The sequence below is a fragment of the Hyalella azteca genome, unplaced genomic scaffold, assembly GCF_000764305.2.
Source record: "Hyalella azteca isolate HAZT.00-mixed unplaced genomic scaffold, Hazt_2.0.2 contig10446, whole genome shotgun sequence".
Lineage (NCBI taxonomy): Eukaryota > Metazoa > Arthropoda > Malacostraca > Amphipoda > Hyalellidae > Hyalella > Hyalella azteca.
In genome coordinates, this window is record NW_025940486.1 from 58595 (window position 1) to 279583 (window position 220989).

Sequence of the window (220989 nt, forward strand, 5' to 3'; positions counted from 1 at the left end):
CCCGGTCCCATCTTACCCCAGTGGGGTAAGATGGGACCAGCTCACTTTTTTTAATCTGTACAGAAAACTGTATTGTATGCAGAAAGTCTGAGTTGTAGCTTAGAAGCCCATTGCATAACTACACCTTGTGATAGGTTTAGGGTTTTTTATTTATTCATGGTATAGATGCTACATGCTTGTTAGTGATTTCGGTCCTGTCTTACCCCATCTGACTATAGCCTAATTGATATTTGACACACTTATACCTGTCCAATTGATATGAAATTTTGCACACTTGTGTGAAGTTGAAGCCTTGGAGGCAATGCATGAATCAATTGACAGAATAAATAATTTAGAAAAAAATTTTTATATACCGTATTAAAAATTGAAAAATTATTTTTTTAATATTCGAAAATAAAATTAGAAATTCATTATTCATTTATAACATTGGAAACACTAGATTCTTTGAAGTGTTGTCTTTAAAAAGTAATTTTAAAGGTATATGTATTATTTTCTTTGTACTGCACATACCTAGTTTTCATTAGATGCTCACCATCACCAACCGTGCTGCACTATGCAGCGTGGTAGTTTGGTGTAGTTCACGTTTTGAAACAATGATGAAATTAAGTCAATTTAACAAAATTTTATGAAGACCAACTGTCTTTTCTATCTCCATTTCACCACTATTTTTAATAAAAAAGGTTCCAATTATTCATTTAATCCATAGTGACAAACCAATGATTTTTAATCCATAGTTACAAACTGCCGCTATAGCATATAGCCTATAGGCACTTTATTAGGCAACACAGATTACCAGATACCAGCATGATAATCATACATATGATATGATATTGGTTTAAATAATGAGACTGGAGTAGGTAGGGAAATTAAAAATGAACTGATTTTCAAAAATTCATAGTTTTTTTACCACTGACTTATGATCAGATTATGAATTATGATTCTGGATGTTCACTAACTTTCTGTCTTCACTTGCTATTTCTCAGTTCTGAAAAATTTCTATTTCCAATTTTCATTACCAATCTGGCTACAAGTACAGGGTGCGCCAGAGAAATTTACTTATTTGAAAAAATCCCCGCGTGGTGAGTTGGGTGGGTAGATGGGCAAGAGGGGGCACATCTGGAGGAGGAAGTTCCCAAGTTTGTAGAACACTATGTAAACAGTTAGACCTTCACTTTCATCCCTTTAAATTGGCCATTGTGCAAGAATTACCTGAAGGCAATTTTGTTGCCCATCAAAATGCATGTGAAATACTGGTTGACAACCTGCCTGAAGACTCGGTCATTTTTTTCAGTGACAAGGCTCACTTCCACATTTCCAGCAGCATCAACAAGCTAAACATGCATTATTGGTGTGATCACTGTAGTGTACATCTATGTGAGCTTCACCAGAGGCAGAAGCCACTTATCTGTGAGCAGGTTAGTCTGGTGTGCAATGTTGGTAAAAGGAATAATTGGTCCTTATTTTTTTAAAAAACAAATGTGCAGTTACCGTTAATGGAGCTCATTATAGGAACGTGATCGAGAAATTTTTTCTTCCAAGACTCAGAGAAATGAACATTAGGAATGTGTGGTTTCAGCAAGATGGAGCCACAGCACAAGACTCGGTGAATTTGTTGCAACAATATTTCCTTGACTGCCTCATCTCTCTCAGAGGTGATCAACAATGGCCACCACGCTCTACAGATTTGACTCCATGCAATTTTTTTATGAGGTTATTTGAAATCTCTGGTTTATGTTGATTGACATTTGACCACAGTCCATGGACCACAGCACGCCTCAGGAACAACATTCGCAACGCCATTTCCAACATACTGATTGATATGCTGCAAAGAGTGGATACAAATTTCAAAAATCAACTTCATCGATGTATGTGCAATGGGGGGTCGCCATTTATCGATGTCATTTTCAAGACTACATGGAAAAAATTGGGATATTGTATTCTCAAATAAAAAAAAGTTAAAACAACAATTGAAGTAATTATATTTTCATTGACCTTTCAAATAAGTAAGTTTCTCTGGTGCACCCTGTACAATTGATCAAAAATGCAAATTGGGCTAAAATGGAAAATTGGTCAGAAAATGCATATGAATCTGTGAAATAATAATAATAAAAAACTAGTTAAAAAAAATTACATGTAAAATTATCATTTTTGTCTGCAATGCTAGAAAACTTTTACATTATATTTGAAATTGGCAATCTAACAACCTGGACAATTGGGCACATGCTACTTGTGAATTGGGCAAGTATGTCATTTTTACAGATTATTTTGCCCATTCTTATATACCTTGGTAAGCTTTGCCTAATTTCTCAGCAGGGTGGAATTCTGGGAATGTGGGTTCATATATTCAAGATTGATCCAGCCTAAGTATTAGCATGATCAGTTCCAAAATATTAGCTAAATATAAAATAAAATTTAATTACATATTTTTAGATCCAATGTTTTATGTGCCCATGTTCATATACTAACCCTCCCAAAATCCACCCTGTATAATAAAATAGATCCAGCCTATTTGGAATATCAAGCAGAACTGAAGTTTCCTAAGATCACATGTAAAAACAATTGTTTCACTGCTTTTCAATAATTCTGGATAAAATATGCTGTTTTTCTGATTTTTTTTACAAAAGGATTTGGTAAAAGTCTATTTGAATAGGCAAAATTGGCCAGATTCACTGGCATTCTTTGTCTATTTCACTTGTGGCTTCTGCCCAATTTTCTGCTTAGGGTTATAAAAAAGAAAAAATGGAACTTTTTGCCCATAATTTAAACAAATTTGTAGTCCTAAGTCCTAATAATTTTTTGTCGTTTCCTATTCAAAAATTGAATACTTTCCAGCCTTCATCCTATGGGTATGAGTCTTGACTGTCTAGTAGACCACATTTCCATAATTTTTTAAGAAATAGCCTATTTATGTTCAATTTTTCAATACTGGGTAGAATTTTAAAAAGTTGCTGCTATTAAAAACAATCTTTTTGGGGCTCATTATGAAAATTTTGGTGGAAATGTGCTAATATTCTTGTTTTTCACAAAGAAAGTTTGGCAAGGCAATAAAAATGGCTGAAGTTGACCACAACCATAGTCATTTTTGTCTCATTCATGAGTTGCTACTGCCCAAATTTTGAACACTCCTAGCAACAGGTGTTCTGTCTAGTTGCGCAACTAGAGCTTTGCTGTCAGTTTGGGGCTGCGAAATTCCTGCTAGATAAATTATCTCCTATCAAACTGGAAATGAAACTAAACAACTGGGCTGCAAGATTCCAAATGCATAAAAAAATTCATCACATTGAAGCCATGAGATTTCATAAGTAGAAAAAATTCTGTATAGCTCATCACCCAGTCTATAAAATCATACAGGAGAAACTTGTGAATGAGACAAAAATGATCATGCTTGCATTGCAATTTCACTCATTTTTTATGGCCCTGGCCTAATTTCTTTCATAAAATATGATAAAAGATATAGGTATATTTTTGATTGTGCTTTTCAAAAATGGCCTGTAAAATTATAGTTTTTGTTCCAATTTTCAGGAAATTATTCCCAATATCTCAGATTTGCTCATCACTTTAGCATATGTGCAAAAAGATTAAGGCTTGTATATTTAGTTTATTGCTAGTTCTGTTTAACTAATAAGCAAAATTGTACTAAATATAAAAAGAGGATATTGGCAAAAACTACTGTTTGCGTTACAAAGAACTTAGTCAATAAATATTCTCCCAATATAGATTGGAAAATTATATTTGCTGGGGTCTACCCTTTTTAACACGTTTTTCTTAGCTTAGCTTCGCGTTTGTTTGTTTGTTGTTAAAATTGACAACAAAAATTAGCCCACTTCTGATTGCTCTAGAGATCTGAAATTCGGCATGCAGGCTATTTTCGCCTAACAATTTCAGATACAATCATAAAAACTAGCAATTAGAATCTGCCCGACACACGTTTTTTGGGGCGAGCCATAATTTATTTTCTACTTTTTAGTCCACAAGAAAAACGTGGTTTTTTAAAAAGTTTTTTTTAAGTATTTTATTTTCTACTTTTTAGTCCACAAGAAAAACGTGGTTTTTTAAAAAGTTTTTTTTAAGTATTTTATTTTCATTACATACGGTAATTCTGTTTATAAAGTGTGATATTTTAAATTTTTCATCTAGTTCAGAATCTGAAATAATTTGCATATCAAAATTACTTTTTAAAGACAACACTTCAGCAGAGCCAGTGTCTCTGATGTTACACACATAAAATGAATTTCTTATTTTATCTTTAAATATTTGAATAAAATTTTTATCACATTTTTATATATAAAAAATTCTTTTGAATTTTTAAATTATTAATTCCGTAAATTGATTCAGGAGTTGTCACAAACTTTATGCAAGTGTGCGAAATTTTGTATCTATTGGATAGGTAGAAGTGTGTTAAATATCAATTTTAAGATTTGTAGCAGATAAACAACAAGAAGTGAAGTTTAATGAGAAGTGTTGTAATATACCTACATGGGTTTGAACTTTATATCATCCTGGTGGATGCTATCAATCTGCCATCAATGCAGCCCAGATCACATGGCTCTATCATAAATGTGACCCTGATCCAGGGTTGGCGATTTTTTTAAATAAAAAAAATCGGCAATTTTTTAATTTTTTTTCATGATTTTTTTTTATTTGATTTTTTATAATTTTTTTAGCTTTTTTGTCTATTTGAAATGTTATTTTTTATGTTGCAATTAGCCTACTAACAATAACAGTATATGGATCAAAATGGATGTATAAAAGGGCACTTATTGCCTTCAAAAATGGCCAAGGTTGTGTTTACCACTTTGGGACTTTTGGGTAAACAATTATTGATAAGTCTATTTATTAGCTTTGTAAAGTATGTATGGAGCAAGGTAACAAGCTAAATATTGACCATTTAACTGGCTTCAATATACAAAAACACTTTAGGCATGCAATCTTCTAAACATTGAAGAGTCACATAACAGTCACAGATAGGTAGCTGATAGTACAGTGCACAACACTAGCAATAGATCTACTAGTTTTATGTCCTATAAATCTACCAGACTCTACCCTCTAAACACACCAACTAGTAGTGACTGAGTGACTGACTACACTGTTCCCATTTGATTAAGACCAATAAACCAATACTAAACATAAACTGAACGATAAGCAAACATACCTCAAATGACTTGAAATGAGACTGGAGTTATGAGAAAAGCTAACACTGTTTGAAATAAACATGTGCACAATTCAAACATTTTATTTCCATTCACTGCATTTAATTATTTTATATAGGTATAGTTTTATAATTGTGATTGTTTTGTTTCTAGTTCTAAATTCACATATTTAAAGATTGAAATTAAATATTTCAATTACTCATATTAGGGTGGATAATCATTCTAATTGCCTAAAAGGTCAATCCAATCTCAACCTCAATATACAGGGTGGGGCAGAACCAATTGAGCAGTATTGAGGCAAAATGAAGAGTACCGTAAAATGGGGTAACTTTGACCACTTTTTTATTCTTAATGATGCCATTTTTTACTAGATAAGTTAAACTTAAATTGAAACGTGCAAAATACAGGTCTATACTCTAGCTTTACTCACCATAAATAGCTGTCTCCTGCCTCTCATAGTCTTCATGTAATTTCAAAAAAAAGTGATGGTCTTTGTTACCCCAGCTCTTGGGGTTTCTTTGACCGGGTGGTAAAATCAATTTTATTTTTTGGTAAAATAACTCCAAATCTGTCTCTTATACACATCTAGATGTGTATAAGAGACAGAATTACCACAGCTTCACATCAAGGCAATGACACTGGTAATGGAAAATAAATTGAAGCTGGAACGAGATAAGAGAAACATGGCAATGTTAATAATGAATACATCAGATATAGGTTAAAATCAGCTAAATGGGAGAAGGCAGTAAGGGATGTGCTATAACCTAGCTTAATTATGCTCCCTGCAACAACATTATTAATTTTTTAACCTATTAGATATGCAAACTTTTTAAATCTTTCTAATGTGTTATGTAGCCTCAGTATTAGGCCTTTGATGGCCATTGACAAAATTTTTCTATGTCAAATCATTTTTGAGTTTTGGGGGTTTTTGTTAATAAAATGAAAAGTGGTCAAAGTTACCCCGCCGGTCAAAGTAACCCCATTTTACGGTAATGGAGGTACATAAAGAAGAAAGTTTATTTTCCTCGAGGTTAGCATAACATACAATTTAAAATACTTATGTTTTGAAAACAATATCAGGAAGATGGTGGCCATTAGCTGCAACACACTGTTGGAGTTGTTCTTGGAGGAGGAAGTAACCGTGACGGTGAATTCTGAATGCTATGCTGCAAAATTTCTTGCAGCCCAGGATGGAAAACATTGTTGAAAATGAAATATTGGGAGATGTGTGGTTCCAGCAGGATGGGGCTACAGCTCACACAGCTCGAATGTCACTCAATGTTTTGAAATGCATGTTTCCCGGACGTCTGGTGTCTCTGAGGGGTGATTTACAGTGGCCTACAAGGTCACCTGATTTGAGCAATAGCAATTTCTTTCTTTGGGGACATCTAAAAGAGAGTGAATTCAGAAGTCACCCTCACACCCTACCACAGCTAAGGGAATGGATTATTGTAGCAGAGGTTATGGCCGTACCTTGCCACATGTGTGAACGTGCTATAGGAAACTTCCGAGAATGACTCCAACAGTGTGATGCAGCTAACGGACACCATCTTCCTGATATTGTTTTCAAAACATAAGTATTTTAAATTGTATGTTATGCTAACCTCAAGGAAAATAAACTTTCTTCTCTATGTACCTCATTACTCTTTTATTTTGCCTCAAAACTGTTCAATCGGTTCTGCCTTACCATGTATAAGCTAGCTAACACATTTAAATTGTATATTGTAATCAATGTACTATAACAAGTACCATAGTCAACTAGTTAAAGACTACTTATAGTCTTATAAGAATTAGCTAAGCTGCTAGCTATGTACAGTGTATTGCAACACTTGATGCCTCTGTACCAAAAACATACAATTCATTGGAACCTAATACACACTAAAGGCAACAAGTTTATATTCCAATTTGTCATAGTGCATTTATACTAAACCATGAATAACAATACCTCAAAATAAATTAAAGATTGCCACTCAAAATATTTAAATAAATAGAAAAATAAAAAAACTTTAAAAAAAATCAGGATTTTTTCATAAAAAAACAAATGATTTAATCACATGATTTAATCAGTTTGATTTAATCAATGCCAAGCTGCCAACCCTGCCCTGATCATATTGATCTACCGTAAATGTGACCCTGATCATAATTTACCATAAATGTGATCTTAATCATATTGATCTATCAACACGACCCTGATGACTGATGATAATTATTTTGATCATTATGACTTATGATAATTATTTGTCAAATGCAACCCTAGAATAACACTACCATATTAGAACAAACAGCATTTTTTGGAATGCATTATGTTATGTTTGAGTAGTGCAAAGAAATATCTGGGTTTTTGAATGTTGCTAGATTTTTTTTTTCATTTGTGTTTTCAAGATACATTGAATACCTATATTGTAAGGTGCCTACATACACTTTATATTTACACTTCACTATGTTTGCATACAATGTATCATAATAAATTGTTACCAAAATTTAAAAACGAAAATACTTATATGTGTCTTCATTTGCATCAGATAAAGTTTTAAAGTAACATTAAAAATAATAGATTAAATACCTATAGCTCAGTGTCATGGGACGAGTGTATATTGAACATCCAGGTGGTAGTAAAATATTTTCATGTGGAGAATGCTGCACCCCTGTTACCAACAGAAAGTCTCTTATTTCAACTCGCTTTACTGGTGCAACTGGCAGAGCTTTTCTCTTCAGCTCTGTGGTGAACCTCATTTATAGGTGGGTTTCATACTCTTACGATTATTGATGCATTATTTGTAATGGAGTGTCTATTACACAGCTTACAATTAATATGTCACCTAAACTTTGGACCAGACTAAACCTAAGTTTACTGGAGCTCACTGACTTTCTGAAGCTTTGCTATCAATTTTTAATTACGCTTATTTTTTAAACATGAATGTTTGTTAATTTTCATCAGGTATTGTATGTTTCAATATTTTGTGCATACATTTAGAAATTTTATTGTTATTAACCCAAAACACATTTATTACATAAACATCCAGGCTATGTGATTCTAATTCAATGCCACTAATTCTATTTACCATTAGTATAGTTGGTGCTCATTACTGTGTTGCAAGAATAAATTCAAGGAGTTCATTTTCTATTGCAGTTCTGTACAGGCAAGAATGATGTTAACAGGCCGTCACATGGTCCGGGATGTCTCATGCAAATACTGCTCTGCAAAGCTTGGCTGGATATATGAGTTTGCTACAGATGAAAGCCAAAGGTATGCATAAACTTACTTGTTCATGTTCCTTTTCCTAGATTGCAATGGGCTAGTAGCGGTCTTGCTAAAATATTGTCATTGTTCTATTTTTTGATATATTTTGGCATATGGGGGTTTTCATTAGTAACAACATGCATGATATATGTGGGCTTTAATTATTATGTAGGATTATGTTTTTATTATCTTGAAATGTTTGTTGATCAAGCTGTTATAAGCACGGCATTCTAGAAGAGAAGAAAACCTCAATTTCTGGAAAATTTAGGGATTGGAATGCAAGTTGAATGTGAAGTTCATTATGACAATGGTAAACACTCTTATCAGATCATTTATTTTTTCATAAAGATTACTTTAGAGGCAATATTTTAGAAATGATTGATATTTATGTGACTGATAAATTTGCATGTAGAGAAAGCTGAAAAATTACTGCAGGCATCAGATATTCAACAAAGTGGTCATGAGGCATAGCATTTGCCAGCATTGTATCCAGTTATACTGTCATCAATGCAAATTCTTACTTATGTTATTTTAGAATGCAATACACTTGTTATTTATACATATAATGTTCAAAAATGTTTGTAGGTGAGACAAGGCTTGTGTAATACAGGTACAAGGAAGGCTGCGTGATCCTGGAGCGCGCACTTATCGTCGAGACAGACGGTATTGAGGAGTTATGATGTCACAACAAGACTTCTCTCTGAGTTCTTATTTTTCACAATTCAGCTCCCAAAGTCATCAGCATGGCTTCTTCTAGGTGGATTGAATTTCCAAAAAAACGTTTAGTTGCAGATTTTATTTCTATTCTAATCATTACTCTCAGTATTTTAGCCCTTTAGTACTCATTTGAGAAAGAAATCATATGATCACTTTAAAAACAGCCCAAAATGGTGATAGAAATGGAGGAGTACAGCCAACTTCATCTACAGGCAAAGGGTACTTCATTGAGAGACAATTGTGGCTCAGGTTTGTACCACTTCATAGACACACTGACCGCTCTGTTCATTTGAAGCTGGATAATGTCTTATTCATACTCATTGGATATCAACTTAGTGTGAGATTATTGCTGTATTTACAACTGATTGCTACTGAATTTACAGTCTTATTGTAAGGGTATTGACAGTATGATTGTAGCTGTAGCTACAGTTTGATTGTCACTGTATTTGCAGTCTGATTGCAGCTTCATTTACAGATTGATTGTTGTCTATTTGGCTGAATTTACCATCAGATTGTAGCTGTTTATGTTCTTAATATGACAGTTGCTACATTTACGTTCTGGCTCTGACCATGCTGAGTATTTTGTTTTAGCTTTGAGATTTTTAAAATTATTTACTTTATTAGACGACTTCTAAAATATTGATTTTACCTCAAAAACAAAAATTAACCAAAAATCTCTGTATTTTTGTTGCGATGTGTAATATTTTGCAAGTATTTTAAAATAATTTTAAACTTTAGATATTTGGCACACGAGTGCCTCAATGATTTTAAAAATATGTATATGTTCTAATTTTTACCATATACAATAGAACAGGCATGAGCTTGCCATCTCGCATAAGGTAGTCATGAAGCCACTTCCCTATGCTTTTTTACTATGTTTTTAAATTTTTGTTAATTGTTGTTATAAAACACGTCATTTTAGTTGGATGAGTACGCAAAATTTTACTGTAATAAATTATCAGTGTCTAGATTTCTTAAATGATGCCGAAAATAAATAAGTTCGAACATATTTTTTAAAGCAAAAAGATTGATATCTAATAGGACACTGAAATTTAGTTCTTGTATATACACACTTAGATGATCTAGCCCGTTATGATTCGATCTTTGCGTATAAATACATGACCGATGCTGTTCATCCGATGGTCCGTGTTGATAGTCTTCCCGTAGTATTACTAGAAAGTCTTGTAACTAATCAGATTCTCTTGAATTTGCCACTTTATGTCAATTGCTATTTAACATTCACGTTATAGTAGCATGCGACTCTTAGAATATTTATGTAACCAAATAACTGACGTTTACCCCCCAATAAATTTTATTACGTAACGTTCAGTTTAAGAAGCGCTACTGCGATCACAGTTCACCTCGTAGCCGGCATGCTGTGCATGCTTGAACTGGTGTCAGGTGGCGTACACGATTTATAACGAAAATAATTTCTTGTGTGTATTGTTGGCTACTTGCTACCTGATGGTCACATCTTCATCGTCTTTCGTGACTGCAAATCGTGATTTTTGTAACGCTGAGTTTTCTTTGCTAAATGTTATAGAACTTTTTTGAATGAGTTATTTGACTTAACGTAAGAAGTTTTTCAACGAATTTTGTGTGTTTTTTATTGTGTATGCAGTGAAACTTCATTTAGTGAACATCTTGTATAAATCACCTGTCATGATATCATATTCCTGTCTGAATACTTATCTCTAGATTTGTACACTTAACTACAACGACTCATATTGAATTTGCCTAGCAAATTTGTTAGTCACTATTATTTGATCATGTAGAATTTTTATTTTGTAAATAGGCCGCAGAAGTGCGATGTAAAGAAATCAACTGTGAACAAATTAGGAGATAATTACGATGAATTCATTAATTAGATAAAACAAGGGTGAATTCAACCCGTGACTTGGTCTTATTTCATGTGAAATTGTAACTGAAGTGACTTCAGGCTAAAGTAAAGTTAGAGATATTTGTGTTAACTATTGATTGAATTGTCTAGATGTTGTAATGTAACCATCAAATGACTATCACTTGATCAAATTTCTTGTTTTGTTTGATATTATTTCTCTTCTGACGCTTCCAAGAATTCTTAAGGCACATCGCATGTCTAGAAGCCTCTGCGCAGCTGTCGTGAGGTCTATTTGACACACAAATAGACAGATTTTGACTGCTGGTCTGAGAATTTAGGATTTTAGGTAGTTATGTTTTCTCACTTTTTTTTATTTTTCTCAGTTTTATGTTGGCACCTCCCTCCTCTTTGCCTCTCGTGCGGGTGGCCGACGTCTCGAGCAAGCCACCTCGCGTGCGAATGTCTTGCTTTCTTTCACTGTTAAATTTTTGCTCCTCGTTTGAGACGCTAACGATGATCATCTATTCTCACCAGCTGCAGCTTGCTGGTTATTTGAAACCACCCGCTGAACTCGTGTCTGTGATGAATGATTTTTCATTCGAAAATATCGTGATGTTAAAGACCTTCCTTCCTCTGTCGATGTCCATTTTGGGACATTTGGTGCGAGATGGTGCCCAGCGGATGCGCTAGTCAATTACTACACCATCACTACGTGACTGGGAACCTTCAACTCCCTTTATATCAGCTTAAAATGTACTGACAAATATTCTATGTTCGAATTAAAATGGTATTACAGTATTATTTTCTAGGAAGAGGCAAAAGAACTGCACAGTAAAGTTTTTGGATCTAAGATCTTAGGTTATTCACTCCTGTAATAGTTTTTAAAATCTTTTAAAAATTATTGTTACCCAGTGATCGATGATATCAGTATTCAGGATACATGAATGACGCATCTTCAGTGTTTGTTATTGAAAATGTAATGGTTGCTTCCTTTGTTGAAATTTTGGTGCAGCCAATATCTTCATGATGCCACCACTCACGTGTGACATAGATATGGGCGTAAAGATCTGGGTCTCTTTGTCTGCGTTTGCAATGATCAATCTTTCATCCAGATTCAATAATTTATTAAGCTGCTTCGTAATAGGTAATCGGATCACTTCTGGACGAAACATTTCTTTCGTTTGCACTATTTCTCTATTTTTACTATTGCTAGACATGCTGTATTTTTTTTACTGTCATATTCCGTGCATGTTCGTAATGGGGTTGAATCTTGTTACATTTCTGCTGTGAATTTTTTTTATAATGTTCTGTAGCAATTTGTAAAAGCTGCGCTCTGTATCTGCTTAATAATTACCTATATTTCTACGTGCTCTTAAATTGATCACATTCATCAAAAGCCGTGAGCTGAAATGAATTTTGCTCTTAAGTGAAGATGTTTTACACGATTTGTCTCATTCACCGTGCCAGCAGTGTCACTTATATTAATAAGCATTGTTGATCTGTTTTCAATTTACCGTTTCTGACAAAAGTATTGTAGTGTGCACAATTTTCATTCAACCTACAGCTACGAGACATTTTTGTAAAGTGTGAGATGTACTAATTCCCAGAAATGTAAACATCGGATTGCTAGCAATTATCATCATGGAATAAGTTTCGCACACAAAGAATAAATAATATAGATTAATTTAATAACAAGGAACATTTGTGCGATTCGTGACAAACTACGAGGGAAATGAAGTCTCGTTTACTTATAACTTTATCTCTTCTTGATACGAACTTTATACAGAAACAAATATAGATTCTACATTGGCAACAAGATGCAATGGCTAGGAACTCAAGCTAATGAATATTTACAAACCCTTGCGGCGCAGAATTATGTACAGTATGTTCAGGTACACCTTAAATTGCAACATAAATAATTAATTTACACTTATGCTGAAGGGTAAAAATGCATTACGTCTCGGGATGTTGAAAAATCCAGAGCGCTGTCATGATTTTGCGTGCGTAAAAAGGCTATGATTAATTTTCACCAGATCGTCGTGAATCGTCATTATCAATTAAATGGAAAGGAAATCGAATATCACAGGAAACAAAAGTGAAGAATAGTACATTCGGATTATTCACGTCACATTTGTTTACGCCACAAAGGCAAACCAAACAGTCCAAGAGTAAGTCGAATCGATATTGCTTCAATTATAAATTGAAACAAAAAGATCGTTTGTCAGCAAGGAAGGAAGTGGGTGGGATTCCAAGGCAAAATAGCAAGTACTGTAGGGTCGCACGCAGTGAACAGAAGAGCTAATAACAAGAAAATATAACAATTCATATAAATAACTCACTACTACAACAAATGCCTCGGTAAAAACGTCAGATGTCACTAGGATGAAGTGAACCAAGCAATCAGCGAAAGTTCTAGGTCCTCCCCAACACTCGACGTAATCAAAGAAATTCCTCCTTTTCCTGTATATGCAATGCGACACATTAATATATGTTTCAATTACCATTCATCAGGAAGTTAATTGATGGTGCACAAATAATTTTTCTCATTTAAAACAATGGAAGTGTTGCCTTTGAAAATTACTAATTCAATTTCGCGGAGCTGAGCCAATGCAGGTCCGCTAAAATCAGCTATACAAGAGAATCAGAATTTAGACAACACAACCTACAACATAAGGTTAAGACATCTCTGTTTATAGTTTTGTTTTAATATCTCGGTTCAAGGCAACACGTACGTAATGTAATAATGTAATGACAAACCAAAAATTTGTAGTTATTGTAAACAAAATTAAAGCCTGGTCTTATTAATTCCTAACTTGGAATAAGCTCATAGCTAAGAAAAACCTTCAGCGTGTACTGGCACATCTTTCGTGTGGGTAGCATGGCATGAAAAAGTTGTAAGAAACATTACGCTTACTGTACACGAATTTGTACTGAACGAAGACTTTTACGAAATGCCAACGAGCAGCCACTCGATCCAAACTCTTAAAAACAATGCCATGCCTCACAAAAGTAACGTATGAAAGTACATGTTATAAACTCTTAAGATTTGAGTTTGCAACACAACGCCCTCGTAATGACCGCCACAACGAGGCGAAGCTTCTCGTGAGTAACATGTATTGGTCAGGGTAAACTGAGACGGGCATGGTAACGCGGAACAAATTATTCCTTAAAACCAACCAACGCGCAATCATATCCTTCGTACGACCTAAACGTAACATCACGAGGTGGCGCAATAATTAATTAATATCATGCTAAAGCGCTTAATATTGGTGGCACATTCACACTAAACAAAACAATTTTACTAATTCTAAAAAATGTTAATGGGGTTTCTCCATTCATACAAAGCTGATTGAATCTTTGCTTTGCGTTTTTTGACTGGAGCTCATGTCAGAGGCTCCCGCCCCCCTGAGTGTCGAGCCCTCCAGTAGACCTGAGACGTAGCCAGAGGAAGGCGGTCCAGAAGGAAGCTGTCGAGAGGGAGGACGAGGAGGAGGTCCTCTTGCTGGAGCTCCCAGCTTGGGTTTGGGAGGCAAAGGAGGAGGAGGAGTGGCCATGTTCCCTTCAAAAGCCCCGTTTCTGTTTGCGCTCCTGACTGATACTCCACCGGTTGCTCCTGAACCGAGGCTGTTTAAAAACGACGAGAAATTTGCAAGATGTGACGCAGAAGACGGGTTAGTATTTGACATCATGCTGTCCATAGGTGAAGGATGAGGATGATGGTGGTGGTCATGACGACGTAAGTACTGAGGGCCGCGGTGCTGTTGCAAGAATGGTCTCGCTGAAGCTGCCAGGAGACTGGGTCGGCTGGCATCTTCGTTCTCGTGACCGCGCATGCGCATGTTCGTGAATACGTCGCCGGCCTGATCCATGGATGTATCGGAGGATAGAGTCTTGTCCATATCAGGAGAAGCGATTAAAGTCCTATCTGGTGAAGCAGTGAGTGAACCGCAGGAAGATTTTGGGCGATTAACTTGATCAGGTCCCATGAACGCATCCGGCCGCGTGTTGACGCAAGATTCTGGTCTTGGTCGAAGCTTTGGTCTTGCGGTCGAAATTTCAGGAGCGTCGTACTGCATGTCAAACAAGAAGTTCCTAGCTATCGTCAAGGGAGTGTCAATACCGTCAAAATTGTTGGAAGAAGACATTGGCAAACCAGTAGATGACGATAACGAAGATGACGAAGTAGCTAATAAAGATGACGGAATAGAGCTTCCACCTCCACTGATGTCAGACCAGAAGTTATGATGTGCCTGATGTTGAGTTAGAGACGAAGAACTCACATGCAATGTTGGAGTTGAGTTCGTATTCAAATTTTGGGAATGTTCTTCGCTCGAGCCATGCGCTTCTGACGCGCAGGCTGAGTTCTGTTGTTGAGAAGACGGAGTGTAATGATAATGATGATGATGATGGTGATTAGGATAAAAGGGATGCTGGTGATCGGTTGTTCGGCTGTTAGAAAAACACGATCCTGAGGCCGCAGAAGGAGTAGCTTCTGGCATCAAGAAGTGGGAAGTTGTATCCTCAGTTTCATCAACGATCATCTCATTCTCTTTATTCTGAAAAATAAAGGTCATATTTAGGCTGAAATTTACGCTGTACTTCATAATTAAATATTCGTGAAAAACAGTGAAATACTGATTTTATTGGCCAAAATAAGAAAGGCAAATGAAGAGAGAAACTGCAACGCAGTCATTTTGTGCAGTCAAGAAGAGTTTACAGCTCACGTAGCAATAGCACGAGGTAAAAATCTTAGTCGTGAAATGCTCATATACAAGCGCGACAGCAGTTGTAGGTTAACACAGGAAGACGAGTGCGAAAGAGTGAACAACGAAAAACGTTAGTTAGTTTCGTGACTTAGTGAGCAAGAATGAAAAGTTTTTTACCCTAAATTAGTGCGCTAAAAGTTACGGAAGCAAATGAAGCGATTGGTAGGTTATTGAGAGACATGAAACTCGTGCTAATAAAGAGCTGCGCTAGTAACGATCGCGTACATAAATACTATATGAATTTATTATTCTGTGCGAAAATTTCCACTGAAAGTGGGCTAAATAAGCGATGAACTCGACAAATAATAAAGTAATGATTGACAAAGAGACCCTCCACAAAACCAATGTTAAAGCCTGTATCTACACAAAATATATATTTCGAAGATAAATATGAAAACAGAAAGCAATGAATAATCAACTTGAACTAGAACACTTGAATTCCTCCGCTGCTCATATGGATAACTAATTCAATTACCAAAACAGGCGTTTCCAATATGGTTATGTTAATCGGAGGTCACTTGGTCAATACATTTCTTCTGCACACACGAAGCTAAGAAGTGGCGTAGCGCTATTAAAACTTAGCGAAATAACACACATGATGCAGGCGATGCGTGGCGAGCTGCCGGCGGTGCTGCGTGCGGTAGAAATAACGTGGCTTCAGCTGAATTTAACACGTGTAAACTGAACCTCCTTCCGAGACTCTCAATCAAATAAGCAGATAGAACGGTAAGAAATCTAATCCTCCGTTCATTTTATATCAAGTATACGCAAATATCAAGAGCGACTGCTCTTACTTGTGGCAAAATAGACTGGAAAACTTACCAGTTGCTTACTGACACGAAACGTGCTCTTCAATATTCAGCATTAAAAAACAGTTATAAAATGATTAGTTTACGTAAATTTTTTGTAACTTTATTAATTTCATCATGACAGATAATAATGAAAATTGAGCTCATGAAGATGCCTATCGGCACGAAACGAAGATGAGAGCCTCAGAAGAGGTTGAGACCGGTGCAGACACGCTGTACACTATTGACAGGCAGGCGCTACTTACTGCAGTCCTAACATCAGGACTTTGAATTGAGCGGAGACGCAGTCTGGTCGTCACTTTTAAGTTTACTGTCTCCTCTCTGGGCCACAGCGTAAGATATACATACATTAAAGCTCATATTACAATGAAAGCATCAGAATAACGACAATTACACAAGACATTAAATTAGGAACGGAAGCCGTAAACGAGGTTCAAGGAGAACGTAATTCTTGAATGTAAGTACGCTGATAATAGATTAATTTGTAAAAAAATCATTTAAGATCACGAAAAAATCCCCATTCAGAGACCGACAATGAGTTTTGAGATTTCAAACAGACCAAGGGATAATATAGACGATGGGTCGCAAGACAAGCTCCATGATAATAATTAGATAAAAATACGAATAAACCAATCAAACAAAGTTCACTTCAACAAGAATAATTCGGTTTCCAAAACTTAAACTTACACTGTAAGTTGATGCGAACCATTCAAGCACTACTCAGTTAGGCTACGAACCTACATTGGCAGAGGTAGATGATAAACAATATAGATAATACTAGACTCTACAATTGATTCCGTTGTGAGGTCATCCCGGATTGCACAAAACAAGCCTTGAGTAATGAAAACTTAGAGAAAAAAATTCAGGCTCACCTCTGAGTCACGCTTCAAAAAGTCCGGCAGTTCAGAGTTTATTTTAGTCCCTCGCTGGTCTTCGATGCGACACATTTGCGCTCGCTTGAGGCCTTCGTACAGTTCTGATGAGGGGACAAGAATAAATACTAGCAACGTCGCAACTGAGTACAGGCAACAACGCTGAGAGGGAGGATATCGTTGAAGATTGTCGGCGCAACATTAGTACAGAGCGCGTATAATTTAATATAATATTAATTTGTATTCAGTAACAACAGAACTGACAGTGGTGTATATACCAAAAAAATCAAATAATTGAGAATGTATGATTAGGGCAAATAACAGTCATGAATTTTTTACTTAAAATATTTATTCTGTTCGAATGTACGGCAGCTTTTGCATGAATCTTACGTTGCATGACCGGTACAATGTTTTGCTGAGCCTCGCAGTGCACTCGAGCGTGGCTCCTTACTCCTCTTCATGATATGCAATTCTTGAACGATTGATAACATTGAACATGACCTTTGTCATTGCTCAATACGAATGAAGCTAACACCATAACAATGAAGAAATTGTGTTCCCCGAACAAGTGTTAAAACTATGTCTTAGCCGGTTATAAGTACATGAATTACTAGTATATAGTTTCGCATGAGCTTATACTATATTATTACAAGAAACACTACAAAGATGGAAGGTCTTACCGTCATTTTCCTTGGTAGGCGTGTGGACTGGTCTGTTGCTGCTGGCTCCTCGGCCCCCGTCACCAGGACGGGACTGAAAATTTCAAAGCATTAACTAAACAATTACAAATTATAACAAATTACAGTTAAATGCTGGTAACCTGCAGTACTACGTAAGGAATCATCGGGAATCAATATCGCAGCAAAAAATGCGGGCAACAGGACATTATATAAACTAGTCAGCCCATCAACCAATGTCGTTAATATTGCATTATAGCTTTAATACAATTAATAATAAAGTTATAATAAATTCGTGATATTTACCTTATCAGTAATGTTAGTTTTACGCCCTAGAGAGCCGCGTAGCCCTCCTGAGTAGTCGCTGCACACATCGGTCTGTGGGAGGAAATTATATTCATTGAACTTATCTTCTAGAGCGAACGCATCGATTAAATAAAACGACTTTACCACCTCGTTTCTATGACGGAACGTTCAGGTCAGAAGGATTGATCGATTACAAGCGTGAACAATTGCGAAGGAGCGCTGGTTTAGCGATATCTCTGAATCCATTTAAGACTATAAAAAGAAAGATATTCAAATAATATTTTTTCATCCTCATCGGTGATGCAATCCAATGAATTGTCAGCTTGAATCATCGGTTGTTGTGAAACGCATAGCTGCGAAATGTATTCAGAAGAGTTCAGGGCAGGTCTATAAAAAAATTGGATTTTTTACAAACATTGGCTAATCACTGACGGCTTCTCCAGCTATGCCACCAATCACAAACGAGAAATCGGGCGCTACGTGAAGTTAGGCCGCTACGTGTACTTAGGCCGCTATGTGTACTTAATGAGTTTCGACAGTACGGACACAGATGTGCAGAGCAAGTTGTGAGAACTGAACGCACCTTGGCAGATCGCGCATCGTAGTCACAGTTGCTAAGGAGCTGGTGTGAAGTCTTGCTCTGCAGGAGGTCTTCAAACACTCTGTTGGTGATCGCGTCCAGAGCGTCTGAGTCCTGGGCAGCACTTGCGACACCACAGCCGTTGCCCACTCCCGAAACGCCCCACTCTGCGTAACACAAAACATTATTTATTTATTTATGTCAATAATTCAATTCGAGTAACAATCATTGACGTTTGTTCCGTGTTGAAAAGTGATAGTCAAGATTTAATTATTCAGTTTAAAAATATAATTTATGAAATATTGTTAATTATGAACAGTCGCAAAGCCGCGGTGAAGAGTTCCAAATATGACCATCCGGCTGAACTTCCAGATGCGGGATTGATTTTATTTGTGTTTAATTCACAAACACACGAATAAATTAATTTTAATAGGTTGGCCAGGATTAAACATGATTTATAAAACGCGAACTTACCCTTTACATCTTCCTTGGTTTGTACGACGAACTTTTGGCCATCCAGTTCTGTTATTTGCCCTTTGACGTTCACGGGTCGAGGGTTCTCTTCAACCTAAAGAACGTTTATATTCGTAAAAGGGAAGACACATAACACAAATATTAGGATAAACCGTGAATTATTATACACGATATTGGCAGTCAAATTTGAATAAGAGCCAAGGTTAACTTTCCTTTTTGAATACTTCCTGAGAATTTTCCGCTAGAAAATGGAAGGCGTAAAATTTTAATCGATTTTGTTGCTTTTGAGAGAATTTTTTTATACCTTTCACTGACAAAAATGATCACAGTATCACTTGTAAAAACGTACCTAGGTATCTAAATAGGAAGCTTTCGAATATATCCGGGTTTGATGTGCAATCAATCGTAATTTCGAAGCCTACTTGATACACGTGGTTGGTTAACTAAAGGTGTAGATGTGCAAAAAATTTTAATAGATAAAGGCCTAAACAACAGAGGCGGATGACTCACGGTGTGGATGTGCATGAGGTCGAGCTTGAAGCCGTATTTGGCGAGGATGGGTCTGAGCACGTCGCTGGCCAGCTTGTGGGGCTTGGCTTTGACACAAACAGTTTTCTGATTGGGCAGGTCTAGCCTGAACAGGACGAGTTGCTGCAGACGAACCTCAGCGCCACACAGCACGCTGCTGTCCTCGGATCCCGACACGAGGCGGTCGCCTTTCCTGCGCACGTAGAAAAATATACTTAGCACAGAGCAGCATTAACGAGAATACGAGAGCAACCAATAAATACAACTCACCTCGCCTGTGTGCGTCAAAAACTGCACGCAACACGCGATATATCCATCGAAAATATAATATAAAATGATAATACCAATTATCTTGCCTTTACACGTATAATAATAAATTCAGTAAGGAGCATTACGGGCGAAAACGTGAGATAAATTGATTAAAACTCGGCTGTTGTGAGAGCCGAGAATATAAAAGAATAAAAGATCAAAACTGATCAGCTAGGTAGTAAGGAGCTCGTATGCCACATTTTTGCGGTGATAATCTGGAAATCATGGAAAGATCCGTAATCACGAAACGGATTCCGTAATCACAAAAAAGATTCCGTGATAAAAAAAAAAATCCGGAATCTAAGGAAAAGATTCGGTAATCGCGGAAAAGATTCCGTTATCGCGGGAAAGATTGCGTAATCGCGTAAGAGCTGCAACGAAAAATGTAATGTGTAGCGCTATTGGGACGGCCCTGACCCCGCCATGACGACGTTGTAGGCGAAGGGAGGCCCCGGCGGTCCAGCATGCGCCTCATGACGCGCTCGACCGAGACGCCCCCACGCACGGCCACGACGCTCTGGCTGCGGTCCGGCAGGATGACACGACATCGACCCGACACCGTGCCACTGCCGCCCTCACCGCCGCTCAGGCTCAGGCAGTCGCTGCTCGTCAGGCTCTGAAAACAAATTAAAGTATTCAAGTTAACCATATTGTGGTCGCGTGCTATAAACTGAACAGATTGGTTGCTTTTGGAATGGTTTCGTTTTGGTCGCTTTTCGTATGCATGGATTATACATATAATCGACGCGACCATTGTAGGGTTAGATAATTAGAGACATCATGGGATGATTCAACGCACGTCAAGTGGAAATGCTTTCATTCTTTTTAGTGCTCTTAAGTATAAGCATAAATTGTTATCTTACGAGCCATGTTCTGTAATTATTGTTTGAGAAATATAACGCGTCAAGATATTTAAAAAGTCATACACATAATTTTATAACGAATCTAATATAATTGAAATGTAAATGTCTAAATGTTAAGCACCGAAAGTAAAATTTTTGCGGAAAACGCACGTGAATAAATGCCTATGCCACGAAGAGGAGAAAATTCTAGTCTAAGTTCATTACTATAAATACTAACTTCTTTCGAAACGGCCTTTCTTCCCGCCACCAATGCGCCCTCGGAGCCCGAATTGAGAGACGTTCTGCTGCCAGACACGTCGGACGTCTTCCCGATGCTCCCCGACGATTCTGAGGGATGTCGGCTACCGACAACCCTTGACACGCTGTTGCTCCTCACCCCGACACCTTGCTGAGCGTTGGCACTGTCGGTGCTGGTGCCACGGACCAAGCGACTGGCACTGACACTGAGGCTCTTGGCCTTCGTGGTCGCCGAGTCTTTAACGTTGGACGAGATGAGCGGTCGCTTGGACTTGGCAGCGGCACGCGCGTCCGCAGCGCCGGACTGGAGGCGGTCTTTGCTCTTGCTGCGGTCTTTGCTGCGATGCCATGGCAGAAGGGAACGTCGACGGCGCTCGTCAAGATCATTTTTACCTTTGTTAAACTGGACCAAAAGAAATATTTATTACCATACAGCATGGAAATTGAAACAAAATATGGTGAATGAGAATAACAAATTGGGTTAATGGACATTGTTCATGATACTAAACGAAATCAGGAGACTTAAAATCCTACTTATGATAAAAATAAAAGTTTTTAACACCTAAACATTTAAGAAAACTGTGGAAAAGTGTTTAGATGATTGGGACACCGAAGTAGTGAAATTAATTTTGAGACAAAAAATCACTTGCAACGATAAATAATGTTTCATTTATTCTACGGGAGCTCCCAGCAAGTGACAAAAACCATGCAAATGGTGACGAAATCACGATAAAGAATACTATAAAACATTTGAGAAGCCACGTTCGCAAAACTCAATAAGTGAGATTTAACCATTCCAGCACAGTGAGTTCACTCAAATTTAAGATGTAAACATTTTAGTCAGAGGAACCTTAAAAGCAAGACCATTATTTGTATGTCACGAAGACACAAGTGTTCCTCCATAGACTTGGATACATGAAATGCAAGTGGAGAGCAGATGCACGCAACTGAATCAATAAAGGAATCTCAGTGCCATGTCAACCAGAACGATAGTTAATGTGATTCACGATCGACTGATAAGCAAGATAAGGCAATAAAAACAAGCTTTATAAAGAAAAGCACGACTGCGCACAGGTCAGAACCCCGCAGGGCGGCCAGGGACGCACATCTGCGCCGCGCGAGTTCAGAATGCCAGGCCACCCTCCGCCTTAAAGCTTATATATGACTTGTAAACGATAATCTTCTTATAAATAAAGCTGGTCGATTGAATCCGGGACGATATTTTAGTACATAATAAATTTACTGGACGAACATCTAGTTCAAGTTGAATTACTCCTATCGCAAGGCAAGCATTTTAAGCGCAAAGCAATTGGAGACGACATGAAGAATATTTTTTTGAGTTATCTTTAGCAGAGAAAAGGTACATTTAAAACCAGTGAGAGTGAAGATATTTTATGTCATTTTATAATAAATTTAAGTAATTAAATAGAGCTCAAGGACTACTTGATAGAGCTAACAAATAGCATCATTATTAAACAACAATTTAAATAGCATCATTACTAAACAACAATTTAAAGTAGTTGTCTTGTCTCGGCCTAGGTCAATAATACGCATAAAATGCAAAGCAAATAGTTTTTCGCAATAAAATACAAGAATTTGTCATTTGAATTTACAAGAATGTCTTTACAAGAATTCGACGAAGACACAAAAAATCTAAAAACCGACTGGCTAGATAACGGAGGCGTCAGAAATAGTCTTAGAAACACCAAGGCTTTTAGGTGCACAGCATCACACCACATCACAGCGGAGAAATACGACGTAACGCGCGCACTCTAGTGTGTACAAAACCTCTACACCACAGAGATGTGATTACTGCAGAGACAGAACTAATGCTTGGCAATGATGGTAGTACCTTTTCTAGAGAGAGTAGCTAAGTATGGTGTGAGTAAGGTTCAATAGTATCTGAAGTACAGCAAATTATTATCAATTTCTAAATCCATATCAAAAAGCCTGTTTTTCATTGGTCTTTAATTGAAGAAATACTTGTTAGGGAATTTTTGGCACCTATATAAATACAAATAGCCGTTATTGATATCGAATAGTTCTTTTTGCTAAAATGATTACGATTTTTCTCGCTGAACGAAGCTTCTTTCTCTTTGCATGGCAGCAAGATATGGGCATGCCAATTGCGGCCGCTGCTCATTATTTAACCTCGTATCGTTATCTGCTATGTACTGACGCACATTTAAACCGCTCTGATTATCTAAAGATCGCTTCTTGCGTCTGAACACAGAGAATCGTCGCCGCCCCAAGGCTTCTCCGTGCATACTGTGACCGTCAAAAGAGCGAGGACGGTCAGCGGCATCGTTTTTCCCCGGGCTTAGCAACTTGTTGTTTTGTTCGAGTTGACTCGTGTCGTCAGCTTTCTGAGAGAGCGATTTCTGCTTGAATCTCATGGAATGGAATAAGTGACTAAACTTCCCTTCACGTCGTGTAAACGAGAATAGACTTCCCGTTTCGTTCCTTCCCTGGTTATCGTTATTATCCAAAGAACTTTCAAACGATGTTTTTTGATATAAATTGGTTTTCTTGTTGCTCTCAATAAGACGTGCTGCATGGAGGTCGTCAGGAATGGTGAGCCCTAACGCGTCATATCGGATATCGTTTGCATGACGGAACAGCGTTGGATCGGATACTCCAAAGGACTTGCTAAATGGACGAGGTTCAATTAAAGTCGAATTGACTGCGCCACAAGATTCTCCGATACCACTGAAACTATTATCTAAGAAACTACTCAAGCTTTCAGTAAAATTATTCGCGGTTGACGAAGCTGTCGGACTAACTGGATCTGGACTCGGCAATGATAACGTTTTTTCGCCACGAGCGATTCGTGATATTCTATTATTATTGACTCTAATAAATTTCTCGTCAAGGACGATATTCGGTATATTAGGAGTCTGATTGCTCGAATTGCAATTGGGAGAATATGTAGACGAGTTCATGTTTATGTTTAACCCCTTCAGAAGTTCGCTGATCATTGCGTCATCTTTAGATTTGCTGGAGAAATCATTTTTCTGCAGTTTACAGATAGGTTCTCCCAAAGAAATAGGATGGCAGTCAGACATTGTTACGAGTAAATTACCGTCTTCTTCTGCAATTACAGCAGAATTATCACCAACTTTATTTTGAGTAGTAGCATCGTCTGAAGGCAACGAATAGTGATTATTATTTCGAGAAAGATCGGAGAAATTCGTCCTTCTAGCGTTGTGTTTGTTATTGTTTACTTCTTGGACAAGAACACCGCGTCGAGGATTGTTGTGCAAGTCATAACGCAGGGCAATTCTCAATTCTGGACCATTTTGTGGTGAATAAGGCCCGCTTGCTGCGTCACACGGATGACACACTCCGAATTCGTTAACGCTTTTCTTATGATAAGGACGGGAATCATCACCAGGACTGATCGAAGTTACGACTTCAGGAGAGGCAATTTTAGCTCCAGCATAGGGGGAAACTGAAGAAAAATTATCGTTCAGTGCATCGTAATGCGTTTCGTCACGCGAAGGAGCCATATTGTCGTGGTCATTCGACAATCTGTGAGTAGCTAAGTAATCTGGGCTAGGACTGCTACAAAAACTAGTGGGCGAAGAACTTCCAGTTCGCGATGTAATATTCTGGTCCAAGTATCCGTAATGAAGACCAGTAGAGCTACTAGCACTTGAATTCTTGCGAGAGATTAGGCTACCTGGACTAGGACAACTAGGAAAGGTTGAGGGAGAAGAAGTGTTAGTTCGAACACGGCGGTCCAGCGAGGCATGCGACACACTGGACAAGCCGCTGCCGAAGGAACCATGCACAGAGTCATTAGAGAAGCTCACATTGTTGGCGTTCTGAGCGTCTCCAGACGACAACGATTGAAGAGGCAGGATTCTCAAGTTAGGGTCCCAAGATTCCTTGTTACCAAACTGCAGGCTTTCACCTCGAGATTCTCGTTCTAGGCACTCCTGGTACAGGGTAGACTTCAGGAAGCGACTGTAGCTGTCAAACTTCATCAAGTTGAACACCTGCTTCTGGGCCTGCGCGAGAAAAAAAAATCATGAATGGGTACGGTGAAAACAACTTCGGAAATTTTGCTAGCTACAGAAACTACGAGAAATAAATAAAAAGCAATAAATAGTAAAAAATTTAAATTAGAACAAAAATCCGTCGAACACCTTTTGCTTACTCGTGTAGGGTCATGAGTGTTTTTGGAAATGAATTCCAGTATAAATGCTCATCAATTACCAGTGATTAGACTGAAGGTGGCAATTGAAACTCAATGCTGAAAGTATTGCAAATTGATTAGTAGATCAATGTTAAGCAGTTTATAGTAATCCCTCTCTCCAAAATGTACTGTACACATCATGGGACAGATTCTAACCGTTGCGAAGAGATCTTGAGTGGGTTGTCGCAGTCCGTCTTGCGCCATCTGCCGCGCCTGGGAGTCGACGTTGACGGGCTCCGGGGCGTTGTCACCCAAGTGGGTGTTGTAAATTTTGGTTGCTGCTTCATGTCGGCCGGCCCACTCACTCCAGGGCTTGTTGCACTCCACGTTGTTATTGTTGTTCGATGAATCCGAACTGATTCCTAGTCGGTATCGCTCGCATGCAGTCCAAAAATATATATTCTCGTGACTAATTTCCTTCTTGAGGAACTCCTGCAAGACAAAATGCAAAATGACACACGGCAAAAAGGAACTGCAGATACGGGTATTAGGTCTGCCGATAGCTTATCTTATCAGGAACATTATAATATTATGAAATGAGCCATATATTTCACCGGAAGAAATAAATCTATCGATGGAGATGACCTCAGACAAGTGAAGGTAAAGGTTTACATGAAACTCGATACTTGAAAACAAATGAAGCACAAACATGTCTCAAGTCATCAGATATATTACCAGAAGTTAACAGATAAATAAGATGAATGAGCGTTGAGACAGGAATGATTGCTTATAGAAAGAGCTTTCATCACACATTCATCAGGAGAGATTACCAAAATGTACATTTACCGACATTTCTTGAAAAACTGCAATTATATAACAATTCCTGCACATTTGGAGACAATCTGCTGCCAGCAGTTCATGTAGCCAGAATACGGTCATCACTAATGAAAAATTGAGTAAAGGCGTTGTGTTTATTTATACTCTTACCGCTGAACACCAATGACATCTTTATGTGTTCCAAACTCACACTGAAGGTGTTGAGACCAACAGGGTCTTCGAGGAGCTTCTCAAAGGACGTGGCCCACGCTTGCACTCTGTCGCCCGACCCTCCTTCAGAAGGCGCGTCTTCCGACGATCCTGCTCGGCTGTCCATGCATCCTGTCTGCTGCAACACACCGAATTTATTTGAATTGAAGTTTTCTTCAAGTTCAACTTTCGGCACATTTTATCACATGACTTGCCGCTTCATTAGTTCACTGATTACCGCTTCATTAGTACTGATGTGGATTGGAGGGAACTGTTTTCCCACAAAGGCTTAATTGGACATTTAAATCATGTTTGATCACACAAATGAATGCCGTATCAGTGCACAGATAAGGGAAATCAAAATAGTAATCATCTCTGGTATGCTTGAATATTGCGACGTGTTTCAGTTTCTTTATAAGTCGTGCATAACAGCAGAACTATGGCGGTGTTTGCAGTGGAATAAGATTTATAATCATAATAATACTGGTCAATAAGATCATTTCGTAAGCAAAAAAAGAATAAATTTTTTACTGAATCAAATCGAACATAAGAATATACTCCACTTGTATAAGGGAGCCAGAGGGCGAACACGCAGCCATAACACTAACTTAAACTTGTTATCCTTTTTCGTTGCTAATAAGCAAAACAAATAAACAACAGCGAGACATTCTTGTGATTTTATTAGGTAAATTTGATAGAATGGCAAATCATGGCAGCATATTGAATAAATACCTATAGCGTACAGACTAGCACATCATGAAGCGTATTGATTAAACAAATCGTCAAGTTAGGCTATTTTATGCGAGCTCGCACATATCCAGTTTCACCAATGGCTGTGTTTGATTTTGTCAAACAAATTATTTTTGAACCGATATCAAATAAGTATGAAAAAATTGCATTTTGCTAACGTCACGTCGCACAGTTCATCCTCAAAGTCCACTTTCGGTCATCCAAATTTTCAATAAATGAAGCTAATGAGGCTTATTGGAAACAATCCCGGTAGTTCAGAAGACATTATATGTTGGTTGGGTAACATGTACTTGGGAAGCTGAACTCAGTTTCAGACGGCGTGGAATAATGACATTCACATTCTGATATTTATAATACATAGAATCGTCAGTTCTAATACTAATAGCCGAATTATTGAAATGCAATGTATATTTAAATATTAATATCCCACATAATGTCGTGATTAGGCCCATTAACATCTATAGACTTTTTAAATTTATTTCAGAAGATAAAATATCCCAGTTGATGACCAGCCTACTCAAGATAAGTTTTTCAGGGGATTTCCACAAAGAAAATGACGTTGAAACAACGTTTATTACGAGTAGATTTCGTTTAAACAACGTTCAGTCAACGTCGTTTCGACGTCAGATGCGTGTTAGGCTAGTGTCAAAAGACCTGGTACTAACCAGTACCAGTAAATACCATTAGAGTAGAACAAAATACCTGTAGATAAAAGTTAAAAAAAGTGCAGGAGTATGAAGCTGACCTCGGCGTCAGAAGGGATGGTTTGGTCGGCAGGACGACGGTGGAAGGGGCGCGGTAAGCTGGACTTGCGTGTGAACTGACGTCCGCTGCTGGTGCTGCTGCTGCTGCTGCCGTCCCCGCTCTGCACAACCAAGAGGATTTGTGAGAATCTTTAGTTTCCTAAGTATATGTTTCGGATTTGTAGAATACTGTAGTATTCTACATATGTAGTATTCTACATATGTAGTATTCTACATATGTAGTATTCTACATACTAGAATACTGTAGTATTCTACCTATTCTGGATTTGTTAGAATCTTTAGTATCCTTAGGATGTGTTTCGGACGTAGGAGTCCCAGGCCACACTGCAACGTCTCTATAGGTCGCGTGGGCTTAGCAGAAAACATAGACAAGTCTGGGCACAGGGAGAGGTACTCGTAGAACCGAAATTTCAAGGGGGGCATAAGTATAATAAAAAGTGTGTCCTACGAGGATAAATAATGTGGGGAAGAAAAAAAAGTGCCGGATGTAAAAAATGGAACATCAACAAAAACGGTGTACGATACAGAGAAAAGAAGGGGGCATAGAGATGAGGAAATAAAAGGCGAATAAAAAAGAGCGAGGACTTACACGAGACTTGTTATTTTTTCTAAAAATCGTTATATGTAGATAGAGGGATGGTTGAGAAAAGTCAGTAAAAAAGAGCGAGAAAATGTGAGTAAGGAGGGAAAAGAGAAACTGAGAGAACTAAAATGTGGAGAAGAAAAAAAAGTGCCGGATGTATAAAATGGAACATCAACGAAAACGGCGTACGATACAGAGAAAAGAAGGGGGCATAGAGGTGAGGAAATAAAAGGCGAATAGAAAAAAGGGCGAGGAGAAAAAAGTGTATACACGAGACTGATGTTATTTTTTTTCTAAAAATCTATTCTATGGAGAGAGAAGGATGGATAAAAGTCTGTGAAAAATAGCGAGAAATGGATGAGTAAGAAGCGAAAAGGGATAAACTGAGAAAGAACTGAAATAAGCAGTTGACGTAATCAAAAATAAAGAATCCAGAAAGCCATGGGGTGAGATATGAAAAAGTGCGGCCTGCGCAACGATTATTAAGTATGATATTCGAAAACCATATTTAAAAAAGCGACGCCACTGCCCACCTCACATAAAAAAAATCGTTTGCATCCACTGGCAGAATGATGAGGAGGGCTATATGAATTTCACAAATATTTTTAATCAAGAAAAATAATCCCAAGCATATCCAACAAGCTGGAGAAAACGGAATCACGAGGCAACTGGGACAGGAAGTTATCGGGTAAGCTGAACATTGATATAGATGCAAAGAACAAGAATTGGTGTGGTTCTGTGAAAAAATCAAATTTTAACATAAAAATACATCCATCTATAATTAGAGCAGAGATACGAATATTACACCACAGCAAGTATATCATTCCAATTATTTCATTTTTTGTACTTTTTTTAAACAGGGTTGCCAGACGGTCATTTTTTCCGGACAAATTCCGTGATTTAGTTTTTCTTAATTGCGTTGGCCGGCTAAAATTTATGATAGGGGTACTTGCTAATTAAATTTTAAATACTGCAAAAATAAAATAAATGGAATTTTTATAGCAGAACCTACAAAAAACTAGTATATTTTGAGTTATCGGCCTTTTTTGGCCTTTTTTATTCTCGGATTTGGCCAATTTAGGCAACCTGGATTATGTACCACTACGTCCTGGAGAAATACATTTCGTGGTACGCATATGTACCAATACGTAGTCAACGTGTTAATAATACGTAGTCAACGTGTTGTTAATATAAAAATACATCCATCTATCATTAGAGCAGAGATACGAATATTACACCACAGCAAGTATATCATTCCATTTAGACACCCAATAGCGACGACTCATCACTGACCCCGAGAAGGGTGTCCATAGAGCGGCTTTGAGCGACCTTTTCACCAGACTGACTAAAATAGGTCGGAGTTCTTCGTGGCGAACACAGAAATTGTGCAGTGGGCGCGTTTTCGTAGTGTTCTATGATATTCTGACTGCTACTAGTCAAGCCTCGAGTGCTACGAGGAATGATGAGCTTCATACCAGGCCTTAGGGAGCCCGTTCTAGAAAATGTAGAGGGCAGAGGAGGTCGTCCCTCCACAGTGCCGCTGTATCGACGACAGCCGGCGAGGTCCAACTCAGAAACTGCATGCAAGCTGCCCCAAACCTCGCTAGGAACGAGAGGTTTCTGTCCAGGAAAGAATCGTTGCTTGGCTCCGGTCCATTTCGTTCTAGTTTCGTCGTTTGGGTTCCAGAATTCATTTCTGACATTACCAGAGCCCCTGCGAGGAACATTCTTCTTAAATTTAATTGTATCATCTTCAGGACTACCAAAAATGCCTCCTTCAGCCCACCAGATGCTGTTGCTTCTGTTAGCTGATTGCCAGTGTAGGTTTGAGGTCCATTTAATAAGCTCTCTTGGCTCATCGAGTGCTGGATCGCTTCTCAAGCCTGATTTACGCTCAACACATCTACAAAGTTCCTTAGCCTGCAAACGATCTTTCTCGTGTATGTTTTTCATTGCAAGACTTAGATTAGAACGTATTTCGCCAGGGTAACTGCTGGCACTAACAGCTCCATCCTCGGAATGACAAAGCTCGCTCTCAGACGCATCATCACAGTCGGCGAAATGAAGGTTCGGCGAGGAACCACAGTTCGGAACTTTACCCATCATTATCTCTCAAGCAACGTGAAAATTCGTAACATCGAGCAATATGTTCAAATGAACATGGTTGGAGTCACTTTGAAATACACTCCTGACCTCAGCACATACAATCTTATGACGTTACTTCATTGTAAAAGACGAAGCTATACTTAAAATTTACATTAATTCTGTAATGAAAATAACATTTACAACGTAACAATAATTTAACTAAGCTAGCTTGAAATTTCAATTTCATACACTAGACATTAAAGAAGCGTGACAAATTACCGGAAGCGTTGCATCAAAATCGAGTAAAATTATTAATTATAATTAGGTAAAAGGAATCGAGACAAATTCACGGATAGGAAGCCGACAAAATTTTACACATGGAATCATAGGAGAAAGAACGACCTTTAGAAGCGCAGTATTTGAAATTTTCACAAATCATTTTAAAACGATACTTTTAAATAGGCTCTAAAAATGAGGCAGCATGCAAAGCATTGTTGGTAACTTTGTGGCACTTAAAGCAGTTTCAGGCAGTACACGACGACACAATTATGCAGTATTTATTTATTATTGGATTTGCAACGATCCCACACCCTTTCAATCAAATTTTTGCCCATACCTTTTTATCGAAACGCAACGGATTTAGCACAGTTCCAAGTTTTCGTTTACGAGGAGCGCCGATCTTATGTTTAGACGAATCTATGTGATCGCCATTAGACTGGAGACAGTCTGACGATAAAGACTGCCTTGTTTGATCGGATAATTTGCGTTTACCCGCTTGCTCATTTTTCATACTTCCTTCTTTTGACATAAAGTGTCTCCTTGAAAGCCTAAATTTACTGTCGGCTTCTTTTTCTTTGTGATTTTGATTTATGACGAAGGTTGTCACTGAATTACCATTTTCATAATTCGCAGGGCTATGAGAACAGCGGTCTTTGTAGTAGTGTCTCGTGAATTTATGGCTAGTCTTGCTAACACTAGCATTGGCAACGCACGGGTCATCTTCAAGCAGTTCAGTAGCATTACACGAGTCTTCGAACATTGAATCAGAAGCTATTAACTTTGAAGTCCCTTTACCGGTATTTTCAAGATTCATGAAGTAATGTGAGTTTTGGTGCGCGTTAGGACACCCTGATACATCAACATCAAATTGTTCTTCGTGCATACCTGGTTTATTATTTGAATTTTCTTTTTTTATATAAATACAACGAACACTGGCACATGAAATTGTGGGAAGAAACTGCCGAGTTAGATAATTCTGTCGCCACGCACGCACAGAAAAAAATGTGCTCCACGTCGTACGCGCAGTATCGTCGTTTGAGTTTACTTAAGGAGCCTAATAATAATATACGGGAATATTTTCTTTCCCCTGCTCCTTGTTAATATTTTTCTAATAACATCCTAATACCAAACATCCGAGCAACTTTAAACCTTCTCACGCGATCGAAAACGAGCGACAGTGTTATCCGCACAACTGACTGCACACAACTGGCATACCATCATACGAACTCCTTATTTGAAACTGATAAGCATCCTTATGTTATCAAGTATTTATCAGAAGTGAGTGGACTTATCTAAGATACCAACGGTAAGGCTGGAGACGATAACAAGTTTATACCGAGTTTACTGCTATTTTCCGTTAAGCTGAACATTATTACTTGAAACTTATTAGCATCTCAAGATCGCAGGAAATGCAGACGACGACAGAAAAAATTCAGGATACAGTGATAATAAATGTAAATATAACGGTAAGCTAGGCCTATGGGATTAGTTAGGCCTAAATAAAATTGGCATGGTTAACTATGCATACTATACAAAAATGTGGTATTCTGATTATGGTCAATTCGATAATCGATAACTAAGCATGACAACAAACATAATTTGAAGCAGAGTTTTAAAACACAAAATCATACACGCTATTTTGTAACGGAAAAATTAGTCAAACGTGGTAGCAAGCAGTACAGTAATCTTACCTAAAAAATAATTATTCAACAATTTGAGACTGGTGTCAGCAAGTTCAGTTACTTCAGTAAGCTGTGAACCTTGTCTCTGTTCAGCTTGCACAATGAATGTGTACAAGTGTCTGGCCCGAGCAAGCGATTAACGTGAAGTATTAACATTTATTTTGACCTTGACATTCTCATGGACAACAAAAACCAAGAAAGAAGCCAGGAAAAAATCGAACTACAGAAGAAGAGCTCTAACTACTAATTAAAAAAAGGAAAAACAATGCCAATTACTGTACTTTGAGGATCAACACGAAGGCTGAGAGATTGCGTTCTTGAGGAAAAAAACCAATGCCCCATCATATGGTCGTCTCCGTATAATTTTAAAAGACGTGGTATCTATTTTTAAAATATAAATACACAGATAAGAGCTTCAGACATTAGGATTCAGCAAAACCGATAAGATTACTTCCGGTAGCAAGCATACCACACTTAGTGTGATGGCGCTATGATAACAACTGCTCTGCTATCAGTTGAAGCTATTTGGATTAAATTCAAGGAGCTCTATATATGAGTTCAAAACTCAGCATACAGAACAATTATGTGAGACAACTCAGTCGCTGGTCGAGCATCGAAGAGACTTGCCAGATAGAAGTTAACATTTTAACAACTATCCGATTTTTAATGCGAGTATATAAAAATATCCAGACAATACGAAAACACTTCGTTTTCAACCGAAATTCATAAAAAATTGATTTCCAACAATGAAGTAATGCACTATACATGTGACCATTCAATCCCTTTTACAATTGATAAAAAAATCATCTCTCAGCAACGTATCCTAAATGAAATTAAAATTGAAGCCGTCCAAACTATCTCTAAATATAATCGTGGTAAGATCACAAAATAGTCGTTACATAACAAAGCATTTGTCATACATTGTCACGGCAGTGAGGTGGCGTGAGTCATAGCTGAACCTTGAATAATATACGGTGCCACAGATGTGTCACGAACTGGAAACTGTACACTCAGTAGCGAGTGTACAGCTGTTGAACAAACGAGAACAACAACAAAATTTAAATCAATTGATGACTTGAATAAGCGAAATAGCTTTTACCAGTTATGAGAACAGTTCATCTAAGATATCAGAGAGAAGTTGTGTCAGAATTTCACTATATAGAAGATAGAACCAACAACGTTACAGAAGTATATACCAACAATTAGTATATATACCAACAATTTTTAAACACATTATTTGACGGTGAAAACAAAATTTTTACATTCATGTGGAGATGCTCATCACGAGATCCTCGTTTCAAAGCAACAAACTAAAATATGGACAGATTAACAGTAATAATGAAGCAAATGCTAACACGATACGGAATGAAAAATTTATTAATGCTTAAGATAAATACGAGCATTCATTTTCAAAATAAACAAGACCAACACAAAAGCTAAAAAAAAACACCAGCGCTAACAGAACGGAGTGCGATCCCTGGATACGAGGATCAAATTACGTGGTATTTGAAATGTTCTTGAAAGCAGAGAAATGCTTTTGTAAAGGCCAGCTCGTTATAAAAATTCTCTTCCCAAATATCACCAGTCGGAGTTTCTGGCACAAATTCTTAGCGACGATATTTCACTACTTACTACTCACAAGAACATTATGAGATGGTGTTCAACAAAATTGTCAAGCCAAGAGGACGACGTAAAGGCATAAGGGTATTTGGTTATCATCAAATATATTTCAATACTCATTGAAATATAAGCTTTTCCGATGATCAATGAGGGTAAAATTTGGTATAAATTGGTGACAAAAAAGAAAAATGAAATGAAATCAAAAGTAGTTTTGGCACAACCTCACAAGCACACTAATCGAACAGTAAAGACGACACGAGGTATTAATACTTCATTAAGATAGGACAAAGCAGAACTTTTACGATACATGTAGCAAAGAAAACCGTCGGGTATGGGCAGCAACAGCAGAGACTCGGTGGCGCGCGCAGTGGAGGTGGGCGCTCGGTCGCGTAATGACGCGTATCCGCCCGACCGGACACACGTCGGCTTATGAGCACGCAGCACTGCGCAACAAAATCTCTCAGCTGAGCTTGTAGTCATGTTTATTGATCTATTGCAGCTATTTTAATGAAACCGATCATTGTTATGAGGTAGGGTATGGCTTAGATTAGAAAACTGGTTTCGAATTTATTCGTCCTTTACGAATTAGCGACAAACACCGTTCAAGTTTCTCTCATGAGTTCCATCGCATCTTGAGGTAAATATTATTCGGAACCATTATTACGACTCGGGACTATAATTACGATCCATTCTTACGTAAAACATCTCGGCAATACAGAATAGTTAAAATAATTATTCAATAGTTGGAGCAGTCATCGAGGATCGATTGGTGTTCAAGACTTCACACGGTTGACGAGGAGATGCGGCAAACAAATGAACAACTCTGTGATTGATTGTGCTTGTGGTAAAGTTTATTCAGCATGGAACAAATAAAAAGATTTGACGACTCCTAGAAAATCGTTCTATTGAAATTATGCGAATAAATATCGCCTGTAATATACGTATGGAAGCAGCAATCGATTGAAGAGATCTTCGACAGAAAAAAATAGTGAATGCACAACCCGAAAGAAAGCACTTATTTGAAAGCTGAGAATGTGCAAACATTTGCTATGTATTATATTTCGTTTCGAAATACAAAATGTTTACAGAACAGACGGCTGCTAACCTCATGTAAGGTAAATTTTGTAACATGATCTTGTTTACGAGACTTGATCCCCTGAACACATGCGTCGGACAAAGACCTGGCGCAAAGTCTCTTATTACTTCGTGGTGCACATGGATGATCTGTGTCTTTGTATAATACACAGGACTACCACTCGATGTTGCGCACGCATACAGTACAAATTTCCTACAGATCACGACGAACGATCTTTAATTAGTCTCCAGGCTGCTGGACGAAAAGGAAATGAGAGTGCCTTGCTAAGATCACTCCTAAAAGTGCTCAAAATGATCCTTATTTGAGAATAATGTTTTTTTTTTTGTGCCAGAATACAGTGCCGACAGCGCAAGAATCTATCACTGCAAGGCTAAATGACGTCAATATTGAGCAAAAATACTATTTTATTTGCATTAATTTTAAATCAATAACTTTTGTAAAAAGAACGCCTTATAAGGTCATGTAAGTGATTATAAATGACATCCAGAGACGTTTTTCCCGGGAAAACCAAAGAACACATCCAATTGCAAGGTGTGATAAATTTTTGAAAAATTCGAGAATTCGTCTTGAAAACGGGATTAGAATACGTTCGGGTGACGGTACGCAGAGCGAGTCCTTGAAGGAATGGTAGCAAGGGATATCCTTAATGTGGAAATGGCCAATCCGGACGAACAAGATACATCGCCCATTGTTATCAGGGAAACGCAGTTATATATGGCACTAACAATCGAGTTCCTACGCACGACAATAGAGCAGCAACTCGACAATAGGCACCAGAGACTGAATATTGCCATTGAACAAAACTTACTTCGAAACCATGAACTAGAGGCCGGACACATACACGAGCATGTAACTTCAATGTTGTCGAGAGATCAGCATAGAAAGACATTCGGATTTCTACCTCCTACCTCAACATATTGATAGCGAAAAACTCATCACTGCATGCTTTCTTTGATGTAGGCAGTGGCATTTAAAGTGATGTATTTGTTAGGCTTGGCTACAAGCTTATACAAGTGCATAAGAAGCCTTTGAGGCAGAGCAGACTTCTGCAGCACCAAAGGCAGCATTGTTCAATTCAAAGCCTTCACCGCCACGACAAGCCCCATGTGTTACTACCAGCGCTGCCAAGACATAATCTATATCATCATACAAGTCATAATTCATTATTTATTTACACGTTTCTCTGTTGATGGTTCGAAGTAATTTCATTTCAATCAAGTAAAATGTGCTCGGTCGTGTCAAGCAATATCTGCATCGAAAAGCAAAGCCAATACGAAAATTGTCTCATCGAGTATGTTGATGCAAATTAGAATGGCAACTTATTAAAATTATTCTCAAGCGTACAATAAAAATTTGCAGTTATCGAGTGAACAGCGCGGGGTGAGTGATAGTAGCAGGTTATCACTTAGGAGTTTCATTACATACAGCAAAAAAACGTGCATCATAACGATATACCATTGCCTTAAATTAAACGCTTACAAAGACAACACATGCAGTTATTAGATACATTTTTAATAGAAAATGATGACTCCACATTCACTCAAGGCACAACCAAAAGATTTGTGTATAAACTTCCAAACTTTAAACAAAGATAAATTGATTAAAGAACGCCAACAGAATTAATTGAACGACCCTATATAAATGTTTCATGAGTTCATGCAGTCGAATGCACGTTACGATTGACCGTGACTCAAAAAGTAGTATTTCGATTTCAATAAACTATTTTCAATGTAGTCCTTACTTCAAACTAAACGGTACAAAACGATATACGATATATTTGAGTATCCAAAGAATGTGAATGCAATTACGTGTTCTTTAGATGCTACAATATTTGGGTAAAACTTTTTGGATTTTTTCCAAGTCGCACAGTATCAGAACGCACAGGCGAGAATGAGATCCGCGTTAACTATAAATGGAATGGGAAATAAATTCAAGACAAGAGCGTCGCACAGCGCAGGAAACATCCATCACAATTTCCCTCGTCACGATCCGCCGTTGTCATTCGCTTCAAGTCACGTTCAATTGCAGAAGCTCTGTAACTTTAGGACAACAGTAACAGCTGATTGAGCCCGGAGAGCACACTGCTGATGTTACTGAGTCGGCGCCACATCATAATTGAAGAAAATAAGTATTCGATAGAACTCGAGCGTGTTATAAACACAACCGACGTCGGCAAAAGCTCGTGGCGCACTGCCGACCGACGCCAGACTTCGACCGCGCCAAAAGACCTCCCCTTGGTGGGCACAGGAAATGATAGCTTCCCCTCACACCCGAGCTCGAGCAGGCGCTCTTATTAACGTGAAAATGACCCAAATATTACAGTAATTCGATAGATAATAACAAGATTATTGTTTCAGTAGAAGAAACATCATCTAAAAATCTTCAGGCTGTTCAACGAAAATGAGTATTGATGAAACGCATCTCGGTATAGGCAACAGTAATAAAAACTCTGCACTCAGTCGTAAACACACAATTTTATTGTCGAGTCAGCTGTCTTAAAATTTGCTCAAAAAACGAAATTGCCACCTTTTTTGCACTATAGTCGTCTTTTTAATACACGCTAATAAACGTGGGTTACTTTTCGACAAAGACGTCTTACAGTCGTAAATATCGACTGATTTACTATCGACTTTTGCAAGATCCCCTCTACCTCTTCAATCTACAGAACAGCCCAGGAGTTGGATGCTCTAAAAAAACAGTACATCCCGAAAAAATTTTGGCTTCAGTCTAGAGGCAATTTCATGGAGATTCTTTGCGATCGATGCCTAACTGTTATTATGGCTTCACTTGACGTCAATATCTTATCTGTGAACGTCCCAACCGAAGAAACCTTAGAAATGATAGCGAAACGTGTCAACTCAAAGGAAAGTTTTCCGGCTCCATCAATCCCTAAAAATATTCTACTAGTTCTCCTCCGCCTTTGTACTTCATGCAGAATCGCCTTTCAGGACCTATAGATAGCTAAGTTTATCAGCAAATTAACTGCGTAGCCATGGACAGTCCTCTCGATCCGAAACCAAGTGCTCGAAACAAACTCGAAAACCGAGTACTGTTAAATGCACTGATCAAGCCTGATCTTTACTGTAAATATGTTGACGGCATTTTCGTCATTTTCCGGACGAAGATCACTTGATGGAGCTGCGTGTGGCTTTAGAACTCAATTCCATTTTGACGATCACTCCCGAATTTGGACAAGATCACACTTAGTAGTTCCTTGATATACTGGTGCAGGATGACAATAATTCATTCGTCTATGAAACTCATCGGAAACTTACAGACGTTGGAAAGGTCCTAAATGAAGGAAGCGAATGCCCGCAGCGCGGCAAAATCAGCACCATACGCGCCTTGATACATCGAGCGTATCAAACCTACACATCCGCTCGTAACTTGAAAACTGAACTTCGAACCTGCAAGCAACTTCTCGTAAATTTCAAATCGTCGAGCACAGCAACTAAAAGCTCTCGTCATCAAGGATGAGACCTACACCAGCATCATCATGCGGTGCCCGACACTACGAGACTGTCGATAGCAGAGGCTCTCATCATCAAGGATGAGGCCTGCACTAGCATCGTCATGCGGTGCCCCGACACTACGAGACTGTCGATAGCAGAGGCTTCATCATCAAGGTCGAGTTTCCTGCTATCAAACCACCGGATTTGTCGGGAAGTTGAAATTATTTTCGGATTTTGAACCTTATCTGAGATGCCCTTCGTATGTACTTATGTTGTTTGCAATTTTCAATTTTAAGCGTTGTAAATAACTCTTTACCTACTCAATTTTATTCCATAATCGATTTACCGCCTGATTTACCAAATAGAGAAAAGCAATAAGAAAATCGTCAATAAGATATACTGTCTGGTCTTCAATGAAACTTTTATTGAAACAGCTGCTGCTTAACAACACTGCTTAATGTAACCGGGTTACTTATTTATTTTTATCGCAAAATAAATCCTTACATTTCTTACTTATTCATAATTACATTATATCAATATATTTGTCATTTTTTAAGGTAATTATAGCTCTCCGTTTTTGTTTGGGTAAGGGAACTGACCTAGGAATCAGGTATGCCACACGGTCTTGGCATGACTGGCTGCAATACTCCGGGTTAGTCGTTGTAGCTCTTGTAAATATTATAAGTTGTTATGGAACCGGATTTCTCTAATCGCTGGTCTGCTTGTGTTAATGTCTACTCTCAATTTATTTCCTTGTTCAATTAATCAAGTTTTGTTCATGATGCGTTAATGTTCCGTTATTGAGTCGCGTATAGTTCAGTTGTTTATTAATTACTAATACACGAAAGGGAAAATCAACTCCAGTTATTTTACAAGGGAGACGAGATTCCGAGGCATACAAGCACACGCTATTTCACCAGCTTCTCGCTTTTGCCGATGAGAAACGTGAGGGATCAAATATTTTCCAGCAAGACAATGATTAGATTCACACTTCAAAGTCAGCAAACAAGTGGTTCCAAGAGCAGAATGAGAATATAACCCTGCATGTTGCCTTGGCCAGCGTTAGTCCTGACCTCAACCCCACTGAAAACCAATGGAGCATCATATGGCGGGGGATGTTTACCAAAATTAGTGCCAGTTACAATCTGTGAGTAACCTGAGCACGGCTATCCTTCGTTCCTGGGATGAAATTCCTCAAAAGACTCTGCATTATTTGGTCAATCGCATGGGGAGAAGATGCATCGAGGTAATTAAGGCGAAAGGAGGTAAGATTGCCTAATAAAACGAGTATATGGGATCCAAAAACGGGAAAACCTATCTTGGTCTTATAACCGTTTCCACCTAGGTTCTTCTAAATTTAATCATTTCTTCTCATATATTTAAAAATTTTTTTGGTATAGCGTTGAAACCGTTTTTAAACGTAGTTTAACCTCGTATAATCAGAATTAAGTATTTTTATGCAAGAAAAAATATTTAGAGAAAACTCTGTGGTCGTATAGCCATTTCCGCCACTGTATTCATCAATGCGTTGCGGGACGATTCATACGCAACGGTGTTATAATTCCATGCACATAATTTACTGTATTACAGGTATACATATTATTCAATGGCTTGATTGCCTCACATATTGAATCACTGCAAATAATAAAACCTATTATTTACAAAAGGCTAATAACTTTTTTAATTTCGTGGCACAGCTGATGGCACGACTAAAGTAAGGCGTCATCACCATCGGGCGCATGGTGTCAAGACGCGTATAAAGAAGCTCTCATCCAAACACATGAACGCCTGCATTAATCTTCAGGTTTTTTTCCCGACTAAAGCGACGGGCATCAATGTTGTTGCAGCTGTGCGCTACACGCGCCCAGAAACATCCGGCACAAGTTTTTAGCATGTAACTGCGCTGTACGTAAGAATACAATGCAGCCCTTCGCAGGCTTCGTAGATTTATGGTATAAAATATCGAGCATAAAAATAACATGCAAGTGAACCTATAAGCCAAGAGTTGATAAACTCTGAAATGAGGGAGCAAAGGTAAGCTCACGCAACAGCTTGTAGCAGAAAATCAATATAAATCGATTCACCAATCATTAAACATCGATCTTTGAAGCCAAAATGGCCCAGAGCTTACCCAGTTGATGGTGACGTCGGGTCCGTGGAGAACAACATCCGGTGGTGGACAACTGGCGATAGCGTTGAGCGTGTTCGAGGACAGCGCCTGAAGCTCGCGGGATGTGTTGGAGAGGCGAGACCACCACGACGCATGGAACGCTCGTCTTGGTGAAGGCGGTGTAGGAGGCATGCGCTTGAGTCCTGCTCGTGGCAGCGTCGAATTGGCCGCAAGAGTGCGCATAAGAGTGCAGTGTGTGCACACTGATGGCCGGCTGCCTGTGAAGTGATGACCCCAAGTGCTGGACTGAGGGCAAACTTCCACGCTCGACCGAGGGGCACCGTGCTTCTTGCTCAGTGAGGATATTCTGTGCAGGTAATCCTGAGAAGCATGCTTGTGGGATGACCGTAAGGGAGAGCAAGACAAGCGCGGTCCTTTGCTCTTCAGCTTGGATTTGAGATACAAATATGGTGATTTAGCTACTTCAGATATCGGGGAATGCTTGGGGAAAAATGGGCCTCTTGAACCAGGTAAACTCTGACGTTGTAAAGAACACTTGTAATTTCGAGGAAGTGTGTTAAAAGGATCAACATTAGATTCGTCCTTAGGATTTAAAGCGGTTTGCCAGTCATCTGTAAACTTTTCAGCACTTGGATCAAAGCCGTCATCTGGTGATCCAATAGGCGGATGTTCGGCACACGTCTGAAGATGAGACATTTCTATGCTCATCAGGCCTTTACTCTGAACACCACGTCTTTTGAAAGTTAGGCTTCCTCCCGGAGTGACAACTTTATGCCAGAAGCCAGCATCCCTGCAGTGGCCGAGACTGCGATGAAGGCTCAGATGTTCGTATGATGGTGAGTCTGTGTTCGTACGGTCGCTTAGCACTGGCTTCTTAGAATAACGCACAACGGGCGAAGTCAGAGGAGTTTGCTTACACTTGGGCGTACTGAGCCCGATAGAAATGTTTTCACTGAGACAAGGACCTCCGAACAGCGATGTTTCATGTCTCATGGCGCCGCTATCAAAGAAATACTTGAGTCTAATACTTGCATAAAGTTCAATTAATATTGACGAATTACAATTTCTTGCACTTATTCACGTTTTTCATTTCTATTGCTTACAATAAGTACGGCATCACCCAAAATTCATATTATATAAGACGGGTCCAATAAACATTCATAAGGCAAGCATTCCTGACTAGAAATCTGAAAATAAATTTATCGTGAAACAGTGAAAAAGAAAAAAACGATGAGGCATCATCAAGTAGTAATTTCTGGCCAAAACACTCGTCATTCATGAAACAGAAAGATTCTCATAGATAACGCAACACATGCCATCGACGAAGGCAACACGCATTTTTCAGAGTAAACAACAATAATGTAGAAACACCGGAAGATATTGAAATACCCATTTCAAAGCAGCGAGAAGTAAGTAATATCTAGGTTATTTATTATTGATTAATACGGAAAACGAGAAAACACCACAACACACGTGCACAGCGACAGCAACCCTAACCCCACGCATGGCGACCACATACTAACGCAAAAGTTTCCAGCAACACCTGGAGTGCTGTGCAGCTGCAGCTACTGAACATCCCTCCTCACACCACTCCTCTCAGCTTCTGCTGATGCTGAGTCTATTCAAACTTTTTTTTTCAGTTTATCGGTGAACGTAAGACCACGTTAAAAAAAGTGACCTCGCACGTAAATGAATTCGATGGATGAAGTAGAAGAAAATGAACATTTACTATTGGAAGTAATGCAAACTAATGTGCTAATGGTGTTTTTAAGTAAGCCATTTAGCCTACACACATCGTGTTCGGCTTTCATGAACAAAATCCAGCATCACTCAAACGCCTAACCTGTGACTAGCAAGTCTCTGGGATGCTAAAGCTATGACAAGGAACTAGGAAGTAAATGCTCAAAGAGGCTGCAACACACCCCCAGAACCCTCCCCAACGACATCTTCACTACCCAATCCATTCTCAAAGAATGCCCGACCGTTTCGCAGCGTCTGCCGCAGCTGCTGCACCAGCATGCTGCCTCCAAAACGAGTCGGCTAGCGGCCGTTGGCAGCGCGGTTTAAATGCCCCAGCTTGATGCAAGATTCAAATTTTTGGGCTAAACAAAGACGATATAAACAAGAAATTTGCGGCTGTTAATGGTTGATTCAATTATACGGGTTCAATTTTGTGAACTGATACTTTTAAGAAAATGCAAAAAAACTGGCGATGTTTAAAACTAAAAGAAACCAAACCAAGAGTACATTACTGAAAATTTTCAGATTAAAATTAACCTGAACAATATTATTACATAAAACGGTAATCGAAAAATCCTCATACAAAGAAAATGATTATTTTTACTTAATAAATCATTTTAGATACGGAAGGAAAATTATTATTCTACTAACGTTATAAGCCAATAAGCACTAATCGTTATTTTATTTCAAGAACATTCAATGATAACTATAACTCGAATTATTTGAGAGAGTAAATCTAATTTTTACGTTTGTTATTCTCTATCAACATAACGTTGGTATGGATGTGGTCGGTGCAAACACGACTATAAAGCGCAAGTATAGCTGCTTCGATGCCTCAAGCCTCCTGCCTTTTAGTAACGGATGTCGTCTATACTCGCTTCTGAGCCGTATTGTGTCGCATGTCGCGTCCACAGCTGCCTCTGACAGATCAATAGAATTCTTACGGAGTATTTTCCTCTATTCTGAGACCAGGCACTCGTGACACACGCATTCGATCCGTTGTTGCGAAATCGAAAATTTCGATGGGGCGTTGAAAACACTCAGTTTTTTAGAAAATCTGAAATGTCTGTGCGTGACCGAGAAACCAGCAACCTCGCTGGCATGGACGCTTGCTGAAATGGATATGATTTACAATGGATGTTGAGAACAGCCTTAAAAATTAAAAGAGCCTCTTTTCTTTAAACAAAATTGTGTTCAACTTGCGCAACTTCACAAGTAAAGCTTTAATGAAATTAAGCTAAATTAATTGCAATCATTACCGATGGTCACTGCCAAGTACGCATTAGGCGATAATTTAATATTGAGATGTGATCTGCTTTATGTTGACATAACAAGAGCAGGTGCCGAGGTTAAATTCAAGGAAAACAAACAAGTCGCACGATAGATCATTAAATGCATACATTAGCCAGGCGCTGCTTGCACATCAAGGACGTTACTGCGACTAAGGTTGATCAGCTGTCAAGCACCGCTGTTGATGTACGGGAAAAAAAGTTCCTGCAACACTACGGGCATGATGCAGCTGCAGCTACTGAACATCCCTCCTCACACCACTCCTCTCAGCTTCTGCTGATGCTGAGTCTATTCAAACTTTTTTTTTCAGTTTATCGGTGAACGTAAGACCACGTTAAAAAAAGTGACCTCGCACGTAAATGAATTCGATGGATGAAGTAGAAGAAAATGAACATTTACTATTGGAAGTAATGCAAACTAATGTGCTAATGGTGTTTTTAAGTAAGCCATTTAGCCTACACACATCGTGTTCGGCTTTCATGAACAAAATCCAGCATCACTCAAACGCCTAACCTGTGACTAGCAAGTCTCTGGGATGCTAAAGCTATGACAAGGAACTAGGAAGTAAATGCTCAAAGAGGCTGCAACACACCCCCAGAACCCTCCCCAACGACATCTTCACTACCCAATCCATTCTCAAAGAATGCCCGACCGTTCGCAGCGTCTGCCGCAGCTGCTGCACCAGCATGCTGCCTACAAAACGAGTCGGCTAGCGGCCGTTGGCAGCGCGGTTTAAATGCCCCAGCTTGATGCAAGATTCAAATTTTTGGGCTAAACAAAGACGATATAAACAAGAAATTTGCGGCTGTTAATGGTTGATTCAATTATACGGGTTCAATTTTGTGAACTGATACTTTTAAGAAAATGCAAAAAAACTGGCGATGTTTAAAACTAAAAGAAACCAAACCAAGAGTACATTACTGAAAATTTTCAGATTAAAATTAACCTGAACAATATTGCATCAAACGGGCATCGAAAAATCTTTATACAAGGAAAATGATTATTTTTACTTAATAATTCATTACAGACACGGAAGGAAAATTATTATTCTACTGACGTTATAAGCCAATAAGCACTACTCGTTATTTTATTTCAAGAACATTCAATGATAACTATAACTCGAATTATTTGAGAGAGTAAATCTAATTTTTACGTTTGTTATTTTCTATCAACATAACGTTGGGATGAATGTGGTCAGTGCAAACACGACTATAAAGCGCAAGTATAGCTGCTTCGATGCCTCAAGCCTCCTGCCTTTTAGTAACGGATGTCGTCTATACTCGCTTCTGAGCCGTATTGTGTCGCATGTCGCGTACACAGCTGCCTCTGACAGATCAATAGAATTCTTACGGAGTATTTTCCTCTATTCTGAGACCAGGCACTCATGACACACGCATTCGATCCGTTGTTGCGAAATCGAAAATTTCGATGGGGCGTTGAAAACACTCAGTTTTTTAGAAAATCTGAAATGTCTGTGCGTGACCGAGAAACCAGCAACCTCGCTGGTATGGACGAGTGCTGAAAGGGATATGATTTACAATGGATGTTGAGAACAGCCTTAAAAATTAAAAGAGCCTCTTTTCTTCAAACAAAATTGTGTTTAACTTGCGCGACTTCACAAGCAATATCTAAGTTTTAAGTAAATTAAGCGAAATTAATTGCAATCATTACCGATGGTCACTGCCAAGTACGCATTAGGCGATAATTTAATATTGAGATGTGATCTGCTTTATGTTGACATAACAAGAGCAGGTGCCGAGGTTAAATTCAAGGAAAACAAACAAGTCGCACGATAGATCATTAAATGCATACATTAGCCAGGCTCTGCTTGCACATCAAGGACGTTACTGCGACTAAGGTTGATCAGCTGTCAAGCACCGCTGTTGATGTACGGGAAAAAAAAGTTCCTGCAACACTACGGGCATGCAAGTGTGTCATGCCATGATCATCATGAAAAGTTCCTGCAACACTACGGGCATGTAAGTGCGCCCGACTGTGCCATGATCATCATGAAAAGTTCCTGCAACACTACGGGCATGCAAATGCGCCATGATCATCATGAAAAGTTCCTGCAACACTACGGGCATGCAAATGCGCCATGATCATCATGAAAAGTTCCTGCAACACTACGGGCATGCAAGTGTGCCACAATCACAATGAAAAGTTCCTGCAACACTACGGGCATGCAAGTGTGCCACAATCACAATGAAAAGTTCCTGCAACACTACGGGCATACAAGTGTGCCGTGACAATCGTAACAAATTTTTGCAACACTACATAGAGGTTTGCACGCGTGCCAAGACGATCATGTAATGTGACGCAAGCAAGCAAAAAAACTTTGAAGAAAGTATCGTCTACAAAATCAGAGCTACGAATAACGTTGGTAAACGGAGGCTTACGCGTATCAACTGTGTTTGAAATGCTCTTTTTTTTATCCGGTAGAAACGTATTTTGTATGGTGGAATAAATATCAATATAGACAAATCAATTATCAACCGTAGATAGAATTAATTAGAGTAACCTTGTCATCAAAAGTACCTGCACATTCGAAGCGCCGCTGCAGAAGAGATTTTTGTCACACAGATTACGTATATAATTTATTCGTCGCACACTATGCGAGAGTTACGCTAAGGGAGCCTTAGTGGATTCTTTGATGTAAAAATGGGTTTAGGTTTAGGGTTTAGAAAAATGTCTAGGCAAGTAGATATAGATAAATAACTACTCGAGGTGCACGGCGAAACTTACTTGGTTCTCTTAGCTGGTTCAATTTATTTTCGTAAACACCTAAGCTCTTAGGTTTTGTGCAAGCTTCATTAATCCATACAAAAAAGTGGTTCATACGATTCCATTAATTACCCAAAAGAACTGTGAGAGAAATTATTGCGAACAGTTTGACTTCATCGGTACAAAGTACCGTTGACGAATTAGTCAAACGAGAGAGTGAAGAGTCGCAGATAGATTTAAAATTACCAACAAAGAATGCACTATAAAAATTTGCATTCAAATCAAATAAAGATCAAACTCAGAGCTCACTGAAGTCTGAATTTATACTTTTGCGAAAAATTCTTGAAATATACCCTCACCAAAGTTTGTAGAAGTCGAGAAACACGAATTCTGAGGTCACAGATCAATGCAGTTATCGCAGGCTCAACAGAAGCTCGCACAGAGCACATCACAGTGAAAGCTTTGCAAAGGGTACAGGCTCCTTGTAACGCCTGCACTAAACGGGTAATAAGCTATCATAAATCTTACAAAACGAGCATACGAGCACGAGGGCACGGCAGCAACATTACTTCAATGAAAGACACGTGTGTTTACGCTATTGCTGAACAGCCCAAGCTTCACCCCACGTTTGACCTAAGAAAGTGCATAAAGCTCAGCTGCAGCAGCTCATTCTAGAGCTATGCAGCTGGTGGTTGTTACACGCATCTACTGGGAACAAGTGATTCTTTGAAGGAAGCATCAAGAGGACACGCAGTTAGCAACTAAAAGTGAACTACACTGGCATTATTAAATTACCAACGTCCTGTCACGCTACAGGTACGTGATATGCAAATTGTTAACAGTGTAGTTTAGGCAAGCGTAAAAACAGTACTTCACGCGTACTCAGTAATATAATTTGTTAATCGTAATTCTTGCACTAAATTTTTTATATTTCCAAGTAGATGCTATTTTGACCCCCCTATATCAATATCACCACCTATTGAACTTCAATGCCTCATTATAATCAAAGAGAACCACGGCAAAACATCAATATCAATATAATTATAATTAAAAATTGACATGTAAGCAAAGATTTATGCTCGGTTTCCTCTTAAGTGAATCATTCTCCTGATAAGCGGAATCATATGTTCAGACTCGAAATGTCCAGCAGCTTACGGTCCTGGTAAAATCCAGTAGCTATTTCCAAACCGTCAGTTTTAAAAGATCTCATTAATTAAGAGGCTGTTTCTAGGTCTCCTCACAGCATGTCACGAAAACTACAAGAATCGGCAACAGGCCATGTTCTAGTTCCGGGTTTCAGGCCGCAATGAAATGAACACCCGGCCTGCAGCCCAGAACTCTGCTACACATGTTCTGACAAGGAATGATCTGGGTTACCGATAGCTTGAAATACAATTAAAGTATAACAGTGAAATAGTCAATCTCTAGAGGCAGCGGATCATTTATTCTACGAGCTGAAGTGTTGGCTGCAGTTCAGGCTGCAATTAAAAAATAGAGAACAAAACCAACACAGAGCGAGGACGCAAGAGCCGAACAGATCGCCCTTCACGAGAGGGCCGAGGGCTTTGAGAGCCTAACGATGAGAGGTACTCGCGTTTATCACACTTCACAGCTGCCAGTCAACTAGTCAAATGAAAGATCAAATGCGAAATTTAACAATTACAATCAATGGTGTGAATGACGTAAAAATTGAGACGTGCGGAAATGATCAGGGAACACAGGTATTGATTTCATCGGTCGGTACACAAAGATACGAAAAATGTTACGTAGTCTGCGAGGTTTGACGCACTATTTCCAAATTTATGTTACTGCGTCAATGGATTTAAAATGTTTGACAACAATAAAAGACTTCGCTATCGTCACGGGAAAACCGAATGCGTCAATGAAATCGAGCGAGAAATGAAATTGCAAAGCTACGAAGTTCATAATGCAATTCAATATACTATTTAAGCTCAAGTCAGAGTTAATGCGATGCAAATTATTCCTGAGGATCGTGACAGAACAAGAAGTTGCGTGTGGTTAATGGTACGGGGAAGTATCGAATGCCAGGGACTCGAAAATCCGGACGAATCCGGTACAAAGTGGTACAATTGAATACCCAAACTCTGCACATTATTGAACTCTGCATTAAGCAAATGTACGTCAGATGAATATAAGCTTCTATTGGAAGCCACGCGATAGATGCATAGCAGAATGGCTTTATAGCGCGTGAAGTCGCAGGCGTTTTTGACTAAATTTGTCAGGCGTTCGTGAAGATATTTTTCCGAATGAATTGTAATAAATTGTTTCATACATGAAATAAATGAAAATTACAGGACTCGAGAGTTCCAGAACCATTAACAACGGCGATAGAAATTAGGCAAATCAGTACAAATTAATAGCCATAAAGAGACAATTCGAATAAAATTAGTTCTTACGCGAAACATTAGAATTAATTAAATTTTCCGTTTCTAGACAGAATTTATGCCATATATAACTGTAAAAACCACGTTAAATATCTCAAAACTACTTCCGAATGATAACGATATTTTGCTAAGATTGATACGGCACTACAATTTGAATTTAAAACGTGTTAAAATTTGTAAGGCATAGTCGGTTATTATATGGACTTGCATCCCACAAAACAAAAAAAAATACTTCACAGCGCGTTCTTGTAACAACGAGGGCTCTACAATGTTTCTTGGGAGCTAAGCTCGGCAAGCTACGAACAATAAGACAATCCCCAGTGAGACGAAAAAAATAGAGCACCATACACACAGAGCACCACAACGGTCGCGGCCACTTGACCACCAAGAAAACTTTCAAGTCGTTACGACTGCAACTAAGAACACGCAGCCAAAAGTGGAACATGGAAGAACTGCTTAGGAACCAAAGAGGCCAAGATTAAAATGCTGAGGAGCTTGGAAAGGAAATACCATTTTGTAAGAATAATGTTCTAGTCAAATCTCTCCTTAAAATATACGGCCATGAGGAGTGAGGCTTGGCAGTGACGATTCCTCAGAAATAGAATGAAATTAAATGAACACGTGCAATCAAAGCAGTACTTTGTATTAAATTGTGGAAAGATTCGAAAGATATCAGATCACCACAAATTGTCATTACGAAACTTAAAATTACCGGAATTCAGGATGATTAAAAATGAAAAATAGTGAATAGCCGACAAGAATCGACTAAGGGAAAAGTTGCATAGTTTTTCCTCATCCAAGAAATGTCTTAATCCGTGGAAACATACATAGCATAAAAGAGAAATATAGATACAACTAAAAAATAACTAAAATATTTCAGTTCTCTAACAAATTCTTCTCCCTAACATGGTAACGATTTCAAGGTTTCACCCACCAGGAGAACACAAGGAAATATGCATCATTCATGTTCAAACGAAGTTTAAATCGAGAGTCAATTCACAGTAAACTTTTAGCCATTAATATAAGAGTTGAAATAACACGACGTTCATCGTGTATACGCCCCCAAACAATCAAGCATTAGGTACGAAGTGTATTCCACTCAATATTTGGAAGAAGGTGAAGCAATGGCGAGTTCAAGGAGTAACCCTCGTAAAACCATCAGTAATCCGAGCACACTCTCTTCCCCGTGGGCTGGAGGAGCGGTCTGACACACACACGACGGAGGCTAACTCAAGACTGCGAGCAACGCGCTGCCTACGCCATTACTTCAATGCGGGTAGAGGACTGCGCTAAAAGATCCTGAGTGGAAGTAATACTTGATAAAAAAACGCCCTACATGTACAGGCCCCGTTGCCTCAAGGGGCTGACATCTAGGCTCAAAACATCCTCCTTTGTCAGAGCTGAACAAAAGTAAGGAATAAATATCAATGGAGATCTAGTTTCTTGTTGTCCAGAGCTGACAATAAATAATCGTTGTCTCATAGATTTGTTGAGGATGCTCGGGATGATGAGAAAATATTCACGAAACTCAGTGAAGTGGAACTTTAGGATCTTAATAAAAAAACCAACGTCAGTGCTGAACTTGAATGAATTATTGAAGTTTGTAGTGCTCGTTGCCGATAAAATTATTTCTGAATGCGGAGCACGTACGCTTAAAAATATACTTGCGGTCCATCACGGTCATTGTGATCGACGGGTTAGCTTACTCAATACAATCCTTGATGTTGAAGCGTTACAAATTACAATCCTTGAAGTTGATGTTTTACCAACAGAACAATTAGGCAACAATGTAGCAAAATTATTAATAAATCAGCAGAATTTCTGCTTAACTTGATGAAATAAACGAGCTTTGATTTTTCTAAGTTTCAACTATCGTCGTTTTCTGTGTAGTTCGAAAGTACGCACCTTCTATGACCTTTCGCAAAAAAAATAAATAAATAAAAGTAATAATAATAAACAGCGCTACAACAGCCAAATTAACAATTTTGTTTAATTATAAAGAAAATATTGTGCACCTGCTTTAAGAATTGATGTTTATGCGCGTCACACTATAATTCTGTAACATCAAACGTCTCGAAACGACCTAAAAGCATGTGGAGGTAGTCGCCGAGTCAGCACACGGTCAGCATCACGGAAGTGCACGCTATGTTTACTAAACTCAAACTTGACAATGACACAATTTATCAATCCCATGACCTGACACTGGCACTGAATAACTCAAACTGGACTAAAATAGCGCTGTTTTGTATATGCACACTTTAGAAATGTATTAAATTTATTAGATGTTTACATCAGCGTGCTTTGTAATTGGTCATGGGGAAAGATAATATTACTACATCTAATGAAGTGTTCCATCGTTTAGATGAAGATGCATGATGAATGACAACTAATAAAACCTCTTAAATAATATCCATCAAATTGAATTATCAGCTTACATGTAATACTATATACTTACGAAAGCTGTAAAAGCTTGCGATAAAGACAATTCCAGACCTCCTCGAAGACGTACCTGCACAAACAAAATTGGAAAAAAATTAGGAGACAATTAAGTTGACATACCGCAACTAATTTAACAAGCCAATTAAATATTTAGTTAGTTACGAATCGACTACGAGTTACTGCCGAATTTGTTATACTCAAAACATGACAGGATTTGAAATGTTAGAAAACGTTCTAATATTTTTCATTTCAAATGAAAGCCTAACTATCGATAGGAATTACACTAACTAACATAGTTTTCAGATTTAATAAAAAATGTGCAGAATAGCAAAGGCCGACTTCAACTTTGTTCATAGTACATGCAGACTATTGATTCTTAAAATTACTGGTTCACCGGAGTAATATTACCCCAAAAAAATCATTAGTGAAATCAATATTGAAACACATATTGATCTCTTTGCAACTATCGGTCAGGCAGCGTTCGCACGGAGATGCTCAATAGGCGTTCCCAAACTGTCATTCGAGTTCCTGATTTAGTTTTGAAGTGTTAGTTGACATTATTTTAAGAAACTAACTGCTCCTCACAACAGTCCAACAAAATGAGTCGAAATAATTATTCAAACTCTAATATCAGTCATCAATGTCTCGGGTCATGGCAAAGAGATGGCTTGTGTCTGGCTTTCGTTCCATTGTATAGGGAAGCATCACCGGTTAAGTACGAACAGGTTTGATCCAACCTCTACCTTTCTGGCTGGGCACCTCCCGCGGTCTGATGGTCCGCCCTCGAGGTCAAGACTGGAGCGATTTGAGGCATTCAAGAAGGGTCGCCGAAGCGCATGGTCGCAGTTTTGGCTGACACTCGTAGTTCTTCGTATGACAGACTTATCCTGCACCGGATCATACACAATTGTGTCAGAGTTTAAGCCACAGGCAACAGCAAGAGACCCACGGCGGCCCAGGTCGCGGCTTGTCAAGCTTTCCGTGCTATCAGTAGAAAGGCTTGCCAAGAGTTGTGTGTCGTCGCAAGGCTGAGTGAGCTTTCCTACCTCGCGCATACTTTTGGCGGTCCTAGAAATACTTTTTGGAAGTTTGGGGACATTTTTGGAGCTTTTCGCAGAGTTTGAACTAAACCAACGGCATCTGCCTGAAGAGCTAGGAACTGCTAAACTGAAAAGCGTCATGATAACTTTTAGACACGAATGCCTCGGACAGCCGCAAAAATGTAAATTTTAAAACACAATTTATCGAAAAATTTCCCAAATGGATCAGTTCTTTCAAAATTTGCAAAAAAAACAGCTAAACTATTGTTTTTTATTGCGTTATCGTCACACAATTGGGGATCAAACTCGACACATTGCACCGCTTGCATGTGCTCTGACAATGTAGACCAACACTGAGACAAATGAGAGAACAACAACGGACATTCACAGGATGTGCGCACGATAAGCTAGAGCTATGTTGACGCAGTCAAAGCTGGTAAGTATTGCAAGCGACCACTAAACCTATATCGCCATGTTAAACTATTTAAACGCGTAATTTAACTTGTTCACTCTATTAGTGCAGGTTCGGTAAGAAATTCAGAGACAAAGTATATTCGAAACTTGTACTGGGAAAGCCTTAAGCACACGCTGTCGAAAAAGCTTTATTTGATAAGCAAGACTAGCAGAAGTTTTGTTTGCACGCATAGGTTATGCAAGAATGGGCATGCGTAACTCGAGCCGATTATTGGATCCTGTTTTTATGAACACGAGATTAAAAGATTACTCTCATCGTGCATCGTGCACAGCTTAACGTCCCAGCATTACACTGGATTACTGGTATTACGTAAAATAGTATTAAACTTGAAATTGGATTGGATTAATAGTATTAAATTTGAAATTGGACTTGAAAGGCCATGACGAATGCATTGAGTCAATGACCTTTGCATATTTTACACACAAAGCCCGTAATTGCTTTAATATTTCGGTCGATGCAAAATTCCAATGAACAAGATTCAAAACCTTCGTATGAACATAAATTACTTTGAAAATTGGAGCAATAAATGAAACTCAATGAAACAAACAAGTCGATCTTTCCGGTAAGCAAAAGTAATCGAGAAGATATACGACAGACTTGACAAGCAGGTGTAAGTAACGATAACTGAATTAGGTCAACGGCGGCGCTCAGTGTACGCAACACGCGTCGTCGCATTGCCCGACCCGAGGCAAGGAAAGTGCCAAGTTTGAGCGGCATGTCCGAGGGGCGGACATCGTGAGGTTCGAGCTGAGGAGGGCTGGAGGAGTTCTAACAGTGGAGGCTCAGTTGTGTAGCTGCGGACCAAATAAGCACACTCACTTGAGTGCGTAAAGCTTAGAGTCACAGAGCTCAGTCTGCTTTTTTTGCTTTGAACGAAAATTAGACGGCACGTGGGACGATTACAATAATTTTAAAATTAAAACAAATTCAAAATAGGTCAAAATAGAGTTGAATCTTGGAATTGAATAAAAATAATCATATTAAAGCGCGAAATTTTTCATCAAACTTGTTAATTGAGGTGAGAGACATTATTTTTATTAGTTCATTCACGTACCTCTTCAATTGCAAACTGATAGAACAAAAAAATGAGTGTAGAGAAGTGCCATAGAATTCCCAAATTTGGTCTTGATCGAAAAAAAAGAAACACAAACAAATTTTAGTTAATATCACAGTCTCTTTTCCAATCGATCTTGGGGTAAAATGAACAACAAACAAATATCGTATCTCGTGGTAAGAATCGATACTTTAAAAACTTCTCTTGACTATCCCATCTAAGAAGCTAGAGCGCTAAGCTCATATTGCTGTTAAATATTTTTTCAACTCTACGAGAAACGCTCGTCAATTAATGAAAAATCGTTAGACTAATAAATAAGTATTTATAAACGTACCGACGATCGATTATTTGTTCGGGTAATGTGAGCAAAAGATTCATCAATATTAATACGCAGTGATTATACTTGTTGAATATTGTAATCGATTATACACATAGATATGCATGATATGGATATAAGCATGTAATTCAAATCCTGAATAGCAATTTTACGGGAGTACGAAGAGCTGCCTTGTTATGAAAGCGACATTAGGACGAGGGTTAAGCGCATTCACAGAAACAACAAACCCAACATTCGCCAGTATGTCCATGTAGTTTTCTATGATGGGAGCATAAAAACCTCGACACGATCGAAGACAACGCGGTTAGTAAGACACTTTTTTTCGTTCGCCGTTACACGGACGCTAACTAAATTATCAGTCAGGGACTGCAGTGACACGGCACTGAAATCACACGAAACGGGGTCTTTAGAAATTGCCTGCGCGCGACCTAAAACAGAGGAAAATTGCACTTAGGTGCTCCTATTGATGTTCATGCCGTGGCTAATTGATAACTCAAATATTTTTAATTCTCACAGGAAAAAATTTAATTCAGAGAAAACTTTGAAAATTTTCGAAGAAATGTTTTTGTAAGTTAAACAAACTGATTAAGTTAACAAAGGAATATTCCTTACTATATATGTACAGCCACGAAATTCGGAAATTCCGTACTAAACTTTCATGAGATTTGTAAACGGTGTAATGTAGTTTTGTCAAGCTCAACACAGCAATCTGTATCTTGTCCTTAGACGATATTTTTGAGGGATCCGTACCAAGTTTCATCGAACCAAAAAATGTAAAATTTACGGTCAACATCAGACTTCCCGTATTCAACCAGCGTGGCACACGAGACGTGATGTGCATTCTGTGATTATAGAGAGCAACTGGTCCGGGACGGACTATTAAAAAATAAACGCGGATCAATGTACAAGCACAACAAGCTGAGCTCAAGAAGTGACACTAAATAATTTACAACTGTAAATTATTTAAAATCATACAGACACGAAAACTGACGATAATAATTGGCCACCTCAAACTATTAAATCCCGACCTTTCGACAAACAAGACAGAATATTGGCTACGAGGTGTGGGATGGGGAAGCAACACTCATGGGATCTCACGACTATTACACTTTACTATAAATAAGAAAATGTTATCACTGACGCAAGTTCTTGGTCGAGAATGTCAGAATTGTTGCAGCTGTATTATAGAGCATCAAAGCTGTCACGAAACAACTGATGCAAGCTGCACTCCACATTTTCGATTTCAAGCAGAAATCGCAGGTGCGTCGTATGAAGCATGGAATGCACTCACGTGCCTTCTCCATTTACTATCTTGTATTTTCACTTGGACTCTAAAAATTGGCTCCAATTTCATCCTAACACAGTTTTTTCACAAATTTTACTGGCCATACATTGGAGAAAATGATCCTCATACAGAAAATCCTCCAGTGTACATTGAATTAATCAAAAATATTCTTAAAAATCGGTACCATTCGTTTGAAAAAAGATGTAGCTTGCTCACGGCCCACTACAGAAATACAGCGGTTACCCCCTGCACGATGCGTTCAGAAACACGACTGGTCGGTTGTTGAGGCGGGCGAGTGGAGGACGGGGGCTTGCACGCCGGACGCGAGCAGGACCGCGGTAGCCAGATGTCAAAATGAGAACAAACGGCTGCGAGTGTATGAGGTTTCGCTCCCTAAATTAGAAGCCCACAATACATTGTTGGCGGCAAAACAACTAGAATTTCAATGCCACTATATAACTGGCTCCTGAAACCTCGGCTTCTAATGGCTGCAGAGCGGTTTAATTTCGTTAAAAAACTATTGTTAGCAAACTATCATACTACAGGGTGCATGTAAAAAGCTATCAATAAAGTGCATGTAATCATATCCAACTCTTGGTGTAACCACGTTAGTCAGACGTCAGGTATAAATTTTTCTGCTGCAAGGCGTTTTCCCCCTTTCACAGGAAAAATATAATTTTTTGCGTTCTTATTGGACCATGACATTTCTGCAAGTAAGGCTGTACAGCTATCAATTCCGCTTCACTTTTTTGTGGTTCTAAATACAGGAGTAAGTACAAAAGGCCCGGTTACGCCTTCAGTTAAAGGGGTTGTACAAAATAAGGGAAACGCTTGACATTTTGATATCGTAATTTTTGAACATGTTATATCAATGAAAACGCGAAATTTTTAAGTTTTATTGTTTATTGTTGTTGCTAATTGATATTTTATCTTTGCACAGATATTTTAAATAATTTTTTCAGATAACCCATAAATAACAAACCTCTCTGACTTTCAAAGAGGCCAAATTGTTGGTGCTCGTTATGGCAGGAGCTAGTGTGACAGAAACTTCCCGAATGCTTGACGTTTACAGGGGTACTCTCTCAAAAGTAATGACTGCTTTTGAAAGAGATGGAAAAACGTCCTCATCAAAGCACAGGTCTGGCCAAAAGTCGAAGTTGTCTGGAAGGAACCGTCGGTACCTAAATCGAATTGTGAGGGACAATCGAAAGAACATGGCTGTTAAAATTACTGCAGACCTCAATATGGATTGGACATTTCTAAAACCCAGTTCACATATGACTGTCCGCCGAGCGCTGCACAGATCTGGATTCTATGGAAGACCTGCAATTAAAAAACCTTTGGTTTTAAATACAAATGCTTCAAAGCGTTTAGAGTGGTGTAAAAACACCTAGAATTGGTCCCTCGATCAGTGGAATATGTTTTTTTGACGAATTATCGTTTATCTTATTTCAAAACTCTGGTTTAGTTTACGGTTGGAGACAGCCAAAAGAGTGACTTAATCCCGACTGCCTCCTCCCAACCGTAAAACATGTCGGGAGACATGTGATGATCTGGGGTGCTATTTCTTGGAAATCCGGCGGACCAATGATTTCTCTTCATAAAAAAATCAACAGCCATGACTATTTAGGATTTTTGTTTGGAAGACCAAGTTCATCCAATAGTTCAAGCACTGATTCCGTGAAGGAATGCCATCTTTGAAGATGATAATGCCCTGAGCCATACAGCTGGAAATGTTAAAAAATGGCACAAGGAACACTTTAATGAAGTTGAGCATCTCATTTGGCCACCACAATCACCAGACCTGAATATTATCGAGCATATATGGTCGATTTCCTCTCACGCGTTCCTCTCACTAGGTATAAGCTTTATTGCAAACATATTTACCATACCAACGTATTCAACTAAAAAGCTTAACAACAAATGAAGAACCATCAAAAGGGAAGACATAACTCTGAACCCACATGCTCAGTTACCTCAATACTTAGGACACTAAAGTGATTTTGCAACGCGTTCATAAAGTTAAAAGCTGTGTATGGTTCACTTGACTTGGGGCGAATCGGATTCATCAAATGAAAAGATTCCCACTGTCATTGATAAAATACAAATGCTTCAAAGCGTTTAGAGTGGTGTAAAAACATCTAGAATTGGTTCCTCGATCAGTGGAATAATATGATTTTTTGACGAATCATCGTTTATCTTATTTCCAAACTCTGGTTTAGTTTACGGTTGGAGACAGCCAAAAGAGTGACTTAATCCCGACTGCCTCCTCCCAACCGTAAAACATGTTGGGAATCTGTGATTATCTGGGGTGCTATTTCTTGGAAATCCAGCGGACCAATTATTTCTCTTCGTGGAAGAATCAACAGCCGTGACTATTTAGGATTTTTGTTTGGAAGACCAAGTTTATCCAGTGGTTCAAGCACTGATTCCGAAAAGGAATGCCATCTTTCAAGATGATAATGCCCCGAGCCATACAGCTGGAATTGTTAAAAAATGGCCCAAAAAAAACATTTTAATGAAGTTGAGCATCTCATTTGGCCACCACAATCACCAGAGCTGAATATTATCGAGCATACATGGTCGATTTTAGAGATGCAAGTAAGAAGTCGATTCCCGCCGCCTAGTCTTTAAAAGAGCTGAATGCAGTTTTAACTGCAGAATGGGTTCAAACTCCTTTGGAATGCACAATTTGTATGATTCAATGCCTCGGAGAATAGAGGCTGTAATTGCCGCAAAAGGTCGACCTACACCATACTAAAATATATTTTGTGGATTTCTCAGTTGTTTCCCTTACGTTGTTTAACTTCTGTATATATAGTCACTCAGCTACCCATTCGAAGATCAAGACAGGAGAACGAGTTCCTCTCATTAGGTATAAGCTTTTTCAAACGTATTTACCAAAACCAACGTATTCAATAAAAAAGCTGGACAACAACATAAAGAACCATCAAAAGGAGAAGACATTAATTCTGAACCCACTGCTCAGTAACCTCAATACTTAGGGCACTCAAGTGATCTTGAAACGCGTTCATAAAGTTAAAAGCTGTGTATGGTTGGTTCACTTGACTTGGGGCGAATCGGATTCATCAAATGAAAAGATTCCCACTGTCATTGATCTGGTCCACCTTCATCAACTGCGTAAATTTGTGATAGTAGTGTTAACTTTTTTAGGGTTTTAGATACGCATGAGAAAGATATATTAAGGTAACGAGCTAACGTCATAAGTGCATTATAAAGTTCATAGCTAACAAATGCAGGTGAGAAGGGGACTTGTTTACATAATCAAGAATAAATTAGAGTTCTTACCAAGGCAGACAGAGAGTTGCCTCAACTGAGAAAAAGACGTAACGGAACGTAAAAGTGACCTAAAATAACGAATTACAAAATTTTTTAAATAAATGTAGTGAGTGGCAGGTTTTACTGTAAATTAAAACAGTAATTTGCATTCTCACAAGAAGTTTGCTCCTTGAGATACATGTTCTTATGGTCTTGATTACTCATTGAAGTAAATAATTTTTCATTCGGGACGCCATTATTTCCTCGCCCAAAACCTAATACGTATCTCGGCCGATATGAGTGAAACTCTTTGACGTGCTAGCAAATGGATTATCGTCCGCTGCCGTCAACATATATGGCACATTTGCATTTACATTAAAATAAACGCAATAAAGAAAGGGTACCGAGGTACGTCAGAAGCTTCAAGAACGACACACCGGTTCATATCAGGACTCCTCAAATGCCTGCTCTTCCTTGTTCAAAAACATTAAGAAACGCGTGTGACGAGGGCACTGTGAACCAAATCACGTTAACGCTCATACGTACATACTCTTGCACTGCCATCATAATATACAAAAAAAAATAGTGGCAACCACAGAGAATGTCGGGTTTGAGCAATTAATGCCGTACGTTTCCTGCACGCTATGTCACGTTAGTTCAATACAACAAATAGATCACGCCTGACGTTCGGGCGCCCAAATGATATATAAATTGTAGTTACTTCAAGGTAATTAAACCAGGAATTTAAAAGTAAAGAAAATAGCCGAAAAGTTCACCATTTCTTATAAGCGAAAACGTTTCGGAGTCCAGCTCCATCGTCAGTTCAAAACCTAGAAGGCTAGATCACAGGTACAAACAATTAGTAGCCTAAAATTCATATTCAAACAATTCATCTAAACTTGAGGACATTAGATGGAGCTGGACTCCGAAACGTTTTCGCTTACAAGAAATGGTGAAATTTTTGACTATTTTCTTTACTTTTAAATTCCTGGTAAATTTGCGACTTAAGCAGCCAAGTGATTTTAATACTTATATCCGATCTAAATAAGGTAATTAAAAAAAGTTAAAAGTATTACATGGTTGCGAAAATACAATAGAACTTGTGACTTATTTGACGTTCACAGTATCATTAGTGGAAAGACTAGGTACGCAAATAATAGGGGATCAGCGTGTAATACTTCGAAAAAGAAGGAAGGAAAAGTGCATTAGAACGTATACTTGATTGGAATAAGTGTAGTAAAATCTATTCACAAAAGAAATGGACGGCATGCTTACGATGTCTTAGGCTGTTATATACGGGTTTTGGCGAAAATTACCTCCATTGTTCAACGCAATCAACGATTTTTTTATTTTTACAAGTGAACAACTTCATGCATAACTAATAATAATGTCACCTACATAGCGTTTGAAAGCTTGCACCTGTGCAAACAACTAAGTATCGATGTTGACGACGTACAATCGTCATCAAGCTCAAGTCGTCAAACCAAACATGAGAAGACCGGTCACAATTTGTCTCTGTTGTTGGGGTCTCAGCAGCTCGTTGCATGCATCCCTAAAGCTGTCTGCCCAGCAATGCGACGAATGCCTGGGTAAGCCATAANGCATGCATCCCTAAAGCTGTCTGTGTAGCAATGCGACGAATGCCTGAGTAAGCCATTATTAAGAAGTAGTTAATTCCTTCCAAAAATGCATTTCTAAAAGAGAAATGCTAAACGAAAACAAGCTCAGCTAAAGTGAATGCGTTAACCCATTAATGCCGAGCGGTTCCATTAGGAACCAAGTGTCAGACAGGGCGGCTTGATATCATAGCGGAGAAAGATGAGTAATTCGTTCTAAAAATATATTATTTATGAGTCAGATGCAGAATTTTATCGATAAATTGAGTAGTTTTAATGCTGTATATGGTATTGCGTGATAAAATGTTTCTAAAGTCATTTAGATCATGAAATATATAGCCCGGTTCCAAATGGGACGAAGCTATTATTTTTCACATACAACGAAAAATGAGTATTTGAATATACTTTTTATTTATTACCGTCACAAGTGATAATATTCTCACAGGAAACCAAAGAATACAAAAAGGGGCCCAATGGGTTGTGGCCCAATACAAAAAGAACTCCGTCAGTAACCAAAATAATTTGTAATGAGTACACACAAGAGTCTTGCAGGCATTGCTTAAAAATAATCTTCTCAACGAAACGCCAGGATCGGTTGCATTGCGTAACTAAAAGCTTGGTTATGCTGCGTCACGTCCTGGAGCTCGAGTAGCTCGACAGGTAATTACCAGATTAATTCGGTAATACAGGTCATAATCACTAGCCATTTATTCACGGCCAATAAATACAAATAAAAGGCTATCCTTTGAGTATTGTTCTTTGTGGTTTGAATCGCGATAAACTATATTTGTGCACCCTTATATAGCCTAGGGGCTAGGAACAAGTGCATATATGAAAATAACTCTCAATTCCAGCAAGACAAAGGTAACCTTAATGTTAATGGTAGTCAAAAAGTGAATACATTGTGGCGGAAACAATAAGCACAAGTTAAAAATTAATAATGGCCACAATAATTCTCTCATCACAAATGAACAACACACGGAAAATATCGAGAAGGAAGCATCGTTGAAGTCCCACTATCATTGCGTGATGATAGACCAGAGAAGGGAGAGAGTAGAGACAACCAACTTGAACCAAGGAACAAATGTTAACAGAGGTCATGAGATCTGCCGTGCGCAAGAGAGAGAGAGAGAGAGAGCCAAGGACAGCATCAGAAATCCTAGTGACAAACTTATCGACTACTATCGACAACCACAGCTAAAACAGAAAATATTTAGTTAGATCCAATGAGTTTTCCTCCGTCGACATTATTTGTAATAGTACGTTTAATTTAAAATTAAAGTGAATGGAAATCAGTGCGATAAAAAACCCTATCAACAATACGAATGAAAAAAGTTTGTTCTCTTGTATATCTTAAGTGGATTAATTAATTGTGTGCACAACAGTACTGGGTGTATCAATGAAGGCATTGTTTTCAAAGCAAAAAACCTACAGGAAGATTCGAGAACAATATTTAAGTTTACCTTCAAGAGAGAAGTTTTCTTTTTTCAAAAACATTTTTCTTTCAACTGGTAGAGGGACAAACTACAATAAAACATTACTATGAGTTGCTGTCACAAAGTAAATTATGATTTAGACATAAATTTGAGCGCGATTGATCAAGCAATTCAATTTATTGATCCACCATAACTTATGTACTAAACCGTGCTCAACAGTGGAAGAAGCGTACAAAAATTTTATAGTAGGAAAACGGTATAAAAGTATCTCGTTATAAATGTACCTGTGACTGCTGAGCTCATTAGCGTGTGAGAGAGCCAATTGTTAAGTCTTGCTCGCCAGTCGACAAACGTGATTGCTTATTGGTATGGTTATTTGGGGAGGTGATTGGTTATTGTAAGCAAATGGTAGCAATCGTCTTTGTTACTAATTATAGCATAACAGAAAATTGTAGATCATTAGAGGCAAAGGTGCAATTTAAAAAAAAATCGGGAGTTACACAAGTGAAATATGTTAACATTGAAGCAGTACTCTCACCTGGTCATTGATGGCTGTGAACGAGTGTGCATGTCCAAAATCGATGGTCTTGTTTGTTATAGCAACGAGTCCTTCATTCTTCTCGCCTGCCCAGTTGATATTAATTTTCCCTCTTTCTTTTCGATGACCAACAGACCAGGTTGAGTACCACCTTGCAGGGCTTTTCTTATAGAGTTTGCTTTGCAAACGGGACTTCCAGCCAATGAGTGGAGTTTCTGGCACGATGTCAGCAGCCGAATTTTTGGCGTTTTGGCTAACCTCGTTGACGATTTCAGACTGCGTATCATTATCTAAATTGAAATTGAAAAGACTCAATGCCTCCCATTCATTTTCAGAATCTTTATTCGAGTCAGGAAATTCAGGGAAGATGTTCCTTCGGACTTTGCACGTTCGCTCAGGACTAGAATTAGCGCTTCGAGCGCGAATAACTTTCGATGCAGGTGAAACAGGCGTCCGGAAATTAGGGTTACGCACGATTGTGTTGACCGACGCAGCTGACCAAATACTGCCTATACTTGGTGTGGAGACGTTCGCATTGTTAGGTGTCGTGTTCACATCCTGGGAGTCAGATTCACACAACTCGTCCAAAATGGATGATGACAGCGGCGAGAATGCCGAATTGTTTGGATCTCTTGGAAGAAATGTGATTTTTGAGACAGTACTGGCAGAAGCGTTGTTTGAAACATCCGAGATTTCCTCATCATCCAAAATAATTAACTTAGAATTATCCATCATTTGTGAAGACTGTTGACTCTCATTTATTGAAATTGGAAGGCCTTTGAAAAACATCCTTCCATAACCTGGGTTTGATATGTTGGTGGAGGATATTTTTTCAGAAGGATTTTCCGGTGAAGTCTTGGAGTTCAACGATTCATGTGGTGTAGACGAGCTGCTATTAACATTACTGAAATGGTCTTCGAGAACATCGCAATTTTCTACCCGTTGAATAGGCATAAACATTTTTTCTGTCATAGGCAGGAAAGAATTACATTCTGGATTGCAGCTGCATCCTTTCGCGCAATTCGGCGCGTTTTCGCATAAAACTGTCTCAGGAGTCTGTGACAAGGGAGTGGTGATCCACGGAATATTGGCGTAATGGGGAAAGTCTTTGACCAGTTTTGATGGCGTAAAATGAGAGACCTCTCGACGGCATTTATCGTCTGCAATAGACTCGTCATCTTCTGAAGCTTTACTTTTGCAAGCTTCGTCTTCAGACATTGTGGTCTGTGTGGGAAAATTCTCGTCTTCCATACGTCCATCTTTTGCGTCGTTGGCACAACATGCACCGGCTAACGAACCCGCAGCATCCTCTTCCACGTGCAATCGTTCTTCATGTATAATAGCAGTCGTTTTAACCTGCAGCGCTGACGTACTGCGGTTCTTCGTCTCAAACTGGGCCGTCTGTAGAAACCTTGGCCCAGTAGGCGACCCCTCGACATGAACAAGCTCCTCTGACGGATGTTCTGAGATTTCAGGGCTTACCGGACGTCGAGCTTTACCGTATTGCTTGCGTAGCGAGCGCGGAGTAGGGAACTTGATTGCGGCGATAGGAGACCGCAGCGAGGAGAACACGGTCCTCGGAGCGGGCACCGGCGTCCAGGGGCGAGACTTGGTCGAAGATGTGCAACTTACCAAGCTAGATTTATTGTTGGATTTCTCATTTACTAAGATTAACTTCGTTGTAGATGATCCACCATCAAGGGCCTGCCCATTGATCACGTTTACGTAGATGTGTTCTTTTTTGCTATTTGGCACAGTGTTATTAGAGATCAGATGGACTGTATTTGTCTGTGCACTCGGTTTAGGAAGGTCGGTTAAATTTATCGCATCCTTTGGTTGTAACCATCCAAGGAAAGGTGAGGGTAATATGCTTGTGGTGAATCGTCGTAATTTATTAATTTTTTCTTTCTGATTAGCTTTCTTCGAAGAGCTTTCACTTCCATTTTCAGTAATATTATTCAATTCAGCACATCCATTTTTATACTTACTCACACATTTAGAATCAACAATAGCATCATCAGGGAGAGGGAATATGCACTCGTAATGCTGTTCTGTATTTTGACTTCGAAATTCGTGTACGCCGCTGGGTCGAGACGAGCTGTCATTCGTAGCGAGAGATTGCCAGTTACCAACATCGGCAGTATAAATCGTCCTGGAACTTTTTACTGAAGGGAACTTATTGCTCAAATCTGGCATTGATTTATCAGAAGTATAAGCTTTAAATTTACGAATATTTCTAGGCTCTCTTGAAATTGACTCGCTTGAATCAGTGGACATAGACAAGGATCGTTGCACAGCGGTTCGATTTGAAGGTCTTGCAATTTTAGAATAAGATATCATCATTTTGTCTCCTTCAGTGTACGGTGGTACGATTGTTGAAAACTTATCACGCTTCTCATTTATTTCCTCTTGTTTAAGTGAATTTGATTTGGTATGATTAGACTGATGATCATACGTCGAAGTGGATGCTGGCTCATTACAATTCAACTTGGCAGATAAGGGTGCAAAATCAAACTTAGCGACAGGATAATGCAGGCCGAATCTGCTATGAATTACTGGAGGTTTTTGCTTGGATTCTGTTCTACTTCTTTTAGTAAATGGATAATCTTCAAGTGACAACTGAGGATCTACAAGGTATGAAGTCCCAAAAAGGACACCCATCTTGTCAACGGAGCTGGCATAAAGCGGGTTCATTTTACTGCGCGGTCGGTCGTATGGTTTCGCTCTACAGTAAGACTGGCGACAGAAAACCTTCTGGTTGAGAGCTTTAAGCTGGCACTTCTTGACTCTACGATACGTTTTGCAATTTGAGAAATTGATCTCAGCTTGAGGTGGAGAAGTAACACTAAGTAAGCAGTTGTAGACGCTGTTAACTCCAGAAGAAAGCAAGGAAATTCCTTTACAGAAGCCGCAGTTTTTGTACCCGTTTGTTGAGTGGAGTTTGTGGTGACAAAATGTCAGACTCGCTGACTGCACTGGAACTTTTGCCAAATACTTCGATGCTTCTGATGAACGCAGGTCAACGACGGTTCGGTTTGACACAACGCTGTTCATCGCAGCCGACTACTCTACTTCCGCGGTTTGGTTTAAAAATTGAATTATGCTGTGAAACAAATTTATGCTGTGTGTGCAACCTCCAATTCTGAATCAAAATTTCCTTTTCACAGTACCGGTAATAAAAATTTTCACAAGCACAACAGGGTCTAGCAAAATACAATAATCTAAATACCTATAGCGTAACCTTAAAACCAGAATGTAGAAATATCTGTAAAATATAGTAAAGTATTAATTATTGATAACGGAATTCAGAACCTCTCAAGATAAACCTGAAGTAAAAGAAAAACCTTAGTACCGCCTTAAACAACACAAAGCTAAAATGACACACAAATACGGCAATCGCATTGCCCACGGACGACCGCGGTAACACAGAGCGCCCTCAGTCCTCAAGTACGGCGCGCACTATAGCTGTGTACTTGACGAGGCAGCACAAGGACCTCTTTGGCCGTCACTGAGCCGCGTCATAGCATATTTCACGCGCCCTGCAGCGGGATACCAGCCCGCTTGCTTACAGGAATGCTGCGAGATTCTTTGAAGGAAGCAGTACAATAGATGGCTCGACGATGGAACCCTTCGACGTATAAAACGATGGAACCCTGAGACGTATAAAACATTGAAACGAACCCTGAAGCTGGGGAAACTTAGAGAAAATTTATCACATGGCGCGTGAATTGCAGCGAAAACGGTGCATAAGCACGACAATATTGAGGTAGAACTTGAAGAAGTGTCGCAATTTGCTATGAATCCGGTTTGGGGTGAAATAAAACGTTAATCTATGGAAAAAAACTCATCGTGAGCCATAAAATTTCCCGGTTCCAAGGTTGGAGTTTTTCACGTAAACTCGTTATTGTTGGATGGTCCGACCACGCTAGAGCAGGTGCAGCGCTTCCGGCCATGCATGAAAATTGCAGGGTGTATAATGAAGTGCCTTTGTTAGTTCGGCCGTGTGCTTCATTTCAAGACAATTACTTCTAACAAGAGCGTGATGAGAGGACCATGCCTGCCAATATTCCTAATCACGTGCATTGTACTAAGACTATATTTGTAGGGTCGCTGATAGTGATAAAAACCTCTACCAAAAAAGTGTTATGATTTTCATATGCTAAAATAATATGCACATGCTAACAATTTCCTTTCCAGAAGAATTTAGTTCGGTTCAAAGAATTTTCCTTGATCATATTCACGGCAAAACAATACCAATTTAGAGTTCGAGATCATAAATGGCATTCAACTGAGGCGATTTAAAATTACTTGTAGTATTCTTTTAAAAATTTCTTAATGGTCGTGAGGATAAATGAAAAAATAAAAGTAAAACCAATTTCAGACGGCCTTAAAAATTTGTCTCCAATACGCGTTTCGTAAATTACTCGGCAAGTCGGAGTCCATCATTACAAGGCTTGGGATAATAGGCGCTTTTGCTTCCGGCCGCAAATTCAACTTTAATTCTCCAATACAATAATGGATACGACGACTTCAGCGTCGCTCACGCAGCCTCGCAAATTTCTGCGATTTGTGGAGCGAGACCAGAAAATTTTCGGTCGCCGCGCTCGGGGACGCACGCCGACTCCATCATTGTCTATCTGAAGGTCAGCCTCACATATCCTTTACTTTGTCTCCTAGTCAGAGCCCCATAAAATGGAATCGCTTTAGTACGAAAACTCACAGTAGTAGTTATACGATACGGTACAAATCACCCGATTGAGGCAAGATTTAAGACACCAGTTTACACTCGTTCTGTTTTAACATTTGAATATTTGAACGCGGCCTCATGCGTACTTCAGAGAAAAACTACGTTCGCGTCTTCAGGTACTCGTTTGATCGTACGCAATTCGTTTTCCCGAATGAAATAGATTGCTTAAAATTTGCGTTTCTCACAGGACTGAATGGGGGAAAGGCGTGTCGGAGTCAAGGAGCGGACCCACGTCCGGCATGGAGGACGGTTGAGCGGAAGTCGGATACGACAGCCGTTGATGATCCCGTGGGAAGAGCGGCGCCTCAGGTCGTCAATAGCGAACACCACTAAACTGTTTCTGTAGGACAGGTTCCAACAAGTTCCAGAGCGCGACGTGCATAGACATTCATTTTAAACACAACAAACAAAGCTAGCGCATAACGAGTATTTACTGATCATGTAATTAAAGTATATATGAAGCAGCAATTTTACCACTGGCAATTCAACGCTGTCCCAAGGTCGTCATCACCAAAAACAGTACAAATTTTCCAGTGGATTATAAGTATTAGCCGAAATAAGCATCGGTTCCCTGGTAAAATTTTGAAAAATCATGACGCAGTCACATCATTATATGGAATATTTTTCTCGAGCCGAACTTCTGGAGGTGAATACAAAACTCCACTTCCGCAAGCATACAAATTTTTAAACTCGGATTCGGGGACAAAAGGTGGGGGTAGGATTACACAGAGGGAGTCGCGCACAGCGCGTAAACAACAGACAATATACAAATGAATGGACAATGCGAGCGGATGTACGCATGCACTAGCGCCGCTAGGTAAGGAAATTTTCTTGCTCTCTGGAGATGCGAAAGCCATATTTCGCATAAAGAATAGTCGTTTGTGGCTAAATACTCAGGAAATTTCTGCTATAATAATAATAATAATAATTGTTGTGTGAATTCAAGATGAGAGTATCGCTTGCAATCAATGATCGAGTCAACTATAATGAATTAGAGCATTAATACACATCATTTCGTGAGAAAAGTCGAAAACATAACACGTAAACAATTTGCATAATTAGCGGCGAACTTCAGGTTTTTCGATGCTTTCCGTTTGCCCAGCGCAAATAGTAAAATCATCAGCTCACGAAGAACACCTCAAATGGAATAAATCAAAGTTTCACAGACAATCACTCTCGGAATAATATCGGTGTTATCTGAGCACTACAATAAAAATTCACAGATTTAGGTTTGCTATATTTTCCTATCAAAATATAAAGAAATAAATTATCTCATGTTTTCAAAGCTCATGAGGTGTCACAAGTCAGTATCTACAGGGGCACGAATATACATTCTTTTGAGTAGCAGCATCCTTCTTAGCTCAGTCGAAGTCTCTGTGAACAAAGGGAGGGCAAGCTAAAACGCACGCCGTGTTGTCAGAAAGAATTCAACGTAGAGTTGGCGTAAACAGTCTTATTTGCACTGCACCAGCAACTTGAGAAAGACGAGCAAGGAAATGATGCACTTGGGACGTGACTGAAGACTAACCGCTGACGACCAGCCAGCGTAACGACGGACAGCGAGGACGAGACCAGCGCGTAGGGTAATTTGTTTCCAGCTGAAGAAACGACGAGCGTGGGAGAATGTTTATCATCTGTTCACTTAATTTCGTTTTTCCCAACAAGTTAGTAGAAGAAGGAGCATTAAATTCAAAAGTATGGGTAAGAAATGAATCAAATAAAAAAAAACACTGGGTTCAGATGCAAGAATTGAAATTCAAGAAGCTATTCATTTCCCAATGTAACAACAAAACCAAATTATTTCTGCATTAAATTTTCTAGTAATAATTATCATTTTACTAAATTCTTTTACCTATTGCATCGGTAAGAATTCTTCAATCACAGTACATCGAACAGAACTATAAATGGACTCAGTGGCAACGAGCCGCCAACAAAGTGTAGTGTCAAGAGGTGCAGGAAGCTGAGAGCTGAAGCCACTTGTAGTTTCTCCCCACACGCATCACCTAACTAACTCTAGGAGGCCCCATGTCAACGCAACGCGCTGCCACCAGAGTCGTTTCCTCCCAGCGATCCGGCAGGTCGCTGGCCAGGAAGGAACATGAATACCTACTCAGCATCACACCGGACCGGAGAATTTCCTTTTGTTTAGAATTTATTGCTTGACGATTAGGCTAATAAAACGTCCAGTGAATAGGTGAGATCAATGCAGTACACTCAAGCTTCGAGTTTTCAGTAATTCAGACAGTTCATCGCAAAGAAGTGTAGAATATAGGTACTGAAGCTGCTTTGTAAAAATTTGCTTCGATTACAACGGAAAAAAATTATTATGAATAAGATAATCGCCGTTTTAGCCAGTACCGTCATTTACTAACTATGATACTCATTTACTAACTATGATACTCATGGCGCCGTTATAGCCAGTACCGTCATTTCTTGATAGAAAAGTAGCATAGTTCCAAGTAACAAACTAAAATCTTATGAATTCTTTACTAAATAATTTGTTCCTTTGCATAAGTGAGAACTATCACTATAATGCTTGCTCCAATATGCGAAACCGACAGGAATGCCGACGTGTTATTGCGTATTGGGTGTAATATTTCTTCTTCACTACATACATCAGGCAGGACTGACGGAATGTCAATGTGTCTTATGACCGTAAGACGAGGAGTAAATAAATGGTGGAATGTAATAAACAGAACTCCCAAAATAATAAAATCCAAGACAAATCGCTTTGAAACCATGGCTTCCAACAACAATACAACAGCAATATAATGCGAACCCGAAGAAAATTGCTTTACAACACGAATAATAAACTATAATAATACTACTTCCCGAAGCAGCGAAAGAAAGAATGCTAATTAAAAGACGTAAATGTTATTATGACAAGAATGCCGAAATTTCTAGGAAATATTGGCCGTAAATCTGACCGGAAAATTAAAATCTAAATGATAAATGAACGTCTCAGCATGTAGCATCACTTTAGGAGCGTAGAACTTCCTATAAAAAGCGATATACCATCCGTAATTTAGTGTACTTAATCATTAAAGTTTGACATAATTTATGCCACGAATAGCCATAAGAATAAACGGAATAGTTACGAACAGTGGTAGCCAGAGAGAGAGATGTGTGAGAGCTAATGCATCTGGAACCGTGTCTATAAATGTCATTGTAATTTAAGTTAATACTCTCATCAGATGCATGTTCAGTTTTCACATCATTGCTGAGAAATTATGAAGCACCTGTCACACGCTTATAGGGATCTGCGAAACTGAAACGTGACGCCTAGATTCATGCAGGCCACTCTACTTCCCTCGAAACGTTGAATAATATAAGGCAACATCAGCCATAAATAATTCAACTACGCAGGGTGAAGCAGGTCCATGTTTGTACCGTCGCAAGTACGTGAAACCGGAGAGCTTCAAAACATTTAAAAAATACGGAGGGGACCGCCGCGCAAGTATCGCTTACAAACACAAACTTCGACGATCACGCACACTCATCCGCTGGGAGGAAGAAGAGGGTCAAACGTACGCAATGGAGAAATATAAGCCAATTTAACGACTATTCAGGGCAGAGATGTTCTACTGACAGTCAACGAGAATATGCAAGATAATGACATTCATAAATAAGGTTATGGGTGTCGCGAGTTAGTCGAGCGCTGCGGAAGGCTCGAGGAGACAAGCCCCGCCCCTCAGCGGTTGCCGCTGTCTTCCTCTGCCTCACTTCCTGCCGCGCACACCACGCCCTCCGTCACGAGCTCGCTCACACCAAGATCTACTATCAAATTAGTTCCTCTATTCTTTATACAACTTTCCACGCTAAAAATAATGAGTTATCAGTTCACAGAACAACAGAAATAGAATGAACGAGAAGCTAAAAAATGAATTAATAAATGAGCAGTGCCTTTCTCAGATCATTCTGAGAGGCAAAGTCGCATTTTATGCACTCCTTGATTTTACGTACAGAAGAAGATGCGGAATGTGAGCATAATTGTTTTACAGGCATCCTAATCTACCCATTAATGGTAGTAGAGCGACAATCCAGCCTAAGAACGAGTCATCGCCCGTTACAGACGTGGTTCAACGCCTTTATCTTTGGAAATTAGAAAACATTTAGCTCGAAAAAGCTCTCCCCGGAATACACTTGAATATGCATTGTTTAGGTTCGACCGACTACATAACAATAACTGACTTGTGAATTCATCACTATAATTCACTAATCAAGTTAGCGATGTGAGGGGAATGTCTGAACGATCTTGTATCGAAATCAAACATTATGAAACGAGATAGTGTCAACTGTGACATTAGACGAGAAAATATGATTGTATGATTGTCCAACCGATTTCCGAAACCTGTACAGCAATTAATTCTGATCCAACCTTCGCTGAAGAGACAATGAGTGGGCAAAAAATACCAGACGTGGCCACGCATAAAACGTTAAACCCCATTTCAAGAAGGGCTTTTTTGCGACAACATTGTTCGTTTTTAACCCTTAACGAGGGAAAGGGAAAACACCTTATGCAAAAACTACGTTTAAGTCTTGGCATGAGCAGTTCGATATTTTCAAAGATCTTAATTTTTTCCCCTGTGTTTGAGATGAAAGCGGAAAGAACAATAAAAAAATTTTCAACGCATTTAACCATTCGGCCTGGTCAAATAAAGCACATACGACTTAGATTAGATCTTCTCAGAGCTAGTAATAAAACAATGTGATTCAAGCTCTTAAATTAAATAATTGTAATGCTTTATAGAATAATGCACCATCGTGCGGAGCTACAGAACTTTAGTATCGTGCATAATCGTCGTGGTGTTAATTCCGATATCAGCGCTAAGCAATTAGCAAAATAAATGGCATAGGTAACAACTTAAGAATTGTACAAAGTTTTAATAGGAGTCACACTCAAAATAAAATTCAGTCTGACATAGATAACTGATCTAGCTTTTTAGCTCAAGAACCCCCTTCATTTTTAATCTTTGCGCACCCAAAACTAAAAATTCACTTATAATAAAATTTGTTATGGGACTAAAGGAACGGACCCATTTACGCATATAAAAAAAAAATATATATATATATATATATACAACAGCGAAATAGTCATAATTTTGAATGATAGTTGACTGTGCTACATAAAATCTATGCAACTCAACATAATTGCGAACACTTTTTCCTCAACTCAAATAGGAAATTTCATACAAACATTAGACACTCGTGAACTTAAGACTGTCATGGTCATCATTCAGTGAAAAAATGAAATTCACTTTAAAACCGAGTAAAAATACAACTTTTACGCGGTGTATAATTTGTTCTGCACTTATTTTACGGCCAGAATGCAAATCATAGTTCCGTGAAAACTTGTTAACAATTTGTTCAAATATTTCAGCATTGCAAAAATTATAAAGTTTTTTTTTTTTTTTGCTGCACGGTAGAAATCCTGCGCAAGAAAAACGGCAACACCTAAATATTAAAAATAACAGCGCGTCACTTGGTTGCAATATCTGCGTGGTTGTGTCGAGTAAATTCACATCACGACCGTGCGACACTCCCGGAGCGAATACTAACACACGTGCTAACGGGAGCGCTGCTCAAACGCTACTGCCGGCCGGCAGGGGCAGCAGGCGTGACTAGGAGACGAAATTCGGAATGAAGTTGAACACGTGAAACGTCGCGCAACGCTAGCACAGTGCAACGACAAAAACATAAAAAAACAGAGAAGTAAGATAGTGGCAACTAACTACACAGGACTTTAATTTCAGAATTAGACACGCAACAGAGATTGATACCTAAATCCAAAACAACACAACGAAAACTTCAACGGTCAAATGTTCTGTATATTATTTGTGCAAGCTACCGTCACTCCAACACAATTACTGCAGAAAAAAATTAACTTATTTCTGACATATTCAACTTGACCAGCCGTAGCAGTAATGATCATTTACATTCTAGCTCCAAGCGAAATAAAATGGAAAACATGTCAATATCAAGTCAACGAGATTCAATGTCAATACCTGCCAAGGAGATTTTCGTGGATATGCAATTCGTTAAAGACTAAAATGTTTGCAGTAATTTGCTAGAGACTATAAAAGAATACGAGTGAGCGTACTACATATATACAAAAAGCAGTACAAACCACAGCATAAATTCATTATGAACTTTCTTATGTATCTGTGATTACTTGAGGGCTGAGGCTTAGTACTTGCGACAGCTGCCACACCTAGTAGCTGATAAAAGAGCTATTGAGTCACGTTAAAAAAAACTATGATACGCATGACGACATTATGATAATACGACACATTTAGGATTTCATCGTAATGTGCATGGAGGTTGAAGTTCAGATGATAACGCTCACCATAAGTTCTTTAGGTAATGTGCAGCAGCAATACGGCACACAATTGTCAGGCGATGGGGGCGGAGGCTTGCCTAGAATGTGAAACCGGAACCGCAACGAGCTCTTCCGAGCCAGAGGAAGCCTGTCTCCACCTGCCCGGACGTGGCCGGCTGCTGCCAGCAGAAGGGCGTACACAAGACTGCGTTTTGCGACCACGTAATCTTCGAACCAAGCTTAGATATGACCATATTTTAGCTCATTTTTCATACAACGAATGCAAACGAATCTATAATAATTGATAATAAAATAGTATTCATCACAGCATATTCTGTGCGTGATGAAGAGAGATATAAGATCTAGATGGTAGTCGAAAAATTTCTATTTAGTGATATATGGTTTCGATAAATGTCATGTGGGGCTTGTTAAAGGTCACTGTTTTTTTGCACACCTCGGGACACAAAGCTTTGCTCGCCTTTTGATCGTTCAGGGGCGTTTGCGGAAAGAAATGATTAACTAGATCAATCAGTGGAAGACATTTCCAGACCCGCAAATGTTTCAAGGAATAAAACGAGCTTCAAGCAGTTGAGAGCATGCCGGTTATGACAGGGTGAGGAAATGAGTTCTAAAAATAGGAGCTGAGTTCAAAAAAGACATTCGGCAGTATATACAATCACAACTCTCTGGTTTAACGTGCATGACAATCAGATTCAAGTCGAAACTTCACCGTTTAACTCAAGCCGTGAACCTGCGTGTGTACGATCGAGAGCCGACAAGCGATGGCAGGCTCGCTCATGGTTACACTTAATATAGTTCAATTTAATGAGAGTGTGTCAAACCAATCAGTGTAGCAGTGCAACACAACATACAATTAATCTCGTAAATGAATCGTGGAAAATAATTGTTTACTTGCTATGAGTTTTCGTCTCAACTCATGCCTCTCATACCAATGCTGGTATGACAGTTGGACATAAGGCGATGACGAGTAGAGGCGTTTAATTCACAGCAGGGAAACGCTATAAGACGTTTTATTGAGAACAAATTCAACATTATTCGAATATAATGCAGTATATTATTATGACGGGAAATTTTTACGCATTTGAATATCGTTTCGCCGAAATGTTTGGCATCACACAAGATAACATAATACCATATATATCGTCTCCTCTCTGAGAGCCCACAGTTATGGGTTTGAGTGCTGGGCAGACGCAGCGCGCTCGTGCTTGTGATAGCGTTATCAGGAACGTTACTTTGGGAGCTACGCCAGGCCAAGCTCTTACGTACTCCGTGTAGTTACAAGGCAACAAACTGCACAATTACTTTGCTAGTACATGGATGCAGTAGCATTTTGATATAAAGTAAAGTTGAATATTCAATAGATAAGATGCAAGTACAATACGATGCGAGTAGGATTCGACTGTGTCTAGTCTTGTTCATGGAATTAAATGCGGATGATAATTAGGCTTACCCGTGAAAAGAAGTGATTGGAATTATGATGTTTAGAAGTTTGGGCGAGAAGGAGAAGTCAGGTAGGAAACGTCTGTCAGACAGAAATAAATGTCCATTCAATTCTCTCATTAATTAATATGCTACTGAAATAATGTACTTTGCAGAGTAACATATAAAGGAGAGAGGAGATTAACATGACTAATGAGAAAGAGAAATATTTAACAAGTAGGTACTCACCTGTTCATCTAAATCAGACTCCAGAACATATTCTTCTTGGGCTGGAACTTCATTGGGATCGTCATAGAATTCTCTGCTGTTTTCGTCAGAATAATTTGAAGAGTTTGGAATAACTGTGGACATTTCTTGATTGTTCGTGCCGTCACTGAAGCTAGAAGTTACTACAGGAATGGCAGACGCGTGTTGACTTTCGTACGGCACTAAGGCATTAGAAGTTCGCTCATAAGATGATCCATTTGGATCCAGTATACTCTCTGAATACTTGTCGCTTTCTAATCCCATAGCCTTGGCATTGGAACGTTTGAAGCTGTCGGTATTGACGCTTTTAAGAATGGTCGTGGTGAGAGGAGGACCCATGTCACTATCGTGCAGGGCAGGTGAAGCACAGGTTGAAGGAGTATGTGTAGTTTTAACGTCCGTACCACATTGTGGTGCACACAGTGTACTTCTTGCAGCTCCCATTCTTGCAACGCCGTTAATGATCTGATCAATTGACGCAATACCACAAGGGCGAGTGCCGGTGAGACGAGCAACTCCGAAGTCTGATGGAGGACGTGGAGGCGCTCTCGGAGGAACAGCTCGGAACGCCCCTCTAGGTGCATCATGAGAATAATGAGGGGTGTGGTGATGAGAATGGCTACAACTTGACAAGTTTGTCTCTGAGGCATGCAGGTATCTATTGAGGGGAAGTCGTGAAGGCAGAGGACACGGACGTATTTTATCTAGTCCTTGGTCACTCTCTGAGCCATCTCTAAAGCTTCCTCTTTGTGCCCCAACTGAACCGTTGACTCCGTCACTAGCGGAAGAATCTCTTAAATCTTCCAGAGAACGACTGAATGAACGCTCGGATGGAGCATTCGGGCGACTAGACGAAGTTAGACAGGCAACAGGTAAACCATACACTTTAGGAGACAATTTCAATGACAGTTCTAAGTCTAATGAGTTTTGAGTTGCAGCAGAATTGGGAGTTGGCGTCGTTGATTTTTTCTTTACGTTAGCCGGCGAAAATGCCCGAACACTCAAAGGATGAATGCCGTCCGTATCAGACTCGCGCCTATTAATTTTTTGTGATACCTTAACCAAATGCTGTTGTTTATGCTGCAGGTATTTATGCATAGAATGCCGCATTGAATTAATATGAGGATCTGTTTCGCAAACGGGAGCAGCAGCTCTTTCAATGCCGACTGGATCAGGCATGGCTCTAACAGTCAACCTCTCAACATCGGATGGAGAGCTGCCCTCGATCGCAGGTGTCCTACAGCCTCTCATCTTCTCGTCACTGACGCTCGTTCTACCGTCGACGCCCTGAGCAGACCTGTTCTCGGCTCTGGCCATCGCAAGCGCCGACGCATGAAGTTCATCCGTGATACTTGACCGGCCGTCTGTGGTGGGAGCCTCTGAAGTGGAGGCGCAAGCTCTTGGTCTGCTACATTTTCGCCTATAGCTGTCAGTAGCACCGATCTTCATATAATCGCTTAAATTGTTATTGCAGGAATGAGAAGCAGAAATATCAATATCTTTATCATCTCCCATCGCACAATTTCCAGCTATGCTGTCTCGGTCACAAGAATGTTCTGTACCGTTCAGCCTAAAATTGTCACTTGGCACTATTGCAATATCACTATCAAGCGAGGATTTGGCACACTTGGGATCACACATTTGTAATCTATCACGAGCGTTAATGGCACGATAGTTCACTTTATTAGAGCACGACGCGTTTCTTTCCGCGCTATTAGTACGTGGATTCGTATTGCTATTGCCTGTCCGTAGGCCACTGTCACTGGCATCGCCAGCCAGCACATTACTGCCAAGACTTCCGCTCATTACTGGCAAATTATAATTAATGTTACTTCTAAGATTATCTACAGTGGCTTGTAAACTATCTAAATGGTTATTAGGTCTAGAATTTGCATTCGTACTAGCATTATTACTATTGGCACCGCTTGAATTGCTGTTGTTTCGACTATTGTTAACTAAATGGTAGTTTTGTATCCTAAGCCGTTGGTTATCGTCCACTTCGACGACAAAAACCCTGTCCATGTGGCGATAGAGATGGCTGCCTCCTTCGTCTCTGAACCCGATTCCTGAATCTGAATTAGATGAATTTGACGACGTATTGGAATGTTGGGGAGACATTTGAGCGTCATCTGCCATGCCCACGTTGTTTCCACCATTGTCAAAATTAAATCCTGGCTGAGATCTATACAGACTCATAATCGTATGAAGAATAGGGTCAGCTGTGTCGGGAAATTCCTTGCAGTGGGTCACAGGTGCATTATCTTCAGCCGTTGTGCATTCAATTCGGAAAGTTTTGGCTCTACGAGCGTGGTCGTTGTGCTCTACCATGCTGGGATCTACCATGAACACGTGACACGAAGAAGAGACTCCTTGTTCGTTGCGCCCATTTCCTTTCCCGTCATTACTTACATCGCTAAATTCGTCACTAGAGGAACCATGCACAGTTACCAGACCGAAAAATTTCTTGTCATCTGCATACACACCGCAGAAAGTGATTCGCTCGGCTGGGTACTGAGCAAGGGTAATACCATGAGGGTTCGTCAAGACAACCCTTTCATTAAAAACGGACATCAGGACGAGAGTGTGAACTTTCTTTTCGATGCGCAGCCTTCTAATGCAGTTTTTAATGGCAGTCAGTCTGGATCCACCTTGAGAATCTTTGGGTACTTCTATGGTACCTAAGTACCCAACAACTGCTCGGTAGAGGGACTCGCCAAGGTCAGGGGGAGGGCCCTTTAATTGTAGTTCGGCCAGGGTTGGATAAAGAATTTTGTTAATTTCTTGTTCGGTGATGATCCTTACGTCATCTAATGCACTGCTCGTATGACCATGTTGGTTTTGCTGGTGATGACGCAACATGAGTTGGTGGTATTGCTTATCGTATATTTGTTGAGTTTGAGCACCTTGATTAACTTGAATATGAGGCTGCATTTGCTGCACAAGTTGCTGGTTTTTCGTTTGGTGTTGATATTGGTCATTATCGAGTGGGGTAGTGTGGTGTGGATGAGGGGGCGGCATCTGTTGAGATGATTGCAGTTGTCTATGATATCCTTTAGGTGAGAATGGTGCGTGTAAACTCTGATGATGAGGGTGCGGGTGACAAGACTGTTGGTAAAAATGAGAGTGCAGGTTTTGCCGGGGTGGACGATTGTGAGTAGGATGTGGCAAGTGCGGCCTCACATGCTGTTGCATTAGCTGTTGACCGTTGATAAACTGAATTTTGTTTTTAACGATTTTCTCTCCTTTCACAGGAGACTGCCTTGACCTGGCAACTTGATCGATTTGCTGGTCTTCGAAATGACGCGTAGGGGTAATGTTGCTGTTCTGGCGGTTGTCACCGAATGCCAATGGCATAAAGCGTCTTCTTGTAGGTGATGAACATTGCAATGGAGGCTGAAGTAATGAAGATTGCGAATCTGGCAATTGCCCGGCAGCATTGTGAATGGAAGCACTTGGAGGAGGATAAACGTTGGGAAGTTTAGAAGGAAAAGATTCCGGCCAATCTCTGTCGGAAAGCAGGGCTGCTTCTCCGAGCTGAATGGCTGCTCGTTCGCTGAAAATTGCACCACTCTGGAGATCACGCACTACACGCTCAGCTCTCGTTTGCTGTTGTTTGTGCCGCAAACGATTAGGGAACTTTGGCTTCTGTCGATTAACTGCAACGTATTCGTCGTCAGAGCTGTCGGAATAATAATTTTCGGCTATCTGCAGCTTGAGGAGCTTAGACATTCCAATAATCCTAACGACGTCATCATGTGTGGACTTGCTGACATTTTGCCCATTAACAGCAATCAAATAATCACCGAGGCGAAGGCCCGATCTCTCGGCTGATGATCCCGGCACGATGTAGGAGAGCATGCAGGGCGCTTGCCCGCTGATGGTGAAGCCGAAGCCATTCTTGCCCTTCGTGATTTCGACGGTCCTAACACCGTACGTAGGGCGCTTCTTGCGACGCCGGTTGCCTCCTGAAACTCCATTGGGAGTCGCAGATACTCCAACACCTGTTCCTCCTCCACCTCCTGCCTCCCTGAACAACGGGAACAAGCAAATTAAAAGATGCGCAAGCAGATGCAAATAAGCCGATAATTTACTGAACATGAATTAAACACAACTTACAGACTGACTAAACTAAAATCTGCAACAGTAAAAAAATTAAAACTTTTTGATTCTTGGATAAAATAAGCCGAGTCGTAAATCTGTTAACAGCTAAAAGAGCTCAACGTTTCTTACTTGAATGATGATTCACGCGTAGCAATGATAATAGCATAACTATATAGGAGCGACTTTTTATTCAGGTAAAATGTGTGCGTACGTAAATACCATGATGCGCCTGCTTGCTAAATAATTTTTCATGCAATTTCTACTCGAATATGAAACTTTTACGACTTAAGTTTTGTATGGATACTGACAACAGAAAAACGAATAAATTATTTCCGATGTTGGTGCATGTCAATCTTGTACATTAGGATTTACATAGATTTTCCTCAATATTTCACGAACAAAATAATGAAACCAAGTACATTTATACCCAAGTAAATTGAATTACAAATTGGTCTGAGGACCGAAAAAGCATTGGCTCCACTTACCAAAACATGGTCGTATCATTTTTACTTCTCGGTGCTTCCATTTCTTGAGCGGAGCATGAAGTGACTTGTTAGATCGTCACGACCACTGCTGAGCAAGGAAGTAATTTTTTCTGGTCGCTTGTAGATATTAGAGGACGATGCTGTACAACTTGGATCAAAGGGATCATGAGGTAGTACCAGCGGAGTGTTGTTCAATTTCCAGGGGCTCGAAAATCGGGGCATTCTGAACGGCAATCCGTGCTAATATTCGCCCAAACCTGAAAGAGAAAAAATTAATTAATAAATCGTTTAACAGAGCTCTAAATTATAGATGAATAGATAACGAGTTTGAAAAATTGTGATAATAGAGGTAAAGCATACAAGTTGCTGGTAGAGGCGGGACGTTAACAGAGTTGCTGGTAGAGGCGGGACGTTAACAGAGTTGCTGGTAGAGGCGAGACGTAAACAGCTTCCTTGGCGTAACCCCATAAGAATAGTCACATGGGGTGAGATCAGGTGATCTCGGAGGCCAGAATTAAGTGTAGAGCCAGATCTTCATTTCCTATGCGTCCTACTCCACGCTCAGGAAGTGACCGATTGTCACTTCCTGAGGGGACAAGGGGGGCATATAGAACATTCGTAAATAGGTAAAAAAAAAACTCTGAATCTTTCTCTTTCCATTAGGGTACTAATTAGACATTTTGAATTCGTGCCTAAAAAATACGAATTTATTAAATTGGGTCCGTCATGTAGAATAACCCTACATCTTTTTCGAGAACGATTGCTTTTCTGAACTGATTTCCCTAATGAAAATTCATGACCTTCCACCATTGATATTAGTTATCTGCTCGCATTCGAAGTTAATTAAAATCTTGACTGTCACGCAATTTTCAGCCCTGCATACGTACACGTTTCGACCTGTCGCTTCTCTGTACCATCGTTTGTCAGTAAAATTTTTGAGAGCATTTCACGGCAATTTAGAGTCTTTATTTTATTTTTATTCTATTTTATAATAATTGAGAGGCCAGTATGGATGCGAAATTATCACCGTCAGAAAATAAAATTGGATACGACATGTATCCAGTTTTATTTTTATTATTTAATTTTTATTTATTTCAAGACTGAATCACAGTCTTGATTTGAAATTCATTATTTTAATTGAAATTCGGCGAATGTGGAAACACTGTAGCGGCCACGAAATATAAAATGTAATTATACTGAATTCTTTACTTGAAGACAGTGAAGTTGATTCCCAGACAAGCAGCGTGAAACGAGACTAATTATTTGTTAAAAAGAATTTTAAAAATCACTATTTCTTTTTTTTTTTTTAAGAAAGAGTTGGATTGATAATAATGGACATGGCGAATTTCGCCGTGAAGTCATTGGTTAAACTTTTTTACATCGTTATTTTCATTATTTTATTTCCTTAATTAATTGAAGTGGATTTTGATAATGCTCTATTGATCATAAAAAATCATTTTCATGACCACCTTTTCGATTTTCGGTTCATGCAAGCCACCATTCCAAGAAAAAACTATTGATGTTAGTGCTGACGTATCACGAGTTTAATTTCATAGCGGCATAAAAATGGCATGTAAACATAACTCATATTTAGAGTCCCACAAAATAGCGCAAGCTACGAGTCATCTCGTAGATTGGGTATATTGGGTATAACGCGCATTCAACGCATTGAGGGCGAGGAGACACGAAGCAATGCTTGACTTTTGCGTTAGAGGGATAAAGCTTGAACTTTGTAAGAAAATAAACATTTCTGGAATACTTTTAACGACTAGCAAATCGGACGAAAATTATCATTTGTCGTCCAATATTATTACTATTATCACCTGTCGTGAAATAGCGTACAAAATTATCATTTGTCGTAGTCGAAAGCGTACAACTAATTCAATATGCAGGCTCAACGTTCGACGAATATTTGGTATATTTTTCAGCTATAAGCTGATATTTATGTTTTCATTGGCTGACAGACGTCAGGCGAGGCTTGAGTAAGCATCAAGATAAAATTCAATCACGATTGGAAATAAATTCACTCTCCTCTCAACTGAATTTTCATATTATCAGAAGTATGATCAATTTCATATAGTATAAGAGTGGACAAATTTCAAGATGCACAAGGCTTACTAAAACACTTTATCTTACATTATTGAATAACTTAAATATACTGCAAAACATGATCAAACACTATTGTATCTAATCTTTGCTTTACGTTTCCTCTCATCGCTTGAAATATTTAGCAACTCACAATTTTTTCATGAATTATGCATATTTAAATACTTGACATTTACACGTACTGTCGATGCAGTCGAACAGAAGATGTGGAACAGACCCGGAACGTGCCACATCGTTTCTATCATATCTTTCCGTAGGCAAAAACGATTTTAGACCCGTCTGTCCCGTCATAGAACCGTCTGTCCCGTTATAGAACCGTCTGTCCCATTATAGAACCGTCTGTCCCGTTATAGAACCGTCTGTCCCGTTATAGAACCGTCTGTCACCGTCATAGAACCGTCTGTCCCGTCATAGAACCGTCTGCCCATCCCATCATAGAACCGTCTGTACCGTCATAGAACCGTCTGTACCGTCATAGAACCGTCTGTACCGTCATAGAACCGTCTGTCCCGTCATAGAACTGTCTGTGCCGTCATAGAACCGTCTGCCCATCCCATCATAGAACCGTCTGTACCGTCATAGAACCGTCTGCCCATCCCATCATAGAACCGTCTGCCCATCCCATCATAGAACCGTCTGTTCCGTCATAGAACCGTCTGTTCCGTCATAGAACCGTCTGTCCCGTCATAGAACTGTCTGTCCTATCATAGAACCGTCTGTGCCCTCATAGTACCGTCTGCCCTGTCATAGAACCGTCTGTTCCATCATAGAACCGTCTGTCCTATCATAGTGAATTCTGTTCCGTCATAGAACCGTCTGTTCCGTCATAGAACCGTCTATCCCGTCATAGAACCGTCTGTCCCGCCTGAGTACCGTCTGTTCAGTCATACTGTCATAGTACCGTTATTTCCGTCATAGAACGGTCCATTTGTTTTTTATTTCAGTCGAAAAAATGATCGGAACATAGAAATTTAAAAACCAAAAAATCTTGAATATTTTGGATAGATATCAGAATGGAAAGCCTGCAATTTGAGGAATTATTCACTGACGCGGCTCTAGCCTCAACCATGATGTCAGAAACAGTTTAAATTCATCTATTTTGATGAATACCAGTTTTTAGAAGATAAAGTATAACAATACTATTATTTTGATGTCAGTTCAACAAAACGACAGATGCAGAAATTTTTCCTGAAGCAGACGTTCGATCGGTACATAACACAACAGATTTATTAGGTATATTTTGAATTCACCTACTTGAATTAACATTATATAGATTTTAATTTCCCCAACAAGAGCAATGATGAAACTTTTTAGGATTGATGCCAATCCCAAACTGCAAAAGCATACTAGTTACTTTCAATAGCGGGAGATAGTTACGCACATACTGAGATAGCAAAACAGGTTGCTTGCATTCCCTTTGTTGCGAAATTCCTGTTGCACCACAGAATTTCGGTTCCGCATTACGTTCGAGTAATCGATAATCGATCAACTAGCCTAACTTCTATATAATTACTCATAAATTACCGTATATATGTTGCTTCACGAATCAAGTCTATCTCGCAGTTTGCACATAGCGCAAGGCATCAGATGGATCATGGATCACTTTTTAAGATGCGTAGCGATCTCCTCAACTCCAAGATATCTGGGTTGCAATCAGTTTTTGGTTGTTACGCAAGACATACCAGTTAAGCACGTTTCAAAATAGCATATATTCGCATGTTGTAGATAAAAAATTTTTGGGTAGAACTTCAAGGCAAGGCAGAAGTGTTTTACTCGAGCACGGGCAAGAGAGAGAGAAACAGCCCGGAGGCTATTTTTTTCATCTCCTGAGATGGCAATTAGAAGGTGCTTCAAACTTACCCATTTCTTAACTGCGAAGCGCCTAACGGTGTTGCACTACACTTTTGACACTGGGCATTATGTTATTCGAATTTTATTACAACTTTAACACTTATTAACTATTACGGGTAAGTTAAAAGGGTAAATGCACCATGAGCGGAGAAGAACCTGCACCCACACAACGACATTGTTCAGTCACCACTAGCGCCACCTGTGAGTAGTCGGAGAAACTACTCACAAAAGTCTTCACCACCATTGCGTTAAAAACTATTTGCATTAAAAATTACATTACGTAATACTCGATAGAAGCAATAAGTTCATCATTGACTTGCAAAATTGTGTATCCTTAATTAAAAGGGGATAAAATCTAAAATTTAATCGGTGATGAGAGGTGCCGCGACCCTGTATCGGATATTTCATTCTTCCGATAATTTTTTTTAAGAAAAGCTCTGACCATTTAACTACGTAGAGGAAAATTATTTATTGTATTATTGTGTAACTAACGTTTATATCTAAGTTATTATTTAAGGTGTCTCAAATCTTTCCATATAATACATTTATGTTGTAACAAATTATCATGTCAAATCAATTAAATTCTACATACCATATATCGACAGGCCTTTCAACCGGTGCAAAACAATAATGAATCTATTAAACTGAAAAAGAGCATGAATGCTTGCTTTTAAATTTAGAGCGCGAGGCGGCTTGTCCTATCAAGGTGCTATTTAAACCACGTTGAAAACGTTCACGGGTCAAACTCATTCGACAAAAGCTGTTGAATTAAAATAAGGGAGGGTGGTGACCTTAGGTAAGACCTTTGAATCAGCCCAAGCGGCTCAGAGGCATGCGTAAAAATTCGAAAAGAAAATGACAATTTTTATAACGAAAAATTCATAACCCGAAGCTTCTAGGGGACTAAAATATAAGCATTTAAAAATGTTTTGTAAAATATCCAACGAAATGAACATTCTAAACATCCAAAGTGACTAAAATATATTCAGAGTAATAATTCACACGCATGCTAAAGAAGCATCAAGAGCATAATTATTTAGTATGGTTGGTATTCATTCAATTTTATTTTATTCCATTAAATTTATGTAATTCTTTCCATCCTCTTCTGTTCTGTCTCCTTTCACACGCTCTGTAGATATCTCATCGCATTTTCCTTCCTAGTCATTGTGTTGTCACAGTCAAACGCACAAGTTCTCCAATCTACTCACATGTTTTCTCATGCCTTTACGCCCGTACTCACACTCATCCGTTCCAGTATCAGCTGCCCATGCTACCATTACATTCCTTATATTTCTTAAATACTTCTTTCCTCATATATTCCTAAAGCTAAAAATCATTAAACATATTCATACATTTTCATGTTCCCATTATAGGTTGTAGCTTCTTTAAAATAAACATATTAAGCTAGCCGTTTTTTTCCTGTTAATTAATGGTTCTTCTAAAAATTACAAACTCCTTTTTTTATTCCAGAAGAAGTTTTTTTTTTCATTTTTCTCCAGAAGTTCCAGTGTTTAACGTTATCAGTACTGCGATGCTGTTCTCCGATTTCCTATCGCCGATTTCCTATCGCCGATCTAAAAACAGGTCCTTCGACCACAGCTTTTCCAATAGTTATTTCAAACGATTGTTTGAAATAGCTACTATACTTCCACCGGGTTCGATATTGTGCTATGCATTTCAAGTCTGAACATATGTTTCGTATCATTATACGCATACACATCTAATCCATACCTAATACCAAGTACTGCCACATTTGTGTATTGATCCTCAGGAATCATGCGCATGCGTAATAGTGCGTAAAAAAACTAAAATGAAATGCCAAAAATTACTTTCAATTTAAAAAATCCAGGCACAAGGCTGCTGCTCGCGCTGCTTAAATAAACAACTTAACACTTGTGCTTTGATTAAAAGTATGGTGAACATCTCCAGTGCATGCCGAATTGCCGATGTAGAAACTTAATGAGTACGGTTAAAGGATTTTAATGTGCGGTTGAATTGCTGAAGATAGCTACGGTAGATAGGTTTTGATGACCTGTCTAATTTCACTGAGTGGATGCCCGAGTTAGTGCGCCTCGTTTTAGCTGTCCAGACTGAGTCTCGCTCCAACCACTCACGTTAGAAGACGCTGCCAGCTCCCTCTATGTTTCTGTACACCCGCTGTAAATATGCTGTGGCAAGTTAATTATTTGAGGCTGATGAACGACATAATGTTTTGATGATAGAGTCATAATTCTTAGCCCTTAATAAGTCACATTGCATTAATTAAAAGTGAAATAATTGCGTATTTATGAATATCCAATACGGCAATACCCAAACTCTTTTTCACAAAAGGAAATTACGTAGAAAACTGCACATTACTGGATCATAAATTTAAGAGACAATAAATTCAAAACTAACCTGCATGCATTAATAACCATTTATTTAACATTACCTGAAGACTGAAGTACATTGGTTCAACCCTGCGGCGACACTCAAAATACAGCGAAATAAAGCAGACTACCCACTATTGCATTGAAGTTAACAAATCAGTTAAAACTACTCAAATTATCGCATATTATTATGAAACATACTTTCATCGTATAGGATAAGCCAAAATGTAAAATAAATTATCGCATTCCTGTGACAAGGCCTCGAGGAGGATAGCAAAGGATCCGACTTTCAGAAATTTCCTGCATAAATTTATTTGCACTTTTGGAAGTTGGAAACAGTGGAAGAGGCGCGCACAGCAGTGACAGGTCCTCAGTCCTCTTGTTCAATAATTTCTTTTGATGAGTCATATGGGCAGCTAGCTCAGGCCTTTAACAGCCACTGGCGTGCATACTGGCAGACTCAGGTTGCTGCTACTGGTTGTGGCCAATTCAGATACAACCTTGATGGATGCATCACTTATATAGATTATAGCTCTCTGACTAGATCTCTGCAGTGTGCGGTGGCCCGCCTTCGTCTGGGCCATGCAGGCGTGGGTGCCAGAAATAATTCATCTGCAGAAATCTTGCGGTTCTGGAAATGGTGGGAACTGGGAATTTAGTGGGAAAGCTCTAGTCACGGCCCTAAAGATTGATGTTTTCCACATTTGCCGTAATACAGTCCAGAGTGCCAGGATTGACGCAGAGAGGCGCCGGTTTGATCCCAGGTTCCCAGCTCTGTTTGCCAGTTTCTGGTCAGAATTGGCAAGGAGGCCGGGCAGGGTGGAATTCTAGAAATGGAGGTTCACTTATAAAAAAGCTTTCCACTCAAGGTGAAATGCTTTCCCTAGATACAGTGCTCTGCACTCTGCAGTCTGTCAGGTGAGTGACTATAAATGAAAAGGAGGATCAAAAGTGGACAAACTGTTTCAATTGTATAGTACCTCAGATTTGCTATAAAATTGTTTAAATGTCTCTTTTTTTTATAGATATTTTCTATTTTTCTTTTATTTAATGGATTTTTTGAAAATTTTCCAGGTTTTTTGTTTGTAATGATCAAGTTTAAGTTAAGTACCTATTACCCTGGACCAGAATATGGAAGGCCTCTGTAAGTCTGTTGCTTGCTCTCCAAAGGGAACTTTTTTGAGCAACATGAAGGAACCCAGGCTGTGTCGCTGCGACACTGGCTAATGGCTTTGATTCTGCCTGAAGAGGCTGAAGTCATGCAGACTAGTATAGTGTGCTGCTGCCTGACTCAGAAAGTCAGAATTGAACGTGCCGGTGTTAGATGTCACTTGCTGCCTTGCACAGATTCAACATGACTTGACTACATGAGCGAATCAGACTAGACTCCTTCAGTCCTGCCGCTCCTGCGTGCTGCGTTGGGAACTTGTTTGCATTCGAGAAAAGACAAGAGGCTTTGTTACCGGTTTGCAAATGAAAACCAGGACAATTTTCAGCACTCCATGGGCAAGGTGGCCCAGTGGTTACCGTAATTATTATACAGGATTGGAATTTTCCTACTTGTTTCTGAAATCTCGCAGCTCCAACGTGATAAATTTTTAATACAATTAGAATCTCGTGGCCCGATTGTGCACTTTTGTTAACAATTAGATAGGAAATAATTCATCTGCAGAAATCTTGCGGTTCTGCTTCTGGAAATGGTGGGAAAGTTCTAGTCACGGCCCTAAGGCCTAAAGATAGACGTTTTCCACATTTGCCGTAATACAGTCCAGAGTGCCAGGATTGACGCAGACCAGGTCAGGCAGGTCTCATACAGTGGCAATAGTCGTTGGAATTTCAACGACTTTCGCTGAAGTTATCGACCAATTTTTTTTACTTTACAATGACTTTCGAGCTAAAATAATAGGTCATTTATCTTTTTCAACGACTGTCAACTAATGGGACTCTTCCACAATAAACTTATGACGACTGCCAACAAGCGACTTAGCGAGACCCGACAAGATACGACTGCGGTACTGACTAAAACCCAGACCCCTACAGCGCATTATGAGCGGCGGATGTAAAATGTTCAGCCCCGGGACAACGCAACCATCATATGTATTGAAGCTTGCAAAAATAATCGGACAGATTATGCCAGTGTTTTTTTTTCACTTAGAAGCTAGAATCGAACTTTCTTGAGGAAATTTTTTGCATGTTACATTTTTATTTTAACCTTGACATGTAACTGTGTCATGACATGTACTGTGTGGAATTCTGTATAGTTAATATATTCTCATGTTAATATATGAAAACGTATCGAAAAATCAACCCGGTATTATTGCAGATTAACTACATCCAAAAAAAAGGGTGTTTTTTTTTTTTTAATTATATGTTTTTTGGGGTGTAGATTATGAATCTGAAATCCATTTTTGGCGGTCGGCATCGGAAAACCGATTTTTTTCGCGACTTACTAACATGGGGGTTACGTAACTTACGTTACCCACTCACCTTTATTTACTAACATGGGGGTTACGTAACTTACGTTACCCACTCACCTTTATATAAAGGGTCGGATTGTTCATCGAAATTTTACAAAAAGCTCTTAGGTTGGGTTAAGTCAGCCAAGTTCCTTTTTTTAGATAGCATTTTGATCTAAAAGGAACCTGGGCGAACCAACCCAACCTGCGAGTTGGCGTTAGGTTGTGATCTCTCGATGTGGCAATGTATCTCCAGATTTATGGACAAAGAAGACGAAAATGTTACCCGTTGCAGTNAATGAACGCATGGAACTAAAACAAAGCTTAATATAAAGGAAAAACTAGAGAAGTGACGGAATTACCTACGATGTCGGAATATACCGCGTTTACCCTACATTGATGATGGAACTAAAACAAAGCTTAATATAAAGGAAAAACTAGAGAGGTGACGGAATTACCCATGATGTCGGAATATACCGCGTTTACCCTAGATGGTCCAGTCTGAGTAGAATAGAAAATAGAATCAATAGATAGGGTAAACGCGGTATATTCTGATACATTAATGATGCATCAAGAAATGAAAAACTATAAAAAAATAACCGTATGCTAGTCTGGAAAAGTCCTATTTTTGTCTGAAATATCGCGGCTCTAATATCATATAATTTCAGTAGGTATGAAATCTCGCGGCTCAAAGTTCAAGACTGCAAAATGCTGTGAATGTTCTGCAATGTTATTGTTAAGAATTGGTGACAGGTCTACAGCCTTATAAATGCTGAAACCGCTATTATATTGATATGGGTATTCTGGCCCTCTGGGTCTGGGATGATAGCTAGGGTAAACGCGGTATATTCCGACACTTTAAGGACGCATCGAGAAATGAAAAACTATGAAAAAAACATATGCGTTACGTAAGTTCTGTTGCCTTCACATGACTCTCAAAATACTTCACTACGCGTCAGCAACGATGAAACGTCACAAAATGTTGCCATATTTATTAAAAAGCCTTTAGAATGGAAACCTACCAAATCCCTATATTCAAAACAAAGCTTAATATAAAGGAAAAACTAGAGAGGTGACGGAATTACTCACGATGTTGGAATATACTGCGTTTACCCTATCTATCCTCCAGCAACAGGGTCTTGAGTGACAGCCCTTGCTCTGGTTTTATTTCCATTTGTAATGAAAAATCTTGAGATAAGAGGTGTAACACAGTAACACTTGCACCTGCTATATGACATTTTGTAGTGATAGAGGTTCTTGAGAGTGGAGGATGTGTTCCCAAACTTCCCATCATTAGCCTTGTAAATATTGCCACATAGTTTACATTGGCTGCTGGTCTAGCTGACACCTTGTGACCTCTGTCATTTTGAGTTGTACCAGCTTTGAGCTCCTAAAAAATTTTCAAATGTTGCCTTTGACTCTTGACATCTTGCACTGCAGAGAAAAGAGGACCATTCCAGTCCACAGTCTTCTAATTCTCTGACTAATAGACAATGTGGATGTCACAAACTTGCAATGCGCACCTGAACTTGTATGGAACACTTATACTGAACTTGTACAATTATTGCATAAGGCTTGGTTAAAGGCTAGACATCAACATTCACTCAATCAATATTCAGCCATACATTGCTAAATCTGCCACTAATTTACCTGCTAAATTAGTTTTTCAGCCAAATGTCTTCACATCTGCACATGACTTTCAATTGCTCATTAACAATCAGGAGCTAACTTGTTATTCGTTAATCTGCTTGCTCAGAAAGTCTCATTTTGTCTCGAATATTCAAGGCATGTCTTGTCTTGTTATGTTAATTCTTGTAGCATTTCTACCTGCCTTGTATCATTTCATAATTACTGGGACACAAGTTTTAAAGTCCGGGACACAAGTCTTGTCCCGGTTCATACATTTATTCCAGGACAAATTTTACACTCTGCCCCATTATTTTTGTCCTGGTAATTTCTTGTCTTGACCCGTTTGTCCCAGTTCATTTTGAGAAAATTATTCTGAGACGCAGCAGTCTAAATCAGACCAATGTACTACCAGTGCCAGGGCTGGAAAAGTCCTATTTTTTTCTGAAATATTGCAGCTCTAATATCATAATTTCAGTGGGTATCAAATCTTGCAGCTCAAATGTCATAAATTTTTGTTTGATTTAAAAAATAGCGGTTTGCACTTTGCAAACATGTCGTTTAATAAAATTTGTGACTCCACAATCCGCAGTATATACCTATACTTCAATGCTCCTGCCTCCTGCCAAAATAACATGCAGAATGTAATAACAAGTTGACCCGATATGTTTCCTTGAAGATTACGTAGCTGCAGTCACGCCAGAGTGGTCAGACTGCATTATCACTTGTTCAGTTGCTGCTTAAGTGAAGACAAATGTTGGTGACTGTAATTAGGGTAAAATTAGAGATGTGGGGTAACATGTGCATGGGACTTTGTAAATAATAAGTTTACGGCTTGTAAATGGCTTTTCATGGCCAAGATATGGATTTTACGGCTTGAAGAAATGGAATCACGGCTGGCAAACCCATAAAACCACTGCTCAAAAAATCCATTCTTGGCTCGCCAAGTAGACATATTCCATGCCTGTGTACTACCTGCAACACAGTGGATACATAAATAAATACCGTAAAATGGGGTTAATTTGACCACTTTTTTCAAAACGATGCCATTTTTTTACTTGATAAGTTAAACTTAAATTGAAACATGCAAAATACAGGTCTATACTCTAGCTTTACTCACCATAAATTGCTGGCTCCTGCCTCTCATAGTTTTGATGTAATTTCAAAAAAAGTGATGGTCTTTGTTACCCCAGCTTTTGGAGTTTCTTCGACTGGGTGGTAAAATCAATTTTAATTTTTTGGTAAAATAACTCCAAATAACTCTAGATTGTGGTGCATTGTAGTAGAACTCTTCTAGTTACATATGCAAAAGACAGATTTTAGGAAAGTGTCATTGTTTGCAAATGTGTGGCGCCGCCTCCCAATGGGCGAAATGTGACCACCTAATGGCAGCCGTGACGGGGTAACATTGACCGGTTTGAAAATTAAGATAAAATTACCATATATAAGACTCTGTAGAGTTTGAAACATGAAGAAAAATACATTAATAGGTGTATCAAACATAAAATATGTTATATAGGTAACCCCATTTGCAAACTATGACACTTTCCTAAAATTTGTCTTTTGAATATGTAACTAGAAGAGTTCTACTACAATGCATCAAAACCTGGAGTTATTTTACCAAAAAATAAAAAAATTGGAGGGGGTACTCTGACAGGCTTTAAATAATCGCTCTTTTTTGTGGGTCACACTATTAATTTTTTAACCTATTAGATATGCAAACTTTTTAAATCTTTCTATTGTGTTACATAGCCTCAGTATTAGGCCTTTGATGGCCATTGACAAAATTTTTCTATGTCAAATCGTTTTTGAGTTTTGGGGGTTTTTGTCAAAAAAACGAAAAGTGGTCAAAGTTACCCCGCCGGTCAAAGTAACCCCATTTTACAGTATATGAAAAAACATTTTTAAAAACCACGTCTTTCTGGTGGTGACAAAACTAAAAACAATGAAAAAAAAAATGTCCGTTATGAAAACCACGTTTTCTTAACGGACAAAAAAGAAAAACATTTACTCTTACATAATATTTTACATAACTTTAATGTTATAATGTAAGAGTAAATGTTTTTCTTTTTTGTCTGTTGAGAAAATCTGGTTTTTAAAAGTTTTTTTTATTAGTTTTATTTCATTGTTTTTAGTTTTGTAACCACCAGAAAAATGTGGTTTAAAATTTTTTTTATATATTTATTTATTTTCTACCTTTTAGTTGAGCAATTGTAAAATTTAGTGACAAAAAACTTTATTCCCAACTGTGAATTTTTAGTTTTTTTTAATTAAAAAAATTTCAATTTTTTTTAAATCATTACTTCTGATGATCAAATCTTGAATTGTTAGGCAGCATAAGCATGCATGCTGAATTTCAAGTTTCTAAAATCTTCAGAAGTGCTCTAAATTAAGGTTTGAATTTTTGATGACAGACAGAGACAAAGCATACTATGAATACATACTGTATATGTATGTACATGCATAATCTATGTTATCCTACTTATATTATATATGGATTTGGTAATATCATATTGATAGAAGAAAAACGAGTAAAAATCACAGAAAATGTAATATTTATTTTACATCTACATCTTCTACAAAGGAAGACAAGGACTTCAGAGTACTGTTAGTAATGGATGAGTACACTCTGCATGCTTCAAACATTTTAAAACTAAGTTTTATTTTAAGTGTCCCTAATTACCCCATCAAGTGTAATTAATAACCCTGTTCCCAGGGATAATTAGGGATGCTTTTATTTAGCGTTTGTCACTTTACAAATGGCATATGGAATTTTTTTTAGAGATGCCATACAATAGCCCTTGCAAGGGCCTGTACAATGAGCCCAAACTTGTTTATAAAATGTTTCATGGTAAGAAGTTATTAACAAAAAACGCTCAAAACTGTCCCTTATTACCTTGTTTGATGGTCTATACTCTATATACTATGGTACTGTTTTAAGACAGCCAATTGTGAGATGACCATGAAATACATCATAATCATACCTACTTCATAATTAAAATAAAATTTTCATCAAAACCTATCCAAAAGCTTCATTTTTATTTGAAATGTAAAAAAACCATGAAAAATAAAAATTGATCTAAAAAATTATCAATTTGCATGCATTTGAATAGGTAGAGTTTGCATAGGGGCTATTTTGACCAGAATTGATGTACCAGAGAACTACGGTACTCATTTTTTTATGCTGGCAAATAATTTTTTTCATTTAATTTGATTTGATGAAAATTGTGCAGAAATAACAACTTCACAGGCATAACATAATCATGTCAGATGGAAACACGTCTAGTTCACATGCTTCTTCCACGAGTACTGTTGAAATCAGTAGGGCAGCTTCACAAGAAGCATCAGGTGACCTGAGCAAGCCTCAAGACGATCCAACTTCAGCATCAGCTGTTGATGCCAGCTCTACACAACTTATTCCTTCACTGGCTGAACAATCTTCTAATCAAGCAACAGTTCAAGTTCCTGATTCAGTTCCTGATCCAGTAAGATGCCCAGTTCCTGATGCAGCCTCTACACCAGCATCTGATTGTAGCACCTCTCAAACAGTGGATTCTGCAGCTTCAACGCCTGGAAAATTGGCTCACAATAAGAGCACTGATGAGAAAAGTAAGGGTATTTGTTTTTTTTATACATAAGAATTTTTGTGAATACTGTACACATGTCACCATGTATGAATTTAATATTTGAATTTTTAAGATTGTAAATATGTTAGTTGGACATTTCATTCCAAACAACAATAGGTGTTTGTAGGAGGTAAGCTCTGATGTATGTGTTATACTAGATTTATCAGAAGATCCAATTGTTTGTTTAATATTTCAGTAAAATTCTTACATTGCAAAACTTCATAATGAAAAAGCTTTTCAAGTTATTTTTAATTATTTGTACCAGATTTTTTCCCTCTGGGTTTTACAGATCCTAATGACATTTTTAATTCGCAGTCGAGATTATTTTGAAAGCAACTGGTGATGCCCCAATTATGAAGAAAACAAAGTGGAGTGTTGTACGCAGTCGCTCTGTCGGTTGGGTGGCTACCTTCATTAAGAAATATTCTCATTTGCCCGACACTGACACCTTGGTAAGGCATAGATCACTTAGAAATATTTCTAAAATTTTTATAGTGTTTCAAAATTAAAATATTTTTTAACTCAACATTGCAAATTTTTCTTAAGACACTTCTTAAAAATTGACTGTCAATTTTCATGAGTATTTTCCAATTAGTGTAATTTGGTTAAAACAAGATGGCATTCTTTTTAGCGCATTTTCTCATTTATGGAAAAAAGCCCTATTGTGCTCGTCATACCCGTCCGTCCGTCTGTCTGTCTGTCCGTGACTTCACGTTTTCGTTGACGAGAATATGCGCTCTCTATTACTCACTGCAGTGAGTACTGAGTTATATTTTTTGTATATTGCATTTTTCCATACATAAACTAAAATTGCAGGAGTCTAATTCAGGCCATAAGTAATCCTGGTAGATAGATGTTGTTATTATATTTTCCTTGTTTATTTCAGTTCCTTTATGTGAACCAAAGCTATGCGCCTGCGCCGGACGAGCTGCTCGACAACCTCTACTCCTGCTTTGGTGCTGACAACAAACTTGTCTTGCACTACAGCAAAACTCAGGCTTGGGGCTGAGCTATTGTGCTTGGCTTAAACTTCTTTATGTACGTCTTCGTTTATCTTGAGGCAAACATGCTTAGAGAATAAGTCATAAGTTTTCTCTTTCTAATAACGAACATTCATCGTGATTTAAATTCATTACTCTCATTCATCACCAAAATTAAAGAAGGACAAACCAGAAGATGCATCTTCGAGGTTCGTTCTAATGTTTGATAGAATTTGGTGCTTGAAACAGCAAAACCAGGTTTGAGGCATTATATATATATTTTGTTTAATTTATATGAAACTGACATATAACGTTTTATCGTCAAAAAGGCTCCTTAGCTTGAATGTGTTCAAGTTTATTTTGTTTTATCAACACATTCACTGCATGCACGTCATGTGGTACAAATAAGAGTGCTATTTACCAACAATAGTTTTGAATCGCTGTTGGGAATTGTGATGAATAATTGTAACTATTGAGGGAACAACCTCCATGCAACATCATACTGACAGAAGCATATTTTGTTCGATTTCAGCTAGTTTATCAGGATGAGAGATCCATTAGATCTATGATGGAGAGGAATTGCGCTTGTCTGTGATATTTACTTGAACTTTTACGCAATTTTATGTATTTAACAATCTATAGAATGATAGACTCTAGTAGTGCACGCAATTAGAAGACTGTCTCATGGATGAGTAGCTATGACTTGTCCAATTCATTAATTGAATTAGGCGTCCGCCTTGTAGATGTGGTATCAATTGCATTGAAGAATGTGTTGTCACACAATTTACCTCTTTTAACCTTCTAAATTAATGATGCATTTCCGAGTGGCGAGGGCAAACTTTGCAGTAATTTTAGCTTCTTGGATCATAGTTCGACTTCAGCAGTACGCTAATATAACCTTGCATTATCTCCTGTTCTTTATTTCACGAAAGTTGGATATTTCGTAATAAAATGAAACCATTGTTAAGTGCAAATTATTTTATTTATTTTGCATTAATAGGCATCTTCAAAACAATCTTTTTCTCGCTTAAGTGATCCATGTAGGATCGGAATATCACATGGGAATGGGGCCTAAACCTACTGTATGCGGAATTCAGAAGTGCTGTTTAAACCGCGTCTATTGTGTAAGTTTAACAGAAGCATGGATGAGAGACCTTGCGTATATTGTAAGACCATCTCTTAACTTTTTAAAAAAAATTACTTTCCCTGCGCATTACATGCCAAAGATGTTGCCAAGTGTTTTTTCCCCAGGACACGGTGACAAGATAATGCTGACTTACGGTTGAAGCTCCTCACATATTAAAATTCTAATCTCTTTTACTGTGCTGTCGAGGAGCGCATGTTTCAAATTAATACTATTATTTTAAAAAATTTTCAAATCTCATTTTAGAGCTTAGGATTCCCTTCGAGCTAACTCTCCTCCACTAACTATTTAAAGACGGCCAAGAAAGGGTAAGCCCTATGGGTCCTGTCGCGACATATTTAGCTTTGTTATCTGGAGTAAAAGTTTAGCACTGCACAAAACGTTCCAACACAAAGGCAGTGATAAGATTTGCCATAGCACATGAGACGCATAGTTTTCAATCGAGTCTATTTACGTGTACAAGATATTTAATCAACTACGCAACGCAAGACTTCAAATGGACTGTGAAAAAATGCTTATCAACGGCATTTTTATATAACAGTTCTCGTACACCTTTGCTTGAATTGATCAACAGGAAGAAATGCTTCGCAACTACACTCATGTTCACCAAATGCCCGGAACCTCAAGATATATGCCAATTCGTAGAAGATCCATTATCATATTTCAATACAAGATAATCGTTTATAACGCGCTATAAGTGCGTAATACATGGTCAACTTAATGCCAAGAACATAAACAGCAACGATGGCTGTAGGTACTAACATACAACTTGCCAATACGAAAAAGATCCGTGAGGAAACCTACTGAAATTAATACATGGAACGAATGCCTATTACACTACTCTCTTCAAGAACAATGAGGTTACTGTACCCTGGTCAAACATTTGAATTTAACCATGCAAAAGAGGGATCTTAACCAGAGGGGTATCTAATGCATCTATTATCTAGTCGCATTACCTCGAAGACCAGGCTGGCAAAGCTTAACTATGATATGGTGAACCCCGGTAAGAACAATTAATCAGCAGGAGTAAACGCGATGGTGATTAGCTATGAGGCAAGAATGTAGTACGAAGGCTGCGAGGCAGGTGCTATAGGAACATACGATCGAAAAAAATATATTTCCAAACCCGTGTTCGAACATCGAATTTGCAGAGTTAATTTTGAATACGCCATAGACAGTTTGGGTGAATAATTGTGATTGCAAGTGGCGGTAGTAAATAACAACCAACGTTTACCAGGACACTCGACGATCAATAACTTATTTGATGCTCATCATTGAATCTTAGGCCACAAATCAGGAGACCAACACACATGCGATTCCATTTCAGGACTAAATATCAACGAGAACACACGAGACAACAGACGATTCGAAAGGCAGTTCTCGTTTAACTGTGTAGATCATATGATGCAACTAAGAAGCGTTGGTGAGTAACAAGAACAATAGATAGAGCTTAAGCTAACAGCATTTAAGACACCTTTCTATAGCACTGTCTAATTTTGAAGGCTAAAAATTCGTCTAGCGAGAGAATTTTTCCAACTTCATGGAAGAGTTCAACTAGATGATTGTAGAGGCATTCTTGAAAGGTAGGAGAGAAATATTTGGTGATAGCTAAACATTTACTTTTTGAATAGTGAGCGGTCCTCTTCCGTTTCTCAAACACAAAGGAAAGAATATAAATATTGGCAATATAATATTTGTGCACGAGGCATTTCTTAGCTTTTGAAAGAATTAGCGCTTCGTTTTAGTCAGAACAACACCCATTATGTTACCTTTAGTAGTTGCAGATCAATCAGTAGTACCAGGATCAATAACCCTTTCTTCACGCAACAGAAGAATAAGGAGAACATAGACTAGCATCCAAGGTACTGACATTTTATGTGAATGCCAATGCAGCAGTTGTGGCTCACGAGAAGCCATCGGTGTTTATAAATTCATCGTTGGCACTAGCATCGAAGTGAAAAAAGTTCAGATAACTTGGCGGTTTACAAATAAAAACTAGCGGAGATTATGGAAGATATTTAATGCACTGCAGAATGACTATGATAAAAACCGCACAAGAACAAACAACTTTCAGCAATACTTAATCCTTGTGTATTGATCCCATTACCATAAAAGAATGATCGGGCTGCACAGCGAACCATCGCAAAACAGATCAAACTGTCAACGAAGGATGAATGTTGCAGTGAATGACTTAAGTACATGGGAAATTAAAATACATGAAATCGCACTGTGCGTCAAGCAATATGATCACTAACACAAGCAAGTACAGGTCAAAACGAAAAATTCCTTGTCTGCTATTACAGCAGACTTATATATCCATTGATTAAAATAATCGGACAACGAAAAAAATATTCGAATGACCATAACCGAACTTCAGAGGAAGGTAGATAACATGCCATCAAATGTTGGAACAATAATTCCTTTTGGCTAAAAATTCATATTTGGAAAGCTTTGTACTGCAACAGAAAGCTAATGAGGAGGCATCACATATCGACTAGTGTGGCGCTGTCAGACAAGGAAACTCTGGACAGCAGAGCCATTCCAACTAGATTGCAGACAGGCCAAGAAGTGTCCTCACTGCAACATGATAATCGATATATTCCGAGTAAATAAAACTGACATTTTACACAAAGTAGACCTTTGATAGACGAGAGAAATTATTAAATAGTAAATGATGGAAAAGCACTGCTGTCTGAGCTGCCCTTACGAGCTCAGCCCTTAACCTTACACTGACTTCTCGCCGCCCAGACGAAAGCCTCGCTATAAGAGACACAATGCACTTCCCGGTGAAATGTTCCTAATTCGTTAGAAGACATCTGACAAATTCAACAGAAACCTAGAATATAAATAGTATCACTATTTTCATTATTAGGCATAGGAAGTTATACCATTTACAACACTTATGTACAGAAACGTTTTAACAGAATGGTGAGATCTGGGGATGTAATCTAGTGCGCTCGGATGAAGCGAACAGCACCTGGATGCGTCAGTGAAGGCCCAGATCACATCGTCATCGTGGTCTAGAATCACTTCCAATAACCACAATAATTCTCGTAGCTAGACTACATCATTATTTATTCAGCTAGAAACCCAGATAACTATGGCCTTGTATCAGTAACATCAGGACTTATAAAGGGCGCATCGCCTTCTGATGGAGAAGCTGGCGCACCGTAAGAACTTAGAGGTTCTTCAGGCCTAACTGCTCCTGATAGAGGCTCGGCAGCGTCCACCCCCGGCGTGTTGGCGATGGCAGGAGACGTCCTGCCACTGCCACCACACTCAGCGCTGCAGTGTCTCACGGCCTCCTGCAGGGCGGCGCTGGCGCTGCTCTCCCCCTTGCCATCAGGCTTTCTATCGTCAGGGTGGAGTCGTAGCGCTAGCACGAGATCATGTAATATTTCCGTCTCCTTTTCTTCTATTAATCTAAAGCGTTCATTGAAGAGTGTGAAGTGGGCGAATATGCAATTAAGGTGCGCGTGGAGCGACAGCAGAACCAACTCTCGGAAGTGGCTGTGATAAAGATGGGCTATCACGTGAAATAGTAGTCGATGAATTTTCTTGACGATGGATTCGAACGACACGGGGAAGTCATTTTCTGCAAGACAAACCGATCATTAGTGGCCACGCACGTCACAGGAATTGGAGCATAACGTTTCTCTCAGCAAGACAAGCAAACAAAAACGCTTGTTTAGAGGCTCTTGTAATGGTGAAGTAAGAACAGACAAAGAAAAAACTGCGGTGCTACTTCAAACCACGGGTTTTCAAGTGTTTGGCAGTTAAGTTCGATTTTGGTCATCATCGCATGAAAAATATCTTGAAGATATTGGAATTTCCTGCGCACGTTACATTGGCCATAGATATAACCAATTATCAGGATTTGAACATGATGTTGATGTTTCAGTCATCTCAAAGACATTTTAAATCTATGGTTCAATTATGATATATAGAATCGAAAATTTTTATTCTGAGGTTTTCCGCGGGAAACATACCGAATTTAGTAGGGAAGATAGTTTCGTCGTTGATGGTTTTCTGCGTGAAAGTCATGACGTAATCAATGTACTGAGGGGCGGCCACCTTCACCTTCTTGCCCTTCTCATCGAACCAGAGGTAGGGGCGCGTCGTGGGTCCGCTCATGTCCGAGCAGCCGCTCATCGTGCAGTACTCGGCGATGGTGCCGTACACCAGGTTGATGTGTTGGAAAAAGTCGATTGCTGCAAGAAATCACACACTATTAGCGTTGCGGTACATAAAAATGAGGAATTAAGTGATAGTTAGTTGGCTATTGAGAAATCTTAGAGCATGTTGTTGAGAATTTTTACGTACAGATCTTATCAATAATTATAAAATAAAATATTTGCGGCCTTAGGCCATTAAAGGGGCTAGTCGTTCAACTATTAACAGCGATAAATTTTACTAGCATAATTTTTCTTTACCTTTATGTAAGCTGTTTTAGATAGCAAGAGCTATTCGATAGTAAGTCGAGGTGAAGTGATGTTCAACTCTAAATGATATATAAATGATATATTCTCTAAACGAGATAAATGTACTGAGAATTTTTATATTTTTAAGTACATCGTTTAATATGTTGGAAATAAAATATCGAATAAATTCACCACACGCTCTGTAGACGAACTTTTTCTAGATTGGAACCTGAGATTCGAAATAAATGCGAACGGACTCAAAAAAATATGACTACAGAAATTTTGCGGTTCGTTAATGATATACGACGGCGCACCCACAAAAACCAGAGCTAAACGGAGCGTAACATAAGAGAACAAATTATCGCTCCAGCGAGTAAACCAACGATCAAGAGTAACGGAGTGAGACACCCTGATACGCGTACTACTTTCTCGCGGATTTCCAATAAATAGCAAGCCAGTGACTTCTAAACCTCAAAATTTAGAAAGAGCATTAACATATATCAAATCTATATTTAAAATTAAAACAAAATGCGCATCCAAGTTTTCCTCAATCTGGACAATTCCAGTATGACTTTTTTCTGTATATATGACTGAAATTCGAGTTCGATCTAAAGAACGACCAATAAACTTTTCAGCTTAATTATTTATATGCATGCAAGTATCAGTAATTGACGCTATATGCACATACGACTATGCATGTCCGACGACGTTCGAATATTGCTATGTGGGCTGGCGCCTGCTGTGCTTGCTAACGGTATAGTGTAGCAAGACTAGCAGCTGCACCTAGGAACTTTACACTGATCGTGTTCCTCAAACGAATAATCATCGCCACTACATAAATTTCCGATGAAATTATTCATACGTTAAATTCATTTATCTCAGTAGTGCAGATGGATGTTGCTAGTGCAACATAAGGGTCGAATTGTTCACAGGCAGATAGGGCTGGTTAACGAATTCGAATGGCGTCATTATGTCCAGCTCCCACCTATACGTACGCGCCTGCTAGGCATAATGAATGGCCGAAATAATAGAACGCACCACGAATCCCCATCCAAGAGATTTAAGCAGACATAATGTCCCACATATGCGCACCTTCCAGTCAAAATCAATAGAACTGAATAAAATGCAGCACAAAACCTAATCAAAAGTTTTAAATATTAGACACATATAATTTGCAGAATATGTCATTCGGTTCGCCGCTATCGTCAATCAATTAGAGAAGTATTTTGAGAATTGAAATAAAACGAAGGGCGATGAAAAAATGACAATAAAGAAAGACGCACAACGAGGCGAGGAAAATTTGCTTGTATTTTCCTTTCATATTCGGTAAGTTCCGGCACACCTTGCAGGACGATGAACGAATTGTTCATAAGATTTACGCACATACAAATATGTGAGTGCGTTCTGAGCGTTGCTTGAATCGTTCTCTCATCTCTATTGCAAAAAGATGTCTCGGCTTATAAATTCCATTTAATCACGATGAAGTCACTAAAATGTGGCGAAAATGTAGCTCAGCAATTGGACCGATCAAAAATTTGGTTCGACCTCAAAGAACGCATGAGTGACGCTTCCGCGTGAACGAGCGAAGCGCAAACCCAAGCGGCTTCCGGCAAAAATGTCCAACTCATCAAAACTGTGAGCGAAACACCGTGCATGGATATCTAACAATAAAATACGAGCAAAAAGTTATTAATTAATTGAATAAGAATGGAACACTAGCGACCACTTATCAGCAGACTCTTTCTAATGTTTGAGTCTTTGAAAGAAATATGCATACGTAAATAATTACAGAATTCCACTACATTAACGCAAAAATTCGACTAGAGAGTAAATCCTATTAAAGTGTTCCGTTGCTTTCGCAAATAGTTCGTAGATAAGTTCGAGGAGGCCATCAACAAGAATTATAGGAGTTTTACCGTAAAGACTTCATAGTAACGAGTAGATATATTCAAGGTTGTCAACACGAGAGACTGACAGAACAACGGTCTGCTGAGGAGTATACGATTTGCCTCATTAAAACTATACCGATAGTCACGGTAGTCAGCCCGAGAGATGAACAGAGCAACGGTAGACAACGGAACAGCTATCAGCGAGAGATAGCGTGTTATCAGAAACGACTCGCACAGCGATCAATCCCTTATCTGCTGACACCATTCAACTTACTTCTCAAAGTTGTACTCAATACATAAAACTCTGACTTCATTGCATGTTAATTTTTGAGCCGTATTTAGAATTTTCAATACCAGTGCCATCACAATCTTACATAGCAGATGTTGTAGATTGTTTAAGTACATCGATGCGATAGCTATGATTCATACGCGACCAAATAAACCGTGCATGTCCAATACCAGACTTCTAACACAATGAATGATATTGAAAATGTCTATTAAAAGTATAAATATATCCATGACAACTGAGTGAATATGAAATGAAAATATGTTATTTTCGCTTGAAAACATGAAAAAAATGTACGATGAAAACCAATTGGATGTATCGCAGAGCAGCAATCTTAACGTGTGCGCAGAATAAATCGCTACGTTACCTGCATGCTCATCCGAGGAACACAAATATAAAATAAGACGATGATATCCACAAGAGGCTCTGAAAAGCTTTGTCTGTGCTCTAAATACATAAAGGCGCTGTTATATTGCGCTATAAGTACATACCTATAAGCGCTGTTATATTGCACTAATAAATATATATAACCGCGTATTAATTATACCTATCACGTCGGGATTAATTAGCATTTAATTTTTTTTTCAGGAATGGAAACCTGAGTGCGAAACGGGGGAAAACAGAGCTGAGAAAAAATTGTACCGATTACACGATTAAATTAACATTATACTCGAATATACATAATAAATAAAATTTCCTCCTAATTTGAAAATGGGATAAACCGTAACTCCAAGGTAACTTTAGCATGAACGGTTATTTCTGTATCTAACACAAGAATTTTAGCTCGGCCTTGTACGGAATAATCCTTGCAATTTGAGAATTACGTTCTTCCTAATCGACATCTAGAATCAGGTCATCCCAAATCCAGTCATTCCGAATGCAGTTGAAAATTCTGAAACTAAAGATATTGCAATTAAGCAGAGAGCCAGAGACCCCGCCAAATCCACATTTAGAACGGAACTTCCATTCAAGTTCTGTTCGAAAATGTAAATACAATTTTAACTTTTTATTTCTAAATAAAATTTACACTTGCCAAATTAATAAATCGCATTTCAATCATTAAATCTACCTTCATCTTCCATTTTCCAAAATAGAGAATTCCATCCTTAGAAATAAAACTCACAGGTAATATCCCAAGTTTTCCCGACACATAAGTGTCTGGGACAGGGGCCAGATTTCTCCCTGTATATTTGTGATACCAGGCATCAAACCTCCAAACAAACTGTGACAAATACAAATATATAAATTTTATTTTAAAATTAGTTACGGATTCGAGATGGGATTCTAAAATTTCAGGGAATCATTTATGCCCGAGCACTGCCGGGTTCACCCGTTAGCTATAAAATCGAATATAGATAAAACCCGTAAGTTACAGTTTACAATGCTGCTCGGAAGTGGATAAGGATTTTAACGAGTAATTAAGAAAACAACTAACGAAATTAAGGAGAAAACTTTCCGGACACGTGAGCGTGTTCTGCAAGACGCCAAAGAAATGAACGGAAAGTCAGTTCCGGCTACGTTGAGCTGACTATCAATGAATGAATGGCTGGAGGCGACATCCGTCAGTGGAGGGAAAGAAATGTCTTGTGCAGTCGAAACGAACGATCAAGAGAACACTCACTCGTCGACGAGCTTGAGTTAAGTTAAAAAATAATGCAATTTAATTTAGTTCTCATAACGGAACCAAGTTATTCATAATAATTCTAAGATATATTATTATAAATTGCATTAGTTTTACTAGTGAAGTTTTTTTAACGGCATAAAGAACTTAATCAAAATATTCACAAGATAATGTGAATATTATATATGTGAATAAGGGGATGTTTTTTATTGCAGTTTTCCAATGACGAACATTCTTGGGTTTTCGAGTTATAGTTCAGTTTATTATTTAATAAAGCATACCAGAAGAAACTAACAAAATACGTTATAATTTGTGTCTCATACAGCTCTCGAAGATGTACCGTGCGCGAGAAGCGGACATTATTGTTAGCCTTGCGTAAGATTGCGTCATAATGTGTGTGCGGATGTGTCTAACGGTTGCAAGGACAGTTTCAATAGGATCTAGGAAAGTTATGGTGTCTTCCAGCGACCGAACAAAGTAAGAAGTGGAAGGCGACGCAGATGCTCAGCAGCAACGGAAGAGAGCCGCCTACTTTCACTGGCACACTTGCCTGGTACGGAGCGAGTTGCACAAAAACGGTGCCTCTCCCGGCAAGCTAAGTAGCGCACGAGAGCTTTTCGCATGAGGTCGCCGAAGCGTGCAATTACAGCTCAGTCAATCAACAGAGTTCATCACACACGATGTGTGGGAAATCATGGTGAAGTTTAGCAGAACGGTCAAATAAGCTTTGTAATAGCTATGTGATAAATAGATAATAAATAAATAGATAATAGCTTTAATTTTAGACTAGAAATAATATACGTTTAAATAATTTTTAAAGACAACACTTCTAAAGAGGCCAGTGTATCCGACCTTATACATGTACAATGAATTTCTTTTTTTTTACTTTTAAATATAAAAAAAATCATTTTTTTATTTAAAAAATTCAATTTTTTAATATAAAACATTTCATTTTTTATATTAAAAATGTAAAATTATTTATTCTGTCAATTGATTCAAGCATTGTCCCCAACTTTATGCAAGTGTGCAAAATTTCCGATCGATTGAACAAGTAGAAGTTTGTTAAATATCGATTATAAGATTTGTAGCAGACAAACAAACAAACAAACAAACAAGAAGTGAAGTTAAAGAGAAGTGTTGCAATATAGTACTAAATTTAGACCAAAAACTCCAGTACGCTAACAGAGAGGACTGAACATGGCACAAAGCACATTTAAACAAAGACAAAGTTCAATATTCTACTTTGCATTGTTCATCATCAGACAAAGAATGAGGAGGTGCCATTTTTTTAGCTGGGGCTTGGATTACAGATGATATTTATGACGACCAATAACCATATCGCCGATAGCTTATCACGACTGGTGATGTTGGTTATACTGACTGTGTGAAGCGAGCCATTCGTGGTAGCCGAGACCAGGCGGCAGCTCCACTAGTTGTCTCAAGTCAGTCTCAGGAATCTTCCTCTCAAGCACGGCTTCCTCAAGATATAGCTTGTGCTCCTGTTCTGCTGCTGGACTCTCCCTTTCCTTGCGCCTGGCTTTCCTGAAATGATAGATATAATGTACGTTAATCATAAATACTCTATCAGTTTCAGGTTTAATAAGTTTTCTCAACAAAAATGTGAAAATCATCATTATATGACAAAATAACTGACGAAAACAGCTGCGTAAACAATAATAATTGACACTAAGCACTGATATTTGTGAAAGCTTAACTAAGCTTTTATTTTGGGCACAGTTCTTAAACCTACGAACATTCTAGTTCGAGGGTAAATAAATAGAGTTAGAGACAATTTCCCAAACCCGTTTATGTAAAGTAATGCAATTTTTTCGCAATATACGTTTTTGGTTCGTTTACAGTAAACGACTCGTAATACTTCATCCGGAAAGGATTCTATAAATACCTCGCAGAGAAAATACCACAAACGTTGTACTCTATTTCGAAACGGATGAGGTTGAATATCAAGAGAATTGAGAACGCGAAAGCGTCAGAAGCGAAGGCACGACAAGAATGCGGCACGCATGCCGCTCACAAGCATGCAGCACTGCATGGGAGCAGAGGTGTTGCTCCGAACTCGCATGACATTTGCTACCTTTGTCTCGAGACTTTCACGACGGAATGTTGGCACGGCGACATCAGAGAACATCAAGACAGAAACAATCTTAGTGCTGCTCGTATAAATTTAAGAACACCAGTACGAAACGCAGTACTTTACGGAAGTAGATCAATATCAATATGCACTACAGGACGAGTTAAAGCTATGGAAATTTCACTGCAATGAATGCAAATGAAAATTAAGATGCCCAACAGACATTGGGCGTTAACTGCATTTTTTTAAACTACGTTCAGTAAGCTTCGATTTTAGTTAATATCCTTTGCGTTGACGATACTGTACGTAGAGCACAGCGCAACGTCAAGCGCGCTGATTGCAAGGTATACAAGCTGTTATTTTAATAATAAACCGACGTAGCAACAATAGGAGCTCTGTAATAATGAATCCACACGATATGCAATGCATTTTTACCATCAAAACAAGAGTGGGAAAACTTTCAAGTGTTTCTAAGCTAGGGAATTTAAGTAGAGCGTTTCGACAACCCCAGCGTCAAGACGAGAACCTCGATGACCTTCGCCCCAAGCCTGATTGCCGACGAAAGATCTGGATAGATGAAGTACCGCCTGAGCTCTTCCGCATAGAACGCTTATACGTGGGTGCGGCGAGCAGGCAAGACTCGGAGCAGAGTTCAACAGAGGTCTGCAGTGAACACTCGGCCGCTCGGCTCAGCAGAGGGTGTAAAGGTTGATGCCACTAGCTGGCTAAGTTACTCGCAAAACATAAAAACAGTAAAAAAATGGTGATGTTACACCGATTTATTAATACGATACAATACTGCGCAAATATAGAATAAATAATGTAAATTTCGAAATTACCCAAAACGGCAAAGAAAATTCAAATTATAGGATAGAGAGCTTCGTACAGAATTGGCTTTAAACATTTCATCATGACAGCGCACAGGTAGGCATTCTTTATTCCTTCAGATTTATTTACCGTAACACAGACAAAAATTATACTTTTTTCAAGTCCCAGAAGATTAAAGCACGAACAGCAAGACGAAATAATGACAAAGAAGTTCCGCACGATGGGATCTCATCATGACTCGCCGAATCTCAAAGCTGAATAAGAACGCTCAGTGAAGAAGCATTAATACCCACTAACAGACGTGATTTAACGATACCAAAGCAGCAGTCGACGCACGGAATTTCGTAAAATTCCGCTCTTTATATAAAATTGTACATTTTCAATTGGTAAATCGAAGCTGATCGTGGGCAAAAGAAACGAATGTTGTGGTCATGGGAAGATGAAAATACGAGCAAGGTTATTTGATTTTAAATTCAGTTCCCGGATACGAGGTGAACCTAGAGTTGACACAAGAGTGCACGCAAGGAGCATGTGCTCATATGCGCATGGTGGCTCTTCACACTAAAGTGGGCAGCTCTCTGAGAGTTGATACGATGTATGGTGTAGAAGCTATCATGTAGCCAAGAGCAGCGAGTGCTATCAAGATATGTCGGATTCAACAGCGGTCTTTGACAGCTCTGCGGGGCCGAAGACAAGAGGGTAAATCACAGACAAGAAAGAATTGAGATGCAGAGCAAGAAAAAAACCCTGAAATTATTGGTATGAAAATGTGCGATCTGAATTTTTAATAATGTTCACACAAACATTTGAAGAAGACGCGGCAGTTTAATGTAGCTGCAACGAACTAGTCGAAGGATAGATCACTATAGAAATACTTAAATATTAGTTCGCACGGCAGGAATTTGAAGTGGAAAGCTTTATATAGCAGTGCAAAGTTGTATCTCAGAAACGAACTACGTATATGGAGGCCAAAATATGGCGAATAACGAGGCAATTAAGTTATTACTGGTCTTGAGTAATGGGGATACGTATGCCCGTCAGCTCGAAGGCCGTTAATCTGCGTACAAAGGCAGACCAAGTTAAGTAAAACGACGGAGGTGGCAGGAGCGACTACGGCGTCTGCCAAGCCCGACTACGCAGTAAAGCAATCATGCGATGTGCGTGGCAGTACTACTGAAACCCAGATCGTGGTTATCAATAAAATAAAGCAGCCCACGCACGTAATCGCGATTGATATACTGCGTCAATCCACGAGTTACGTGCGTCCCTCAGGAATGAATGCGCAAAATGTCTGTGACGTTCGGAAATACGATGGTTATAATCTTACAATTAATTTTAAAAACAATGGCCATAACATATAAATTGATTTGGGAAATGAGTAGATCAAGGTGGAGAAAATTAGAACATAAACGGTGCAAATTTTGTCCGAACATTGTGAACTATTGAACAAAGTGATTGGAATGAATCTCGATTTCTAATATTTTTATCTAAAGAAAAAATAATACTGGAAGCACCTGAAACACATTCTTTTGTCTACTCGTATATTAAGTCCAGAAATAATTTAGCTCTCACTAGCACTGTTGAATAAATTAACCTATGAATAATTCAGAGCTATTTAAATTACAGATCATTTTGTAGCCCAGGCGGAAAGAGGAGACATTCCTCCACTGAAACAGAGAGAAAGCCTCTCTGAAGTGTGCCTTAAGATATTTAGAAAGCGCCATAGAACGAAATGCAGGACACAGGGCAACCACAAACTCCTCCTTTCTGCGCAGGGTCTTCATGAGACGAACTCTAGCGCATTCATTCATTGTGCGAGGGGCACCGGCCGGGGCAGCTCGCATCTGCGACGCACAAAAAACGCGATGCAACAGGTCTGAAAATCTCGTGCAAGTCGCTGACCCACATCGAGCAGAGAAGAGCACAGCTTTGTCCTCGCCCAACACACTAATAATGCGATAGCTCCACAGGATAAATAATTGGCCGTCGTAATGAGCTTAGCCTCGTAACATTTTCCATGAATGACTGAGGTAATCAAGCGCAGATTAGGCAAAGAAATTTAAGCCCCACAATAGCAAACTTTGCTGCAGCAAATCAACCACGAAATTAAGGCATGCCAAGATCTGGAATTAATTGTGAGCATTTAAAACATAAGACAGATGTGAGCATACGAAAAATGTGAGCATTTGAAAAAGAAAAAACATAAGACAGATCAAATAAAATGGAACTATTATAACAATCGAATTCTAGTCACAGCAGAGAGGAATTGACTTCACACGCACCATTACAGGTCATTAGTTCAATGAGTTCTGTGTAAATTGAGTATGACAGGAGCAATGAATTACAACATCCATAAAATAAAATTGAAGCCTTGGTAAAAACAATTAAAAAGGTCTCACGCGAACAAATGTCAAGACTAATCACATCACACATAAGCAAACGGACTTCAGTGACGCAACCGCCTGTAATGGATACGGATTTACCTTTTCTAATCATTGTCAATTTCAAGTTTACGGGCCATGTATACTCCCCCTACATACGATTGCTCAACTCTTAATTAAGCATGATTTTATTAAGCTTGATTTCTCACAAAATAAAATGACAACTACTACAGAATGAAACTTGTCTGTATATAGGCAGACTGACACATGCAATTCAACATGGCTTAACACACTGGCGACTGCACGCTTGTTGAGTTTACGGTTCAGAAGCATCGATCAACGACAGCGATCGATGAATGTCAGCCGCGACCCTGCAGCGATCCGTGACATTCTGCAGCGCGTGAGGCAGCCACTCAAAATTTTACGAAAATAAATAAATCTTCCGGTTTATTGGTACCAACGCAATAAATGACAAATTTCCGTTATATGAGATAATTTTTTGTAATTACACCGGAAAAGAAGCCTCCAATTACGTATAAATGACAGTAAAATGACAACGATCAAGTTCGGAATTTAATTGAATTTAATGTGTAGAAAAATACTTCATTACGTTTCGAAAATTAGATGGCTGGAAATATAATCTGGTCGGCGAATTCAAAGTCACATATGTAAAGGAAGCGCAATCACGAAAAATTTGCAAAAAAGGGAGCGCAATCACGAAAATTTGAATGCTCAGCAAGGAAGGATTAAAGAGCATTCGAATCCCTAATCGGAGCACGAGAACCCCAACTTGAGAAATGATCGACGAAGAAAATTGTACGAAAATAAATAAACCTTCCGGTTTCTTGGTACCAACGCAATAAATAGCAAGTTTCAGTTAAATTTTTCGTAACACTGGAAAAGAAGCCTCCACTTACGTATAAATGGCAGTAAAATCACAACGATCAAGTTCAGAATTGAATTGAATTCAAAATGTAGAAAAATACTTCATTACGTTTCGAAAACGAGATGGCTGTATACATAATTTGGTCGGCGAATTCAAAGTCACATACGTAAAGAGAGCGCAATCACGAAAATTTTCTAGTTAGCACGGGATGATCAAAGAGCATTCGAATCCCTAATCGGAGCACGCGAACCCCAACTTGAGAAATGATCGACGAAGATATCTCAATTTTTTCAAGATATATATCATAAATACATCATTTATACTCGTAATTGCCAAAACAACAGTATTGATAGATCGCTTTTGCAAATGGCAATAAGCAGCACATTATGAAATAAATAAAAACAAATTTTAAAAATGTGCTAACCTCGAGAAGAGAATAGGCTTTTATTTAAAGAATGAAAACTAAAAAGCAAGAACAATTTTTTTAACAAGACGTAGGGTTTTTGATTTTTATTCAAACAATCACTGCGTCTCAGAATCACAGCAAGTTAGATACCTAGTTCAACTCGCTTGAAGTTACTGAAGTAATTCAGAAACATCCCTTAATTGTACCGACCGACCAGCTGTCAGGACCAGCTTCACAAGTTATTTTGCGGCAGTCTCGTAGTCTCGAGTTCAAGGTTTGGTCACATAATTGCATGGGCGAGAGCTCAACACTTGTGTACGCCGACCAGCCCACTAATAAACAACAACCTTGACATACTCGCCACAGCATCGCGATATTTATACATATTATCCTTTCGACAGCTTTTCACTTCAAAAACTGAAATAATAAATGGAATAAAAAATACCAGATCGACGATAAAAACACTTCATTTCTGCCACTTTACTTTTGAAACGGCTTGGAATTGGATTAATCCAGCGACACGAAAAAATGATCATAAGCAATTAAGGAACGAAAAAAGATTTTGAAACAGCACTTATAGAATGAAAGACCACGTCAATAAAATAAAACTTGACCGTAAACTTGAACTAAACCCACATTGGTTACTGGAATAGCAGGACCCGAAGGAGCTCAAAGTAATTTTCAAGCATGCTGAAATATACACCCCCATTTTTAGTAGAACAATTAAAAAGTTAAAACACGAAAGTAAAAAGTAATTTTCAAGCATGCTGATATATACACCCCCATTTTTAGCAGAAAAATTAAAAAGTTGAAACTAGAAGGTAATACAATTTAGGAGCACAAACACACGGAGGAACAAAAGTTGGAGCTATTAAAGGCAATTATGGGAGACATATAGGAGGGAAGTTAAGCAAGCAAGACCACGCACGCCACAGGGGGCTAGACTATTTCAATGCTACAGCAGATCAATAGCCGCACAAACCTGGTCTTGGTTTGCTCTGACTCTTCGTACAACGTCTTCACAATAGTTTCAATGATACACACCGCGGCTTTAAAATCTGAAGCAACCAGCCCCGAAATTTGAGGATCAGAATCAATATCCAATAACAAACTAGAACATAACACTCAAAACGAGTGAAATAAAACTCAACATAAGTGAAATAAAAACCAAACTACTGTTGCAGTGCTGCAAAAAGTATCATTACCTCAACTATTAAACTATATGAATGCTGTCAACAACAATATTTATAATTAACGGAAATCAATGATGATGGTCAATTTCTATAATGTAATTAAATAGAAAGATATACCTAACTAGTGGAAAAATCTGTCGAATCTCCAAGAGTTAAAAATAACCATTTCAGTGTATGGTCGGTAAATTAAAATAATTGCTGTTTGAAATTTTGTTACACTATGGCGAGTAGGAAATTCACATTCACAACTTCAAATCGGCAAAGAATTTATATTAAATTGTTCCGGTACAATTGTGGAGAGGCAATAAATGCATTATCTCAGATAACGAATGTAAACTTCGTCACGAAGAAGGTAACGGGCTTCAAGCGGGACGATTTAAGTCATGATTTATGACAACGATTTTATACATTTTACATTTTTATTGACGCATATGAGGAAATCTGAGCAAAAATCAATAAAAAATTTTTTATACTTCTCGCAAAGCGGAAATTAGTTTAAATTGCCAGTTGGTACAATGTGACTGACAAATTAAGACAGTCAATGGGAATCGCGCACAAATACGCACGGCTCATCAAATTCGTGATCGAGTCCGGCGGCAAACTGATCGGCGTTTAAACAGAAAATCCTTAGCGCACAAAACGGAAATAAATCACGTGAGAAATTTCTACGGTAGATCACACGAGAGATAATTTGAGATCTAACGTAAAGGTGTAAATTGAGATGTTTGTATAACCTTCATCGCCTGAGGAAAAATATTGGAGATGTAATTTAATCGTGAAAAACTGTGTGGCAACAAGATAAACTTACTCTCTCAATCCCTATCAATTTATAAATTAACGCTGACCAATCACAATCCTGTATTTATATTTATACGCTACAACTATCCGATGAAACTGAATTCGCCAATTCGCATCACAGGGCGCAACACAATCTTTCAGTGGAACATATACACAGGGTTTCATAGTAAGTTAAGGATTAAAACATAATCCGATCGCATTTTGTTGAATTGTTTCATTTTGCCGTGGCATAACGACTGTCGCGCATGGAAGACTCTGGTGCGAGTAGCGCACGTAACGGCAGGGTCGAGATTGGGGCCGTTGACCGCTCACGGCAGGTCTGCTGCACTGAAAATAACCCACGGTAACCTAGTATGGGGGCCTGAGCGGTCCAGTTGTAACACTCACCGTGAGTCCGGTAGTATAAGTGATTTTTTTTTTGTGTATTACATTAAATAACTCAAGTGGTTGCGTTCACATCACTATCGAAAGATTTTGTCTATATAAAAAAGTAACGGTAGAATTGACGAGAATTCATTTCGTAGTAACAAAAAATAATAATAGAGAAGCACGAGATTTCAATTGACTACTTCGTTTTGATTACTGCTGAATTACTTAATTAAAGTCTGTACGATGACCGGAAAGTTCCTAGTTGTAAAATTAAATTTACAACACTGAAGATTCTATAACTGGCTTATGACTCAACCGCCAGTGAATGACCGGATGCAAAGACACATGCGCGACAGTTATTATATCCGGGATACGAACAAGTGCCTGTAGAACAAGTGATCGCGGTTCTCACAGCTCACGGCCACTCATCAAATTTACCAGAGAAATATTCTCAAGGTAGATATTCAAAAATTTAACAGCTGACGATACAACGGATCTGCAAAACAATGTTGACTGGGACTGAAATGTACAAATATACTCTTGGACTGAAATGTACAAGGAAAAAAGATGTAAAATTCTGAAGATCGTAAATGTGGTATCATGACTTGGCAATGCCAACTGTATTCATTTAGAATGAAAAAATTGTACAACTGGAATGATTGACCTGTGCTCGTGTAAAATTATCGTACGGCGAAGATATTCAATATTTGACCCAGTTAAACGAGCGTAATTTTTGGTTGATCATAACATTAGATGTAATTAAACACGCACGCAAAAATCTAACAACAAACCCCAAATTTCCTAATACAAACAACATTTATTGAGAATACATTGCATCTGATTGAAATACAATTTCAAATTTTAACTAAACATTGATGCTTGACATTTGCAATAGATCTACAAACATTGGAAGTGCAGTTTCTCACATAAGCGGAGGATTGTGCGAAAAAAAACTAGTCAAGTGACCGAAATTCGGGTCAACGAACTCTAGTTTTGTTAGGTCAGTGACAAGGTTCAGGACACGCGTCGGTTGTAGAGAAAAGGGCGAGTATTGTCACGCATCCACGAGGAACTTGGTTGAGAACAGAACGGAGAACATGCAGATATTTCTTTCGAACTCGTATGCATGCGCGTCCTCAGACTTGACAAGTGGTAACTCATTAGCATTCGAATAACGGTGTGGCGCCAGCGCTCGGAGTGATAATCATTCGAAGAGTTTGGAAACTAGGAGGTAATATGTTTTTAGACCGCAATGTTGGGCGTGGTGCAGCCACAACAACGTTACGACCTCAAACAAACCCTTCAAGATTTGATTGCCGGGATTCGCTGTCAGGTTGACAATGGTGTATAATGATTAATTGCATTACTCTCACGCAAGCAAACGCAAGAAGTTTTTCAAGTAGACGTAAATTAATTCATTGCGCAATAATCACAGCCGTACGGAGACATGAATTTAAATATCCACTGATGTTCTCGTTTAAGCTACGACATAATCTAAGAAGCCACGGAATTTACCCAGAAGGAATACGTAAGCAGTCAAGTGACAGATTTCCGGCTAAAGTATTCAAGACAACAGTAAGTATTATGGTCGTGACTATCGGACGAAGGAACCTTGAGGTTATCAATAGAATATCGAAAAAATCTGTGAAATACTTGCGGCATTTTAACCAAGGACAAGATTGAGCGTAATATTGTTAATATGTTGTGAAGAATTTCAAACGAACCTGGAACAGAAGCCGGCCAAGACGAGGTGTAGCGACTGCGCCAACAGTTTGAGAAGACCTTCCAGTTTCCCAGGTAAAGCGAGGGCCAAGGAAAGAGGGCCAAGACCTCCACAAACTCCTTGCGGCTGGTCTTCGCCAGCCGTGGGTGGTAAGGAACACTGGTGACCCAGCACGGAGCCCTCGTAGTAACGCTCAAAAGCGCTCCTGTCAACGCAGATATTATTCTGCGCCACTGAGCTGACGTCAGGGCGCGCAATGTTGCCGCGATCCTCGGTTTCTGACACCGAGGTTAGGTGATGGTCATGACTAGGCAGGCGGCCACACTCACTCGCAGGGTCACAAGACAACTGGCATACATCGACGCATGACTGCTCCGTGGTGAGCGATTGGCCTAACTGATTAGATAAGGAATTCTCAAGCTCGTTATTACTCCGACTTGCAGCATTAATTGGATTCGAGTTACTGTACGGACTATTGAAACTATTCTTGACTTGCGTTTCAACAACGTAATGCTTGTTCTTGCTACACTTTTTCTTAGGTTTAGGAGGGGTGGGCGATTCTCGAAGGGGACGGTATTTGGATTGAAGGACTAGATGATTTGGATCAAGCGTGACGGAACGATCCGCGATCTTGCTTGGTCTTCGCGTCATTGCCGTGAAGTTGTTCTCTGCCAAGGGAGAACTGAGCTCCGCATTGGATGGCAATTGCCATGGAATCGTGCGATCGTCGATGATGCTGTGTTTATCCCAAGGGAATTCTGACGGAGACCAGGAGTCGTTGCGGTACTCGTGTTGCTGGTAGAAGATGTTGGTGCTGTCTAGACTAGCCTTGTCTCTCCACTGCGGCCAGTGTAGAGGCGCGTAACTAGGCATGGCGCCCAACAGTTACGGTCTTGTCTGGTACGATCAATACACTTCGTATCAATTTTATTCTTCACTTCCTAGCGAAAGGCTGCACAAACAATATAAGTTTTAGATACTAAGATATTATTTATGTACTGTTTACCAGGTTACCCGCGGTCGGAGCCCCAAATTCACAATGGACTGTACTTATGAAATCGTCTTAAAATTCTTTAATAACTTCTCACTGATCCTGAAGAAGAAAAATTGAGGTTAACGTGGTTCAAGTGCGATCGTTCAAAGAATTACATCAGACAAAAACTTTAAATGACACTGATACCTACGCACAATTCGAAACAAATCTCAGATTGTATGCGAGATTTGAGAGAATTTATACCAACTGATCAGGCCCGTGGAGATTAAGACCCAGGTTCATCAATGTTATCTAGAGAAATTCTACTAAGCTCTTCACGTCGTAAATTTTAGAATATGAAAGTTAAATTAAAACCAAAGAATGTGATTTATTTACACGTGATTAATAAGGTTTTGAACTACAAGGAATGATTCTAAAAGATCTTTAGAACTTGGTAAAATCAGCACTCGCTAGAATACTTAACATAACCAGTAACTCTCACATTTTATTTTAAAAACAAGTTTCACGTCACTGAACTCAAAAGGAATGTATTAGAAAGTTTACTCAATGCTAAAGCAAACGCTATCGCAACGCTCTCACAAAAACAGTCCGCAAGCAAGCACAGTTTGAGCTACAGAGCGACAACCTCCTCCCTCCACAGTCTGAACTGAACTGATGGCCAAGGTCTGCATTGTACTGGGGAAGCAGTGGTGCAAGAACCCCCCAATCTGCCCTCGCTCACAGGTGACGAACGCCTCCCCTTCTCCCCTCCCGCCATCTCACTCCAGGTAGCTCTGCTGAACTCTCTCGCTCTTACTCACCCGCCACTCTTGAATAATTTCGTATCTTTAACAGACCGCGTGAAAGTGGTGTCCCTTTCTGAGGCCGAGCTCTAATATTGCATCATCTCATTCACTTCCCGTGGACCATCCAACAGCCGACTTCGACTTAAGTTGACTGTAATGACTTGCATCGACCGACACGTCCAAGTGTGGGAGTAAGGATAGTCGGAGACAACTTTTCACACAGAACAACATAAAATCTACTGAAAAGATGAAATTTTTAGAGGACGTAAATTCCCAGCAGAGAAGAAACCGATGTTAATTATAATCTGTAATGTAGGTTTCCTCCGTCACATTTTAAGCACCCCTTACCTATATTTCAATGACCAAAAATGATTGAGAACGTATGATCAATATCATTGCTTGAAGTATATCTGCCTAATAAGAACAAAACTGCTCTCATTCCCTTCAAAATGAAAATAATTGTACCAAAATAACTATCATACGAATACTTAAAATTAAACACTTGAATTTATAGCTTTCAAAAATAGAATTTGAATTCAAACGGAGATCCAGGGCGCAGCAGCATTGAGTGCCTGACGCGGGTACGAAGCAGCAAGCAGAGCCACACACTTCCGGCCAGCGGACGGTTGTCAGGCCAGCAGCGGAGCATGACTCATGGCATGACAGGGGCGCGTGTTGTGGCATAGCACACCCAAGGCACACAGCACTGCATGAGTCTGCACTGCACACCCAGGGCACATAGCACTGCATGACAGTCTGCACTGTCTGCAGGTGGCGAGATGGGTGCAGTCAGCGGATAGAAACCATGTTATTGAGTGACGCGAACAAAGGCTGTGGAAAAAAGTCATTTTCCAGTCGAGGACAACAGAACAAACTTATCATCAAGGTTGTGGTCAAAGAGTTCCATTCTAAATAATGATTTCTGAAATGGGACACTCGGTAGGATACTATTCGATGAAAGGTCACGAAATGTCTGAAATACAAACCTCAGAGGATTACTTCATCTGCCTATTTTGATTTTGTTACCAAATAAGTGTGAGCTGACCATTAAGAGAAGATCTAAGAAAGAGAAGGGCAATGCAAGAGATTGTAATCGTAAACAACAAGTCAAGCAAGACGCTACGTCACGCTGCTGTAGCTAGCAAAACGTAGCGGTCGAAACTGGCGATGAGGCCGCCGCGTGATTCCCGCACTGCTGCGAGTTTCCGGCCAGAAAACATACTAGCTCGTGAGAGTTGAGCTCTCCGTAAGATGCTTTTTATCGTGCAGTAACTTACACTATTTCATAAGTTTTTTTAATTACTTGCTACAACGATACTTGACCATTGTACAAATCTATAAATGGTTCTAGTCCGTGCATTGCCACCATGAAGCGCAGCCTTTTTCTGCTAATTAACTATTAATATTCATTCTTGCAAACTCCAGTTTTGCCCAGGATATGCATAATTGATGAACAAAGTGATTGAGAACGCCAAGGCCATGAGGCTTCAGTTTGATCCTTTGTCTAGTAACGGTAACTCAAGTTACCAGGCCTTGTAATATAACTCTCATGCATAACCACCCCCGTAATAAGATAAGTTCTCTAGACAGATGGTGTCTTTATACTCACACACTTGGTCAACGAACCCCTGTCCTCAGATTCAGGTATAAATATAAATATATGGTCAGGTGGCGCTTAACATGGCTGCCTGACAAATACGAAAGACTTTAGCGACGGCTAATGTATTCGTAGACTAAGAGTTAAACAGGAAACCAAGTGGCGTCCGTTTAACAAGTAGTCCATCATGACACAATGAAGATGAATTTCCTGTTCATTATCAGATGATAGCGAATGTTCTTACGAATTCACAAGAATCGAGTTTATTGTCAAATGCCGTTACCATCCTATGTCTAGATAACAACACGATGCCGTATCTCACTCACCAAGTCAAGATTTCATAATGTCACTAATCAATTCAGAGGCCAGATAACTCAATCAATTTAACGTCCACCTTCCGAGCGACTTGTCCTTCAAACAACAACGATGAAGGTAATATTGAAAATTGCGTAATGCTCGAGTTGAAGCGCGTTGTATTCATTTAAAATTTTAGATGAATAAAAACAGACAACTACTGCGTTCTATTCATGAGAATGAATCTAAAAGTATAGGGCAGCTTGCGCGAAATATCACGTGGTAATACAAGCACTTGCAGCTCATATGCGAAATGAGGTTTCGTCCCATTAGACAACCTAATGCACGATTATGGAAGTAAAATGTTTTATTTTCGTTATTATCCTGCAAGTATAAAACTTAATAAAAGCGATGTGAAGACATCGTAATGAGCGACAGGTTTAAGAGGCCAAGGCTGCGTGGCTAAGACGAGTCAGAACAAGATCCGGACACGCGCAGCGAGTTGGTGTGTGAAGGCCAGCGTCTCGTTGAACGACATCGTCAGGAACGTATCGCATCCAAATGTGAAATGTGAGCAGAACTTATGGGAATTTAATCATACACCGTATCGCAATATAAATGCATTCTGATCGTACAAAGAGAGCCGGCTCATTTGAACTCCAAACCATTAATTTCTGCAAACATGCATTGATAAAATTTAAGGCAATCGCGAAACGATCCTATTTCCGACATTCATGTCGGTCACAAACACACGTCGGTCTTTCTTAGAAGAAAACGTTTAGCGAGCCAACGAATTTCGATGACGTGGAGTCAGAACGGGAACAAGGCTCACTCAATGCAGGTCAGGGCGCAGGAGAGGAAGGAAACCCGACGGCAGCTTCTATCCGTAGACGTCGAACGCAAACACTCGTGATACGGGAGCCCTGTACATAATCATGGTGCTCTGATCTACCACCTGCCTCTTTCAGATAATCAATGCGTTGTTTTTTTAACGACCACTTACATATTATTCGATGCTCTGGTGCTCTGATCTACCAACCGTATTCTTCAGAAAATCTATGCGTTGTATAACAACGACCACTTACACATTATTCAGAAGCAGTTCCGTGTTTCATTATTTGATCGGCAACCTTCTGTCCAGTCGGATCTCTCAATAGCGAAAGGTCATGCAAACCTTCCTCTAATGCAGTGTCAGTATTAGATAGAGGAACAGCTGTTTGCTAAGAAACTGCAGCGCTTTGTAAAAACACCGTCACGCTGACAATTTAAGGAGGTTGTTGCCGCACAATTGCTTTGCTGGTCATGCAGGAAGTAGGTATTTGAGATATACTTGATTACGGTAAAGTTTGAAGCCTCGTAGCCTAGCTGGTACTAATGTTCGTAACAAAAACTGCGTATGGAACTGTACATTGTTTTAAATCGTTGCACGTAGAAAAGTTGATCGCAGGTATCCATGTAACGGCATTGTCTGGATTTATCAACATTAGAGCACAATGCGAAACACTATCAACATTAGAGCACAATCTGAAACGGGGGATCTCATGAGGAACATAAACGGTACGTAAGGTCTTCGTAAAACGGGTTTCATCCGACAAAGAACCGTTGCAATGACGATCGAACAATCACGGTACGATTAACTTGAATTTATGCTCAACATAGGAGACCGTGCTGCTATAGATGCCGTGAGCCATTTGTGTTATGTCACTTAAGCATCGATCGAGCAATTAAGTAACGGTCGACTTCCGGCGAAAAGTAGTGTGGGCAATTCATCAGTGTGTGGCGGTAGCGGCGTAATTTGGTCTCAAAAATGCACAAAAAAAGCCTGCGAAGACGATCCTATAAAGCCAGACCCTCATAATAAGCTGCACAGCAAATTTAGCTGAACTTTAATTGACACAATTATATAATTGCAGTCGCGTGGCGATCTTTGTGAAATTGAGACTTAAAGCCGAGAAAATAGGGAGCAAATGACTCGGGAAATAATATTAAATTAGAACGGTTTGTAAATTAGAGATTCTATGGAATCGGCACCCAATTTGCCGAATCTGTAGAATCAACATTCCCGCACTATAGGAATCTGGGGTTAGGTCAGTCAAGTTATTTTTATCTTCAATATTTGAATATGAAGGGAAACTTGACCAAACTTGACCAAACCTTTTCTAACTCTAACTGCCGATTTATGTTCCAACTCTTACTCTAACGTCCGATTTTCTGAATCAGCAACGAAATGTTGATTATACAGATTCCGCAAACTGGCTGCCGATTCCATAGAATCGGATATTCCGTGATTTCGTCACGCCATATTCCAAGATGAAAAAATCAACCGTGCTCAATTGAACTCAACTTTTTCAATTGCGGTAAAGGACTCACCATACGAGACGAATTAGTCTTGACCGCTTAACTGCTTTACTCCGCACACATCAGAGCAGAATATTTCAGTCCTCGCAAACACACAAGCAGGATCCACATGTATTCTGAGTCGTAGGCCAGGGAGCGCCATACTCAACATAACGGCATAATCAGCCTTTCTGAGACCAATAATCTGAACCTCGACCACCAAATCTAGCAGCAATCCGTATAATTTTGGCTCTGCCATAACATAATGCACGCCTGGAGGTTGGCCAATGCGTTGTAACGTCACGTACGGAACCCGTAACAGACGCTAAAACCTGACTCTACTGAATGAGTAGAGCTAGATTGACGCAAATACAATTACGTCACGCGTGAGAAAGTATAAGACATGGCTGACCGAATCATTGATACCTGGTCAACACGCTGGCAAGGCGGTGTACGTGAAATAAATTAAACCTCGGTTCCGTTTCTGCGAAATTTCGATGACTTGCATTTTGTTTGTGATTCATGATAAATTGAAACACGGTTGCAACGAACTTGGTATAATATACGCTTACTTACGCTGTAGGATTACATTGTGCAAATATAGGATGCCTATAAATCACTCGTATGGTTTTACAACATTTTCAAATAATGATCTGATGTTGTTGCGCATAACATCCATACGGCGCGGCCTATTTTCGTCTGATCACTGATCAGTGAGCTCCTATATAAGCGAACACGCACTATACAACCGTTAAGACCGTACAGTCAACAAACAACACAACGATCAGGGCCGTACAGTCAGCGCACGATACGACCGTTATGACCGTACAGTCAACAAACAACACAACGATCAGGGCCGTACAGTCAACAAACAATAATACCACGGTGAAAGCCGTAGAGTCAACACACAATACAACCTTTAAATGGCCGTACAGTCAACACTAAACACAACCGTCAGGGCCATAAAATCAACCTAACAGCAAATGTGTGCTATATGAGGCCTAAAATAACAATCAAGGCGTGATGAAAGTTGCAGGGAATATCGATCACGCTTGGCTAACGAAAGAGCCATCGCCGAATATTTATATACACATTAATGCCCTTCGCTCAGATGTAAAAATGAAAAACTTACACGCCATCAAAAAAACCATGGTAATAGAATAAAAGAACGCCGACACTTGCGAGTCGACCGAAATAGTAATTGAATAAAACAATCCATTGAAGGATCATTAATTTAGGACAATGAACCATCAACGAAAACAAAACAAAACACTTTCCAGCAGTGCAGGAATAGCTTGCGTTGCTCACTCTCATATTTCTGATAAATATTAAAGTGAAAAAGGATCATTTTTATGACAAAGAATTCATTTTGGTTCCATGACGATGCCGTCAGGCAGAACAAAACGAGTTTCGTGAGGCACGAGCGGCGCCGAAGAAATTGCTGCTCCGAATGTGAACTTTTCCATAGCCTTGAGTATGAAGTTGGCCTTCGCTCTGAGAAGCAGTCGATGTGTGCGCGCGTATTACCTAAATCATAAAACCACACACACACCGACACACAGAACTGCATCGCAGAAACCTTATTCGGGCACAAGACTCATCGCGGGCCCGGCCCTCGTCTTCAACTAGAGATCCTGTGAGCCCACACATCGGTAACAGGGACGAGTCATAATCTTTGAATTTAACCCTTAAATTTCTAACCCACATTGTGCCGTTGTATCTGTTATAGGTACATCAATGCCAGGTACAGAGAGTTATCGTGAAGACGAATAGTTGGCCCTTTGTCTACGGGTGTATTAGTCATCGTCTCGGCTATGTGTACATAAAGGCCGAGTTAAGAGATACTCTGAATACAAATGCTTCAGCACGAAGCCATTCTTCATGCACCTTATTTATAAGTGTGCTTCTTTTTGTAAAAAGTAATCTACTGGCTGAATTTCGATTTGCTTACGAATGAAAGCATTCAAGAAAATACGGAAATATGAAGGTAAACACCATAAAAATAAACACGAATATGTAACAGTTTGGACCATTTTTCGTGTAGCGGTTTGTCACACGCAAAGAATAACCCAATCATAGAGATGCACGAAGATTAGACAATTAAGAACAGGCAATGATAATTACATAACTTCGGATTTACTCAAGCCCTGCCACAGAAACAAATAAAACATGACGTGTGGTGCGCACGGACTTCCTTAATTACGTTTTTATGCCTTACTAAAAGTTTAGCTCGGGAGTGCCTGTACACCCAAGCTGCGACTGATATTGAATTTTTAAAGCACGACAGCATATACGAATATATATGAATACATTACATGCATTATCAAGCACGAAGGGCTTCATAAGAATAGAATTAGTCCACATAAATAGCAAGAACAGAGTAAATAAGCGTGAGTCAGGTATTTTAATTTTCAAGAAGAGAATGAATGCGCGTGAGTCACACACTTAGTAGATGCTGAACTTCCTGCCTGGATACTCGCGACTGTTTTAGTTCACTTTTCTTTAAAGAAATGGTGAGCGATAAGAATCCATACGCTGGAAGTAAACCTGTTCAAATATTTACTACCGTTAAGTCCCATTGACCTACGATCTACAAAGCGCCTCTGGGAGCGAGGCAAAGCAGTCGTGAGTCGCTTATTCAGATCAGCCTGAGGCTCTTATAAAAACCACGCATCCGTTAAGAAGAACTCCGCAGCTCTCAGAACTCCCAAGAAGAACGCAGACTTATCGCTCTCAGCGACTGTTACATGGTTACGAACAACACATATGGCGTGCAACGAGAGTAATCGTTTACGTTGCGCTAATTAATGTCAGAGAGTAAAGTAGGAAGGGTCCATGAAAGTTATTGTTTAAGTCAGTAATAAATTATTGTAGCCTCGCGATTTATACTAGTATTTCTGAAATTATATTTCGACATTAATTTGCAAATCATTATGCAGGAAGTTTCACTAAATCTAATTAAGAAGCAAATAAAAATTCCAAGAAGACGATGGCAATTATTTTGCCGAAAATAAATATTTGCAACTTGAATTCATATGATAAATCTAAGGCGTATAAGATAATAAATCACACTTGAAAATGTCTTACGATTTAATTTAGCCTGACTTCATGTTGGTCGAGGAATCTATGCGCGTGCCACATTAATATAATAAAATAATTAAATAATATAGACAACTTCTCCAGAGGAGGAACAAGAGACAGAACGTCGACAGGTGACCTGGTGACACTGATGATCGTTTATACGAGTGTAAGCAAGACGGTGACCTTTGCACTGACGAGCGCTGCACATTATAGCGCGACAAGAGCCCACGCAATCAAGTCACTACAAAAATAAAGAAGTTGAGCAAACGAGGAGGAACGTCGAACAAATTACCTTGAGCGCCCCTCATCTTACTTGAAGTGAGATTGCATGATGACCGAGTGAGAAAAGTGACATTAAATGGTTACGCAACACGCGAGGTGTTTAAGAGTGATTTCTTGAAATGAATTGGACCTGATTTACCAGAAAACTATTTTTACTGAATTAAAATATGATGTACTTATGTTCAAAATAGTAAAAATTGTTAATGGAGTCTTGCAACAGACAATCAACTATAAACATAATGTTCAAATCGCTCCAGGAACTTAACAAGTATATTAAATGACTCGTACAAAAATCACACGGAAATATTGAAACATGGAAACATATGAATGGTGTATAGGCGAGCCAAGGACGTCACCTGGAGGAATGTCAGGCATGTGAGACGAGACTCTGATCGCAGTAGCTTATCGACACACAAATTTTGTTCAAATCACGATAACGGTGAACTGTGATAAGCCGGTGAAAGAGAAAAGAACAACCGCGTTCGGGTGACTGAAGAAAAACAACTCAGTTCGGTTGAATAAAGGCGAGCCAGCAATCAAGTTCGGTTGGGCGACATATTCAACCACGTTTGGTTGCGTAAAAAAAGTTAATATATCAGAGCCGCATCAATCTTTAGCAGTGACCGCCATCTGGTGGAGTAGCATTTGTAAAGTGGTTGACTTTCCGCGAGCAATCTATTCGAATGTATTTTTCTGCAATAGTATTTTTCATCACCTTAGGTTGTGCACTTGTTTTTCCATTATAATTATTAAGACAAGCAGTGTTTATTTTGCAGCCTTCTCTTTGTGTCATTATTGTTAAAGTAAGACTATAGAACTTTACAAGTCTTTTAGTAAATATTTTAACGTAAGCGGACGCTACCGAACTAAATTACATAACTATAACGATCATATATTTTCCTTTTTTACCCTCAAACAAACTTAGATAGACTCATAAAACGTAAAAAATGGCTGTAAAGAGCGTGCAAGTATATACAAAAGCAAGCAACGGAATAAGATGCCGTGGCAAATAAGGCACAGTCGGGAGAGCGGATCAACGGTTTCTATATATTTTTAACGAAGGAGCAAACAAAGAACTGGAGCGGGTCAAGGTACGCGGGTTACATCGTGACACACAACGCATATTTGAACCATCGTCGGATCCCAACACTAACTTATGGGACCACTGATGGGTCATATGACACTCGTACTCCGGTGCACTCACACAAATGAGGGAGGCTTTGTCCAATTATCAATGTACTTTAGCCCGTGTGTTGGTCATCCTGACCCAATTTGATCCGGCAAAAGGGCGTATCAGTGCTACATATGCTCTCGGCTCTGATTTTGCTGTAAGTAAGAAAGTGTGACTAAATTTGGGCAAAATGAATCAATGCGTTTTTCTGAGTGTGGACCGGGGCTGCAGCTACAGCGTGCATGTGGCAGCTTCGTCACTTACTCGCACTCTGCGATGGCAAGTGAAAAATTATTTCGGCGAAAATCACCAAATATTAATTACTATGGCATTTTAGGGGCCGCTGAAAATAATAATAATTTATTCGAAGTGACGAAGGAAACAAATTGGGGATATCCGATGTCGAGATGATGCACAATTACACATGGGAATACTGGTATGTCACCTAACCATGATACGTCTATAAAAGGCGAAGATAATTTTCTCTCCTATAACACGACACGTGTCTCATTTGTATTGCCCCAGACCATTATCTATGAATAAAGTATCAGGTTTAAAAAAGCAGTTTGTGATCAAAACGAATGTTAAAACTCAACGCTGACTTGAGACCATTCGTCGACACATTGTTCAAACGCTTAAATTGTCAGTGACATGAGAATCTTCAGGATCTGCAATTAACAGAAGCAAACCCAATTGACACGAGAAATCGACATGCTTCCTAAACCATCGAGAAACCGAGCACGAGCTGAAGGGAAATCTCGATAGGATCCTTTGGGAAACACATCGCTGAATGAGGTTGCTAATTGCGGAAGGATGAGTGTTCTTGCAGTCACTGAGTGGAGTGTCTTCGCTCGACGAGCACAAAAGCACAGCCATCCAGATCCAGCGTGATGAGGTTCATTGCTCGAGAAAGTGAACGAATTACGCTGCAGTTTTTTCCTGCTATTCCGCAACTCGGCTTTCCAGTAGGAGAGGGGAATTTAACATCGATTGTCCCGCAGAAAGTGCTTAGCGAACAACGAAAGCAACGAACTCGCTATATAGGTACGAGAGGAACCCGCCTCGCAAGGAATGATTTAGTTTCCATTTACTCATTTTTGAAGATACTTCTGTGCCGTCAAAATTAGAATCGATCAGCGGTATACAAAATAAAATTCCTGACACGCACGAGAAATAATTGTTTGGCCTCTAAAATGCCTATTTTTTAACTATGAATATCTCACACACTAAATCCAGTCGCACTATTCCAATAGTACTAAATAAGCAAGAAATGAGTCATGGCTATTAACATCAAGCCTGAGACGTGGCCTGAAGACTTAAGCAATATAATTAATTACTCGAGCATCATATCACGGAGGCTTCTATAATAGTCCGACACAGCACAGCCTTGCGCATGCCGTATACGAATGAGGAGAACTTAAATAGAAGCACCGAACTGCATGGAGTCCAACTGAAGGCCTCGCGCGCGCAACCTACCGGTATATGTCTCGAAACAGGAAGAAATTTCGTTTACGTCATCATACTGTACCAAAACAACAGCATTAAGTGAAGCAGGGAAATAACAGCATAACTTCCTTGACTTGACCGCTAATGTGGGAAGTTGTTCAACATTAGATGTTTTAAGGCTAATAACGCGTGTGATCATATGCGAAATGCAGTTTCGGGCACATGCACGGCTAACAGGCTAAACATACAAAGCAGCTTTCATGTGTTCGCAGTCATAAAGAGGAAACTTAAACAAGTACGAAGGCGTTCAAATACTGAAAAAGTGAATGCAACAGAAGAAGGGAGTGATTTGATTCGTTCTGAGAGACAGTTCTTATGTATTCGATACGTCGTCTTGTTGATTGCGGTGTTATGAAAACAAGGTAGTATTTATATGATAAAGCCATCAGATTTGCGAAAACAAGTCAACATCACTCTGGCATGATACGTTTGAACCAACGCATGCTAATCAAATTTACTCAACTATTCGATCATTTTCAAAGAGATAAATATTGGAACATTTATTTGAATATTGGACTTAGGACGATACCAACGATTGAAAAGTAAGAGAATTAACAACAGCCTCGCCATATAAGGTGAATAACGAGCGGGATTCCGATTACAGTTACTCGTAAACAAGGCCGGTTTTGCGCATGACATTGTAAGTGATCATTAAAGATTTCTACAATAAGACAAGATGATCCTGCTGAGTTAATATTTTCCGTCTGTAAGATTATGAAGAAAGAATACGAATTACTTTGCACGAGACTTGTTCAAAGATGCTAAGGATGCATGGAGAGGCCGCGTTTCGCCACACAGTGAGGTCTGGTTTTCCAGAAGCATGCAAGGGAAGACGTGCCGAATGTTAAGTATGAATGAAGTAACATCGATACGAAGGCGGGAGGACGAGATCGTCGAACTGATCGAGCAGTCCATACACGACCTGAGGACACTATTATTAGCTACACTTGGACCAAAATAACGTATACGCGTGAAATCATTTTCGAGGAAGCGAGATACTGCAATGCGTAAACAACATAACTATTTAGCTGCTTTTTATAATATCAACTACGAATCAAAGAAAATAGATTCTTGGATACGAGATCAGATTGAAATGACGAAACAAAAATGAGGCCAAAAAGACTTTAAAAACAAACTGCACTGTTGACTTTCAACTGCGACACGCAATTAGGGAAAATCTACAAACAACACAATCCAACTCAATTATTCAAAATGTTTTACTGCGCACGTACGAATAGCCTCTTGAATCATAGAACTGTAAAAGTACTTAAAGTTTTAAAGCACATTAAAGAAACAACCAAGAATTGTAAAGCAATTAGAGTTGATGAAGACGCACAAGCATATCGACATCTGGTGAATTCTTGCCTCGCAATGGACGACATCTGCGCCGCTCACTTCAGAACCGTACTTAAAGTCTCGCAGGTTGAACCTAGTATGCTTCAAAGGTTTCGGTAGCAGTGCTTAATGTTCTAGTTAAGCTTACACCCACGCATCAAGACGAGCACGAAAACACTCATCGATTCACTCTCGCGATATCACGAAGCAAAATATAACAAACGGAGAAGAAGTTGTAAACATAGCGGTCGCGCAGAGAACTGGAACAATCCTCAGAAGGGTAAAATTGAGTTAAAATCAATCTTTTTAATCACTGATTTTATCCAATCAGAGTAGAGGTACGCACTAAAAAGAAATAAATTTAGTGTCTTAGAAGTTATGGATTCATTTCGAAAAGAACAAAATATTACTTTTTGTTCTGGCAATAAAAGAATCTCCATGGAATTTTCACTCAGACAAGATTTAGAAGAGCGCCAATAGCAGACAAGGCGTGAATTGTAGACAAAACAGCTTCACCACACGCGTGTCTGTGCAGAGAAGTTTTGTTATCGTGCCGGAGTTCGGTTGACGTCTTAGTGTCGATTTTGCAATGAAACCAGACAGGTACAGGCGCACGGCATGTACAGTAAATCTGGCACTGATGAGCTAACTGTATGAAGAGCAGCGAGTTTGTGAGCAAACAGACACCAGGTTGAGCTCAACAGCGAGTCCGCAATCGTTCAACACACAGAAGCAGCTGGCGGCACGAGCGATCTTCAGAGTCACGACGTCGTATCGCAGACACTCATCCTGCAACAGATTAACTTGTGTAACACAGCTAAACAAACACTGCGCGAGATACGATAAAAAATGCAGCAAACATGACGTGAAAGCAAACAAATTCGTAATGAACACAAGACACGGAATGGACTTCGTGCGTTTGAACCATGACAAGAAACCGTAACAAGTTTAATAAACTCGCCATGAAATGTAAATAAGAAAAGACAGTCACTAGATTCTTGTCCAAATAAAAATAACGAGGAGGAATGCTACACGCTTTGATTTCATTTCGTTCATCAGTAATATCTTAATGGAGTTCCGACGACTGCACAAGCTGTGAGAAGGAACAACTGATGAAGAACAATGGTCTGAGTCCTGCTGGGACGAGACCATGGAAATCAGCGATGTTTCTTATCAAGTGAAGACCGTTTAGCTATGTGAACGGCTGGAGGAAAGGTACAATGTAACGACTGCCACGATATCGCATTGAGAATAATTATGACGCGTGCTTATTCCGGTCCCTTACCTCGCGTGATCTGGCTTTTCATCGGTGTGGTGTATACCGTTAGTCATATGATACCTTGACACAGAAAATTACCGTGAACCAACACCGGCATGGATAATTATAATTGCCCATACGAGTATTGAGCACAATCCAGCGTCAACTCGCGATAATGTACATTGTACAAGACCTTGACACAGAAAATTACCATGAACCAACACAGGCATGGATAATTATAATTGCCTATACGAGTATTTAGCACAATCCAGCGCTAACTCGCGATAATGTACAATGTACAAGACCTAGTGGTTGTTCTAGCTTTTGACAGTCATTGAGACGTTTGGCACTACATATACTTATTTCATCCAGGAAATATGCAGGTACAGTCTAAACGGGCCACATAAATGCGTCAAACTCGTCAAGAAAGTATTTTTTTCTTCACTAGTCATCAGACATTCAAAAGATTATCCTGATTTTTAGACTCGCAACAAGCGACTGGAATGTCAAGACACAACATGAATGGTGCATTTGGCGTCTCGTCAAGCGTCTTGCCACGCGGCATTCACATGAGTGATGCGCATGCATGCATGCAGCGTTGATACGCCGAGCTTCCAGCAAGCATAAAATCAGCTTCTACAAAATCCAGAACCTGGAACGCCTATCGTCTGTCAGATAATTTAGAAGCAGCATAATACGCACGAGGCGTAACAAAGCTCCTTGCATCACAATGACGCAAGGACCAGATGGAGTCTTTGTAACAGACTTGCAGTCATATCCGCCCTCTATTGAAATGATATAACGCCTTACATTGTTCATGCGATGGCTGTAGAACTAATCAACACCCATTATAATGAACGCAATTTTCTGTGCATAATGAAACAAATGGAAGTTGCACCACGTTTTGAGACCGAGAAATATGCATAAAATTACATTCGAATTTCTACTCGAGAATAACTATCGTTCGATTGAATTGATATATTTGCTTTTTTAGGCGCAATTTAGGAGCTGCAGCTTGCTCTTGAACTCGATGAATGTAATAGATAGCCGGAAATAATTTACTGACATATTTCCAAAACATTCAATTTTGTATGACCATTATCGTTCAATCGCATTAATGTTAATGAATTTTCATCGTTAATCTCTAAACCTATAGACTCCCATTCGTTCTGTATATGGAAGCCATGTTGTCGTCATGTATCAGTAATAATTAGATCTTGTGATACAAAAATATTCGCGTTAAATGTCTCGGTGATGATTCATGTATTTTCATTCTAACCGATTTTTAATCTAGCAGCTGAAAACTCCCGCACTGCGACGTAAAGGTTAGTGTGACCCAAGCTTTGCCACACTCGACGAGAAGGATTAAACTGAAGCTTAAGAACATGCATGACCATCGTAACGCAATCGGCTTGGAAACGAAACTCAGTACCAAAACTTATACATTTTGAACAAAACGAATGTTTGACAACTTAAGCTGGAGAACGACGGATGATTGCAGAGCTTGGGAAGGGTTGCTAGCATTCAGACTTGGATCCCACAGAGAGAAGTTCATTTCGTTCACGTGCAAGCTGATCGCCTTGACGTGTATGACAAGGGCAACGTTCTCAAGCGCGTCACGCACACAGAGCTGCGCGCTCATGAGGACAGCATGCGAAGTCCATCCATCACTTACGTACTTCAGTCAGGTGAATAGTCTCTTACACGCACAATATCGCGTCACCAACTCAGACCAGACTTAGATCGAGAGATCAACTCATAACACGCGTATGAGTTGTTCGACGCATATGTATTCACCTTTGTCGAGATGATTCCCAGAACTAGCTACGCATTCTAAGGTAATAATTTCATGTGAAATAGTTAACAAATTAGATTATCAATTTTTTACCGCGTTTGAACTGTAAACCTGGCTATAGCATCATGATCAAAATTGTAATCATTAGGTACAGGACACCAAGAAAGATTACAAATTTATGACTAATGAACATGAATGGGAGGATTATTATGACCAAATATTTGGGTAAGTGAACCCAAATATTGAATCGGTCCGTGGAGCACGCGTCAATATACCTACCACACATGTAGAGGAATTTGCTAAAATTGACGATTTACATCAAAGCAACTGCGATCGACCGTTGACACTGAGAAGAAATTCGAAAAATTTGAAACAATCAACTACTTGAAAATTCGATTATCTTAGATTGCGTTTTCACAATCAATACATGATTTTACGGACCATAGAATTTGAGCAGTTAAAAAGTTTCTTGTAGATAAGTACACTCAAGTTTGTCATCTTTGCTCCAGAGATTTTATTCACACTTTAATTAAAGTTCCTGAACTTCAACTTAGTTATTAACATGAAAAATTTTTGACAGCTGCTATGCGTATTCTATTACTAGGGCGTTCGAACATTTTGACAAAGGATGTGGCTGAACAAAATTGATGACTATTGTCAGCAAAATGTAGCGTTGGTTCGTCCTCGACGATGCAATCGACTATGTATTGACATGCAGTATCCGGTATTATTAAAAACTTGATCTTTTGTTGTCCATTTAAATTTTGTACTGATACAATTGGTTCATTGTGCTCGCGAAGTTTTGGATTTGACAGCTTTTCTCACCATTAAGCTCACCTCATCAATCACTGCGTCACGATACGTGGAGAACCCACTCGATCTTTAAAAATCTCAAGTCGATGACATTTTCGGCGCAATTTTTTGACGATAATATTGACAGAAAATAAACGGGTAAATAGTGCGCAATGTGTTTTTTAGTACTTCCAAAATGCCAATTTATGAGGAAATTTTTTATTCGATTCATTGCACTCGCTACGGAAATCGTTTCAAATTCAACTCTGTGCTATAATTCTTTATAATTTCGGCCGTTGTTTAGAGGTGCGAGAAATATTCAATCTATGTAATTTCAGCCATTATACTGAGAAATAAACACTAAGGAAGTTTATACTGGCACGCGTCAACTTTTAATGGCAACAACCATTGGATGACGTTGACGTACACTCAGTAGAAAAATAATTGGCTATAGTGTCGAAATAGTGACATTTTCTTACCCAAAGAGCGATAAGAAAGTGGACTGAAAAGCTTGTTGCCAGGCCAAACTGGCTATGGATGACTCACATAAGGGCAAGAATTGCATCAAAATATGGACAAAGGCTCGCGAATTTCTCCGTGTAGTTCTGATACGCTAAGTTTTGATACCAATACATTACAAATTTGAGTGATTCAAGACCCATTTGCATAATTTCCAGTTAACAAATGTTTTCGCAAATGTCAGAAGCGTATTAGTTGCAATAAGATAGAAAAAGACACACGCATAGCCTCGTTACTCAGATGTAGCTGGAGGGTGCGGCAAGCGAGCAAGACAGCTCGTCAGGTCAAGGTGGTGAAGCGCATCGAGCGTCACGAGCGCATCTTTGTCTGACGCAACCTGCAGTCCTGCAGTGTAATGAGCTTCTAGCGTTTACATTTTGCATGTGTTGAGAGATCATCCCCGCCCTTTTCAATGTGGTATACAAGTACTGACTAGAAAAGATACCGTTTTGCTAACCGAACATAATACGATGTTATAGGGTTAAGTCATTCAACTTTCATTACAGAGACATCTGGCTACCGATGAATGAAAAATATTTTGGTGTGATGAAGCACCGACAAGATTGATTTACATTAATAAAGTTACCTATCCGCGATGAAAAATCTCATCAAAACTTAGATCATAATTATCATCTTACAGAATGAATGAATTTTTGTGAGAGAACGAATTCTGCAATGCACATTCATGTGAACATGGCTCCATCATATACAAAAGTTGCTCACTCACAGAAAGTAAAGAAAACAAGACGGTGTTTCCGTGAAAGTCGAATATTGGATTGTCAAATTGTCTAGCTATAGGCGAATATTCGCAATGTGTTAGCAAGTAATCAATATTAAACCGTTAAACTATTTCGTCGAGGAGAAAGGATAGCCATGCAGTGCAGCTCATGCAGAGATGAATTGTGTAATTAAACGCGGGAACGTAATAGAAACACGAGTCAACAGAGAGGAGGGAAAGTCCCGCGTACATCACGCACAACTTATTACCTAGGGGAATAACGACCACACATATTTAGCCACAGCGAGTTGACGTTGAAATGCTTTCATAATCTAGCCCAGACAGTCATGCTGAAATGTGAATCCCGCTAAATTTCACTCTGGAGCAGAAATTTTTTGCTTTTCCCTTCAACGGTTAGAAAAAAAAATTGAAGTAAACTAAACACAACTAACTTTTATCACTGAAAATTTCATAACTGAATGCGTCATGGTTAGTTTCGTACATGAAAGTTTCACCATACAGTACATTTCTTATGACGAAACGCATACAAATAGAGTCAAGTATATTCTTAGTTTTCCAGCGGCATCCATAACACTGTGAATGATCCTGCATAACAAGCGCGAGCACGCGAGCATTCTCACTGCAGGCTGTTTGAAAGTAAAAGTTCAGTAGCGACTTGTTAACATGCCATGTGGCTTCTGACTTGCCATGTGGCTTCTGGCGACCAATACTTCTAAAACATCAGTAAGCCTACATACAAGAACTACTATTCTCATGCAGTCACAAATTCGAATTGTTGAATGCGAATTCTTAACACGCTTTTGTATCCTGTTCAAAAAACATTCATGATAATAGATCATTGACGAATGTTCATTGCGGATGATTCTCTGAAATCTAGAAAGATTACGACTTTATTTTGACCAAATTGTGTGCGTAGTTTACGCCAGTGATTTTCATTCTCTGGAGTCTGTGACCGTGCACTGGAATAAAGAACTCAAAACATAACGAGGCCGAGAGTGAGAGTTATGCGTAGTTTACGGCATTGATTTTCATTCTCTGGAGTCTGTGACCGTGCACTGGAATAAAGAACTCAAAACATAACGAGGCCGAGAGTGAGAGTTATAACCTTGGAATAGCGTAGGTCTTTAAATGGCGTGTGTAAAAAAATTTAAATAACTCAGATCTGCTATAATGTATTCAGGTGAAACAGCTGCAACCAACGCATGCAGCAGGCCCAGCGTAATCGGTCTGTTTTAAAAACATACAAGATCTCAACAACATAAATATTCTGCCAATATAAATTTTGGAACGACGAGTCGTTTTTTTTTTCAATAAAAAACTTATCCCAACATTCCAAAGACATTTTAGATCTACGGTCTCGCAAAATAGAAGCAATGGCTTGGATTTTAGTTAAATAATAGATTGAATTTAAATCAATATAAATTTCTTTTGCATCATTTGCTACAATCGAACAGTATATATGCGTGCCATTTCACACTATGAATATGAATCAAACCTATAATATTGGAAATACAGATCAATTCAGAAAACAAAAATTTTAAGCCTTTTTATATATCAATATATCCCCTGATGCAAGAACAAAGGGAGCGACTTCACGCGTAGTTTCGTTCCATTGCAATACTACAGAAAACTTACCGACAGCGGCTCGCCGTTTCTCCGCTCTCACGCGCACCGACAATCCTAGCACTCGCTGCAAATGGTCTCAAGGCTCCGGTGCCGCATCACTAGCCGACACTCCTATAACGTATCAAGGATACCAACACTTGTACAATGACGTTTAAAAAAATAACGCATCGAAAGGCAGCGAGGAAAACATCGTTTATTTCAACGGCGATCGTCGAATACTGACTGAAAAGAGAACATTTTTAAATTGAACGAATTCAATTAAATTCACAATTCACTTGAACAATACGACGACTAACGACACAAAAAATCTGTACGTGATGACTATGAACGAATCAGTTCAGTTCCCTAGTTGGTTGAGAATTTTTTTCCTAACCTTTGTTGCAGGGTTATGATACTGATGGAGGTCGTTCTATTTCACGTGAGACTTGGAAAATCTGTAAAATACATATAAAAAAACTTTTCGTCATTTTATACCGTTAAAACGTTGCGGCCTAGCACAAAATGCAAGGCATATGGCTAGTTAAATAGTGAATTCATTTCCGTGAAAAAAATATAATCATGCTTAATAAGTCTCTTCACGTACGATTTGTTCCCTTTTATAATGAAACTACATGAAGCCAAAAGAATTGAGCAGCTCAATAAATACACCGAACAGCTCACACATTGTATCTCATGTTATACACTCTGATCAAGTGTAAGTGTATCTCACTGACAACAGGGGCTTCATGTGCAGTATATATGGCTTCTATATTTATACAGGTTTGGTTGAAGACCAGAGCGTACTTTTTATTTACGATATTCTTATTGTTCTTTTCGATAAGCCGAAATATTGTATATATGCTTCTATATTGTACACATCTCTTCTGAGAGTAGTGATCGAATTTCAAGTGGAATAACTGAAAAGACTTCATGCAATTATAGGTGACGCAGTCCATAGTAAATAATGAGATTCGAGTTCGCAAGTTCATCCTCATTATAACATGATAAGCCTGGTAATTATACTGTTGGCGTCGCGTCAAATTGAAGTACAAATTCGTTATGACAGCATATACAGAGTTTTATTAATGCGTACGAGTAATCATTTACTTCAGTAAGTCGGATTAACTAGGTTTAATTTGATGAAGGCAACAAGACAATTCAACAAATATGAAACTGTACACCTACAAAAGAGTTGAATCTGAAGAAAAATATTCAAGTTAGCGAGCATTATTTAATTGTTATCAATAATAATTCTACTGATCTCAACATCAGCGCAGGCTTCAATAGGAGTACTTGACAACTAACTCAGAAAAATGTATGCATCATTTTGTCCAAATAGTGATACATTTCATGAAGCACTGAGACGTTGTGAGGACTGTGTCACGATAAAACTCACATAAGAGCAAAAGTGCATCGATATTGAGACGAAGACTCATCAATTTCTTTGAGTGATATAGAGCAGCACGTGCCGGCGGCGAGCTCGCACAACCGTGATATTGACTGCACGTTCGGCGTAAAACAGACGAGAGAAAGTGAGCGTGGCAATAAAATGACACTCGACATCATGCATAAATATAATAAATTCACCCATACTAAGACCAGCATCGGCCATGCAGGCCCTGAACGACCTTAACACACAAGCAACACTCGAGTGATGTTCGCGTCGTGACTGCAAAACAAGTATATACGTGCCAGGAAAACTGCAGGCTGTTTAGGCTATTGGTGGCGCATGCAAGCATGGCTTGAGAAAGAGCAATGTTTTATTGGCGACCTGATGTAGCTGTTATACGGCGAACACTTGACGTATCTGTTATGCTGGCAAGATACAATTGGCTACAACGAGATAAGTTGGCGTCTTCGTAACGCAGTGGAGGTCCAAATACACAAGTTGCGAAAATACGCGTTGGATTTAAGTAAGACGATGCTCGTATGTCTTAGTGTAATTCTAAAAATAACGACCAAAAGTTGTACACAACGGTAAGTGTTCCGATAAGGTAAAAACAAAAAACTTTGCCAGAGAAGAAAATTGCATTAAAATCAGTTACGTGACACAAATAAAAACGCGAGTGAATGAGCCATAACTACAAAGTCACTCATAGTTGCAGAGCTGCTGTGCAGCGCAATACACCGCATGTTCAAGGAGTTTTTTTTATTTTTATTTTATTCTCTTTATAACGCCGGGGGACAACGTGACCAATATAACAAAAATGAACGCACAGTCACGGATGATCAAAACCATGACAAACACTCGAAGGCATTGCAGAAATTTGCAAACAAAGAAGAAAACGTATCGTGACTGGACCAAGGTTGTGAGAGAAAACATCACCGTCTCTGCTGCAGCTTCGGGCGGAGTACAATACAGGCAAACTGAACTCGCTGTCGAGGGCGCTTCAGTGATCAGGAGTGAATAGAACCGCTACGTGGGTAATATATAAAAAATTGTTATAGCCGAGTTAAAATGCAGATCTGTACAATATAATTGTCAGGAATGTAATGCAAATCACTAAGCTCTGAAGCTGCATGAAATTAAACAATCAATGATTTAAGACACAATTCTTAAGCGAATAGAAGTGATGATCATAATTCGCAGGACACGAAAAATTGGGCCGGCTACACGCGGGCTTTCTCTTGCCTTCACAATAATATGAAAAAAGAAAAAGATAGCAAAACGACGCTGACAACTGTAGAAATTTTGTTCGGTGTAATAATTTTCCGGCCGAAATCTTTACTAAGAACACAAACAGGAAGCATTTTATGCCGAGTAAGGCAGCAAATCTCAGAATATAAATAGGTCTGCGGAAGGTTGCGAAACATTGCTACAGTGTTGAACGCAGCAAATGTTTTCGACCATTCATCTGAAATACACTTGCTGTTTGAATAGGGACTTAAGTCAAGGCTGAATTTTTATACAAATGGATTGAAATAACAAAATATTGAAGACGGATGCAACAAGAGAGAGACTAAACAGCGAAGGTTATCACGCGTGAGTGCGGCAGCGCTATTTCACAGGAGCTCATGTTCATGACATCAATCCGAGCAATCAGCAGCGGCCTCATTTTGTCGATCTAAAGAATGATAATATAAATTATTTGGCCGTCAGCAAGCCGGAAGAGTGGAAACATAACGAGGAGTATACGGGTCACATGTAGGGAGGTAGATGAGGGGATGTGCTGCGGGAGATGAGGGCGATGGTGGTAGCGTATTTTGCGTCAGCTGTAAGCGAGCGTCTGGATTACCTCGAATCAACGACAAAAATGTTAAACGAACCAGGCTTGCAATGTAGGCTTGTAGCAATGATTGAAATCAACATTGGCAAGTAGTAAGGAATTGTCTGGCGGTATACTTTTTTAGTAAAGAAAATGCATGATACCTAATCAAGCTCAGAAGCAAGATGACTTCCACGAGGACTATAGATATACAAGGAGTCTACCGTGTAGTTATAGTCCAGAGAAGCTCATTTGCGTAAAGTGTATGATGTTGACGTTCACGAGGACTAAAAAGTCTACCATGTAATAATAGTCGCAGAAACACATTTCCGCGAGATTTGTTTGACGTGTGCGTCACCAAACGGTGGGAAAGAAGGCAACGCTTGAAGGAGAGTTTCGGGCAGGAGTACTCGGCAATAGACGGCGAGCTGACAAAGAAGTTGAGCAGCTTAAAAGCAGGTCAGGGCTGCTACAGCAAAAATGCTTCACACGTCACCGCGTCCTTCCATCTCAAAAGCGTAAATGATTTCACAACCAACGTCAAAAAAAGAGACGTTATTGAAGCCCGCCACCCAACCAGGAAAGAAACGAAATTGAACATCCCTTGCTAACAAAGAGAAGACCACAATCACAACATACTAGCCTGCAATCTACACAATAAGAAAATTATTATTAAATATTTCAAAAAGAGTGTACGACTCGAGCATTTAAAAGAGATTTGAGTCTAGCAGAGCAAGCGACGAAATCATGGTTAGAAATGAATCCAAACCACATGTACAAAGCCGTGACTATTTTACACGGAAGATACTAAGTTGTGGCCTTTTTTGAACGCATTAACAATGTTTGGAAGGGCGTGAGGCATAATTCCTTAATTAATACAAAATATAGAAAGAATCTATTGACATTCTTCTAAAGAATCGATTTCCTTGGGATTGAGCAACAGGGAGGGGCAAGAGGAGGATGCTTCCTGCACTTGACCTATTAGACTAAAGGTTGAGTTTTTGCCCGCACTTTAGCTGAATTTGCGATGGTTACCAGGATTATGGTTATTAAATTTGCGATGATGGCCATGAAGATAGCTGATAAATTTGCGATGATTGCAAAATGACGGAAGCGAAAACTTTGCACGGATCTTAGAAGAAAGTTCAATAATTAAGAGCTGGAGACGACCGCAACAACGCAAGAGGCGTTGTCAAAACAGAGCTCAACGCTAACGTCAACAAAGTTATTCTACTAGACTCAAATTGTCTTCTTAGAATAACGGACATGCAATTATTCACAAACCAGTAATATTTCACGAATTAATCTTAATACATCTTAATATGCATGCAGTACACTTTTTCAAAATGCAATAATAACGAGGAAAAATCTTTCAAAAAAAGTCTTCCAGAAAGCCACTTGAAATCTGAGATATCTGGAACATTATTTTGAATTCCAATTAATGTTTTGCTGAACTGATTGAATAAATAGAAATAAGGGCAGATTAGCTGTGGTCCCTGAGAAGAGCTCAAGTTTATCGAGCTAGCGCGTATCGAAGTCCGATACGACGCAGTATCACAGAGCCTTAAAATTTCAGTCTCATTTCAAGTCCACAAAATACTTTGAAATGATCTTCTACATTGATTCTCCAATAACTGAAAGAGGAGCAGTTCCACGTGACTCGAGTAGGCATCGTTATATTATCAGCTCCTGACGCAAACATCAGGACTTATTTCAAGACGTATATTCTTGTTAAGTTTAGTTCAAACGATTCATACAAGATGTATTACTGCCAACCAACATTCTCCAACTATGATTTTTGTTTATATTTAATGCAATTCTTCAATCATTATAAACTTACTCCGTGTCACTGACGATACTCCTAGTTACCAGAATTTCTATTCAACATTTAACAAAACAAATTCAAAGCAACACGTATCAAGTATAATTTTATCAATTAACATTGCAATCAACTATTAAGACTCGTTTTGAGGTGGCTGAAGTGAGAAATAATGACAGAGACTAAAATTTTCACCAAATCAATATTCCTGCGGCCTCTAATGTCACACTGGCGGCCAACAATGAGGCAATACTGTAAACTATAAATTGCCTCGTGCATTTGCTCACTATCCGGTAAACCTAAAGGCGGCCAGTAGTAGCCGTTATTACAGCAGTACTAGTTGCAGTGCCATGTATAAACGTAGATAGTTGGACCTAAGCTTGACTCTAGCTAATCCATCAGAGGCCCTATACTACCAAAAAGTAAACGTAACGGCCTAAGTGCACGTAGCGGCTAATGTAAACGTAGAAGCCGATTTCTCATTTGTGGTTGGTAAATTTAGCATGAAAAGCCGTCAGTGAATGGCCGATGGAGTTGCAAACTCGTAAATATTTTCGATGGTACGGCCCCTGAACTAGCGACTCTGATTAAAAAGAGGCAATGTAGTGACATCCTGTGCGTACAGCAAACATAAGTGCCGTGATGACAGGAACTAAGGCAAGTTTTTTTTAGATAAGAACGCTGATAAAACAAGGGTGATGGCAGCGCCAATCTCGGTCATTGACTGCAGGAAGAAAGGCATCATAAATCAGTAAATGTAGCGGTGTAAAAAATCGGAATTTCATAAAGTCGCTTGTTGCCTTGATAAAAGCACAATAAATTAAAGTGATAATCCCAATTCCGGTCAAAATTACTAGTCTATGTGATACGATCGTCTTAGATCTTGCGGTCACTGTTAAATTGGTTTGTACACACGTACACCATAAATACACAAATTTATACCCACATACTTGTATTTACCAGAAGATGGGAACTTAATTTGTGGCTGTTTAAAAAAAAAAAAAAATTCAATGAGAGCTAATAACAATTGAACAATTGTGTTCGAAAAAGAAGGCGTTATTATAGGGAGTCTTTCTCTTTGCTCATATTTACTCAAAACTGCGAGTAATTAGGTGATAAAAGTATTTTTCATTGACGCATTAATTGTCGGCGGAAAAATTTCACTTTATAATTTATAAATGCGGGCAGCAAGTCGCCAGCACCCAGGGAGCAGCTGCATCAGTCCAGCTGCATTGCATCGATCGCAGCTGCAGCAGCCAAAAAATAACCAAGGTCACGACTCTTAAAAATAAACAACTGCTTGGTGGAACTGATCAAACTTCTCACTTCTAGCCCAACTTGGTCATCGGTCAAACTCGCATTAAAGTTATAAATAAATTTCAAATGTGCAATCACGTTCTGTGCAATCGGTGCCAATGTAGCACAAAAATTCCGTACAGCTAGCGACGAGACTCAAGAGCCTTTAATGAGAAGCAAGCGTAGGTGTTGACCTGACGTTGAAATGTTCGCACACATGGGCTCGCATATGATTTACAACTTTACCAACAAGCACCTATATTTCTAAAACCTGCGCACGGTATGATAAACAAGTATTATACAGAAGAAATTAGAAACAATTAAAATTCAGTCAATATTTAGCGACACGTATTAAATGTAGTTAAAAATAACTTGAATCCACACACCACAACAAGAATTTGTCATTATCACTCATACGAGAAATACTGAACTTGAAGCGAGTAGAATATTAGGAGAAGAAAGATGATCATTACAGATTCAGAATGAAATGTCGAACAATAAACGGGCACTAAATACGTTCAAGACATTGATATTTCAAGAAGATAAAGGCATTTCGAGTAGTTGAGAGAGGGATGGAGGTTCAGGAGGCCTGGTGACATCAGCTGACACATGTCAGTTCAATCAGCTGATAACGAGCGGCAGCGGGTCGTCATGGCAACCGCGTCAACACAGCACCACGACGCATGGCAACTGTGTGAACGAGTTCAAACTAGAGGTCAAATGACAGCAACATATCGATTGCAGCCGCAACATGATGACAGACAGCCACATACCGAAAGCTGCCGCAACATAACAATAACAGAAAGAAGCACTAGCACGACTACAACAGCATCAGAATAATATAAACGTATATGTGATTAGCAATAATAGGCAACCTTTCCAAGCTAAAATTTCCAGTCTAACTTAAAAAAATATATAACTCAGTACTCACTGCAGTGACTGACAGAGAGCGCATTTTCTCGTCGACAAAAACATGAAATCACGGACGGACAGACAAACAGACGGACAGGATATGGCGAGCACAATAGCGCCTTTTTTCATAAATGAGAAAATGCGCTAAAAAGCGAGACGATGCCTGCCGATGTAGTGCCAAAAGTCGTTGCCTGGGAATACATGGCATCAGTGGCATGTAGCCGCGCTATACAAACCAGTGAGACTCTGCGCCCAACACCAATGCTGCTGAGCCACCTGACTACAAACAATACAAGCCGTGTCCTCATGTTTTGCACGCAAGGACGTTTTCACCAGTGTTACGAAATAACAATGGAATTAAACTAAGACCGAAAAAGAACACAAGCTAAAATAGTAAACACGGGAGCGAAAAAAATCACTGAGAAACATGAACAATTTCTTGACAAATCACAGCATGACAGGCGCACTGTTCATTCACGAAATCAGAAATGCTCATAACAAGTAACTTTGCATTAATTAAAGGCTAAAGCAGCATCAGAAATAAAAGTAATATACTAATAAAAAACGTCTAATTTTGCAAAGGAATGTCGATTATAACAGTCATTAATTAATGACTTCTACCATTAAACTGGATTATTCGTGAAATACCAAGTCGTGAAGCCTTGAAGTTAGAACGTAAGCTCTAATTTTAAGTCACGAAGAAGCACAACAAATTAGCCAACCCGGCAATCAGCGTCAACCAATATCAAAGAAGATCGCTAGCCCAGGGTTTGTGCAAAGCAGCTGGTATCTATGAAGTAATTACGGGCCCAGGTGGCGTGAACTATAAGCCATCGCGTTTTGCATCATATCAACAAGCTAAAAAACTGATTTGCTGGACAATGCAAATTAGTTCGAGATAACATCCGTTAATATGGTCCAAAAATAAAGAGAACTGCAGATTTTTACATATTTTTGCATCAATGAACGTTGAATACCAGAAAGTTGATTAATTGACCAAAAATAATAGAACCGGAGTATCAATAGAAATTAAACAAATCTTCTGACTGAAAGTAAATGAAGAATCATTTTGAATTAACATATGGATAGACGCTGTTATAGTCGATTACAGTGTCACGAGTTTCAATAGAAGAACTTTTATCAGACATTAAGACAAGACAGTGCTCGGTTATGGGATGGCAACAGACTGACATATATATACGATATCGAAATTAATTACATTGCACAGTAGGTCAGGTCTATCGACCAGCCGAGATAATTACGAGATAGAGATAATACTGACGTGTCAGAGCTGGCAGCGAGACACGAGATAATGGAGCCATTATGCTGATGTGCGAGTTATTGTTAGTGAATTTAAAGCTCGTTCAGTCACGCTGGGATAAAACTTGAATACGTTATTAATTCAACCTAGGTTGGAGACATGAGCTCCAAGAACATTTACATTTTAATCTCGTTTTATTACAGAGACTGAATATCGAGAAACAAAATCATAATATTCACGAAGTGGAAGGACTTGTTGAAGATTTAGTTAAAAAATTCAGAGGCAAAATTTAAACAGAAAACGAGGAAAACTTCACAACATGTACGGAGTGCTTTCGAGAACTCGTTATAATGGTCCAAGAGGAAGACCATAGAATATAGTAGGCCATGGTGGCTAGAAATGGAAATAAATGAAGCTACATCATCACGATGATGTTCGCGTCATAAGCTAAAGAATTCAAGAAAAATCGACCAGACGCCGGTCCATTTATCTTCAGTGGGCTTGTAGATTAGCATAAACGTCAGCAGTCTTCCGCAAGTCTCATCGATCACGGAGAAGAAAAAAAAGCTCTATTCTTTACAACAAGCGAATCTAGCGCGCCTGAGTGATATTGATGAACAGTAAAATTGACCGGCCAATATAGCACACACAAAGTACGCTTGCTATTTCGAATTATTCAATGTCACGAAATATAGGTACAGCTAGGGCGTAAAACTTTAGTACTTCGAACTGTACAGCTAGTCTACTTACCTACTCGCCAACCATCACCACGACGCGAGTCTAAAATGTGAAATTTCGCAAGGAAGAACAAGCTGAAACTCCACGCATTGCTGACAAATGAAAAAGAAATTTTGACTGAACTTTGCGCGTAAAAACACGGTTGAACTGACCACTAGATAACCTCATGCAGGATGTTGACGTCTTGAAACAGCTAGGAAGCTCGGGCCAGACATATTTTTCTAGCCGCCATTATGAACATAAGAAATAATCGACCGGCAGCGCCTGATAGAGCACAGACTGACCTTAAACTCACCGGAAAGCCGCGCGACCGCGAAAAAGAGTAGGAAACTATCAAGCAAACGCAAGCAACTGAAGAGTTGAAATAAAGTATTGAAAATAACGAGTCAAGGTTAGACTCGAAACGCTTTAGTTCGTTAGACCTTTTAAGTAATCGATCAGGCTGGCTTGACGAGGCCTCCCGCTCAGGTACGTCACTGTAAAACAGTAAATAGCTTTGGGATGAAATTCAGGATATTTCCTTTGTACCACTTCGTGTTTCGCGTGAGAGCAGCATCGACCAGGAGCATAGGACAACTACCGTGTCCAGGAGCATAGGCTGGACACGGTAGTGTCTGCTGTAGGGTCACGCTATAGCAGGTCAAAGGTAAATCGCGCGTAGGATTCTTTAAATGATTTAGACACGCAAGACCGCTACCTGCACGCAATTTAAAAGACATACCAACGTGGAATTGTTTAAGGAAATTATGCTTACATTGCAAACGACCGATATTTGAGTCCGCTGAAGAGGTCATTGAGCATAAGAATAAAAACATGCATGCGAAGCTCATGTTGCGCGCAGTTATGTGGTCATTCATCACCGCGTGCAGGTGAAACAATATCCCACCAGGCAAACGACAATGAATCAACGTTGAAATAAACGTTGCTTGGTTGAATCAACGTTGATTAAACATTGTTTGAACGCCGTTCGCCTGGTCGGAAAAAGTATATCACCCTTTAATTGGGTCAAGTACATTTGAATCTCCTAGGTTCTTCAATAAACAATCATTCAATTTCCAGAAGATAAAAATTACCTTCAAGGCAGTGAATCAATACTGTACAACAAGAACAGCACACTTCAAAATAATGTAGTGCACTTTAACAATTGGAAGGACTCCTGAAAAAGCATGTGATATAAAACCATAATAATCCTGAGATAATGATAATCACGTGGATAATCGTGATCATCACCGCTAATCATGTATGAGGAATTTCGATACAAAATGCCGGGCAACGCCCTGTGGTTGCAACGGCTCGACTTTGGTCTTGTTAATGCAATGTGATATGATCGATGTTACTTCTTATAAAGTTCCATTAGCCAAGTGATAGTCTCCCATTCCCATTAGAGAATTCCAGTGAAAGCTTTCGCACATACAGTCCACCCAGAAAAATGCATGGAACTTTGTACGAAGAACGAAGCACTTCTTTGTGCTTGTGTAGGTCATCCTGACCCAATTTGGCCCGGCATAAGGGCGTATCAGTGCTACATGAAGAAAGTGCGACACCAATTGGATTTCTTGACCTATTCATTAATCTCAGATAAGTTCAACTATACCTCGCCGAGTTGTATACTTAAGACCTCACATGCAGCCTCATCGCTCTGACTATTCATGAATGAATTCAAATTAATATGACAGGTAGAGTAGCCCCATTTACCGGAACCATCGCTTCGACCACAGTCCCAGGCAGACAACGTCGCACTCACCTGTAACGAAAGGAAAATAATATCAGCATTGAATATTTCTTGTCTTGTAAACCTAAAAAAATCATTACCCGCATCTCGAGCTACAACTTCAAACACGAATGGTGTCTTGCAGCTACAACTTACAAACTCACTCGAAGACGTTCATTTAGCCAAATAAAAATAATAACAAGTGCCAAGAAAGTCAGAAATCCATAGCCCGAGAAACTAATTGGGTGGGAAAAATACATCGAGACGAATTTTTAACGTACAGTCAAGTAAGTTGGTTGTAAATTGCAAGCTATAAAAATAGGGAGTCACCGCAGCCGGTAAACAGGACAATTCGCATCCAAATTGTGGGATTTAGGGCTCAGGAATTACAGTGGGAAGCTCATCCACGCGGTTATTAACGTGAGTAACGAGCAAGTAACGACGTCATGACGTGTTTACAGACACTAACGCATCACAAGAATGCATTAGTTACTCCGTTTCCTTAAATTTTCTACCAACGTCTCCTGAGCGAACGAAGAACGAAACTAGCGTTTCATGGCAAACTAAAATATATATCGTATAAGAAAACCCAGGGCTCTCATCTTCCTGGCAGATTTTTTAGCAAAGGATTAAGAAAATACCAACATATTCCAAATAAATCACGAAATAGCAGCAGTGCGACTACTTTATCAGCAATAAAAGCGAGCTAAGGCAGCGTGCGTGCGACTTGATTGCAGACAATTCAACGAATGAATTGTCTGCAATTCTTGGTTTGCAGTGACTGGAAGCATGAAATAAAGCTTAGATGTATTGAACCCACTATCCACGGTAACCCACATAAAAAATAAGAATTAAAACATATGACAAAAAATCCACAAAAAAATTTCGTGCATTTAGGTGACACGAGCATCTGCAGGTAAGATGGAGCTAGCCTGTGACGTGTGATGATTAGACCATGTGACGTGTGATGTTTAGACCATGTGACGTGTGTGATGTTTAGATAGCATCGTTGAATCGATACCCGATTTGCTGTTCAGGACAATAAACCGAGACCAACAGAATCAAACATCTCCCAGTTGTCTGGAATCGAGAATAATTTCATCCGAAAAAAGTGAAAGGCATAAGTTGACGATACCGAAATAAAAAAGAGCAAAATCCCACTAGCAAGTTTTAGATTTGCAACTTAGGGACGAGAGACACAGTTGACAGCTGTCACGGCAACCTAGGACCAATATACTTGGCCCGTGACGTTCATGTATTTTCGACCGCACGTCGCTTCATCAACAAATAAGCACGCGAATTCATTTCGTTGCAGCTAACAGCGAGAGCGGCTATCCCAATTATTAATATACAGATGAACAAAACCATAATCTTACACACACAGGACGAACCATATGTTTCTCACGCATAGCTGAAAACATCGCTTCGGTCCAATGTAAAAAATAATGTGACATTCGTTGAGGGTTTCACTAAGACGAAGATAACGCTCATTTATAACTATGGAAATGCCTGTATATTATTAACACACAATTTAACGAATTTAACGCAAGGCTAAAAGTATCATGAGGTTTGTCCGAGAGGCTGCGATACAGAAGGATAATAACTGGACTTAAGATCACCACACGAATTTTTTTTTACCTGCTTTCGAAAAGAAGAAATACTAAACTGGAAATGTAGCTACCCTTTCATTTGAATCCAAGACTGACTGCTGGCAAGGATTAACGATAAACCTATTAAGTTAGATAAAATTTAACATTTGTTGTGGAAAAATTTCCTCTCTATCCTCCACTGCAGCAGTGCAACATGAGCGGGTAAAAATAATCAAGATTGTTGGCATGAGATGCAGAGGCAGAGGACGAAAAAACAGCAGGAGCCGCAGCTTGTTGAGCCAGAGAGGGCGTGGCTCCAAATCAATGCCAGGGTCTGGAGCAAGCATAACGCCGGGCACTGTAATGCAACCCACCATGCAGCAATTAGACTTTCCCCAGCCTACTGCAGCTGACCGGCTGGTCTGCATCGGCACGAGACACATCTTGTCTATTCTACCCAAATAGTATGCTGAACAGCAGAGCAAGCAATGTACATTCGGGATTAATTTGGCGTAGTTCTGGAATTTAGTCGAAACGCTTAAAAAGTCCTCGTTACCCAGTGATGAGTTCAGTACCACGCAACATTCGACAACAATAACTTATCCAAGATTTATCCCAAAAATTTCGGGCAATTTTTACTCGAATAACGGAAGCACTGCTCATGTGAAGCTCGTCACTAAAACTACTCCAGTAGGTAACAGTGTATAATACTACAAGACTCTCCAAAAGAAAAGAGATTCTCAGGACCATAATTCCAGACCGTGTTTTCAGTGAAAGGTCAGGCAGAGTCCGGCAGAATGAGAATCGCTGCTGTGGGCCGTCTCCATGAGACAGAACCAAATTGCGCGAACATTCGCAACAAGCACCCAGTAGACTAACAAACAAGAAGTTTAACTTACTTCGTATCTTAGATATGATAGCATTTAATTTCGAACGTAACATTTATGTGGTTTTTCACAAACTATGCATGAAATCATGCAGCACAGGCGATCTGCCGCCACGTGAGACTCAATTCGCAACCCGGCTATTGAATTCAATAACCTTGCAGACATTGACGAAAGTGGCAGCACGATACGAACCAAGAGGCAGAGAAGAGAAGAGGGACAGACGCAGGCAGAGAGAAAAGGGACAGAGAAGAGGGACAGAGAAGAGGGACAGAGAAGAGGGACAGAGAAGAGGGACAGAGAAGAGGGACAGAGAAGAGGGACAGAGAAGAGGGACATAGAAGAGGGCCAGAGAAGAGGGACAGAGAAGAGGCACAGATATTAAGCCCAGAGAAGAGGCACAAAGATGAACAGAGGAGAGGCACGGAAAAGAGGAACAGGGAAGATGCAAAGAGAAGAGCCACAGAGATGAGGCATAGGTGAGAGGCAGGGGGCTAAGAGCACAAAATAAGTAGCAGGGCAAAGAGCCATAGGAAAGTGGTAGAGAGAAGAGGACCATGTAGTGAAAGAGAACAGCAATCGATAGGCCATCCTTGAGCGAATTGACAGCATTGAGGGCAAGTCCCAGCGTGGTACCCACCGTACATTTATGCTACTTATACACACCGCCCACAAATGCGCAAGTGGCTGGAATTAAGTGCGCTGATGCAGTGGCTGGAAGTGCACTGATGCAGTGGCTGGAAAAATTTTGTTCTAATTGAAAAATCATCAGTAGCGCAAGACAGAAGATGAATAGTTACGTCAATGGACCTTTCCAAAATTAGACATTTCGAGCGTGGCAAAAAAAAAATCCCACGACATAAGTCATCCAGTAAAGAAGATAAAATACAAATCTCGGTTTTGCTACTTGTCATCCAGTCTTCCTTTAGCATCGAAATACATAGGAAGCTTTCGTTTTGCGCCAGTGTCAGAAATGGAGCTGAACGCGCAATAGGATTCCTCCCAAATGAGGCTGACATTTTTTTCCAGGACGTCAGAACTCCGAAACTTTCTCGGTCCGTTCAAGCGGATGACTTGCCCTCCCTCAACGCGATGCAATAACTGAAAGTGTGAAGTGAGGTTTCCGTTGCCTAAAAGATACGTCAACGAGACGTTCAGCCGGTAGGAAATAAAGTATTTCACATAGATACACGTATTTAATGAGGTGCATAGAAATATAAAACATTGCAAGCCAACGTTCGGATAATGGATCTATGAAAAATCCCACCGACCGAAGCATAATAATGGCATGTGCATCACTAATGGCAGATCAACTATCACAGATAATGAAAAGTTCTCGGGATACAGAAAATTGGAACTCGTATTCAGCCGAATACTTGGTCTAATTGTTAAAAAATAGAGCAGTGGATGAAAAAGACAGCCTTTTGTTTAAAAAATAATACAATCATAAATAGTAAAACTCAACTGAATTCCAATGCCAGCACACTATAGAATAAGGGCCAAATTTTTTAGAACCTATCACTTGCGACACCGAAGAGACCATGCACTCATTTCGCACCAAATAGCACACCACAAACGCATAATATCAAACCTACGCGGAACAAGCTGTCCACCACAGCCCGTGACTATCCAAAAATTCCTGCACACTGTAAGTGTGTGGGTGGCATGAATGACCTCGCTGGCACGTACCGCAACGCTCTTCAAATCCGCCCCTAAACCAAATACAAGCCCCGGCAAACATCGGGCTCGCATGACGATGCATGCGAGATGTGGGCATTTGCAGTCATATTTCCATCTTTCGAGGCGTAAGGTGCCAACGCCGAAAAAGTGATTTCGAAGTCACGCACACAACCATATACGAGTGCGAAACTCGTTTTGCGTTCCGCCATGACAGAAACAATCGAGAAAAAATGAACGAAACGGAACTTTCAATTCAGAGAATGCAGTAACATGGTTAATACAACAATATTCCATTTTCATAACTTTGCGGTACACAACGATAGAGAAATTTTTGAACAAGAATAAAGTTTTTTTTTTTACATTTCAGAATTCACAAGTGACAGGGTTCTTCATGAATAAGAGTTAAACAATAGTTTTTACAATATACAACACAACCATTAACATTACTTCCACAATTTGAAGATTCCCAACAACTAAAAATCTTTTAAATCAGAACGAAGAAATTTGTCGGTTATGAGAACTAGACTGGAAAATTGTCGACCAGATCAGTGTAATGACGTGAGCAGACAACTTCGTTAGAAGAGAGAGAAAGAGGGGCGACGGGGCAATCAGTTGACAGAGCTTCTTTATGTGCCGTCCACGAAGGGCTCGAGTCATATTCTAATGTCGTAAAATGGTTACAGCCACGTCAGTATGCACTGCAGGCGCACGACAATATCACAACCTACGGTTACTGTTTCAGCGCCCGGGGTACTATTCGTTTTGCTCACTGGACACAAACAGACAAAAATTCAGTATCGAGAAAATTGAATTATGATAAATGGCAATGATTTCCTACGCAGTTCACATTTAAACTAAGGAAAAACATCCTATAGGATATTAAAACCACACAAACACTTTTCGAATGGCTCGACTCAAGCAACTTGTAAAATAATCGTTAATAAAAATAATATGGTAATAAAAAAAAAAACGCTCAAAGCTTCAGAGACAATAAAACAATAAAAATAAAAGGGAAATAAAAGGTAATTACCGAAAAGGTGGCACCTCAAATGAAATATTAAAAAATGTCATGTTATGGAGGAAACGAAATTGGAAAATAGCTTCATGTGAGATGAGCAAGAGGTTGCATTTTTAAACCTGCACCTGACGCTTTATTTTATTTATACTTTCACCCGGCCAGAAGAGATGTTGACGACACTCGTGCAAATATAGTGAAGAGATTGAGGTTACTGAGCGATACACTGCACAATGCACAATCAAAAGCAGACGGAGGGCTCGCGAATGCAGCGTCTTCGAAAATCTTACTGCTGTGTCCGCGTCTAGGATACACACAGAGGAACGAGCGAAATTTTGTCCAAACAGCGATGCACTCCTTTTCTTTCTTGCGGGTAACCATGACCCAGTTAGGCCGGACATAATAGCGTAACGCAGAAAGTGTGGGTTATATTTGGACAGTATGACCCATTCAGGTTTCTGAGGTTACGTCACCCCACGCGTCGAGATCTGGGCCTATATACTTTCAAAACTCGCTAAGTGAACGTAAGTACTTACGCTCTATTTTCTTGTCTATGATTGGTGGATTTTGCTGAAAGGCCGTCAATGATTGACTGATGAACTTACGATCTCGTAACTTTTTTTGAAAGTATGGCCCCTGGACTGCCGCCGTGGGGGAGGTTATCTGCGACATCTACATTTATCACAGTAAAAAATCACGGCTTTCCGCAGAACACAACTTTTTTATTGAAAATTATGACTGATAACACAATGACACCACGAGGTTCTTGGAAGAATGCAGGAAAAAAAAAGATGAAATATTAATAATTGAGAGAGAACACAGTACTGTTTGCACAACGTTATGTACAAACGTTAGTGAAATACATGCTCTTATTGCTGAAGTGTCTGGCTGTCTTTTCACAGTTTATAGGTTACAAAAATGCGTCTAGACAGACGAAAAAACTGCTAGGTAAATTTAACAAATCTTTAATTTGAATGGAATAATTCCTCATTTCTTCGAATTTAATTTGGGCAGTTTCTAGGCAGTTTTAAGATAATTTTGTGGCAAGACTTTAGGCAGAGCGTGGCCGTATGCACCAGTACATGACATATTTTTTTGACACGTGAATACCAAGGCATGACTTATGATCAACCGTGCTTCATATTTCAGGTCTGATGGCAACACTTCTCAAGTTGATGTCACTTTTAGACCGCGATCGAAGCAGGATCTCGGAAAGAAGATGCCCGAGTCATAGCAGTAAATCAGGCCGGATGAACGGTTTCATTTCGCAGTAGGTTTGTGGTCAATGAATTCCCAATTGGGCGCCAGCTGCAACTTGAAGAGTTAAAAATGTATCTTGAAATAAAATTTGTTGATTGGATATACTCAAAAATACATGCTTCTCAAATTGAGTAGAATTCAAAGAAAATGACTAGAAATTTATTCACAAGGAATTCAAACCTTGAAGAAATAGAAGATTCTAATGGCTTAAAATGAAAAGCAAAAAGATACCAATTCGGCGATAAAATTACTACAGATGAAACTTTAGATACCTTTAAAAAATGTAACCTTCATACCTTTATTTAAAAAAGTTTAAAACGTTCAAGGTGCTCTAAAATTCACTAGGTACTCAACATTTATTTGTACATGATGGGGCACAAAGTGAATTTAGTGAAATGATCAAATTGAAAGCGCTCGAATATCGTTTAGGGTGGCTAATAAGATTACGAGAATCCGAAAACAAATTAACTTGAAAGAGTGCGCGAGATGAAGCATTTTGTGCAGACTTCAGTGGGTAACATCAGTCAGCAGTCAATGGATTGATGAGACCAGGACACAGAACTGAGTTATAATGAAGACAAGCTGTCATCTTTACAGCTCACCTACACCTGCCATACAAGCGCTAGAATTAGCCACATACACGCACGCAATAGCAGTGTCACGTGCCACATACCTTACCTTCTTATACTTTATGGTGCGTGTACCTGGTGACTATTTACTACTTCATACAAATCGTGATTCACTCCGACATTTGGCAGATGAAAGAACAAAGCAAGTAATAAGAGCGAGATTGAACAAAAGTAATTAAATTGTATTTCAGTCCTAATTATACAGACTACTTCTTAGAGTCGAAGAGACGTTACCGCGCTAGCTAGAAAAATGTGTTCTCATGATGTATGCTGTGTTTAAATAGACGCGATATTACGAAAAAAAAATTAGATTGCGACAGAAGTTGGATACGACAAGATATGAATGAACTCGCGCAAAAGTTTACCACAAGTTGACTCAATTTGCCACAAGTCATTGGAATTTCATAGGTCATTTTAGAGAAGTGCAAGGAGTACACATGTCAAAAATCATAAAATAATGTAAGGTGCGAAGTGGTGGTCTTCTGAAGAGGATTACATTAACTTTTTAGACGCTTCAAGATTACGATGGGATTAGTTGGACGAGAAATGGAAGACGCAACAATGAATAAGTTATGGCAGAGGGATGCTGCGAGCCCGCCACACCATCCCACGACTGCGGTCGTCAAGTCGATATTTTGTCATAGCCTCAGCACAGCCAATATGGCGCAATCGTAAAAAATAATAAATGCGTCATCGACGCTCTTCAATAAGAAACAGAACTGGTTCCAATATCAAATAGCGTCTGCGTTTCGTTCCCAGAACCGAGAGCAAAAGATAAAATATGATGCGGGAAAAAAGAGCACAATGAGTGGCTGGACCTCGATCAAAAACGAACTTTATAATATGCCATACAACATGGTCAGCTATTATCAGATTTGCAATTAAAAAAAATCAAATTTCCTGTTCGGGAGGATTGAATGGATCAAAATTGAATTGTTTACTCCTTTCAGCTGCAGGTAACGCTGAAAATTACCCTAACTATGATCTAGAATCCCCACTCACACACTCCTCATAGATTTCATTTTCGAACACTTCTAATGAGCTTCATATAGTAATCGATTTTTTCATGTCACAGTCATCCCATTCCATCGCAGAATATGTAAACATCCTCATTCAACACGGTAATCATGGAGTAAAATTATCACGATATATTGTATGGCTGACAGCGGGAGTTATCCAGCCGTCTCGTAGTCCTTGTTGCACGTCCCGGTGAACTGTAGCAGTGAAGACACTGCTTGCGCTCAAGTGGCTTTACATGCATTAGAAGACTCGTTCAAGCATCTTGCATCTCGTATGCAGATATCGTCAACTTTGAATCTAAGATCAAGAATGTGCATTGGCTGAAATAACGTATACTGTTGCAACTTATGAAATAGTTGCAACCGGATCCAAATAAATAATGAGGATAGCCAAGGGCGTTTTTCAGTTGGCATCTACTAAGCTAATTCGCGCTACATCGTACAAGATCGATTGTTCCGTCGACTCACTTGACGTCGGTGAGCTAACACAGGAACAGCAGAGAGCAAGAAAACAAAAGCCAAGTCGACTACGGGGCTAGCAATAAGCTAACAATAAGCATGTTGTTGTACACAACCTCTCACAAACACGACGAACAAGCGCAAGCCTCGACCCTAGATTCATCGCCGTCAGTAAGCACAGCCCACTGCTTACATAAGCCGCAGCAATTCACGATTCCAAGTTCTTAACTCATGTTTAAGGGTTCCTACATTTAATTCATCAGACAAAAGTATATTACTCTCTACAAACCAAGAGAATCAGTACAAACTTAAAATGAATGCCAAAGAGCCTTGACCTCAACATTCAACGCTCACATGAACTTTGTATCTTGCTCGGGTTGATTGTTGAATGGTTGTTTAGCTTGGTTGATTATCTTGCTCGTATTGAACCAAGTGCAGTGTATCTGGGACGATTCCTAGATGCCTCCTGAATGGACCCCTTTATTGCCGTTGCCAGTCATTCACCACAACTGCATGGGAGCGCCGTACATGTTAACATTGCATGCATCTACCAGCTGATTGATCTTGCATGGTTACCTGCTTTACAAGAACCAAAGCACTGCACCATTACGGTCGGTACAGACGGAGGACGCGCCCAAGAACAAAGACAGATGGAGCACGCGTTCCGGTTGGTAAGTATCCACAAAAGCTGTGTAGCGTAATAGTCTTCATTGCCTCAGACTGGAAACTCTGTCAACATAATCGATGTTCTCTCAAGTGTTGAGATGGGATTTAAACCGTGAGAATACAAATTTGAGTAGAGAAGCGTAATTAGATCAAGTCACACACGTACGAAGGTTACAAGATACCGTTTATTAGAATGCATGAAAACGCACACTATCGGGTCATGCTCAATAAAAGGTACGTGACGCAGGTATAATTCTAACAAAACATGATCGACAGGTAAAATTTTACATCAATGTTACAAAATATTCAAGCGGCAAGAGAGTAAAATATTTATGTTTTTGACAATAACCTTCAGAACATTTTGAAATGCTCGCCTCGTTAAAAATAAAATCGGCAAAATAAGGCTCTTACAGCAAGCTACCTTGAAAGGAACAAAATTGTGCTCTAAAATGCGACAAGAACTACAGCCTAAACAAATTACGGCTCAATGGAGCGCGCGACAAAATATTTCAAAGGCAGCACATGGGCGCACGGCAGGCAAGCGGAGGGTTTGCTGAAGAAAGTCGCCACACAAGATCTAATCCCTATAAGAACGACGGAGGGTATTTGTAGACGCTTCTCTAAGAAACGTACAATTAACGGAATATATCCAGATTAAAACAGATGCCAGTAAGAGATATGATAACGTAGAGAATGACTCGAAACGTTAAATTTTGGATAAATTTAGCAGCAAGTGAATATGTTTTGAACGATTAAAATCGTGTGCAATAAATTGATGCACAAGCACTATAAGCGTTTCGGGACCAAAGGCCATCTAAATTTTCTTCATCCCCACTTAGTGTTACAAGTTTCCCCTATGAGAATATCAGTTGATATATAATAGAAGTAAATTCATGAAAAGGTTTATTTTTAGAAAAAGGAAAATGTTCGTCGTGATTCCGAGTGGAGATGAAATAGATACGACGCCATGACACGAAGCTTCGGTCACCGTCACGCGACGCGTTCTGAATATCTTTAGGACAAGTAAGATTGGGGCTAGTGAGCGTTAGATGATCACTTGCAAAACACATTATTATGTGTGAGATGGTTCAAATGCATTTGTAAAAAATCGGTAAAGCGCCAACTATTGACAAATCATAATATAATTCGTGGGGAATATACAAAAAGACAAATGGAGGTTTAAACAAGCAAATGAAATTAACAGATATCTAGAGGAACATGACGATGCACCATGCAGTTAATTAAAATTAAAAAGAATGTACCAACCACTGACCGTACTTTCATAGACCATCCGATGACCATGGTTTAGAAAATGCAATATTTCGAAACTATTCATAATATCACGAACTTCAGCGGTATTCGTCGAGTACTAGAGCGCTCTACAACATGCATGCGTGGGATAGGGTGCAATAGAAGTATATGGATGCAAGAGAAGGATGGGATGCGAGAGAAGGATAGGATGAAAGAGAGGGATAGGATGCTAGAGAGGGATAGGACGCAAGAGAGGGATAAGATATCGGAAGAGGATAAAAAATAGGGAGAAAAAGAAGGAGAGAGGCAGAGAGCAGGAGTGAGATAAGGTGCTGGTCAAGCACTGCGCTTTCGCAGGATATCCGGGAGCTTATCGAGAGCGTGAAAGCCATAGTCGAGGTGACGCCGACACACTTAGCTCGCCCAATATTGACACCTGCATACTGAGTGTTTACTCGACACCCACGGCCATGACTAACTTCAAACAAGGCAAAAATTCTCGAATAAAAGTGCAATGTTAATGCAACGTCATCATTTCGAGGTCAGGGCCACGCTACTTCCAACAATACATTCAAGGATAAGCAGAACCGCGTGACAAATCATGCTAGGCAAGTAATATTACTACTGAATGAAACATGGTTGAAGAACAATAATTTAATGCCTATCATAAATAAGAAAATAAAGGTCTATCATAATATTCTTACACATGAAACTATTTCTAATGAAAAAGTAGCTAAAAACGCCGAGAATCACGGCCAGGCAATCTGATTGCATAAAAGAGATGTAAGAGGTTCAACTGAAATCGCCAGGCCTTGACGCGTGAGATTTGCAGTGCCTCATCGCATGAAAGACTCATTCATGAAGCGCAACTCGGATGCACTGTTTTTATTTACACAAGTCATATCTGATGCCAGCGGCTGACAGCTGAGCAGACCACGGCGCATCTAATTCACGTTTGCCACCCGTGCGTAGCTCATTATTTCTCTGCATTGCTGAAAATGTTGAGTGTATAGGCTACACATCAACTGGACTTGAAGAACACATATGTTCTTAGCGTGGATGAGTGGGAACATAACTTATGTTGAACAGTCAATTTAGGTATCACATGTCCAGAAATTTTCTATATAAATATCATTAAAAGCTTCGGATGAATTTACACTAATTACTTAATACAAAAACATCGCAAATGTTAATTAAATTAAATTAATACGAAAAATAAAAACGGCTAAGCTAATCCATTACTGAAGTTAATTCCTTTTGCATCACATTCACACGGATTTAGAAAACGCAAAAAAACGAAAAGCAGGAAAAATAGAATCACGTTATTTTTAAGTCGACCATACTGAGCCAGAAGTTAGATGTGCAGGCGCATAGCGAGAGGCAAGATTAGGAGCAATATATTACGAGCAAGTAACGGGGAGCTAACTACTTAATAGGGCTGCAGCACATGCAAGAGTCGTGCACTTGAGGCATTCTCCTCACGTATATTGCTTTCCATATCACGTATATTGCTTTCCACATCACGTACGAGTATACCGGTATTGCTTTCCATATCACTTATATTGCTTTCCACATCACGTCTCCTAAGTTACACCTTTTAAAAAACTAATTGGACTAAATTATCGAAATAGCAGACTATCCTACAGTATCGGATAGTCGATACCTGGTTAACGATTTTTTCTTCTTATTGATTACCGAAATGCGGGCTAAAGTTGATTTTCGCTGTATGATTTTCAAGTTTTAACATTGCGAGTTGTGAATATGTAGTGAATGCAATAATAATGTTGCATCATTTTCCACAACCAATATATTGATAACAGTCTCTTGTTTTATCGACGTTTAATTATTATGTTTGAGCTCCACATTCATCATTGAAGAATAAAACTTCATAAAATCCTTCAGATCTAATCTCTAACTCATTAACATTATGAGAACGTAATTTTAAAGAGAATTAAATTAATGACACCGTCTTAAGTGGTAATTCAAAGAAATACTTAAATAACATGATAGAGAACCAGAATACATTATAAGATAATCTCGATTAGTACGTGTCCAGATTATGAAAATTTCAGTTTCACAAGCCTTGAGTAATTACAGCCCAGAAAAGTTATGGAAAATTTTCTTACAAACGTCAAGCTATCTTGACAAGGAATATGATGTTTGATACAACAAAATTTTAGCGCCATCTAACCTAATAAACGGGCACCATTACCAGAGTTCCATCGCAAAATTATGATTTTGACATAAAGATTTTAAAAAAAAGTTAACAGATCATAAGTTCATCAGCCAATCATTGACGGCCTTTCAAGCAAAATCCACCAATCATAGACAAGAAAATAGAGCGTAAGTACTAACGTTCACTTAGCGAATTTTGAAAGTATGGCCCCAGAGCAGCGGGATAGACTCGTACGTGGAGCATGCGCTGCATCAACGAGCTCACGCCAAGTCTCATTTCGCGCACGCAAGTTGTTAAGGACGCGGGAAGTTATCGCCGCGCAGCTTCATTGCAAGCAAAGTATGCATTATTCAAATTCAAGGAATTTAATCAACATTCCCTTGGGCTACTGACTCCCTTCAATGGCAAGAGAAAACTAACAAAGCAAATAAAACGATTCGCAATAGAAGACGAGAGCATAAAAGAACCATGACGAACGAAGCGGAATCGATCTAAATGAGCTGCTTGATACTACGACAACTGACCTAACTTCAACAAAATATAGATAACAAACAATTTTTTATACATTTCAAATTACTAATATTAATTGAATTAGAATGATACGATGTGATATCTTGTGAACTAACGCACGAAGCATGAGAATGTAACAGCGGAGCTGGTAGTCGCAGAGCAGCGATGGTACGAGCCGCAGACACAGCAGCGCCGGCGCACGCTTGAGCGATCAAGCGACGTCGCTGCGCCGGCTGCTCGCGCACTTCCTCCACGGCGCTCGCTCATCACGGTAACGAGACCTCGTACCGTTACCATCACGATACAAGACAGCCGTATTAATAGCTGTATGATCGTACATCACGGTATCAAAACCTCCTACCGTTATGCTCAGAGCACACGACAGCCGCTTTTCAACTGTCAAGATATCGTTCATCACGGTAACATCACGGTAACGAGATCTCATGGTACACAACAACATTGGCGGGAACGGCAGACATGTGAATGCTGGCTGCAGAGAGGCCTCTATGTCGAATTCTGGTTTCCCTATATACTAGCAATGAATTTCAACAAAAGAGGAAAATTCAAGCGCACAAATAAGTTGAGTGATCCGATTGAGAAAACGAACGTGATAAGGCGAACCGTCACATGATAGCGAAGTATATATATATATGCTTCTGGTGAAAATAAATACCTTTTCTGAGTTTAAAAATCATAAGCGTGACACGTATGACGTGAGCACCTTGCTTTGAGAGCAAAGCTATGGTTAAGTTCAAGTCTTAAGTAGAGCAACGGTCGTACACGAGTGTGCATTAATGAAGCTGCACTGCACCTCAACTGCAATGAACTGGCATGCCTTCTCATGTACAAAACCGACGCGAGGAATGACGGCAACAATGCAGCATAAATTCAAGCAAGATTTTGACCAAACAACACATTGATACAAACCTCAATCTGTAGGGTGGCTGTGAAAATACGAGCACGTGCCGGCCAAAACGGTCTACGGGAATAATGTTTCTAAAAATATATTGCAATGGACGATCAATTTTAATTAATTACATTATTTTACATAGAACTGTATTTATTCCGCAGCGATAGATTTTGCATAGATTGACGTTTCAACAACATCATTTGAGGAAAGTGAAAAATATACTAAAAATACTACGGTTACGGATACAATCAATCTAAATTGTCGTAATCAATAAAAAAAAGCTATTATAGGAACTTGTTCAGAATTTTTTATCTAACCTACACTCTAGCAGGAAAAACTCACTTCTCAACTTCGATAGTTTCTATTTGCTCCTACCAATTTCTTCGCAACAAGGTCCCAAAAATCTTCGATAGTTTCTATTTGCTCCTACCAATTTCTTCGCAACAAGGTCCCAAAAAACTTCGATAGTTTCTATTTGCTCCTACCAATTTCTTCGCAACAAGGTCCCAAAAAACTTCGATAGTTTTTATTTGCTCTTGCCAATTTCTTCGCAACAAGGTCCCAAAAAAACTTCGATAGTTTTTATTTGCTCCTACCAATTTCTTTGCAACAAGGTCCCAAAAAAATTTCGATAGTTTTTATTTGCTCCTACCAATTTCTTCGCAACAAGGTCCCAAAAAAACTTCGATAGTTTTTATTTGCTCCTACCAATTTCTTCGCAACAAGGTCCCAAAAAACTTCGATAGTTTTTATTTGCTCCTACCAATTTCTTTGCAACAAGGTCCCAAAAAACTTCGATAGTTTTTATTTGCTCTTGCCAATTTCTTCGCAACAAGGTCCCAAAAAAACTTCGATAGTTTTTATTTGCTTCTACCAATTTCTTCGCAACAAGGTCCCAAAAAACTTCGATAGTTTTTATTTGCTCTTGCCAATTTCTTCGCAACAAGGTCTTAAAATAAGCCGTTACTGAGGACCAGGCGTCGGACCTTTACTTAGTAAACGCTTTAAGTTGTTGCGAGGAGCGCAGAGCTCGCTAGAAGAATTACGGAATGGCAGGCACTCACATCGCAATTAACTTGGGAACGGCAAGATTCCGGCGCGGGCTTCTCAGCGCTGACCAGCCTGCTATAAGGATGCTGACACGAAAGTAAATAAGACGGCAAACATGTAAGAAAAAGCAGACGCATATAACGCAGCAGTGAAAAACGCGCAGTTGGGTTTAATGGAAAAAGACCGAACTCGTATATAACGAGTGCATTTCTAGTAATACTACACGACAAGCCGAGCAAAGCTGAATAATAGTAATAATAACTAAAGGAGAATAAACTAAAGCAATTATCAAATACCGGCACGTCTGAAGTTCGTAAAGAACAAACGTTAGCTTATCAAATTTGAAATGCCTACATCTCCCAGACACACCACATTATGAGGCCACATATATCATGACTTATTCCAAAGAAAATGTTTGGAGAATGTCAATGTCATCGTTTGACATCAACAAATTATGCCAAAACAAATGGGTCAGTGGCGACGAAGCGGCGCGTGTGATGTTCGTGCACTCAGAGCAATGAGTGAAACTTGTCTAGATAACAATTCACTTTTTGCCCATGTGTGAGTCATCCTGACCCACTTTGACTCATCACAAAGACGTATCAGTGTCACAATAAAAGTGTCACTATTTGGACAATATGAGCCGTTCATTTTTCAGAGCGTGAGTGGGACGTGAGAATGACAGCGTTAGATGAAGGGAGCGCAGGACGCTGCACGGTGGCCGGCAAGCGACGGTCTGCGGTGGTCACGGCTTCTTGTGACGCACATTGGCCTCACGTGCGCCGGTCTAGACCCCTTCAGGCTTTCAGCACTCATTATTTAGGCTAAAAAAATTATCAGAATATGAGAACGAGTTCTAGAATTGGAACACTAAAGTACTTAGCTATAATCACAACACGTTTCGCAAGGATTCGAAAAAGGATAACATCTGAATGGAAACGCTGCATTGGTTGCACTAAAATTATAACATAAGGTCGGCCAATGAACTGTATAGCGATCATTACATTTAGTGCGGCTGAACCTGGCTACGAAGAGGTAAGTTTGAGAGAGTTATGAACAATCAAGAATAAATTCGAGGAGTTCCTCACATAGAAGCAGGGCAAACATTTCTTCTCATTAAGAGACGAAATGGTGCCAGACACACGTCACATTTCTGCGGCAGGCTTAATTTGGAGCAGACACGTCAAAAATAATCCTTGCTAGGACTATTTTTTGTATATTGTAACTACAGCCTTCTAGCAAAAGGGACTTTTAATTCGTAATTATAAGAATAAATTATAGTTCGCACTGCTCGACCAACTTCAATGGTAATATACGTACAGCATAACCGAAATTCATTGATGAAGATTATTAATGCACTTTAGAAATGTTTGCGTCTATGTTATCATGTCAGGTCAAAAAGCAGATCTCGGCACAAAAAATTTTAAGGTAAAATCGCAATAATTCAGTTTTCCGCAGCTAATCCCTCCAAAATCGAAGGCTACTGAATGCCCGATAAAATTTTCTGAGCCGCTTAGGCTAACTTATTTTGGAGAAGCGAGGCCAGCTGCAAAATTCTGATGCCCTGAGCTTCAAGCAGCCGAGGACGAAGCAAGCAAGGACGAAGCGCCCTTGCAAGGCCACGGTAACAACAGACTTTAGTTTAAATGAAGAAACTCGGGGATGCCAAAGAAAGTTCTCCTCGACTTATATTGCCGCATTTGTGAGCTGGCGGTAGAAGATAAAAACATAGAAAGAGCGACTCGATAGCCTTCGATAGCGCGATGGGTGAGATATGGCCAGTTTACGAGCGCTCCTGCACAGTTCGCACAATCAAAATCTGCACGATCGACAAACATTCGCGTGACGTCACTTCATCGCCCAGGAGTTCCACGCTTCAGACAAAGAAAACGGAGCACAATTAAATTTGGGGATCATGTCGTGAAGCTTTGCGTGTAAAAAATGCTCTTCGTTTCAGACCAAAATAATATTCTTTGAGTGAAATTTTTAATAGTATCCTGTTATGAGCAATTTATACCAGATGCTAAACTTTAAACGGATTCAAAACGGTAAAAGTTGAGCTGACACTGCTCGCCAACCGAGTAGCGAAGTTAGAGTGACGATGGTTATTTTCATCCCTATTTATTTTCAACGAGCGATTATTCTTGGACGGCCGTGAATCACAAGAAGTAAAAAAAAGCTACGACAGCTAGGGACACGCACGCGTGTACAGGCTGAAGCGAGCCAAGTTTTGAGGGTTGAGTACACATTGATGAGCCTAGCCTGCTGCAATGAAATAGCTCATATAAAAAGTATCACTATACGTATGACGTACGCGAGGGCTTGCACTTGGCTGCGAGATGTAAGAATTTTCGTTATCGAGATCACAAGCGCGGCTGTGTTTACGATTCCGCTATAGTGCCAAAGCTGAGATAATAGAATAGAAGAATAGAATAGAAGTGTCGGCACTGAAGAAAGAAATAGGCCCATGGCCCATTTGTCTTCTGCATGACCAGGTGACGCCCGCGAGACTAAAAATTAGCAAAAAATAGGCAATATAAATAGTGAGCCTACTCAGATTAAAGAGTTAGATTTGTTGCATAATACAAGAAAAATACGAATGAAAACTAGAATATTACGTAATTAATTAACAAATACTCAATAAGCCAGGAGAATGAGAATTTCCCGACAATGAGTAACATTATAGAAAAGAATGAAGCAATTAAGTTACGAGACAAAAATGGCAGCAAAATACATTGAAATCAGTGATATCCGAACGTTCACTTTCATCAGTGAAATGTGAATAAATCGAAAAGGCAAAAAAGTTCTCAAGTTCAATATTATGTTTACACCGATGCATATAGGGATCATGGGCTCATGCTTGTGCGCTGTTAGGGGAAAAACGTCAATTTAAAACGAATACTTGACTTTTGTATGAAATTAGGGTAGCTTTCGCCAAACTCATCGACAGCACACAAAAACTGAAGTTGATTAACGCAGCAAGTAACGTATTACACGTTTTCAATCGAGATGATCCAGTTCAGTGATAGGCAGAATACGATGCAGAGTAACCAGAAACTCAAAATAAACACGAGCAGAATGCTGGAAAATCATACGGTATCGTTCTAAATTATAATGCTAACATTTTATAAAAACCTTTCAAATACTGCGATGAATTTCCACCTATATTCACACGGTTGACCTAAATTGGAACCATTTCAATGCATCAAAATTATCCACCACCACGTTAAAAAATTCGTAGTAGCCCTCACCACTAAAGGATCGAGTTTCTGTTGAACGCCTCAATTCTCCATCCAAATTGACACAGCGCCAAGTTTGTCGTGAGCCAACATACAAAATAAATCCACAAGGCCGACGATGCTTCCAGGGTAGCGCCCTAAAAATGACCGTCAAGTTTGAAGAGCGTGGCGAACAACGTCCGCAATTTTTTAAAGGACCAATTGAGCGATGTTGAGTCACTGGGCTCCGACCGGGCGTTGGCGGCCTAAATACGAAGCTTCAGATATAATACAGAAGTCGGGAGAGTGCAATGTTTTCGAATGCAGATCTCGTCATGACAATATACCGGAAAACCTCAAGGTGGGATGAGGAGGAGTGAGGACTGCATGTTGCGTTTCCGGTTGACTTGCATGAATCGAGGATTCATCTAAGAAATTGCCAGTCGCTGGTAGTGACGGTAAGAAGTAGGTTTGTTTGGTGGCAAGAACTTGGCTCGCTCAAAGATTACATGCTAGTTCGACGTCACAAATAACAAAGATATTGATGATGATGATGATGAACCAATCCCAAATTTTAGATTTCCTGTACAAAGTGAGAAAACAACTCGTACAGGGAGAATTTCACTTAAAATAATACCTGGAGCACGGTTAAATAATCATGGGAATTTCTCCTGTTGACCCCAAAAAAATTTTTGAGCTTTTAACACGCATGCCTTGGTTATAAAAAAAAATAATAAATTAATCCTGATGCAGAACAGTCTCGGGTGTAGTGGGCATAAAAAACTGTAAAACTGAAAACTCACATTAAATTAATGGCACAAACCACAGGAAAAAATTTCTATACTCAAGCTTGAGGTAGATAGACTTTTATAAAATGTAATAATGACTGCATGTCCCTTCGAATTGATATCAATATGAAAATACGCATTAACGCACAATGAGGTTTGCAAGATCTCTGCTTAGTGACGTCTATAGATAGGCCATGTAAAATGTGGAATATTGCTTGAATACACACGAAGCTTCGCTATATGCACCGGGCGGTCCCGAGCATGACATGCAGGAGCAGAAGACCGGTTATATAAGGAATCGATGTCATGCAGCGGCACTTTTTGTGCGCGCGACACATCGATTACGAAGTCGCTACTTCGACCTCAGAGTGAAGATGATGGGCGACAGGGCAACAAACTGGCATCTTCAAAGGAATCTCGCAGAGGCAGCGAGGAGGAGAGGAGCGCTACAGCAAAACCACTTCAAAGAGAACCGCATCAGAGTATACAGTTCGAAAATTGTTACGAGCAACGATTGTGACTCGAAAATACTTCGATTAAATATTGCATAACTAAAGAACGCAAAGGGAATAGAATTTGTTTGATTACATGTTTAGTGATGATGCGAATGAATTGGGTGCTCAAATTAAAGCAGTTTTAAGATTTACTGTGATTTGATTGTGGAAAATGAGAGAGGCACTACGAGCTGGGAAGCATCAGGTTAACCATTTGCCTACTGCATGTAACTCTCGTCACCAAGGATTCAGATGCGAATACCACCGACGGTCGACCTATCCGTGAACATGGGTTATGCTGGAGAAGAGACAATGCGTAGCAAGTCGGTCACAGGTAATTATAATTGGACAGCGTTAGTTCAAGGGCTCGGACACCTGTCCTCACAGTTTATGACAAGCAGCACACCTGCACCGCACTTGTGTTCCAGGGCCTAACACCTGGCGACCGGCAGGCAGTGTGCAGCAGCAAGTGTTCTGCGTGTCGTGGCAATGCATCAAGTGCGCAGTAGTCATGATAGTCGAATTTGGTGCAGCAATGGCAGCACGATTCAGTATTAAATGTAAACTGTTGTCACGCGGGAATTTAACTATTCAAGTATTTTTGAATTGTTGCTATTATATTATGTATTTTTCTATTGAGTTACCAGCCAAATACTGGAACTCATACGTGACGATTATGAAGATGATATTATGGTTAATTATCACACTAAAGTATTCAATTCAATGTGATGAGTTAACGCAATTTTCTCAAATTCATTCTCTAGTTCAATGATTTATGAGTGACAAATTCTAAAGACGGTTAGCAGAGTCAGAGGAGCGGTCTGCAACATATAAACCACAACGAATCGTGTATTTTAACCGTTTGAATAATTGTGTTTATGCCTTACACAATAACTAGTGAAAGCACAGCGCAGTTCATCATAAGACATGATGGCCTGTACGTGTTAGTGGTTCCCCACTACAATACTGGGGCCATTCTTTCAAAATTCGCGTAAGTACTTACGCTCTATTTTCTTGCCTATGATTGGTGGGTTTTGCTTGAAAGGCCGTCAATGATTGGCTGATGAACTTACGATCTCTTAACTTTTTTTTAAAGTATGGCCCCTGGACTTGACGGCGCAGACGAAGACGAAGCTCGGGCTCACGGGACACTCTCAGTTGATGACCCAACACATCGGATCAATGACCTCGCTAACGCGTAGATGTTGGGCACGGCGGCCTCTACTGCACCTGAGCTCACCGCCCACACCTGCCGACCTGGCCCGTGCTTTGCTATTTAAGCTTGAAGAAAAATCCCGGATGCAATAATTAACATGGAACCTACCAGAAGAGAAACTGAGGGAGAAACAAACCGCACGTGTAGATACAGAAGGTGCGACTAAAGGCAAAAGAGAACCGCACTGGTAGGAACAGAAATTATATTTTGAGAGAAGAGAGAACCGCATTTGCAATTAAAAATAAAGTTTTGGGCTGTAACGAAACGCTTTTTCAGGAACTGGAGACATAACTTGGAGCAGGAACGAAATGCTGTAATGTCGCTGTAATGAAAGCCTTTACCGATGATATAAGTAAGCCTTAGAGAGCAGAAGTTGATGCGATACTCAGCGAGTGGAATTTCAGCTTTGCAAAACCAACAGACGTGACCAAAGCGTTTGCAACTATTAATTCTGACGAAAATAAGAACGCTGCTGGTCGCAAGCGACTTTCAACAAAAATAATCTCAAAATACCAAGAGTGTATTCGAGAAATGCTATAGGCTATCCCCATGACAAATTCTTTAATACAAATCTACCATCAAAGGGCGATAGGCCGAACAGTGTATGAAGTGCTCACAAAATCTATGCGACAAAACGATCGATCTGCCTTCAATTAATCCGCGGCAAAGCCAATTGGCTTATGAAAAATGGAAAATGGCAAAGTGGTCTCGCTAATTACTGCCACGTTAACGCCGTGACTCGGGAAATGCACGGCCGCGATATAGGAGAGCTGCAATTGTGCGACACACTTCACGCGTGACAATGACTTCTTTTGTCGGGATCTCGCGTACACTAACGTCCCGTATGTGCGCTCCAAATAACACAATACATCATGTCCTCTGTTCAGCTTACAATAGCGATCCATACGCAATTTTTAGGACGTAATGCGCGGCAATCAAAAGTCCCACACTTTATGCTCTCTAATTTGGACGCTAATAATGCGGTTGCCACCTAATCATGCAGCTCTTATCATTGAAATGGCGCAATGAAAGAACAGCTTCACAGTGGGACATTGAACAACACACTGTGCAATCCCACGGCATGTCGAATTCAATGTTACATTGACGATTGTATGCATCGCATTCATCAAATTTTTATTTCCTTAATCACGCACAAACAATGATTACGAACAAGACTATTCAATAATTAACATCATTCACACGGATGTTCTAATATAGAAGTTCAAGCAGGAATTTTGGAAACAATTCTAGGCGAGTCTAATTTGGCCAGCGGTAACCCTGCCTCCAGTATACGCGACCCGAAGACGCGCCCGGATGCGGCGGACCAAATATCAAGTCGGGCCGAACAAGCAAGCGGTCATAACATGACGCGATCGCAAACACCAGGGCCGGCACAGGTCAATAAGCAGTCCATCAGAGGGGTCCTTGAATGCACGTCGTGACGTCAGCAAGGTAACTCGTACAAAAAAGGAATACACATTTTTGCTATGCGATACCAGACATTGACGCCCTTATGATAAATTAACAAATCATTCAAGGGCAAAGAATGTTTAAATTTTTACTCGTCCAAAAAGGAATAAGGAATACATTTTTAATATGCTATACCAGACATTGACGCCCTTATGATAAATTAACAAATCATTCAAGGGCAAAGAATGTTTAAATTTTTACTCGTCCAAAAAGGAATAAGGAATACATTTTTGTCATGCGATACAAGCCATTGACGCCCTAATGATAAATTGACATCATTAAAGGGCAAAGAATGTTTGAATTTTCAAAAGGGATGACAAGCTGATTAGGTCATGCCAGTAGTGATGCACAAATTTTCTCCTTTAAAAAACTTGATTCATCAAAATGGCAAGATGTCGCGTATTTAGCGCAGGCAAATTGGTCCAGTTCATCGTGAACGTCACATGGGATTTGTTTAAAAAAATATATATTTTATTCACGTCCAGAATTACGCGAAGACTAAAAATATTATTTTTACTCTGCACAAACCTAAGAAATCAGGGCCCAGCATTCATTCTCGAATTAGAGAATTAGTACTAAATAAATAAGGCCGGGTTTATCTGGCGCTTTTTATTTATTCTCATACAAGGAACGACTACTAATCAGCTAGTTTACATTTTCCAGCAAGTGAACACAATGGCGTAAAAATAGCAGCCCTGAATAATTCACTTAATTTGAATCACATATCTGCATTAATTGATGTAGGAGGGAAAGCTATGAAGCCCGACCAGGTTTCTCTGTGCTGCTTCTTGCACGTACGCTGCTTATTTCCTGGTGAGATTTGCAGCTACGCACACGGCGCGGAGGAGGAACGTTAGGCGTCACCCGGTCACCATAGCTACGGCAATCTACGCACCGTATATATCATACTCAGGTGCTCATAAATGCACAAAGTAATTTTAACGATCAAAGTTAGAGGCATGGAAGTAAGTTGGGCCGGCAAATAGAACTTCATTTTAATTAAACTGAAGTTTATTCATACTCGTCACTCGTTGGCCAACTGACTGAATTCAAAGCGCTTACAATGAATATAGCACAAACAAATAATACAATTAGCGGGCCGTGATGGTTTAAAGCCAACTAACCTTTATTACTTAGCTACGTCACACTTTGGTCGGTGTTACACTCATCAGTCAAATCCTCATGCACAACACGGACACATTAACGCACCAATAAAAATCATCCGTAAAAGTATGGCTGCAGAAGGCAACATACGCAGCCAGTCCATTATATGGTAAAGAGACGGACGCTCGATGAGCCCACACCATTCGTCATCACTAGAAAGAAAATCCGCGGGTAAATAACGCTAGCGCTGAAAGCGGTATGGCCAGCTCAGAAATTGTGGTCGCTGCACCAGAGTTCATATACTGTACCTGTATACGTACACATTTTTGTGCAATGAAAATAACGATTAACGATCTAAAAACAAGGGAATGATGAAGTAAGGAGAATTATAGCGCGAATGAGTGAGAATGCAACGATAAAGATACGAATATCAGTGACGACAGAATTTGGGATATGACAGCAAGGAATCCTTATAGAGTCGAGCTATAAGACGAAGCTCAGATATGGACGTGCCGGTCACACGCTGACACCAAACCCGTTACGGCAATCAAATGGCAGCAGCAAGCAAAAACTTCTACAGCAGCTGCCTTAACCCTTGTCGGACTGCACACGTAGGAACAATTGTGTCTACGCTCGGTACGATTATAACGCTGTAAAATAATGCAGTCTGACAAGGGTTAAGGCAGTGCCGACACATAACGTGTCCTTAGTACAGTAGCCTCGGCAGTCAAAAAAACAGCTGAGACTTTCACTGATTCAAACACGCTCAGATTCCGAGCTCCACATTTGGGCATGGATTCGGGAACCGGTTCTTAAGCACTAGGCACACAAATTCGAAAACCGGTTATCAATCATCCCTAGGACCAAAATGTTCATGGAATGCTAATTTTGGATGTTGTGATAGGAGAAAAAAGTTCAACGCGTTGTGCTGCTCTAATGATGCAACATTCTTCTACGTGAATTGAACAATCCTATTACTCGTATTACGAGTCAGTCTGTCTGCAGCTAACACAGTTTGTTAGAAAAACTGCACAAGATCGAGAGCTCAAAATTAGTAGACGAGAACGCATGCAAAAGAGTGAATGAATTTAAAGGACGAAACAATGATTGTGAGGATCAACAACCTCGCTGCAATTAGACTTGCAGTGCTCATAACAAACAAAATCTTGCAGTGCGGGAAACGCGCGCTCTTGCTAAATGAAGATCAAGGACGTCAACTTGTAAAAGCCCAGCATTTTTAGGCAAATAAAAATAATGGTGGGTCGCAAATTGCAATTAGCTCATGAAAATATTCATCTCCAAAGGGAATTGGAAGGCAAATGGTTTTTAAAGTAGACTGATATTACGTGGAAATAATATAACGTAACTATTCGAAAGCACAATGGAACACATTGCACATTTGCACAGTGAAACCTTTAGTTTGAGGTCACGGAAATCGGACATTGGATTAAATTTCACGATTAATATATAAGAATATTACTTATAGAGCGACGCAAGGCACAACAACGAACGATGTTCAACGAATTCCTGCCTCCTAACACGCCGCAGTTCCTATGACACATGTGCAACTGAATGACCTATGAGTAATTACTGGCATTAAAGTGGGAGTGAGTTGCATAACTCATGTGCAAAAATGGCACTGCAGCAAACAAGGCGAGACTAGAAATAGCTTTCTTGAACCTAAAAGGAATCGTTCATACTGGCGGATGTGGTGACTTACGTGACTAGAGTTGAGAAGAGCGAAGAAGGGCCTTGAAGTAGACGGATCTTCTTCTGGCAGTGGTCGAGCATGGTGGAGAACCTCTCAGTGAAGGACTCGTGAGGAGACACGGGTGCAGAGGGAGCCTTCACATGCTGCGGAGCCCTTAAGAATCCCATGACGGAGGCAGATGCAGCGGCGGTTTGGTCGCCGCCGCCGCCGCTGTTGTTGTTATTGGCGTGTTTGCTGGACAGCTTGGGCAGGGATGAGCGGGCAGGTTTAGGGGTGAAATGCTGCACCGGGCGCCGTGAGCTGCCAGAGCTGCCGATGGAAGACTGACTGGCACAGCCCGTGACTAACATTTGGGCCACAGGAGGTTGGTTACTCCTATGTCATCACAACGCAAGGCACGAGGTTAGATCTACCGGGACAGGCGTGCATCCTTCGTTGGGATCGCAGCATATTTTACGCGGTTATATCAGCATCACAGTTTCTCTTTTCATCACTTCTGATAACTCTAAACATAAAATTCAACCAAGAACCCCATCTACACTAATGAATCTTAAGCTAAATTTAAACTAAAAAATCACTAAATAGCGGTCAATCGAGGAAAGTAATAATACATTATCCTCTGAAAAAAAAAAACAATTTGTGTTAGGAGCAAAAATAGGCGAATTAAATACTTCAAAACTGAGATTCGAAGATTTATTTGAGATTTGGGAAGTAAATTTAGAAGCGAAACGGAGTCAGTGTTTGAGCATTAGGCAGTGAAAGACACTATACTTTTTCTGACATTGGTTCAAGAAAGACACGATTGTGGTCAGCCTTTAGGGAGAGGAAGACACGATAGCGGTCTGACTTGCAGTATCACAGAACTCCTGCGCCTTCATCAAGGCTAGGCATCCTCGCGTGCACAATGACGGGAAATTGTATAGGTAGTCACAATTCGAAGTTAATAACAACGATCCTGAGAATGAGGACCAAGAAAACGGTCTTAAACAAATAAAAATCAGCCATACCTACTGTAGTGGTTTGTCACTAACAATCCATAAAAAGCTCAGCGTCACGCTCAGCCAATCGTTTGGAGAAAAGTTCCTCCGGGATTAAAAGATGTTACTGGGAACTGGACTCTAGATATTTTCCCATTTTACAGTATCTGCGTGTAATTAAACATTGCGCCAGCTTTCACAACTGTGCTTGAAAGCTGGAAGAAACTACGATTTCCAAAATACATTGATGCAAATAACATCGGAACAACGTTAATTACAAGTTGACTTCGTTGACGTTCAGGTTGTACGCATCTCACGACCAGGCGTTCAGGCTGTACGCATCTCACGAGCAGGCGTTCAGGATGTACGCATCTCACGAGCAGGCGTTCAGACTGTACGCATCTCACGAGCAGGCGTTCAGACCGTACGCATCTCACGAACAGGCGTTCAGACTGTACGCATCTCACGAGCAGGCGTTCAGACTGTACGCATCTCACAAGCAGGCGTTCAGACTGTACGCATCTCACGAGCAGGCGTTCAGGCTGTACGCATCTCACGAGCAGGCGTTCAGGCTGAACGCATCTCACGAGCAGGCGTTCAGACTGTACGCATCTCACGAGAAGGCGTTCAGGCTGTACGCATCTCACGAGCAGGCGTTCAGACTGTATGCATCTTACGAGCAGGCGTTCAGACTGTATGCATCTTACGAGCAGGCTCTGAACGCCTGTGTGCACAGACGTTCAGGTTGCACGCACAGGAAACAACACATGGGAGCATACTTTCAAAACATTAAATTCAGCGTCTTGCTCGCACTGGAAGCGTAACGCGTCGTAACAAACCGAGCGCTCTGCAGAGACTTCAAGCTTGTTTTAATGTTAATCCCTAATGATAAACATCATCCATGTCAATGCTGTTCAATATTCAATCATCAGAATGATCGCATTCTTCAACATTTCACCGAACAGTTGGAACAGCTGATCGAACTCTTCTGACATCGGCAAGTTTTAGGCCTTCCTTTCTGCGCCAAAAGAAAAGAAGGAAAATTTATCTATATTAGCAAAAAAAGTTCGAAAATGTTACTATATATATCAGGATACATGATTTGATGTAGTCATGAATAAATTTAGTGCATTAGAAGAAATGAAAGATGTAGAAGTACGAGGAGCGGTCTCGTCCGTTCCGCTCAATACGACGAAGAGCTATCATGCCGCTACTCGGGCCTTCACAACCAGAGCTTCGTCCATCATGGGGCACCATAGAACATTACACTTTCAGCTTACACGGCTACAAATACTGCCATCTAATCAATAGCAAAGGCCTGTAGACCTGATAATTTCACCAGCGACGTTGCGACGAGCCAACTGCAACTACCACACGCAACCACAACCCGTGGAGGCCACGACATCACTGAACAGCTGTTCGCAGTTGAACCGTTGCAACGGTGCAACACCGGTGCAGCACACCACTGCTGCTGGTGCAGCCCCTCCACACCACTGCTGCTGGTGCAGCCCTCCACACCACTGCTGCTGGTGCAGCACCTCCACACCACCTGTCTCTTATACACATCTAGATGTGTATAAGAGACAGGAGTTGAGANATGATTTACGTAATATTTGGCCGGTAACTATAACTTTCTCATTTTGTATCATTTTTCAATACACGGAAGAAAATAAGAGACGTAGAAAAAAAAATACCATACCAGAGCAAAACATGCAGGGGTTAGACAAAATAAGGGAAACACCTGACATTTTGATATCGTAATTTTTTAACATGTTATAAACAATGAAAACGTGACATATTTTCACGTTTTATTGTTGCTGTTAATTGATATTTTATCCTTGCATAGATATTTTTACTAAATTTTTGTGATTATACACAATCGAATTATGAGGGACAATCGAAAGACGGCTGTAAAATTACTGCAGACCTCAATACGGACACATACAGAACCCAGTTTCCATATAAACTGTCCGCCGAGAGCAGCCCAGATCTGGATTCTATGGAAAAGCCGCAATTAGAAAACCTCTGGTTTCAGATACAAATGCTTCAAAGCGTTCAGAATGGTGTAAAAACCTCCAGAATTGGTCCCGCGAGCAGTGGAAAATTAAGATTTTCTCAGAAGAATCATCGTTTAACCTTATTTCCAACTTCTGGCCGAGTTTACGTTTGGAGACAGCCTAAAGAGTCATTTAATCCCGACTGCCTCCTCCCAACCGTAAAACATGGCAGGGGATCTGTGAAGATCTAGGGTGCTATTTCTTGGAAATCCGGTGCACCAATGATTTCTCTTCGTGGAAGAATCAACAGCCGTGACTATTTAGGAATTTTGGAGTTCCAAGTTCATCCAATGGTTCAAGCACTGTTTCCGGATCGGGGAACGCCATTTTTCAAAATAATAAGTCCCTGATCCATACAGCTGGAATTGTAAAAAAATTACACGAGGAACATTTCAATGAAGTTGAGAATCTCATTTGACCACCACAATAACCAGACCGGAATATTATTGAGCACTTATGGTCGATTTTAGAGATGCAAGTCGTAAGTCGATTCCCGCCGCCAGAGTCTTAAAAGAGCTGGAGGGAATTTCAACAGAATAATGAGTTAAAATTCCTTTGGAAACAATTCATAATTGGTATGAATCAATACCTCGGAGAATTGAAGCTGTAATTGCCGCAAAAAGTGGACCTACACCACACTATAATATATGTTCTGGATTTCTCCGGTGTTTCCTTTCGTTGTCTAACGCCTGTATGTTCACCAAGACAGGACAATTCACAACAAGGAAGCATGCGGAAAATTTTTGCGAGATGCAACATTGAGAGCCGCGGCGGCGACTGGAGTGCTACGTAGTGATGACCAGAGATGATTGGACCAGCAGTGCTGACCCGTGAGCAATAGCAAGTATCATTGAATGATACGTCTCCTGAGCTCGGTAAATGCACAATACCACCTCAGAGTAAACCAAGTAAACATTCTAACATGCCACGGTAGGGAAGGAAGATTCAGGAATGATCAAGATTATACTTGTAGGTAAGAAGAATAACTGAAATTCTTCACTTTTGTTAATACATCATGCACACAGGGCTGATTAGGTGAATATTAGGACAAGGGCATAATAATAATATTAGGACAATATTAGACAAGGCTGAATATTAGGTGAATCTCTTGTGGCAACGCGATGCACTTGTAAAATTTAAAGTCAATTCTATGGCAGGTACTAGAATTGTGAAAACGAGCGAGGAATTGCTGGTATCAGCACCTACAGTTGTGGGATTCAATATCTGCAGTATTAATAGAACGTCAACAAAATAATCCTAAAACTCGTAAGTCAAAAATACCCCTAAAAATCGTGAGTCAAAAAATACCCCTCAAAACTGGAAACGAAAAATTTTCAGGTCAATAAAACTTCATTAAAATTTGTGGAGTTGGATCAATTGACCTCAGGCCTCGTCAATGATGAGGCGGAGATGACCGAGCCCGAACAAAGAGGCCGGCAGTCGATGAGCTTTGGCAAGTTCGCAGAGACAAAGACTCGTGATTGTAAAGAGCCACAGAGGAAGGGTTTCAATCGGAACTTCGACGTTTCTGGAGCAAGCAAAGGAAAATAATTACTAAGAAAAAAATAGAAAATGGTAAATTTATTGCAGATTATGATGAGCTTTGGTCAGAAAGAGGAAATTATCATGACGATGCAACGCCAGAATTCCAATAAGTTTACATGTCAAAAGGCATAGGCTAGAAATTAATTAACACAATTCGGAATCGATCGTAAACATGAGAATTAGTTGGCTCATCTAGTTAAAATTCATGCAAGAATACAACTTAATTCCGTACGCTTCATCTTAAAGACTAGCGAAGTAATTCGTCCAGTGTCTTAATCCTGTTCATCAATTAATTTCAGATAGCAGCGTGTGAAATGTCCCGATCGATTGGCACATTTTAAAGAAGCTCATTTATCAACTAGAATCTATTATTGCAATCAGCACTGGTGATTATTTCTTCTCCAGGAAAGTACCTCAACGGAGTACGTAACATATTATATAGCTAACTATAACGTAACTCCCTATATATAGATTATATAGAGATATATAAGCAACAATGCAACCTACTGCATGGATATCATCGAAATTCCGGATACGGCAGGACTTCGCTGCGGTTATGCTCTCGATGGCAGGTAAGTGGAACTCAATGGACAGATCCGGTATAATACACTGATGATAACGTCACAGTCGGATCGTTAATATTAAGGAAAAAGTGACAATAAAACATTCTCATTCCTAAAAAGTCTAGTAAAATTAGTTTAATTTTTCGATGGAATCAATGTCGTTGGCGTAGTGGGCCCAGTTGGTGACATATCGATAAAAGAGAACAGGGTTTTAATAATCAAATTATTCCATACTTCGGATTATTAATAAAGAAACAGGAGGTGCATGATATAACTGTTACACTTTGGTATGGATAGAACCATATAACACTGAAATCATCGCGTTTATGAAGCCTAGTGTTTAGTCTCTTTAGTGAGCAGGTTAAACGCATTTATTCCTTGTCAACGGACAGTAATGCTGCCAAGATCGTCATCATGTTATGAATTTGAGCAACAGAAAAACAATATATTCAGCATGAATGACACACATCAATGACGTCACGAGATAAAATAGACCCGGATGTTCTGACAACACCTCGCAGGAAGAGGCACAAAGGCGAGCAACAATGAATTTTGGGTCACAATGAGGCTATAAAATGAGAGTGAAGCTTACTAGGAGGCACTAGGGGGAGCGTGGAGGCGGTAGGGGGTGCTAGGAGACGCTAGGGGGCGCTATAAGCCACTTAGGTGCAGCGAGCACTCACAGAAATAAGCGAGACTGCCCATATAACAATTAATTATTTACCCCTTTCGTGGGTCATCCCACCTCACTTCAGCCCAGCTAAAGTTCGTGTTATCGCTACGTCCACTCTCTGCTCGTGCTGTGGGTAAGAAAGTGTGACACTATTTGGACTATGACCCGTTATTTTGTATGACTGCCAGTTCCAGTACACGTTGGAGAGCTGCAGTATAGAGACGCAACAACGGCTCCATAACAGCACTTTGTAGCCTGTGTCGGAGCCTTATGCAATTTCGCTTTAATCATAAATCTGCCCGACACGCGTTTTTTGGGGCGAGCCATAATTTATTTTCTACTTTTTAGTCCACAAGAAAAACGTGTTTTTTAAAAGATTTTTTAAGTATTTTATTAGTGAGCAGGTTAAACGTATTTATTCATTGTCAACGGACAGTATTGCTGCCTAGATCGTCATCATGCATGAATTTCAGCAAAAAAAAACACAATATATTCAGCATGAATGACACACATCAATGACGTCATGAGATAAAATAGACCCGGATGTTCTGACAACACCTCGCAGGAAGAGCCACAAAGGCGAGCAACAATGAATTTTGGGTCACAATGAGGCTATAAAATGAGAGTGAAGCTTACTAGGGGACACTAGGGGGAGCTTGGAGGCGGTAGGGGGCGGTAGGAGGCGCTAGGAGCCGGTAGGGGGCGCTAGGAGACGCTAGGTGGCGCTATAAGTCAAATAGGTGCAGCGAGCACTCGCAGAAATAAGTGAGACTGACCATATAATAATTAATTATTTGCCCCTTTCGTGGGTCATCCCACCTCACTTCGGCCCAGCTAAAGTTCGTGTTATCGCTACGTCCACTCTCTGCTCGTGCTGTGGGTAAGAAAGTGTGGCAATATTTGGACAATATGACCCGTTATTTTGTATGACTGCCAGTTCCAGTACACGTTGGAGAGCTGCAGTATAGAGACGCAACAACGGCTCCATAACAGCACTTTGTAGCCTGTGTCGGAGCCTTATGCAAGTCTTATACTAATATATATCTTAGAAACTTTATTGGTTTGTTTATTTGAAGCAGGCAGCCGAAATATACAGGAGATATTCGAACTATAATCTACAACGCCCATGGTGTGGGGCCAGAAATAAGGTGTTCTGTGGTGGAGTGAGAAGGCATCGAAAAACGGGAGACGGATTAAAAAAAGGAAAAAAACTCAATTTAAACTTTACCTTCTACTCATTTCTTCTAATTAATTAAAAAATAAATTTTCGTTCACATTTCAACACGACACTTAAATAGNGACTAAACATTAGACTAGAAAATCATGAGGCGTATCAACTTTGCAGATGAGTCTTCCAATGTCCTGTCTCTTATACACATCTAGATGTGTATAAGAGACAGATTCTATAATATGTAATATCAGCAAGTGCGAGGATAGCAATTTAATATATTGTAATATTCTTATCTCCGTATAAAACTCACAGCATATAAGCACGGACTGCACCAAGTGATTGTACCAGTCACAGCACACCCACGGTTACTCACCTGCAAGAAGACAAAGGCAAATGTTATTACATTGTTATATGCATTGCTGAGACACTAAATTAGCTATGGGATACTAATAGAAAAGCAGTGATATAACAGAACATAATCTAAAAGAGCAAACTCAACGCAATCCGGTCTAATTTATACATATATATCACATTCAACTTTAGACTATTAGTTAACAATCTAAGAAAAAGAATATAACTAGGCTGACGTATATATGATAATTAGTTTGAATTTTTATCAAAAATTAAATAATTTTCTTATTTCAAAGGAAATGTGGATTTTCAAGCGACGACAACCCGGTGATACTTAGCCATGCTGGCCTTATTCTTGCCGGAGTTGAGCGGAAAAGAAAGACTTGGGCTTCAGAGATGTGAATGTAAACACTAAAACAACCAATATCAGTGAAATGGAAAAGAAGCTCGAACTGCGAGCATAAATGTCCAAGTCAAATAAAGAATAGCTTATATGTAACTTGAGTTCTCGTCACTCCAAAATGTTATTATTACCTATAAAGCATGGGAAATTATTCAGTTATGGCATGCGTGAGAGTTTCACCTCGACACACGCGGCATAGTAGTACACGCGAAACAGTTTATTTTTACAACATAAAATACCGCAGACAAACATTTGTCTCCGGCGACTCAAGAACAAGAGTCCTGCACGGCAGGCTGGAGCAGTTGTGCAGTGGGCACTGCAGTGCACAGCACTTAAGCACGGCAGGCTGGAGCAGTTGTGCAGTGGGCACTGCAGTGCACAGCACAGGTCATGTCGCTCGTTTTTCACGCTCTGGCGTCAGCAAGAAATACGGCGTTCGTAGAGCATAAAATAGCCCCGGCGACATGTCAGCCTAGAATGATGACTTGGCATCACACTATGACGGTCATTTATTGCTCAGAAAATTAACGTAGTCATAAATTGGTAAAAATTATATATTTGCGTAGCAGACGAAAGTGACGTCAGAAGCGCGCTGCCTAAATTACTATAAAGATTAATTATTGACGTGATGTTGCAGCGAAAGACTGAATGTATCATACTTTAAATCTATGATGAATGAGTAACAAATGCCTGAAGTAAATTAATGATGACGAGAGTTCGGTGTAGTGACCACGCGATAGAAAAACAATTTCAATGAAATTTCACAGTATATAAGAATAATTTCAATGTAAGAATATTATCAGCTGGCTATTCAATAGCATGTCTATTGAATTCTTAGTTCAGAAAGAGATCAGATATGCGGGGATGAATTATTTTTCCCCTAAAACCTTGCAAAACGTTCGAGCGCTGCGAACGGAATACATACAGCGATATGCGCTCAGAAGCGCTGCCCTCCTAAATGAAGTCGGCCAGAAGATAAAACTGATTGCCGCAACTTTGTGACCATTCCGAGAATCGCTTCATAGGGGTTGTTGTCTTAAGTATAGGCAACTTTGTGGGGCCAACACAAGTTATATACGCAAACTTTTAAACACTTTTATAATTTCTGCCCCAAGTTGAGATAGAATATTTGGAAAGAAGAGCTCGTGCTTATCAACATCAAGAAATTCAAATTTAAAAAATGTCATCAAGGTGGTTATTAGGTCTAGTTATTGACTTAAAGTATATAATACCTCTGATATTATAGGAGTTTTCAGTACCAGACAGATAATTTTTACGAAACGCTGAAAATCCAATGAAAATTGTAATGTATCGGATGCAAATTTTCTTTCAATTGACGTTCAGTGGTGCAAGTTTCGTCCATACAACGCGAAGTAAAGTACCATGGCTGAAGATCAGGAGCCGAACTACAAGAAAAAGTTACGAATGAAACTCCGTCAGCCAATCGCTGGCCACTTTTCAAGTTAAACCCACAAATCAGAGACGACAAATCAGACGCTACGTGAACTTATGCCGCTACGTGTGCTTAAACGAGTATTGATACTACAGCTCCAGACATCAATCCCACCCGAGATACTTGAATCTCAGGATCAAACTCCGTGGACTTTTATCAAGAACAGAGGACTATCTATCTCGCAAACTTTGTAAAAGACCTTTCTTTTACCGTGAGATTGCACGAAAATGAACTATCATCATACATTCGAGGTGCAATTATTCAAGTAAATTTCAAACAGGCTTTTCACTATGCGAAAAAGTCGGTGGTATCATTTGTAACAAATTTTTTATATCGGAGAGAGATAGCAGCGGCCATATTTTCTATAGCAGCTGTCAGATAAGTACCGTAATATAAAAGATAAGTAATATAAAAGGGATAAGTAATATAAAAGATAATCAAGCAATTATCGCAGGCGGAGGATGCAATATGACGGCAGCAGCGGAGGGAAGATTGCGCGCGTCAAGATGAAGGCAAATAACCAGCCTAGGCTGGTGCCTCTTTTCTAACTGGTATTTCTAACTTCTAACCGTGCCTCTTCCTAGGCATCTTTGTTATACGATGAACCCACGGACTTGCTCCGTTCGATGAGTCGCGCTAAATTAAATCTCATTTAGATTAATGAAATATCAAGCGATATTTGGAATTAGAAATAAAAACGTAGTATTTGTCTGACACAGAATCATGAGCTCAAAGAATACTACTAATTATAGAATCCAAAGAGAAGTATCACTTATTTCTAGAACTTAAAAGAATTAACTCTTGCACCAGCAACTAGTCTAGTGCCACAACTAGTCTAGTGCCACAACTAGTCTAGCGTCACAACTAGTCTAGCGCCACAACTAGTCTAGTGCCACAACTAGTCTAGCGGCACAACTAGTCTAGTGCCACACCTAGTCTAGTGCCACAACTAGTCCAGTGCCACAACTAGTCTAGTGCCACAACTAGTCCAGTGCCACAACTAGTCTAGTGCCACAACTAGTCTAGTGCCACAACTAGTCTAGTAACACAACATTTCTAGTGCCACACCTAGTGCTGGATCAAACGCTCTAGTTAAAGCAGCAGACACGCAGTGTGATGCAGTTCATGCAGTACGTCGACGCGAGGGAGCCGGCATGCAAATTACGCAATATATACGTAGATCATCCCGACGTGGGCCGGCATCACGCTACTGATTTAGACAGCATTACGAGACTTGTATTCCAAGAGAGCAATAGAAAGAATTACAGAGAAGATTAAGACACATAAGGCAATGCAGTCTTTCAGTGTTAGTAATATACTGGAGCATGCAGTGCACTGTGCGAGGAAAAAATATCAAATGTGAACCAAAAGACAGACAGAAAGGGAAAATCGTACTCTGTCGCACCGGAATTCAAAGAAATATATAATTAAAACATAACAAAAACCTCTTCATAAGTTTCCTCATAAATTAAAATAATGATTTTCTAAAAAGATGCAAGCTAAGCATGCCGCTTAAAACGAACTCTGTTGAATTCGATTGACTTGTCATGCAGTGATGTTGATCAGAGACCGACACTCGTCGACCTCACCATAAATGTATGCAGTCCAGGTCCACAACGTCGTCAAATACAGCAGTGAACAGTCGAGTCGATTGACTGCTGATAGCCTCAGCGAACATTCGGAGGTATTAATGTATTAGATCGCTTCTAATGTAGGTGCTTCAATAATCTTCTAAACTCTAGGTGTTGTTCGTTGTATAACAATAATAGAGAACTTGGAAAGCATGATCCACGCACCGTATTCTTAATTTGAACAAATATGAAACTGGAACAACTTGTCACATTATAGAAATTGAAATAATTCGGTCTTAATACGTTTAGACAACAGTTATATGGCATACAGGTCCTCGCCTAAAAGTAGCACAAAGTCTCTACTATCTCATGTAGTTGCGACGGAAAGATAATGACAGGAAAATGTGTTCAGTGCCTCATGCTCCAAACAGTCAACCGCTTCTTAAAGTTAAATTTTAAATAAAGAAACAGAAGAATCGGAATTTGTCGTAGCTGTAAACGTCGAAATGAATTTCGAAGCTGCAGCGGTTGTTGGCCAATTCCCATTTCCAGACTCGCTCTTACAAAAACACATTCAATCGCGGCAGGGATAGCATTCCATTACCACTTGAACTTCGAACTTCATTGCAACTTGGATGAAAGTAACTTCGAAAAGCATCGACGCAGCAGTCGCAACTTGAGGTCTGATAAATTTTTCTGTTTCCAGCAGGCGCTACAAAATGTCGACTTTCCGACACAAGTTGAATCCATTTGGAAGCCTGGCGCTGCGACTGCAGCGGCGCGACGGTCAATGACGGCATAGCAACAAAACGACCACAGTCCGAGCCATGTTTTGTTACCAAAAACAGGAGAAATTACAGACTTTACGTATTACATTGAATGATACTGGCGTGCGCTTCATGATGATACTCGGTGATAAAGTTTGTTCATCAGTGTAGAGCGTTAGTGAAGTATGCGCGAACCCTCACGCGTTACACAAATAAATGGTCTTCTAAGTGCAGAAGTTACAATTGGCGTGAATTGCAAATAGGTGATTAAATTCTTGGAAATTTTTTATTATTAATAGCTAACGAGCGTTTAAACTGCTGAAATTATTTCAATCTAGCCACAAGGAACAAGATCTTAAAATGTCATGCATACTATACATCAATCCTTGATGTTATTAATCGAGTAAATCAATTGCTAGCCGTTTGCTGAATAGCACAACATTCATTGAGCTGAAAATTATATGATTTAGAAGAAAGAATATGAGCTTGTGCCGATTTGTAAGCATTTCAAATTCCCAAATCGAAAAAATTTAGTGATGAAAATAGATGCAAATTCGACTCATTGCTCACTCAATATAGAATCGAAAAACTGTCTCATAAAATATGCTGAGGACAGCGAGAATCGGACGTACGATGAAGAGCTCATTGGGACGACAGAGCCACTAGACTTCCTGTAGATAAAAGTTAGCAGCAAACTGGGGCACTGAAGATGCCGACTAGTTCTCTTTTGGGCTCTTTTGACAGGCGGAGAAAATGCACGCAACCAACTTTTTCTTCTTTATTCTTTATTCACACAGGAGCACACAAAAAATACATAACAAGAGAAGATCGGAAATTTGAAGTTGCGCTAAATATTCAGTTTACCGCTGTGGGAAATACGAGGTGTTCAGAGTATCTTTAGTATAATACAAGAAAGAGCTGCTTTAAGAACCTTCAATTGTTCAGACACTTCTTTCCTTTTAATTGGGCATAGAATTTAGAAAATATGAAAGTTTAAAAATTGAAGATCTTCAAAAATGCTCGAAGACTGCCAACGAGAAGCTGTTTTGGTAGGTCCAGCAGCGTATGGGTAGACCGAGGCAAAGGTTCGCTTCATAACATCGTGTATATAGGCAAAACAAATCCTACCAAGCTAATACAAGTTACAGGCCATGCATATTGAAATTTTCAGAAATGAGAAAAATAAAAATTACCACATCAATCAGCAAAACTATAAAGAAATTTAGTTCACATAACCCGAAATATTAGCTTAATTATTGACAAAATATAGCTTCGAGCAAAAGAGCGGATTTCTTAGAAAGGATTTCCAATAAAAAATTTTGAGCGGCGAATAAAAATAAATGAAACCGAAATTTGAAGCACTGCAGCAGAAAAAACTGAATACCGTACTCAAGTTGAAATGCCACTCAGGGACCACCCACCATCAAATAATGTGTGATCGATATAAAAATATACAACCTAAGGCTCATTCATTATTCGAACGAAATAGGTTTAGATGAAAACACTTGGTAAACTAGCAAACATGAGTGACCCTGAATGCTGAATTGTGCCTCCATGCCTCACCTGTAGAGCTCGATGAACACAGATGCCAGTTGATTGTACACTAACAGGAGCAGCACCAACATGTTCAACTCGAGCGGCAGCTCCTAGCTTCTAGATGCCATGGGGAAACTGTTACACTGACCTAATAATAAAACTGCATACGAGCACCGAGTTCGTAGTTTCTTGCTAATAAACTTTACTTAAATATCAATTTCGAAACGGAGCACATTATATTCAATATATTTTCAATTAATTATTTCGTAGTTTATATAATATCTACAAATAATTACACAGTTTCTTCCAGTGTACTAAAGTTCATTCAAGTAAAATACAAAGTGCCGACAAATAATAAAAATCTACAAGATTATATTGCGTGTCTGCTCTTAATTATTATACAACACTTTTCTTCAGCAAATATTTGCATTAGGGAACGGATCACGCAGCTTACACGCAGCCACAGACATCCCTGACCAAAAAGAAGTTCCAGAACAAAACTGCAAGTTCAGCAAGCACGGGAAACGAGTTTCGTAGTTCTGAAGTGGGAGTAAATTAGACGAGGGCCACCAGAGGGCAGAAGATAATTAGGCAAATGCGTTGGCATTGGCTGCGGTGATTAGGCAGTCGTTGGAGCCTCGTTAACGTGGCTATGGGAACTGGAGTTTGATTTGCATCCAACGTTTATGGCACGAAATCGCTGTTAATAAGTTAAAATGACGATCAAGTGGCTTGACATGAACGCACACCTCAAGCCTTGCAGAAATAAACATTACAACAACAGGAAATGCCAAGTAATTATATGCTACGGTATTTTTTCAACTGCAACATATAAAACTATTCTACCAGGAGAAAAGAAGATCACGAGGAGGACTTAGTGTCGTGAAGGTCACGTTAGACAGGTCGGCACTGAGGTAGCTGAGGTATAAACGCTCATGATAAGGTCTAGCTGATAACGTCAACACAACTGATACACCACGCTGCCTCTCGTCCAACTAAACCACCTCACACGGATGACGCATCAAGTCCGTTTCCAAGCTTAGAAGATATAGATAATCTCAGATTACCGATAACGTCAAGATATACGACGTTTAAATGATTATGTGATGAATAATAACTAGGTAATTTTCCATATTAGGTCAAGCGTAGAAGCATGGATAAAATTGTATTTATCAATAATAGGTAATTAACAACTTGAAGTCACTTCAATAATTATTACCTATCCTTCGATATTTATTAGAGACAAGTATAATTAATTCAAAAGCCCGCATGAAAATTAATGTCACAGATGATTTGCATGCAGCATAAAAAATGTATACAATGCGCTAGCTGTTTTTTTTAGATGGCTCGAACTTAAACTTCATCTTTCTGAGTATTGCATCGGGCGCTGAAGTCTATTTCGAGATAACTATAAAAGATGAACAGAGTTATATTAAAATCAGAGCTATAAACTATTAATATCTGAGCTATAATATAATAACATTAGAGCTATAATATAATAACATATGTGCTTTAATATAATGACATACGTGCTATAATATAAATTATAATGACATCAGAGCTATAATATATTAACATATCAGCCATAATACATTAACATCAGAGCTACAACAAGAAGCAATCTAAGCAATAAAGACAACAACCTCGAGGGCTGATTTTGAATATCGAGTGCATGATTTTTATCTTTGCCAGCGCTCTATGATTCCAACCTTTCGCCTCAATTTAATAATATAAATAGAATCTAAACGCTATATTGGATTTGAAAGCTTATTTATAGAGAAAAAATATATTTTTTTCCTAAAGATTAAAGTTATCGTAACCTATTTACCTGCGCGAAAGCACGACGAGTGAGTGGCGTGAGATAACTCTAAGTGCATACGACTAAAATCTCTGCAGTACGTAACAATATTTACGAGGATCGTTCTTCCTGAACCATGCTGCTAATTGAAAAACTTTCAAGCGTGAAGTTTCGATGCGAAAGTTTGGCAGACTTGAGCGCAGGCTTGGCAATAAACAGGCAAGAAGGATCAAAGGAGGAGACAAGAACGCGGTAATTCAACAACAGTGTTTTCCTGTGGATCAAAACGTTTTTTAACTGTGTAAAAACTGTGGAGTTTTGCTCTGGAAATCGTTTTGTTTTCCTGTGGATCAAACGTTAAAATAATAGTCAAATGTCACCAACACAGAAATTCGTTACATATCATTCAATACCGACAACTTGTGATGCTGTGAATATTCACGGCATTTCTTTTCGTAAGATTTTCAAGTCTCCTTTTAAATTATCTGATAAAGTTTTCGTCTGCAAGAATCAGAGACAGGAAACCATTTTACCGATAACACATGCATGCATGTCACTCGCCAACCAAATCCGAGTCTCAATGTGACCGCCTTTCACGTTTTTTGCATGTAGCCGCAAAGAAACTTCAAATTTTTCGCGAAGACAACCAAAAACTGTGTTCGTATAACTCTAGAGAAAATGTGCACTATGTTACGAGGTCTTGCGTGGATAGGCCATCACTGCCACGAGCCGCGGTTTGGCCGAAGTGAGAGGCAATATTTGCATTGGCAGCTCAACGTAGGATTTGCGCCTGAATTGGCCAGAGCCACGATACAGCCACGGTGTAGCCTTCACCTTCACTGCTGTTCCAGGCCGCTGTTGTCAACGTCGCTAATGAAATCTTAGACACGACACAGACTACAAGCTCGGGGACTTTGCACAACTTTTATTGATATCGAGGAAATTTAATTCTATGTACAAATTTATCGTCGAACAACTATATCGATATTTTTCTCCTTGCTTACGTTCGGATTTCACACTCAGATATTAATGGCTGGGATCTCGAGAAGAATTAATGCTACAAGCTCTTTTGTAAATGATACGAGGAATTACCAGGATCGCTTAGATAAATGAGATTTAGCATACTAAACCGTCATCACCCACATGAGATTGAGATGTTTTTTCAAACAGTTTTCCTCAACATGCTTGAAAATTTATTATTAATCCGATCGACGGCATCGAAGCTTATCAGTGAGACAATTACGATGAATAATCATTTAGTATAATTAAGTACAAATTTTACCATCAGCTTAGCTTGGATATAATGATTTATATGACATTTGGGAAACGCGACGTTAAATAATAACTACACGGCGTAGAAAAAAAGGGGAAATGTGAAATTTTACAGTAAAAATGTCAGCGCATTGGATCACAATTTAATTTCTAATAATAAATCGAATATGTAAATCATGATATTTGATCTAATGTAAATACATAAGGTCTCACATGACTTCTCTAGAGACGAATAAATGTTGTTAAGGTCTCGCTCTGTGACCACTGAAGCGATCGCACCGGGAGCGACAGTCGCAGATAAGCTGACCCCAAATCTGCCTTTCCATGGCAAGGGAAAGCTTCGAATACGAGGCCGCACACGCGCGATAAAGATTTGAGGTCTCTCGAAGACGTGAAAAAGATAGAACTCAATGCGAGAGCAATACACGCGCGATAAAGATTTGAGGTCTCTCGAAGACGAAAAACTTTTTGTAAAGACGCGGAATATTACAGTAAATAAAACAGTAATAAATAAAAGCAACTAGAAAAGCTGACAAAGAATAAAGATAATTTCACTAAAAACGCATGCATGGAACAAAAAGCAATGTCAGAACTCGTGAGCATATCAAATGCTGGTAATTTCACTGAACAAAAAACCGCCACCAACATCAATTGTCCCAATTCAACAAAAAACGAAGTAGGCAAACTTCACTAAAAAAATCAAAACTTTAATTTTGCTCCCCGAGCACAACAAATAAGACCGACTTCATGACAACGGAATATCCAGGCAAAAATACACGTGATGAGCTCGATCGTTACGTTCGAATTACGGCCCGCGCATCTGGCGGCGGCGCAAAGAAGAGGATCGGTCACTGCACTCAGAGTTATCAGTGAGATTTTGTTCGAATATCGATGCATTTTTGCCCTTGTTTTGTTCATCCTGATCCAGTTTATGTTAAAATGGCGTATCGGTGCTACGTGAAAAAATAGTGTCACTATTTGGACAGTATGTCCTCTTCATTTTTCTGAGAGTGTACCTGGCAGTGGCACTGAGATGCCGAGTCAGCGTTTCCAGTGACAAAAGGCACTGCCTAACTTCACGGTCAGGCAAGGCCTTATAAAGTTATGCAAAGTATGCTCACTTGAAACGTCTTTTGCGAAATTATATCAGAAACACGCAATCTTGTCGTAAAAGCCTTTCAGCCATGACCACAATATATTTACCAACTTATATTAGAAGCACGCAATCTTGTCGTAAAATCGTTTCAGCTATGACCACAACATATTTATGAAATTATATCAGAAGCACGCAATCTTGTCGTAAAAGCCTTTCAGCCATGACCACATAATATGTATGAACTTACATATTTTGGAAACGGTTCGTTATTATATTGAAAAGCCGTTAGGCCATAACCGCTTAATTTACGTGGTTTAATTTGAGAAATCTGGTGACATTTCGAAAAGCACCACAAAATTTTTTAGAAGAATGAGGGGCCAAAATATAACTCATGCGCCGTTGGCAAGCTCTCGACTAAAAACATCTGCAACTCGAGAGCTTTCGACGTCTGCGAATTGCGTCCAAGGATACTTCACTCCAACAACATATCGCGCTCGTCTTCAATCAGACTTCAATCTAAAAAAATCGGAATAATTTTGCCACCTTGAGGCGGAAAAACGCTTGCAGCCGTGAGACATTAAATTGTCCGTACACAATGTTGCAAAGAACGCAACGTCGCAGCAGTGAACGCAACGTCGCGGCAGTGAACACAACGTCGCGGCAGTGAACGCAACGTCGCGGCAGTGAACGCAGCGTCGCGGCATTGAACGCAACGTCGCTGCAGTGAACGGAACGTAGCGGCAGTGAACGCAACGTAGCGGCAGTGAACGCAACGTAGCGGCAGTGAACGCAACGTAGCAGTGAACGCAATGTCGCGGCAGTGAACGCAACGTCGCAGAAGTGAACGCAACGTCGCAGCAGTGAACGCAACGTCGCGGCAGTGAACGCAACGTAGCGGCAGTGAACGCAACGTCGCGGCAGTGAACGCAACGTCGCGGCAGTGAACGTAACGTCGCGGCAGTGAACGTAACGTCAAATGTGAGGTGACAGCAAGACGAAGCGCTGAGACACTTTAATGGCGCGCGCTGTAGGAATTTTGAACTAGCAATAATTCTTTATGACAGTCCCCGAAAGCCTCCTGACGAGATGATAATACCAGCGCCAGTAGGCAATATTGCCTAGCTAGCCAGGGAGGAAGTCGTGTAACCTATTTCACGCAGGGTTAGAGCTAGAGAATGGTTGCATGAAATGATGCCTCCAGGTAAGTGTTGAAAACGTAATATTTTGAAGAAAAAAACACCGAAAATTTTGAAAGTTCAAGGAAGATATGCACAGTGAAAAACTTATCTTGTTCACGGACAAATAATGGAGCGAGGTGACGACATGCACGGATTGTTATAAGGTCAAAGCTGACCAGACATGAGAAAGATGTTCTTCGCTCGCGGTAAGATTAGAAGAACGAGTTCCTTAGTCATTAATATTCTGCGGATGAAGTGAATGTTCAGCATATAAGCACAGTCTTAATGATTAATCAAAATAATCCTACCTTAAGAACAATTACGTACAGACTTGCACGGAAGGAAAAATACGCTGCAGAAACAAATATTTTCAAAATGAACTCATGCTGCAGCAGCAAATATAATTTCGGCTTGGGATTATATAGGTTTGAAGCCGTAGGGTTTTATGAAAATGCAACACGCGCCTCCATCCATTTTTATGAAGAGGCCACTGAAGATGAACAAATTGTTAGCTAACGTGCAATAAATTATAGTTGGAGAAATACAATCAATGAAAATTATTAATATACAAAATGAAAGGCTAAATAAAAACCTAAAAACGAACGACGCAAATCTTCAGTTTGAGTAACAAGTGAGGCAATAGATTTGTTTGTTTTGTGCGCGACAACTGAGGCGGCAAACTTTACGCTTCAGGAGCTCAGAGACTGCAACACATGAGGCGGTGGAGCGAGACCAGGTCTCGGTAATGAAGGCTGAGCAGAGCTCAGAGACTGGAACACGTGAGGCGGTGGAGCGAGACCAGGTCTCGGTAATGAAGGCTGAGCAGAGCTCAGAGACTGGAACACGTGAGGCGGTGGAGCGAAGGAACATGTTATCCTCTGATTTGCTGGAGCGCTCCAGTTAAATGAAGATACAATCGAAACAAGAAAGAACTGATCACACAGGAAACTATAATCATAATCTGATCTAAAATATTTATGAAAATAATGAGTAGCAGCGTTAATACTAACATCATTTTTTACTGGAAAGGAAATTTTATCCAAAAATCTGCAATGTAAGTATATTGATTCATTTTTAATGTCAATGATTGCTAGGCTTATTACAACAGGTATGGCAGGCTGCCATTATGGTCACTGCAACTGGACTGATGTGTTTCTTCGCGACACAGTCCACGCCGGCCTTTTTGTTACTGAGTGACGAGGGGAGGAGATGGGTAACGTTGGGGGGTGACAAGTGGGGGACTGACAGGAAGATGGAAAGGCTGGGTGGCGGTCGGCAGGGGACGGGCAGCGACGGGCAGCAGAGAGGGGACGGGGAATAGCACCGAGGGGACGGGGACTGGCAACGAGGGCTCCAAACGAGGACAAACGGGGATAAGTGGGCGGGGTGAACGCCCCATGGAGGGCGGGGAGGGGAGTACTCGACCCCAACACCGATGCTGGTGCAAGGAAAGATAAATTTCCGAGACGTTGCCGTAAAGAGAAAAAATTAACAGAAAGTGATGGACGAAAAAGACGAAATCGTGAAAAATATGCAAAGACTGACGCAGATGAAAGCAACTCAAAAAAAATCCTAAACAATAATATAATTTATGTGCAGAGCAGTGCTAGCTACTCAACGCATTTTAGCAATCGGAACTTTGGATCCAGCTGGAGTCGCATTGAGCGCTACAATTACAGCGGAACGAATATATTAAACGCTTTTTATCAAAAGGCAATAATTATTAATACTCTAAAAATAGTTTTATAAATAGAAGGCATGTGGGACAATCGTAAATACGTACGTCAATTTATCTTTTTTTTTTCAAGGAGAAATACCGGATGAGATGCATAAATGGAATAAAACCTTCACGCTTGTTGCGCGCAGTAGCAAGTGTCAACAATGGACGAGCAGCAAAGAAAGAGCTTTTTATGTGCACAGAATGTAACCGAAGCAAAAGGAAGTCGTTGGCCTTCACAATCAAGCGTCACACACGAACAGAGTATCGGGGGAGGTGACGCGGTCTGGACACAAGTATCGGGTCCAATAACAGGGCGGCGCTTGAGAGGTCGTTGAGGACACTCCACGGGGTCAGCACACCAAATATACGAGCAGACCCAAGCCACCAATAACAGGGCGGCGCTTGAGAGGTCGTTGAGGACACTCCACGGGGTCAGCACACCAAATATACGAGCAGACCAAATGCCGACAGTTCCAAGTAAAGCTATACGTCAGCTGTGTGGGCGCAAGACGGGTGTAGTGGCTGTCATCAAGGCACGGACGAAGAACGCTACGTTCGGTACACGGTAGCACAATTTGTTCATTTACATATGACGTACATTACCGTAGCTTTACATATTACGTCCCCTCTAGTTCAATTCAGAAGAAGTATACAAAATAGAAGGCTGTAGCATATTTCATGTTAAGGATTTAAATTTCAGTCCAGTTTCTTTTGAGTATTTTCATAATACATGCAAATCTTTCTCGCGGCTCCAATTTAATTGCAAGTAAAATTTAATTGCAACTCCAATTTAATTTAAAATTGCAACTCCAATTACTTTATTAATTATTCCAATTGCATTTAATTACTTCCAATTGCAACTTTAATTTAAAATTGCAACTCCAATTTAATTGCAAGTAAAATTCTTTCAAATTCACATACACTGCACCTATCGTTTTGTCACTTCCTGCTACATTCATTTGCAGACCGTTCTTTAATCTGGAGAAATTAGGCATTCCAGAACACATCTGAACACAACAGCAACTATCGTCATCCTACCGTCTTGGGAATTGGCCGGTCTTCTTCTTCTCAGACCGTTCTTTTATCCGGAGAAATTAAACATTCCAGATCACTCCTGAACACAACAGTAACTGTCGTCATCCTCTAGTCTAGGAAATTGGCCAGTCTTCTTGTATCCATCACCTGTGCCAGTCGACGCACCAGCTTCGTCTCGAGTCTCGCGTGTGGCGACGTTTCGGACCGTGGTGGTCTTAGACTCTACTTTGTACACCGTGGAGATGCCGCCTCTCTGCTAAGTCTTCCCTCCCGTCTTCCTCCAATCTGCTGCGGGAGATCTGGACCGCTGGTCATGCCTCTTCAATGGGGCAATGCGAGAACAGCAGACGACTGCTATGGTGGGTGGCATATGGCAACTAGGGTACAGTGTCCATGTATTCACAAACGTAGTTAATTTCGCTTTGTCAAATAGTCTTCTTGAGTTGTCTAAATTATAAATATGATCACAGTACCTTTCTTTAATTAAAATTTGTAGATTCAATTAAGAGCTTTATTGTGAGACTGATTTTTTGGGTACCACGACGGCATTTGTTTGTTAAATTTTGTAATCGTTAACTATACTTAAATAAAGGCCATTCGTCCCTAGTCACACAAGCATCAAAATGTCCCTCACTCCCTCTGCTCAATTTTGTTAATTTTTCAGGCACTGCGGTCTCGTGATACTTCGACGGGGTGCTGATGGGAACACCGACCCTCTACTACCCAACAGTGGCAGGAGTCCCCATCGGCAGCTGCAGCCAGGAGGGAGGTCTGGGATGTGACATTCATCACAATTGTCGATATGACGAGTATCGCAGATCGATACTCTTAATAAATCTCCTTTTACTTGTCGCCTTTTCAATCCCCGACGCAGTTTTTTTTCAATACTTCATAATTCATAATTTTTTCAAATAATTAATAATACCGTAAAGTTCTCGAAACTTGTGCTTCTCACTCAAAAATTTTGTGGGTGGTATTGGACGCCTCAGGTTCCTCTTGAGTGACCTTATCATTGAATCAACCAACAAGAGAGTTTCTTTTCCAATATCAGCAAAGTTTAGTTCCACAACATCGCAACTTAACGGCACTGCGATCTTTATACAACCACAAACTCACAATCACACCTTGCGTACTAAAATCACAATCAAAATAAATCTTTCTACATGCACGGTCACTAAAATTTACTTGCACACGGAGACCTGCAATCCCAAACGTCTATGAGACTATATTCTTAAAAACATACTTGGAATTTGGCTGTTTGCAGCATAGCCATGATCACCACTTTACGCAGGAGGTCATTCTTGTGAGGTGAGGACGCGCGAGAGGTGGAGTAGGAGTATAAGCTGACACAAAGTGAAGTCGACGACGTCACCTGATGGACCTATTAGGCTTTAAAGTTCCACTTTCAACCCAGGCAAGCCAAGTTAATAGCTACACTAATGAATGACCCTCAACAAACTATCAAGAGGGTTGTTCAAAGAACTCTCTACAGAGGGGTTTGTTGCGACAAGAATAGCTCGTACGTGTAGGCGTTCCAACGCAGATAACACTCGTTCAAGGACCATTTAAAACGCACGCCAGTTATATTCACCGCGTTCACAGAATTATCGCAGTCCAAAAGAGGTTACTCGGTAGAATTAGATCATGAATAGAGGGCGATAACCCACATTGTGAAGACGCCGAATACCGCCCCCGTTGCATCCTCGTAGGTAATTATTTATCAACGCATATGTCCGTGAATGTTAGCGCAATATTTCATGGGTAAAGTTATTTACGCGCACGTAGATAGATGTATTCAACATCTCATAACGATCATGGAAACAGTACAGTCTTGAGAGCGTAATTAAGTGGAACAAATAGTCTAGACACGAGGCACCCACCTGGCCTTGCTGCAGGAGAAGCAGGTGGTCTGCATTTCAGGCTGGACGGGCACAAAACCAGGCTCGAGACCGAGGCTCGAGCGCACCAGCCTACTCATGTTCAGCAACATCGCCCCTGCCACAGCGGTGCACCACCAAACTCCGTACAAACACCACTACATCGACGTCATGTAATATCTGCACTGAGGTCAACAGAAAAGCGTTGCTTGCGTTTTTGTCTTATTTAGTGGCTATGATTAATGCCATATAAACAATAAGACTCCACAGACACTCAGGCGAGATGTCTTTGATTCATTTCCAAATCAATTCAAGTTCAAGCACTGGGGTCACCATGGCATGAAGTGACGGCTGGAGCAGGACTGAGCAACGGTGAACATGTAGACTTGTTTACATGCTTGACGTACAGCCAAGTGTGCACAACTGAACAAATGAGGTAGCCACACGTTGCAACATAGAGCAGCGACACTGGCAGCGAGGTGAAGCTTCACTGCGACAGACGAAGCCATTTAAGTATTGGTTTGAGCTGCTAACACAGCTTACTTCCTACATGTGACGGCTCAAGAAGCAATCAAAGGTTTCTCTGTGAAGAAAGCACCTCAGTTACTGACAGGTCTCGAATATATTAACAAACGGAGGAAGTGGCACGTAAATGACAGTTATTTATCCAATCAAAATTTGGAATAATTTCTAGCTCCAGCTACAGCTGAGCTAATTCGAACCTTCTTCTTGAATTGGTAAAAACATTTTATTAAATGAAACAACTGCCTTTTGCTACTCGATAGAAAATCAACACTGCGGAATGAATATATCTTAAAATAAATAAGTTCAGCTCTCATTATCATTATTGTTACAACAAAATTTTATACTTTTGGTTCAAAATTATTGTGAAGACATCGTGGCTTGCCAGATGATCCATGAACTAAAAATCCAATCAAACCAGTTATACAAACTTCTCAAAAACGCCATAACCACAACTTTGTTGTTGTCAGAGCAAGAACTAGAAACTAATCGTGTATGTATGTATAGATAAAAAGTTCTTATATTTGAGATCGGCTCTGAAAAATCTGTCAAAAGAAATCATCCAAGTTTATCTCGTCCGCAACAATAATGAAAATTTGTACTGTTAGGACGATTGTTTACATGATTCCAATAGAAATTCTAATTGGATCGAACTACCTTGAGAATAACGCCACATAATCGCAAAAATTCATTGCATTCAACGAAAGAAGGGCATTCGACTCTATTGCTGGAAAACCATATATGAACTCCTCCAATTGATACCGACCAGCTAAGCATAATTTCTTCGCACGCAAAATTCAGCAATACAATTTAAGAAATAACAAACATAACCAAATAATAAACACTACATGGCTAAAAATTATCACAGAGCGTGCCATGCATCAGGCGATGCTACCATTAACAGTACGTTCAGAAACATCTGCAGTGAAACTTTGTCTTAATAAAAAATTCATTTTTTGCCCTTAATTGCGTGGATATGAAAACGTCGGCTCTGAGCCGACAAAATCACGCCCCAAAAGTGTTTGATTCGAAAATCGAAAATTTTGGATTTCGATTTCTGTAGGGTGTCAGTTGTCGTGTCTGCCCCGACATATGATCCTGACCCAAGTTTGGTCCGGCAAAAGGTTGAATTAGTGCTTCGTGCGTTCTCGCTCGCAATGTGGGTAATAATGCAATGGGTCACAATGTTTACACTATGACCCATTTAGTTTTTGAGTGTACACATAGGGAGCTCTCCCGCCAGTTACGCACCTAACGAACTTGTGTCCAGTTTGTGTGTAAGAGAGACAACAGCTCTTAACGACTTAACGCAATCAAACGCAATCGTAAGAACGCAATCAATTCATCATGGCGGTCAAAAATTTATTTGGCAACTAAAATTTTGCAGGATAATTAGCAGGAGCAATGATAAAATTAATAATGCGTGGCACGGTAAAAGGGCAATATCAATAACGAAAACAATGGAATGATCAAAGGCAAAACCAGTGATAAAATCCCCAAAGAGATAATTACGATATTAATGGAATGTTAAGTGGAAAGAACAATATATTCAGAAGGGTCAATGTATTGAAATCAATTGGAATTAAGTCAATTTACCGAGTTGAATTCTAATTTTTCCCTGACATAAAGCAGCAAGATAATTGCTCAGCAAATCAAGACAGTTGACAACGTCAGCCCAAGGACCAGGGAAAAAAATCAGGGAAAAAATATGAATAAAGAAAAAAAGCAAGGCAGAGCGGGCAAGAACCGAGCTGCTGCAGGCTGTCCTGAAGCGAACGGCAACGAAACAAGAGAGCAACATGACGAGCAAAAGTGACATATACGTACGGTAAAAACAATCGCATCAAAGACGTATAGTATCTGAAATAGAGAAGAAGAAGCCACGTTACAAAGGAGCTCATACACAACACACACAGAAAAATGAGTGGGTCATACTGTCCAAATAGTGAAAATAGTAGTATTGTCAAAATAGAGAGAGTTATTATGCCCTTATGCTAGGCAATTGAAATGACNAATTTCTCTGATTGAGGGGTTGGAATGTGAACTAACAAGGAAGGACAAGTCAATACAGCACGAGATATTTCATCGCAAAGAAAAACTACAGAATGAAATAGAAACTACTACAGGATGTACAAAGAACGTCAGAGTAAAGGGAACTTTCTGGGCAACGAGGAAGTTAGGCTCGGCGGCGACAGACGGGGCCAAGTATCCTAACTATAAGAATGCGAGTCATCAAGAACGTGCATTCTTAAAGTGAGCTTTTAAATGATCAAAGCCCCGCTCAGTCGCGAGACTACGTCATCGGGAGATGAATGATCACTGTACGCTGACGGGACACGGTAATCAATTGCGAATGCGTTTTGTACAAGACGAACACGGGTGGTGAAAAATTGATTTGTAATCTCGCTTCGAATAGATGAATAACGATAAAGCTTGCACACGAACAACCGCATTCAGTGCCAACAATCAGCAGCCTTAATGACTTGAGCAGCAACCGCGTTAAGTAATTAAGCAGCCGTAATGGTTGAACAGCAACCGCGTTCAGTGACAACATTCAGCAACTACAATGGTAAGGCGGTTTAGTGATAACATTCGGCAACTGCAATGATCAAACAGCAACTGTATGAAACAGTCTCGATTATTAAAACGCAGCATTACTGATAAAACTGTGTATTTAGCAACAGCATTCAGCAGCATCAGAAGTAAAAGTCATCATGCGTACCTACTAGGCGACAAAATGTTTTTCTGTACGGCAACAAAAACAAACAACATCGTGCACACATGTCTTCAGCAATTAACCTTCGAACGCTCGACTATAGAAAGCCGTATTGAATGATCACATTGTGAGCGCTGATTATAATGTAAAAATATATTTTTCTGGTTTCCTTCTACAATGGAACATTACTCGCACAACGTAGGGGTAGTGCGGAAGATTTACTTCCATTTGAAGTAGGATAAAATTCAGTCACAGCCATTACACTGCCCCGCTATACATATCCATGCAGAAGATGAATCACTATTATCACGATTAGAAACAACTGAGCCCCAATGGATAGATAATGACTTTACATCCTGCGTTCAAAACTGAGCATTGTAAAAAAAAGCCAAACTCAACTTTGCATATTAATAAACTTTCACAAAAATGTAAAGTAAAATATGACTAAAATGCTAAGCAATTGCGATGTGACGGTAGTTCATTTTGAAGTCTAAAGTAGGCAAGTTCGAGCGCTGGACATAAAATATTCGATCAAAGAAAACGACACAAGTTGCACGTCGTCTCTCATATTGATGGCGCGTGGCCAAATCTGCGAGAAAAAAACACATACGAGAAATTTACCGTCAGATATTGACGCCGACAATACGACCTTGACAGATGAAACGAACTTATAGGTACACGTATACTTATATAATTGCATATAACGCTTCTTGTTAACTGGCATATTCAACACTATTGTTCGTTGACTAATTTAGTCTCATTTTATTGAGCAAGAGGCAATTCAAGTCAAAAGTTCGCTCAGGAAAGTGCCAATGTAGAAAACCCAATCGCATTTTGTAAATTGGACTGCAGAAGAGATGAGCGAAAGGCTGTCGTTCATTTTTAGCCAGTTAGGCAATTCCCTAAAATCAGGCATCATGTAAACTATAAACAATTAAACATCTAATATAAATCCAAGTCAATAATTGACGAGGAGGCAAGAAAAGTTAAACAAAAAATTCAACATTTGTAAGGACAAACAAACGGTCAGCGGCGTTCGATTCCTTCAAAGTCAGTCCAGTTAGAGGAGGTATGGGATCTCACCAAACCAAGATAGATTTCTAACCCCGTTATTGTTGTATATTTATCAAGCCAAAAAAATAACAACGCTGATTATCAATAATACCGTAATAATAGCGGTTTCAGCGTTCATTAGGCCGTAGGCCTGTCGCCGATTCATAACATCGCCGAACATTCACAGATACAGACTATCATCAGAAAACAAAATTTAATAAATGTTTCCAAAAATTTATGATGCTAAAAATTGCATGTAGGAGCGCAGTGAGCACAGTGAGCATAGACACAGTGAGCATACACAGCGCACAGTGAGCATAGACACGCGGCGCAGCAAATGTACGTACGAAAAACCCGCATGCTGGGGAAAACCTACAGCGACAAAATGCTTTCCTGTACGGCAACAAAAACGTACAACATCGCGCGCACGTCTCTAGCAATTAACCTTCGAACTCTACTACTAGAAAGCCGAATAGAATGATCACATTGTGAACACTGATCGCTCTTGCGGCACCGCTACGCTGATCATAATGTAGGAATACATTTTTGGAGGCTTTCATCTATGATGGAATATTACTCGTATTACTAGCATACTGGTAGTTGTGAGGTAGATTTACGTCCAATTACTACAATACAATGCAGCACAATACCGTAGCTTGCGCTCAGATCCGAGCGTATGTTCATCAACACGGCTGGCAGGCTATTACATGCATCGTTGTGTGGGTTAGGCAGGTACACTTCAGAAATATTAATGGATCAGGTTGTCCAAATAGTGACACTACACGTAGCACTGATATACTCTTTAGCCGGGACAAAATGTGTCAGGATGACCTAAACATTTGGGCAAAAATGCATCGCTCTTTGGACACCGTTTCATTCAGTTTTTTGAGCGTCTTGTCGTGGGTCTCACTGTGAGTGTAGACGAACAAATACGTTAAATAAAGAAGAAATGAGCGATTCGAAAAGGGGGCAAATATGTCCCATGTCCCTACATGCCTCGAAAAATAGGCATACAGACAACCGTAAGTGCGGCATTCGTGCCTCGTAAAGGCGGTACGCGTGCTCCTCTAAGAAAACATAAATGCCAATTAAATACCATAAAATGACCCAATAAACTACAGAAGGAATCATCAGCCGCACACGATGCACTCACCCCATGAACCAGTCGACGGTGTCGCGTACGTAGTCCGGGATCTTGTCCATGGTCGCGTTAACACCGTGCACCGCGCCTGCCAACACAATGTCACTTCCATCAACTGCTGTACCAACATCACCAACATTAATAATATGCGTTTACAAATTATTTTTTTAAGACAACACTTATAAGGAATCCAGTGTCACCGATATTACACATGCACAATGAATTTCTAATTTTATTTTCAAATATTGAAAAAACAGAGGTGTTGAGCAAAACTTCTGTACTGAATAGTAGTTATTCAAATCAAATACATGGATTCAGATGAGATACAAGTGATATGCCAGAGGCTGAGTCATCAATTGATTTTACATAAATTGTTAACATATTTGAAGGGTTTCACATAACTTGCAAATCTGATCCTTTAATATTAAAAATCTTCCCATTCCTATCAAGAATATCAATACCAAGAATCTAAATAATTTATTAAAGCAAAGAGAATGTGTTGGTCATGGAAGCTTTAAACCTTGAATGCAGATCTCTCACTAACTGAATGGCATGGCTTACAAAATAGTGGTACGGTAGTTCCTAAATTGGGTATTTCATAATTAATCTATACATTACCCATCTGAATACTAATCCAAGTCAATTAAATTAATAAATTTTAATTTGGTAAAATTAAAATTTAATTTTTAATTGTTCCATTGTAGGCACTACCAACACTTAGGAGCACAGCACCAAAGGAAAGAAACCTCAAGCCTCTGAAATAAGTAAAATGCCTTATGTAACCTTCAACATGACAGAACTTAACAGTAATGAATGAATTTAAAGTTGCTTCCTGCTATATTCAGCATAAATTCAGAACCTTAAAAAGAACAATTTTATGCCTTGGCCAATGAACCTTGACTAATGTTTAGAGCAGCTGTGAAGTCAAATTTCATACTTGAAATGCAAATTATTTCCTAGAACTAAGAAAATTGTAGATAAATTTTTTCATGTAGAGCTTCAAAGAAAATGATATTAAGCAGACAAGAGCAAAATTTTACATTTACAGTAGAATTTAATTTAAACACACTCAAATAATCATATAAAGCAGTCCTCATATTTTCAAATACCTGGTTCTATTTGAAAATTTCTTAAGCCCAATTCAACTGTTGTAATAATACAGTAGTTTTATGAGACTAATACGATGAAGATTATGTGTCAAACATGAATAATTGTGGATATTCTTGAATTTTGATCAGATGCATTGTATCCTCATAACTGCCAATTATACTTCATATAGGGTAATTCTAAGAGATGGCCAAGGAACAAATATACACAACACATTTTTTGAAAGTGAACATTTATCATTTATCAGCATGCCTAGAACACACTTAAACAAAGAGAATTTATTAAAACATATGGTAAAATTTTATCTCGCAGGCCACTTGAATTTAAACACTGAGTGAACAAACATAAACTGTGTGGTTAATCAGCGCTTGCTGCTATTTCAAATGCCTCAAATTAAAGTGAGCCAAGTTAAATAAAAACACTGCAACTCAGGTATCACTATAAACGAATCTTCTGGAATAAGCCTGAAATGGATCAAAATTCTTTTTATAATATAGAAAAAAAAATTATTGGTAAAAAATCTTATAAAACACATTGACATAAAGAGTAAGAGCTCCACAACAGACAAGCAAAAAAAAATTCCCAGTTACTATTACAAAATGCTTTTAACGTATACAAGTATATACCGGTACTCTCTATTCAAAATTTGAATAAAATGGCAAAAACATTAAGTCCAATCAATAATTACTCAATTGAATAAAGTATGATACAACAAGAAAATATTAAACAGAATGAAATAATTACTTCCAACAATTCAAAGCATCTAAGCTTTTTTATTAAAATGAATTTTAAATTCAGTAATGACTGCTGGAGCCCAGAAAGAGTGAAATTCTATAGATCCAATATTTAAGTCCCCAGACCCAATAATTATTAAGTCTAATACTTTTAGTTTTACTTGAAATCTTGTCACCCTATCTAGCAGTTTGATGATAGATTAGGTAATTAGATTAGTTCCATTAAATATATCATCTGTTTAGCAGAGATAAAGCTGCTTCAAACGTAGCCAGAAAGCATCATCTGGGGCTTGGAAAGTCACTATTTTTGAGTTTAGTTATAAGATAACAATTTATAATAAAAAAACACTCAAAGCTTTTCAGTCTTCACACTCCTAAAAGCAACCATGCCACTGGTTAATTATCCTAGATTAAAATAAAACTGGCTCATCGTGATTTTACTGCTTAAAATAACATGATTTAAATTAATTTGAAATTTCGCAATCAAATTCATCAAAATGAATCTTTCATCATACATGCATGATTGGAAATATTTCAAGTCTTAACTAAAATATAGAAGTTCTAAAGTCAAATATTTTAGGGAAATTTGAAATATTAGAGCTCAATTGGGCATTTTTGGGCTATTAGGTACGGTATGTGATTATCCATCCTGGTTCTCTAAAAATGTCAGAAAGTTGTGGTCACAGCATGGAATCTGAAAAATTTTCACACCAACATACATGGACAGCCAGAGCCTGAAACATTGAAAAGGAGCATAAAAACATGTCAGTCACATCATGACATGCAAGTTATAAAAAAAATTTTTGAGACTTCATGAACATATATATAAATTTTTGGATCATACATACAAATACGACAAATGGTCAAAGAGCCTTGCTGAAATTGTGTGTTGCCTTTAGTTATTAGAGATTGCATGATATCTACCATACAAGCATTTTTAGAGCTTTTCTTTAGGCATGGAATAAATATTTTATCTCATGTTTGGAGCTGCAAGATTCCCACTAGATGAACAATTCATCTCCTATCATATTGTTAGAGAAAATGCTGAAACAACCTGTGAGATCCCAAATGTATTAAAACATGCTACTGCTACATCAGAATCAAAAGATTACACTAACAAATTGGAATTTTCTAATCTTATTTTCATACCAATGTTTGTAGCTCAAGATTTTTGCTATTGTCAATGACATGCAAGTGCCACACTGCAACTGCACATGACTTGCTGTTCAATAATAAAAACAGTGTAATAAGCCAAAATATGATTTGTAGAGTTTGATCAACTTGTAATAACTGGGAAGCTATAACAATCATACTAGAAAGTTGTGGCTCAGTTTTGTTCACAAAATAGATCATTTCTTTTGAAGGTTGGCAACAGAAGTGCAGAGGCAATGTTAGTGGCTGCCAGTGGCTGGCATGAAATAAATCTGCCACAGCTACTGCCTGCTAAAGCTTCTCTGCCATTTTTGAAGGTACAAGATTTTATTTTGAAGACACAAGTCCATAACATAATCATGATTTTACTCATAAATAGAAAATTCCATGCTAGATTAGTGGCTTAATGAAAAGTCCATTAAATTATCAATAATATTACATGCTTAAATTCTAAAAAGTAAACTTTAACCATTAGGTACAAACAACATTGGAGTTTTAATATTTCAGTTTGCCATTTGATCTTTCCAATCTTCTGTTTTTGGAAATTAGATATTGACCAGAGTTAATTATCATATGACAAGCATATTGAAACAGGGACATAGGCCTAGTTTTAATTTTAACCCTTTCAATTTTTACCCATTCTGATATGAAAAAAGTATTTGCAACTTTTTTCTTCAATTATTCAAATTTAAACTACTGTTGCACAAACTACAAATTCATAAATGTGCAGTAGATAACTCAGTATTTTAGACAAAGTAGGCTAATCAGTCTTAGGCTCTGAGCCGTGTTGAAATTTTGAAAATTGAAATGACATTAAACAAATAGGCTAAATCCTTTGTTTTAAAAAATAGGGGAAAAGATTAATTTTAATATGAATCAACAAAATTTCGGCCAATAGACCACTTATGCCTAATTTCTCTCGCCAACTTACGGTTGCACAGATATAAGAAACGATAGCTTCTGCCAGTTCTCAGTCAACTGTCAAGGTAGTCGCCACACAGACACAGGAATTGCAACACGATTCACGTCGACAGTTTAATTACACATATACTAGAGATCAGTACAAACATAAAAGATGGTATTTCCAGAACTTACCAAGTTAGTTTCTAATCAACTCAATATTGATTAGCAAGTGAAACCAAAAGGAACAGAAATCGTAAAAGCCGTCCACTCTTCACCCCACTAAGCCCAATTGCAAACTCGCTAGTCAAGTCCACTGCGACCAAAACAAGAGGTGAGTATATACTGGAGATTCTTTATTTATATTGTGCTTGTAAAGTATAACATTTTCTTTGTGTTAGCTTGTAATTATTTTAAAGTCGGACATTGTAACGGATAAATTGCCTATTATTATTCGTCACATAAAATACTTGTTTGTTAATTTTTAGAGTGCGAGTCAATAAGTAATCGCGAATTTCACTTTTTGCTGACTTGATTTCCTTTCTGATCGTATTCATACAATTATTACTAACACACAATAAATAATCTGGCTGTTTTATGCAAAAGTATTAGTAAATGTTGATTCAAATAGCAATTCGATTGTTTTTGTGAGTTAGCAAAGATTTAAATGTTCCAATATTTTTTTGCAAAACAGCTGATTCTTAGTAGCAAACAGCTGATTTCCCGACTTCCTCAAACAATAACGCTAGATCCACATTTCTGTCTACAGAATACAATCAGAAAAGTCTTTAGGTTTCAAAATAGAATGATGTATCAATATAATAAAATGTGTATGCATCAGAGTTACACATTAGGTTGAGTTTTTTTCCAGTACGAAGCGAAATTGTTGAAGGGTCATCGTAGGCTTCGTTGCCCAGTAAATACATCTACGTTAAATTCTAAGTTATTGGTACTTTCTCGCACAAGCGTTTTTCTATTATAAAAAGGTTTAGTTTGACGTAAATGTGTACGCCGATGTCTGTTTGATACTTGAATGAAACCCTATTTGGCACCTGCGTGATCAAGTTACGATTTACCACAGCCATGCGTCGTCAACCGATTTCAATCCTAAAATTTTCGTTAGATTATTTAGTACCAGACTTCGGTAAATAATAATTGAAATATTATTCATTGAAATATTACATCATTCTTAGAATAATAAATAACAATTGGGCTAAGGATAAGAAATGCAGGTGCTGTATCAGTTTATTTTATAAATGCTCAATCTTTGATTATCACAAAAAAACTTAAATTATTCTGTAACATGAAGGCCACAACTTGAAGGATGAAGGCCACAACTTGAAGGTATCAAGGCCAAAACTTGAAGGTATCAAGGTCATAACTTGAAACATGAAGGCGGCAACTTTACAGATAACAGAAGGTCAACAGATAACATTGCAATTCACAGCTCATAAATGACCTCTTAACCCGAGCCGCTCTACTATAGCGGGAAGATCATAAGCATGTGAGAAAAGGTATTCAGAAATGACAAAAGAAATCCTAAGTATAATCATTAACTATGAGAAGAGTTTAAAACTAAAGTAACAAATCAGTATAGAAGTGATGCAATATGTAATATACAGTATGAACTATCGGAATGATAGCTGTAGTCACAACCTTACAGCTCGAGATATGACTAGCATATTGAAGAACAAGTTTAAGCAGCACAGCTTCTCTCTCTAAAAAATAATAACAAATAAAAAAATAGTACCGATCCGCTCTTAAAAAAGTAGACACTGGAATGGCACCGTCTGTAGTTGATTGCAACAAACAACGCATCGAAACACCCGGCAAAATTCACACAAGTAAACCATGAATCATGATAAAACTTTAACACCCAATCTTGACAGGAATAGGGCTTCAACGGTGGAGAAATGGTTTCAATAAAACATAAAATGCTTGGTAGGTGGCGCAACATAATATTTCCCGTTTATCTGGTAACGAGCTTAGTTTACTTAGGGCTGAGGTAGTTCAGAATGTATATTTCATAGATAAAGCTAGCGTGCACACCGCATCAGGATAGCAAATAAGGAGCGCAAGTAAAACCTCATTAGAGTAAACAAAATACATTGCCTCAAAGGACCGACTTATTCACAAAGAATCCTCCGAAACAAGACAACTTCGTCTCTTTTGAGGCAAAGTGAGCGACGATCGTATCATTAAAGCGACCATTTAAAATTATTTGTACTTATTCTCACTGTAGTATCAAGCAAGGTGTTGTGATATATGAATTCTGTACACAAAACATAGTCAGATTTAGGCTAAACATTTGATTCTTATAGTTAACTTTACACTTATAAGTTAGTCCACCATCTGAAAATGGATCTCAGACAATCGTCACAAATAAGTTAAGATGAATAAAATCAGAAATTTGGTTCCTAAAATATTTTTTCATTTTTTTAATAAAAATTAATCACATAAGGCGTTAAAGTGCAGGGAAAAATTCATCTTGATGGCACTGGGAAACGTACCGGTACAAGTATCGATGAGTTCACAGCTGCCAATTGAATATTACGAATCATAAAGAGCAATGAATCGTCTGCTTCGAATGTTCTTACAATATAACATGGACTAGGATAACAAATAACAGCATATGCACTGTAATGCGTTATATTCGCTAATGCGATGAACTCGCACCTAATAAAAGGTCTTCTTAACTTACCTCCCTGACACCGCCTCACTTCCAATTTTATGACTAGGTATTGTAAGAAAATACAGCCTGCCGAGGGTCGATAAAGACTGTCTATAAAGCTAAGTATATAGACAGGAAATACGAAAGCACGCAGCAGGAGTTACCAAATGTGGCACCTTATCTGTATCGCATTGCTGCACCGAAACGGGGCAAAAGTTTCAGCCGAAACGCGTAGTGAGTCAGAGAAGTTCTCGCCCATGAGTACTTCATCAGTTCATCTCGAATGCTTGGCTGTAGCACAATGAATGCATAGAAAACGAAACACAGAAATCATTGAATAAATTCGGTCCCATTAAACACCTACGAGTGACCTCAAATTTAGCACTAACTTCCAGGAATAGCTTGCCTCAAGGGGCTAGAGAGCCGCCTCGAAACTAGTACCTGACAGCCAGACGTCCGCACCACAGTAGAGAAGTGCCTAATCTTTAGTCGCACGTCGCAGGTAGCGCAAGAGAGCACGGGAGCGTAAGTGAATGCTATTGGCCGTCGTTGTGGCAGCATCCACGGAAAGTTGCGTGCTCTTCAGAGCCATGCGACAAATGGGACAAGTCATTTGACAGTGACTAATGTCAGGACAACTTAGTGAAGTTCCTCGCATCCATTTGTTGTTCCAATAAGCTTCGTGATTCTCTTTGCGGCAGGTGCAACGAGGCAGCGCAACAGGTGCAGATTGTAATCTCAAAGGCTCCGTTTCAAAAGACTTGCGAGACGATGGATTAGCTCCAGAACGACAGGTTCTTGGAGAGCTGGAAACCTGATGGAACAGCAAGCCAGACTCGCTGCGTTGCGACGTTTGGTCGCAAGCGTCGAGTTGGGTAATTTGATGAGCATTACTTCTATTCCGTTCATAGCTCCGGCTCCGATGCGTGCAGCTGCGTGATTCCAAGGTGGACAGAGAAAGAGGGCGCGGTAACCTCATGGCGTAACTCCTGGAATAAAAAGGACAGCTTTACGAGACTGCCAAGACGTTGAAATGCACAAATCAAAAAACGTTAAAATACTTTTAAAAATAGTATTTTAGAACCCACCATCTTGAGGCCACGTATTTGAAAAGCAGAAAAAAGGCTAAAAATTTAGCATGATCATACTTAGGATCCCAAATAAGTTCAAGGATGTCAATTGACGAGAACAAATATAACAAAGTACGCAACTTACAAAAATTAAATCAACTTGATATTATAAAATAAAAGCGACTATCATAAGCATCGAAAGCGCAAACATGCATTTCTTTAGTGCGCTCCACTGTTCATAGAGGGGATGAACATAAACAATATACATACTTGGGCTGGTTGACCTCGGAATGTGCCAGTGCATCGTGAATGTCCTGTGATAGTGAGGCTTCATTCTGAGCATGATCATAGTTTGTAGATCTTTCATCGATTAACTTGGGGAATAATTCTCGGTTGAGCTTCAAAGGTCCGTTTCGCTTCAGTTTGTTGGTCCCAAATTTGTAACGTTTTGGCGAAGTCATATACTGAGCTTCACATAGCATATCAGGCTGAAGTTGCGATGATCTTTGGAGACTCTGGCTGCGGCGTTTCCGTCTTCGACAGTACTGAATTGGAGAATCTAAGTCAACCAAAGTCAGCTGACTACACGAAGGAAACTTTCGGAGCAGTCTAGGGGATAGTCTGTCATTAAGGTCATCATAAGACTGTTGAGAAAACTGGGACTCTATCCTTAGCTTTTCAGGAGACTGCAAATCTTCCGTATCAGCTTCTGTGCCACTGGAGATCAAATCATCATGCAAGACCTTCAGAGGAGTTCGGCCTCTATTTTTCCTTCGTCCTGATATGTCAGACACTTGACCTCTATGGATCGAATTCTTAGAGTCAATGCTTTTTTTCAAAGACTCTAAATCTTTTTGTAAAGTTTTCAACAACAGCCCCATGCTCTTCTTACTTTTTCCACCGACATCAGAACAATCAGATTCTGACGTACTCAGATTTTTTGTTAACGAGTTAGAGGCTGGAACAGGGAATACCTCATAAGACTTTGGCAATAACGAGCTTTTGCCATAATTTGACGTAAATCTACTATCAAAATTTAAACGAGATGAATATGAAGCACAGTGATCAGCTGATTTATATGGAGTGGCTGGCAACCTCGTAATATTGGTCAGAGAATCGAGATTATGCGTGCGATCTGTCACGAGACAATTTTTATGTGCATCGTTTCTTACAACAATGCTTCCATCAACTGGACTCCTGCCACACTCTCTAAAGTTATTCTGTAAGCCCGTATTTTGGAAGTGTATTTCTTGTCTACTGCCTGAAGGTGATTCGTGGCCTTCACTTGGTTGTAAGCAATGTTGCGAGCTCTGTGTAAATTTAGCAGCAGTCATATTTGAAGCACTTGAAACTAATTCATGAGTTCCATCGGTCATGCAGGGTAGTTGGAGCAACTTTGATACCTCCTGCATGTGAAAAAAACTATTTTAATTCAGGATTTAAAGAAATTTATGAACAATGATGGCTGAAAGTAGTGAAATTGAGATAACAGACATATCTTCGTTGAACAGTTTGCATCATATAACGCTAAAAATAACTTGATGAGTGATACATTTTTTTCTCAAGTGTTATTTTTTCACAAATGTCAGGATAAATATAATAATAATTGATTAGTTAATAATAATAATTGACTAGTTATTAAATCTAAATGAAACTGAGACTAAAGCAGAGCAAATTCTAGTAGATGAACAATGACGAGTATTGTGAGAAATTCTCCTAGGGTTACAATATATCAATTTTAAGATACGTCAACAAATGCCAGCCCCACCTCTCCCAAGGTTCCACCACTGAGTCCAGACAGCCCACTCCGTTGAGTAGCCTTATTTGACGTCTCAGGTTGTAGCGATGCATTTTCGGTATCTAAGCAATCAGACAATTTTCCTTCAACAGAATTATTGTCCACGCAATATGGATGAGGGTTAATACCCTTTGAATGTGCCTCAAGAAAAAAATGCTGAGTGTTTGGTGAATTTGAATCTGAATTCATTCCTTCGAGTCCCTTAAAGTGTGTTTCAAAATTCTTGAGTATTTCAGGTCTGTTGGCAACAGTGTTCTGGCAGGTAGTGTCACTATTATAAACCTCTGAATTTTCAGTATTTTGATGATGCATTGAATAATTTTCCATAAATGAATTAGCTGCATTAGATGTGGCTTCAAAATGTAAACTTGGCTCATGCAGTTCTCGATGCCTATGATGACCATATGACTTTAATGAGCGGCCAGCTGCAGTGTAATTGGCAGACTCTTCCTCACTGTTGAAATTCTTGTCAGAAACATCAACACTTTTGTTTGCAGTATGTGGCAATGAAGTGTTTTCCTTGGAAGGAGAATAAGAAGCAAGGTCCTCAAGATTGTGTAGAGGTTTTGAGATCAAAGTGGAGAGTTGTTGGTGTTCCATGGAAGCTTTAACTGTGCTGACATCAGTGACCTTAAGTTCTGTAATGTACTTCTGAAGTTCCTCACTGCCAAGGTTGCACGGCTCAGGGCCATCAGACAAACCCGGCAATGACTCTGCATCAGGTAGCATTGGTAACTGAGATGAGTCGCTGGAGGGGATGAGGTGAGGGGTGATGTTGCTACTGAAGGGACTGCCCACATTGCTCTGAAAAAAAAAAAAAGTATTGGCACTGCACAAGCTATTCTTTTATTAAAGGCAAGCTTTGCTCTGAAAGACCTAATAACTTTGTATAAATTCCAATATTACTTTTTTTATGAATGGATACATGATGATAAATTAGAACACCTTCACACTTAAAATAATGAAAAATAACTAGCGAATCAACAGTTATTTTTTAATAAGGCAATTCCATAAAAAATAATTGATAAAAAATAAATTTATCAGAGACGGAAAATTCAACTTTACTCATACAAATTTCAATGATAAAATCTCTGTGTGTAATTTGTAACTTAAAAAGCAAAGATATAAGTACATTCTTAAGCTTTTAAAGATAATTTTAAATGAGGAAAATACACCAGTATAAAAGTTACCTATTCTTACCTCAACACTCTTTTTACTTCTCCAACCCTCCAATTCACAGCTCATGGAAGACAAGTTGCTTTCATCACCAGACTTTAAAGGAACAGTTTTTGCATTGCTGAGATTTCCATGTGAGGCAGCAGACTCAGGGGTACGTTTAAGGTATGGTGGTTGTAGCACCGTTGCCACACAAGCAGGACACGGCAGGCTGAACTTGGAGGCAATGAGGCGAGCTGCGGCACACAGTTCCCTCAGCTGCTCAGAAGACATGGCCAAACTTGCACCACACTTGCCAGCACTGCTGCATAGCTCAGCCAACTGAAAGACAAGTCAAATTCATTTTATATTTCTACAGCAAGAAGATGAATAAATGTGAGGAGCATGTGAGACAAGTTAATTCAATGAACAATAGAGATATAATTCTGCAATAACATACTAGTAAAATTTTGACAACAGGCAATTAAAAGAAATATACAAAAAAATGTAACAAGCAATGAAAATGATGATGAAACATTGTGGAAGTTTTAATCTTGCTTCAATTCAATATTGTAAGCAGATAGGTGATTTAAAGTGATTTAAAAAATGGTGTACATGCAGACTATCATACTGTTGCTTACCGATGTTCCTAACGATTTCCAAACAATGTCAGTTTCTTTTGGGCTTAAAGCCTTGCATGCCAGGAGTGCTGCAAGGTCTCGAAATTGTGTTTGAAGCTTAATAAGCCTGGCTGTATTAGCACATCCATCGGAATGTGGATGAGAAATCTCAGGGTTGGCATTGAAATTCTGTGAGTTTTTTGACATGTCAAGGTTGGAAGCTGCCTGTCTCATTGCACTATCTCTTGACCCATCAAAATCTTGGGTTTCCGTATTTTCTCTGGATTTCAGTAGGCTGCTTTTTGATGTAGCTTCATTACACTTGTCCAAGATTGGTGCATTATCACATTCTTTAAGCTCTCCCTTGACATTTTCAATAGTCGATGGCAGAAGAGGAATACTTTGGTTACATTCAAATGGAGCAGGGAGAAGACACACAGCACCAGCTTCATCAAGTGATAATCCCACACTGGGTTCAATCAAGGGATATGAAGTATAGTCAATGAGGTTTGGTTGGGATAGAGACAATCCAGTATCCATTGTATTTGAGAGAGAATTGTGACCAGCAAATATAGAAGTGTATTGCTGTCTAGGGAAGGCATTTGATAAGTTAATTTTATTAAAGAGGGATAAATTATTTTCACTTGTGGATACTTGCAAACGTAAGCTATCTATAAGGTTCTGTGATTGAGAATGTTTGGCCAAAAGATTATCATAGTCAAGCTGGAGTGTAGCCACCATTTGCTTCAGTGCACTTACTGACTTGCGTTCTTCGACAAGTTGCTTTAAGAGGTTCCGTAGCAACATGGGGCTTCCACTGGCAGCCTCCAGGCGATTAACCATCCCCTGTAAGTCATCGGGCAGAGAGCAATCCAGTGCATCTATGAGATCATCATTAAGTAGATAAACAGTGTTAGAGTTGCCAGTAGTTGCATTGTTTCCAGGACTACAAGTCTGAGATCTACTAGGAGATGACTGACAAGAGTTGCTTTTCTTTATGTCCTCAATGTACTTTCTCACTTTACTCTTGACATGGCTATAATTATTTTTCGAGGAGCTTGCTAAACTATTCAAACTTGTAGATCTACTGAGAGAACTTGAATTGGAACTGCTGTTCTTTTCCAATTTTTTAGTTTTGGACCTTTTGAAGGCCATTTCTGAAATGGACAAATCATCTTCAGCTTGGACAAGTGATGTAGAAGATGTAGCAACTTTCAATGAAGAGATAGATGCAAGATTAAAAGAACTCAAGCTTTTAGACTTCACTAAATTATTTTTCACTCCTCCTTTGTGATTGGACACAGTTTGTTTTTTCTTTGCAGAAAGAGATGAATGTCTTACATTAGCATTGACTAGGAGTTTAGGAATTTTTGATGGCTGGCCAGTCATTGAAGCCCTAATGCTTTTCCCATTACAAGCACCATTATTCATTTTTGATGAATTATAATAATCACTACCATTAGTAGTTTCAGCTTCATTTTTGGCAAGATTCTTGCTTTGTGAACACATAGAAGATATACCAGCATTGTTTTCTTCAGTAGGAGAATGAAGCATAAGCATAGAATCCAGCTCAATACCTTCAATGTCAATGATAGAGATCTTGTCCATCAAGTCACTACCACTGCTGGATGAGGCTTTGTTTGAGAGTAGCTTAACAGCAATTGTTTCAGCATCTGCCTTGATGCACAAGGCAGCATTTTCAGCTGAGGTATCATTATCATCAAGGCTGGAGAACCCACTGGAATATTTGCCTGTCTGAGAACATTCACCACCATCAGGTGGACTTCGCTGATCATCACATGGGAGCAGCTTAACATCCCAATCAACAGTTGATTCTATTTCATACTTCCAAGCAGAAGTAGACTTGGGATTTAGCTTTGGGGTAGAATGGCAAATATTTTCTTCCAAAGTTCCATCATGCTCAAAATTATTTGACACCATTGCATTCAATTTCATTTCACATGGTAGTTTGTCTTTAAGAGTGATGACTGGTGCAGCTTCATGTGATGGTTCTACATGATGTGCAGCACATTTTGGCACTTGCTCTTCATTAATGCACAATTTTGATTGAGAAAAAAGTATATCCTTGTTAGGATTTCCACAAGAGTTTGAATTATTTTTGTGCACTTGTCCCAAGAGAGAAAACTTGCATTGGCCATCTTGATCAATATTAGATTTACATGCTAACTGTTCTGAAAGGATTCCAGGAAATTCAAGAAAACAAGTGCCTGATTTGATGACATCTTCTTCCATAGCTTGCTCATCTTTCCTAGTCAAATGCTAATAGAGAAGAATAATCTGTATTCAAGCTGGAAAAAGCATACTAATGCAATTTTTTTGCAATCTGAAAATTAGAGAGAAAAAAATTATCATTTCCTTAAGTCAACCACTTTGCATTGAGAAGCAAAAGGAGATTTAACTAAAACATACCTAGATATCTAGATGGCAAGAATTTGAAAAAACATGGCAATATTGCACCATATTCCCTTTTTATTTATGCTAGCATACGGTATGTTTAGCCATGCAATTTAGCATAAAATTCTCTAGATACAGTATTTAAAAACATGTTTCCTGCACTGTCAGATTTGCATAGGAGACATTTTACTAAAGAATGGAAAAATTCTAAAAACTACAAAATTTTGCATTGCCATACTGTACAGTCAGGATCTACTTCAAAGTTTGGGTGCAGAGAATGGGTGAATATCTGTCATTATCTGAAGATATTTGGCAACACATCAGCATCAAAATCTATGTCTTCAGAAGATCTTGCAACCAAATTTCTCTTTAAATGCCTTCTTACTAATTTTTGGTAAGAAATCATGAAGTTTTAGACAGTTTCAGCAACAAATCGTCGAAAATACTGATGACACTTATGGCCAAAATAAAGGATCTTGGCAATAGAATTGCCAAACTCTATAGGGTGGCTTCAAAGTTTAAGAATATTGAGATTATGTCTGTGGCAACTTAACAAGTTGACTCTGAAGTGGTACATATCTGTACCACGAGGTATATTGCTCCAGTACGGAGTGGTACATATGTGTACCATTTCAATTATTTCAGCACATTATTTCAAAATAGATTTTAACATGAAAGTTAAGAAGTTAGAGTCGCATTATATATTTTACCGGTAATAAAAAGATAGGGTCAATGAAAAAACATAACAAATCTCAAATGCACTTATTTTTTAATAGCACACAAGTGAAACAAATACGGCATTCTATCACAGCCTCAAATTTCAGTTTATCACATAGAGTGAGCGAAAATGATTAAAATTAATAAAAATATGGAATACGTCATATTTCCTTTATCATTTCATGATTTGCACCAACTTTTAGACATTTTCATGTTTTTCATACTTTTTTGTGCCATGACTACAATAGTGTCCCACTTCGTTTGTTGCAAGGTTTTTTTTGGATTAGTACGTTGTGGTACACATATGTCAAACATGTTTTCTCTCACCAACATGTCCTGTCTAATGCATATAGAGCTACGCAACAAGTGAAACAAATGCAGCATTCTATCACAGCCTCAAATTTCAGTTTATCACACAGAGTGAGCGAAAATGATTAAAATTAATAAAAATATGGAATACGTCATATTTCCTTTATCATTTCATGATTTGCACCAACTTTTAGACATTTTCATGTTTTTCATAATTTTTTGTGCCATGACTATACCACAGAGCTGTGGTACAATAGTGTCCCACTTTGTTTGTTACAAGGTTTTTTCGGATTAGTACGTTGTGGTACACATATGTCCCACATGTTTTCTCTCACCAACATGTCCTGTCTAATGCATATAGAGCTACGCACCTTCACAGTACCAGCAAGCATCAAACTAACTTGAGAAATGAAATCTGTCACCGTCTGCTGGGGAAGTTTGGCATGTGAGCAATCAGAGTCAATGTGTTAAAAAACATTGATGCAATGGCATAAAAGATTAATTAGGTGAGAAAAATAATAAGGATACTTTGCATTTTTGAACAGGTAATATTTATTTGTTACAGAGAATATCATCTAGAATATTGAACAGAATTAAAAAAATTGCAGATATAAAATAAGTTTCTTTGGTTATCTTTTAATGATTGCAGGCAAAAATTTGATTTTTCCCTAATTAAAAAATTAGACTAGTGCCTTAAGAATGAAGCATGGAGGCCATAATTTGTATCTTTTAAGGGGACCGTCTACCCTAAAAATCGGAAATTTTGGCTTTTCCGTTTTCTTGACTAATTTTGTAGCTGCTGAAAAAGCGCGTCTAACGCAGTTTACCGCATGTCTGTGCGTGCTACAATTTTTGCGCACAACAATTTAAAATATATATATATATGAACATTTTTTAACAATATTTACAAAGATTTATTTGAATTAAATCTGTATATATAGATCATTACTTTCGTTAATTATTAAGTGTTTGCACTCGTTTGAAAGCTACAAACGAGACGCGTTCAACAAAGCTACTACCATTGATGTACATGTGAAATTTTTTGTGTAATGCAGTCTTAAACTTTTATAAAATGAACATTCTATAACATTATTTACTAATAAATGGTATTTATATGTCATTCTTTAGGTTAATTGCAAAGTGTTTGCACTCGTTTGAAAGCTACAAACAAGACGCGTTCAACAAAGCTACTACCATTGATGTACGTGCAATAGTTTTTGCTGAATGCAGTTGTAACGTTATGTAAAATGAATATTTCACATATATATTTATATATAAAAAGTCCAATTTATAGCTTATTATTCACGTTAAATGTGACATAAATAGGTCTAAAGACGCTTGCTGGTACCCTGAATGCAAATAATTGGCAATGGGAAAGCTTGGGCTATGATATCAAGACTTTTTTGGGTATATTCTTCTGTTTTCATTGAACTTTACTTTATTTGGCTCCCCTGAACTATTTAAATTTTCGTTTTTTGTCTTTTTGAAAACCTATCTCCTCCTACAGTTTTCAAGCTACAGCAATGAAGGGGGGGGGGGAAATGAGAAAATGGGAAAAATGCGCATAAAAGAAAACTATGGGGAAAATGAGAAAAGTGATGTTAGAGTCGATAGGTATGGTCTTTACGAATAGAATGATACATGTCTCAATGTTGTAGAATGATATTTGTAGGAGGAGATAGATTTTCTAAAGTACCCGTTTTTAGCCATTTTCTATGAATTTCACGTTTTCTATCAATTTTTTAAAAAAATTCATGGGAACAAAATGTTATTTTTTTACATTTTACATGTGTATGTGAAGTTTCACGATGATCGGATAATAACTGTAGAAGTTTTTATTTAGGGTAGACGGTCCCCTTAAAGATCACAGGTGAGTGGTGACTTGACTGACTTCTGACTGATTTACAAATTTTGATTGCTTCCTATGGTATAATATAGTATGCCATAAATAGTTTACCTACTCCTAATTGCCTAATTTAATCAGAAACAACTAATCACTTTTTCATTTTGCAATGAAACTTTTAAAAACTTTTGAATGAAAAAAACTAGTTTCCCAAGTTAATTCCTAGTTGGTATATGAATAAAACAATTCAACTAGATAAAATTACATAAATATTGAACACTTCAAAACACATTTTTAATCTTGAAAATAGAAGTAGCATTGGTTGTTCTAAGTATTCTGTACTTTACCAACTTGTAAATCATGCATGGTAAGGCAGATCAGATTCAGATGTGACTAATTTATTACTGGGACCAATACAACTAATTATCATATTGCCATTTGTTGTGCATCTGACTTTGTAAACAACAAATAAATTTAAAAAATTAACAAATTTTCTCAGTGATACTTATTATAAATAAATTTTTTCAGCAGCAAATGAGTAAAATCGGCAATAAAACAAAAGATTCCAGTGGAATTTTTTTGCACAAATTTGCCTAACATTGCAGTTATAGTATCATGATAACCTCAAGTAATTGGTTATTATTTATAAGGATACCATTCTGCATGCAGCACTTGCCACTCAGTAGTCAGCACCTATTGAGGAAAATGTCTACACTCTGAACCACAACCGAATTTTTCAAGCTGTGGCTTTATGGATTTGCAAGCCATGATTCAAATTTTTTTTTTTTGAGCTGTGAATTCCATATCTTGGCCATCATTGGCCATGAAGAGCCATTTATGTGCTGCAAACTAATTCTGAACGCAGTGATGTGACTGCAACTATGCAATCTTCAATGAAATGTTATTGGTTGACTCATTATCATGACATTATGCAGGATATTTTGGCAGGAGCATTGAAGTACTGTGAAAGTTGAAATTTTTCTGGAATGACAATATGTCTGCAAAGTGCAAACTGATTTTTTCAATAAAAAAATACATGCCATTAGAGCCACGAGTTTTCATACTTACTGAAATAATATTATATTTGAGCTGCGATATTTCAGAAAAAAGTAGGACTTTTCCCAACTAGATTCGTACATTGCAGATGCAGGATGCAGATTCATACACATGTCATTTGATTTGGAAATGAATGATATGACAGATATGATAAGGTCATCAAGATGTTGCCTTGGCCCTGGTTACTAAACAATTAAAATAATAGTGTGAAAAGCTAGCTACCTCATTGCTCACTCAATATTACCTGGTTGAATACCAAATAAGTTTAAAGAGTTTAAAATATCAAATAAGTTTTCAGTGTAAAAAAATATGAAGATCAGTTCTTCAACTTCTTTTTTAATTTTGAAATTGAAATTAGGATTTGGATTTAGAGCATGGAGTGAACTGTGAAGTGTGGTGGTGACACTGAAGTAACTTTCGCAAGTCAGGCAGCTCAGGCCTTTATAATGGCTAGCTGCCAAATGTCACATACTCATTAGTGTATTATGTAAGTAGGAGAAAAGGGAAATGAGGTCAGGTAGAGTCATAGACAGGAACAGGATATTATAGCAAAGGCAATAATATCCTAGATTTCTGGACAAAGGTGGAAAGTTTGTGTTAAGAGCAAGATTAAAACCTTTAACCCTCTTGCAGGTAAGTTACCATATATGGTAATTAAAATGGGAGTAAAAAAAGGCCCCCCACGTCATCCACATTGCTTTGGGCAGCCTGCCAACAAGCTCCAACTAATCACAGATTCTGTATGAGCTACGTCATGAATGACGTAGCACTCTGATGCGCTCTTGCATCTATCTGTGGTGACTAAAAAACTAAGTACCTACTCTGGAGAAATGGCAAAAATGACATTTTGGGCCCACATTGTATTGACTTTAGCAGCTCTAGCCTACAAAGAACTGAAGGCAAGTCAATGATAGTTGCAAGTATCATAGTTAAAAATTCGCTTTATTGACTGATTAAGATGCCATTTACTTGAAGCAAATGCAAGATGGTGAAATAAGATGGAAAAAAATAGTGTGATCATATATGTGCATACACCTGCCAATGTTTAGAGAATTTAAGTCATGTTTTTCAGTCTAAGGTATATGTAGTAGGTACCTATGGTTCACCACTTGATCCTTTTCCAGGCTTTGACTGCAGTCCAAGCTCTTGGCATTTCCTTCGCTACAGAACATAGAGCCAATGTGGTTGCAAGAAAGATGGTCTCTGCACTGATCCAGACAATGACATGTCCTTCACTAATACTAATTTTTACTGATTATTTTTTCACAAGTTTTAGGTATGTGTTGTATATGAATGCGATTCTTCGCATGCCGCATGGATGTCTCATTATATGAATAGTCAGGAAATACCTTGCCATATGATACTAAATATACCTATAATTTTGTTTATCTTGATTGCTTCCTCTGTATGTGTTATAATACAAGCATAAAAGAGCAATCAAGTTGTTTTTACTGTCTAAATAGTAAACTTTCAATGTCAAAATCAGCAAGTCTTTTTCACATTAAGCCAGTAAGGCCCAGATATATGATCACTTCATTAATTGTGATTTACTACTTATATATGACAATTTTTGAAAAATGGTTATTAATAAATATGTCTTAGAATTGGGCATATTTTCAAGTACAATCATCAAATATTGCAATTTCATTGAATATCTATGTCTGCCCAGGAAATGGTTAAATAAGGGATAGAAGTTCAAGAAGAAAGTTATTTGGTCTATTATATATTGCTTAAAAGTTAACATGATACTGGAAAATGAAATATTTTGTTGCTTTTCCAGCTTTCCTCAGGCTAATTTTTGGGTCTGTTAAGTAGACTATGGTAGTAAGTATCTTGGATACCAGCATTATCAAACATAATAAAGACATAAGAATTAAGAAACTTTTTTAAAATATTGAGTTGATGAATAAATTAAAAATAATATGTATTTAAAAATTCCTTTTTAAAGACAACACTATTAAGAGGCCAGTGTCTCTGATGTTACACATGTACAAAAAATTTGTAACTTTCTATTTCAATATTTAAAAATATATTTTTAGCATTTTTTATTTATGAATTTTTTTAAATTTTTAATATTAATTATTGTGTCAATAATTAATAATAATAAAATAATAGCGGTTTAAGCATTTATTAGGCTGTAGGCCTGTCACCGATTCTTAACATCACAGAACATTCACAGCATTTTGCAGTCTCAAACTTGCAACTCACTGCTACAATTCTGCTGTGCTTAACCGCCCAGCCTCCTCGCAAATTCTGACCAGAAACTGTTGCACAGAGCTGGAATCAAACCCGTGCCTCTCTGCACCAATCTTAGTACTCTGAACTTTAACCATGGGCCACCAATTGATTCATGCATTGTCTCCAAGTGACTAACTTTATGCAAGTGTGCAAAATTTCAGATTGATTGGACAGGTAGAACTTGTAGAAGTGTGTTAAATATTGATTATAAGATTTGTAGCGCAGACAAACAACAAGGAGCGAAGTTTAAGAGATTAAGAGCCACACTCAGGATGATGCATGTTTTCGAGGAATTTTCCCACATATAATGACTTTTTTCAAGCCATTGTTGTGCACAGTTGGCGCAATTCCTGGCCATCCCCGCTTGTGCGCGCAAGAGTCTGCATGGCACACAGATACATTTTGTCAAGGGAAAAGAGACAGAAAACTTATAATACTCAAGAATGTGTTTATTTGTCCATCAATAATCTATGATTTTCTTTGGTATGGAAATTTTGTAAAAGTAAAAATCTAGAAATTTATTTTAGAAGAAATTTTCTACAAATTCCCAATGGCAACATCCTATGTTTACCTTCTGTAAACCATATCTAGGTAAGAAAATATTGCGTCTGGAGGTGAGGCAAGTGGTGAAATACAAAGTCCTCAGAAATTAGGCAAATGAAGTAATAAAATATTAGTGTTAGATGACAGATTTTGCTTGTTCTATATATACTAATAGTGTGCTGATAGGGTAATTAGAAGTTCTATGGTTAATGAAAGGAGTCAGAAATAATTTCATCATTCTAATAAATGGAAAATAGTTCTGAGTGAGAAATCTTTTGTAATGAAAATATGTCTAGACATAGCTGTCATCAGAGATTCCCAACAACCAACGTAATGGTATGGCAACATCGTTTTTAGACTTTTACATAACACTGATACATTGTCGTGTCATCACTGTCAACTGTCATGTGATGTCCCCTTGAAACCATTCATATTTCATTAAGGTTTGTAGTTCATCTATAAAATTAACATCAAAATTCCAAAAATTGAGAACTGATAAATAAAAAAAAATTTCAGTGCCTGTATTTTTTTATTCAATGGGTTTGTGCTGCTCAAACCCATTTTACAGGCCGGGCAGAACTGGCAGATGTCAGGAACATAACATATTCCCAACATTGACATACGGGTTTGTACTATTTGCTGAAACCAGTCTTTCATTAGAAGGCACCAATCTCAAACCATGTTGATTGTCAGCTTCTATTCTTCAGTTTTGTAATTCATGTCCAACCGAATTGAGATCTATTCATAAATATTCATAACTGCAGCAAGGCTGGTGACTCTTAGAACCTGAATTACTATGATAGAAATCTAGTCAACTTGATGCAAATATATGTTTGTGTGAGATGACGCTGCCGCGCATTAATCTTTAAACAACTTTAGGAGCACAGCCACAGCACACGGCGCATTTTTTTACCAGCATATTATGGCACACGGGGCAGATTGATAAAATGATAATATAAATTCCCACGCACCTGGCACATCTTCCTGACCAATTCAGGGCTGGAAAAGTCC

General features: G+C 39.2%; 5 protein-coding genes across 8 annotated transcripts; 1 reads left to right on the forward strand and 4 right to left on the reverse strand.

Moving 5' to 3' along the window:
• Nucleotides 1-12261: 12261 nt before the first annotated feature.
• LOC108682654 lies at nucleotides 12262-42166 on the reverse strand. Its single transcript, XM_018171860.2, is given in 15 exon segments — nucleotides 12262-15504; nucleotides 17396-17499; nucleotides 18076-18148; nucleotides 18379-18450; nucleotides 18962-19125; nucleotides 19433-19526; nucleotides 19943-20153; nucleotides 20687-20714; nucleotides 20717-20885; nucleotides 21350-21772; nucleotides 25185-25382; nucleotides 25727-26002; nucleotides 26538-26675; nucleotides 28032-28151; nucleotides 40979-42166. Coding segments are annotated over 15 exon segments (4284 nt in total). The 5' UTR covers nucleotides 41972-42166; the 3' UTR covers nucleotides 12262-14283.
• Nucleotides 42167-51580: 9414 nt separating this feature from the next.
• Nucleotides 51581-84129, reverse strand: LOC108682652. The gene is made up of 4 exons (XM_047882433.1): nucleotides 83962-84129; nucleotides 79996-80252; nucleotides 75392-79436; nucleotides 51581-51646 (listed from the first exon to the last, which is right to left on the reverse strand). Exons 2-4 carry the CDS (start codon nucleotides 80034-80036, stop codon nucleotides 51581-51583), a joined length of 4152 nt encoding a protein of 1383 aa, XP_047738389.1. The 5' UTR covers nucleotides 80037-80252; nucleotides 83962-84129.
• A 9353-nt stretch (nucleotides 84130-93482) lies between these two features.
• On the forward strand, nucleotides 93483-96240 carry LOC108682660 (ubiquitin-like protein ATG12). Its single transcript, XM_018171872.2, has 3 exons — nucleotides 93483-94012; nucleotides 94345-94481; nucleotides 94916-96240. The coding sequence occupies exons 1-3, from the start codon at nucleotides 93667-93669 to the stop codon at nucleotides 95036-95038; spliced, it is 606 nt and encodes a 201-aa protein (XP_018027361.1). The 5' UTR covers nucleotides 93483-93666; the 3' UTR covers nucleotides 95039-96240.
• On the reverse strand, nucleotides 95973-203867 carry LOC108682658 (MOB kinase activator-like 2). 4 transcript variants are annotated; one of them, XM_018171870.2, is made up of 6 exons: nucleotides 203739-203867; nucleotides 199663-199738; nucleotides 196568-196600; nucleotides 105752-105912; nucleotides 100143-100364; nucleotides 95973-99748 (listed from the first exon to the last, which is right to left on the reverse strand). In XM_018171870.2, the coding sequence occupies exons 2-6, from the start codon at nucleotides 199710-199712 to the stop codon at nucleotides 99252-99254; spliced, it is 963 nt and encodes a 320-aa protein (XP_018027359.1). In that variant the 5' UTR covers nucleotides 199713-199738; nucleotides 203739-203867; the 3' UTR covers nucleotides 95973-99251. The 4 variants fall into 4 exon arrangements, with proteins under 4 accessions (XP_018027359.1, XP_018027360.1, XP_018027357.1 ...); XM_018171871.2 differs by lacking the exon at nucleotides 196568-196600 and having other exon boundaries at nucleotides 203739-203866; XM_018171868.2 differs by lacking the exons at nucleotides 196568-196600; nucleotides 199663-199738; nucleotides 203739-203867 and adding an exon at nucleotides 171185-171796.
• A 921-nt stretch (nucleotides 203868-204788) lies between these two features.
• Nucleotides 204789-213202, reverse strand: LOC108682661. The gene is made up of 5 exons (XM_018171874.2): nucleotides 210879-213202; nucleotides 210283-210579; nucleotides 209053-209886; nucleotides 207555-208690; nucleotides 204789-207203 (listed from the first exon to the last, which is right to left on the reverse strand). The coding sequence occupies exons 1-5, from the start codon at nucleotides 213108-213110 to the stop codon at nucleotides 206693-206695; spliced, it is 5010 nt and encodes a 1669-aa protein (XP_018027363.1). The 5' UTR covers nucleotides 213111-213202; the 3' UTR covers nucleotides 204789-206692.
• Nucleotides 213203-220989: the final 7787 nt, after the last annotated feature.

Coding starts and splice junctions, on each gene's coding strand:
- LOC108682652 (XM_047882433.1), bottom strand. CDS start 80,036: ATGGAAGCACCGAGAAGTAAAAATGATACGACCATGTTTTG. Junction 79,437..79,995: donor AATGATACGACCATGTTTTG/GTAAGTGGAGCC, acceptor CCCGTTGTTCAG/GGAGGCAGGAGGTGGAGGAG. Junction 51,647..75,391: donor AGTCTGATTTAGATGAACAG/GTGAGTACCTAC, acceptor TTGTTTGTGCAG/GTACGTCTTCGAGGAGGTCT.
- LOC108682660 (XM_018171872.2), top strand. CDS start 93,667: ATGTCAGATGGAAACACGTCTAGTTCACATGCTTCTTCCACGAGTACT. Junction 94,013..94,344: donor TAAGAGCACTGATGAGAAAA/GTAAGGGTATTT, acceptor TTTAATTCGCAG/TCGAGATTATTTTGAAAGCA. Junction 94,482..94,915: donor TGCCCGACACTGACACCTTG/GTAAGGCATAGA, acceptor TGTTTATTTCAG/TTCCTTTATGTGAACCAAAG.
- LOC108682658 (XM_018171867.2), bottom strand. CDS start 115,916: ATGCCTAGTTACGCGCCTCTACACTGGCCGCAGTGGAGAGACAAGGCT. Junction 105,913..115,044: donor TTGGCCGGCTTCTGTTCCAG/GTTCGTTTGAAA, acceptor CTATCATTTCAG/GAAAGCCAGGCGCAAGGAAA. Junction 99,749..100,142: donor TATCTTCCCTACTAAATTCG/GTATGTTTCCCG, acceptor TTTGTCTTGCAG/AAAATGACTTCCCCGTGTCG.
- LOC108682661 (XM_018171874.2), bottom strand. CDS start 213,110: ATGGAAGAAGATGTCATCAAATCAGGCACTTGTTTTCTTGAATTTCCT. Junction 210,580..210,878: donor GGAAATCGTTAGGAACATCG/GTAAGCAACAGT, acceptor CTTGTCTTTCAG/TTGGCTGAGCTATGCAGCAG. Junction 209,887..210,282: donor GAAGTAAAAAGAGTGTTGAG/GTAAGAATAGGT, acceptor TTTTTTTTTCAG/AGCAATGTGGGCAGTCCCTT.